Raw genomic sequence first — 288,358 nt, 5'->3', positions numbered from 1 at the left:
TACTGTTCCAGCGATTCCCATCAGTCATCCCAATTCTCCCTCTTGAATCGGGCTCCCAGCAGGTCAGGAAGCTCATTATCTCAAGTCTAAAGGATTTTTCATTGAATGAGGAAGGAGGACTAGATTCCAAAAGGCCATCCTCACAAAAGGGATGCTTTGTGTAACCTGAATACACATTCTCTTTTGAGACTTTTCATTGAAAATGGACTTTTTTCCCCGAAAAGCAGGTAGAGTAGGTGCCATTGTTTATTTACTCCTCTTTTTCTTTTTTAACCTAGTTTTTCTGCTTAGCCACAGAGGTACCAATCCTATGCTGGAGTTTTAATTAAACCTTGCTCTCTATTAAAAAGCTCCTATTGTCCTTTTCATTTAAATAGGATTCTTCTTAGATCTTTAACAAGACCACGGAGGAGTAATAAATCTAAGTAATTGTCCTTATTAAGAGGAGATTATTCTCACAAGACTATAACAGTCACCAAAGTAACTAAAGCCATTTCCAGATAGCACTTAGAGTATTCTCCTCCTACCCAAATACAAAAATGCCTCGTTAGTCACTTTCTTTGGTGCTCAAATTAAATTAGATGGCATTCTGTTTATTTTTCATATCTTTTGCTAATAGAAGGGGATTTGCCTTTTGATGGCATTAATCAGGAAACCTCAAGTCCAACTACACTGAGTCCATGGGATGGAGACGACCCCTCCCTCCCTTCTTTCCTTCTTCTTTCCTTCCTTCCTTGCTTTTACAACTGATGACTGAGTTCCTGCCAGGCATTCTGCTAGGCATTAGTGGCTCCAAGATAAAAAACCTAGTCCCTTGGATGGTATATCATATGTTCATCTAATCTTTACTAAACATCTTCCATGTGCAAGGCACTGTAGTAGGTGCTGAGTTTTCAGAGGGGAAAAGCCCACCTTCTTGGAACTTAAAATGTAGCAGGAATTTAGACATTAACCCAATAATTACATAATCGACTACAACCATGGTGAAAAGTTATGAAAGAGAGGCCAGGGTACTATGCGAGCGTGTTCCAGAGAGTTAGAAGCAGTCCACCAGAATTACCCACTTAGTTTATTCCATTACAGATGCAGACCTCTGCTTTCCTGTCTTACAGGGGAAGCTTTCCCATTTCCAGGGAAGCTTTCCCATTTCCCAAGTTCTTACGTAGTCAGTGGCTCCTGATGTTTTCAGTTTTTATTTAAAATCCATGTTCTAAATAAGCCTCCCTTAGAGAAAGCCAACCTAACATTTCTAGAATAGAGTTGTCAAACAATAACAACAATAACAAAAACTGGTAGCAAACTCAAGCATCCCTTAAAGTTTAAGAAGTACCTTACAGAAGTGCCTGCCAAGAAATGGACTCCCTAAGGAGCTTGGGGATGGGGGTTTAAGCCAAAATGAGAAAGTATTGTGTGTCAATCTTATTGGCTTCAGAGTTTGTCTTCAGATCTTGAGGGCATAGTTGGCATCAGCTTAGCTCTTATAAACACTTCATGTTGAGTGTTCTGTGATGTTTGGGAATTGCTAGTAAGAACTGACACATTTGTTGCTCCCCAGATTGCCAGTAACATAGAACTTTTGGGTATTACTTGCAAAATTCATTTTCAGGGCACAAAAGAGAAGCAACCTGAAGCTGTGCAGAGATGAAAATTGGAATCTTGCAATTTGAGATGGAAAATTTCGGATTATATGACAATAGAAAAAATTAGCTCTCTTTTCACGCATCCAACAAGTCAGAAAGTTTTCTTGAAGAACAATATCAGCAGCCCATCTGCTGGGAAGCCTTGACTGGTGGACTTCATGGCCTTTGCAAATTGTCCATGAGCTACGTTGGACTTCAGCCTTGTGGATTCAGAACTTAGACAATGTACCAAGAGTAGATCCACTTTTCTGAGAGAGACCCATTAGCTAAGTAGTGAGATTGAAGGATAAAAGCACTATGCCAGGGTACTAATTAGCAATGAGAAGTAACTGTCAAAGGGGCTGAAATGCTCCAAAGTCTACATGACCAGCACATTATTTTCCTGAAGCCCACTCCAAGTCATGATCAGAAGACTCCTGGGGAAGTGTATCATCGGAAAAAGAAGAGTTAGATGACTTGAATATTTAGTGAAATAAAACTAATACCACTCAGTCCTTCCATTTAGCGACAGAACTAACTGGGGCTAGAAGACTGGAACTCAACTGGCCTTACCCCTCCACATTCATCTTCACATTAAGGATACTTTTGCCAATGAGAGGGAGTGACTCCGTTTGTTGAGTTTGACCTCCTTTAACCTCCTTTAAGTGAATCTTCCCCAAATGGCACTTTGCTATTCACAATAAAGTAATCAAGAGAGCATTCTCAGGAAAACATTTTTGAAGTCTTAAAAGTAAGGCTACTTCCTCTTTACCAAGGGATGCTTAAAAACAAAATCCTCATCTTATACATGAGCATATATGATAACCATTTATAATTAAGAATCAGTAATTAAGTAGGGACCAGAACCATGACCTCAATAGGGTGGGATTCTCTTCCCTGATTTCCCACGGCCTCTGGGATCCAGCCGCAATTCCTTTGCACTGGGATTCAATGCACTTTGCTTATGCCACTAGCACATGCCCTGGTACTTCTTCTTCCTCTAGGCTGCCAAAGCTGACTAGCTTTTCTTCTAATGGGCATGTTCTTCCTTTATCTATGTTACCTCTTCCCTGGATTGCTAATGGGGTTTTAGAGGCCCTGGAGCCATTTTGCCTTCATCAAGAAACTTTGCTTCTTTCCGATATTGATCTTGTTGTTTGGCTTTCAAAGGGCAGTCTTATTTCTGGTTCTCAGGGAAGCAGGGTGAGGTGAGGGAGTACCTTACTAAAGCCCCAAGTACACAAATAAGGGCGCCATCATCATAGCATACTTGAAACTACAAAAGGAGTTGGACTTTCACAGTTACCAGTATACAGCACAAGTGTGAAAACACATGCACACACACTTCCTCTTTGTAGGCTCTGCTTCGAGATCTCTAGTAGCAAAATTCTTTTGAATGAAAATGTAATGACCCAAAGTAACAAAGAGAAATATCTGTATTTTCCCTTAAGCTTAACAGAGTTCATTATTATAACTTTCTCTCTCTTCTTTTTTTGAGACAGAGTCTCACTCTGTCACTCAGGCTGGGGACAGTGGCACAACCACAGCTCACTGCAGCCTCGACTTCCTCCACCTCAGGCAGTCCTCCCACTTCAAGCCTCCTGAGTAGCTGGGACTACAGGTGCATGCCACCATGCCCTGCTAATTTTTGTAGTTTTGTGTAAACAGGGTTTCATCATGTTCTCCAGGCTGGTCGTGAACTCCTGGGCTCAAGAGATCAGCCAGTCTTGGCCTCCCAAACTGTTAGGATTACAGGTGTGAGCCACCACACTTAGCTATTATAACTTTTTCTAAAATGACTTAATACAACAGATCTTTAGTGACAAATAATCGTAAATAATGATCAGAAAACTTAAGATTAACCCACAACTCAAGTTATGCCATATCCTCTGGGCTTATTTGTGTTTCCACAGAATAATAGGGTGGCTTTGACTTCCTTATTAGTTAGTTCCCTTTACAGAACTCTTGCTGCTTATGTTGTTGCATTTCTTGCATTATTAGTATCCATTTCTTGACAAATGAAGAGGCTGCCCCTCATACATTCCTATCCCACTGTACAGGGTTGTCCTGTGGCTCTGGGCAGGAAGTGAATCACGCAGGACACCTGTGCTAAAGGGGCTCTGATTTAATGATGCTGGACATAGAAAACAAAAGGCCTGGTAAATGGAAGAGAAAATCTCTAGAAAGTATGAAAATTGATCTTTGAGCTTTAAAATTGTCCCCAGCAGAAATGGGTCCCTACTGTGTGTAGCAGAGACTGCTGGTGTTCACTGAGACCGCAGGCTCCTCTGTTCCCAGCCTCCTTGCAGTTGGGAGGGGCAGCATGACTAGGTTCTATCCAATGTGGGCAGAGCATGTACTTCAAGGCTTGGCCCCTAAAATGCCCTGCAAGCTCTTTTGTGGTCCCTCTCTTTGCCAGCTGTGTTCCTGGAGCAAAGGACCCTGAGAAGTCAGAACCACATGCCATGTCAGGAACTGAACCCCTGAACTCATGACTTAAAGTTGCCTGACCTGTGACATTCACATGGGACCTTGTGTGAATGAAGAATAGCTTTTATTGTGTTAAGTCACTAAGGTTTTGCAGTTGTTTCTTGCCATGCTTAGCCCAGCCTCGCCTGAGGGTAGGCAAGCCCAGTGAGTCAGCATGCTGCCAGCACTCCATGGAGTCCATCCCCAGGTGCCTCTGTCCTCTTTGTTCTGATGCATGAACACAGGATGCACGCACCACCCAGGACATTTTCACTCTGGGGATCCAGCCAGCTCCTTACTTTCTAGTACATTTGGAAATGATTTTCTTATTGAATAAATATTCCAGATGGAAAAGCCCATCAGACCCACTATTGTGCCCAAACTTACCACTGTTGGTGGACACAAATTGTAATTGTGTCCAACAGTGGACACAAATAAACAACTTTGTCCATAGCTTTCTCCTAAAAGGCATTTTTCCACAGCCCAAAGACCCCAAGAATTCTTTAGATATCCACGTAGGAAAGGAAAGCCCATCTAGGATCCCGCTAGACGTGAACAGAGTCTGTGGCTCCATTCCCAGCATTCTCTGGAGTTTAGCTTGAGAAAATAATAAGAATCCTATAGGATCAGTGATCTCACTCATTTGGACTACAGTAAATCTCTTCTATATTACTGCTCAGCCTCTGAGAATATTACATTGGGTCTCATTTTATTAAAGAATGTCATGCATGCCCAGAAGTCGCTATTTAATTTTTAGCTGCAAGATACAATTTTGAAAAACCATTATCTAGAAAGTGCAATAATCAAACAATGTAATCATGAATGTTAAACCTCCTTGGAATATTATTTTAAATGCTTGCCAGCTGGAAGCAAAAGTTGACAAGGAAGTATCTGACTTGGTTGGCTCTGTAATTTGTCAAAGCATCTACACTTTCCAATATGATATATTTGTTAAGATATGTTTTTTTCCTCTGCATGATTGTTTTGAAACTATCAAAGAATACAAAATCCTTAAACAAGGAAGACAGCTTTGCATTTTCTATTTGTTCCAGCCTAAGATTTAGGATTAAATCACTTTAAGAGATAGAATTGAATCCTTTCTCAGAGGAGCCAGACGGTCCACATACATCATCAATTGCCTCTGAGCTTTCTGGCTGCTCTGTGAGATCAGACTCATAAATTCTGTGGCATATGGAAAACATCAGAAATCCACGGCATGCATTTTAAGAGAACCCAGCAAGTTGGACTTACGCTGTCATGAAAGATTCCTGGCAATTTCCCCATTTTTCCCATCACTCAACATTGAATCTCCACAGAAAGGGTCGATTGGATATTTGGCCCATGACTGGGAGTCTGGGGGGCGATCCAGCTATCTGGCGAATGTGCCACCCTCCCTGCCTAAGGGGGCCCAGCAAGTCTATGCATCACTGAGCAGTTCCCCAGGAAGGACATCTTTTTTTTGTGGGGGGAGGGGCGGGGCTCTGAACTTTGGTTCAAGAAAGTTCTGCAATCAGTGAACTCCCCATTTCATTCCTACACACTTCCCACCTACCTCTCTCTCAGCACTTGTTTCACTGTACTATAACTTACAGATCTGTCTTCACTATTGGGCATTGAACTTCTGGAGTGTGCTTCTCTTAGCACTTTGAATGGCTAAATATCAATGTCTGCTCCTTAAAAGGAAGACTGGAAGCAGGATCGTCATGCTTCCTTCCTCCCCAATGCCATCTCTAAGGAGTCCTCGATGGACCCGGAAGGGGTGGTGATGTTCAGCCTAGGCCTTATTGTCTTTGTATGACCTGAATTCGGCACTTATTCAGGCACTTGAGATGAATGAGTGAATGTCCACCTGCTTGGGGAGCCTGGGGATGGAACAGGGAATGATTTTAATTCCTGGCTTGTCTTATTCACGCTACCGTCTACCTTCAAAACCTTAGGCAAGATATTGAACCTTTCTTTAAGTTTTTTTTGTCTATGAAATGGGAATTATAGTGTTGCCTACCTCATAGGATGTGATGAATAGTGAATGGTGTATATATCTATTATATAAACTAAAAGCTAAAATGATAGCTTGCACTAGTAAGAGCTCAATACGTCTTAGCTAACAAAGTGAGTTCTCAAAAAATACGAGCTGTCCTTACTAGACATAATAATGCCTTTCCAAATGGCCCACTCCATTGAACTTCCTTCTACAGCCTAAGTCTCTGTGTAAAAAAGTGATGATTATTGGGTTTACTTAGAGGAGCTATTTGCTGGGGCCTCAGGGATTCTGGTAAAGTAAATAGGGATTTTTTTTTTTTTCTGGGAGTGTGCTTCCCTTAGCACTTTGAATGACTGTATCAATGTCTGCTCCTTAAAAGGAAAACTGGAAACAGGACCTTCATGCTTCTTTCCACCCCAATGCCACCTCTAAGGAGTCCTTGATGGACCCTGGAAAAGGTGGTGATGTCTGGATCTGGCTTTGGACAGCGCTTCAGGTTCTAATGTCATTGAAAGTCTACAGACCCAGGAAGGACTTTGAAGGGCACAGGGAGCCACGGCCCTGGAAAGCAACAAGCCCTGCCCTGTGCAGATGGTGGGGAGAAGACTTGGTCACCATCCAAGGCCCCCTATTGACTTTGGAGGCATAAACTATAGAGCTTTAAACATTTCTAGGCAAAAGGGTAAGGGCATGTTTGAGAGAATGGACATGGGCATGGGTTGGGGGGCAGATAGATGTGCAAAACTGCCCCAGTCCTGATGGCAGGTGTCTCCATCCTCAGACCTGCCTTGCCCTCTGAGCAGGGGCTGTGAGCTGGGGAAGCAACTATCTGAGTATTGTCTGCAGGAGATGGGGAACGGAAGAGTAAGAAAGAATGAGACACCCTAGAGCCATTTCCCTGGAGACTCCCGAAATCCAGAGGCCCTCACCCGCAAAGGAAGCGATTGTGTGATGTTGGTCCTGAATCCACAGGCAGGTGACAAAGGAGCAAGTTCTAGCTCTCTGTCTATCTGTTTGGGGCCTTGGGTGGTCACCTAGCCTTGCCTTAGCCCCTCCTCCTGTAAAATGAAGCTAATACAACTATGTCACAGAGCCATTGTCAGTCTCTAATGAAGTAAGGCTTGGGATGTGTTCTGAGATCTATAATGTGATAAATTAATAGCAAGCATTTTACATATAATAATTGTACTTACGATTTAAAGACTCCTGGGATAGAACTGAACTAGGTTTTGTCTCGGGGGCTAGCTGCTGTGGTAGCGATGGTAGAATGAGTCCCATGAGGTTGGATGCCCCTGTCCAAACTGGCCTCTCTCCCTCATCTTTCCTCCACAGCCTGGATAAGATTAGCAGTAAAGGAGAGTGGTTGTATGGAAGCCAGAGACCTGCATTTGAATCCTGTCCCGGTCACTGACTAGCTTCATGGCCTCAGGTAAGAAATTTAAATTTTCTGTATCCATTTCCTTGTTTGTAAAATGGGATGATATTGTTGCCTACCTTGTAGGATGTTGTAAACACTGAATGATTTAATGTATGTATTATTGTTTAAAATGAGAGCTAACAAAGTGAGCACTCAGAAACTGTGAGCTGGGTTTATCAATCATGGTAATGTCATTCCAAATGGCCCAACTCCATTGACCTCTCTGCTCACTCAAAGAATACTGGGTCTGCTGGGTTTGGTGGTGCATGCCTGTAATCCCAGCTGCTCAGGAGACTGATGTGGGAAGATCACTTCAGGCCAGGAGTTCGAGACCAGCCAGGGCAAAAGAGAACCCCGTCTCTTAAAAAAGACACACAACACAACACACACACACATGTGCACACATATACTATATACATGTATATATACACATATATATGAATATATACATATATTCTTTGTGTGTCTACACACACACACAGATTACACACACACACACACACACACACACACACACAGAACACTGGGTCCTTTCCACCCTGGCAGGTCAACCAGGAAGCCAGAAGAAAAAAAAAATTAGAAATCTCTGAAGAATGAAAATGTCTTTTGAGGGGAGAGGTTACACACCATGAGTAGTTATATGATTTACTAGGAATCCAGTAGATCCACAATTGGGGCTGTTCCCTCATGGTCCGATTTGACTTCCTATAGAGGAAGGCCCTCAGGGAGGCACCACCTTAGTTCAGTAGGACCTGCTCTCTTCTTCAGTTTCTCCAATGCTACTGCCAGTGAGAATCACACACTTTAAGACTGGGAAGGACCCTACAACATCACTCAGGCCAATGAATCATGAGGTCCAGGGGAAAGACAGTTGACTGAGGGAGTTCTGTTCTTGAGAGGCAAAATCCACTACCTGCCTCCCAGAGCCAAATGCAGACAATGCAGCTCTGTGCTGCATGAGGGAGGACTGAGGATGTATTCCAGCAGTTCCGTGACACTCCTGGAGCATCTACCAACCTACCACAGTCCTGTGCCACGAAGAACCTCACGGTTTAGTAGAGGGAGGCCCACGGTGAACATCGTCTCAACACAGTGTGGTTAGAGCCATGTTTTGGGTATTCACAGGGTTGTGGGGAAGCAAAGGGCAAGGGCACCAAGCCAGTCCTGGGTTATGTGTGGAAGGTGCTCTCCAGGAGTTGGTGACACTTGAGCTAAGATTGAAAGGAGGAAGAGAAGTAAATCTAGGAGAGAAAAATGAAAAGACCCTCCAGGTAAGAGTAGAGAGAGTGAACGAGCAGATCAGTGTGGATGGGGGCTAAGGTGCCAGAGAGAGGGGAGAGTGACGAGGCCAGAGAGACCAGGAGCCAGGGTGCAGGGCTTATGTTCCTGAATGGAACAGGACTTTAGCTTGGATAATGGGAGCCACCAGTAGGGTTTTCCGCAGAGGAACCGTGAAAATGTGCAGACACTTGGGGGCTGACTGGGAGAGGATGGATTGGAGTGGACAGACCTGGAAGACGTTCAACTGGCTTCCCTGAGTGACGCTTGGGTTTACCACTTCCTTAGTGAACAACAGGGCTTCCTAGAGACCGAGGGCAACAGGCTCACAATGACATTCCACATGTGCCACCAAATATCTACCCCTCACCCTGTGGTAACTGTCCTTAATTATCCGGGTATTCCCTCACCCCAACACAGCCCATGTACTCATGGGGGACACTTTACTGCACCCAATGGGGATGAGGCTTACGCTTAAGTGAATGAGCACAACTGTATCCCTCTGGTCATAGTATTTGCTTTAAAAACGGTCAAGTGGCCAGGTGCAGTGGCTCATGCCTGTAATCCCAGCACTTTGGGAGGCCTAGGCAGGTGGATCACCTGAGGTCAGAAGCTCAAGACCAGCCTGGCCAACATGGCAAAACCCCGTCTCTACTAAAAATACAAAAATTAGCTGGGCATGATAGTGCGCACCTGTAATCCCAGCTACTCAGGAGGCCAAGGCAGGAGAATCTCTTGAACCCGGGAGGCGGAGGTTGCAGTGAGCTGAGATCATGCCACTGCACTCCAACTCCAGCCTGAGTGACAGAGTCTCAAAAAAACAAAAAACAAAAAATGAGTGGTCAAGTGATTCCATTCAGGCCACTGAGACTCATGGCAACATTTTGCTGGGGGCTCTAGAAGGTGAAATGTGCAGATGTGAGGCTGGGAACTGCTGCAGCTATTTTCCATCATGAGGGAAGGCAGGCCTAGGACAAAGCTGGCCCATGGATAGCAGAAAACATCAGAAAAATGGTTTGAGGCCCTGACGATGGGGTGAATCAAATGGGATCAAAATGGGATCTCCCTCCCCACAGAACAGACCTCTGGACTTTTCAGTCACAGGAACCAATATACCCCCTTTGTTTTCTAAAACTTTTTTTCTTGCTTGCAAAAGCTCAGAGCTCAGGGGCAATAATGTCTCCCCTAGATCACAGTGGTTGGAACTGACCAGTTCTAAACAGCTCAAAAACAAAACCACAGGGTTTTCCTGACATTATTTTAGAAAACTTAAAAGTTGTTTTTAATGAAAACCATTTTTCAAAGCTCTTTGCTCTATGGGACTTGCCTCCCAAATCCACTTCCTTTCTGGGTCCCCCTAAAGCAGTGGTGCGCTGCCACCTGCTGGCTGCAAAGCAGAATGAGCTCTAGAAAGCAGATGGCGCGCATTAATGCCGAAAAAGGCGTTAGAGGTCAGCGTGGGGAATACAATTAAGGGGAAATTCGTTCTCTGCTAATGTATATTGTTGAGCTGTTTGAATTTTGATTGGGAGTTTTATTTTAAAAAATAAAATAGGGACAGTCACTTTCACAAATATAATATTGCATATCTTGTGGCATTTGTTTATTATACTTGGTTATATTCATCGATACCTGACATTTCCTTGAAAAGCAACAACTGCAACGACCACCACAAAAAAGCCCTCCTTTCTCTCTCTGCACAAGCACATCTGGAAGCACACATGCACGTATTTTGCCTCTACTAACTCTGCCTGAAGCAGCAACCACCTCCCCTTAACTCCGTTTCTGGGGCAGTCGGCCAGCCCATTTCTTACCTGTCAGATTTTCTAGGCAGAAGTCTGACCTTAGTCCAGTGTCTTTTTATTCAGGAAAAACTTACCAAGCTTTCCAAGTATTCTCCTTAGAGTCTCTCTCCAGACTTCATGCAGGGCGCTGCCACAGATCCCCTCCTACCAACCCTGGGAGAGAGGGGATTTAACAGCTTCTCACTTTAAAAATTCTCTTTGCAAATCCTCTTTGCCTTTTCCTAATGGTTCAGGAATTTAAAAGGTGTTTACCCTGTTCTTAATACTACTTTGAAATTTCTGCACAGTAGCCCCTTCGGAATTTAGCATTTATTGTATTCATGCCTCAACCAAAACTAAAATAATAAAAATCCCGTCGAGTGCTGTTACAAATTCCCTCCTGGCCTCCATTTGAGGTAGACCTGCCCAGAGCCAGGGTAGCAGTAGCCTCAGTCTACCAGCAGGTGGCGCCCAAACAAGCCTTATTGCCATTGCTCCATCTGGGACTGAGCTTGGTGCCAGACCATCACCCCTCCGCACAAAAGCCTCCCGCCACTACAACCCCCCTTCAGTCTGCTAAGGTGTGACTTAGATGCTTCCTGGACTTTGGCTTCTGTTACCGGTAAGCCCTGACATACCTGCCCAGCTCCAGCGGGCCCCTCCTCCAGGGATCTTTCCCTATGTTGCCCCAAATTCAACCCACCAGCTGGGGGCTGACCTGGCTGCCCTCTTCCCTCCTGGATGTCCACAGCCATGCTCCTCTCTGCATGACCATGCTCCTCTCTGCATGACCATGCTCTCTCGAACCAGGCTTGAATTTTCCAGATCTCTCTAGACACAGCATTGTGGACTGACAGCCCACCTCACGGAGTTCACCATATAGCCAGGCCGGCTTTCCCTGGCCCCTTTCTACCTAGTCCAGGACCCTCTTACCCGCTGAGGCGGCGTTGAGGCTGCTCCCCCACGTCCACGGTACATGTGCATTTGTAGTCTGGAGCTGACAAGGCCAAATATGATCTGGTCCTGTTCTAACATCATCTCATCTGCCCGTCTCAGCCTTCATCTCCACTGTGCATGTTGGGAGAACCTCCAGTCTCTCGTAAAAGCCCACTCTCTCACTATTTCAATATTCTTCTATTTTAGTCCATTCAGCAGCCATGTGGTACCTGGCAGTTTCCTCCAGTCCAATTCCCAGTGGAGTGTCTGTGCTAAGGTTTCTGAGGCCCGCCAAGCCCATGAAGGTACCCGGGCCCAGCCACAGCTGCCATCTCCCTCAGAGTCCACCTACATCGTGTGATATCACCTTCACTGAGCCACAGCTCTGGGCACCGAGGGCTCAATGACATCGGTGGGCCCCTCTTGCCTGTTCTGTGTGGCCAGAATGTCCTTCCCCATTTTGTCCCTCTGTCATCCTTTAGGAATCAGCATTGATGGCCTTCTCTGTGAACCTGCTCCTGTATTTGGAACAGGAGACTCACCTGGATTGAAGGTGTGGTGCCTTCACCCAGGTCCTGCAGCTCCTCTGGCCCAGCCTCCTCAAGAGCTCCTGTCTCTCAAGCACACATTGATCCCCTCTGAGCTGGCTACACCAAGGCTCTTTGCATCCTTCTGCCCATGGGGTTTAGAGTAAAGTGTACCTGGGCTCAAACCCTGGCTTCTCTACCTATTAACTCTGCGTGACTTTGGGGAAGTTACTAAACCTCTCTGAGCTTCTGCCCTCTTTGTAAAATGGGGTTGATAACAGCATCTGCCCCATAGGTTTGCTGTGAGGCTCCAGTGAGACTGACGGTGCACATAAAACAATTACTAAAGGCGTGGCAGAGATTTCGCATTCCATAAAGGGCAGCTCTTGCTAACCGCAAAAACCAAGGCTGCTCCCAACATTGCTCTCATCAGAGTAGGAGGTGCCTTTGAAACAGGAACTAACTTCCTCAACTTTATGTGCCCACCTAGGATGGTGCTTGATACACAATGGGGACTCAAATATCTATTGAGCTGAAATATTTGATAGCACTATGTTCTCTCTTCTCATTTAGGTTTTATCTTTCTTGAGGATAAAAATTACATGTCTTTTGTATACTGACTTTTTAATTTTGGTAAAATATACATAACGTAAAAGTTAACCATTTTCACTGATTTTAACTGCACAATTCAGTGGCATTAAGTCCGCACACATTGTTGTACATCCATGTGGTATTTTTTAAAACATCCACAGCAGTCAGCGCAGGAGCAGGAATAGAAGCCGAACGGATATCGACTGAGTGGACATGGATAGAGAAGCCCTGCAGCAGCAGGCAGGCTTTGTTCAAACAGGGGCTGTGCCTGTCCCCCAGCACTCGGCACAGTTCCTGGACATGGCAGGTGCCCAATAAACGTGAAATGTGCCACAGCAGGAGTTGCACACTGGCAGGGAAGCGGGACGGGGCAGTGAGGCATGTTGTCTGGGGCCACACAAAGTTTTTATTTTTTAAAGTTAAAAAAAAAAATTGTTTTGAATAAATTGCGCTCTCACACAAAAATCTATATTGTAGTTTCTCTTGAAGAACAGAAGGCTCTAGCAGCTTTGGGCCTGCATTTTTGGACGGCAGCACTCTGCAAGCACTGAGCGCCGGCTGCCCCTTTGGATGGGATGAGTGGTCTCCAGGCCGCTGCTCTCACTGAAATGACTCCACTGCTCCCCTGAGCACTTGAGTTTCAGACCCCTGCCACAGAGTCAGATGAACAGCTGACTTCCTCCGCTGAACAGCTCAGAGCTCTTAGGAGGTCAACCAGCCACCGAGCCTCCACATCCTCATGTGTAGAATGGGAAAAATGGCAGCTTCCTTTCTGGGTTTCTGTGGAGAGTGTTATGAGATCATGTATATCAAAGTGTGTGAGAGGCTGGGTGGTGTGGCTCATGCCTGTAATCTTAGCACTTTGGGAGGCTGAGGCAGGAGGATCACTTGAGTCCAGGAGTTTGATACCAGCCTGTGCAACACAAAAAATTGTCTCTACAAAAAGTTAAAAAAAATAGTTAAAAGTTTTAAAAAAAGTTTTTTTTTTAGTTAAAAAGTTAAAAAAAACTTAAAAAAAAAACTTAAAAAAAAAAAAAATAGCCGAGTGTGATGGCGTAAGCCTGTTGTCCCAACTCCTCGAGGCAAGAAGACCGCTTGAGCTGGGAGCTGGAGGCTACAGTGAGCCCCACTGCACTGCAGACTCTGTCTCAAAAACAAAGGGGCAACACAGTGAGACTCTGTCTCAAAAACAAAGGGGCAACACAGTGAGACTCTGTCTCAAAAACAAAACAAAACAGTAACAAAAAAACACACCAAGTATGTGAGAAAATGTCAAGACCATGATACAAATGCTGGCCCTTCACCACAGGCCTGCTACCTGCAGTCTTTGTGCCTGCACTGAGGATGTATGGATTCCCCTGCCAACTGGAATCTCCAGGGTTTTTTATGTTGCATTCTCACCTGGGAAGACACCAGCACCTGGAAAAGCCAGGGTGCTGGGGCACTATCTGGTAAACACAGGCAGCTACCACGTACCTCCATCACCTGTCAGTCACCTCAGGGCTTTCGCAAAGTCCCTGCCTGGGTGTGGCACAGTTGAGAGCAAGTTCTGTGGGCACAGGCCTGCTCTCCAGTGCCCTTTCGCCTGAGCGCCCCACACACACCGCACAGCAGCCGCACAGGTATGGGATTCCACGGTGCACATCAGTGCATAACGCACTGCGTATTTGTCACACCTTAAGCCAACTCCTAAGGGTGGGGTTTTTGGCATCAGAACACCACCAGTTCCCTCCCCTGCCTCCTTCTCTCACTCTCCCTGCCCTTCCGTTCCCTTCCCAGGCTAAATTTCCATGGTACTTTTTCAGCCTCTGCTGTTAACAACATCCTTTCAAAATCTAAAGGAAATGAGGGCTCTTTCCCTTTAAGTCCTTTTTACAAACCCCTTTCTCTCAATTCACCTGAAAATTCGGGTCCACTGTGTTTCATTAGTAGCATCTTGATATCAACAAAAGAATTCAAGACAAGAAATAAATAGAAAAGTAAGTCAGGTGATTCTGTTTTGAAATAAAACAAGTTTGTATAGTAACTGGTTCCAGATTGCCTTACAGTCTAGCTTGGCAGGTAGAGATTTATTCCTGATAGCGTACCACATGTCACACTTGCTCTTCTAAGACATTTGCTTTTATCTCCAGCAGTTCCTGATGGAATAGATACAAAGAAAAGACTAGAGCCTTGTTTAAGCAGGGACTAGCGTGTTTGCATCCTGACACCAGAGATCTGATCATCTGAGAGCTTCCAATCTTGGGCTTAACAGCTTTAAAGAAATCAAACATGTTAAAACAAAACAAAACAATAGAAAACAAAAGCACAGAGAAGCAGTTGCACATATTGCAATCTTTTGTGTAAAAAGCGATAACATGCCCATGATACAAGAACCAGCCACCACCTAAAACAAGATGTGCGGTTTCCCTCTTCTAGAAGCAAACTAGGCCTCCAGAAATTGAATATTAGTTTCTGAGGAAAAGCAGAGGGTCCTTTGACAGCATTTCATTGTGACAATGAACTCAGAAACTCCTCTGAGACTCGTTTTTGCCAGGAGCGGCAGCCTTCTCCCAAGCCGGGCCCTTTGGTAGCAGCGCCTGCCCTGGGCCTTTCCTTCCCTTCCTGCCTCCTTCAGGCCGCTGCCGCGCGGTCCCGAGGGCACTCCCTGGCTTAGCAAATCTTAAGTACTGGAGGCTCTTTAGCAAGTCGCACAGACCCACTACAAACTGGCTTAAACAAAACAGCACAGCCCTGAGAAACTTAACAGCACTGATGCACAGACCTTTGCTCCAGACCTGTCGTTAAGAGGAATCAGCTCCCGTCTCCTGATCTCAGTGTCTCTCAGCTCCACATCCCAGGAGAGAGACGCTGTGTGCTCCAGCTTGGATCTCATGTCCCTCCTGCTGTAGTCAGCTAAGTCCAGGTAGGAGGGTCTCATAGACATGTGGCTCTTGAAACTCATCCTGGAGTTGGGGAGGTGACCAAAGGAGCAGGTCACGGCTGGCCAGACACCCTAGGAGGAATCTGCCACTTCATACGACTTGGTTTTGATGAGTGGCTGTGGCAGTGTTACAGTAGGTAGCGAATCAGACATGAACAGGGCAAGAGAGGGCCTCCCTACTCCACCAGGAGTTCCAGGTGACCATCAGGTGATGGTCAGGCGGTTGTTACACTGTCTCTCTAAAATAACTGTTGGTGGCAGCTGGCGCCAGGGCAAGGCAGTCCCCCTATAGAGAGAAAAAAAAACCTGAACATAATCAGCAGTTTCCTGATAAGATCTCAGGAGTTGAGTGAGTGAACTCAAGTGTGCGCATTAAGAGGGGAAATGGTGGAGTTTAACCGGTATATGATCTCAGTGACATTTGGCTGGTAAGGGAAAAACACCTCAAGTTGAGCATGCACGCAACTCCAGTAAACACACTGCGCATGCTCCCCTCCCTGGCGCTGGCAGACCACTGCGCATGCTCCCCTCCCTGGCGCTGGCAGACCACTGCCATGCGGACAGCCCATCCCAAAGGAAGAGTCAGGGGAGAAGGAAGGCAAGACTCCAGAAGCATGCCAGCATATAAAATCCCAAGTTAAAAGGTCAAATTGCACACTTGTCTTTCAAGTTGCCCGGTTGGCCCTCTTCCAAGTACACGTCTCTTCCTTTCCTTCCTGCTCTAAAGCTTTTTGTTTTGTTTTGAGGCAGAGTTTCGCTCTTGTTGCCCAGGCTGGAGTGCAATGGCGCGATCTTGGCTCACCGCAACTTCCGCCACCCGGGTTCAAGAGATTCTCCTGCCTCAGCCTCGGAGTAGCTGGGATTACAGGCCTGTGCCACCACGCCCGGCTAATTTTGTATTTTTAGTAGAGATGGGGTTTCTCCATGTTGGTCAGGCTGGTCTCAAACTCCCGACCTCAGGTGTTCCACCACCCGCCTCGGCCTCCCAAAGGGCTGGGATTGCAGGCGTGAACTACTAGTAGCGCCTGGCCTCTAAAACTTTTTAATAAGCTTTCACTCCTGCTCGAATACTTGCTTCAGTCTCTCCTTCTGCCTCATGCCCCTCGGTCAAATTCTTTCTTCTGTGGAGGCAAGAATTGAGGTTGCTGCAGACCCATAAGGATTCACCGCCAGTAACAGCAGGGGTGGGACTTCTGTGTTGACTTACTCTCAGCGTAGAAGCATTATTTATAGGGGGATGAGAGATCACATGGCAAACTTAGGAGCTGTGGCTCAGGGAGCTTGTATTAGGAGTTTTCTATGGCTGTTATAACAAATTACTACAAACTTAGTGGCTTAAAACAACACAAATATATGATCTTACAGTTCTGTAGTTCAGATATCCAACACAGGCCACTGAACTAGGAACACGGCATCTGATTCCTTTCTGGGAGCTTCAGGGGAGAACCTGCTTCCTTGCCTTTTCTAGCCTCTGAGGCTACCAGCATTTCTTGGCTCCCGGCACCCTCCTCCATCTTCAAAGCTGGCAATGTTGCATTTCTCTGACCAGTCCATTGTCACCACTCTCTCCCTGACTGCAGATGGGAAAGATTCTCCACTTTTAAGGACTCGAGTGACTAAATTAGGCCCCTCCAGGATAATTCAGAATAATTTTCCCATCTCAAAGTTATTAACTTTAATCTTCTGCAAAGTCCCTTGTTAGGAGTTGAATCATGTCCCCCAGAAATTCATATATTGATGTCCTAACCCCCAGAATGGGACCATATTTGGAAACAGGGTTGCTGCCATTGTAATTAGTTATGTTTAGATCTTACGGTAAGCCCTAATCCAAAATGAGGCATCCTTATACAAAAGGGAAACTTGGACCCCCACCCATGCAAAGAGGAAAGATGAGATGAAGAGATACAGGTTGAAGACGGCCATCTCCAAGGCAAGGAGAGAGGCCTGGAACAGATCTTTTATTCACACCCCTCAGGAGGAACCAATCCTGCTGACGCCTTGCTTTCTTACTTCTAGCATCTAGAACAGTGCCACAATAAATTTCTGTCATTTAAGCCACCTAGTTTGTGGTAGTTTGTTACAGTATCCCTAGCAAACTAATACCTCTCTTTTGCCACGTAAGGTAACATATTCAGATTCTGAGGATTCAGACATTGGAATCTTTGCAGGGACAGGGCCATTATTCTGCCTACCACAGGATTAGACAGCAGATCCTGGCCAAATGACTTTCACTTGACCTTGTCGTGGGACTGTGGTCGGTAGCCCCCTACCATAAATGAAATAATGTCCTAGACCACAGGCCTGTTGCTCGCAAACACCCTACCAGCACTAGAGTAGACTCAAAACGATTGGTCTTTGCATGGACACCATCCAGCTCCAGGCTCACTGGTTCTTATATATGACAGTGGAAGGTGTTGGTATTTTCTGCTATTTTTGAGAGGAAAGATTGTGTTCCCAGAATCGACTGAACTGGACATTGTTGGCTACTTTTGTACAACAAATGAAAACATATATTCTGTGTTATCCTTTGTGATGGTTAATACTGAGTGTCAACTTGATTGAAGGATACAAAGTATTGATCCTGGGAGTGTCTGTGAGGGTATTGCCAAAAGAGATTAACATTTGAGTCAGTGGGCTAGGGAAAGTCAGATCCACCCTTAATCTGGTGGGCACAATCTAATCAGCCTCCAGTATAAAGCAGGCAGGAAAACGTGGAAAGAGAGACTGGCCTAGCTTCCCTCCCTACATCTTTCTCCTGTGCTGGATGCTTCCTGCCCTCAAACATCAGACTGCAAGTTCTTCAGTTTGGGGACTCGGACTGGCTCTCTTTGCTCCTCAGACTTGCAGACAGCCTATTATGGGACCTTGTGATCATGGAAGTTAATACTTAATAAACTCCCCTTTGTATATATACATCCTATTAGTTCTGTCCCTCTAAGAGATCCCTGACTAATACACCCTTCACTGTGAGTTCACTGTAGGCTGCTTCCCCTACACTTTAGTGAGCAAGCAACGCTCCCAGACCTTCCACCCAGCTCCACCACCCACACAGGAACCAGGCCAGCTTGGCACAGACCGTCTTCCCTGCCAGTTGGAGTAGCCCAGATGCCAGGTAGCAGAAATTGAAGTAGAGTCCTAGCTGGAGAGACATGAACAACAACATTGGAAGTAAATCTGTGACTGATAATAAAATAACAGGTTCATGCTCACTACAAAAAAGTGTTCACCTTGCTCCATGTCCCCCACCACTGCCCTAATCATGTCCTTATTCTCTTTGATTTGGACCATGCAACACTCTTCTAGGTGGCTCCATATCCTCAATCTCTTTCCTTCCATTTTTCATCCTTGATCTGTTCTTGTAATCAGGAAAAAGAAGAGTAAAAAAAAAACACAGAAATCTGATAGTGTCATTCACCTGCTCAGGCCTTAAAGCATCCAGTGGCTCCCCCTGACATAAAGTGCAAGTTTCTCACCATGGCATTTGAAGTCCATCCCACATGGGCCCAGCCTGCTTTTCCAACCTCACTGTTCACTGCTCCACACACCCAGGAATCTATGACAGTTTTCCCCAAAGTAGGTCCTTGAGCACCAGAATTAGCATCACCCAGGGTTCTTGTAAAAAAATGTCAGTCCCTCTGAATCAGAATCAGCAAGTGCAGGAAACCATTTCTGTGCTCACTACAGCTGAGGTCACTCACCTAGAGCCACCATGTTCTTTCCCCCTGTGTCTCCCTAGCCATTCCCCCTTCTTGACTGCCTCCTTTTGAAGCATTGTTCATGTAGCCTCTTTTCTTTCTCATAAGCCAAATAAGTATTCTTCTACCCCTATTTCCTTAGCACTTTATGCAGACCCTCATAATACGTTTTGGTTTACAGATGTTTGCTACAGATCTGTCTTTCCTGTTGAGTTCTGAATTCCTTGTCATTAAGAACCAGGTCTTATTCACACTTTTTCCTGTAAGTAACTCTACAATTTCTCTGTTTCTACAGTGGGAATGTGTATTGAACATGTTTTCCTTTTCCCTGGCCCCCTAATGCGCTTAGGGTAAAATATCCAACTCAAGTATAACAATTAGGAAGGCCTGCATGGGCTGTGTATCTGTGTCCTCTTTTCCCTCTGGACTTGACCTATTTTAATTTATATTTCCCTTGCCCTGAGTTTTAAAAACCTGCATTTGGATGTTTTGTTTTATATGTTTCTGCTACAAGCTGCCTCACATCCTTTCTGGAACAAGGTGGGAGAGAAATAAATTATTCATCTCTGTATTTCTACCAACCTGGACAGTATCTGGCAGATAGAAAATACTCAATAACTGTTTGTTAAATGTAATCAAAGGAATAAAGTTACGTAGATTCTGTGACAGCTATTTGAATTGTCACTTAGACTTTCTGCTGATTTTTATCATAGTGTTCAAGAGCTAAAAATACTGAAAGGATACCTGGTGGATAAGTGCCTATTTCTGTATTAGGTTGATGCAAAATGTATTTGATTGCAGCAACTCAATTATTGCAGTTTTCCACCTTGATCCAAATGTAACCCATCTGAGAACTCGGACTACTCATCAACTCTGTACTGCATGATTAATCTTAAAAGATGGTGACTAGGTAGCCGGGAAATGAGAAAGGGGGCCAGGACAATGCAGCTCCATAAACAGGGAAGAGAGGCATTGACATGGGATTGCATGAGGACAGAGCTGAGGATGGGACACAGGATGTTAAGGACAGGACCTCAGAGATGGGGAAGCACACCAGAAATGGCAATAGACCAAGGGTGAGGAGCCCACGGGCAGAGGCCAGACTTCTGTTTCCTAAAGACAAACCATCGCTATGTCCCCGTGTGCTGCTGGAAAGATGAGTGTGTTTAAGCACACAGTTAAAGATGTCAATATCAAATCTCTGCATAATAAAACTATGAAGAGATAAGAGGAAAATCTTCAGAACAAAAAACAATCCCACTTTTTATACTCATTTTTCTTCAATTTACAACTAATGTTTCCTTAAGAAAAGCCATATTTTCCATCCCTATGTATTATATCTGAAAAAATAACAGCAGCACCCACATCTCTTTAAATTGGAGATTTTTTTCCCTTGAAAACACATGAGCATGTGTAGTCTTGACTTTCAGTTGTCACCTCAACTTTCTAAACAAGTCCCTCATGCTTCCAGTTAGCTATTTTCAAAACATCATTCAATTGGAATTTTTTTTTCTTTGAAGAAAATAAAGGTATGCTAACCTACTGATTGCTACACATAACCAACTACATGTAAAACCACATTTAATTTAAATTTGCTCCAGACATATTTGTTTCAATCAAAAACATCAATTCAATGTGTTGATTTTAATCATGTTTTTCTTCACGAAAACCTAGGGAATCTGAGTGAATTCTTTGAATGACATAAAAGAAAGGTGTTAATATTAAAAATATTAAAATGGAGAGTTTGTAGGAATGAATTTGGTTACATTGTTACCATGTGAAAACATACATATGTAAGATTAAAGGACTAGGCCATCATAATAAAGTATGGCTCTTTCTCCCAAAATGATTTGAACAGAGAAACTGTGAGTTAAGGTTTGGGATACGTGGTTTTTTACGTTGTCTTGGCCCAATGAGCTACTTGTTCTGCCTGAGAGTTTGGTCTGGGCCTCAAAGGATTGAGTGTTAATGACAAGGCAGTCACCTCATCAGCCCAGACAAGGAGGCCTAGTTAACCTATGATCTGAGGGTCCAGTGCCTGGATATGTTAGACCAGGGCTGGGGTCAGGGGTCATGTGCCAGCCCCTCTATGGCAGGGGCCTCCTGCTCAGCTGAAGCTAAGCTGAGAGTCAGGCAAGTCTCTCATTTGTCACCCCCAGCCCTAACTGATGGCACCAATACTCTCAACTTGTAGGCATAGCCCTCTCGCATTCTGAGCCTGGGAATCACACCATGTGTATGGCCAAAACAGTAAACTCAAAGGGACTCGATGCTTGGCATGAGATTAGTCAAGTTGCTGTAAGCCTGGGAATGGGCTTAGGGACATCCTGGAAGCGTCTCTGCACCCATCAGGCTGCCTGGGCACTTCCTTGAACCCTTCTGCAGTCCCCCAATTCCCAGAATATGTAACTGCTCATAGCTGCTGCTATTTCCTCTGTAGCATTCCAGTTTCCCTTCTGAGACCTCAGCCCCCTTAATGGAAGTCTTGATACCTCATCAAACTTTGGTCAGTTCCATCCCAGAAGCTGTATCCTGACTTGTTAAACAGAGGCACAATCCCCTCCCCACATTCCTACTGGTAGCCTACCTGGTTCATCCTCCCTCCAGTCCTAGTCCCTAACAGCCCCCTTTCTATGCTCCTTTATGCCTCATGACTACTGCTGTTGTGATGTCAAATCACAATAATACAAGCTGACATGACTTCAGCCGTTGCTGTACGCCAGGCTAGGTGCTAAGAACTTAACATACAGTATCTCAGGTCATTCTCCCTACAACAGGATGAGATAGATATACTGTCTTAATTTTACAAAGTAAACTAAGGCTCAAAGAAGTTAAGTCGCTTATGGGAACAACACTCATAAATGATAGGGCCAGGATTCAAACCTAGGATTGAAGAAGGCCAAAATCACCCTATTTCTCCCTTACAATGAATGAGAAACAAAGAGATCATGGGAGTCATCTAGAATCTTAAGGATATTACATTGCAGTTGGTTGATTTATTGACATGTCATGAGTACCACTCCAAATCCCTTCAGCCCTACCTCTTCCAGTCATGGAAAATGCAACTGGTTCTGTGCAGGCTTCAGTTTGCCTCATGCACAAGTAAGCAGGCAGTGCCTTGCCTCATCTTGTGTCTCCCATCCTGTCACTTCTTGCCCTGTGACTTCTCTGATGTCACACCATGGGACACCACAGCACAACATTTCTACAGGACAACTCAAAACATAGGGAGTTAACCTCCTGGGGCCGCTCTTGACCAGTGGCAGATGAGAGCTGATAAATAGATGTTTTACTCTTCCATTCCCATAGTGGATATTCTGAAACACATCTCATCTGGCTTCACAGAAAGTTTCACTGAGTCAAGCTCTAGTTGCCTATGGCTGTAACCAACCCAACAATACATCCTTATATTGGCTCTCATTCCCCATCCCTGCCCCCCTGGGACCACATCTCAAGTTACCTACCTGTACATAATCCTTTGTCTCAGGCTCTGCTTTCGGGGGAGCCCAGGCAGGTGAACAGACAAATGCCCATTTCTCAAGAAAACTGGTCCATTAACTTACATAATGCTTATATAATGCTTTCTCCTAGTTACCACAGAGATTTTTCTCTCTGTTACTGTTCAATATTTTTCGTCGTGGGATCCCAGGCCCCCTTTCTCTTTCCAAAGTCACTACTGATTAAAATGTCCTGAAGAATATCTGACTGTGGCAGAGAGGACAGTCAACATCTCTAAGCCAAAGGCTTAGTGAGGGCAGGGCTTCCACAACACAGATGAAGATGTGAATTTAAACCAAACATAAAAGCTTTTCCTGCTACAAAGATAGAATAATTATTTTTGGAAAGAAGCCTCTCTCAGGACTGACAAAACACACAAAGAATATCGCTCATCACCTAAATGCAGGCATCTGGGCTGGGACTGCAAGTCTGTTTCTAACCTGCTTCCACCAGGCTTCCCAGCATTTCTCTCCCTGTGGCAGACAGAGTTCCAGCCTCTTTGTTTCCTTAAACCATTGTTACTTTTAATCAATGTAGTTGCTTCTTCTTTCCACATATATTCTCAATGGGGAGGTCAGTGTCATCACTCTCAGCCTGAAGATGGGCCTAGGGAAATCAGGAAGATGAAATGGATCCAGAGAATCCCCATGGCAGCCATACTTTCCATCTTATCTCAGCAGCTGAGGTGCGCACTGAACATTCCTGAGTGCCCTACTTGAATTCCTCCATCTACTTGAGCACAGGCAAAACCAAGGAGTGTGCCAGCCTCTTTTCCAGCCCTGAAATGAAATTTATTCATTTTTTTCCAGATATTTATTTATTCTTATGTATTGTGAGACAGTCTCACTCTGTCACCAAGGCTGGATTGCAGTGGCACAACCTTGGCTCACTGCAACCTCTGCCCACCGGATTCAAGCGACTTTCCCGCCTCAGCCTCCCAAGTAGCTGGGATTACAGGTACCTGCCACCATGCCCGGCTAATTTTTATATTTTTAGTAGAGACAGAGTTTCACCATGTTGGCCAGGCTGGTCTCAAACTCCCTGACCTCAGGTGATCCACCCACCTTGGCCTCCCAAAGTACTGGGATTACAGGCAGATATTTATTTAGAGTTAATTTTACCTGAAGCCTTTCTGCTAAAATAGGCCTTTTACCCTTTTAGTTATTTTCATCCTGGTGACCCATTTTTTGCTTTTGGATGCAACAGTTTCTTTTCTAAGAAACCTAGAATTTAATAAAATCATAGCACCCATGTCACATAATACATTACACTAAGAAATGGCAGTTCCTCTTTTTGTGACTCTAGTAATGATCAAATGATTGCCTACAAGTACCCTAAACCATTGTAGCCACAGTCATCTTAATGGCCACTGCATTGCAGGGCTGTGTCCCAAGGCTTCAGACCTCTAGGGCTTTTGGAGCTGTTATGAGAGAACTCAAATCCAAGCATAATTTGTAGTCTTAAATACCTAATACCTATTGTATACATATTTATGACCATTTAAAAGTGTTTTCAGAAGCTGTTGTGAACAATACAATGCAAACCTATGCATTTGTTTTAGCTCATTAGAAACTACAGTGGTGGTAGGAGGTAGTATAAACATATTTTAACTATTAAAATGAGGTCCTAGTGCCCCCAAAAGATTAGAGTAATTGGTGTCATGGAAAGCATACTGAAGACAAGAATTAGAAGACTTAGGCCCATATTCTAAACTCAGTTGTTGATGGGTTCTGAAACCTTAGGCAAGACACTGGTCTTGGTAAACCTCAGTTTCTTCATCCGCAAGAAGATAATCACAGCCACATCACAGAACTTTTATAAGAAACATAATCTGGGCCAGGTGCAGTGGCTCATGCCTGTAATCCCAGCATTTGGGAGGCCAAGGCAGGAGGATCTCTTGAGGCCAGGAGTTTGAGGCCAGTGTGGACAACATAATGAGACCACACCTCTACACAAAGTTTTTAAAAGTTAGCCAGATGTGGTGGAACTGAAGGGAAAAACAGACACAAATACAATAATAGAGGACTTCAACATCCCACTTTCCACAATGGATAGATCATCCAGATAGAAAATCAATAAGGAAACAGTGGACTTCAGATGGACCTAAGACATATGGAACATTCCATCAAACAGCAGCAGAATACACATTCTTCACAAATACACAAACATTCTCCAGGATACATCATATGTTAGGCCACAAAACAAGTGTTATTAAGTTTAAGAATACTGAAATCATATCAAGCATCTTTGCTGATCACAATGGTATGAAATAAGAAAATATGAGAAAAACTGGAAAATTAACAAATATGTAGAAATTAAACAAATACTCCTTAACAATCAACAAGTCAAACAAAAACTTAAAAGGAAAATAAAAAATAATCTTGAGGCAAATCGAAATGGAAACACAAAATACCAAAATGGAAACACAAAATAACCAAAATGGAAACACAAAATACCAAAATGTATGGAATGCAGCAAAAATAATTCTAAGAGGGAAGTTTATAGTGATAAACACCCACACTATAAAACAAGAAAAACTCAAATAAACAACCTAACATTATACCTCAAGAAAACAGAAAAAGAAGAACAAACCAGGCCCAAAGTTAGCAGAAGGAATGAAATAATAAAGGTCAGAAGAGAAGTAAGTGAAATAGACTAGCAATACAATTTTAAAAACCAACGAAACTAAGTATTTTTAGGAAAGGTAAAAATAGACAAACCTTAAACTAAACAAATACAAAAATCAAATAAATAAAATTACAAACAAAAGAGGAGACATAAAACTGATACCAAAGAAATATAAAGATTTATGGGAGACTATCATGAAAATTTAATATGCCAACAAATTGGATAACCTAGAAGAAACAGATAAACTCCTAGAAACATATAGGCATACCTCATTATATTGCACTTTGCTTGAAGGTTTGTGACAATTCTATGTTGAGGAAGTCTATTGTTGCCATTTTTTTCAATAACCTGTGCTCACTATGTGTCTCTGTGTCACGTGTTGGCAATTATCACACTATTTCAAACTTTTCATTAATGCCATATTTATTATGGTGATCTGTGATCAGTGATCTCTGATGTTACTATTATCACTGTTTTGGGTTGCCACTTACTGTACTTATATTTAATTTGATTAAGATGGCAAATTTAATCAATCAATGTTGTGTATATCTGACTGCTCCACAGACCAGTTGTTCCTTCATCTGCCTCTCTCTCTTTGGGCCTCTCTATTCCCTGAGACACAATTATATTGGAATTAGGCCAATTTAAAAACCTACAATGGCCTCTAAGTGTTCAAGTGAAAGAGTCATATGTCTCTCATTTCATTTCAAAAGCCAGAAATGATTAAACTCAGTGAGAAGGCATGCTAAAAGCCAAGATAGGCTGAAAGATAGGCCTCCTGCACAGAACAGTTAGCCAAGTTGTGAATGCAAAGGGAAAGTTCTTAAAGGAAATTAGAACAATGATCTTGTTCCTGATCTTAGAGGAAAAGCTTTCAGTGTTCATCATTGAGTATCATGATGGCTGTGGGTTTCTCATATATGAATAGGAGGGGATTGGAGCAAGATGGCTGAATAGAAGCCTTTATCAATCATCCCCCACACAGGAACACCAAATTTAACAACAGTCTATACAAAAAAAGCACCTTCATAAGAACCGAAAATCAGATGAGCAATTACAGTACCTGGTCTTAACCTTCTTTCATATGTCTGAAAGAAGCTCTGAAGAGAGTGGGAAAGACAGTCTTGTCCAGGCATGGTGGCTCAAGCCCATAATCCTAGCACTTTGGGAGGATGAGGGTGGATCACTTGAAGTCTGAAGTTCGACACCAGCCTGGCCAACATGGTGAAACCCCATCTCTACTAAACACACACACAGACACAAAAATTAGCCAGGCATGGTGGCAGGTGCCTGTAATCCCAGCTGCTTGGGAGGCTGAGGCAGGAGAACTGCTTGAACTTGGGAGGCGGAAGTTTCAGTGAGCTGAGATCACGCCACTGCACTCCAGCCTGGATGACAGAGTGAGACTCTGTCTCAAAAAAAAAAAAAAAAAAAAAGACAGTCTTTAATTGCCATACCTGCCCCACCTCCATGGCAGTGGCCAGGTGACATGGAGAATCGCTGAGTTTGGGGAAGGGAGAGCACAGTGATTGTGGGACACTGCACTGAGCTCAGTGCTGCCCTGTCAGAGTGAAAAGCAAAACCGGGCTTAACACAGCTGACACCCACGCACAGAGGGAGCATTTAGAACAGCCCTAACTAGAGAGAAATCGCCCATCCCAGCAGTCAAAACTGAAGTTTTGGCAAGCCTCACCACCATGGGCTAAACAAACTTGAATATATTTCAGGATCCTAAATAAACTTGAAAGGCTGTCTAGGCGCAAAAACTGCAATTTCTAGGCAATTCCTAGTGCTGTACTGGGCTTAAAGTCAGTAGATTGGGGGGCACATGACCTAGTAAGACACCAGCTGGGGCAGCTAAGGAAGTGCTTGTGCCACCCCTCCCCCACCCACAGGGAGCACAGCTTGCAACAACAAAAATGACTCCTTCCTTCTGCTTGAGGAGAGAGGAGAGGTGAGAAAACCTAGAGAAATTCAAGATAATGCAGAGGAGGAATTCAGAATTTTATCAAATAAATTTAACAAACAGATTGAAATAATTAAAAGAATCAAGCAGAAATTCTGAAGTTGAAAAATGATGCATACTGAAGAATGCATCAGAGTCTCTTAATAGCAGAATTGATCAAGCAAAAGAATTAGTGAGCTTTCAAACAAGCTATTTGAAAATACACAATCACAGCAGACAAAAGAAAAAATAATAAAAAAGAATGAAGCATGCCTTCAAGATCTAGAAAATAGCCTTAAAAGGGCAAATCTAAGAGTTACTGGCCTTGCCGGGCGCGGTGGCTCAAGCCTGTAATCCCAGCACTTTGGGAGGCCGAGACGGGCGGATCACGAGGTCAGGAGATCGAGACCATCCTGGCTAACATGGTGAAACCCCGTCTCTACTAAAAAAAAAATACAAAAAACTAGCCGGGCGAGGTGGCGGGCGCCTGTAGTCCCAGCTACTCGGGAGGCTGAGGCAGGAGAATGGCGTGAACCCAGGAGGCGGAGCTTGCAGTGAGCTGAGATCCGGCCACTGCACTCCAGCCTGGGCGACAGAGCGAGACTCCGTCTCAAAAAAAAAAAAAAAAAAAAAAAAAAGTTACTGGCCTTAAAAAGGAGGTGGAGAAACAGATACGGGTAAAAAGTGTGTTCAAATGGATAATAAGAGAGAACTTCCCAAACCAAGAGAAAGATACCAAATTCGAGTAAAAGAAGGTTATAGAACACCAAACAAATTTAACCAAAAGAAAACCACGTTAAGGCATTAAATAATCAAACTCCCAAAGGTAAAGGATAAAGAAAAGATCCTAAAAGCCACAAGAAAAAAAACAACAATACAATGGAGCTCCAAAACATCTGGCAGCAGACTTTTCAGTGGAAACTGTACAGGCCCAGGAGACGGTGACATGATAAAATGTTGAAGAAAAAGAACTTTTACCCTAGAATAGCAGGTGAAAATATCCTTCAAACATGAAGGAGAAAAAAAGACTTTCCCAGACAAACACAAGCTGAGGGATTTCATCAACACTAGACCTTTCCAACAAGAAATGCTAAAGGGGGCCAGGCATGGTGGCTCATGCCTATAATCCCAGCACTTTGGGAGGCTGAGGCGGGCGGATCACAAGGTCAGGAGATTTAGACCATCCTGGCTAAGATGGTGAAATCTCATCTCTACTAAAAATACAAAAAAAAAAAAAAAAAAAATTAGCCGGGTGTGGTAGTGGGGAGGCTGAGGCAGGAGAATGGTGTAAACCTGGGAGGCGGAGCTTGCAGTGAGCTGAGATCGTGCCACTGCACTCCAGCCTGGGCAACAAAGCGAGACTCCATCTAAAGAAAAAAAAAAGAAAAGAAATGCTAAAGGGAGTTCTTCAATCAGAAAGAAAGAAAAAAAAATGTTAATGAGCAATAAGAAGTCATCTGAAGGTACATAACTCACCGGTAATAGTAAGTACAGAGGAAAACATGAATATTTTAACACTATACTTTTAGTGTGTAAACTACTCTTAAGTAGAAACACTAAAAAATAAACCAATCAAAATAATAACTACAACAACTTTTCAAGACATAGATAGTACAATAAGATATAAATAGAAACCGCAAAAAGTTAAAAAGCAAGAGGATAAAGTTAGAGTTTTTATTAGTTTTCTTTTTGCTTGCTTGTTTATGCAACCTGTGTTGTCATCAGATTAAAATAATGGGTTACATTGTATTTGGAAGCGTCATAGTAACCTCAAATCAAAAAATATATGACAAGCCGGATGTAGTGGCTCATGCCTGTAATCCCAGCACTTTGGTAGGCCAAGGCAGGCAGATCATTTGGGGTCAGCAGTTCAAGAACAGCCTGGCAAACATGGTGAAACCCTGTCTCTACTAAAAATACAAAAATTAGCCACGCATGGTGGCGGACACCTGTAATCCCAGCTACTCAGAAGGCTGAAGCAGGAGAACCTGCTGGAACCTGGGAGGCAAAGGATGCAGTGAGCCGAGATTGTGCCACTGCACTCCAGGCTGGGTGACAGAGTAAGACTTCATCTCAAAAAAACAATAACAAAAAATATGACAGATACACAAAAAGTAAAAAGCAAAAATTAAATCATACCACCAGAGAAAAATCATCTTCAACTAAAGAAACACAGAAAGGAAGGGGAAAAGGAAGAGAAGACCAGAAAACAAATAACAAAATGACAGGAATAAGTCCTTATTTGCCAATAATAATATTGATGTAAATGGACTTTTATCCATTTAGAGTAGGTGAATGGATAAAAACAAAAGAAGGCCCAATGATCTCCTGCCTACAAGAAACACACTTCACCTATAAAGACACACATAGACTGAAAATAAAGGGCTGGAGACGGTACTTCATGCAAATGGAAACCAAAAAAAAAAAAGGCAGCAGAAGTAGTTATACTTATGTTATGTCAGACAAAATCGATTTCAAGACAACTATAAAAAGAAACAAAGAAGGTTATTACATAATTATAAAAGGGTTAGTCCAGCAAAAGGATATAATAATTTAAAATATATATATACCCAGTACTGGAGCAGCCAGATATATAAAGCAAATGTTATTACAGCTAAAGAGAGAGATAGACCCCAATACAATAATAGCTGGAGAATTTAACAGCCCACTTTCAGCATTGAGCAGATCTTCCAGACAGAAAATCATCAAAGAAACATTGGGCTTAACCTGCACTATAGACCAAATGGACCTAATAGATATTTACAGAACATTTCATCCAATGGCTGCGGAATACACAATCTTCTCCTCAGCACATGGATCATTCTCAAGGACAGACCATGTGGTAGGTCACAAAACAAATCTTAAAACATTCAAAAATTTTAAATAATATCAAACATCTTCTCTGACTACAATGGAATAAAACTAGAAATCAATAGCAAGAGGAATTGTGGAAACTATACAAACATGGAAATTAAACAATATGCTCATGAATGACCAGTGGGTCAATGAAGAAATTAGAAGGAAATTAAAAATTTTATTGTAACAAATGATAATGGTAACATGACATATCAAACCTATGGGATATAGCAAAAGCAGTACTAAAAGGAAAGTTTATAGCAATAAGTGCCCACATCAAAAAAAGAAGAAAATCTTCATATAAATACACTACCAATACATCTTAAATAACTAGAAAAGCAAGAGCAAACCAAATTCAAAATCAGCAGAAGAAAATAAATAATAAAGATCAGAGCAGAAATAAATTAAATGAAGAAAACAGGCTGGGCGCCGTGGCTCACGCTTATAATCCCAGCACTTGGGAGGCCGAGGCAGGCAGATAATGAGGTCAGGAGTTTGAGACCAACCTGGCCAATATAGTGAAATCTCATCTCTACTAAAAAGACAAAAATTAGCCGGGCATGGTGGCACATGCCTGTAGTCCCAGCAACTAGGGCGGCTGAGGCAGAAGAATTGCTTGAACCTGGGAGGCGGGGGTTGCAGTGAGCTGAGATTGCAACACTGCACTCCATCCAAGGCAACAGAGTGAGGCTCAGTCTGAAAAAACAAGAAACAAAAACCAACAGAAACACTTGATGGTCTTAGGTTTAAGAAATATTTCTTAAGTATGACTCAAACAGCATAACATATAAAGAAAAATTGGCCAGGCACAGTGGCTCATGCCAGTAATCCCAGCACTTTCGGAGGCCAAGGTGGGCAGATCATGAAGTCAAGAGATAGAGACAATCTGGGCCAACATGGTGAAATCCCATCTCTACTAAAAATACAAAAATTAGCTGGACATGGTGGTGCGCACCTGTAGTCCCAGCTACTCAGGAGGCTGAGGCAGGAGAATCGCTTGAACCCGGGAGGCAGAGGTTGCATTGAGCTGAGGTCATGCCACTACACTCCAGCCTGGCAACAGAGCAAGACTCCATCTCAAAAAAAAAAAAAAAAAAAAAAAAAGAAAAGAAAAATTTAAAAATTGGACTTCACCAAGATTAAACACATTAGCTCCTTAAGGCACTATTAAGAAAATAAAAAGGCAAGTCATAGACTGGGAGAAAATATTTTGAAAGCATACATCCAACAAAAGACATATCTATTAGGTGAGTACAAAAGTAATTGTGGTTTTTGCATTGTTGGAATTTGCCATTTGATATTGGAATACATTCTTAAACAAATGTGGTTATGTTATACATCATTTTAATGTGCATTTTTCACTTTATGTTTTTTGCTAATAACTTATCACTTGCTGTTTATTTTATGTTTATTTTAGACTATGGAAATGATATTATTCGAGTTCAAAATGGGTCGTAAAGCAGCAGAGACAATTTGCAACATCAACATTGCAATTGGCCCAGGAGCCGCTAACCAACATACAGTGCAGTGGTGGCTTGAGAAGTTTTGCAAAGGAGAGGAGAAGCTTGAAGATGAGGAGCGCAGTGGCCGGCTATCAGAAGTTGACAACGACCAACTGACAGCAGTCATCTAAGCTGATCCTCTTACAACTATACGAGAAGTTGCTGAAGAACTCAGTGTTGATCATTCTATGGTCATTCAGCATTTGAAGCAAACTGAAAAGGTGAAAAAGCTCCGTAAGTGGGTGCCTCACGAGCTGAGTGAAAATCAAAAAAATCGTCATTTGGAAGTATCGTCTTCTCTTAATCTATGCAACAACAATGAACCATTTCTTGATCAGATTGTGATGTGTGACAAAAAGTGGATTTTATATGACAACCGGTGATGACCAGATCAATGACTGGACTGAGAATAAGCTCCAATGCACTTCCCAAAGCCAAATTTGCACAAAAATTTGTCATGGTCATGGTCACTGTTTGTGGTCTGCTGCCAGTCTGATCCACTACAGCTTTCTGAATCCCAACAAAACCGTTATATCTGAGAAATCAGTGAGACGCACCTAAAACTACAACACCCAAATGGGCATTGCTCAACAGAAAGGGCCCAATTCTTCTCCACAACCACTCCTGACCGCAATGCGTCAAAAGTTGAGTGAATTGGGCTACGCAGTTTTGCCTCATCCTCCATATTCACTTGACCTCACCAACTGACTGCCACTTCTTCAAGCATCTTGACAACTTTTCGCAGGGAAAACACTTCCACAACCAGCAGGATGCAGAAAATGCTTTCCAAGAGTGCATCAAATTCCGAAGCATGGATTTTTATGCTGCAGGAACAAACAAACTCATTTCTTGTTGGCAAAAATGTGTTGATTGCAATGGTTCCTATCTTGATTAATAAAGATGTGTTTGAGCCTAGTTACAATGATTTAAAATTCACGGTCCAAAACTGCAATTACTTTTGCACCAACCTAATATGATACATAAAGAATTTCTATAACTCAATATTAGGAAGACAAACAACACAATTAAAAAATGGGGTCTGAACAGTGACTCCACCAAAGAAGATAAACAGATGGCAAACGGGCACATGAAAAACTGCTGTACATCATTAGACATTAGAAAATGCATATTAAAATTAAAATAAGACACCACCACACAGCCACTAAAATGGCTGTTATAAAAAAGAGTGAAAATATCAACTTCTGGGGAAAATGTGGAGAAATTAGAGCCATCATAAGCCGCTGACAGGAATGTAAAATAGTACAGCCACTTTGGAAAACAAATTGGAAATTTCTTTAAAATTAATCAACTTACCATACAGTTCAGCAATTCCACTCTTAGATATTTACCAAAAAGAAAGAAAAGTGACCAGGAGCAGTGGTGCACACCTGTAATCTCAGCACTTTGGGAAGCCAAGGCAGAAGGATCACCTGAGGTCAGCAGTTCAAGACCAGTCTGGCCAACATGGTGAAACCCTGTCTCTACTAAGAATGCAAAAATTAGCTGGGCATGGTGGTATATGCCTGTCATCCCAGCTACTTGGGTGGCTGAGGCAGGAGAATCACTTGAACCTAGGAGGTGGAGGTTGCAGTGAGCTGAGATCATGCCACTGCACTCCAGCCTAGGCAACAAAGGGAGACTCTGTCTCAAAAAAAAAAAAAAAGAAAAAAGAAATGAAATCATTTTTTCACCCAAAAACTTGTACACAGATGTTCATAGAAGCTTTATTTGCAATAGCAAAAGACTAGAAAAAATGCAAATGTACCTGAACTTGTGAATGAATAAATGAAAGTTGGCATATTCATATAAGGTAGTACAAACTACTGATAAATGCAAAAACAGAAATGAATCTCAAAGCATTATGTTAAGTGAAAGAAACCAGACACAACAGGCAACATATATATGACTCTAATTACATGAAAGAAGGTAGATGCCAGGGCCTAGAAGTTGATAACGGCATCGATTGCAAAGAAGCACAAGGAAAGTTTTCAGAGTGTTGAAACTGTTCTATACCATGACTGTGATGATTAGGAGACTTTATTATTTATAAGCACTTATCACATTTCACACTTAAAATTGATGAATTTTATTATATGTAAATTATATATCAATAAATCTAATAGAAGAAGGTGGAGGAGGAAAAAGAAAAAAGGAGGAAGAGAGCAGGAACAACAACATCTAGAAGTTTCTCTACCTGAGTTTGGTAAAACTACTGTAATCAAGATGGTGTGATATAGATGGGGAAAAAGACAAACCTATAGATCAGTGGAACAGACTGCCTGGATTCCAGGAATTCACTCTTAAATCAGATGTGCCAAGGATAGTAGTCCATGTTATGGAACACTATGTGTTCATTTCTTTTATTTTTTTTAAATTGGGGCAAGGGAGCAGGTGACCTAACTTACACCATCAACAAAAATAAAGGCCAACCAAATCTTCCTTACTGGAAGAATACATAGATGATAGTGACTATTCAGTTCCCCATTCAGGGATCCTGCACATCTAGTGCTGTTCTGGCGTAGGTGCACGGTGTTGAGAACTCATCTGAGAATGAAGTCAGTTCATAGGGAGGCGCAGCTAACAAATGGTAGGAAGAACAGAACCTCTTGTGTTCTTAATATTGGGCTCATGGAGCTAGTTATACCTGACCCAGATCGTCCTTGAACAATCTACTTCTTTGAACTAATAAGTTATTTTGAACTAATAAGTTCCTTTTTCTGTCTAAGCACATTTGAGTTGGGTTTCTATTTCTTATAACAAAAGGAGTTCTGAATAATGTATATGTGTACCATGAGGTAGTACTAGAAAAGCACTGGCTTATGCACATACCAAATGGGTGCCCTGGGGAGGGTCTTTTAAAGCTCCGGGCCCAGGTTTCTCATCTCTAAGGAGAAGTGATTGGAGTGGGACAATAGTTTCCCAGAAGAGTTGCACAAAACAAAGGCACCACAGTGACCTCGATAGGAAATGAGGCAGAAGCACAGTCTCTACCTAAGCTAGACTGGAAGTAAATCCTCCTTTTAAAAAGTTTTACATGTTGGAATTACACAGAGTGTGATGTGAAAAAAAATTCCTTTTCTTAAAACAATGGCTGGGTGCGGTGGTTCACACCTGTAATCCCAGCACTTTGGGAGGCCAAGGCAGGTGGATCACCTGAGGTCAGGAGTTCGAGACCAGCCTGACCAACATGGCAAAACCCTGTCTCTACTAAAAATACAAAAACTTAGCCAGGTGTGGTGGTGGGTTCCTGTAATCCCGGCTACTCAGGAGGCTGAGGCAGGAGAATTGCTTGAACCCAGGAGGTGGAGGTTGCAGTGAGCCAAGATCACACCATTGCACTCCAGCCTGGGCAACAGAGAGAGACTCCGTCTCAGAAAACCCAAAAAAACAAAACTTTTGTGGTCTTCTGTAATTCCAAAATTCCAATATTCTGTGTTGCTTTCTCAGAGGCATGTGGCATTGGGCATTGTATTCCAACATGTCAGGTTGCCTGGGGTCTGAATCCAGCTCCACCCCTTACTAACTGTGTGATCTTGAACAAGTTTCTCTATTTCTTGGCTTCTTCATCAGTAAAATAGGAAAAATAATACTATCTATTTCAAAGGGCTGTTACGAGGATTGATTGGCAATATATCCAAAACCTTTCCAACCATGCCTGGCACCTGGTACAAGCTTGTTAACTGTTAGCAATGGTGATGACAAAGAGAAGGCCTTGAAGATTTTAGTGAAACTGACTTTGGGTTTGCCTTTGTCACCTCTCCCAAGGAGTAAGCTGGAAAAAGAACAGAAATGCAAATCAGGTCACCTGCTTGTTCCCTGTAATTGTGTCAATAGGTTGAAAGTAGTGAAAACCTCTGTCTCTGTTCTTTGTTTTCTGAATATAATTATCCTTTCAACTAAAGACTGACCTAAATAACATTTTTTGTAGGCTGGTCACGGTGGCTCATGCCTGTAATACCCAGCACTTGAGGAGGCCAAAGCAGGCGGATCACTTAAGGTCAGGAGTTCAAGACTAGCCTGGCCAACATGGTGAAACCCCATCTCTACTAAAAATACAAAAATTAGCTGGGTATGGTGGCACGTGCCTATAATCCCAGCTACACAGGAGGCTGAGGTAGGAGTGAGCCAAGATTGTGCCACTGTACTCCAGCCTGGGCGACAGAGTGAGACTTCATCTAAAAAAAAAATATATATATATATATGTATTTATATATATACACATATATAGTATGTGGCTTAAATATACTTTTTTCTGATTATTAATAGCATATACACATTGCTAAATATTTTGAAATTTAAAAAGAAAATATTAAAACACTTATCCTACTATCAACAGATCTTATCCTACTATCAACAGATAAATGCTGTTAACATTTTGATTATTTCCTATTTCAACTTGGTGTTATTTTCTTCCGGGTTTTCTTTTAAAGTATTTTTAAAAATATATAAATGCATATTCAAAACTTTATTGCATATGTATATATATATATGCATATGCAGTTTTATGTCCTTCTTTTCTCAAAGTTGTGTTGTAATTTTCCATGACATTAAATATTCTTTGAAACAACATTTTTATGACTTCTTAACATTCATCGTATCACTCTGTCATCATTTATGTGACAAGTTCCCTCTATTTGGATCTTTTTGTTGTTTTTAGTTTGGCTCTAGCATAAATAATGCTGTTATAAACATCCTTGGATAACAATCTTGAAATTTCTCTGATTAGGATCCCTAGGATACTATTCCTAGAGGTAGAATGTCTAAGTTAAAGTATGTGATCATTTATAAGGTCTCTGGTACACATCATCAAATAGCCCTCCCGAAAGTATGCACCAATTTACAACACTGACCAGCATTGTGGGAGCTTTGCAAACAGCGATTTTTTAGAAGTTATAAACAATTTTCATCATAGAAACTACAGTGGGAAAGCAACCTGCTGTGTGTATTGCCCTTGTTTGAGACATTAGATTAAATTATTTTTTAGAGTGTTTTCCTTTAAAGCTTACGAAACTAAGCTTTTGGGGCCCAATACAGATCATTTTTTTTTTCTCTAGCCCTTAAAGTTTACTATGTTTTTAAAATCATTCCTGTAGTATCATAAAAATAAGAAGTCCATCACATCACAGAGTGATTCAGTCTTTATAAGCCACAGTGCTTAGTAACTAGAAAACGAAGAAAACATTTTTATGATTATTTTAATTACCACATATTACCCAGGCCTTTCTTGCCATGCTTCATGAAGGACAAACAGCCTATAATTTAAACAGTGTGATCAAATGAATTCCCTGCCTCACACTAATGCTGACTTCACACTAGCCCTAGAACAATTAATGCTCTCTGGTTTAGATCAGTGGTCTGTGGTTCATTAAACATGAACATTTGAATTTAAGTGTAAAAGACAATTTGAAAATATTCCTTACACGTCTTTCATTCAAGCCCTGGAAACTTTAAGTAGGAAAATGGTGCAAGGGGGCAATTCTGTGATTGGAATGCCAAGTTGTGAAAAGCAAAATGGCATCATTTAGAATTTAAAATACTGTTTTTAAAGCCTCAATTTAAATTCCCTAGAGCTGTTAACTGTGTCCTGACTGACATTCTTTCTCCACGAGACCTGAATACACAGCTGATGTGATACATTCTTGGCCTTCTTCTCAGTGTGTGTCTTTATTAACATTAACTGCTCTTTGTAACTAACCTGAAGGGAATGAGCAGAGGTGAATCTGATCATGTGCCCATCCTCCCCGCGGCTTAAGCATCTTGTCCAAGCATCAGCATGACAAGCAGACCCCCGACAATCTGGATCCTGCTATTCCACCCTCAGTCTGTCATCCTCCTCCATCCTTCCCTCTGGTCACACTGATTTTCCCACCACTCTCTGGCCTCACCTTGGCCTTCTGTGTCTTTATTCCTGCATCAGCTGTGTCCCCTGGAAGAGACTTTCTCCTTTACATGGTTTGGTAAATTACATTTTCCCACACGGTTCCAGTTCATACACACTAAGACCAAGACTGACATTCGTTATGTTCTTTTGGTTGCAAGGGATAGAAATTCCTCCAAACCACTTAAGTAATGGAGTTTGTTAGTAACATAATTACGGGAGTAAGAGACAGGTGAAGAATCTCATAGAAATCAAGAGCAGCCCGCTCCCTCCCATTCAAGATCCAAGACAGGCCTCGGATCTGAGTAGTTTTGTCACCCTCCATTCTTGTGCTCTCTTGCTAGGGCGCCTCCTACTCTCTGGCCCTGTGTATCTTTGTGTGCAACATCAGTTTCTTCTCCCTACCGACAGTTGGCTCTTCCTCTAACTCTCCATTCAAACTTGCTTGAAGTAGTCTCCCAGGCAGAGCTCCTCAGATAGGACTATCTCATACACATGTGCCCAATCCCAGGATTGGCTGCCTTTGCTGGCTGCCCCAAACTGGTCCACTCCAGTGGCCACCCTTGTTTCAATCCCTGTCTAAGACACTGCTTTCTACAACAGAATCGTGTGGGAGGGCAGATGCCCTTCATAAGGGCATAAAGGGCCGGGGGGGAATCTTGCCAGATATCTCTGATGCACCAAGTTTCCAAGTTTGGCCCTGTGAGTATTACTTTTGTGGACAGAAGATGGAAGACCGTAGTTCTTACATGCTTCATATGTTGTAAGGCAGAGGATTCACAATGATCTTGCTTTTTTTTTTTTTGAGACAGAGTTTTGCTGTTGTTGCCCAGGGTGGAGTGCAGTGGCGCAATCTCAGCTCACTGCAACCTCTGCCTCGCGGGTTCAAGTGATTCTCCTGCCTCAGCCTCCCAAGCAGCTGGGATTACAGGCATGTGCACCACCAGCATGTGGGCTAATTTTGTATTTTTAGTAGAGATGGGGTTTCACCATGTTGGTCAGGCTGGTCTCGAACTCCTGACCTCAGGTGATTCGCCTGCATCAGCCACCCAAAGTGCTGGGATTATGGGAGTGAGCAACCACACCTGGTCCTATAGTGATCTTTCAAGCACTATCCTAGATCGATATCAGAGATTTTTAGAAACTTGTTTTACCTATTCCTAGATCTATAAGCTGCTGCCCAGTGTCCACCCCATTCCTAGCCCTTTAAATGGGGCAGGCCTACTTACATAGGAAGTACCTAAAAAACAACCTTGGTCCACAGCTCCAATAACAGCTCTCCACCTACACTGACTTCCAGCTGGCCTTCCATAATCCCTCGGCTCCATTCTCCAGTTCCCACCACCTGCCCCAGGCCAGCTTCCCCTTTCCCATGACCCGCTCTGCTGTGGCTCAGCACCTACCGCTCAGAGGAAGAGGTGTCTTCTCTGCTGGCTGTAATTTGCCAGCACCCCTTGCTCTACCCTCTCAATACTCCGTCCCTTACCCTCAACCCTCAAGAGAGGAGATTCATGATGCAGGCAAAGTGGAGGGTTGCCTGTAATGAGCTTTTGGTTTGGACTATGGCTAAGGAACCAACATATTCTACTTATCTGAGAGATTTGTTGTGAGGACTAAATATATGTAAAGTGTTCTGAATAGCTTATTTATTTATTTATTTATTTATTTGAGACGGGGTCTTGCTCTGTCATCCAGGCTAGAGTGCAATGGCATGATCATAGCTCACTGTAGCCTCCAACTCCTAGGCTCAAGAGATTCTCCCTCCTCAGCTTTCTGAGTAGCTAGGACTACAGGCATGTGCCACTATACCCAGCCAATGTTTTTACTTTTTGTAGAGACGGGATCTTACTAGTTGCCCAGGCTGGTCTTGAACTCCTGACCCCAAAGGATCCTCCTGCCTCAGCCTCCCAAAGCACTAGGATTACAGGCATGAACCACTGTGTCCAGTCTAAAAAATAATGTATGTATTATTATATTTCGCCATTTGAAATCCTCTTGGCAATCTCCTGAGCTGCTTATCCTTTCAGAGCAGGCTGCTCTGTGCTGTAGTCCAATTTATGCAGAACAATTATATTACCAAGAGATGAGCACAAAACATTTCATTTAGAAAAAGCATAGACTGTTACTAATACTAGCTAGCATTTATTGAGAGTTTTTAAAATATCAGACCCTATGCTAAGTGCTCTGTAAATTTTATCTAATTTAGCCCTCATGAAGCATGTTTCCCCATTATCCCCACTTAATTAATGAAGAAACTAAGGCACAGAGATATTAAGTAATTTACCCAAGGTCCCTTGGTCAGTTAGTATCAGAATCAGTATTCAAACCAGGGTGTCTCTTCTACAGCCTCAAATTTCTGCCATTAACACTAACTAGACTAACCGCTAACTAATGGCCTAGAAGATCAACTTGCCCCCACTGGCTCCTTTCACAGATGGAGAAACTGAAGCCCAGGCAAGTGAAATGATTTTACCCAGATTGCAAATACTGTTAGAGCACAACAAGGACTAGAACCACGACACTGCTTTCATTTCAGGGATTTTCTATTATACTTTATAAGTGTATTAGGGTTCTCCAGAGAGACAGACCAATAGTAGATAGATAGATAGATAGATAGATAGATAGATAGATAGATAGACAGACAGACAGACAGACATAGATAGATAGATATAGATATGAGTTTATTAGGAAGAACTGGCTCACACAATTACAAGGTGAAGTCCCAGGATAGCCGTCTGTAAGCTGAGGAAACAGAAGCCTCAAAACCAGGAAGCCGACAGTGCAGTCTGTAGTCAGTGGTGAAGGCCTGAGACCCCCCTGCAAGCCACTGGTGCAGTCCCAGAGTCCAAAGGCCGAAGAATCTGGAGTCCACGGGCAGGAGGAGAGGAAGCAAGAGTCCAGCTCCGGTAGACAGCGATACAGAAGATGCAGCAAGCAGGCTGATTCCCCTTCTTCGCTGGCTTTGTTTCAGCCGCGCTTGCAGCCGATTGGATAGAGCCCACACACATTGAGGGTGGGTCTTCCTCTCCCAGTGCACCATTCAAATGTCAATCTTCTCCGGAAATTCCCGCACAGACACACCCAGATACAAGACTTTACCAGCTATCTAGGAATCCCTGAATCCAGTCAAGTTGACACCTAATGTTAACCATCACAATAAGTTTATATGTTTATATCTTTTAGGTCACTTTTATTAGCATCTGCAGAAATGCTATCTTCAGACAACAATGAAAACCAGGTTCATTTTCCTTGAGGGAGTTGTTTCTTCTTTTCATTTATCAAAGCCAGCTTCCATATTCAGATATATTCTCAAAACTTGGAGAAATTATGTAACTTTTCAGGAATTAATTTCTTAACCTTTTCCCGTTTAGGAAAAAAAAGTGCAGCTCGCTGCCAGTGCTCACTTAATTTTACATAAACACACTCTTTGAGGCTGAAGCAAGTTCGACTAATTTTCAATGTGAAAATAAAATATAAAAACTTTTATTGGAGTTATTTCTAAACAGAACTAACATCAAAATCGTCTATTTTGGAAAAATCAGATTCATAAAATGAATCTTCCATCAACAACTGTTCGAGAACCATGTTAACATCACGTATATAGAAATGCTATGTTTTCTAGGATTTGACATTTTTAGCAATCGAGAATCACTGTATTTTGTAAATGGAAATACTACTGCTAAAACCAGAATGCTATAAATAGAACGATGTCTTTTTTTTTTTTTCCAAATTCATGTACTAGAGCAATACTAAAATAATACTAAAACCTAGATATTTCGTGGCAAAGTTATCTCAGGGTAAATGCAGCAGCCTCAAGTGTCACGGCAAGAATTTTCAGGGCAAACGAGATAAGGGTTAGTATATTATACATGGTGGTTGTGTTTGATGAGTCATTTCTAGGTTTTGAATTTCAGCAAACAATAAAATTTCAAAAAAATTGGAGATGATATAGAATTACCAACTTTTTGGTTTTAAAGGTAGAGATTTTTAAAAATCCATGTACAAAAAATAAAAAATAAAAACAAACTACCATCTAAGATACTATCATCATTCTGTAATACAAGGAATATTTCAACACCCAAAAACTAGGATGACCATAATGTTAGAATAAAAGATAAATCATTTAAAATGAATAAAAGGTATCGCATGGAAAGACAAAAAATTGTTAATTGTTTTCATCATGGACCAGTGGAAATTTCGTCATAGATTGGCATTTTAGAATCTGCATTAGATGACCTTTGAGGGTCTTTCCAGCTCTTAAACTCTGTGATTTTGAGTGTCATTTTTTCCTTTAGGTGATTTTAGAGGTTTCCAGTTGTTGGGTATTTGTAAAGTAATCCTTCTTAAGCTTGTCCTTAAAGGCTTTGCTGTGTTGTGTGTGGAATGACTATTGGAGATTTTACAATCAGAATAGCAATGCGTGTGTGGACATATAATTAATTATCTGTGCCCCTTCTTAACACTTTGTAAGACTTCAGCTTCCCTTATCTCCACTCCAGAGAAGCAGAGCAATGAATCTGAACTCTGACCTCTCCCTTCTCCCCAGGCTCCTTCAGACCATGGGAGTCAGGCAGAAGCTTCAACTGAAGATTCGCTTCTCTCCTAAGAGACCTCTGAGATTTGACTTCTCCTGTCCAGGGTCTAACTACAGAATTTTGCCAACCCTTGGACTTAGAGGGAGAAATTCCTTAAGGAAGGACTACTTGATCCCATGTAACAACCTAGAGGAAGAACAGAAGTCCGGCCCCAGGCTCTTTTTGCATTTGTCCTTTCCAAAATTCATTTCTTTGTTTTCCACTTCATATTGCCATGTCGTGCCTATGTGTGTATTTGGGGTGAGAGGTGGGGATGGCAAGAGGAGGTCAGAGGATGCCAGGACTAAAGCCTAAATACATTGAGGGCAGAGGTTTTGTCCACTCTGTCTGTGTAATTCTAGCAATTTGCTTGGCCATAGCAAGAGCTCCACAAATGTTTGCGAAATAAATCAAGTATTGAGCACACGAATTTAATAGCAACAACTCTTTATTGTGTGAACTACTAGTGCCAGGCACTGTGATTGACGCTTTACAGAAACTATTTCTACTTCTCACTAGAACTCTATTTGGTAGGTGCATCATTGTTCCCCTTATGTGGACAAAGAAACTGATGCACAAAGTGGTTAAGGAACACTGGCCAAAGTAATAAAATTAGTTTAAATGATAACCAAATCATATTTTCAGTGTGCTGAACTGCAGAGCCTACTCATAAGTTAAGTTCCAGGAGAAAAAGGAAGGGAAAGGTGGCTGCCATGTCCCTCCAAGGGCTTAGCAAATCCCTTTTCTTGGCCAAGTCTCTGCATAGGCAGAGAGGCAATTATGTCATCATCGGAGAGGACGGAATCACTGACCTTCTTTTTTTCTTTTCTTTCTTTTTTTTTAAATTATACTTTAAGTTCTGGGATACATGTGCAGAATGTGTAGGTTTGTTACATAGGTATACATGTGCCATGGTGGTTTGCTGCACCCATCAACCCATCATCTACATTAGGTATTTCTTCTAATGCTATCCCTCCCCTACCCCCCATCCCCCAACAGGCCCCAGTGTGTGATGTTCCCTTCCCTGTGTCCATGTGTTCTCATTGTTCAACTCCCACGCATGAGTGAGAACATGCGGTGTTTGGTTTTCTGTTCCTGTGTTAGTTTGCTGAGAATGACCTATCTCTCTGACTGCCCTTAACAATTTTTCCTTCATTTCAACCATGGTGAATCTGAGAATTACATGTCTTGGGACTGCTCTTCTTGAGGAGTGTCTTTGTGATGTTGTCTGTATTTCCTGAATTTAAATATTGGCCTGTCTTGCTAGTTTGGGGAAGTTCTCCTGGATAATATCCTGAAGATTGTTTTCTAACTTGGTACAATTCTCCCTGTTACTTTTAGGTACACCAATCAAATGTAGGTTTGGTCTTTTCACATAGTCCCATATTTCTTGGAGGCTTCATTCCTTCCTTTTCATTCTATTTCCTCTAGTCTTGTCTTCACACTTTATTTCATTAAATTGATCTTCAATCTCTGATATCCTTTCTGCTGCTTGATCAGTTTGTCTATTGATACTTGTGTATGCTTCATGAAATTCTCATGCGGTGTTTTTCAGCTCCATCAGGTCATTTATGTTCTTCTCTAAAGGGGTTATTCTAGTTAGCAATTCCTCTAACCACTTTTCAAGGTTTTTAGCTTCCTGGCATTGGGTTAGAATGTGCTCCTTTAGCTCGGAGGAGTTTGTTATTACCCACCTTCTGAAGCCTACTTCTGTCACTTTGTCAAACTCATTCTCTGTCCAGTTTTGTTCCCTTGCTGGCAAGGAGTTGTGATACTTTGGAGGAGAAGAGGTATTCTGGTTTTGGAATTTTCAGCCTTTTTACGCTGGTTTTTCCTCATCTTTGTGGATTTCTCTATCTTTGGTCTTGGATGTTAGTGACCTTCTCATGGGGTTTTTGTGTGGATGTCCTTTTTGTTGATGTTGATGCTATCCCTTTCTGTTTGTTAGTTTTCCTTCCAACAGTCAGGCCCCTCTGCTGCAGGTCTGCTGGAGTTTGCTAGAGGTCCACCCCAGACCCTGTTTGCCTGGGTATCACCAGTGGAGGCTGCAGAACAGCAAAGATTACTGCCTGTTCCTTCCGCTGGAAGCTTCATCCCAGAGGGTCGCCCACCAGATGCCAGCCAGAGCCCTCCTGTATGAGGTGTCTGTCGACCCCTGCTGGGAGGTGTCTCCCAATCAGGAGGCGTGGTGGCCAGGGACCCACTTGAGGAGGCAGTCTGTCCCTTAGCAGAGCTCGAGCCCTGTGCTGGGAGATCCGCTGATTTCTTCAGAGCCAGCAGGCAGGAACGTTTACGTTAGATGAAACTGCACCCACAGTCGCCCTTTCCCCCAGGTATTCTGTCCCAGGGAGATGGGAGTTTTATCTATAAGCCCTTGATTGGGGCTATTGCCTTTCTTTCAGAGATGCCCTGCCCAGAGAGGAAGAATCTAGAGAGTCAGTCTGGCTACAGTGGCTTTGCGGAGCTGCAGTGGGCTCCGCCCAGGTCGAATTTCCCGGCTTTGTTGACAATGTGAGGGAAAAACCGCCTACTCAAGCCTCAGTAATGGCAGATGCCCCTCCCCCAACCAAGCTCAAGCATCCCAGGTTGACTTCACACTGCTGTGCTGGCAGCAAGAATTTCAAGCCAGTGGATCTTAGCTTGCTGGGCTTTGTGGGAGTGGGATCTGCTGAGCTAGACCACTTGGCTCCCTGGCTTCAGCCCCCTTTCCAGGGTAGTGAATGGTTATGTCTCGCTGGCCTTCCAGGCTCCACTGGAGTATGAGAAAAAACTCCTGCAGCTAGCTTGGTGTCTGCCCAAATGGCCACCCATTTTTGTGCTTGAAACCCAGGGCCCTGGTGGTGTAGGCACCCAAAGGAATATCCTGGTCTGTGGGTTGCAAAGAGCATGAGAAAAGCATAGTGTCTGGGCCAGAGTGCACCGTTGTTCCTCACAGCACAGTCCCTCACAGCTTCCCTTGGCTAGGGAAGGGAGTTCCCCAACCCCTTGCACTTCCCAGATGAGGTGATGCCCCACCCTGCTTCAGCTCACCCTCCATGGGCTACACCTGCTGTCTAACCAGTCCCAATGAGATGAGCTGGGTACCTCAGTTGGAAAGGCAAAAATCATCTGCCTTCTGTGTTGATTTCGCTGGGAGGTGCAGACCCTAGCTGTTCCTATTTGGTCATCTTTCCAGCCACCCTTTTTTAAATTTTCTATTTTTGTAGAAACAGGGTCTTGCTATTTTACCCAGGCTGGTCTTGACTCTTGGCCTCAAGCAATCCTCTTGCCTTGGCCTCCTAAAGTCCTGAAATTACAGGTGTGAGCCACCATGCTCAGCCTGACTTTCTTAGACTCTCTAAATGCTCTTCATGTTTTTAACGGTATTTAGATCCATCAGAAAGAGACAGGTAGAGCCCAGACTATGAGCAGCTCTCCTGACAGCCTATCTGATGCTTTAGTAAACCTTCAGAGACCAGCATAACCTGGAAAAGCTCATTGTACCTATTAGAATAGGCAAGCTGCTACAACCACCACCACAACTATTTAATTAAAGTATCAGTAGCTTGACACAATAAGAATTTATTTCTCATTTACATCACAGTCTGATGTAGGGAAGAGGGAAAGAGGTGAACCTCTTCTCTTCCCTCTGGGCCGGCCCTCTCTTAGGCTCTTGGTGTCCTTGGTGTTCTATTTCACCAGTAAATGAAAAAAAGAGAGGCAGGATTATACTGAGAGGGGTTTACAGGCCAGGCCTGAAAGTGGCACACCTCACTCTCACCCATTTCCACTGTCCAGAACTCAATCTGGTGGCTACATCTAATTGCACAGGAGGTTGAAGAGACATTGTCAAACTGTGTGCTCAGGAAGAAGAGCTCTCATAGACATTTGTCAGTTCTAGAAGTCTATTCCGGGACAAGTTCTAGAAGTCTTTTCTGGGACTAGTTCCCAGATTGCAATCTTGTCCTAAGCATACTATGAGCACTTGAACTTTAAGTCTCTATAACATATTTGTTTAAATATAACTTTCTTTGACATTCACTGTAATTAGCATGTTTGCAGACAAGGGTGAAAAGGCAGTGTCAAGCAGCTAAACAATTTTACATGGCTCTTCAGGGCTTCTTGTCCTGCTTTCGTTGTTTTGTTTCATTTTTGTTTTGCTAATATTTATCATATACTTACTACTTGCCAAATAGTGTACTAAGCATTTGGCACGTGTTATCTGTGCTAAATCTCACAGCAACTCTGAGAGGTAGGTACTATTATCATCTCCATTTCCCAGATGTGAAAAGGTAGCTTAAAGGCATTAAGAGACTGACCTAGGTCACAAAGCCAGGAAATGTGAGAGCTGAGATTTTAACCTGGGTCTTTTCCATTCCAGATCCTATGCTGTCCACTCCATCGTCCTCTGACTGGCAAAATTCTGGCCAGAGCTGAAACCCAATTACAGCCTGCGACAGTTCTCTGAAGTTTACACACCTCTGAAGTTTAACCTCCATTTGTTGACATGTTGAGGCAAAGGTCACCAAGTGTGCTCCTCTATTAATATAACCTGCGGGGGATACCGACTCCCACCAGCATTCTGATCAAGTGAAGACATCAGCATTGCCTCAACTCTTCCTTGAGTGTAAAAGAAGTTCTTTTATGTAAATACATATTTGGCCTAAGTTTAGAGACTAATTTCACCCAAAATGAAATAATTTATGTTCAGTCAAATATCTTCTAAATAACTTCTAATTCACCGGGATATTTCAAAAGGAATACTGTAGCAGTTCTCTTAACCACCATGGTTACAGGCTAGTCAGATCTTTCATTACATGCTTTTAAATACTTAGAATGCCCTGAGATTGAAGCATGGGATCAATTAGGGCAAACTGACTAAAGGTTAATTTCACAGAGCCCTGAACTGATGCTCTGCTGTCCTGGCAGCTCGATGGTCTAACAAGCTGAGCTGCTTTGACTGTGTAAACACCATTAAAGTATAACTGGTTGTGTACCCACCCCACCATTACAGAGTAGCTTAAAGAACCTTATTAGAGGAAGCCATTGGGTGGGAAGCTGGGGAGCAGAAGGGGGACATAGGTGTCTGTAAGCTGTTGAACTCTGATTGCACTATAAACAAGGGCTTGTTATAAGCACCACTCCCAGTACTCTCAGCATGTGATCTCCTTTGGGAGTTTCACTGTAAGCAGAATTTAATTGCACACCTGTCCTTCTAGGGCATCGTGCCACTCCACTTGCCTCTTATTCAAGTAACTGAAAGGTGTGAACAACTGATTTTGAGATCCTAGTGCTTTAAAAGTAGATTATGCAAAGAGCCCCCAAGCAGCACAGGGCTGAGACCACTCTGGGATGGTTCCATGGCTCAGGAAGCAGACTGGGAGCTGGTTCCAATCCCATGCACTCTTCTCTAGCAGTGACAGTCATCATGGCCATGGGCTGCCATATGTTAATTTTCTAGGGACGCATCACCTGGTTTTTAACTTGTCCCCATAGAGGAAAGGGAAGTCCCATGAACACCTGAGTGTCCCACTCCCTGTCTAGCCCCGTAGTTCTGTTTCCTGGCTGCATTTCAGAATAACCTAGGGAACTCTTAAAATACTGATTCTTGGGCCCCTCCCTCAAGAAATGGTACTTTTCACAAGCTCCTTGGGAGGACCTAATGTGCAGCCCAAGTTGAGAACCATGGGTGTGGCCCCCATCCTTCTCCGGCTGGGTGATTCTGTAGCAGATGAAGTGATTTGGTCCTGCTGGACATTTTGGATATGGAAAATGGAACAGAAGGAGGTGAATCTGAGAACTGCTAACTGTGACCAAGAGCAACCATTGGGTAGTCCAACATGCCCAATTTTATTAAGGAACGGGGAACATGCTGGTGTTGATAATCCTAGGTTTTCAGCTCCCAACACAAGGCCTTTGCTTTTCCTTCTTCCTGTCACATTGCCTTACTTCTTGCCATGTGACAATTTAATGAACATTTATTGTATGTCTTCTATATGCCAGGCACTGGGCTGGGCACCATTAGGAAAAAGAAAGGAAGAGAAAGACATGATCCTTATCCTCAAAGAGCTTACTAACCTTCCCTAGGGAAAGCAAATGCAGTGGTATGGAAATCAGTTTCTTACTTATTTATAGCACATATTAAAGGTTCCATGGGGTGAGATAAAAATGTCATATTTCACAACATTTTGAAGGATTATTGGTGCTTTGCCCCATTATAGAAGTAATAAAGAGTTATCAATATCCCTTCTCTAGATCCATTCACATATGTGGTACACATACACACATACACACACACCTTCCAAAACCGGAAAGAGCTAAACATAGATATTTTACACACCAGTCACAGGCCTGCTACCTTTTTTTAATACAGAACCTGTTTGTAGAAACACCTGGGTGAGCTAAGTTTAAGCAAGGCCCCAGAGTCCCTCTAGTTAGTCCCAAATTAACAAGAGCTTCCCACTGAGCTCATTAGGCCTTTTCACAGGATCGCTCCAGACCCCTACATTTATTCAAAATTTGAGTCCTATTATGCGCTGGACACCATCCTAGACACTGGAAATGAAATAGTAAGCCAAAAAAAATCTCTAGTGGTGCTTAAAATCTAGCAAGGAAGATAGATAATCAATTTAAAATTACTGTTGCAGTAAGAAGATGTACATGAGGCATGTGAGAATGTTAAAGGGGGAACATAGGAAGTCAGGGAAGGACCCCTGAGAAGCTGATCATGAACCCAGGCTCTAGGGCACAGAGTGTGATGGCCTGATGAAGAGGGTGGGCACCAGGAGTGGGGCACATTCCAGCCAGAAGGAACGGAGTGAGTGAATTAGTGAGAATGGGTTGGATTGGTGATTCTCAAAGAGATCTCAGACCACGGGAGTTCCAGAGATGCCTCCAGAGGTTTTATAAGGTCAAAACTGTTTTTATAATGACACTAAGATGTTACTACCCTTTTCATTTGATTGACATTTGCACTGATGATACAAAAGCACTGGTGGGTAAAACTTCTGGTGCCTGAGCATGAATCAAACTGCACTAATTATCTTTGTATTTGTATTCTTTACCCCATGCACTTGCAGGAGAAAAACAAAAAAACAAAACCTGTTTTACTTTAAAATGCCTTTGATTAAGTGTAAAAGTTATTTCTCTCATTAAGTCACTACCCAGGAGAGTACACATCTGTTTAATATTCTCTGTGACAAATGAGAAGTATGCATAAAACCCTTCTACTGCATACCGAACTATGATGGTTGTCTCGAGGAAAAGCACTTGTTTGATTTTTTTCAGTTGCAAACGGAACTAGGTGCTTTTATCATGGAATGACATTTTTACTTGAAAAAACTGACAAACTCTAGTTATTCAAACTTGGGTAGTTGGCAGACATTTTCTTGAAAATGAATAAAGTGAGCCTGTCACTTCAAGAAAAATGACTGACAGTGTTTGTTGCTAAAGATAAAATGCAAGCTTTCAAACAAAAATTGGAATGTTAGAAAACTTGTAGCCACCACTATCAGCTAGACAGCTTCCAGTACTTAAAGACTCCAATAAGATTGATGGTGATATTAATTAATGTGATTTTTAAAAATATTGTATAAGGAAATATGTTAACATTTGGAAGATCTGTGTAACTCAGTGAACTAATCTTTTCCAAATAACCCATCATGAGGTTATAAGACCATGTATGGATAAAGGATCCTTTCAAAGTGCAAGACAGCCTAACAGATTTTAATGTAGCAGAGCATGAAAAGTTCATTGACGTGATTTCAGATTCTACATTGTAACTAACTTTTTTTTTTTTTTTTTTTTTTTTTTTTGAGACGGAGTCTCACGCTGTTGCCCAGGCTGGAGTGCAGTGGTGCAATCTCGGCTCACTGCAAGCTCCGCCTCCTGGGTTCAGGCCATTCTCCTGCCTCAGCCTCCTGAGTAGCTAGGACTACAGGCGCCCACCACCGCGCCCGGCTAATTTTTTGTATTTTTTTTTTTTTAGTAGAGACGGGGTTTCACTGTGGTCTCGATCTCCTGACTTTGTGATCCGCCCGCCTTGGCCTCCCAAAATGCTGGGATTACAGGCTTGAGCCACCGCGCCCGGCCATTGTAACTAACTTTTAAGAAACTACCACTTTGGCCAGGCATGGTGGCTCATACTTGTAATCCCAGGACTTTGGGAGGCCGAGGTAGGAGGATCACCTGAGGACAGGAGTTCGAGAACAGCCTGGCCAACATGGTGAAATCCTGTCTCTACTAAAAATACAAAAAAATTAGCCGGGCATGGTGGTGGGCACCTGTAATCCCAGCTACTCAGGAGGTGAGGCATGAGAATCGATGGAACCCAAGTGGCAGAGGTTGCAGAGAGCCGAGATTGCACCATTACACTCCGGCCTGGGCAACCAAGTGAGACTCTGTCTCAATTAAAAAAAAAAAAAAAAACAAGACAAAAAAAAAAGAAAGAAAGAAAAAAAAAGGAACTACCACTTAAAGAGTTTTGATGCAGTATCCAAAAAGAATATCCACGATTATCAGAAGAGGCTATTAAAATACACTTCTTTTCAGGCCGGGCGCGGTGGCTCAAGCCTGTAATCCCAGCACTTTGGGAGGCCGAGACGGGCGGATCATGAGGTCAGGAGATCGAGACCACCCTGGCTAACACAGTGAAACCCCGTCTCTACTAAAAATACAAAAACTTAGCCGGGCGAGGTGGCAGGCGCCTGTAGTCCCAGCTACTCGGGAGGCTGAGGCAGGAGAATGGCGTAAACCCGGGAGGCGGAGCTTGCAGTGAGCTGAGATCCGGCCACTGCACTCCAGCCTGGGTGACAGAGCGAGACTCCGTCTCAAAAAAAAAAAAAAAATAAAATAAAATAAAATAAAATACACTTCTTTTCAACTATGTTATCTGTGTGAGGCCAGATTTTCTTCATATAGCTCAACAACAAAAACAACAACAAAACAGACTGCAATTGATTAAATGCAGAAGCAGATATCAGAATTCAGCTGTCTTCAATTAATCCGGAGATTTGCAAAAATCTAAAACACTGCCATGGGTTTGTTATGGCAGCTAGCTGTTTTTCATAAAAATATTTAGGTTAAACTGTAATTGTTTTATTATTGTTATTTTAAAATTAATATATACACATCTTAAAATTTTCTCAGTTTTGATTTCTGATATGGAAATATTGATACATGTAACCCACATAAACAAAAGCTCTTTGGGATCATCAATAATTTTTAAGGGTTTAAGGGGATCCTGAGACGAAAATGTTTGAGAACTACTGGGATAAATTGTTTTGCAGTAACAAAGGTGTCTTGAATTTCAGTGGTTTAACACCACAAATGTTTATTTCCCACTCATACACCATCAGGCAACTTTCAGCTGCCTTCCACATGCTGAGTCAGCAATCCGGGTTACTCCACTGTGCAGTTCTGCTGTCTGAACACACGGCCTTCACGATTACAGCTGCAGAAGACAAAGCTGGAAGATGGCACAAGACTCAATATTCTTCTGTGTGTCACTGCCACTCACTGCTCACTTGGCAGAACTGGTCACATGGCCCCACCCAACTGCAAGTGGGCTAGAAAATGTGAGACAAATATTTGGTGAGCCACAAATGGCTGTAAACACTATGTGCAAAGAATGTGTGGTGAGAAACTGTAGTTCCATTGAATGAACTGATGGAGCACATATAGTGAGATAAGATGTAATGCAGATTTACAAGAAAAAAATCAAACAACCCCATCAAAAAGTGGGCAAAGGATATGAACATACACTTCTCAAAAGAAGACATTTATGCAGCCAACAGACACATGAAAAAATGCTCATCATCACTTGCCATCAGAGAAATGCAAATCAAAACCACAATAAGATACCATCTCACACCAGTTCGAATGGCGATCATTAAAAAGTCAGGAAACAACAGGTGCTGGAGAGGATGTGGACAAATAGGAACACTTTTACACTGTTGGTGGGATTGTAAACTAGTTCAACCATTGTGGAAGACAGTGTGGCGATTCTTCAAGGATCTGGAACTAGAAATACCATTTGACCCAGCCATCCCTTTACTGGGTATATACCCAAAGGATTATAAATCATGCTGCTATAAAGACACTTGCACACGTTTGTTTATTGCGGCACTATTCACAATAGCAAAGACTTGGAATCAACCCAAATGTCCATCAGTGACAGACTGGATTAAGAAAATGTGGCACATATACACCATGGAATACTATGCAGCCATAAAAAAGGATGAGTTCATGTCCTTTGTAGGGACATGGATGCAGCTGGAAAACATCATTCTCAGCATGCTATCACAATGACAGAAAACCAAACACCTCATGTTCTCACTCATAGGTGGGAATTGAACAGTGAGAACACTTGGACATGGGAAGGGGAACATCACACACCAGGGCCTGTCGTGGGGTGGGGCGGGGGGAGCGATAGCATTAGGAGATATACCTAATGTAAATGATGAGTTAATGGGTGCAGCACACCAACATGGCATATGTATACATATGTAACGAAACTGCACGTTGTGCACATGTACCCTAGAACTTAAAGTGTAATTTAAAAAAAAATGTAATGCAGATATAGGCTGAGGAGACTTCTAGGGCCAGATCGTGTAGGCTGGTCTCATAAGCTGTGGTAAAGATTGTGGGCTTTTTCAGAGCAATGGGAAGACAATGAACGGTTTAAACAATTGGTGACAACGATCAGCTTTATCTCTGGATAGATCACTGCAGCTGTGGAATAAAATGTAGGGGGGTGGGAGTGCACATAGTGAAGTGCTGTGCTGACAAATCAGATCTTCAGGGAAAACCAAATGCCTTGACTCATGGTGCTTGCCAATTTCTGTAGTGCAAATATTTCCACCATGGCCAATTTCAAGCTTGCAAATTTGATGTCACTGAACACAGTTATGAAGAGGCATGCACAATTGGCTGTTATGAGCCATTAAAGCAGCCTTCAGCCTTTCTTGCCCGGAGGCAAGAAAACTATTTGGGAGGCTACTCCAGACATAAGACATTTGTAGCTTAAACTTTCCTCTCCTTTGAGCATACAGCTGGAGCTAACTCCAACATTTAGTCACAAAATGCATTTCAGTGACTAAAACCTCCTGCCTACACCACAAATACAACTACCACCAACACTACATATCATCAAGATTTTTCCTGCTATTACTATAATATATGAGGGTGAGAGGTCTGGCTATCTCCCCCCTTCCATCCACAGTCTTGCTTCCAGTCCAAAAAACATGGGCCTATTTCCTGTAAGGATAGGCAAAGAGATTCTCTTCCACAATTAGCTCATCTTCCTAGTGCCACGTTTGCAAACACCTCAGATATTCTGGCATAATATTTCTTCTCAACTCTTCCAAGAAGCGGGCAGCCCAGAAAGCTGCTACAAAGGCCCTGCTTGGGTTTTTAGCCATTTCTGATTTACATGAAAAGATTCACAAGAATCAAAATAGTTACAGGCTCTACAACTACAGGTTCTACTAAAGACTTTGCAAACTTATGAAGCGGTGAAACCTCGGCTTTTGCTAGCTGGCTCAAAATGGAACCAGATGACTGTCTGGCAGGGATGAGAGACTGAGCGAGAGTGCCTACTCAGGGCCCTTTTGCTGAAGTTACCAGGTATCCAAGACTTGCAGCAGCAGACAGCCATTCCCTTTGTCTACCCGACCTTAGATTTAGCTAGTTTACCCAGGCTCTTTTTCCTTCTTCCTCCCCACGGCTCAAGTTTCCGTGCAAAATAACAGCTTGTATATACCTGAAGTGGTGCCTGGGGTGCTGCTATTTAAATAATTCTGCCTCTAAATACAACAGGTGTCCCTCACAATGTAGCTCCCACATTTTAACTGTTTTGTATTTTTCTCCAGAGAGCCATAGGAATTTTTAAAAAATGGCTTGTCTGGCTCAGATAATTACCCCTTCTTTTTTCTCTCCCTCCTTCTTTTCCCTCCTTTCCTTCCTTCCCTCCTCCCTTCCTTCCTCTCACTCTCTCTTTTCTTTTTGCTTTTCTCTTCATATAAAGTAGTCTTTCTCAGCTGCCTCACCCATCCCTCCTGCTGATTCTGGAAGTCACTGACCCTTGGGCAGAGTGGGACATTGATGTGCTGGCTCCAAAGTTCCCTTCTCCTGGCTCTGCCTGTTGGACAAACCTCTAAACAGAAAAAAAGGGACTCTAACCAGGTTCAGTTGCAATCAAAGGTCTCCTGTAACCCATGTCAGCAGACACCCAAGTAATCAAAGGGCAACAAAGGTAGATGTGGTGGGCAGATGAGGAAGAAAATCCACAAAAACCTGGATGCCATCAAATGCTAATGTTCTCTCTTGAAACAAATTATAAGAACAAGATTGAATAGCATGGACTTTAATATTCTGTTTTACACATTTCAGTTCTTGTTCCTAAATTAACTGAAACCACAAACCAAATAGAAGAGCTGAAAACCAAAGAGAATACACCTCTAATTTTGCTGGAGTCACCTAATCCAAATATTCCTGGCTATGCTGGCAGAAATCCTGAGTGAACGGATTAAGAGGCCGACTTCTTATATTGCAAGGTAAAGATACTATTTTAAAAATATATTTTTTATCACCATCATGTAATGAAATAAAGGATATTTAAACATCAAATATTTTAATGAATTTAGCAGGAAGAAAACTCTCTACATTATCCTTTTTTCACCTGGCAAAGGAATGGTGAAAATTATGGTCCTTTTAGCAGCATTTGAGAATCTAAGTCTCAGTGCATTCAGCTACATCTAAGGGAAAGACACTATATTTGGCAGGTATTCTCATTAGATCTATGGAGAAATAAAGTATCAGAGGGATTAAACAACTTGCCCAACACCACATCGCTAATAACATCAGAGTTAGAATTCAACCCAAGATGCAACTCTTTCCATGGGGAAATAAAAATGGTAACAGTAGATTTTCCCAGCCTCAGTATTGGATATAGGCCTATTCTTCCTGTTGTATAATTCTCTGCCCATCAGATAATCTTCCAATCATGTTTTTGATTTCACAAGGAAACCTACTAGCAGGTAAAGAGATTCTGAAATAGTCTGCATCCGGTTGTAAATTATTAGCTTTTCTGTTTACAAATCAATCTCAACAGAGTTCAGGTGTCGGAAGCCTATTTCCTGAGGCAGGGCCGGGGAAATGAAGAATAGACTGTGGGATTTTTAGACTTGAGAAACCTGACTTTCCAGCTCTAGAATTCAAAGGCAACAAACATGCTAATGAGCACTGATAGGGCTGTAGAGAACATTCTGTCTGGCTGTGACCAAGGATGGACCCTCCACCTGCCAAGCAAATGGTTCTCCAGCAGGTATTCTCTGCAGGTGACGCAGTAGCTGACTGTGAGCATGGGCACATCACTACACTCTCCACCCAAGTTACAGTTTCTTCATCCATGCGTGGGAAGGATCTGGATAAAATAGTCTTGAGAACTTCTCCTAGATTGACAAGCTAAAGCAATGATAATGACCAATGAAATCCTAAGGACATTTTCTCCCGCTAAATGTAGAAATCGGCATTTTTCTTTTCTTTCTTTATTTTTTTAAATTCTAATTTGGTTTTTATGGCATTTCTTGGTTTTAGCTACACATGATCTGGGAACGAAGCAAGACTCATTTCCTTCATTTTCTTCCCCCAGTGTCATCCACTTCCACCAGCTCCCAGCAAAACACACACTGTGCCAGCCAAAGCTACTTGCTTTTGAGGAGTTCTTATTCATAGGTGAAATGAGAAACTGTCTGTAATTCATGTAGGGCGTGGTACCCTATAGCAAGCAGTCACTAAATGGTAATTATAATTATCATAGGTCTACATCTACTGCTTGATTGCCTCCATTTTTTTAATAGTATGACCTAAGTCCACACCTGCAAGTGTCCCCAGAGGGGACACATTTTACGCCCAGTTGGTCAGCTGCTGTCACCACAATACCTGCTCTACTGTGGCTCCTGCTGCCGTGGATCTGGCCCCACAGGCCCATGGGCCATTTGACTCAGCGGTGAGCCAATGTCAAAGTTCACCAAAGGAGTGAACCCTGGACACTCTCAAAGCTCCCAGACCCAGCATCAGAACAAAGCTGAGTGGGCTCTTAGGCAACAGAGAGGAGGAAGGAGAAAAATGTGTTGAAAGTCAATAAAGTTTGCCTCTTATCCAGAGTCATCCCTGCCCTGCCTGCTTTGTCACCTATTGGGTCCCCAGTCCAACCACAAGCTACAGAGCTATTAACTGATCATGCCATTGTTCAGTGATAGAGGTTGAACACATTTGCTCCCCTGGCTCAGCCCATTTGCTTTGATAGGCTTCCTCCACCTCTGCCCCGCCTTCCAATGAATCAAGTAATACTAGCCTAAAAGGTCATCCCCACCAGGCTAATCCTTACTTAGCCAGACCCAGAAGTGACTTCATAGTTCTCTAACTGGGCTCCCTTAACCCTTTGTTCAGAACTTGCTTCCAGCAATGATCTCTGCAGCACATTCGTTTGCTTCTCTGTCTCACCCACTAGATGGTGAGCATTTTAAAAATTCCCCTCCCAACTCAGTGCCGATCTCAGCCCTGGAAACAGAGGAGAACTCAGTAAATGTTTACAAAATGAATAAATAATGAAAAAAAATAGAGTATGGGTGCAGTTATTTTGAGAGTCAATGAGCAAAACTAGCTGAAACTCTTATAGCAAATGAAAAGGGTAGGGTCAAAAATCTTTTAACAGAGGGAAAAGTGGAATGTTCATTCAACATTATTGAATAGATAAGTCATTTGGTAAGCATGCTCAGGGAAAACTGGGTTTTCCAAACCCCAACACAATGTTTTCTCATAATGCGTTTATTACCTCTGTCACATTACTTTTGTTTGTGATTTGCAGCCTTTTGAGAATTACAACATCATCCGTTCATTGTTTACTGGGTTTCACAACGTTCCCTTCCACAAAGCATATACAGTAACTGCTTTTTACATATCTAAGAATTTAAATTGTATTCTGTTTTGCAAACTTCACAACACCCCTTTGAGATAACTGGAAACACCTGGGGATGTTGTGAAAGCAGGCCTAGGAATGGCCTCTTCACAATGTGCTTAGCAGGGCTCCACAGTGGAGAAAGAACATGCAGTTCCTTGTTTGTAGTTTTCTTCTTTATATGTGTATCTGTGCCTATGCTCAGAACTCTCCATGTTCAACTCAGCTGGAACCCAGGAGAAAGTGGCAGCATAGTCCAAATTATTGAGGAGCCAAAAATCTAAGCAGCAATGAGCACTTTCCTCCAAAATAGGCTATTAATTTAGGCATGGAGTTTTATTTTTATTTTATTTTTTTAGAGATGTGGTCTCGCTCTGTCACTTAGGCTGGAGTGTAGGGGCACAGTCACAGCTCACTGCAGCCTGCACCTCCTGGGTTCAAGTGATCCTCCCACCCCAGCCCCCCAAGTAGCTGGAATTAAAGTGTGGCCACCATACCCAGCTAATTTTTGTATTTGTTGCAGAGATGGGGTTTGGCCATGTTGCCTAGGCTCATCTCCAACTCCTGAGCTCAGGCAATCCACCCACCTTGGCCTCTCAAAGTGTTGGGATTATAGACATGAGCCACGGTGCCCCCACTTAGACATAGATTTTTGACTTGAATTATCATACTGTTTCTATTCTTTTACTTATTTGTTTAGTGAGTAATTTTAGAGACAAGATATCATTCTGTCACCTAGGCTGGTGTCCAGTGGCAGCATGATCAGAGCTCCCTGCAGCCTTACACTCCTGGCCTCAAGCAATCTTCCCACCTTGGCCTCTTGAGTTGCTAGGACTGCAGGTGCACACCACCATGGCTGGCTAATTTTTACATTTTTTGTAGAGACGGTGGTCTTGCTATGTTGCCCAGGCTAGTCTCAAACTCCTGGCCTCAAGAGATTCTCCTGCCTCGAACTCCCAAAGTGCTGGGATTACAGGCGTAAGCCACCATGCCCAATGTGTTTCTATTCTTTTGTTTGTTTGTTTGTTTGTTTGGCGGGGTTGGGGGGGATAGAGTCTCCCTCTGTGGCCAGAATGGAGTGCAGTGGCACAATCTTGTCTCACTGCAACCTCCGCCTCCTGAGTTCAAGCCATTCTCCTGCCTCAGCCTCCTGAGTAGCTGGGATTACAGGCTACAGGTGCCCACTACCACACCCAGCTAATTTTTGTATTTTTAGTAGAGTCGGGGTTTCATCGTGTTGGCCAGGATGGTCTTGATCTCTTGACCTCGTGATCCACCCACCTCGGCCTCCCAAAGTGCTGGGATTACTGGTGTGAGCCACCGCGCCCAGCCATGTTTCTGTCCTTTATTTGGTTTTACGTAGGTCTATGTGGTCCAGTATGGTAACCACTGATCATTTATAACTACTGAGTACTTGAAATGTGGCTTGTCTGAATTTTGAAGACTTACCACAAAGACAAAATGTAAAATATCTCAGTAATTTTTAGCATTGATCACATATTAAAATATAATATTTCAGACCAGGCATGGTGGCTCATGCCTGTAATCCCAGCACTTTGGGAGGCCGAGGCAGGCGGATCACCTGAGGTCAGGAGTTCGAGACCAGCCTGACCAACATGAAGAAATTCCATCTCTACTGAAAATACAAAATTAGCCAAGTGTGGCTGGGCGCAGTGGTGGGTACCTGTAGTATTTTGTGTTTTTTTTAGTAAAAAATACAAAAATTAGCCAGGCATGGTCGTGGGTGCCTGTAGTCCCAGCTACTCTGGAGGCTGAGACAGGAGAATCACTTGAACCCAGGAGGCAGAGGTTGCCGTGAGCTAAGATCACGCCACTGCACTCCAGCCCAGGTGACGGTGTGAGACTCTGTCTCAAAAAAAACAATTAGCCAGGCATGGTGGTGGCGCACACCTGTAATCCCAGCTACTCGAGAGGCTGAGGCAGGAGAATCTCTTGAACCTAGTAGTCAGAGGTTGTGGTGAACTGAGATTGCGCCATTGCACTCCAGCCTGGGCAACAAGAGCGAAACTCCGTCTCAAAAAAAAAAAAAGAAGAAGAATATTTCAATATACTGGTTAAACATACTATTAAAATTAATTTCACCTGTTTCTGTTTATCTTTTTTTAATGGGGCTACTAAAAATTTTCTTATTGCATATGTGGCTTTCATTGTATTTCTATTAGACAGTACTGGTGCACACAATGCCTACAGAACTTTGATTAAATAAATTTGCTACTCTTTTATGTTGTTAACCTGTCTTTTGCTATAGGAATGCCAGTTGTGACCCTTATGATGGGTGAGGAAAGGTCTCACACCTTTCTACCATTATGAGCTGATGTATGTGAAGCGCTTCACGTGGTTCCTGGCACACAGGAAGTATTACATGTAAAGTGGCAAACATAATCATTTATCCTGTTAGTCAAGGTCAAAGGAGAAAGGTGGTACAAAAAAGAACATGTGGACCGGGCGTGGGGTTCACGCCTGTAATCCCAGCTGCTTTGGAGTCTGAGTGAGCCAGGAGAATCGGTTGAACCCAGGAAGTGGAGGTTGCAGTGAGCCGAGATTGCGCCATTGCACTCCGGCCTGGACAATAAGAGTGAAACTCTGTGTCAAAAAAAAAGAGGGAACATGTGCTTCGGTGTCAGATCTGGAAATATGTTGGCTCTAATCTATATATTTGTGGTCTCAGAAAAGTAACTTAATCTTTCTGTGCTTCAGTTTACACACTGGCAAGGTAGAACTACACCTTGTAGGCTTGTTATGAAAATTAAAGGGGACATTCTAAATATGCACATGGTGGTCAGCTATGATTATTGCTATTAAGATCTCTCCAATTTTAGCCTGAGAGACCTACCAGATTTACTACCTCCCAGCACCCAGTGCACCCCACACACCAAGCTTCCATGGCTGGGTTCCTGCTCTCTCACCTGTAAAAACTGACCACGATACATTAAAATGCCCCTACGATTCAAAATCCTGCTTAAACCTACTTCCTTAAATGTCCTTTCCTCTCCCCAGACAGAGAAGGTGGCTCTCCTTTGCTAATTAGTCCCTCTTGTAATCAATTCCAATGAGCCAGGTTGTGTTGCCCTTGGATAAATTCTGCCTTCTACACCAGTAGTTCTTTAAAAAACGCAACATAGAGGTCGGGCGCGGTGGCTCACGCCTGTAATCCCAGCACTTTGGGAGGCCGAGGCAGGCCGATCATTTGAGGTCAGGAGTTCGAGACCAGCTTGACCTACATAGTGAAACCCCATCTCTACAAAAATACAAAAATTAGCTGGGCATGTGGCGGGCACCTGTAATCCCAACTACTCGTGAGGCTGAGGCAGGAGAATCGCTTGAACCCAGGAGGCGGAGGTTGCAGTAAGCTGAGATCACGCCACTGCACTCCAGCCTGGGTGACACAGCGAGACTCCCTCTCAGAAAAAAAAAAAAAAAAAAAAAGGCAACATAGAGAAAAATGATAATAACATAGTGAGTTTTATAAACCAATTCACATATCTTTCTCCTTTTTAAAATCAGTGCTAGAATCTTCTTTATTTTATATAATCATGGTAATGATAGATGATAGTTACCTTTTTTTTAGTGGCTTTCATCTCGTTTTATTTTTTATTTTTAGGGGTACAGAGTATGATATAGTTTGGCACTGTATCCCCACCAAATCTCGTCTTGAATTGTAATCCCCATGGTCAAGAGAAGGACCTATAATCCCCACATGTTGAGGGAGGGAGGTGACTGGATCATGGGGGTGGTTTCCCCCATGCTGTTCTCATGATAGTGAATGAGTTCTCATGAGATCTGACAGTTTTATAAGTGTTCGGAAGAAGTTCCTCCTTCACACACTCACACTCTCTCCTGCATCTTGTGAAGAAGATGCCTGCTTCTGCTTCCGCCATGATTGTGAATTTCCTGAGGCCTCCCCGGCCATGTGGAACTGTGAGTCAACTAAATTTCCTTTGTTTATATATTACCCTGTCTCTGGTAGTATCTTTTTTTTCTTTTTTTGTTTTTTTTTTTTTTTTTTAGACGGAGTTTCACTCTTGTTGCCCAGGCTGGAGTGCAATGGTGCCATCTCAGCTCACTGTAACCTCCACCTCCCGGGTTCAAGCTGTTCTCCTGTCTCAAGTCTCCCGAGTAGCTGAGATTACAGGTGCCCATCACCACACCTGGCTAATTTTTTGTATTTTTAGTAGAGATGGGGTTTCACTATGTTGGCCAGGCTGGTCTCGAACTCCTGACCTCAGGTGATCCACCTGTCTTGGCCTCCCAAAGTGCTGGGATTGCAAGCATGAGCTGCTGTGCCCGGCCTCTGATAGTATCTTTATAGTAATGTGAGAACAGACTAATACCTAGGTGTATATATTTATGGGATACATGAGATATTTTAATACAGGCATACAATGGGTAATAATCACATCGAGGTAAATGGGGTATGCATCACCTCAAGCATTTATTATTTCTTTGTGTTGCAAACATTCCAATTATACTCTTTCAGTTATTTTTAAATGTACTATAAATTATCGTTGACTGTAGTCACCCTGTTGTGCTATCAAATACTAGATCTTATTCATTCTAACTGTATCTTTGCACCCATTAACCATCTTCACTCCCCCCGCCAAACCCACTACTCGTCCCAGCCTCTGTTAACCATCATTCTACTCTCTATCTCTATGAGTTCGATTGTTTTAATTTTCAGCTCCCACAACTGAGTGAGAATATGTGAGATTTATCTTTCGGTGCCCGGCTTATTTTACTTAGCATAATGTCCTCCAGTTCTGTTCATGCTGTTGCAAATGACTGGATCTCCTTTTTATGGTTGAAGAGTACTCCATTGTGCATATGTATCACATTTTCTTTATCCATTCATCTGTTGATGGACACTTAGGTTAATTCCAAATATCGGCTATCATAAATAGTGCTGCAATAAATATGGGAGTGCAGGTATCTCTTTGATATACTGATTTCCTTTCTTTTGGATATATACCCAGCAGTGGGATTGCTGGATCACATGATAGTTTTGAGTTTTTCAAGGCACCTCCATACTGTTCTCCACAGTGCCTGTACTAATTTACATTCTCACCAACAGTTCCCTTTTCTCTACATCCTCACCAGCATTTGTTATTGCCTGTTGTTGGGATAAAAGCCAATTAACTGGGGTGAGATGACATCTCACTGTAACTTTGAATTTCATTTCTCTGATGATCAATGATGTTTAGCCCTTTTTTGTTGTTGTTGAGATGGAATCTTTCTCTGTTGCCCAGGCTGGAGTGGAGTGGCACGATCTCGGCTCACTGCAGCCTCCGTCTCCCGGGCTCAAGCAATTCTCCTGCCTCAGCCTCCTGAGTAGCTGGGATAACAGGCATGTGCCACCACACCTGGCTAATTTTGTATTTTTAGTAGAGATGGGGTTTAGCCATGTTGGCCAAGATGGTCTTGAACTCCTGACCTCAGGTGATCTGCCCACCTCGGCCTCCCAAAGCGCTGGGATTATATGTGTGAGCCACTGTTTCCAGCCTTTGGGCACCTTTTTATATGCCTGTTTGCCATATGTATATCTTCTTTTGAGAAATATCTAGCTGGGACTACATGCACATGCCACCACACCCGGCTAATTTTTGTTTTTTTGTTTTTTTTGTAGAGATGGAGTTTCACCATATTGCCCAGGCTGATCTCAAACTCCTGAGCTCAAGCAGTCCACCTACCTCAGTCTCCCAAAGTGCTGGGACTAAAAGCCTGAGCCACCACACCCAATGTATTCTGTCCATTTTGCCCATTTTAAAATCAGATTATTAGATTTTTTTCATATTGAATTGTTTGAGCTCTAATACTATTATAACAATAATTAGTAATCCCCTGTCAGATAGTTTGCAAATATTTTCTCCAATTCTGCCTGTTGTCTCTTTACTTTATTATTTCCTTTGCTGTGCAGATGCTTTTTAACTTGATGTGATCCCATTTGTACATTTTACCTTTGGTTGCCTGTGCTTTCAGGGTATGATGCAAGAAATCTTTGCCCAGACCAATGTCTTAGAGAGTTTCTCCAATATTTCCTTTTAGTGGTTTCATAATTTTTGGCCTTAGATTTTAAGTATTTAATCCATTTTGACTTGATTTTTGTATATGGAGAGAGAGAGGGGTCTAGTTTCATTCTCTTCCATATGGATTTACAGTTTTCCCAGTACCGTTTATTGATGAACGTATTCTTTCCCCAGTGTATGTTCTTGGCACATTTGTTGAAAATGAGTTCATTGTAGATGTATGGATTTATTTCTGGGCTTTCTATTGTGTTCCATTGGTTTACGTGTCTGTTTTTATGCCAGTACCATGCTGGCATTACTATAACTCTGTGGTATAAGCTGAAGTTAGGTAATGTGATTCCTCCAGTTTTCTTCTTTTTGCTCAAGATGACTTTGGCTATTCTGAGTCTTTTGTGGTTCCATATAAACTTTAGAATTATTTTGTCTATTTCTGTGAAGAATGCCATTGATATTTTGATAGAGATTGCATAAATCTATACATTGCTTTGGGTAGTATGGACATTTTAATAATATTGATTCTTTTAATCCATATTCCCATTTTTTTGTGTGTTCTTTTCAATTTATTGCATCAGTGTTTTTTAGTTTTTGTTGGAGAGATCTTTTACTTGTAAATGATGATTATTATTTTTTTTTGAGATGGAGTCTTGCCTTGTCACCCAGGCTGGAGTGTGCAGTGGTGCGATCTCGGCTCACTGCAAGCTCCACCTCCCAGGTTCACACCATTCTCCTACCTCAGCCTTCCAAGCAACTGGGACTACAGGCGCCCGCCACCACACCCAGTTAATTTTTTGTATTTTTGGTAGAGACAGGGTTTCACCATGTTAACCAGGATGGTCTCAATCTCCTGACCTCATGATCCGCCTGCCTCGGCCTCCCAAAGTGCTGGGATTACAGGCGTGAGCCACCACACCTGGCGTAAATGAGATTTTTTTTAAATTTCTTTTTCAGATTGTTGTTGGCATAGAAATGCTACTGGTTTTCATATGTAAATTTTGTATCCTGCAACTTTACTGAATCTGTTTACCAGTTCTAATAGTTTTTTGGTGTAGTCCTTAGGTTTTTCCAAATATAAGGCCATATCATCTATAAACAAGGATAATTTGAATTCTTACTTGTTTTTCTCTTATCTGATTGCTTTAGCTAGGAATTCAAGTACTATGTTGAATAAAAGTGGTAAAAGTGGACATCCTTGTCATGTTTCAGCTCTGAGAGGAAAGGCTTTTAGTTCTTCCCCATTCAATACTAGCTGTGGATCTCTCATATATGCCTTTTATTGTGTTGATATGTTCCTGTTTTTTTTTTTAGGGTTTTTATCATAAAGAGATGTTGGATTTTCTTAAATGCCTTTTCCGAATCAATTGAAATGGTCATAGGGCTTTTGTCATTCATTCTGTTGATATGATGTATCACATTGATTTGCTTATGTTATGCCATCCTTGCATCCCTGGGATAAACTTCACTTGGTCATGATGAATGATCTTTTAATGTGTTGTTGAATTTGGTTTGTTGGTATTTTGTTGAGAATATTTGCATCAATGTTCATGAGAAATATTGGCCTGTAGTTTTCTTTCTTTTTACTTTTTTGATGTATCTTTGTCTGGTTTTGGTATCAGAGTAATACTAGTCTTGTAGAATGAGTTTGGAAGTACACCTCTTGCTCTTTTTTTCAGAATAGTTTGAGTAGAATTGATATTAGTTATTTAAATGTTTGGTAAAATTCAGCAGTGAAGCCATTAGGTCTCAGGCTTTTTTTTTTCTTTTCTGGGAGACATTTAATTATGACTTCACTCTCTTTACTCGTTATTTGTCTATTCAGGTTTCCAGTGTCTTAATGGTTTGATCTTGGTAGGTTGTATGTGTCTCAGAAGTCTCAGAATTTATTCATTTCTTCTAGGTTTTTCAATTTATTGGCATATGGTTGCTCATAGTAGGCCTCAATGATCCTTTGAATTTCTGTGGTATAAGTTGTCATGTCTCCTTTCTCATCTCTGATTTTATGTATTTGGGTCTTCTCTCTTTTTTTTCTTAGGCTGGGTAAAAGTTTCTTTTGCTTATCTTTTCAAAAAACCAACTTTTCATTTTGTTGATTTTTGTGATATGATACATCTCATTGATTTTTTTGTTTCAATTTCATTTGTTTCTGCTCTGATCCTTATTTCTTTTCTTCTAATAATTTTGAGCTTGTTTTGCTCTTGCTTTTCTAGTTCTTTAAGATGCATCATTAGGTTGTTTATTTGAAGTTTTCTACTTTTTTAATGTAAGCACTTATTGCTATAAACTTTCCTCTTAGTAGTGCTTTTGCTGTATCCCATAGGTTTTTGTATGTTGTATTTCCATTTTTATTTGTTTTAAGAAATTTTTCAATTTTTTTCTTAGTTTCTTCATTGCCTCACTGGTCATTCAGGAGCATATCATTTAATTTCCATGTGCTTGTATAATTTCAAAAGTTTCTCTTGTAATTGATTTCTGGTTTTATTCCATTGTAGTCAGATGAGATTCTTGATGTGATTTCAACATTTTTGAAATTTTTAGGACTTGTTTTGTGGCCTAACTTACAGTCTATCCTTGATAATAATCTATGTGCTGAGGAGAAGAATGTGTATTCTGCAGCCATTGGATGAAATGTTCTGTAGGTGTCTATTAGGTTCATTTGGTCTATAGTGCAAATTAAGTCCAATATTTCTTCATTGATTTGTGTTTGAAAGACCTGTTGAATGCTGACAGTGGGATGCTCAAGTCTCTATCTATTATTGTATTGAGGTCTATCTATCTCCTTAACGCTAATAATATTTGCTTTATATATCTGGGTGCTCCAGTGTTGGGTGCATATATATATATATTTATATATATATATTTATTATATATATTTATTATATATATATATTTATTATATATATTTATTATATATATATTTTTTATATATATATATTTACAATTGTTATATTCTCCTGCTGAATTAACCTTTTTATCACTATATAATGACTTTCTTTGTTTTGCAATCAAAAGCTACTTCTGTTCTTTCTTGGTTTCCATTTGCATGGAATATTTTTTTCCATTTCTTTATTTTCAGTCTGTGTATGTCTTTATAGGTGAACTGTGTTTCTTATAGGCAGCAGATCCTTGGATATTGTTTTTTATCCAATCAGCCACTGTATGCCTTTTTATAGAAGAGTTTAGTGCATTTACTTTTACTGTTATTATTGATAAGTAAGAACTTACTACTGCCATGTGATAGTTATTTTTCAATATTACTTGGAAAAAGAGAAGTAAGCGGCCCTAAGTTGATCACCAAAATGTTTTTGGTTTCATTTATTTTGCTCTTTTACTGATTTACAAAACAACAAAACAGTCTGGAAACTACTCCTTTATAGTGTACAGTATAGAAAAAGGAGATAAAAGGATGGAGGAGTTGAGATTAATAGGAGCTGGTCAGAATATCAAGTCTCAGTGTAGTGACTTTCTGTAGGCAGAATGGGACCCCAAAGGTTCTGTTCAGGTGCTAATCAGGCACCTACATAAAACAGGCCACAGTTAACAGTACATTTATTTGCTAGAACCAATGAATAATCATGTAAACCAAAAATAAAAATCGAAGCCCTGAAACAACTGAATAGACCCATCTCTCAGCCGAGGAGACCCAAAGAAACCTAAATAAGTGGTTCAGGCCGTAATGAGAAGAGAGGTTAAGACATGCCTCATTATACTCTCCTCCCTTTGGAGTTCAGGCATAACTGAGTAGCATTAACATTAAAACAGAGATCTTAAGACTGAAAAAACAGACTTTCTAGCAATAAGATACTAAATTTTAACCTGACTGTAATGTAGCATCATATGACAAATAACAGACCCTAAAAAAGAAAAGTATTTTACTCTAAAATATATTTCTTTAAAATATTTTAGAATGGCCCTGCACAGCTGTCTCTTATGGGAGAAAATTGCATTCTGTGGGAAACATTTATGATCTATTGTCTCTAAGAGTAGCCACTTATGAGACTTCATGTATGTGATAAGAAACTTGGTCTTCACAACTACTTATCTTTTTTTTTTTTTTTTGACAGAGGAGTCTCACTCTGTAGCCCAGCCTGGAGTGCAGAGGTGTGATCTCGGCTCACTGCAACCTCCAGCTCCCAGTTTCAAGCGATTCTCCTGCCTCAGCCTCCCAAGTAGCTGGGATTACGGGTGCCCACCACCACGCCTGACTAACTTTAGTATTTTTTGTAGAGACGGGGATTCACCATGTTGGTCAGGCTGGTCTTGAACTCCTGAGCTCAAGTGATCTGCCCACCTCGGCCTCCCAAAGTGCTGGGATTACAGGCCTGAGCCACTGTGCCCAACCCACAACTACTTATCTTAACCCAGACACTCCTTTATATTGATTCTGGATATTTAGATAATAACTTAACTCTTTCAACCAACTGCCATCAGAAAATCTTTGAATCTGCCTATGATCTGTATGCCCTCCCTTTGAGTTGTCCTGCCTTTTTGGGCTGAACCAATGTATACCTCACATGTATTAACTGATGTCTTATGTCTCCCTAAAATGTATAAAGCCAAGCTGTAACCCAACTGCCTTGGGCACATATTCTCAAGACCTCTTTAGACTGTGCCTCAGGCCATGGTCACTCATATTTGGCTCAAAATAAATCTCTTCAAATATTTTACTGAGTTTGGTATTTTTGTCAATGATCATCTCTTTCTAACTCCAAGTAGCAACAGGTAAGCCTGGCTACACCAGTTTTAAAACAATGCTTTTTAAACTCCAACATGCAGAAGAAGCACCTGGAAAGTTAGTTAAACTCTAGAGTCCAGAGCCCACCCACAGAGACTCTGATTCAATAGATCTGGTGCATCTGCATTTTAAACAATCCTCCTGGGAATTGCTGATGTAGGTGGTCCCCAGGCCAGCCAGACATTGAAAACACTGCTGAAAGCCAAATATTGACCATTTGGCTCTCTCCTATGTATCCAAAGGTTCACTCACTCCAAGCCTCTACCTTTACCAGCTTCTGTCTGATATTGCATCTGCTTTCACAGATGTGCAACCCTAAGGTGTCCATAAAAATTGTTTTGTTGGGGGGCCTTAGTAATCAAAAGACTCTAGATGGCTAACTTCTCCTGGATCAAAATGAAGTCCATGTCAGTTTTTGGCAGCTTATTTAAAAGTCACAAGTATTGTGAATATCTGGGGGTTCTAAGACAAAGCAGCACACCTTCTACCTCCCCATCACTGCATCCAATCCATCTCTAGCAAGAGGCAAATGTTTTTCTTTTACATGACTATATTGTGCAAGAAGCCACAGCATTCTGTTTCTTAGAGCAGATGCTTAGGTGTTTGTTCATGATCAACTATCTGAGTTTAGTACCACAGGTTTTCAGATGTCACAGGAGAAAAAATATAGCTTAAAAAATTACCTACTCTAAGTTGGCTGGGTGTGGTGGCAGGTGCCTGTAGTTCCAGCTACTCAGGAGACTGAGGCAGGAGAATTGCTTGAACCTAGACCAAGGTTGCGGTAGGCCAAGACCGCACCACTGCACTCCAACCTGGGCAACAGAGTGAGACTCTATCTGAAAGAAAGAAAGAGAGAAAGGGAGAGAGAGAAAGACGAAAGAAGAAAGAAAGGAAAGAAAGGAAAGAAAGGAAAGAAAGGAAAGAAAGGAAAGAAAGGAAAGAAAGGAAGAAAGGAAGAAAGAAAGAAAGAAAGAAAGAAGAAAGAAAGAAAGAAAGAAAGAAAGAAAGAAAGAAAGAAAGAAAGAAAGAAAGAAAGAAAGAAAGAGAAAGAAAGAAAGAGAAAAGAAAGAAAGATTCTGAATGTGGCTGATCTAGAAAAAGCAAAGATAGACCTAAATGTGGAAATTTGCTCTTTTGTTTTACCAAAATCACTTAATTTCACTGACTTCACCTTCAGCCTATGCTCATGACATTTGTCCATTTTCTTGTTCTAATCACCAGTTAGTGTTGCTGTCATATTTTAATTATTTCTTTGCAAAAATCTTGACCAAGATTCATGCAAGTAGCCCAAAAGAAAAGAAAAACAACCTTTCCTGAGACTCCCCCTATTGGAGTTTGCATCCTGGTGTTTATCCAGAATCATAAAGACTTTTGAAAAGACTTCACAGGTGGGTAAAGCTCTCAAAGAGATTGATTTACAAAACGCCAGCCAGGGGCCAACCATACTCCTCAAAGACTTGAGTTTCTGGAGGAGTGAATTTTAGAGGCCTAGGAACAAAGCCTAGATTTGGTAAGCTTAGGAGGATAGCTGAAGCAAGGAATTTCTTTGCTTTACATACAAAATAATTGAAAAAGGAGGTGTATCAGTGAGAAGTGTGGGGGAAGGGCACTCATTCTTGTGTTAAAAGAACAGAAAAGGACCATATTTTGCTTTTTAATTTTTTTTTATGTAAGGCAGATGGGCTGTTGATCAATACTAAATTAATCCTTGAATAAATGAATCTCTCAAGCACTGGGGAGGGTGCTGATGGAGAGAGTCAGGGGAGGATGGGAAGTGCCTTGTGCATATGGAACAGATAACTTTTTAAGAAAAGGGGGATTAAAAGCAAGAACCTCAGGGCTTTTAATAACTGTGGTGTTTTATTCTTACTTTATGTGGATTATTGGGGATTACCTGCTAAAAGCAAGAGCCCAGTCTCAGTCTAATGTTACTTTTTGACTCACCCTTCCTTTTCTCTCATTTAAAATTTTCTGTCTCTTCCATGATTTTCGTTTGGCTAATGGCTGACAAACCCAGCATGCAAAAAAAGTTTTCCTGATAAATGGAAGGTGCTACACAATCAACCTTCACTATAGGTTTTACTGTCAAATTCCACCTTTATAAAATCAAAAAGGCCAATTAAATGCATTAAACAGTAGATCCATAAAAAGCTTTTCAACCAACTGCAGTGTCTTAAAGCATTGAGCTGCTGAAGCTCAGCAAAGCCAGTTAGTGGCAGAATGTGGGTCGAAACCCAGGCATCAGTAGAAAGTGCTACCTTTCATTCCACCACATGATCTCTGCAGGTTTTAGGTCACACATGTTTATGCACTTTGCCTCTCAAACATCACAAATTACCTGCATTTCCAAAGGAAGAGTCTTTCCTTGGGCTTTGTGGAGACAGAAGAAAAAGAAATTTTAAGCCCAAGCCTAGCATAGGTAAGATTTAGCCTTTATAAATTCAGTTTGGGGATTCTAGACATATGGGATAGTCTAGATATATGGTGTAGGGCTTCCCCTTTGCCTTTGGAAGTTTCCCTGAAAAAATCAACTTACAAAAGGTAGACTAATTTGAGAAAAGGCATACAAATTTATTAATGTGTACTCAAGGGAGAATCACAAAGTGATTACCCAATATACCAATGGAATCAAAATACTTACATAACTTTATTTCACAGAGGGGTAGGGGGAGATGGGAAAAATATGGATAATTTCAGGGGAATAGTAAATAATTCTTACTTTTTTTTTTTTTTTTTTGAGACAGGGCCTCACTCTGTCACCCAGGCTGGAGTGCAGTGGTGCAACCTCAGCTTATTGCAACCTCCACCTCCTGGGTTCAAGCCATGCTTGTGTCCCAGCCACCCTGAAACCGCCTTTGCAAAATTATGACTGAGGCAGTGAAAGCGATATAACTTAACCGACTCCATCTTGCTTCTAATCTCCAAGCTGTCCTTGTTCATTCCTGGGCCCAGGCTAAACTAACTTTGGGAGAAACTTAGTTTATAGTTTAAACAAAGATGGTAACAGCCCTTTCCCAAAGCAGACCTCCTTCTTGCCTGGGGACTAGATTGCCTTTGTAGGACTAACAATAGCCACAAAATTAGAAATTACGGTTTAGGAGTCATGCAGCTGGAGGATACAAGATTCTGACCCTCTCTAAACTGCTCCTGAGATCAGTGCTTGAGATGTTTTGCAGACCCAGCACTTGACGGATCAGCTGGCACCACCCAGATTAATAAACTGGCTCATCTGATCTTGCGGCCTCAACCCAGGAACTGACAGAGGGCAAGAAGACAGCTTGGACTCTCTGTGATTTCATCTCTGACCAATCAGCACTCCTGGCTCACTGGCTTCCCCCCACCCACCAAGTTATCCTTAAAAACACTGCTCCCCGAATGCTCGAATGCTCAGAGAGACTGATTTGAGTAATAATAAAACTCCAGTGTCCCTCACAGGTGGCTCTCTGTGAATTACTCTTTCTCTATTGCAATTCCCCTGTCTTGATTAATCAGCTCTGTCTAGGCTGCAGGCAAGGCAAACCCCTTGGGCAATTACAATCTGAGTAGCTGGGATTATAGGCAAGTGCCACCATGCCCAGCTCAGCTAATTTTTGTATTTTCAGTAGAGACAGGGTTTTGCCATGTAAGCCAGGCAATTTAGTGGGTTTGAGGAACATAAAAATGGCCTGGCATAAGCTTTGTTGGGCCTGCAGAGTGGACAGTGGTTTGTGACAAGTCTGTCCAGGTGTGTTGACTGACTTCAGTCTTTCTTCCTGTAATATGTGTTCAGTTAATGGAACTCAGGGAAGGGACCAGAGATAATTGTTTTCCTTTTGGGGAGTGTGACAGTTAATACTGAATGTCAACTTGATTAGTTGAGTATGCAAAGTATTGTTCCTGGGTGTGGCCAAAGGAGATTAACATTTCAGTGAGTGGACTGGGAAAGGCAGACTCACCTCAATCTGAGTGGGCACAATCTAATTAGTTGCCAGTGAGGCCAGAATAAAAGCAGGCAGAAGAATATGGAAAGATTAGACTGGCTTAGCGTCTGAGCCTACATCTTTCTCCTATGCTGGATGCTTCCTGCCCTCGAACATCAGACTCCAAGTTCTCCAGCTTTGGGACTCGGACTGGCTTCCTTGCTTCTCAGTCTGCAGACGGCCTATTGTGGGACCTCACCTTGTGATCACGTGAGTTAATACTTTTTAATAAACTCCTCTTTATATGTCCATCTATCCTATTAATTCTGTCCCTCTAGAGAACCCTAATACAGGGAGGTCTGAATTCTTTCAGATAACGAAATTTCAAAGAACAGCTTCATCCTGTCTTTGGGAGAAGTAGAGGATGGAGAGACAGGAAGGGAGGAGAAAAAACAATTGTTTTCCTTGTTAGATCTGTCAGGACTTTATGTAGATAGGAGAAAAGTCTCTTCCAGCATCTGTTGTTGTTCTCTAAGGGCCTTTAACTGAAAATACTCATTATACTAGGGAGCCATATTTTGGGTTCCCTGCATTCCTTTAACGGAATAATCTGGAAGATCATAGTAGTATCAGGAATTACGGAAAGAGCAATGGGTTTTGCAGCCAACTCCAAAGTGTGGATTGTACTCCCAGTCCTGTTACTTATTTATGTTTTGTTCTGGGACAAAGTTTTTATGTTCTCTAAATCTAAGTATCTTTATTTATGTAATAGAAATAACAGCATCTTTCTCACAGGGTTGTCAGTATTTATAATGGAATACACAGAAAGCACCTTCCTTCAATATGCAAATGCTCAGTAAATATTACTTTCATTTTGCTCTTCTCTGTCTTCCTCCCACCTATCCCCAAACTCTTTAGTCCAACCAAAACTCTTCAGTGCTTCTGTGCCAACATGCCTCAGTCATGCTTCAGCCACTTGGCTCTTTCAGTCTCCTCTTTGCAGAACTCCCATGTTTAATAAATTCCACATTAATAAATTCTTACACTTTTTTTCTATTTATCTATTGTCAGTTAATTTCAACAGACTTAGACGTGAAGCTTCACAGGGGAAGAAAAATATCTCCTGACTCCTACTTTATCCCCGTCAACTCTAAACAGAAGCTGCAGAGCAGCATGCTGTTAACAGGAAGACTAGAGTCAGGTAGAGTAGAGGCCAAATGCTTAAACTCTTCCTCCTATATAATGAGGATAATAATAGTGTCTTTCTCATAGGTATTTTTAATTCCTCACTTGACATTGGTGGGAATAAATGTCATGTTATATTTAAAGCACTCTACAAGGGCCCTGTATGTAGTATGCCAGTATGTTATAAACGATGTTGTTACTGATAAGGAAGATGATGATAATAACATGATGATGAAAATATACATTTTCCATGTGATACACTGAAGAGCTCTCAGTAGGCTAAGCACATATGGTTGAGTATTCTCTATAAAATACGATGGTATGTTAGTCCAAAGCCAAATGGTAACTCTCCATAAATAGACATCCACCTTTATGTCCTGTTATGGCTGATGAGGATGTGGCATGGTGCCGCAAAGTGTACCAAGAACTTTCACATCCATAATCTTTTTTACTCCTCACAGCTGACCTTCAAGGTAGAGAATGAGGGCATAGCAATGTAGTGTAGACCACTGGACACGAGTCAGGCTGGAGTTCCACACTCGCCCTGTGACTTTGAACAAGTCCTTTCACCAGTTTAGTCTCCATTTGCTCATTTGTGAATTGAGATAGAATTCCTGTTTTGTGGAATCCACAGTCTTGTGGGAATCAAAGGGAGACCATATGTGAAAGTGCTAAGCCACCCTGCCCACATACAAAGATCTGATCTGCCCTTGTTTTGGAACATAAGGAAACTAAAATTGACAGAAATGACCTGACATGTGCAAAACCTCTCAGCTTACAAGAGGGAGAGGCAGAATAGGAAATTGGGTCAGTGTGCCTTCCTTCACACAGCACTGCTTCCTGAACCGCTGACATTCCCTGCAGGCCCTTCACTGCAGAGGCAAAGTAAGGGAAAGACGCAGGTCACACAGACCCCTGCGGTCAGAATTTTGCAAAGCAGACCTGGCCAGTAGATCACTGCACCCTGTCCCCACAGGTCAGGCCACCACCTCTCTGTGGGAAACACAGCTTCCTGTATCAGGCTCTGTGCCAAACCAAAGCCCTTTGTGGGTGTTTAACTCTTTGCGACGTTCCAATTTATACTAGGGTCATGAGAGGCAGAGTGAAAGTGAGGGGGCGCTGGGTTTAAGGTCTCTGCTGATGAACTTGAAGCCATTATGAATTTGTCAGAGGCATGTGAACCAGAGCAACTCCATCTTAAATAGGAGCTGGGTAAAATGAGGCTGAAACCTACTGGGCTGCATTCCCAGACAGTTAAGGCATTCTGAGTCACAGGATGATATAGGAGGTCAGCACCAAATACAGGTCATAAAGACCTTGTTGATAAAACAGATTGCAGTAAAGGAGCTGGTCAAACCCACCAAAACCAAAATAGTGACGACAGTGACCTCTGGTTGTCCTCACTGCTATACTTTCACCATTGCCATGACAGTTTACAAAAATGCCATGGCAACGTCAGGAAGTTACCCTATATGGTCTAAAAAATGGGAGGCATGAATAATCTATCCCTTGTTCAGCATATCATCAAGATATGGGGCAACCAGCAGGCCATGGGGCTGCTCTGTGGAGTAGCCATTCTTTTATTCCTTTACTTTCTAAAACTTGCTTTCACTTTGCACTGTGGACTCGCCCTAAATTCTTTCTTGTTCTAGATCCAAGAACCCTCTCTTGGGGTCTTTCTCGTGCTAGATCCAATAACTCTCTCTTGAGGTCTGGATTGGGACCTCTTCCCTGTAACAAATTGATCGTTTAACTCACTCTTTTTTTTTTTTTTTTCTCCCTCTGTTGCCCAGGCTGGAGTGCAGTGGCACAATTTTGGCTCACTGCAACCTCCGCCTCCCGGGTTCAAGCGATTCTCCTGCCTCAGCCTCCGGAGTAGCTGGGATTACAGGCGTGTACCACCAGGCGTGGCTAATTTTTGTATTTTTAGTAAAGACAGGGTTTCTCCATGTTGGTCAGGCTGGTCTCGAACTCCTGAGCTCGTGAACACCTCTGCCTCCCAAAATGCTGGGATTACAGGCATGAGCCACTGCGCTAGCCCAGTGTTTCTCAAGGAATGGCCTGCAGGATACATATATCAAAATCACGTGATGCACACTCCCTCCCCTAACCTCACCTATCGAATCAGACAAGGAGTGGGAGCAAGAATGGGAGCCCAGAAATCTGCATTTCACAAGGCTTACAGTTCAGTCCCATAGACATCCAAGTTTGAGAACCACAGCCACACTCCCCAGCCTCCCAGAAGCATTCAATCAAAAGACAGACAAGGAAGGGAACAGCGTGACCTTCAATATTGAATGCTTCTTTGACATCATTATGGACAAAAAAAGCCAAGTCCCTTTCCCCTTATTATTTGCTGAATAACCTGCACAGCTCTTCTTTAGCAGGTCTGAGTGGGACAAGGTTGTTTCTGTTGATTGACAGGGATTTTAGCATTAATATTTAATGGGCAGGGCAGCTGGTACACTTGACTAATGTAATATTTCAAACTCTGCTTTCACACTGAAGGGATTTGCCCTCCCTTAATGCATGTCTACATCCTGTCCCAGTCCTTCCAACAGCATTTCCCACACAGATAATGCCAGTTCAGAGGGCCTCTATTTCCCAGTCCTCAGAGTAAACTAGCACTTACTCTTATTTTGAGATAAGATCCTTCATGCTGATGGAAAGCTACTGGGCATTCTTTTGATTTTTACCATTTCCTGTCCTGGCCCTCCAACCCATCTTGGTTACAACCCACTGATAGAATCCACTTGGCTGATGTCGTTTAGATGAGTCACTTGGGCCTTTACCATTCTTCCTCTGTATCATCTCTGTATCTTTCTCTATCTCTATCTCTATCTCTGTCTCTGTCTCTCTCTCTCTCTCTCCTCCTTCCAGCCTCTGATATTTCCCAGCTTGCAAAATATTTGGTTCCAGTATTGTACTTGTGATTTATCTGAGCCAATTAGGGGGACAAAGAACACTGTCATCAAGAGGAACAGTCTTACTTGCTGTGTTTCTGAAAATTATTGGAGAGTAATTTCATGCAACTAACATTATACTTAATAATGAAGAACTAAATGCTTTCCACTTAAGTCAGGAACAAGGCAAGGATGTTTACTCTTACCCTTCTATAAGTTAAATAAATAAATAAATGCTTTCTGATTAAACAGAAATATGTAAAACCATCTTTATTCACTAATAACACAATATTGTATATAGAAAATCCCAAGGAATCCACAAAAAACTAGTGGAACTAATGAACAAGTTGTGAGGTTATAAGACACAAGAATAATACACACAAAAAACCAATTATACTTCTATATATTAACAACAAACAATCCAAAAATAAAATTAGGAAAACAATTTCATTTATAGTAGCACCAAAAATATATGTAGCAATAAATTTAATAAAAAGAAGTAGAAAATGTACACTAAAAACTACAAAACATACATGAGACACATTAAAGAAGATCTAAATAAATGAAAAGACATTCCATGTTCATATTCAAAGACTCAATATTGTCAAGATGGTAATTTTTCCCAAATTGATTTATAAATTTAATGCATCCCTATCAAAATCATAGCAGCTTTTTTTTGGTGTCATTCACAAATGAATTTTACAATTTATATGAAAATGTAAAAGACCTAGAAAAGTCAAAATAATTTTTAAAAAAGAGAACAAAGGTGGGGGATTTATACTCCTAAATATTAAAATTTACTATAAGGCCACAGTAGTGAAGACAGTGTAGTATTAGTGCAAGGATAGGCATATAGATCAATGAAACAGAATTGAGAGTCCAGAAATAAACCTTACATTTATGGTGAATTGATTTTCAACAAAGGTGTCAAAAAATTCAATGAGGAAATTGTAGCCTTTTCAGCAATGATGCTGGGACAATTATTAATAGATATCCATATACAGAAAAGTGAACTTCCCTCATAAAATACACAGAGATTATCTCATAGACCTAAATGTAGGATCATAGACTTAAATGTAATAGCTAAAATGATAAAACTCCTAGAAGAAAATATAGCAGAGGCCAGGTGCGGTGACTCATGCCTGTAATCCCAGCACTTTGGGAGGCTGAGGCAGGCAGATCACCTGAGGTCGGGAGTTTGAGACCAGCCTCACCAACATGGAGAAACCTCGTCTCTACTAAAAACACAAAATTAGCCAGGCGTGGTGGCGAATGCATGTAATCCCAGCTACTTGGGAGGCTGAGGCAGGAGAATTGCTTGAACACGGGAGGGAGGGGTTCCAGTGAGCCAAGATCATGCCATTGCACTTCAGTCTGGACAACAAGAACAAAACTCCATCTCAAAAAAAAAAAAAAAAAAAGAAAAAGAAAAAGAAAATATAGCAGAAAATATTTGTGACTTCAGATTAGGCAAAGGTTTCTTAGATTTATCAAAAGTAAACCCATTTTTTGAAAACCTGAAAAATTGCATTTTATCAAAATTTAAAACATTGGTACTTCAAAAAATACCACTAATCTGATAAGGCACTTGTATTTAGAATATAAAAGAATTCTTATAACTCAACAATTAAAACAATAATGAATTAGAAAATGGGCAAATGATTCAAATGAACTTTTTCCCAAAGATATACAACTGGTGAATATCCACATAAAAATGTACTCAACATCATTTAGTTATTAGGGAAATGTGAATGAAAACCACAATAAGATACCAATTTACATCTACTAGACTGATTCTCTTCCACTGCTGGCAGGAATGTAAAAGATGTATACACTTTAGAAAACAGTTTGGCAGTCTTTCTCTCTCTCTCTCTCTCTTTCTCTCTTTCTTTCTTTCTTGACGTTGTCTCACTCTATCACCCAGGGTGGAGTGCAGTGGCCTGATCTCAGCTCACTGCAATCTCCGCCTCCTGGGTTCAAGCGATTCTCCTGCCTCAGCCTCCCGAGAAGCTGGGACTACATGCGCGCACCACCATGTCCGACTGACTAATGTTTTTGTTTGTTTGTTTATTTTTTCTGAGACGGAGTCTCGCTCTGTCGCCCCGGCTGGAGTGCAGTGGCGCAATCTTGGCTCACTGCAAGCTCCGACTCCTGGGTTCCAGCCATTCTCCTGCCTCAGCCTCCCATGTAGCTGGGACTACAGGTGCCCGCCACCACACCAGGCTAATTTTTTTGTATTATTAGGAGAGACGGGGTTTCACTGTGTTAGCCAGCATGGTCTCGATCTCCTGACCTCGTGATCTGCCCACCTCAGCCTCCCAAAGTGCTGGGATTACAGGCGAGAGCCACTGCGCCTGGCCATTTTTTTGTAATTTTAATAGAGATGGGGTTTCCCCATGTTGGCCAGGCTGGTCTTGAACTCCTGACCTCAGGTGATCCACCTGCTTCTGCCTCTCAAAGTGCTAGGATTATAAGGATGAGTCAGCACGCCTGGCTGGCAGTTTTTCAAAATGCCAAACAGAGTTATTACATGACCCAGCAATTCCATTCCTAGATATTTAACCAAAATAAATGAAAATATATGTCCATGCAAAAACTTGTACATGAATGTTCATAGTAGCATTATTTATAGTAGCCAAAATGTGAAAACAACTCAAATGTCCATCAACTAATGAATGGATAAACAAAATATGGCATATCCATAAAATGGAATATTATCATCAGTAAGAAAAGAATGAAGTACTGATATATGCTACAAACATGGATGAACCTCAAAAACATTATGCCATACAAATAAAGCCAGTCACAAAAGACCACATATTATATAATTCCATTAATATGAAATGTCCAGAACAGGCAAGTTTATAGAGACATAAAGTAGATTATTGATTACCCAGGGCTAGGAGGAGGGAGAATGAGGAATGCCTACTAATGGATATGATGTTTCTCTTGCAGATGATGAAAATATTCTAAAATAAGAGTATGATGATAATGCCAAAAAATAATAAAAACCATTGAATTGTACACTTTAACAGGTGAACTTCATGGCACGTAAGTTTTATATCAATAAAACTGTTTTTTCGTTGTTGTTGAAAAGAAAACTAAAACAAACAAAAAACACATCATGAAGGAAAGGAAAAGATAAGACCGACTGGAAGAAAATATTTGCAAATTATGTATACAATATAGAACCTGTATCCAGAATATATAAAGAACATTTGCAACTCAATAAGACAGATGATCCAATTATAAAATAGGAAAAATATTTAAATAGACAATTCACCAAAGAAAAGATACAATGGCTAACAAACATGTGAAAAGATGCTCAATAACATTATCAGCCATTAGTCATTAGATAAATCCAAGTTAATTTTTTTTAGTTTTTATTTTTTTGAGACGGAATCTTACTCTGTCACCCAGGCTAGAGTGCAGTGGCGCGATCTTGGCTTGCTGCAACCTCTGCCTCCCAGGTTCAAGTGATTCTCCTGCCTCAGCCTCTCAAGTACCTGGGATTACAGGTGTCCACCACCGCGCCTGGCTAATTTTTGTATTTTTAGTAGAGACAGGGTTTCACCATGTTGGTCAGGCTGGTCTTGAACTACTGACCTCAAGGTATCTGCCCACCTCCGCCTCCCAAAGTGATGGGATTACAGGCGTGAGCCACCACACCCGGCCAAGAAATCCAAATTACAACTACAATGTTATATCACTTTATATCTACTGGAATGGCTATTACCAAGAAGACAGATACCTGTAATAATACTTTGCTATGGGAATATAAAATGGTACAGCCCATTTGGAAAACAGTTTGGCAGTTTCTTAAAAAGTTTCACATTAAGTAACCATGCAACCCAGAAATTCTACTCCTAAGAATCTAGAGAAATGAAAACACATATTCATACAAGGCATGTTTGTGAATTTTCATAACAGCTTTGTCATAGCCCAAAACTGGAAACAATCCAGATATCCATCAACGGATAGATAAAATGTGATAGATCTACAAAGATATTTTTTTAATGCTACAATTCAGCAAAAAACAAAAAGAAAGACAGGAAGAAAGGAAGAAGAAACAGGAAGGAAGGAAGGAAGGAAGGAAGGAAGGAAGGAAGGAAGGAAGGAAGGAAGGAAGGAAGGAAGGAAGGAAAGAAGGAAGGAAGGAAGGAAGGAAAGAAAGAAGGATATGTTGTTAGAAGACAACTCTCCAGCCGGGCGTGGTGGCTCACACCTCTAATCCCAGCACTTTGGGAGGCTGAGGCGGGCAGATCACCTGAGGTCGGGAGTTCAAGACCAGCCTGACCAACATGAAGAAACCCTGTCTCTACTAAAAATACAGAATTAGCTGGGCGTGGAGGCACACGCCTGTAATCCCAGCCACTTGGGAGGCTGAGGCAGGAGAATGGCTTGAATGTGGGAGGTGGAGGTTGCGGTGAGCTGAGGTTGCGGTGAGCTGAGGTTGCAGTGAGCTGAGATCACGCCATTGCACTCCAGCCTGGGCAACAAGAGCAAAAACTCCACCTCAAAAAAAAAAAAAAAAAAAAAAAAAAAAATATATATATATATATATATATATATATATATATCTCCATGGTCTGAGGCACCGATTGCCTGTTCCAGACCACCTTTTCAAGGATAATTGTATAGCAGACAGCTTCAGCTTTGGAAGACTGAGATAATACCTCCTTCTAAAGCAGAGAGATGGCTTGTGTGATATCCAGTTTACTAAAGACAATGTCTCTCTCCAAGGCAAAGGTTAAGTAGGTTTGCTTGAAGCCTCATAAAAAATTAGGGCCAGGTATGGCGGCTTATGTCTGTCATTTCAGCACTCTGGGAGGCCAAGGTGGGCATATCACTTGAGCCCAGGAATTCGAGACCAGCCTGGGCAATATAGTGGGACCTTCTCTCTCCAAAAAGCAAACAAAACCAAAATTAGCTGAGTACATGCCTGTAGTCGCAGCTACTTGGGAGGCTGAGGTAGGAGGATTGTTTAAGCTTGGGAGGTTAAGGCTGCAGTGAGCTGCGATCATGGCACTCCAGCCTTGGTGACAGCGCAAGACCCTGTCATAAATAAATAAATAAATATAAATAAAGGTTTCCTTAGCCTGGGGTCTCTCCGCTTTGATATGTTTATATCCACTGCCTGTGCACTATCCATCGAGGCCCCCTGTACCACTCCCTGGGACCTGAGGGGCATGAGGAAACAGCACAAACACAGAGCTGCCTGCTGAGCTGTGAGTAATGAAGTCCTTTGCCCATGATGCAGGAGTCTCATGGTTTCTGTCAGTACACATGAAACTGTGGCAGGCTACCTGATTAGCTTGCAAGTAGGTAAAATCTCAGAACTCCCGTAGTTCTTGATATACAAGCTAAACATGAATGAGCCTCAAAAATATTATGATAAGTAAAAGGAGCCAGAAGCAAAAGACTACCTATTGTATTATTCTATTTACATGAAATATCCAGAAAAGGTAAATTTATAGAGACAGAATGCAAATGAGTGGTTCCCTTGGGCTGAGAATGGGGGCAGAGACTGATTGCAAATGGACATGAAGCAGCTTTTTGGAGTGATAGAAATATTTGAAAACTGGTTTGTGATGATGTTTACACAAATCTCTAAACTTAATAAAAATATAATTAAGCTGTACCCTTACAATGGTGAATTTTTATGGTATGTAAACTACACCTCAATAAAGCTGTTTAAAAAACACAGTAAGGCCAGGCGCGGTGGCTCACGCCTGTAACCCCAGCACTTTGGGAGGCCGAGACGGGCGGATCACGAGGTTAGGAGATCGAGACCATCCTGGCTAACACGGTGAAACCCCGTCTCTACTAAAAATACAAAAAATTAGCCGGGCGTGGTGGTGGGCGCCTGTAGTCCCAGCTACATGGTAGGCTGAGGCAGAAGAATGGCGTGAACCCAGGAGGCGGAGCTTGCAGTGAGCGGAGATTGCGGCCACCGCACTCCAGCCTGGGCGACAGAGCGAGACTCCGTCTCAAAACAAAAACAAAAACACAAACACAGTAAAACACTACTTCATACTCACTGGAATAGCTAAAATGGAAAAGATGCAATAGTATGGGTTGGCGAGGGATGGAGAGCAGCAAGAATATTCATGCATTGCTGGTGTGAACACGAAATGGGGTAACCCCTCCAGAAACTCCATTTGGCAGTTTCTTGAAAAGGTAACATACATCAACCCTATGAGCCAGCAATTCAGCTTCCTAGGTATTTACACACAAGAAATGAAAACATCTGTCTGTCCATGAAAGGGCTGTACTTTAGTGTTTGTGACAGCTTCATTTATAATTACTCTAATTTGCAAATTACCCAAATGTTCTTCAACAGGTAAAGTGATAACCCAATTGTGATATGTTCATACAATGAAATACTCTTGGCCAAAAAAATGTTACTGATATATGAAGTAACATAGATGAATCTCACAGATATTATGCTGAGCAAAAGAAACCAGATACAAAGGAGTACATAATATGATTGTGTATATAAAGTTTTAGAGCAGATAAAATTGATCTAGAGTAATAGAAATCAAATTAATGGTTATGAGGCATGATAAGGGAAGGAAAGGCCACATGGGAACTTTCTGGGGACTGGCAAACACACACACACACACACACACACACACACATATTTCTTTTCAGAGAAACATAGTGAGACAGCATCTCACTATGTTGCCCAGGCTGGAATGCAGTGGCTATTTACCAGCACAATCATACAAATACATTGTGGCTTTGAACTGCTGCGCTCAAAGGATTCTTCTGCCTCAGCCTTCCAAATACATGGGACTACAGGCGCATGCCATCATGCCCAGCTAATTTTGTATCTTGATTTTAAGGTGGTGGGTACACAATACATACCTTTGCCAAAAGGCATCAACCTGTTTCATCAATCTGCTTACCTTGTATAAATGTTATTGTACATGAATTACTGTATTTGAGTTCAAATTAAAAACGTTTATTATCTTCTCTCCAAATCACCACTATCATGGACGATAACACCCTCCAAGTTAACCAGGTCAAAAACTTTAAAGGTTTGGTTGATTTTTCCTTCTTTATCTTTCAAATCCCTTTAGCCATAGGTCCAGTGGATTTTCCCTTTAAAATCTATACATTCATTCCTACCTTAGCCCCAGTACTGTAAGTCTATTGTTTCCATTGGTCTTGCACAGGCAAAAGCAGAGGCAGAGTGGAGAAAAAAGAGAGAGGAGGAAGGGGCAGGGGAGGGAAACTGACAACCATGAATTCCTTGTTTGTTATTTTTTTGTGGGAGGCGGGATTTAAGCTTAACCTTTGTGTTTGGTTTCTATTATTGGCAACAAATGCTGAGGCAGAGTGATGTGGTGATTAGAAGCTTGACTCTGGAACTAGAATGACTAAGTTTCAATGAATCTTGGCTCTGTTAACTGTGTGGCTTTGGGCAATTTACTTATCCCTTTGAGCCTCAGTTTCCCCCTCATTACTGCACTACCACTACTAATGAAATAACCACACACTGTAAACTCTTTTCCACTCCTTAAGCATTTTTTTCATTACATAATTAAATATTTAAAAAGCAAACAAAAAGCACATGTTAGATGCTGTGATAGAGATGGTGACCAAGTGCTTTGGGACAGCTGAAGAGAAGCACTACTGCATCAGTCAGACTTCAAAGGCTGAGGGCTAATCCTTAAGACGGCCCTCACCAACTCCAAGTTCAGGAGTTCCCTGAACTACCGTCAGATGCTAGGATTCTATAAAAACACAGAACTTACAGAAAGCTATTATTCTCCCAGTGACAGTTTAATTACAGGGAAAGGATACAGATAAAAATCAGCCAAAGGAAGAGGCACACAGAGCAGAGTCTGAGAGGGTTTCAACTGTGAAGCGTCCATCGTCCCATCCCCCCGGAGTCAGGAAGTGTTACCCTCCCAGCATCAATGCCAGACAATGTGCATGGAATATTGCCAACCAGGAAACTCACCTGAGCTTCAGTGTCCAGAGTTTTGTGGTTTTATTTATTTATTTATTTGAGATGGAGTCTCACCCTGTCACCCAGGCTGGAGTGCAGTAGCACGATGTCGGCTCACGGCAACCCCTGCCTCCCAGGTTCAAGCGATTCTCCTGTCTCAGCCTCCCAAGTAGCTGGGATTACAGGCGTGATCCACCATCCCCGGCTAGTTTTTTTGTATTTTTAGTAGAGATGGGGTTCCACCATGTTGACCAGGCTAGTCTCGAACTCCTGACCTCAGGTGATCCACCTGCCTCGGCCTCCCAAACTGCTGGGATTATAGGTGTGAGCCATCTTGCCTGACCTGTGGGGTTTTAAATTTTTTTTTTAATTATTTTTTACTTCTTAGGGTCTTGATATGTTGCCCAGGCTGGTCTTGAATGCCTTGGCTCAAGTGATACCCCTGCCTCAGCCTCCTGAGTAGCTGGGACTTTAGACATGTGTCACTGCACCCATCAGTGTCCAGAATTTTTATTGGGGCTTCATTACATAAGCAGGATTGATTGATTGATTGATTGATTGTCATGTGGTTGAATTCAGACTTCAGTTCCTATGATACTGCAAGACCCAAAGCCTTGATCCTAGGTCACGTGGTTGGCCTTTCTGATGTGGCTAGTTCCCACCCTAAGACTGTTAGGTGTGATAAACCCCACCCTGAAATCTGGTGTGGTCATCCGCCATCTTAACCAAAGACTGTCCTGTCAGGTATGACAGATTACCTCCTAGAAGTTTAGAGTAAAAGCCAGATATTTTCTCTGGGTAAGGCCAAATTCTTAACTACAAAGAATTTGGGAGCCAAGCTTTATGGTTAGAGTTGAGATAGGTTGAAGTCTAATTGAAGTCAGCAGAAGAATCTGACAAAAACCATGATGGATTGATTTGTTACTGATATTTTTATGTAAAAAAGAATCAGGGCTGGGAGTAGCGGCTCATGCCTCTAATCCTGTAACCGCCCAAGGAGTTCACCTTGCCTACTGCCTAGACAGAGCCAATTCATCAAGAGGAATTGCAGTAGAGAAAGAGTAATTCGCCCAGAGCCGGCTGTGCAGGAGACTGGAGCTTTATTTTTACTCAGATCAGTTTCTCCACGCATTCAGGGAGCAGAGTTCTTAAGGATGGCTTGGTGGGTGGGGGGAAGCCAGTGAGCCAGGAGTGCTGATTGGTCAGAGATGAAATCACAGAGAGTCCAAGCTGTCTTCTTGAGCTCTGTCAGTTCCTGGGTGGGGGCCGCAAGATCAGATGAGCCAGTTTATTAATCTGGGTGGTGCCAGCTGATCCGTCAAGTGCTGGGTCTGCAAAATATCTCAAGCACTGATCTCAGGAGCAGTTTAGAGAGGGTCACAATCTGTCCTCCAGCTGCATGACTCCTAAACCGTAATTTCTAATCTTGTGGCTAATGTTAGTCCTACAAAGACAAGCTAGTCCCCAGGCAAGAAGGAGATCTGCTTTGGGAAAGAGCTGTTACCATGTTTGTTTAAACTATAAACTAAGTTTATCCCAAAGTTAGTTCAGCCTGGGCCCAGGAATGAACAAAGACAGCTTGCAAGATGGAGTCAGTTAAGTTAGATCTTTTTCACTGTCTCAGTCATAATTTTGTAAAGGCAATTTCAATCCCAGCACTTTGGGAGGCCAAGGTGGGCGAATCGCTTGCACTCAGGAGTTCAAGACCAGCCTGACCAACATGGGTAAACTGTCTCTACAAAAAAATACAAAAATTAGCTGGGTTTGTTATGTGCCTGTAATCCCAGCGACTTGGGGGACTGAGGTGAGAGGATTGCTTGAGCCCCAGAGGTCCAGGCTGCAGTGAGGCATGATCAAGCCACTGCACTCCAGCCTGGGTGACAGTAAGACCCTGTCTCAAAAAAATTTCTTAAAAAAAATTATATTCCTTTTATACTTAAATATTAATAGCAATAATTCTTACCCCTAGATTTTAGTTTTATCCTGGCTATTCTTTTTTTCTTGTTACCTCTTTATGAAAAGCTCATGTTGTCCTAAAATTAGAAAGATTTTAAAGATTATTAGAAAAACTGAACTGAATGTTAAACACATACATTTTGCCTTTCAAAGAAGAAAGCAAAAGAATGACCACAGTCAGGTTCGGGAGTTTATCTGTTTTCAGTAATCTGTGCATTGTTCTACATTGCTCTAGATAACTGAGAGTTGTCTGAGATCGGTTTTTGTAAATGTTTAATTTTGCCTGCTTTTACAAGATAGTCATTTAGCAAAAGAAATTTCCAAATAATTCCTCATTTCAGCAGTAATAGGCAAGAAAAGAAGATCAAATCCTTGAACTATTTACTTAGATGAACAGAAATATCCTTTTTGAAATAATGGATATTCAAGATTTAGCCATTAAAGGGTTAGGGTAAAATGAAAATCCTCTCAGTAATAGTTGAAATCTGAGAAAATCTTTCAAGGAAATTAAACACTTGATCAAAAAGAGGAAAGGGTTACTGGTGAGAGCTGAGATTAAACAGCAGAGTTGTCTGAGAAGAGGCCTCAATTATAAGAAGTATGCAGTTAATAATATCCTCTCAGGGATCTGCCTTTCCTCAAGACATCACTCTGGGGAAAAATGCAATAGGATTTCATTTTTTTTAACTAAGATAGGACACGCAAAGAAAATTTTAAAATGAAAAGTTAGTAAAAAATTAGAACAAAGAAGGAAGAATTTAGAAGTATACTTTTAGAATAATCTAAGAGATAGGAAACTGTTACTCCAAATTGGAGTCAAAGACATTTTAAAAGTACACATCCATTAAACTTTATTTTGTAAACTGAAATATAGAAACAAACCAAAAGCAAGATACTATTCACACTCACTGCCATGAAAATAACCAAGCACTTCCATCATGTAAGTCCTTTGGCTCCTAAGAACACAGAAATCTCCAGAATGAGTCTGTTATTTGAGTCTCGTCTTTGTCAATGACTCATCACATGGTCCTGCAGAAGAAGAACCACTCTCCCCTGTTGTGTTTCTCAACTGGGAAGTATGAGAATGCTTTACAGTCAAAATGCGCACCATCATTATCATCACCAACCACCACTGTCATCACCACAAACTACCATGTATTAGCTGCCACCTAGTATGGGCATTGTACCGTGCACTGTCCATAGTTTATTTATTTGTTTATTGAGACAGATTCTCACTTTGTCGCCCAGGCTGGAGTGCAGTGGTGCAATCTCAGCTCACTGAAACCTTCGCCTCTCGGATTCATGAGATTCTCTTAACAGCCTCCCGAGTAGCTGGGATTACAGGTGCCGGCTACCGCACCTGGCTAATTTTTTGTATTTTTAGTAGAGATGCGGTTTTGCCATGTTGCCCAGGCTAGTCTTGAACTCCTGAGCTCAGGCAGTCCACCCACCTCAGCCTCCCAAAGTGCTAGGATTACAGGCATGAGCTACTGTGCCCGGTTCACAGTTACTTAAATTAATTCATATAAAAGCACCAAAGGTTAAAGTATTATTATTCCCACTTTACAGATGAAAAATCTGGTGCTCAGATAATTCACAGAGTTAATAAGAAAAATAGTTAAGTTAAAACCTAGTTCTGTGCTGGGCACGGTGGTTCACACCCGTAATCCCAGCACTTTGGGAGGCCAAGGTGGGCGGATCACCTGAGGTCAGGAGTTTGAGACCAGCCTGGCCAATATGGTGAAACCCCGTCTCTACTAAAAATACAAAAATTAGCCAGGCATGGTGGCATGCGCCTGTAGTCCCAGCTACTCGGAGGCTGAGGCAGGAGAATTGCTTGAACCTGGGAGGCGGAGCTTGCAGTGAGCAGAGTACGTGCCTGCACTCCCGCCTGGGCCACAGAGTGAGACTCCATCTCAAAAAAAAAAAAAAAAAAAAAAAAAAAAAATTCCCTCACTCTTTATTCCTGCTTCTGTGGTTCAATAGTTTAGCATTTCTTGTGAGTAACTGTATTTGTAACTGCAGCCAGTGCTCACATTGTCTTCACCACACTTGTGATTAGGGTTAGCTCAGTCCTTGGAAGGACAGTAAGGACTCTGCCTTGTCTGTGGGCCTAAGGCTAACAGAGGATGGAGCCTTATAACTCGATGGACAACAGGCAGCTTGAGGCAGTCATTGTACCTAGGCTGCGAAGAGAGCTGTGATGGGTCCCAGCAGCAGACAGACCAATCTCGAGTTGGGCAAACTCTCTTTCACACTCTACCCCGATACCATACAGTGCCTCATAACATTCAAAGCTCTTTTTGATAGCATTTCAAGTCTATATGCCTTTTCTTACAGCATACTCCTTTTTGAGTAAACACACAAACAAAAAAGGTTTTATTGAAGTAGTTTGTTAGAATTCTGGCTGAATGAGACAATGCCTCAACTTTTGCCTAAACAAAACAGATAAATCTATCGACTTACATAGCTAAATTGTGAGAAGGCAGGAACAGAGCTGGTCTGAGAAAAGACGGAATGCAGAGGACTGGGTACCATCAGGCTTATCTCTCTCCCTCTTTATGGGAGCACTGGTGGCTCCAGGCTCATACTCTCAGAGGGTGGCAACTTGAAAGGAGAAAGTGTGCCTGTGAATCTGAGCAGCTCCACTTTGAAAAATGCTGGGAAAGAGTTGTGTCGTTCCAACTTGGGTTATGTGCCAATCTCTTGGACCACTCACTAAGGCCAGGGAGGCAGAGATATACAAGAGGATGTCCATTCCCGTTCTGACTACAGGACTAGAATGCAGGAAAGACGGGTGGTTTCCCCAAAGAAGGAAATGACACTGACATGGGGCATTACTGTGGCAGCCTCCCTAGCCCCAGTCAACCAAAGGTCGTATCTGAAGTAGGGATTAGGTTCTAGGGTCAGCCTGAAGGAGAACCATTACATATTTTAAAATCATCCTCAAAAATCTCTAAATTGGTTACACATCCCTAATTCTTAGTCACACTAGGGATTGAAAAACACCAAGCTTGATTAAAGGAAAGAACGACATACAAGTCTGTAAAGTGATGTTTGGGCATTTAAATGAACTTGTTTTTTTGTTTCTGTTTTTTTTTTTCTGAGATGGAGTCTCCCTCTGTTGCCCAGGCTGGAGTGCAGTGGCACGATCTGAGAAATGAGCATCCTTTTAAGACACAAATCACATCTCTTCCTAAGAGTAGCAGATGCAGAGAAATTTCCAAAACTATGTCTTTTTTTTTTTTTTTTTGAGTCAGATTTTCACACTTGTTACCTAGGCTGGAGTGCAGTGGTGCGGTCTCGGCTCACTGCAACCTCCGCCTCCCAGGTTCAAGTAATTCTTCTGCTTCAGCCTCCCAAGTAGCTGGGATTACAGGTGCCCACCACCACACCCAGCTAGTTTTTGTGTTTTTAGTAACGATGGGGTTTCACCATGTTAGTCAGAGTGGTCTCAAACTCCTGACTTCAGGTGATCCACCCCCTTCGGCCTCCCAAAGTGCTGGGATTACAGGTGTGAGCCACCACACCCTGCCAAAACTGTCTTGTCTTAATCACAGGGTGCGCTCCATTGTTTTTTTGATATTAAGCTTCTATTACCTTAAAACAAAACAATAAAATCATTTGTTGAGATGATTTTAAAAGATACGTATAAATACATAGCATAGGATCTGGTCATAGAAGGTAGTCAATAAATAATTGCTGAATTTAAATCCAAATCTTTCTTGAATCTGAAAGAGAAGTTTCTATTTGGGTTGACGTTTTATGTTGTGGCTCCTCCAATCAGCAATCGTCTCCTGATCATCTGGGCTTGGTCTCTGACCTTCAATGGAATCACATATTAGAGGAGTTTCTTACATCATAGATTTGTGCTAGGAGAGGCAGCTGGAGAAAATGAAATGTGCTTGGATGGCTTGAAGAGCCTGGGTTCTAACCCTGGCTCTGACAAAGTTAGTCATGAAACTTAAGGCAAACCCTTTCAGTTTGCTGGGCTTCATTTTTCTCACTGGCAAAACCGGGATGTTAATGCCTCTCTACCAATAAAGCTGTTGGAGAGAGATTAAACTAGATAGCATATAACTGACTAGCTGGCTCATATTAAACACTGAAATGATGTCAGTTTCTTTCCTTCCTGAGAAGGAATTACATTATGGCAGGCCTCGGGATACTGACAACCAAAGAGAGTCTGTAATGCCCACTGATACACCTGGCATAAAATAGTTAAAGAAGCAAATTCCGACTCAGAAATACGGTATGCAGTTCTTCATTACCATTTTCTCAGGTGGACAGAACTTTTCTCTGTTTCTATCAAGTTGCCAAAAAATTATTTTTTAAAAAATATATACATAGATATATACACATACATATATGAAATGTGCTTGGATGGCTTGAAGAGCCTGGGTTCTAACCAGGCTCTTGTTTATATGTATATATATGTATTCATACATATATATCCATATTTATATGTATATATGTATGTATATATATTTATATATATTTTTTGAGATGTATAAAATATATATTATATGTATATATTTTTTGAGGCGAAGTTTTGCTCTTGTCACCCAGGCTGGAGTGCAATGGCATGATCTTGGCTCATTGCAGTCTCCACCTCCCTGGTTCAAGCGATTCTCCCACCTCAGCCTCCAGAGTAGCTGGGATTACAGGCATGCACCACCATGTCCAGCTAATTTTTGTATTATTAGTAGAGACGGGGTTTTACCATGTTGGCCAGGCTGGTCTTGAACTCCTGACCTCAGGTGATCCACCTGCCTCAACCTCCCAAAGTGCTGGAATTACAGGTGTGAGCCTTAATATGTTTTATATGGCGTGCCCAGCCATTTTAAATATACTAAATTGTGCCTAATGAGAAGAAAAATTTTTTTTTATTTGGATTTATATGTATACATGTGATAGGATGTTGGTAAAGATATACAACTATTGAGTTATTGAGCTTTGAAAGGCATTCCGGACACAGTGCTGGCCGTTACAAATATTCATTTATAGTGTACAAGTTGTTCTAGAAATAAGATTTTTTTTTTTTACTGTTTCATTGCTGGCAGTTGAATTTTTTCCTTTCTCAACATAGCCATTAGCCTCTGTAACCTTTCCTAATTGATTGTTCCAAAATGGTTTACTACTGTTCATTATAGTAGAGTTCTTATGTATATGTGTAATACATGTTATGATTATGAGTAGGCCTTTTGGCTCACAGAAACCCAGATATGGCACAAATATTCATCACACATGGCCCCTGGAAATTACCTGGCCTGGAAATCTAAGCCAACATGGGATTAATTTGATGTAATTCAATCTCTTGGAAAGATTGTCTAATATAATTGCCTTACATTATATTTATTGATTGGTTAATTTGGATAGAAATAAATTCTTTTTTGATAAGTGTGAATTAGAATCATATGCTAATTTTACAGAGGAGATAAAGTTATTTATTTAATTTTAATGTCCTCCCAGCACTCTGGTTCAATTGTTGGTGAAATACAGTGTTGCACAATAAGTTGACACCCAGATTTAATTAGTTTCTTGGGGGAATTATTACAAGATGGCATAGACCTTAGCAACAACCCCAATTTTTAAAAACATATATTGTGATATTTCTTTTCTTGGGGCATGCATTCCCTTTTATCGTATCTTATCTCTGGGATACACATTTCTCTAGAACAATAGAATATTCATGAACATTACATAGGTTAAAACACTTACACACTAGAGAGGGTCCAGCATGGGCCTCCAAACTATACCTAGAAGACAGTTTAGCACACACTTGTGAAATTAGTTATCCTGAGGATCATGGATCCAGTGAGAACATATGCCAGAATGCAGGACAAGAACATGCAGATATATCACTAACTTTTGTAAATAAAAAACATGAAATTTGACTAAAGCCAAGACCGAACCATTCAATATTCTAGATCCTACCACTGCTTGCCTTGTTCATGTTGGCAATCATAGCAGCACCAAGGGATTCCTAGTTTATTCGTTAGTCAGGGTGAGACTGAGAGTGTAAAGCATTTCAGGAAAAGACAGCAGCATGCTAGAAATGAGAGAGAGCCTGGGATGCTCATGGAAATAGGTCTAGGAGTGCTGGGATATGCAGACTAAGGGGAAAAGTGATGAGGAGGCATAAGGGCCAAAGTCTGCAGGGGTCTTTGGCTCATTCTAAGGACAGTGGGAAACCACTGAAGAGTGTTAAACAAGGAAGTTCCATGATTCGATCTGCATTTTAATAAGTTTTTGTCTAGCTGCAGGATGGAGACCAGAGGTCAGGAGAGTAGGTAGGAAGTAGAAGAAGGAGGCAAGGAAGACTCCCAGGCTTTTGACTTGAGCAGCTGAGAGTCTGGGCTATTTACAAAGCAGGGCAACACTGGAGGAAAGGCAGGGGTTTTTGTTTGTTTTGCTGTTATTGTTTGTTTTAAAAGATAGGGGAGAGGGTGATGAATTCAGTTTTGGACCCACTGAATTTGGGGTGCCTATGACAACATTGTATTAGTCAGCTTGGGCTGTCATAACAAAATACCACAGACTTGGTGGCTCAAACAACAGAAACTTATTTCTTATAGCTCTGGGGACTGGAAAGGTCATGATCAATGTGCTGACCAGGTACATTTCATTCTGAGGCCTCTTCTCTTGATTTGTCGGGGGCCACCATCTTGCTGTGTGCTCACGTGACTTCTTGTGAGCACACCATCTTGCTGTGTGCTCACCTTTGTGTCTTTGGAGAGGGCAGAGAGAAAAAAAAAGAGCGCCTTGGTGTCCTCTTTTTATAAAGACACTAATTCTGTTGGATCAGGACCCTACCCTTATGACCTCATTAGCCTTAATTACTTCCTTGGAAGCCCCGTTTCCAAATATAGCCACACAGGGGTTAGGGCCTCAGTAGAGGAATCTGGAGGGAGATGGGAACAAACATTCCATAACACTTACCCAAGCAGAGAGGTTAAGGTGTCATCAGGAATGGGAGTGGGAGGGGCTTTGGAGCTCAGAGAGGAGGCCTGGGCTGGAGCTCCTGATTTGAAGGCTATTGGTATAAAATTGCCAACTTGAAGCTTCATGAGTGGTCTGAAATCATCCAGGGAGAGAGAACTCCAAAGAAAGGAAGGTCTCTCTAGGATCTCAACTTAGGGTAGAGGAGGAAAAGCCGGCAAAGGGGATTAAGATGGAACAGCCAGAGAGCTGGGAAGAAACCAGAGGATCATAGTAACTTGGGAACTAAAGGGAAAAGAGCGTTATCCCATTTCCCTTCTCATGGCCTGGCAAGCAGGAAGTTCCCCTGAATGTCAGACTTCTGGATCTGGCTGTGGTTCTATCCCTCCCCAAGGCCAGAACTGTGATTATTGAACAGATGTCGGTTGAGCAGTTGGTGTGTCCCAGCTCTAGTATTTCCTCCATGGAGGACAGGGAGCAGCTGAAGAAGCAAGTCCTATTCAAGGAACTTATGGAAGAGCCGGGAAATATTTCGAAAGAGAAATCACTCTCAGGGCAGGGCCATGAATATTAACTGACATAACATGTATACGGTGACCGTCGTTAAGAGTTTAGAGGAGGCAGAGATTGCTCTGGCCTGAGGGAGTCAGAGGAGATGTGGATTTGAGTGAGAAGGACTATATTCTTGTGGTGTGAGTGAGCAGGCATTTCAGGCAGAGGGAGTTGTATGAGCGCAGGACACTGAGATGACAAATCTGATCTTGCCATCGGTTCCCCAAGAGCTCCTTGTTGCTGGTACAAGGATTCTGGAGTCTTTAATGCTCGGGCCTCTGCCTGCAGCCCACACTCACCTCCCACTCCTACCCTACAGCCCACACTCACCTTCCTACCCCTCCCCTTCTAGAAGGTGCTTTGTATTCCAGCAGATCAGAACTCTTTGTAGCTTTTCACACATGAACACACACATACACACACACCAAGCTTCTAGCGTCCCTGCCTTTATTCATACCATTCCTCTGCTTTGCATGCCACCTGCCCCTCCTTCTGGTTTACCCTTACTCGGCCCCTAGGGCTGAGTCTAAGCCTAGGTCCTCACTGAGAAGCTCATCGCACTCCATCACCGGCCCCACACGCTGCTCACACAGCACTGTGAGCAATATATCCCCATGAAGACCCCTACCGACACTCTGCTAAATGTCTAATTGTTTATGTGGCTGTCACCTGCACTAGATTGTCACATTCATGAAGACAGGAATCGTGGGGTTTGTTTGTTTGTTTTTGAGATGGAGTCTCGCTTTCTTGCCCAGGCTGGAGTGCAATGACGGGGTCTTGGCTCACTGCAAGCTCTGCCTCCTGGGTTCAAGTGATTCTCCAGCCTCAGCCACCAAAGTAGCTGGGATTACAGGTGCATGCCACCACACCCAGCTAATTTTTTGTATTTTTGTAGAGATGGAGTTTCACCATGTTGACCAGGCTGGTCTTGAACTCTTGACCTCAGGTGATTCGACTACCTCGGCCTTCTAAAGTGGTGTGATTACAGGCATGAGCCACCACACCCAGCCTTGTTTTTTTTTTTTTTTTTAAACACAACCCCAGCATCTAACCCACACAATACATTGCTGTGGACAATGTTAATGAAAAAAATAAAGCACATCCTCCACTCCACTGTGCTAAATTTGACTTAACTGACATTCAACCTTGTACTTCTTCCATAACACAATAAAATACAATAAAACGTTAGAGGTATGGAAACGCAAAGTAGCCCGGGGCAGGCTTGGACATCATGTGATGGAAAGCATTAGCTAAGCAGCCAGGACCACTCTGGGTTCTTGCCTGTTTTGTCACCGTGAGCAGCACGCTCAGTAACTCATTGGTTTATGTGGATCAAATTTGGAAAATGCCACGATGAATGAGAGTGCAAAACCAATTAATAAGCCTGAGAATTTTATTTTGAAACATAGAGGGAAAATACCAAAATATGGAAAACCATAATAGCTAACCTTTAGTGAGGACTTACTATGTGCTAGAGGCTGACTACAATATGCTCTTTACAAATATTAACACGTTTAATTTTCACAATAGCTCCATGAGATTATTTTTAAGTGAGTTAACATTTAAGGAGTGAGTAAAATATATTAGCATATAGTAAGCACTATGTACATGTTAGCTTTTTTTTTTTTTTTTGAGACAAAGACTTGCTCTGTTGCCCAGTCTAGAGTACAGTGGCACCATCTTAGCTCACTGCAATCTCTGCCTCCCAGGTTCAAGCTATTCTCCTGCCTCAGCCTCCCAAGTAATTGGGACTAGAGGCACGCACCACCACGCCAAGCTAATTTTTTGTATTTTTAGTAGAGACGGAGTTTCACCATGTTGGCCAGGCTGGTGTCAGCTGGCCTGCCCGCTGATCTGCCTCAGCTGATCTGCCCGCCTTGGCTTCCCAAAGTGCTAGGATTACGGGTGTGAGCCACTGCACCTGGTCCATATTAACTATTTCTATTCTTATGATCATTTTATGGAGGGGAAACCAAGTGACAATGGGATGAATATAAATAAATTGCCTCAGTAACTTGGTAGGTGATAAAATTGAGATGTGAAGCCACGTCATCCAATTCTAGAGTCCAGACTCTTAACCATTACATTAGAAGGTGACCAAATCCCCTATTCCACTGTAGGTAAAGTCAGTTTAGCTATTTCATTTGAAACAAGATGATAGTGTTTACACAAGAGAACCTGTGACCATTTGGTACCTGTAAAATACACAGCCATAGGGAAGTCATGTTGTTTACCAAAGCAAAAAGTGCGGGTTGGACTGTAGGACAGAGGAAATCAAACTGTGGTTTAAAACATTCACCTGTGGGAAGTCTGTGCTAGTGCAGCAGTTTCTAAATCAGAAACATTGGCATGGCTGGTAAAGGGTGTGTGTGTGTCTAAAGGGAGCAGAGTCACCAAACATAAAGTCAAGTTCAGGACATTAAAAAGAAGTGATTGCCAGTTTCTGTCATTATCATTTTTAAAAGAAAGATATGGAGAAGAGAAAAGGTGAGAGAAATTACTGAATGCTAGGCACTCCACTGCATTCTTAACATATTTTAGCTCATAAAATCATTGTGGTCACCTGGGAAGTACCTATCATTATCCTGCTTTTGAAGAGAAGAAAACTAAGGTTCAATGACTTGCCCATAGTTTCCTAGTTTGTAAGTGGCAGGACTGAGATTTGAACCTAGGCCAGACCAGTTCTGAGAACTACATTCTCCCCTTGATGCCAGACTATAGGTAACCAAACTTTCCTCCCAGTCACATTATTCTTCTTCCTATCAGAGCAATGGGAAACCCCTGTAGTACTTACTTTTCAAAGAATATTACATTACTCCTTTTGTTCCTTTTTTTTTTTGGTAGCAGAATATTAGGGACTTATAAAAAGGGTAAAAGAACAAAATCACTAAATTAAAAAACCCTTCTGGGTGCAGTGGCTCAGGCCAGGCACTGTGGTTCATGCTTGTAATCCCAGCACTGTGGGAGGCTAAGGCAGGCAGATCACCTGAGGTCGGGAGTTCGAGACCAGCCTGACCAATATAGAGAAACCCTGTCTCTATTAATAATACAAAAAAAAAAAAAAAAATTAGCCAGGCATGGTGGCATGCCTGTAATCCCAGCTACTCAGGAGGCTGAGGCAGGAGAATTGCTTGAACCTAGGAGGTAGAGGTTGCAGTGAGCCGAGATCACGCCATTGCACTCCAGCCTGGGCGACAAGACTGAAACTCCGTCTAAAAAACAAACAAACGCTCAAATATCATTGTCCCGCAATGGTTAATAACGATACTTTCACCACCTTGGCTTAAATGAGAAAAATAAAAACAGTATGCTCTGTTTTCCCATAAACTAAATGTATTCTTTAAAAAAAATAATTTCAACTTTTAGTTTATATTTGGGGGGACATGTGCAGGTTTGTTACTTGGGTATACTATGTGATGCTGAGGTCTGGGGTACGATTGATCCCATCAACCAGAGAGTGAACACAGTTTCCAATAGTTTTTCAGCCCTTGCCCCCTCCCTCTTATCTCCGTCTAGTAGTCCCCAATGTCTATTGTTACCATCTTCATGTCCATGTGTACCTAAAGTTTAGCTCCCACTTATAAGTGAGAACATGAGGTATTTGGTTTTCTGTTCCTGTGTGAATTTGCTTAGGATAATGGCCTCCAGCTGCATCCATGTTGCTGCAAAGAACATGATTTCATTCTTTTTTATGGGTGTGTAGTATTCCATGGTGTATATATACCAAATGTTCTTTAGCCAATTTACTTTTGATGGGCACTAGGTTGATTCCATGTCTTTGCTTAGTGCCGAAATGGACATACAAGTGCATGTATCTTTTTGGTAGAATGAATTATTTTCTTTTGGATATATACCCAGTAATGGGATTATTGGGTCGAATGGTAGTTTTGTTTTAAGTTCTTTGAGAAATCTCCAATCTGCTTTGCCCAGTGACTGAACTAATTTACATTCCCACCAGCAGTGTATAAACATTCCCTTTTTTCCCCAGCCTCACCAGCATCTGCTATTTTTTGACTTTTTAATAATAATAAAAGGACTTTTTTTCTAAGATTTTTTTCCTCCTACCTACCTGGTGTTAAAATACCTTTATTTTATGAAATGATGACAGCAACCAGTAATTTCCTTTTAATGTCTTAACCTGGCAATTATGTGTTTGCCCTGCCCCCTCCAAACCTCCCCCTGTCAACCTTCCTACCTCCTGCAAAATGTTATTGCTATCTCTCTAGGAACTGCTGCATGAATGCATGTTTATGTGTGTGTGTGTGTGTGTGTGTGTGTGTGTGTAAAAAGTTTGTCTATTTTTGCCCTAGATTCTCCTCCTCTTCTTGTTATTGCTTCTAATATCTGATGAAATATAAATGAAATTTCTCAATGTCTTTGTGCTTGCAACTGTATCCTGAACAGGCAGGATTTTTGCAAACAAAGAGATATTGACAATACAGTTATTCTCTGAAATATTTTCTCTGAAAAGAGTGACAGTGCTGCCTGCTGAGGTCTCTTACACCAAACATGATTCTGAACTACACAGTCATGATTATAAAAGTGAAACTGACTCCATAACATATTAGCTGTTTTGTGGAAAGTGACTTTCTGATATCAGAAGAGTGTATTGAATAGAATTGAAGCAAAATTATTCTTATGCCATATATAGAGAACTTTAAGCAAAATATAATTTTTTTCTAAGTTTATTTAGTAAGCTTCTTAAAATAAGATCCTCAGATATAGTCATTCATTCCTATAGTGTAATTTTAAAACCAAAAAGAGTTTCCATCCTCCAGATATCTTCTTGCCAACCTATAACAAAACACAAAGCAGGGAAACTGCCAACAGCAGGATTCCCAGGTTGTTTTGCCTTTGCAGGGTGACTTTCCTCTAAAATTATCTGGGGTCCAGGTGCTCTGCCCCAGGGCTCACAATCGCTTTCCCTGCCTTTCTCCTTTAAGTATCCCTTCCCCTCTCCATCGTGCCTGCTGCTCCACTTCATAAGACTTTCATAAACTGTTTTTAATACAGTGAGCGAAACTCAGGATCACACAATAAATACAATAAATACAAACTTGGAAAGTATCCCAGTACTGAATTGTTTGACTCTAGATCCACATCCCGCCTTACACCCCTCTTCCTGCCACAAACTCAGACGTTTTTTCAATCCTTTGCCGCTCTCCTTCATAGTGAACTCAAGCTTCCTCCACTGGAAAGCAATCTTGCCATTTATGTTTCAGCTCCCTCCCACACCCTCTTTCCCTTAGTGTAGGCCACTTCAACCTGGCTTTATACAATGGGTGGAATGCTGGAGCCAGCTCATGCTGTCTCAAGAGAGCTGATTATAACACTTTCGGGAATTTTGCAAGCTGGATGTTAAAACAGTTATTATTAAAAATTAAATAATATAAACTGAAAATCAAGAAAAGTATATAAAAACAAACATTATAAATAGTCCAAACTCACCACTGCCTAATTATTTTACTATGTGTTATTATTTTTTATGCATTGGAAGTTATTTATGTCCACTGTATCTGTGTGATGGAAATGGTATATAATAGTATGGGCATCTCTTTCCCAGCCTGAGTTCAGTGGCATCATATCGGTAGCTTGAAATCTGTCATGGTTTACACCACTGCTGCAAATCAGGGTTCTGGCCTGGCACAGTGGCTCACGCCTGTAATCCCAGCACTTTGGGAGGCCAAGGTGAGCAGATGGCTTGGGCCCAGGATTTCAAGACTAGCCTGGGCAACATGGCAAAACCGTCTCTACAAAAAAAAAGATACAAAAAATTAGCTGGGTATGGTGGCACATGCCTGTAGTCCCAGCTGCTTGAAAGGCTGAAGGTGGGAGGATCATCTGAGTCTAGGGAGGTCACACTGCAGTAAGCTGTGATCTTGTCACTGCACTCCAGTGTAGGTGACAGAATGAGACCCTGTCTCAAACAAATCAGGCTTCCTCCCATCACACTGCCTAAGGCCAGTTGTGAAGTATTTACCAGCACATCTTCATGCAACACAATGGGAAGGCCCAGCTATTTAGTCTACAGAGCCAAGGAAAGCAGAGCCCTAATGATGTGGTTAGGCTTTGTGTCCCGCACCCAAATCTCATCTTGAATTGTAATCCTCAGGTGTTTAGGGAGACAGCTGGTGGGAAATAATTGGATTATGGGGGCAGTTCCTCCATTCTGTTATCACGATAGCGAGTGAATTCTTGTGAGATCTGGTGGTTTTATAAATAGTAGTTTTTCCTGTGCTCTCACACACTCTTGCCTGCCACCATGTAAGACGTGTCTCTTCCCCTTCCACTGTGATTGTAAGTTTCCTGAGGCCTCCCCAGCCCTGTGGAACTGTGAGTCAATTAAAATTAAACCTCTTTCCTTTATAAATAACACAGTCTCGAGTCTGTCTTTATAGCAGGATGAGAATGGACTAATACACTGACATATCAACACCAATAGAAATCCCTTCAGCTTCAGCTGGGCCCTCCGTGCTGCTCTGCAGTCTTTTACGCTGCTCTGGCCGGTTTTCTCTTCCTGCTCCAGATGCTTTTTTTTTTTTTTTTTTTTTTTTTTTTTTTCTGATTTTCTTCACTTCCCTCCACTATCTAGCCATCTTTCTCTTTCCTCTTTACCCTCAGAAAACAAACTAAATTTCTATTTCACAAAGAAAATGGAAACCATTCAAGAATTGTTCCCTTAACTTTCTGGCTCCAAATTTTTTTTTTTTTTTTTTTTTTTGAGATGGAAAAGAAAAATACATACGACTCCAAAACCAGTTTTTTTTTTTTTGAGAGGGAGTCTCACTTTGTCTCCCAGGCTGGAGTGCAGTGGCCGGATCTCAGCTCACTGCAAGCTCCGCCTCCCGGGTTTACGCCATTCTCCTGCCTCAGCCTCCTGAGTAGCTGGGACTACAGGCGCCCACCACATCGCCTGGCTAGTTTTTTGTATTTTTTAGTAGAGACGGGGTTTCACCGTGTTAGCCAGGATGGTCTTGATCTCCTGACCTCGTGATCCACCCGTCTCGGCCTCCCAAAGTGCTGGGATTACAGGCTCTGGCTCCAAATCTATCAATGGACATGTGTGTGCACCCTGCCTTTTCCTGCTGCAGTGAAGGAGGTGTCCCTGCTTCTAAGGCTTGTCTTTCCGCTTCAGCCCTGGTCCTAGCCTCTTCTGCCTCCTCAAGAACTTCCCTTTCTCCATTATCCTCTGTCTTCTCTGTTGTCGCCTCCTTATCCAGTATTTTAACTTGTATTGTGCCCTCGTATTTAAGCAAATGAGTTTTCTCAATTCAGTATCCTCCTATACCTACAGACCTACCTCTTCCCTTCTCTTCATAGCCACACTTGAGAACACTTGTCCAAACTCTTCAGATCTACTTTCTTTTCTACTTTCTTTTCTCCCACTCTCTCTTCACACTGGTTTCCCACCCAATTCCACCAAAACACTCTTGCTAATGCCATCAATGGCTTCCATGTTACTAACTCCAATGGACAGTTCTCAATCTTTATTTTAGTTGATTTCTCTCCAATATTTGAGCTGATTTGACCTTCTACAGGATTTCCATCACACTCTCTCTCTGAAATTCTTTCTTCTTTGTCCTCTGGGATATTGCTCTCTGCTGCTTTTCCTCATACTTCTGTGACCTCTGCTTCTCAATCTTCTGTGCAGTTTCCTTTTCTCTTTCCTTAGGAGTATGGGAGGAATGTAGAAAACCAAATGTTCTTGACAAAAGCTGGCACTGATTTTTCTGTACCACTGCTGTCTTTACTGTGATTATCATCAGCAACATTCTGACCACCAACCCCTCAGACACAAACCTGATAGGATGAGGGGGGAAATTTCTAAAATGTGTCTGTATTATTATAAAGTAGAGGCCGGGTGTGGTGGCTTATGCCTGTAATTCCAGCACTTTGGGAGGCTGAGGTGGGTGGATCACCTGAGGTCAGGAGTTCAAGACCGGCCTGGCCAACATGGTGAAACCCTGTCTCTACTAACAATACAAAAATTAGCCAGGCATGGTGACAGCTGCCTATAGTTTCAGCTACTTGGGAGGCTGAGGTAGGAGAATCACTTGAACCCAAAAGTGCAGGTTGCAGTGAGCTGAGATCGCGCCATTGCCCTCCAGCTTGGGTGAGAAGAGCAAAACTCTGTCTCAAAAAATATATATATATAAATAAAATAAGGTAAGGTAGCAGAAGCAAGGAAAAAAACTAACATTTATTATTAAATGTCAGATACGTTCATATATGTTATTCCATTTAATCTTCATGATCATGAGTTAAATATTATCAACCATATTTTACAGATGATGAAATTGTCTAAACAGCACACGACTATCAAGCTATCAAGTAGCAGAGGCGGAATTTAAACCCACCCCTCGGACTCCTAGGGTAATGCTCTTTTCAGTGATAGCATACCTGACCTGCTTCTGGTTTATAAGGGTTCTGTGGAAAACATTAAATGCTTCTGTTGAATGTGCTGAGTTGGGAGAGAAATGTCCTATCGTTGTTCAGAAGTAATGGGTTGTTGGCCTGGCTGGCTGACCTCCAGGCAAGACTTCCAAGCACAGCAATATGTTATGGAGGACATTACAGACCAGGGTGTGGTTTTTAGCTCTGCAGACTGAGAAACTTCATTCTTGCCAGAACACCCAGAAGCAAACAGTGTCTAGGGGACAGACACATCTGAATTCAAAAGACTGGTATATAAAGCAGAATGCCAATTTATACAACTATCAAAATTCTGGTATTCACTCACTGATATATTCTGAGCCTATGGAAATATCTCTGTGAGATATTTTTTAATCAGCAGGCAACTAGGCAATACATTAAACAAGGAAATAAGAACCAGGGAGTTACACTGGTGGTCTTTCTTGCTGGAGCAGTTAAACTATCATCTTTGCCAACAAAAGGAGGAGTGGGGAACAAAATGTCAGGTACCCTTAACCCCGGATTAGGCTGGAGACCCCCTGGCAAGTTCCTACTCTATAAGTCTCCAGGTTGGCCATGCACCCCCATTCTGCTTATATGATGTGTTAGTTGGGGCACATGCCAAGCTGCTAGCAAAGACAGCATAAAATATTGTGATTCAAATATAATGGGGGTAAAGGGGCAGACTGAAGTGAATGCGGAGCTCTGCACCTCAAAGTCCTCCAGGAACTCAGATTTCTTCAATCTTGCTGATCAACTGTCCCCTAAGACTTCAAAGTGCAATGTTCAGAATAGCAACATGAGCAATACCTGGGAGCTTGTTAGAAATGCAGAATCTCCATCAGCTCCAGACCTACTGAATCAGAATCTGCATTTTAGCAGATTCCCAGGTGGTTCTTGTGCACATTAAAGTTTGAGAAGCGCTGCCCTGGGGTGTTGCTCTTGACAGCATGGTTGAAACTGGTTTAACACCACATTTGCATCCAGTGTATGAGAAAGCGGAAGAAAGGAAGTAGAGGGAAACCTATTTTTTTTTCAAGGTGGTGGTATAGACATCACACAAATCATTGCCATTCAGATTTCATTGGTGAGAGATTAATCACAAGGCCACATACTTAGCTGCAAAAGAGGCTGAGAAATGTAGCTGCTACCTGGGTGTCTATGTGCCTTGCTAAAACTCACAGGGATTCTATTACCAACAGAGAAAAAGAGGAAATGCATCACAGAGACAGTAATAATCTCTGTTATATATGTTTTTCAAGACAAAAAAAAAAAAAAAAAAAAAATCAGGCTGGGTGCTGTGGCTCACACCTGTAATCCCAGCACTTTGGGAGGCCGAGGCAGACAGATCACTTGAGGTCAGGAGTTCGAGACCAGCCTGGCCAACATGGTGAAACCCCATCTCTACTAAAAATACAAAAATTAGCCAGGCATGGTGACAGGCGCCTGTAATCCCAGCTACTTGGGAGGCTGAGGCAGGAGAATCGCTTGAACCCAGGAGGTGGAGGTTGCACTGACTGAGATTGTGCCACTGCACGCCAGCCTGGGCGATAGAGAGAGACTAAAAAAATAAAAAGTCAGTGCTATTTTGGGAAATAGTCAGGGAACAATGAAATATTTGACTTACTTCTCAAAGGTTTCAGTCAAGACACTGAACCTGATTGTCTTTCACATTAAAAACCACTTGTTTACAGTGTGGGTTTCTTTGCAGATTTTAATGTCTTTCACAACATATCATAGTCTCTTGATGTCAAATATCTTCTATCACTCTGGGTATTGCCCAACATGGGAGGAGGTTTTCTGTTCCTGTATGGGACACAGAGCTTTAGGTACTTAGGAGGCCTCCATTTCCCATGTTCGGAGAGTAGTGTTTTAAAAGAAACTTACTTCACATTTAACAACTTGAAAAAACATCTGTGTTAAAATAAAGGGGGTGGTTTCTACAGAGGAGAACCAAAATTACAATAAGCATTAGTTGTTCACACATCTGGGGTCAACTGCAGATCAGCTAGGTGGCTCCACTGACTGCAGCAAGGCTCATTCACACTTTGGGAGTCAGCAGGATGTGTGCTGAAATACACTCACCTGGCTGCGTGGGACTCTGCTCCATTTGTTTGTCATAATCTCATTCACGGGACTATCAGGTGAGTCTGGGCATTTTCTCACAATAATGGCTGAGGCACAAGAAAGCAAGTCCATTTTAAGCCTCTGCTTTTTTCATGTCTGCCAACATGCTGGCCAAAGTACATCTGGCCAGGATGTTGGCCAAAGTACATCTCATGGTGAGACTTCTTTTGATGAATGAGGCAGTTCTCTCTTCTTATGGTGGGAAGGCATCATAAAATTACTTGGCAAAGAGTATGGATACAGGGAGAAGTAAAAAAAATTAGGACTATTTCCTCAGTCTGCCAGAGGCTTCCCTCATAATCAAAATTATTCATGTTCCTCTCAGTGAAAAATATGTTCACACCCATTCCACTCCCCTTAAAGTCTTATCCAGGCCCGGTGACTCGCGCCTGTAGTCCCAGCACTTTGGGAGGCTGAGGCGGGTGGATCACCTGAGGTCAGGAGTTCGAGACCAGCCTGGCCAACATGGTGAAACCCTGTCTCTACTAAAAATACAAAAATTAGCCAGGCGTGGTGGTCCGTGCCTGTAATCCTAGCCACTCGGGAGGCTGAGTCAGGAAAATCACTTGAACGCGGGAGGTGGAAGTTTCAGTGAGCCAAGATTGCACCACAGTGAGACTCTGTCTCAAAAAAAAAAAAAAAAAAAAAAAAAAAAAAAAAAGTCTTATCCAGTCACAGCCACAGGCTCAAAGTCCAAGATCTTATGATCTACATCAGATTCAGATCAGATGCAGCTCCTCCGAATCTGGAGTCCCATGAGCTAACAACGTTATCTGTCCCCTACCCACCCAACAATTGCTGAACAGGTACAGGGTAACTACAACAAAGACTCCTATTCAAAAAATGGGAAAGAACAGGAGGTATACAACAGTCTCTGGTCCATAATAATTCTGAAACCCTGCTAGGCAAATGTCCCATACTCTGGAGTGGAGAGTGCTCCTTGATTAGGCCCTGGTTTGGCTTCCTGGGTCCCTCCAGTTTCCATGCTTCTTGGCTCTCCTTCTGAGATGTCTCTCCTTTTCCTTCATTCTCCTTGGCTATTTCTATGGAGAGCTTTGGAAAACAGCTTTGGGCAACTTTCTCACCCTACTTCTTTCCCAAAGAAAGTTGAGAGCCCATAAGCCTTTCCCTGCCCTCAGCATTTTGAACAGTTTCAGTCCAAGCCAACAGTGATTCTGTCAATACAACTCTCTCAAAAACTCTGTGGGTTTTTTGTGTTTTCAATTCCAAATCCCTCCACTTACCAAAAAAACACAACTATAGTGTTTTCTTGAGACATGCCTCTGTCTTTAGACTTAATCATTATTACTTTGAACACGTTAAGTTAACTGTGGGACAAATACCCCTTAAGATTCAGAAGTCTTTTTTGTCCAGTTACAAAGATCCATTTGGGTCTACCTTAATTTTTTTCAGACCTGGTGGCAAGATTGCCCGGGCATATTCTCATGGCTTTGGCAAAGGTGCAAAAAGCAAATTCTAAGGAGCCCATTTCAAGCCTCTGCTTGTGTCTTATCTAAAAAACTCCCTTCGCAAAGGCAAATCACACGATTAAGGCCAATGTCAAGGGGAGGAGTAGGAGTGCACTGCAAAGTTATATAGTAAAAGGCATGGCTCTGAAGAGGAGTAAAGACTTGGGGCCATTGTTGCAATCTATCACACTCATTTTCCTTGGAAAATTATTTATAGGACATTTTTTGAGGCCTAGGATGAAGTGATAGTCCACTAGAAAGGACTTAATGTGGTCTTTGCCAGGTAACTAAAGGATGTGCTAGTCCAGTACTATTCTAAACTAAATTCATGCCTTGAGATTTCTGGTACCACCCAGGTGTATTAGTTTGTTTTCACACTGCTGACAAAGACATACCTGAAACTGGAAACAAAAAGAGGTTTAATTGGACTTATAGTTCCACATGGCTGGGGAGGCCTCAGAATCATGGTGAGAGGCGAAAGGCACTTCTTATATGGTGGCAGCAAGAGAAAAATGAGGAAGAGGCAAAAACAGAAACCCCGATAAACCCATCAGATCCCGTGAGACTTATTCACTATCATGAGAATAGCATGGGAAAGACTGGCCCACATGATTCAATTAACCTCCCCCTGGGTCACTCCCACAACACATGGGAATTCTGGGAGATACAATTCAAGTTGAGATCTGAGTGTGGGCACAGCCAAACCATATCACCAGGTAAGATAGATTTGGGCTGAAAACCAGCACAAATACCAGTTGTGGTTGAACTTCTCATAGAGTGGTCCTCTCTTCCTTCTTAGCACCAGAACCAAGGGAGTTTTCCTTATTTACTTCGGGGATGAGGGTTGGTGGGGGAGGGGACTTCGTTCTGAATTATTCTATCCTGGGGTCTAGGCCTTTATAAAGTCTCAGTTTTCTTCAGAGAGGGTTTCCTATTATGGGTGTCCCGTAAGCCAAAATTATGAAAACTGTGTGCTACAATTTTCCTCCTTTCAGCAAACAACCTCAGGGCAAAAGTAGCTTTGGTTCTCAGCTACCCTCAGGATTCCTGCCTTCACTTAGATTTTGGCCTGATAATTTATTACCTAAAGGTAAGATGCTTTTAAGAAGACATTTTAAATATATTTTTGTCCAGCACTTCTTCGTTGTTTTTAGCAAGAGGATTAGTTCAAATAACCTGTCCCCATAGTACTAATATTAACATACGATAAGTCCTCAATAAAAGATCGCTAATATCTTGCACAAATGACCAGACAGATAAACTAATATGTACTCAGAATGAGGACTTGGGGAGGCTGAGGCAGGAGAATCGCTTGAACCTGGGAGGCAGAGGTTTGCAGTGAGCCGAGATCACTCCACTGCACTCCAGCCTGAGCAACAGAGCAAGACTCCGTTTCAAAAAATAAAAATAAAATAAAGAATGGGGACTTGCTCAGTTGCATCTCTAAAAGTGTGCTCTTGCCCTGTCTTCATCCTTTGGTAGATTCTGGAGCCCCACCCTAGGCCTGCTGATTAGAATTTTGGGAATCAATCCAGATCCACATTGATAAGCTCTGTAGATAACTCATGAGCACTAAAGTTTGGAACAACTGACCTAAGACATGGTTTCAAATTAGATCTCATACATTCCCAGAAATTCCACTTTTTCTAAATCCTTCTCACCTGGAATATGCATTAGCAAAGCACTCATTTATGAGTAAGATTATTGCTCAGCATATCTTTTCATTTTCATCATATTTATAATTAAGTATTCATAGCAGATTCTTACTAGCATACTTAAATTACCATAAGGAGTGTATAAAACTTTAAAAATCCCAAGACTGCTTGACAGCATAACCTTCATAAAAATCTAGAAACTTGAAATTCAGTTATCAGTTGAATGGAGGAATTTAGACTGCCAACTGTAATTTAAATCACAAACCTAGTACCGTATTCCTAATCAGCATAAACCCTTTTACAGTTGCCAAAACTAAAATAAAACAAACAAAAATACCTTCTTGATAGATTAAGGCATTTTGTAGTCAATGGATTATATTTTTCCATAATAGTATTTTCTTTTATTTATTTTAAACCCTTAACTTCTTTATTTGAGGTCTTATAAAAATTTTATATTCATATAACCTCTAACTCTAGTGGAAGTTCAACTTTGAAAATAGCCACAAGAACGTGATAATTTATGATAGCCTAAAAGTATCCTTAATAGCACATAATTTTTTTCTTTCTTTTTAATATTTGAAAATTTGGACAGATAGATATAAAAAAAATAGCATAGAAATATTAATAGTAAGATCTGGAAAGCAGTGTATGAGTATTCACCAAAATATTCTTTCAACTTGTGTATGTGTGAACATTTTCATGGATCAATAGCTACATATGGTGAATGCCTGCATATTAGACAGCACAGCTCAACAACATGCTCTGCAGTGCCACAGTGCACCCTCAGCCTCAGACATGCCTTCACGCCCTTGACCACCTAAGGTTCGCACTTCCTTTGAGATGCCATTCGAAAATCAGATCTTTTCTGATACCCCACCCCAACACAGATATGATCAGGGCCTTTTTCTTCTGTACTGTGCCTTGTATACTCCACCTTTGTAGTTTTTATCATGTAGTGTTGAGGGTGTTAGTTTATAGAGCTTAGATTCCTACTCAACTGTAAGCTTCCTGAGGACAGGGGCTGTCATTTTGAGAGGTGACAACATGCTAGCAGCCCTCACTCTCAGTGCCTCCTAGGCCTTGGCGTCCACTCCTGCAGCACTGAGGAGCCCATCCTCCCACCATGGCACTGTGGGAGCCCCTCTCTGAGCTGGCTGAGGCCGGAGCCAGCACCCTCTGCTTGCAGGGAGGTGTGGAGGCAGTGGCGCGGGCGGGAACCAGGGTTGCGTGCAGTGCTGGTGGGCCAGCGCAAGTTCCGGGTGGGCATGGGCTCAGCGGGCCCTGCACTCAGAGTGGCCGGGTGGCGCTGCCGCCCTGGCAGTGAGGGGCTTAGCACCTGGGCCAGCAGCTGCAGAGGGTGCGCCAGGTCCCCCAGCAGTGCCGGCCTGCGGGAGCTGTGCTCGAATTCTCACCGGGCCTCAGCTGCCTCCCTGCAGGGCAGGGCTCAGAGACCCGCAGCCTGCCATACCTGAGCCTTCCCCCCACCTCCCTCCCCCGCAGGGGGCTCCTGTGCGGCCGAAGCCTCCCTGATAAGTGGCTGCCCTCTGCCCCGTGGGGTCGGTCCCATGGACCACCCAATGGCTGAGGAGTGTGGGCCCATGGTGTGGGACTGGCAGGCAGCTCCGCCTGCAGCCCTGGTGCGGGATCCACTGGGTGAAGCCAGCCGGGCTCCTGGGTCTCCTGGGGACTTGAAGAACTTTTATGTCTGGCTAAGGAATTGTGGATGCACCAATCAGTACTGTGTCTAGCTCAAGGTTTGTAAATACACCAATCAGTACTCTGTATCTAGCTAACTTAGTGGGGACTTGGAGAACGTTTCCATTACTCTGTGTCCAGCTAGAGGATTGTAAATGCACCAATCAGCACTCTGTAAAATGGACCAATCAGCAGGATGTGGGTGGGGTCAGATAAAGGAATAAAAGCAAGCTGCCAGAGCCAGCCAGAGGCAACCCGGGTCCCCTTCCCCACTGTGAAAGCTTTGTTATTACACTCTTTACAATAAATCTTGCTGCTGCTCACTCTTTGGGTCCACGTTGCCTTCATGAGCTGTAACACTCACCGTGAAGGTCTGCAGCTTCACTCCTGAAGCCAGGAAGACCACGAACCCACCAGAAGGAAGAAACTCCAAGCACGTCCGAACATCAGAAGGAACAACTCTGGACGCGCTGTCTTTAAGAGCTGTAACACTCACCGCGATGGTCCACGGCTTCATTCTTGAAGTCAGCGAGACCAAGAACCCACCAATTCTGGACACATTTCATCCCTGTGTTCTTAGGTCTCAAATCAGATCTCAACTCAATTATGATCTCTCTTGAGAGGCCTTCCCTTCCTGTCCAAGCTAAGTGAGTTGCCCACTATACATGTTCATAATATCCTGTACTTCTTAAAGTCGTAACATGCCTTATACTTTATGATAATCATTGGTTTAACTGTCTTTCTTCCCTGCTAGACTGTAGGCTCCATGAGGACATGGACCATGCCTGCCATTCATCCATAGTATCCCAACATGAAGCGCACCACACACTTGATATTCCGTAAATATTTGTTAATTGAATGTTTAACACAGAGTAAGTATTTAGTATGCATTTTTTAAATACATCAATGAATGAGTGTTGTCATCAAGAGGAGATTAGACAACAAAATGTATTGTAAAGCCTGCACACAACTAATGGTTATAAAGGACAAAACATTAAATTTTCTCAAAAGAAAAGCTATCCTGTATTAAAGGAAAGGAAACTGCATCAGTATCCATTTTTGTCTTTAAAAAAAAAAAAAAAAAAGGAGTCTTGCTCTGTCACTCAGGCTGGAGTGCAGTGCCACAATCTTGGCTCACTGCATCTTCTGCCTCCTGGGTTCAAGTGATTCTCGTGCCTCAGCCTCCTGAGTAGCAGAGATTACAGGTACTTGCCACCATGCCTGGTTAATTTTTGTATTTTTAGTAGAAACGGGGTTTCACCATATTGGCCAGGATGGTCTTGAACTCCTGACCTCAAGTGATCCACCTGCCTGGGCCTCTCTTATAATTCTTGAGGTCAGAAGTCCAAAATCAGTTTCACTGGACCTAAATCAAGGTATTGGCAGTGCTGATTCCTTCTGGAGCCTCCAAGAAAATCCGTTTCCTTGACGTTTTTAGTTTCGAGTGGCTCCCATGTTCCTTGGCTTGTGACCCCTTCCTCCTTTCCCAGGTGGATCACTCCAATTGCTGCTGCCAGCATCACATGGCCTGCTCCTCTGTGTAGTATAATCTCTTGCTCTCTCCTTCTTGTAAGAACACTTATGATTATGACATTTAGGTGCTACACAGATAATCCAGGATAATCATCCCATCCCCAGGTCCTTAATTTGGTCACATCTGCAAAGTTACATATAAGGTAGCATTCACAGGTTTGGTGGATTAAGATGTGGATATCTTTGGGAGCCATTATTTAGCCTACCACATTGATTTGTCGTAAAACCAAAAAATTCAGGCTGGGTGTGGTGGCTCACACCTGTAGTCCCAGCACTTTGGGAGGTGTAGTCCCAGCACTTTGGGAGGCTGAGGCAGGAGGATCACTTGAGCCCAGTAGTTCAAGACCAACATGGGCAAACATGGAAAAACCCTCTCTCTACAAAATACACAAAAATTAGCTGGGTGTGGGGGCATGTGATTGTAGTCCCAGCTACTTGGGAGGCTGAGGTGTGACAGAGTGAGACCCTGTCTGAAAGAAAAAAAAAAATCAGATTAATTTGTTATAAAATTTACAGCATTCCTAGTTTTCAATACTAATTTTTTTGATGAGTATATTTGTAATATGAACAAGTAATACAGATATTACAAATATGGACTGGATTAAAGGTTATTTAATACACTTATTTTACACTTATTTTAGAATATTTTGTAGATGTGACTATTGTCAGCCTGGTAGTGCAGACAGAATGTTAGGATCAGGGTGTGTATTAGGGAGTTTAGGGAGTGTTTCACCAGTCCACAACTCCCTCCTTCGCCCAAACACATCTATATCTTACCCTCCCACTGATGGGAGCAGACATATTTTAGTCTATGGGATTTCATCCACATTGACTGAATGAGGAAAAATACATCAAGCTAACCTAATTGGATTAGTTCTTGCTAGGAATTTGGAATTTTGCTTTCAGAGATGTGAATGCTAATCAGTATTACTTAGCACCTAAAGTCAGGTAATAATCTCTTGGAATACTTATGAAAAAACAGAGAAAAGTGGTCTGCAGGAAGAAAAGAACGAGTGTGCAAAGAAAGAGATGAGAGAGCATGTTCTCCTGCAGAGAAAGAAGTGGGTAGAGCACATGGCTTTGAGGTCTTTCTAGGTTCCCATTCATCATGAAGTTCAAGGGTGCATTTGACTCACCAGCTTCCTGAGATAGCCTTACAGTGTTAGAAAACCTCCCTCTGCCTTTTCTCTTCCTTCCTCCCTCCTTTCTTCATTCCTTCTCCCTTTCATTCTTTCTCTTTTTCTTTGCCTATTGTTTTAGCTATTTTGAGTATGTATCTATTATTTGCAATTAAAAATATCTTCTATTAAGATAGGATGGAGTCTTTGGTGATGATATTATTCTGATATGACAGGAACAACAGTTGTGAATTTGTGCTTCGAGATATAGAAATTTCTTGTACATGGAGTTACTTAGCTTTAATTAAACAAACTAATCTGTTTTTGAAGTTTTTCTCTTTTTTGAGGGTAAAACTATTTTACAATGAGTTTCTAAGTGGAGTTGCTACATATTTTGAGGAACAAATTAAGGATCCTAATTTATGGAAAAATTCTTTTCTCTACTTTTATTTCATTATTGTTTCATATTTTTCATTCTGAACCAGTTACCTATAGGTTATGCTGTTGAGACTTAATCCATTTGTGCACAGCTAAGTAAGTCTTTGTTTTCCTTTGCTTTTAAAAAATGGATTTAGATTTGGAACAATCTGCATTGTGATGATTTCCCTTTGTCTAGAGATTATTCAAATTTAGCTGTCAGTAGAAAAGCTTTCTCTAAATTTTATCTCCTCACTGTTTGAACACCAATATTTCATGAAAGATAAATTTTTGAGTTGTTTTCTTCTTTTCTGCTTTGAACACGAATTAGGCACAAAGAATATCTAAATGACCCTATGAAATACTAACCTTTATACTTGTAATTTATTAAGAAAAAAATGAGTTTCCCTGTCTGAAAAATAAAGTGGGGGTATCAGATTCATCGCATAAAGCTTTGTGGGATGTAAAACAGTAATAACAAAACTTGAGCTTTTTTTTTTTTTTTTACTTTTGCTATTTTCTCAAAGGCTTATACAATGTAGAAACTCTCCTATATATTTGGTTGAACCATATAAAACTACTGACTTTCCCGTATTTTTGACTTAGAAAATTGGCAATTTTATGTTGTTCACTTTCAAAGGTTTCTCATTTTAATCACATAAAATATTGATCTATCTGAGAAATGCTGTCCATTATTTTGCTTCCTTTATCTTTTCTTGGACACTTTCTATTGGGCAGAATGTTCATAGCTATCAAATGTATTTTTTGTTCATAGTGGTTAAATGAACAAGTTATTTGTTTCTTTATGTTTATAACATTATTTTTTAAAATATGCCAGTGGCAGCCATATATGCTTGTGTAGATTAGATTCTAAGAGATGACTTGTTTTAAAACTTCTTAAACTGTTCTCCTATTTTCACTTCCTTCTCTATGCTTGAATGAGAGACATCTGTTTCTGCTTTCCGTGTTCCTTTGTTACACGAAGTGGAGTATCAAAGTTCTCCTCCTTTGACAAGGAAAGAATGCTTCGGTTTTGTTTTTTATTTCCTTTTATTTATTTTCATTGGTTTAAAAATTATAAATGTTGTACAAAAAAAAGATGAACTGCTCTCTGAAAAAATTTAAACAATAGAAAATACAAAGTGAACCTCTCTCATCCTACTGCTCCTACTCCCCAGGGGCAACCACTGATGAGAGTTGGTGTGTGCCTTCCAGACCTTTTTATATGTATATATGTAAGTATATATGTGCGTGTGCATATGTACATATACACACACGCACATATATATCATTAGAAATAGGATCATACTTCACAATCTAATACACTGGAACTTCTGAACATATGCTGGCTGCCATTGTCATTATTTTTCAACAATTATTTACTGAGCATTACCATATAATAGACACTGGGTATAAATCAGGGAGGATACATACACAACACAATTCTTGCCTCAAAGGATTACAAATCTAGTGGGAAGTTAGTCATGCAAGGTTCAATTATGAGACAGCATGATAATACTGAATTGAAGGTCTCTACAAAGTACAGTTAGAACACGAAAAGAGGCCGGCGTGGTGGCTCACGCCTGTAATCCCAGCACTTTGCAAGGCCAAGGCAGGTGGATCATCTGAGGACAGGAGTTTGAGACCAGCTGGACAAAATGGTGAAATCCCATATCTACTAAAAATACAAAAATTAGCTGAGTGTGCTGGCACGCACCCGTAATCCCAGTTACTGGGGAGGCTGAGGCAGGAGAATCACTTGAACACAGGAGGCAGAGGTTGCAGTGAGCCGAGACTGCACCATTGCACTCCAGCATGGACAACAAAGCAAGACTCATCTTAAAAAACAAACAAACAAACAAAAACTTAAAAAGAGCATCTAGGTCTAATACCATTTATGTGCTGATGAGGTTTCACATTTCTAACCTTGACCCCTATTCCACATAGCATTGCCTCTGACCAAGGCACTCACTTTACGGCTAAAGAAGTGTGGCAGTGGGCTCATGCTCATGAAATTCACTGGTCTTACCATGTTCCCCATTATCCTGAAGCAGCTGGGTTGATAGAGGGGTGGAATGGCCTTTTGAAGTCACAATTACAATGCCAACTAGGTGACAATACTTTGCAGGGCTGGTGCAAAGTTCTCCAGAAGGCCGTGTATGCTCTGAATCAGCGTCCAATATATGGTACTGTTTCTCCCATAGCCAGGATTTACGGGTCCAGGAGTCAAGGGATGGAAGTGGAAGCGGCACCACTCACCATCACCCCTAGTGACCTACTAGCAAAATTTTTGCTTCCTGTTCCACGACATTACGTTCTGCTGGCCTAGAGGTCTTAGTTCCAGAGGGAGGAAAGCTGCCACCAGGACACACAATGATTCCATTAAACTGAAAGTTAAGATTGCCACCTGGCAACTTTGGCCTCCTCCTACCTTTAAGTCAGCAGGCTAAGAAGGGAGTTACAGGCTGGGGTGATTGACCCGGACTATCAAGATGAAACCAGTCTACTACAATGGAGGTAAGAAAGAGGATGCATGGAATACAGGAGATCCATCAGGGCATCTTAGTATTACCATGCCCTGTGATTAAGGTCAGTGGGAAACTACAGCAGCCCAATCCGGGCAGGACTACAAATGACTTAGACCCTTCAGGAATGAAGATTTGAGTCACTCCACCAGCAAAAAAATCACAACCTGCTGAGGTGCTTGCTGAAGGCAAAGGGAATACAGAATGGATAGTAGAAGAAGGTAGTCATCAATACCAGCTATGACCACGTGACCAGTTGCAGAATCGAGGACTGTAATTGTGATGAGTATTTCCTCCCTATTTTGTTAAGAACATGACTGTGCATGTATACACTTGTACTAAGAAATTATCTTCATTTTATTTCCTTTTTCCTTTATCATGTGACATAAGATTTACAGACTTCATATCAGCATTTAAGTATTGTTAACTTTATGTAATAGTATTTGGGTTGGGGATTGGTGCATTTCTGGTTATACAAAGGATAGCTGTATTATGCTAAGTATAATTATGACCTTGTTATTGTCCTCATTTGAAGATTATGTATGATCTCAGGAGTTGTGTATGGGTTCAGGTTGATGAAGGGTGGACTTGTGATGGTTAATATGGAGTGTCAACTTGATTGGATTGAAAGATGCAAAGTATTGATCCTGAGTGTGTCTGTGAGGGTGTTGCCAAAGATTAACTGAGTCAGTGGATTGGGGAAGGCAGATCTACCCTCAATCTGGGTGGGCACAATCTAATCAGTTGCCAGTGAGGCCAAAATAAAAGCAGGCAGAAGAACATGCAAAGATTAGACTGGCTTAACCTCTGAGCTTACATCTTTCTCCCATGCTGGATGCTTCCTGCCCTCGAACATCGGACTCCCAAGTTCTCCAACTTTGGGACTCAGACTTGCTTCCTGGATCCTCAGCTTGCAGATGGTCTATTGTGGGACCTCACCTGGTGATCATGTGAATCAATACTCCTTAATAAACTCCCCTTTATATATACATCTATCCTATTAGTTCTGTCCCTCTAGAGAACCCTGACTAATACAACCCCTCTCCTACTCCAGACACATACAGAAAACTGTGACACTTTCTCACTGATGTCTAACACGCATAAACTTAATACAATATAAACAGAGCTCTTGATTTTTCACCCTAAACCTGCTCCTCCCTCTGACTTCCCTCACTTGATAAATGGCACCATCCACCCAGTAGCTTGAGCTAAAACCTCACAGTCAGCTCCGAGGAAAGGAAGGAATCAAGAAATCAAGAAAAAGAGCTGAAACTGAGAAATATCTAATGGGTTTTATCTCCTGGCTAATCTTGTATTCATCACGAAATGTTCTTGGTTTCACTTCCAGTTTGTCTGCTTGGCTTCATCTTGGCTGCTACCACTTTCAGCCCGCCTCTGCCTTCTCGTTCTGAACTGCTGGAGTAACCTCGCAATCCTTCCTGCTCCTGTGCTATTTCTTCTATAGTCCACTTTCCACAGAGCAGCTAGAGTGAGACTCTTCCATGCCAATCAAGTCATCTTCCCATCTTGCTCACAGCCTTCTTTTAGAATTTAGCATAAAATCCTAACTTTTTTCCACAGCCTGCAAAGCCCTGCACCATCTGGCCACTGCCCGTATGGCTCAGCTTGGTCTACAAGTCCTCTCTGCAGAGCTGCTCTCCTGCTATTCCAACATCTTTTCTTGACTTGGAGCATTCTAAGCTCCAGGACCCTTTCATGGAGATTCCTCCAATGGAAGTCCCCTTCCACAGCTTGTCTATGTGGCCAGCTCATTCCCATCCTACAGATCTGCTTTCAAAGCTTTTTCTGACCACCCTACCTAAAGTAGCTTCTCCTGCATCAAAACTCTCTCTATCATGTCACCCTGTTCATTCCTTCACAGCACTTATCACAATGCAAAATGATCCTAATTATATATATTAACTGCTTATTTATTTAATGTCACTATTCTCCCCTCACCTTCCCACCCCCAGACTGGAATGGAAGCTCCCTGAGAGGTTGGACTTTTACTGTCTTGTCACAGCACACTTGTCTCTTGCCTAGAAGAGAACCTGGCACATAGTAGGTGTTCAATCAATATTTATGGAGTAAATGAAAGAAAAATTGTCTGGGAGAGTTAATGAAGTCTTTACAGGGAAGGTATCTTTTGGGTGAAGGCATGAATAATGAACTAAAATCGGCCAGGTTGACATTCAGGTGAAAGAATACTACACATTCTGAGAATTGGGATATAAAGAGAATGGAAAGGAGAGGAGTAGGAGGGAGGTGACATCAGAGAGCAAGATAGATGAGTAAGTTGGGAGCAGAGAATGACAAGAGTTTTACACTGTGCTAAGGAGTTCAGATTTTATCCCAGAGTGACTGGAGCCAGTGGTTAATTTTGAGCTGTGAGGCCTTCTGTGTTAGCTTTCTATTGTTGTCATAACAAATTACCACCACTTAAAGCAACACCTGCAGGTTAGAAGCCTGATGTGGGTCTCAGTGGGCTAAAATAAACGTGTCAGCAGGGCTGTGTTTCTCTCTGGAGCTCTAGGGGAAAATCTGCTCCCAAGCCTATTCAGGTTGTAGGCAGATTCCAGTTCCCTGTGGTTATAGGACTGAGGCCTTGTTTTCTCCCTGACTGCCAACAGGGTGCTGCTCTTAGCTCCTAGAGCCTGTTTCGGTCCTTGCACTCCAACTCCTCCATCTCAGAGCCAGGAACAGCATACTGCCCTTCTCTCATTTGCTATCTCTCTGACTTCTTCTACTGCATCCCTCTTCCTCCTCTTCATCTCTGTCCGACTTCAGTTAGAGATAGTCCTCTGTTTTTAAGGACTCACGTGATTACACTGGGCCCATTTGGATATCCCAGAATAATTTCTGTATCTTAAAATCAAACGCCTTAATTACTTTGGCATGCAATGCAACATATTCAAAGGCTCCAGGGATTAGGGTGCCTTTTGAGGTGTGTGCGGGAGTACTTTATCTTCACATTCTGTGATCACATTTTCTGATTAGATAACTCAGCAGGCTGTGTGAGGTAATTGAACCAGAACTGAAGGGGCACAAGACTAGTAATATGGTGACTACTCTAGGTCAATAACAATGAAGGACTGAAATCAAATCAAGAAGGGCTGAACTAAGAAATATTTAATAGATTTTTATTTTCAGATTTGGTAACTGATTAGATGTGGGGATTGTGGCCAGGAAGACTCAGGGATGACTCCCAAGTAGTGTCATTTGGTGAGATAGGGTAAGAAGGAGCAGGTTTGAGGGAAAAATGATACATTTCCTGAGGTATTGAAGATAACTCCAAATTTTGTTGAAGAGTTATTCATAATTAGAAAATTACTCAAATAGCTATGTTGACCATTTTCAACATAGTATTCTTTATAAGGGTTCTTAACAAATTTAGAGGATATTATTTTAAAACAAAATTAATTGTACGTACTCACTCCTTTCCAGACTAACAAACAGACCTAAATCTTTCTTCGCATAAAGTGCAGATAAGATATGTAAAATCCTTTCTTGTACTTGATGTGGAAGTAATGCCTGTCTAGCGAATTAAGACATGTAGGTACTGGCATGTAGGTACTTGTTTGTTTGTTCTTAAGAATTTTAAGGAAAGAAAAATCTTTTATTGAGTATTTACTTTTAAACATCTAACTTCATCTTTATAATAAACAAGTAAGAGGGAATTATTTTTATTCTCATGTTCCAGAGAAGGAAACTAAGCCTAGAGGGGGTTATGTAACTTGCCCTAAATCCCATGAAGAGTAAGTAGTAGAGGTAGAATTCAAACCAGGATTGTCTGATTCCAAACACTATGCTCTTTACCTGGGGCTACAGGACCTTACTCTTGAAGATCAGAGGAGGAAAGGAACTTCCAGACTTCCACTTAGATGCCTTTACCTTGCAGACTGTTTCTTGATCTCTCTGACTACATCATTTTCTTCTCTTCTGCACACCTCCACATAGCTCCTTTTGGGTACTTACCCACAGGTGTAATTTACTTGTGCAGGTAAAGTGTGTCTCTTCTCACTAGGCTCAAAATATCATAGACTAGTTACTCCATGGCCTCTGGTTTATCCTTGAATTCTCAGTTCTTAGCATAGGGCTTGGCACATAGTAGATGCTCAAAAATAGTTTGTTCAGTAAATGTATGCATGCATGAGTTAATCAGTGAATGTCATTTAACTTCTTTGCACCTCAAGTCTGTGATCTCTAAAATGAAGTAATCAAGACAGATTAATTTATTTATTCATTCAAAACATTTTTATTTTCCTACTAAATGGTCTGTAGTTCCCTTCAGAGAGACAAAATACAGTAAAAAAAGAAATCTGTACTAGAAGTGTTAAATATGTTTATGCCTATTTATAACTATCTATCCATCTATCTTCTATCTATAAAATTTTTTCTACCTATAATTATTAGTTATTATTGGGCTACTAATAAAGACCTTTAATATTTTAATGTTGGGCAAATTATTAAATATGTGAGAATATTTGAATTCTAATATGTTCTGTTATTGGTGGCATTATCATTGTTGATGTTTTTGAAATGTATCCTTTTATAGTTGAGGAAATGTTATAGATTTATAAATGCAATTGTGTTAGCTTTATATTTTTTCTTTTTTACTACAAACTCTATGTTCTTTTTTTGTAATTGAAGCTGATAACAAGAAGCATGAATATAAGAGCTATATTTATATTTATTGTGTCTAATTTATTTATTTCTTTTTTTTATTTTTTGAAGACTTCCGCTCGTGTTGCCCGGGCAGCCGTCCAATGGCGCAATCTCGGCTCACCGCAAACTCTGCCTCCTGGGTTCAAGCAATTCTCGTGCCTCAGCCTCCTGGGTAGTTGGGATTACAGGCGCCTACCACCACACCAAGCTAATTTTGTATTTTTAGTAGAGGTGGGGTTTCAACATGTTGGCCAGGCTGGTCTCGAACTCCTGACCTCAGGTGATCTGCCCGCCTCGGCTTCCCAAGTGCTGGGATTACAGGCGTGAGCGACCAGGCCCGGCCATTTCTTTCTTATTAGCAGTTCTGTAATTGGAGCTACAGAACGTTACATTTTATTTTCTGCAGGCTATTGCTAACACTTTTTCTTTTGCTTACTCTGTCTTAGTGTAAATGTATCACTTCCTCAAATCGAAAATTTTAAAACAAAATTTTTTCACTTCATGTGAAGGAAAGTTTATTGTTGTAGCTATTTCACTTACTAAAGTTACTTTAGGCCGGGTCCGGTGGCTCATGCCTGTAATCCCAGCACTTTGTGAGGCCGAGGCGGGCAGATCACGAGGTCAGGAGATCGAGATCATCCTGGCTAACATGGTGAAACCCCGTCAATACTAAAAATACAAAAAAATTAGCCGGGCTTGGTGGTGGGCGCCTGTAGTCCTAGCTACTCGGGAGGCTGAGAATGGCGTGAACCCAGGAGGCGGAGCTTCCAGTGAGCTGAGATCGCGCCACTGCACTCCAGCCTGGGCGACAGAGCTAGACTCCGTCAAAAAAAAAAAAAAAAAAAAAAAAAAAAAAAGCTACTTTATACATTTAATATTTTACAATATATTAACAGATAACAGTATTTTAAAATACCTTCCAGTAGGTTTATTATAGTTACAATGTACTTATATTGGGATTGATATTTGAGTGACACTCTTTAATGCATGGAAACTGTCTGGTTTGGGTAAGAATACCCATCTCAAGATAATTTACTTTATCAGTAAAATGAAGCAAGTCTTAGGATAAACAATAACCTCTAAAAAACAGCAATATTTTCACCTGTTATTCTTTATGTGTTGAAAGTGCTGTTGAAAACAATCATTCCAGAATTTTTTAAATAATCTTTTAATAACAGAAAACTGTTCAATACTTGAGTACTTCTTTTCTTTTTCTTTTCTTTTTTTTTTGAAACAGAGTCTCTCTGTTGCCCAGGTTGGAGTGCAGTGGCATGATCTCGGCTCACTGCAACCTCCACCTCCCGGGTTTAGGGGAGTCTCCTGCTTCAGCCTCCTGAGTAGCTGGGATTACAGGTGCGTGCCACCATGCCTGGCTAATTTTTGTATTTTTAGTAGAGACGGGGTTTCACCATGTTGGCCAGGCTTGTCTCAAACTCCTGACCTCAGATGATCCACCTGCCTCGGCCTCCCAAAGTGCTGGGATTACAGGGATGAGCCACCACGCCCGACCGAGTACTTATTTTCTATAAGGTTATATGTTTAGTATTGATGGAGATGGACAAACTGAATGATCCTTTCTTACAAGTATCCTAAACAAGTAGGAAAGAAGCACAGCACAGAATGATTTTGACCTATTGACCTCTGCAACCCATTGGCCAAAGTCTCATGCCTCACTTTCTTTTTCCATAGTAAACTACCAGTGTCAGGGATGTTCTGAATAGTTCAGAGCAATTCCCTGAGACCTGCTCTGGGACACTGAAATTCAGCTATAACTAGCAGCTACAGGAGAAATCCGTTCTTATTTAAGGATACATGGTACCAACAGAAAATGATTGGAGGAAAGGGGAGATGTATTGTTGATTTTTTTTCCTGATAATAAAAATGCACATAAGACACTTAAATAAATGGAGAGCAATATCATGTTCAAGAACTAGAAAAGTAAACATTGTTAAGATGGCAATTCTCCCCAAACTGATCAACAGATTCAATGAAATCCTGAACAAAATCTCAGCAGATTTTTCTTTTTTTTTGGTAGAAATTGAAGCTGACCCTAAAATTTGTACAAAAATACAAAAAAAAAAAAACATAGAATAGACAAAACAATTTTGAAAAAGATGAAAAGTGTTGGAGGACTTTTATATGTTATTTTAAAACATGCTATAAAGATACAGTAATCAGCTGGGCACATTGGCTCACGCCTGTAATCCCAGCATTTTGGGAGGCCAAGATGGGTAGATCACTTGAGGTCAGGAGTTTGAGGCCAGCCTGGCCAAAATGGTGAAACCCCATCTCTATTAAAACTACAAAAATTGGCTGGGTGTGGTGGCTAGCGCCTGTAATCCCAGCTACTCGGCAGGCTAAGGCAGGAGAATCTCTTGAATCCGGGAGGTGGAGGTTGCAATGATCCAAGATAGTGCGATTGCCCTCCAGCCAAGAGTGAGACTCAGTCTCAAAAAAAAAAAGGTACCATACTCAAAACAATATGATTTTGCCATAAAGGTAAACATATAGATCAATGAAACAGAATACAGAGACCAAAAATAAATATATGGCTAATTAATTGTTTTTGACAAAGTTGCTGAGCTAAATCAGTAGAAAAGTAATTTTTTTTTTTTTTTCAAAAAATGGTGCTGGCATAATTGGCATCTTTATGCAAACAAAACAAAACAACAAGTTGTTTCTTATCTCACCCATACACAAAAATTCACTCAAAATATACAATAGACCCAAATGTAAGAATCTAAAAATGATAGAACTTTCAGAAGAAAATGGGAAAAATATTTGTGATCTTGAGTTAGGCAATTCCTTAGGTATGGTTTTAAAAAGCACAGACAACGTTTAAAATTGAGAAATTTAACTCCATACAAAATTAAAGTATTAGTTATAAGGACACCATGTTAGTCCATTTGTACTGCTACAACAGACTATCCAATTCTGGGTTAATTTATAAATAAGAGAAATTTGTTTTCTCACATTTCTGGAGGCTGGGAAGTACAAGAGTAAAGCATCTGCATCAGTTGAGGGCCTTCTTGCACAAATAATAATAATAACACATTACTATTGCAATTACAAACACCGTTTTAAAAAGTACCATACTGTGAGAAAATATTTACAACATATAATCAATGACAAAGATTAATATTCACAGTGTTTTTAAAAGCGCATTTAAAATAATAATAGAATAACTAAAATATTTAGAAACTAGATAAATTTCTAAAGGGCAAAAATCACTCACATACTGCTAGGAGCACATTATCACATTCCCTTCTAGTCTTGTTTTAACACATATTTTAACATAGTTGAAATAATAATTTTATGAGCCTGCAGTTTTTTTGAATTATTTGATGAAAGGCTGTATAAAATCCAATGCTTGGCTAGGCTAGGTGGCTCACACCTGTAATCGCAGCATTTTGGGAGGCTGAGGTGGGCGGATCACTTGAGGTCAGGAGTTTGAGACCAGTCCAGCCAACATGATGAAACTCTGTCTCCACTAAAAACACAAAAATTAGCAGGGCATGGTGGCAGGCGCCTGTAATCCCAGCTACTTGGGAGGCTGAGGCAGGAAAATCATTTGAACCCGGCGGGTAGAGAAGGCAGTGAGCCGAGATTGCACCACTGCACTCCAGCCTGGGTGACAGAGTGAAACTCCGTCAAAAAAAATCAAATGCTTAATTATAACATGAAAGGAAAAGACTTCTGGCTAATAATAATGAGTAAAAGGATACATTTCTTCCATATGAAATGCAGTGAATAACAAATACATATTTCTTTTCACCACTACTACGTTCCCTTTGTGTCCATAATTAGCACTTCACCTAAGAAATGCTCCCAGGCTCCTCTTTCTCAGGTCTTTTTTTATCAGTTAATACAGAGCTAAGAAGTCAAAAGATCCTGGATCCTTACTGGATCCTTAATTGTGCTGGTATGGGTGGGCATTTAGTGGTGACCAAAAAATGACAGCCTTACAGAATCTCTATCTGGAGGGGAGGTTAGGCATTATATATAATAAATAATTTATTTATAATAATTAAATAGTACATCATTGAATAAGTAATTAAATCACTACAAGACCTGAGACTAAATCTGAACCCTGTTTTCAATAGTTAATGTCTAAAATGTAAGCCTACTTAAATGTAAGCATTATATCTTGTATATACCATTATCCCTATAATGTTCTGTATTTCCTGGTCCCCAGTTCAGCCCTTCCTCCATCATCCAACTTTTAAGACCTTTCTATCTGACTTCTGTATTTACTCCAACATCAGTAAATTGGCCTACATTCTCATACTTATCCTTCTCAAACTGATGATTTAATATTGTAGTTCACTGACACTCAGGCCTAGCCCCCTTCCCTTTCTAGAAGCTCTCCCTGAGTGAGATCATTCATGTCCATAGTTGTGATCTACATCCTTACAGCTCCCAATTTTCTATTTTCTATCTTCAGCCCTTGAGCCTCAGACCTGTATACACAATTGCCTACTTGACATTTCTACATATAGTTATCTTAAATTCAACATTTCCCAAATTCAATTTGTGAGTTTCAGCTGCCCCATCCAAAAACAAACCAAACAAACAAACAAACAGGAAGAAGGAAGGAAGGAAAAAAAAATGATACCATAATCCATTCAGTTTATAAGCTAGAAACACAGGAATCATCATTGCTCATTCTCTCTTTCCTCCTCCAACCCTCATTCAAGATTGAAATAAATTAATAAGTACGTTAAGAGTCAGGAAGATAGGAATCAATATGTCAGCTTAGCTACTGAAAAAAGTCCAGGTTGAAGAATGTGACTTAGGTGTGTGGTAAAAATCATCTTCCTAACTCTGAACTCCAGCTTTAGGAAGGTTAACCTACCCAGTCCCTGATGGCACTGAAATACTACAGCCCTCTCCCCACAATAACAGGCTCTTCATTAAAAAGTCTGACCTCTATGCAGACTGAAAACACAGGCTCCCTGCAGACAGGCCAGTGCTAAAGAAAAGGCAGGAAGACCTGAGCCTCTCAAACTCAGTTACTGTCCCAAAGTCATTAGCCACATGGAAGGAGCAGGAAGCCAGAAAAATATAAAGAAAATTTCTCTTCATGGAAACCAGAGGAATCCCCTCCCAATGCAATGCAATACTAAAGCCTATTGATTTTATGTCCAAAATATCTCTGACATTACCTTCTCTCCTTTTCTATTACTACTTCCCTGATTCAAGCTAACATCATCTCTCACCTAACCCTCTGCAATAGACTTCTCGCCATTTTAACTATGAAAACATCCATTTTTACCTCCTTTCAATCTTTTTTTCCATGCATCATCCACAGTGATATTTTCACAATGCTAATCTGATCATATTTTTTCTTTTCATCTTTTCTACTTCCTCTCTTAAGCATGGTTCTTAGCATAAAGACCCAAATTATTTGCCAAGTCCTCAATGCCTTGTAAAGCCTGGCTCCATCTACTGTTGCAGCCTCATTTTATACGTGTATGTATTAGTCAGGGTTCCCTAGAGGTACAGAACTAATAGTGTGTATATAAATATATATATTTACTAAGTATTAACTTACACGATCACATGGTCCCACAATAGGCTGTCTGCAAGCTTGAAGAGTAAGGAGAGTCAATCCGAGTCTCAAAACTGAAGAACTTGGAGTCCAACGTTTGAGGACAGGAAACATCCAGCGCAGGAGAAAGATGTAGGCTGGGAGGCTAGGCCAGTCTTGCCTTTTCACGTTTTTCTGCCTGCTGTGTATTCGCTGGCAGCTTATTAGATGGTGCCTACCAGATTAAGGGTGGGTCTGCCTTCCCCAGCCCACTGACTCAAATGTTCATCTCATTTGGTAACACTCTCACAGACACACCCAGGAACAATACTTTGCATCCTTCAATCCAATCAAGTTGACACTCGTATTAACCATCACAAGTCCATCCCTTGTCAACTTCAACCCATACAAAACTCCTGAGATGATATATAATCTTCAATAAGACAATGGTAACATCATAGTTATGCCTAACATAATACAGCTATCCTTTGCACAACCGAAAATGCACCAATCCCCAACCCAAATACTATTACATAAAGTTAACAATACTTAAAGACTGAAATAAAGTGAATGCATCTTATGTCACAGGATAAAGCAGAGAGGAAATAAAATGAAGATATTTTCTTAGTACAAGTGTATACATGCACAACCATCTTTTTAACAAAAGAAGGAGGAGATACTCATGACAGTTATAGTCCCTGTTTCTGCAGCTGGTCACATGGTCATAGCTGGTATTGATGACTACGGCCTTTTACTATCCATTCTGTATTCCCTTTGCCTTCAACAAGCACCTGAGCACGTAGTGGTTTTTTTCCTGGTGGAGTGACACAAACCTTCATTCCTGAGGGGTGTGGCTTATTTGTAGTCCCACCTGGATTGGGCTGTTGTTGTTTCCCATTGACCTTTATCACAGGGCATAGTAATACTAAGAGATGCCCTAATGATCTCCTGTATTCCATGCATACTCTTCCTTAACTCCATTGTGGAGTAATAGACTGCCCAGAGCATCCAGGTGGCAATCTTAACTTCCAGTTTAATGGAATTGTTATTGTGTCTCCTGGTGGCAGCGTTCCTCCCTCTGGAACTAAGACCTCTAGGCCAGCAGAAAGTAATGTCACGGGAACAGGAAGCAAAAATGTTGCTAGTAGGTCACCAGGGGTGATGGTGAGTGGTGCCACTTCCACTTCCACCCCTTGATTCCTGGACCCGTGAATCCTGGCTATGGGAGAAACAGTACCATATATTGGACGCTGATTCAGAGCATACACAGCCTTCTGGAAAACTTTGCCCCAGCCCTGCAAAGAATTGTCACCTAGTTGGCATTGTAATTGTGACTTCAAAAGGCCATTCTATTGTTCTATCAATCCAGCTGCTTCAGGATGTTGGGGGAACATGATAAGACCAGTGAATTCCATGAACATGAGCTCACTGCCACACTTCTTTAGCATAAAGTAAATGCCTTGGTGAGTGGAAGTCCATGTTGCTGAGCCCAAGTGTAACCTCCATCCCTGCCACCATGGCCACTTTGTTCATGGGCCCATTGGGTGATGACAGGGGTGGTTGGGGAAAGAGGCTGAGTGGCGTCCATAGAATGGGTCATCCTATCTACTTTATTATTAAAATCCTCCTCTGCTGAGGTCACCTGTTGGGGAGCACTTACATGGGATACATATATCTTCACAGTTTTTGACCACTCAGAGAGATCCATCCACATGCCTCTTCCCCAAATTTCTTTGTCAACAATTTCCCAATCGTGCTTCTTCCAAGTCCCTGACCATCCAGCCAAACTATTGGTTACAGCCCATGAATTAGTATATTATTGCGTATCTGGCCATTTCTCCTTCCATGCAAAGGGCACAACCAGGAGCATTGTTCGAATTTCTGCCCACTGGGAAGATTTCCCTTCACTGCTGTCCTTCAGGGATGTCCTAGAAGGGGGCTGTAGTGCTGCAGCTGTCCACTTTTGGGTGGTCCCTGCATATTGTGCAGAACCATGTAAACCAGGCCCTAGTCTTCTCTTCCTCTGTCAACTCACCATAGGGAACTCCCCATGAGGCCATCTATGCAGGGTAGGGAAGAGAAGGTATGGTGGCAGGAGAGGAGACCATGGGCATTTGAGTCACTTCCTCATGTAACTTACTTGTGCCTTCAGGATTTGTTTGAGCCCGATCATATATATGCCACTTCCATTTCATGATGGAATACTGCTGTGCACAACCCACTTTATAGCTAGATGGGTCAGAAAACACCCAGTTCATGATAGGAAATTCCAGTCACATGGTGACTTAATTACCCATAGTCAAAAGTTCAGTTTCCACCAAAGCCCACTAACAGGCCAACAGCTGTCTCTCAAAAGGAGAGTAGTTGTCTGCAAAAGATGGCAGAGCCTTGCTCCAAAATCCTAGAGGTCTCCATGTGATTCACTTATGGGGACCCGCCAAAGGTTCCAAACAGCATCACTATCTGCCACTGACACCTCAGGTACCATCTGATCTGCTGGGTCATATGGCCCAAGTGGCAGAGCAGCTTGCACAGCAGGCTGGACCTGTTGCAGAGCCTTCTTCTTTTCTGGACCCCACTCACAACTGGCAGCCTTTTGGGTCACTCGATAAATGGGCTGGAGTTACACACCCAAATGAGGAATGTGTTGCCTCCAAAATCCAAATAGGCCCACTAGGCGTTGTGCCTCTTTCTTGGTTATGGAAGGGGCCAAATGCAGCAAATTATCCTTTACCTTAGAAGGAATATCTTGACAGGCCCCACACCACTAGACTCCTAGAAATTTTACTGAGGTAGAAGATCCCTGAATTTTAGTCAGTTTTATTTCCCATCCTTGGTATGCAAATGTCTCACCAATAGGTCCAGTGTGTTTGCTACTTCTTGCTCACTTGATCAGACCAGCATACTGTCATCAATGTAATGGATCAGTGTGGATATCTTGCAGAAGCAAGAAACAATCAAGGTCTCTCTTAATAACATTATGACACAAAGCCTGAGCATTGATATACCCCTGAGGTAGGACAGTAAAGGTATATTGCTAGCCTTGCCAGCTGAAGGCAAATTACTTCTGGTGGGCCTTATGGACAGGAATGGAGAAAAAGGCATTTGCCAAGTCAATGGCTGGCATGCCAGGTACCAGGAGATATGTTAATTTCCTCAAGCAATCCAACCACATCCAGTACAGCAGCTGCAATTGGGGTCATCACTTGGTTAAGCTTACAATAACCCATTGTCATTCTCCAAGATCCATCTGTCTTCTGCACAGGCCAAATGGAAGAGTTGAATGAGGATGTGGTAGGAATCATCACCCCTGCGTCTTTCAAGTCCTTGATGGTGGCACCAATCTCCACAGTGCCTCCGGGGATATGATATTGTTTTTGATTTACTATTTTTCTAGGTTGAGGCAGCTCTAATGGGTTCCATTTGGTCTTTCCCACCATAGTAGCCCTCATCCTACCAGTCAGGGAGCCAATGTGAGGGTGCTGCCAGCTGCTAAGTATGTCTATGCCAATTATGCATTCTGGCACTGGGGAAATGACCACAGGATGAGTCCAGGGACCCACTGGACCCACTGTAAGTCAGACCTGAGCTAAAACTCCATTAATTATTTGACCTCCATAAGTCCCTATTTTAATTGGAGGACAACAATGACATTTTGGGTCCACTGGAATCAACATCAGCTCAGAGTCGGTGTCCAGTATTCCCCAAAATCTCTGATCATTTCCCTTTCCCCAGTGCACAGTTACACTGGTAAAAAGCCAGATGTCTCCTTGGGGAAGGATGGGAGAAAGATTCACTTCATAAATTGTCAGTAATGTAGCAGAGTCTTTCCTCAAGGGGACCCAGCCTCCCCTTCATTTTAGGGGTTCTGGATCTGTAAACTGGCTCAAGTCTGGAAATTGATTGAGAGACCATAATTCTCTGCTTTTATAATTCAAATTAGTCTTTTGTCCATTCCACCTAGAAGTTTTCTCCTTATATAAATTAAGTAGGAATGCAGTAGGCTTCCTATCAATTTCACTTCTAGGAACACCGTGATTAATTAGCTAACGACAGAACTCTACATGAGTCAGACTATTCCGATTGCTGCTTTGCCTCTGCTGTCCATTAGTGTAGCTACGCCCTCCTTGCCTTTGATGGTGGAGTGCTACAACTTGGCCCCTGCCACCTCAGAATCCAATTATTTATATTTAAATTTAAACTGTGGTTCCCACTGTTAGATCTGACATACAGAGAAGAGCAATTACAGGGCTCTTCAAAGATACAGGTGCTGCTCTCACAAATCTATTTCACAAGGCATTGGTCAAAGATATATCTTCTGAATGCTTCCAGCTGGAATGAGTAGGTCTAAAGTGACTAATTCACTCCACCATCCCAATCTCCTCAAGCCTTTGGATCCCTTCTTCTACATTAAACCAAGGGAGATCAGGCATTTCCAGCTCACTCACAGTGGGCCATCTTTCAATCCATGTTTCAGCTAACCAAGCAAATAAACTACGAGAGCCTTTTTTTTTTTTTTTTTTTTTTTGAAACAGAGTTTCACTCTTCTTGCCCAGGCTGGAGTACAATAGCGTGATCTCAGTTCACTGCAACCTCCACCTCTCGGGTTCTAGCCATTCTCCTGCCTCAGCCTCCCAAGTAGCTGGGATTACAGGTGCCTGTCACCATGCCTAGCTAATTTTTGTATTTTTAGTAGAAACAGGGTTTCACCATGTTGGCCAGGCTGGTCTTGAACTCCTGACCTCAAGTGATTCACCTGCCTTGGCCTCCCAAAGTGCTGGGGTTATAGGTGTGAGCCACTGCACCTGGCCCAAATAAATGCTTTAATTTTTTTTCTTTGAGATGGCTCACTTCAATCTCCACCTCCTGGGTTTAAGCAATTCTCATCTCTCAGCCTCCGAAGTAGCTGGGACTACAGGTGCATGCCAGCACATGTGACTAATTTTTTTATTTTTTGTAGAGATGGGGTTTCATGATATTGGTCAGGCTGCTCTCCAACTCCTGACCTCAGGTGATCCACCCGCCTCCGCCTCCCAGAGTGCTGGGATTACAGGCATGAGCCACCACGCCCAGCCAGAACCTTTTTTTCTTTTTTTTTTTGAAACGGAGTTTCACTCTTGTTGCCCAGGCTAGAGTGCAATGGCGCAATCTTGGCTCACTGCAACCTCTGCCTCCCAGGTTCAAGCGATTATCCTGCCTCAGCCTCCCAAGTAGTTGGGATTACAGGCACCTGCCACCATGTCCAGCTAATTTTTGTATTTTTAGTAGAGACGGGGTTTCACCATGTTGGCCAGGCTGGTCTTGAACTCCTGGCCTCAGATGATCCGCCCGCCTCAGCCTCCCAAAGTGCTGGGATTACAGGCGTGAGCCACTGTGCCCAGACTGCCAGAACCTTTTTTAACTCCCTGAGCTGCAATATTAAATGCAGAGTCCCTAATTAGGTGGGCCCAGATCAATAAATTCAGCCTGATCCAATTCTTTTTTCCTTCTACCATTATCCCATATCCTTGATATCCATTCCCATGCCTGTTCTTTGGATTTCTGTTGATATGAATTAGAGAACTCTCACGCAGTTCTTTTCAAGGGTGGTGCACCTCCTCATGGGTCACACTCTCAACCTCACTGCTAGGGGCTAGGGGCCTGCAGGCACTTTAGTCTAGTCATAGGTCCTAAAAGCAAACGGGGCTGTTGGGGGTGGCTTCTGAGGAAAATCAACATTATTTTGCCTGGCAACTGTCTCAGGGGAGGCCATCACTGTTCCCTCGGGCAATGGAAGGTTTATCTCCTCAGACAAAGGTGGAAAGGCTGAGGGCAGCATGGGTCAGCAAGGGGATGTTGCCACTACTGGGATGGGGAAGCTGTTTCTTCTGGCAAACAAAGTTCATCAGAGTTTACAAACTCAGTGTCCCCAGCTCCATCAGGGACCTCCCACACGTCCCCATTCCAAGTTTCAGGGTCCCATTATTTTCCAGTCAATGCCTTCACTTTAACAGTAGACACCTGGCCAGGCTGTGTATGCACCTTTCATTGCAGGTCAGCCACTCGCATGATAAAAGCTTGTGTCTGTTTTTCCACAATTTCAGTTCTTTCTCTACATGAGATAAGACTCTCACTTAAGGCAATCTTAGCAGATTTGAAGCTCAGTATCTGCCTCTAAAGCCAGGATACAGAATCCCTGAGTTCATCATTTTCTTTCATCACTTTTTCCACTGAACTTAGGAGTAACCAACCAGCTCCATTATGTTCCTTGGTTCAAAGGTATTATATATAGGGTCACTAATCTCCTTGCCTCTCATGAGCAGTGAATCAGGAGTGTCAAATGCATTTATTTTGCATAACTCTATAAGCAGTTCATGCCAAGGACTATCAGTGTTCTCCATACTATTAGAATTAGAGTCCTTAGCATTTTCAGGTCTAACCATATTAAGCAGCTAACTCCAGAAACCCCTAAACCAATGAAATAACTCCATCCTTAATATTCTGTTTCTCTCAAAACCCACTCCGGGTACCAAAATCTGTATTAATCAGAGTTCCCTAGAGGGACAGAACTAATAGGATATACATATGAGATATATATAATAAACTCCTATATGTGTATAGGAGGAGTTTATTAAGTGTTAACTTACACAATCACAAGGTCCCACAATAGGCTGTCTGCAAATTTGAGGAGCAAGGAGAGCCAGTTTGTGTCTCAAAACTGAAGAACTTGGAGTCTGATGTTTGAGGGCAGGAAACATCCAGCGCGGGAGAAAGATGTAGGCTGGGACGCTGGGCCAGTCTCAGCTTTTCACGTTTCTCTGCCTGCTCTATATTTGCTGGCAGCTGATTAGATTGTACCCACCAGATTAAGGGTGGGTCTGCCTTCCCCAGCGCACTGATTGAAACGTTAATCTCCTTTGGCAACACTCTCACAGACACTCAGGAACAATACTTTGCATCCTTCAATCAAATTGACACTCAGTATTAACCATCACAGGGTGCCCTTGCTTTTTAATCTCCAGTTACACTGGCCTTCTTTCAGGTTTTGAGTGCATCTAAATCTCTCCTGACCCAGGACCTGTAATATGCTGGCCCCTTACAGAAACTAATTACCTGACCAGGCACAGTGGCTCATGCCTGTCAGCCCAGCACTTTGGGAGGCCAAGGCAGGCAGATCACCTGAGGTCAGGAGTTCAGGATCAGCCTAGCCAACATGGTGACACTCCGTCTCTACTAAAAACACAAAAATTAGCCAGGCGTGGTGGTGCATGCCTGTAATCCCAGCTACCCGGGAGGCGGAGGCTGCAGTGAGCCAAGATTGCACCACTTCACTTCAGCCTGGGCGACAGAGCGAGACTCCACCAAAAAAAAAAAAAAAAAAAAGAGAGAGAGAAAGAAACGAATTTCCTTCTCCCAATTCATCATTAACTCCTGCTCACCCTTCTGGTCTAGGTCGATCATCATTTCCTTGGGGATGACTTTTCTGTGCTACCAAGTCCTTTCAAAGCGTCATGTACTTCTATTTCATGGCACTTTTTATACTTAAAATTTGTATTTACATGTGTGATTATTTGATAATTTCTGTCTCTTCCATTTGGCTCTAAGCTGTGTGAGGGAAGGCATTATGTCTCTCTTTCTTCACTAATACATATCCCTAGTTCCAGATACAGTAACTCGCCCATATTAGGTTATTTTTATTTTTATTTTTATTTTTTTCAGTATGTCACTCTGTTATCCAGTCTGGAGTGCAGTGGCATGATCACAGCTCACTGCAGACTTGATTTCCCAGGCTCAAGCAATCCTCCCACCTCTGCCTCCTGAATAGCTGGGACTACAGGAACATACCACCACCCCCGACTGATTGTTGTATTTTTTGTAGAGATGGGGTTTCACTATGTTGCTCAGGCTGGTCTTGAACTCCTGGACTCAAGAAATCCACTTGCCTTTGCCTCCCAAAGTGCTCTGATTACAGGCATGAGCCACCGGGCCCGGTCTCCAAGGTAGGTTCTTGATAAATGTCTGTAATATTGAAACACAGGGATTAGAGGGGGGTTAGACCTAGAGTGATGGGTTGTGAAGGTTTCACTGAAGAAGTGATCTTTAAGTGATAATTAAAGCATGACTAGAAGTAGTTAGGTTAAGAGGAGAGCAAAGCATTTCAGGCAGAGGAAACACTTGGGGAAACTTATGAGATAAGCAATAGCCTGTATAGTGAATCCCAGGAAAGGAAAGTTTCACAATGACTGGAGCTGAAAGAGAGACAGCTTGGGAAAGAATGTGGAATTTATCCTAAGGGGAAAGAGAAGCCTTTGGAGGGTTTTAAACAAAGTGTTGACATGGACAGATCTGCATTTTCTGGCTGCTGTATAAAGACTGGATTGTATGGGAGAAAAGAGGCCTAAATATGGGGAGACGTTATCATAGCCCAGGTAGATTATGGTAGTGGCAATGAGAATAGGGAAATGAACAGACTTGAGACATTCATGTCTAAGAGGTGGAAGGAATAGACTTCATGACTGATTAAATGTGATGATTGAGGGAGAGATTGGAGTCAGGAATGACTGCTGGGTTTTAACTTGGACAGCACTAGAGTGGATGGTGTGCTACTGAGACCGGGAACACTGGAAAGGGCTTGGAAAGGAAATTAGTTAGTTTTGGACAATTTAATTTTGAAATATTCTTAAGGCACCCAAATGAAGATATTCACAACATAACTGGAAATATGAGTCTGTCAGAAATAGGAGTAGTTCACGAGAGATCTGATATGGAAATAAAAATTTGGAATTTAGCATTTAAGTGGTAATTGAAACCCTAGGACACTTGGTAATAGATGAGATGTCTAAGGAGAGTATATAGAGTAGGAAAACACCTCAGGCAGTCTTGAGCAATTTCAACATATAACAGTCGAGGTGAAGGACACCACAAAGGAGACTGGGAAGAACTTAAGAGAGAAAGTGCAGAGAAACGGGGAGAGTGCTGTGCTGCACAAGTCAAAGGAATACAGCATTTTTAGGAGGAAGTATCCTCTTATATTGACATTCCATTTCTACCATCTACATCTTAGTTTCTTGGAGGAAGCTCACCTAAAATATTTTTCACCTACTGAGCCTTTTTTATTCCATTTTCCTGAAATGTCCGCCTTCCTTTCTCTGCTTTGAGAAAAAGAAAACAAAGTTTTATTCCATAACTATCTCTGAGAGCATCTTTCACATTTTACTGTATTCAGCTGTTTTCAAGACTGTCTTCCTTTTTGCATCATGACCAGTACAATGCCAGGCACACAGGGGGAATTGAATGAAAGTTAGTTGGAACATTCATTATGTATAATATTAAGAATATCTGTTATTTATTAAATGTTTACTGTTTCTGGGTACCTGTGCTACTATTGGGTTTAGAATAGCTTTTTAAAAGTCTTATAAAAAACCTGTGAGGGGTATGATTATCCCCATTTTATAGATGAGGACGCTGAGGCTAAGAAAGAAAAGCAACTTCTCTAAAGTCACACGGTAAGTTGCAGAGCTGCAGTTCACAAACAAGACTGCCTGATTCCAAAGTCCATGCTTTTAACCACCACCTCTCCCAAGAGAAGTAAACATTCACATTTTCCAGACATCTGTGGAAGAGACATTTTTGAACTGGCAGCTTTCCCAATTCATCTCAAATCATAGCACATAAGCAACAGCCTGCTCTCATTCCAAGAATGCTTTATTCTGGGTCTGACTGAGCCCCTACTGTGCTGCCTTCCCTACTTGCAAAATAATAGGTTTTTCATTTATCCACTCACCTAAGCTGCCTGTCTGAGCAGATTCTGGCTTCCTAACCAGGAGGTCTCTCTTCAGATCAGTACTCTAATTCCATTTTTCCCTTCCTAACAGTTCTTTGTCCCAATTGATTCATAGGATTACTTAAGAATCCTTTGCTTGAAGTGCCCATAGTGGTTTCTTATTAATCAACTCTTAGTGTTGAGCTATAGTCAGCATGATAGAATGGAAGCTTCACAGGGACAGGGACCTTGTCAATTTTGTTTATAGTATTGTGCCGAGGATCCTAAACAGTGTGATTCCTGGGACCCAGTAGGCACACAATAGATAATGGCTGACCGAATTAGTATGTCAGTGATGGAATCACAAACTTGGCTCTACAGCAATTTAGGTATCTTGTACTCTGGCACTTTGCAGAGAGAAATCATAAACTCATAGATGCCAGAGAAAAACTATTTCCAGGATGGTTTGCCTGAAGGCTCTGCAGGCCAATCTTTCAAGATACACGCAAACCTAAGGGTGGGTGAGGGGAGGCAGAGTAGGTTGCCTTGGGGAAGAGGGGAAATTCTTCACAAGTCACCATAGATAATTCACAAAGCAATCTGTCTTAAGGGTTATTTGTGTAAGTATTCTCCAATTATTTATCAAAAAAAAAAAGACAGCACACTTATAATAATAATAAGCCTAAAAATTCCTTATCTCAATAGTTAAGCTTCCAAAAACTAGGGTAAATGATGAATTCCAGCATCAAACCTTCTTCACTTTTAAGAGGCTGATTCATGAATCTGCTCTTATTTTCTGTTACTATTTCAACTATTCATCCTAGCAAGTATACTTGCAGGCATGATACTGATATTTGGCTACATGTATACTTTACACTTAGGGATAATGATTATTGTGGGATTTCTGGCCAGATTACTTATGATGGCTATATAGAGAATCTGTGCATTGACCTGGTTTAGGGAAGTATCTGGCACACGATTTCTTTTCCTATTAAAAAGTCACGGCCAGGCACAGTGGCTCCTGCCTGTAATCCCAGCACTTTGGGAGGCCAAGGCCGGCAGATCACGAGGTCAAGAGATCGAGACCATCCTGGCCAACGTGGTGAAACCCCATCTTTACTAAAACTACAAAAATTAGCTGGGTGTGGTGGTGTGTGTCTGTAGTCCCAACTACTCAGGAGACTGAGGCAGGAGACTCGCTTAAACCCGGGAGGTGGAGGTTGCAGTGAACTGAGATCACACCACTGCACTCCAGCCTGGCAACAGCAGAGAGAAACTCTGTTTCAAAAAAAAAAAAAAAAATTCACTATTTTTGGCCAGGTTTGGTGGCTCACACCTGTAATCCCAGCACTTCGGGAGGCTAAGGTGGGTGAACAACTTGAGGCCAGGAGTTCGAGACCAGCCTGGACAACATGGTGAAACCTTGTCTCTACTAAAAATACAAAAATTAGCCAGGCCTGATGGTGGGTGCTTGTAATCCCAGCTACTTGGGAGGCTGAGGCAGAAGAGTTTCTTGAACACAGGTGGTGGAAGTTGCAGTAAACTGAGATTGTACTACTGCACTCCAGCCTGGGCAACAGAGAGAGACTCCATCTCAAACAAACAAACAAAAAATTCACTATTTTTATAGTGATAGAAAGATTAACACTTTGTCTCTTTAGGGATATTGCAGGCAGAGCTCCTAATTCCATTTTGTTCCTTTTTGGGAAAGTCTCCTTGTCACAAGGAAACTTCTATCAGGGGCTATTACATGACCATTTCATTTTTATGCACGATGCAAAAAATTGTTGCTTTTTTTAAATTTTTTTATTATACTTTAAGTTCTAGGGTACATGTGCATAACGTGCAGGTTTGTTACATATGTATACTTGTGCCATGTTGGTGTGCTGCACCCATCACCTCGTCAGCACCCATCAACTCGTCATTTACATCAGGTATAACTCCCAATGCAATCCCTTCCCCCTCCCCCCTCCCCTCTCCCCGTGATAGGCCCCAGTGTGTGATGTTCCCCTTCCCCAGTCCAAGTGATCTCATTGTTCAGTTCCCACCTATGAGTGAGAACATGCGGTGTTTGGTTTTCTGTTCTTGCGATAGTTTGCTGAGAATGATGGTTTCCAGCTGCATCCATGTCCCTACAAAGGACACAAACTCATCTTTTTTTATGGCTGCATAGTATTCCATAGTGTATATGTGCCACATTTTCTTAATCCAGTCTGTCACTGATGGACATTTGGGTTGATTCCAAGTCTTTGCTATTGTGAATAGTGCCGCAATAAACATACGTGTGCATGTGTCTTTATAGCAGCATGATTTATAATCCTTTGGGTATATACCCAGTAATGGGATGGCTGGGTCATACGGTACTTCTAGTTCTAGATCCTTGAGGAATTGCCATACTGTTTTTCATAATGTTTGAACTAGTTTACAATCCCACCAACAGTGTAAAAGTGTTCCTATTTCTCCACATCCTCTCCAGCACCTGTTGTTTCCCGGCTTTTTAATGATTGCCATTCTAACTGGTGTGAGATGGTATCTCATTGTGGTTTTGATTGGCATTTCTCTGATGGCCAGTGATGATGAGTATTTTTTCATGTGTCTGTTGGCTGTATGAATGTCCTCTTTTGTGAAATGTCTGTTCATATCCTTTGCCTACTTTTTGATGGGGTTGTTTGTTTTTTTCTTGTAAATTTGTTTGAGTTCTTTGTAGGTTCTGGATATTAGCCCTTTGTCTGATGAGTTGATTGCAAACATTTTCTCCCATTTTGTAGGTTGCCTGTTCACTCTGATGATAGTTTCTTTTGCTGTGCAGAAGCTCTTTAGTTTAATTAGATCCCATTTGTCAATTTTGGCTTTTGTTGCCATTGCTTTTGGTGTTTTAGACATGAAGTCTTTGCCCATGCCTATGTCCTGAATGGTATTACCTAGGTTTTCTTCTAGAGTTTTTATGGTATTAGGTCTAATATTTAAGTCTCTAATCCATCTTGAATTAATTTTCATATAAGGAGTAAGGAAAGGATCCAGTTTCAGCTTTCTACTTATGGCTAGCCAATTTTCCCAGCACCATTTATTAAATAGGGAATCCTTTCCCCATTTCTTGTTTTTCTCAGGTTTATCAAAGATCAGATGGCTGTAGATATATGGTATTATTTCTGAGGACTCTGTTCTGTTCCATTGGTCTATATCTCTGTTTTGGTACCAGTACCATGCTGTTTTGGTTACTGTAGCCTTGTAGTATAGTTTGAAGTCAGGTAGTGTGATGCCTCCAGCTTTGTTCTTTTGACTTAGGATTGTCTTGGAGATGCGGGCTCTTTTTTGGTTCCATATGAACTTTAAAGCAGTTTTTTCCAATTCTGTGAAGAAACTCATTGGTAGCTTGATGGGGATGGCATTGAATCTATAAATTACCTTGGGCAGTATGGCCATTTTCACAATATTGATTCTTCCTATCCATGAGCATGGTATGTTCTTCCATTTGTTTATGTCCTCTTTTATTTCACTGAGCAGTGGTTTGTAGTTCTCCTTGAAGAGGTCCTTTACATCCCTTGTAAGTTGGATTCCTAGGTATTTGATTCTCTTTGAAGCAATTGTGAATGGAAGTTCATTCATGATTTGGCTCTCTGTTTGTCTGTTACTGGTGTATAAGAATGCTTGTGATTTTTGCACATTAATTTTGTATCCTGAGACTTTGCTGAAGTTTCTTATCAGCTTAAGGAGATTTTGGGCTGAGACAATGGGGTTTTCTAAATATACAATCATGTCATCTGCAAAGAGGGACAATTTGACTTCTTCTTTTCCTAACTGAATACCGTTTATTTCTTTCTCTTGCCTGATTGCCCTAGCCAGAACTTCCAACACTATGTTGAATAGGAGTGGTGAGAGAGGGCATCCCTGTCTTGTGCCAGTTTTCAAAGGGAAGGCTTCCAGTTTTTGCCCATTCAGTATGATATTGACTGTGGGTTTGTCATAAATAGCTCTTATGATTTTGAGATATGTTCCATCAATACTGAATTTATTGAGAGTTTTTAGCATGAAGTGCTGTTGAATTTTGTTAAAGGCCTTTTCTGCATCTATTGAGATAATCATGTGGTTTTTGTCTTTGGTTCTGTTTATATGCTGGATTACGTTTATTGATTTGCGTATGTTGAACCAGCCTTGCATCCCAGGGATGAAGCCAACTTAATCATGGTGGATAAGTTTTTGATGTGCTGCTGGATCCGGTTTGCCAGTATTTTATTGAGGATTTTTGCATGGATGTTCATCAGGGATGTTGGTCTAAGTTCTCTTTTTTTGTTGTGTCTCTGCCAGGCTTTGGTATCAGGATGATGTTGGCCTCATAAAATGAGTTAGGGAGGATTCCCTCTTTTTCTATTGATTGGAATAGTTTCAGAAGGAATGGTACCAGCTCCTCCTTGTACCTCTGGTAGAATTCAGCTGTGAATCCATCTGGTCCTGGACTTTTTTTGGTTGGTAGGCTATTAATTATTGCCTCAATTTCAGAGCCTGTTATTGGTCTATTCAGGGATTCTACTTCTTCCTGGTTTAGTCTTGGGAGAGTGTAAGTGTCCAGGAAATTATCTATTTCTTCTAGATTTTCTAGTTTATTGTGTAGAGGTGTTTATAGTATTCTCTGATGGTAGTTTGTATTTCTGTGGGGTCGGTGGTGATACTTCCCCTTTATCATTTTTTATTGCATCTCTTTGATTCTTCTCTCTTTTCTTCTTTATTAGTCTTTCTAGTGGTCTGTCAATTTTGTTGATCTTTTCAAAAAACCAACTCCTGGATTCATTGATTTTTTGGAGGGTTTATTGTGTCTCTATCTCCTTCAGTTCTGCTCTGATCTTAGTTATTTCTTGCCTTCTGCTCGCTTTTGAATGTGTTTGCTCTTGCTTCTCTAGCTCTTTTAATTGTGATGTTAGAGTGTCCATTTTAGATCTTTCCTGCTTTCTCTTGTGGGCATTAAGTGCTATAAATTTCCCTCTACACACTGCTTTAAATGTGTCCCAGAGATTCTGGTGTGTTGTATCTTTGTTCTCATTGGTTTCAAAGAACATCTTTATTTCTGCCTTCATTTCGTTATGTACCCAGTAGTCATTCAGGAGCAGGCTGTTCAGTGTCCATGTAGTTGAGCGGTTTTGATTGAGTTTCTTAGTCCTGAGTTCTAGTTTGATTGCACTGTGGTCTGAGAGACAGTTTGTTATAATTTCTGTTCTTGTACATTTGCTGAGGAGTGCTTTACTTCCAATTATGTGGTCAATTTTGGAGTAAGTGCGATGTGGTGCTGAGAAGAATGTATATTCTGTTGATTTGGGGTGGAGAGTTCTATAGATGTCTATTAGGTCTGCTTGCTGCAGAGATGAGTTCAATTCCTGGATATCCTTGTTAACTTTCTGTCTCGTTGATCTGTCTAATGTTGACAGTGAAGTGTTGAAGTCTCCCATTATTATTGTATGGGAGTCTAAGTCTCTTTGTAAGTCTCTAAGGACTTGCTTGATGAATCTGGGTGCTCCTGTATTGGGTGCATATATATATTTAGGATAGTTAGCTCTTCCTGTTGAATTGATCCCTTTACCATTATGTAATGGCCTTCTTTGTCTCTTTTGATCTTTGATGGTTTAAAGTCTGTTTTATCAGAGACTAGGATTGCAACCCCTGCTTTTTTCTGTTCTCCATTTGCTTGGTAGATCTTCCTCCATCCCTTTACTTTGAGCCTATGTATGTCTCTGCATGTGAGATGGGTCTCCTGAATACAGCAGACTGATGGGTCTTGACTCTTTATCCAGTTTGCCAGTCTGTGTCTTTTAATTGGAGCATTTAGTCCATTTACATTTACGGTTAATATTGTTATGTGTGAACTTGATCCTGCCATTATGATATTAACTGGTTATTTTGCTCATTAGTTGATGCAGTTTCTTCCTAGCCTCAATGGTCTTTACATTTTGGCATGTTTTTGCAATGGCTGGTACCGGTTGTTCCTTTCCATGTTTAGTGCTTCCTTCAGGGTCTCTTGTAAGGCAGGCCTGGTGGTGACAAAATCTCTAAGCATTTGCTTATCTGTAAAGGATTTTATTTCTCCTTCACTTATGAAACTTAGTTTGACTGGATATAAAATTCTGGGTTTAAAATTCTTTTCTTTAAGAATGTTGAATATTGGCCCCCACTCTCTTCTGGCTTGTAGAGTTTCTGCCAAGAGATCTGCTGTTAGTCTGATTTGCTTCCCTTTGTGGGTAACCCAACCTTTCTCTCTGGCTGCCCTTAAGATTTTTTCCTTCATTTCAACTTTGGTGAATCTGGCAATTATGTGTCTTGGAGTTGCTCTTCTCGAGGAGTATCTTTGTGGCGTTCTCTATATTTCCTGAATTTGAATGTTGGCCTGCCCTATTAGGTTGGGGAAGTTCTCCTGGATGATATCCTGAAGAGTGTTTTCCAACTTGGTTCCATTTTCCCCCTCACTTTCAGGCACCCCAATCAGACGTAGATTTGGTCTTTTTACATAATCCCATACTTCTTGCAGGCTTTGTTCATTTCTTTTTCTTCTTTTTTCTTTAGATTTCTCTTCTCGCTTCATTTCATTCATTTGATCCTCAATCGCTGATACTCTTTCTTCCAGTTGATCGAGTCGGTTACTGAAGCTTGTGCATTTGTCACGTATTTCTCGTGTCATGGTTTTCATCTCTGTCCATTCATTTATGGCCTTCTCTGCATTAATTATTCTGGTTATCAATTCTTCCACTCTTTTTTCAAGCTTTTTAGTTTCTTTGCGCTGGGTACGTAATTCCTCCTTTAGCTCTGAGAAGTTTGATGGACTGGAGGCTTCTTCTCTCATCTCGTCAAAGTCATTCTCCATCCAGCTTTGATCCGTTGCTGGTGCTGAGCTGCATTCCTTTGGAGGGGGAGATGTGCTCTTATTTTTTGAATTTCCAGCTTTTCTGCCCTGCTTTTTCTCCATCTTTGTGGTTTTATCTGCCTCTGGTCTTTGATGATGGTGACGTACTGATGGGGTTTTGGTGTGGGTGTCCTTCCTGGTTGTTAGTTTTCCTTCTAACAGTCAGGATCCTCAGCTGTAGGTCTGTTGGAGATTGCTTGAGGTCCACTCCAGACCTTGTTTGCCTGGGTGTCAGCAGCAGAGGCTGCAGAAGATAGAATGCTGCTGAACAGCGAGTGTACCTGTCTGATTCTTGCTTTGGAAGCTTCCTCTCAGGGGTGTACTCCACTGTGTGAGGTGTGGGGTGTCGGTCTGCCCCTAGTGGAGGATGTCTCCCAGTTAGGCTACTCAGGGGTCAGGGACCCAGTTGAGCAGGTGTCTGTCCATTCTCAGATCTCAACCTCCGTGTTGGGAGATCCACCGCTCTCTTCAAAGCTGTCAGAATTGTTTGCGTCTGCAGAGGTTTCTGCTGCTTTTTGTTGTTGTTGTTTAGCTGTGCCCTGTCCCCAGAGGTGGAGTCTACAGAGACTGACAGGCCTCCTTGAGCTGCTGTGAGCTCCACCCAGTTAGATCTTCCCAGGGCTTTGTTTACCTACTTAAGCCTCAGCAATGGCGGGCGTCCCTCCCCCAGCCTGGCTGCTGCCTTGAAGTTAGATCGCAGACTGCTGTGCTAGCAATGAGGAAGGCTCTGTGGGCGTGGGACCCTCCCGGCCAGGTGTGGGATATAATCTCCTGGTGTGCCTGTTTGCTTAAAGCGCAGTATTGGGGTGGGAGTTACCCGATTTTCCAGGTGTTGTGTGTCTCAGTTCCCCTGGCTAGGAAAAGCGATTCCCTTCCCCCTTGGGCTTCCCAGGTGATGCGATGCCTCCCCCTGCTTCAGCTCTCGCTGGACAGGCTGCAACAGCTGACCAGCACCGATTGCCTGGCACTCCCCAGTGAGATGAACCCAGTACCTCAGTTGATAATACAGAAATCACCTGTCTTCTGTGTTGCTCGTGCTGGGAGCTGGAGACTGGAGCTGTTCCTATTCGGCTATCTTGCTCCGCCCCTCTGCTTTTTTTGTTTCTAGTGCTTCTTTGCAACATTTTTTTCACATTAGTCAGATTGGTTATCACTGCTCATTTCCAAAGCCTACTGCCAAACTCATCAATTTCTATTCCCAACCTTTAGGCATTTGGTTTTTTCGCCTTTTCACTAAAAGAAATATCCCATATGCATTTGTGCACATTTTAAATTTTTTTTAGGCTAACAACAGAAGAGAAAAGAACACGTATATGTCTGTCTTTTCCTCTTTATTACTGTTTAGTATTCTCTTCTGGTGGTGCCCTGAAAGACAGAATATTCTATCCCAGAATCATAATTTCATATGGGATTTCCTAGTATACTCAAAACAGACATAATGGTAGAAAGAAACTTTTACGTTTCTATCTCCCGTTAAAGCAAATGTGATTCCTATCTTTACATTCTCTCTTTCTTCCCCTTCCTGGGGTGTGTGTGTGTGTGTGTGTGTGTGTGTGTGTGCACACAACTGCAGATATTTGAGTATTATGTATCTGATGTATCTCTTTAAAGAGGATAAAGAGATACACTTCCATTTGATGCAACATGATACATTATTTAATATGTACATATTTTCTAATAATCTGTTATCCAAACTGTGGGTGAGATAGCAATTTAGCATTCATCTTTAATGAAAAGTCATTGTGAAAGTTTATTGAATTTCAAAGAAAGAAAATACCTAAACCTATTATCTGACAGCATACTAGATAACTGTGAACATTTCCTTGGGCCCTCAGGTCTCTAGTTATAGATCCTACGAATTCAGTGTTGGCCACACACCTCTCCCAACATTTAATAACCACAGTAGGCTGGGTGCAGTGGCTCAAGCCTGTAATCCCAGCATTTTGGGAGGCTGAGGTGGGCAGATGACGAGGTCAGGAGTTTGAGACTAGCCTGGCCAAAATGGTGAAACCCCGTCTCTACTAAAAATACAAAAATTAGCCATGTGTGGTGGTGCATGGTTGTAGTCCCAGTTACTCGGGAGGCTGAGTAAGGAGAATCGCTTGAATTCGGGAGGCAGAGGTTGCAGTGAGCCGAGATCGCACCACTGCACTCCAACTTGGGCAACAGAGCAAGACTCTGTCTTGGAGAAAAATTATATGTGTACATATATATGTATCTCCACAATAAAAAGGAGGAACGTGACATGGGTCAAGCTTGAAAATGGACACTTGCAATGAGGGCACCTTGATTATTAATGGTCAAGTGATGTGTGGCTGATATGAGTCACCTATGCTTGGGAAGTGCACAGTCCTCTGAGGTCTGCAAGTGATCAGTGTTAGAGCCTGTGGGAGGACGTTGCATATTCAGACATGTAAACCTGAAAGCATGGATCATGTATATTTGGACTATTGTATATTCAGTGCCATTTGACACCTCACACCTGAGTTAAAGGGTCTCAATAGATAGCTGTTGAATGAATGGGTGAAAAATGTCTTGGCATGTCTGACAAAATGGTGGAGCAGATGCCATAGAAATCTGAGTGCTCAAGAGATTAAAGAAACTTCTGGGAGATGAGATGTGTTCAGAGAAAAAAGAGGACTGTGTCTGTCTGCCTGTACTATTGACATGTGCTAGAGAAAAATTACACAATGATATGGAAGTTGTATTACCATAGATTCTTGGTCCCCAATATCAACAAAACCTCCAGCTCTATTCAAATGCCAAGAGTTCTGGGTCTGGGTTCTCCAGCAGCTATTTCAAACCTACTCCACCTTCTTCAAGCCTTCTGCCAATCTATTTTAGGTCATTTATGTGGAAAGCTTTGCTGCCAATCTTACCAATAAAATAGACAGCATTTGAGCAAAGAAATAGCTCATCTGCTGGATACCCCATGTTGAAATATGTAAAACGGGAGTGTTATCTGTCTGTCCAAGTGTACTCTGAATATTCTTCCTATTCCACCACTACAAGAAACTCTCTCATTCCATTCTCTCTCTTTAAAAAAATTTTAAAGAATTTTATTCAAACTATTGTATATTGTAACAATAAATAGTACTATTTAAAGCGCACAATTTCATAAGTTTGGACATGTAGCTACACTTGTATATGTGTATACATATATATACACATATATATGTATCTGCACATATATCTGCCTGTATTAGACAGATCAAATGGCTGTCAAGAATCCCAGAGATTCCTGGAATCAGTGCTACGATTCTGGAATTTCCAGCTAGTCACAGAGCCTAGAATTATTCCCTGTATATTTATTTAAGCTGGAGAAATCAAGTAACAGCAGTGAATCCATCACCATAATCAAGAAAATAAACATATCACGCCCAAACAATTCCTTATTTCCTAATATAAAACCCTTACCCTCATACCTGCCTCATCTTCCTCCACAACAGGCAACCACTGATTTGTCATCTGTCACTGCAGATTAGTTGCATTTTCTAGGGTTTTGTATAAAGACAACCACACAGCATGTATTCTGTTTGGTAGGCTGGCTTTACATGTTAATCTATTGATGGGCATTCATGTTGTTTCCAGTTTTTGACTGTTACCAATAAAGCTGCTATAAAAATTCCTGTAGAAGTCTTTGTGTGCATGTGTATTTCTTTTATCTTGAGTTAATACTTAGCAGTAAAAGGGATGAATCACGTTCATTATAGGGTGTGTATTTTTAACTTGTAAAGAAACTGCCAAGCTTTTTCCTAAAGTGGTTGTACTATTTTACATTCCCATAAGCAGTATGATAGAGTTCTAGTTGTTATACATCCTTGCCGACACTTGGTATCGTTGGTCTTATTATTTTTAGCCATTCTCATTCAGATGTGTAATGATATCTCATTTGGAGTTTTAATTTACATTTCTCTAATGACTAATGAGTATTTTTCATGTGCTTTTTTTGACATCATTATTTTTTTTGGCGAAGTGCCTGTTCATGCTTTTGTCCATTTTTTTATCAGGTTATATATTTACTTATTGTGTTTTGAGAATTCTTTATATATTATGGATACAAGTCCCTTATCAGTTGTGTAATTTGCAAATACGTTTTCCTAGTCTGGGGTTGTCCTTTCACTCTCTGACTCTTTCAAGGAGCAAAAATTCTAAATTTCGAAGTTGATTTTATCAACCTTTTCTTTCATGAATTGTGCTTTTGGTGTCATTTCTCAAAAATTTTTGCGTAGCCCAAGCTCACAAAGATTTGCTCCTAAATATTTTTTGGTCTAGGTTTTAGATTAGGTCTATAAGTCGTTTTGAGTTAATTTTAGTATATGAATCAAATTTCAATTTCTTACATATGGATATTTAATTTTTCCAGTATCATTTGTTGAAAAGACTATCCTTTCTCTACTGAATTGCCTTTGCACCTTTACTGAAGTTTAATTGACCACGTAATTGTGGGTCTGTTTCTGGACCCTCTATTTTCTTTTATTGATCTATTTGCCTATCTTAATGTCAATACCACACTATCTTGATCACTATTTTCCATGCTGGCCATGTCATAGATCACCTGCCAGACTATGGATTAGTTTCCTTTGGATCAGGTGCCCATCCAGTGTCCAGTCAGCTGCAGCTAAGTGTTGGGGAGATAAGTTTTGTAGAGTGCAAAGCAGGACTGCTGAGCACTACCTCTCCATGCAAGCTGAGGGCAGGGCAGCTTCCTGTAACATATGCCATGATTATGCAGGTACAAACTGCATAAATAACCTACTCTTCTCTCTGCATCCAGTTTTACCTCTTCAATAAATTGTATATATCTCAAAAGGGCAAATTTTATCATTTAATTTCCTTTTAAGATCCCTCAATGGATTCCCATTGCCCTTAGGATCAAGTCCAAGTTCCTTGTTCTTAGCAATCCAGCTTCTGCTTCTCTTTCCAGTTTCATTTCTTACTATGCTTACTCTTACCACTTCTTGCTTATATGCTCTAGTTTTGTGAATTACTTACCATTCCCTAAACATGGCATACTCTCTTGTACTTCTTAGACTTTTTTCATGTTTCTCTCTGCAAAGAATTTATTTACCCCTACTCTTTCCCCCCAACTAGCTTTTAAAAGTCTTTTAGATCTTCACCAGGCTCAGTGGCTCACGCCTGTAATCCCAGCACTTTGGGAGGTCTAGGTGAGTAGATCAGTTGAGCCCAGGAGTTCAAGTCCAGCCTAGGCAACATGGCAAAACCCCAACCCTACAGAAAAATTTAAAAATTAGCTGGGTGTGGTGGTGTGTGCCTATAGTCCCAGTGACTCAGGAGGCTGTCATGAGGATTGATTGAACCTGGGAGGTCGAAGCTGCACTGAGCTGTGATCATGCCACTGCACTCTAGCCTGGGTAACAGAGATAGAAGCTACCTTTAAAAAAAGGGAAAAAAAGTATTTTATGTTTTCTCTTAGATATGACATCAATTTAATTTAACAAATTTTTATTAAGCAACTAATATGAGCTAAGAAATGCACTGCACTGTAAGAAGCAAGATTAATAGGGCCCTTATCTTCATGTAGTATAGAGTCTCGAGGAGGAGGTAGTCATTACACAAGTAATTATAGTAAAATCCACATGTACAATCATGTAGAAATAACATGGTGAAATTATGTTCCCTGACAATGCAAAACCAATTTTAATACATCTGGCTATTAATCCTGCCCTCTCCCCAATTCCCATTTTCAATGTGGTGGGCTAAAGTTCTGATCTTGGAGGGGAAGACAAGGTGAAGTGGGCCCCTGCATTCCCAGTATTCTCCCAACCCAATCTGCCTATATTAGATCAAATGGCTGTCAAAAATCCCAGGGATTCCTGGAATCAGTGCTACGATTCTGGAATTCTCAGCTAGTCATGGAGCCTAGAATTATCCCTGGTATATTTATTTAAGCTGGAGAAGTCAAGTACCAGCAGACTGCTCCGAACTCTAGCTGAGACCAGGATGGATTTTGGTCACACAGCCAGACACGGTGCTCTCCAGCAAACTATGCGGGATCACTCCAGTCATTTCATTAACCTCCTAATAATATGACCTTGTAATTTGTGAAACTGAATTTTTAGATTCTATTTGTTCCGTTATAGTGGGGTTTATGTACACATGAGGTAAGTATAACAAAAGAGGAAGCACTGAGTGCTTTGTGAGTATGAGGTAAGAGCGTGAGAGAAAGTAGCTCTGACAGAAGCCCAGGAGAATCCAATCAGCCAATTACATTAATTAGGACTGCTGAAGGATCAAGGCAGGCCCACAACGGTGAATTTAAAATGCAGGCGGGGCTGGGCATTATGGCTCATGCCTGTAATCCCAGCACTTTGGGAGGCCGAGGCGGGTGGATCACTTGAGGTCAGGAGTTCAAGACGAGCCTGGCCAACACGGTGAAACCCTGTCTCTACTGAAAATACAAAAATTACCTGGGCATGGTGGTGCACACCTGTAATCCTAGCTAATCTGGAGGCTGAGGCAGGAGAATTGCTTGAACCCAGGAGGCAGAGGTTGCAGTGAGCCGAAATTGCGCCATTGCACTCTAGCCTGGGCAACAGAGTGAGACTCCATCTCAAAAATATAAAAATAAAAAATAAAAAAATGAATGTACAGGCAGGCATATGCCAAGAAGGAAAGTATATATGTAAATATATGTACACACACTTATGTATATTTATATATAAATATACATACATAATATAAACATGTGTATATATGTAATTTATATATATTATATACACACATGTCATATATGTATATACAAATATTTGCATTTATATATGCATATATTGTGGTTATCTATTTACATACACATATGTGTAGATTATATATGCATAGACAAATATATGCATTTATATAAAAATCATCTATATATACATATATAATATGTATACATAATAGACAATCACAAATTGACCTACATTTGGGTAATCTATAAAATTGAGCAAAGGATTGTTGATATTAGTTATCCAAAACTAAGGAAATTAAGCAAAGGTATATTTAACTGAAACTTGAAGAATGAGTAGGAATTAGTCCAGGTGAAGGAGTGGGAAGATGGTTCTAGGCAGAGAAGGCATACTCCAGAAGCCTTCCCTGGTCCACTAGACTGGGTTAGGACTCCCTCTTAGTGTTCCCAAGGTCCTACTGGATGCTTACTTTTAGCCCACCCTTATCACATGTGTCACAATGGTTTTTTCCTTTATCTCCCCTCATTAGACTGTAAGCTCCTTGAAGATACAGAAAGAGTAATTAGGGCCCAGTAGCATATCAATTCTCTCCATGTGAAGTAGAGCAGAGGGACTAGGGAAAGACTGTCTCTGGGCAGAGGATTGGGAAAGGTAACTACGCAGAAGAATTAGAAACAGGCTGATACAGACTCATGGGGTCAAGGATTGCTTTAAAGAAGAAGTATCTTTGTCAGAAGAAAATGGCACTCTTTCTTGCAGATGGATTCAGCCCTGCACTAGGGGGCATGAGCTGGTGGGTAAGGAACAGGTTGAGTTTCAGCCTCCATTCACCTACTTGGCATCTTTGTACTGTGCACAAACTCCACAACTATACATAGTGACCCTGTGGATTTTTCTCTGTAGTCTCTACAGTGACTATTATAGAGCCCAACACATATTAAGTAAATATTTAGAAAATAGTCCATAAAACTAAAAGCCTTGACTAGAGACTCCAATAATGGCTTACTTAGTACCGTATGTATTCTAGATTGTTAGCTATGGCCATATTGGTGCCTGGCAATAAAATGGTGCTGCCATGTGGAACGCAGTTGTTGCCATCAGAAGGCTCATCAGTAGCCACAGCAGATGGCTTGCCAAATCAGACAGGGAATGAGGTAGCTAACAGGACCTGTTCCTAAGTACAAATGCCCCCTTAAGAGACTTTGCAGGCATTTTAAGGGTCCTGCAGTAAAAAAGGATGACAAAACCCAGTGAAATCTGGGTTACTTTATTTTTTAGTTTTGGAGATGGAGTCTTACTCTGTTGCCCAGGCTGCAGTACAGTGGTACAATCTCAGCTCACTGCAACCTCTGCCTTCCGGGTTCCAGTGAGTCTCCTGCCTCAGCCTCCTGAGTAGCTGGGATTACAGACGCCCGCTACCACACCTGGCTAATTTTTGTATTTTTAGTAGAGACAGGGTTTCACCATGTTGGCCAGGCTGGTCTTGAACTCCTGACCTCAGGTGATTCGCCCGCCTCGGCTTCCCAAAGTGCTGGGATTACAGGTGTGAGCCACTGCACACAGCCAAGTCTGGGTTACTTTAGAAGCTAAGAATACATTTGCGGATGAAGTATCCTCCAGTGTCCTCTATCCCTTGGGAACTTAGCTCAATTACGACAGCCTGATCAGAATATGAATTGAGGAAAATAAAGCTTGACATAGTTTTTGAACTTAAACTCTCTAAGTAATGATGTAGTGGGGCAACTACTAACTTGATGAAAGTCAATTTACCAAAACAGAAGTAAGGGAGTTTAAAGAAATGTCATGCAATTATCGTATTCCATTAGATTCTAAGATACCACTGAAAGATGTGCCATTATTTTATGAACCCCTACGAAAGAAAAAACTGCTAATTACAAATTATGATTGTAAGACACAATTTGAAATGTTACAACATTTTTTAGAAAGTGTCATTGAATTGATGAAATATGAATTATAAATACTTCATCTTCTTGTGGTTTGTATGTTATAAATCTTAAAAGAAATATTTTAACTCTTAAAAGAGTTATTGTCCTGGGGTGAAAGCAGACTAAAGAGTCCAAATTCCCTTGAGAGGTACATCATCACGGCGGAGTACAGTTTGCTAGCAAAGTTTCATGATCCCATCTGCTGAGATCATATTTATCTAATTCTATGCTCGTCAAGAAAATAAATTGGTGTTTCTAGCATCCTTCTCTACAAAGAGGGAATGTGCTGACCGGTCTGCTTAGGTATTCCATTATGCTTGGCAGTCAAAACTTTTATTGTGAATTAATATATCAGCATTTGATTTACTCATTAATCTCTTATACGTTTCATCTAACTGAGCTTGATCAACTCCAGTTCAACTGATTCTCAGCCTGCAAAGCTAAGAGCCAAACTCTGGAGGAAAATGATACCACAGCATCATCAACACTAGGTGAGGCACCAGTTGAACAATGAGCTGATCTCTTTCTTTGTCAGTTTTAACATGCAAGTTTCATGTGCATGTGAACTCGCAACTTTTGATCCATTCCACCATAAAATATTTGAGAGCTGAGTGTGTTCTATTTACCTTCACATCCTTCAGGGGGCATGCATAATGATACGCTGAGTAGCATAGCAAATGTGTTCTTGAATATTAGATATAATTTTCATTAAATATGTGTATACTAAATCTATTTTGTACTATGTTTTATGAGGCTTTGTTTTAATTGAGATTTGGAGAACTTTATTATCTATTTCCTTATCTCTTCCATTCCCTGGTAAATTGAGAGTTGATTGTACCTTTTTGTCTAGCTCTTTCCTTGAAGTATAAAAGCTATTGAATAGCTTCAAGGAACTGTTTTACTCATCTTTTTCTGACAGTGCCTAGTACAGTACCTTGCATAGAGTAAACGATCAATGAATGTTAGTTGAACTGAATGGAATTATTTATTGCATACCTGCTATGTGTAAAGTTCTGTGCTCAGGTCAGCATGGGACAAAAATAAGTATAAAACTTGGTTGCTGTTTACATCATCTCTCTTTCTACTCCACACATCCTCCCTACCCCCACTCCAATGAACAAACATACTGAACTATTTGCAGTTCCACAAGAGTGACTTGCTTTACAGTTTTGGTATTAGGAGGTTGATCCAGAACTAGTGGGATACTGAGCAAAATCCACACTTGATTTGACTTTATTACTAGTAGATTAATGTTTCATTTCTTTCTTTTTGGTTGGAATTATGAAGTATTGGAATGAGGAGAATTATTTGTTTTTATTCAAGACTGAATTGCATTTTGTTTTTGAGCAAGTCATTTGAGACCACAACTTACTTTATGTTTTTTATCAGGTAATTCCATTCACTGGTAATCTGGTAATAACTAATGGATTCATATACTGTGTAAAATATGGTCAGATTTTAACATATTAACAGTAACCACATTATTAAAAAGTCAAAAAATAACAGATGCTGGTGAGGTTGCAGAGAAAAGAGAACACAAATACACTGTTGGTGGGAATATAAATTGGTTCAACTGTTGTGGAAAACAGTGTGACAATTTCTTAAAAAGCTGAAAACAGAACTACCATTCAACCCAGCAATCCTATCACTAGGTATGTGCCCAAAGGAATATAAATCATTCTATCATAAAGACACATGCATATGTATGCTCATTGAAGTACCCCTCACAATAGCCAAGACTTGAATCAACCTAAATGCCCATCAGTGGTAGACTGGATAAAGAAAATGTGGTATGTATACACCACGGAATACTATGCAACCATGAAAAGAATGAGATCACATCCTTTGCAGGAATACGGATGGAGCTGGAGGCCATTATCCTTAGCAAACTAATTCAGGAATAGAAAACCAAATGCTGCATGTTCTCTTATAAGTGGGAACTAAATGATAAGAACACAGGGACGCAAGGGAGGGAACAACACACACTAGGGCCCACCTGAGGGTGGAAGGTGGGAGGAGGGAGAGGATCAGAAAAAAATAACTACTGGGTACTAGGCTAAGTAACTGGGTCACGAGATAATCTGTTCAAAACCCCTGTGACATGAGTTTACCTGTATAACAAACCTGCATATGTACTCCTGAACCTAAAATAAAAGTTTCAAAATAACAGCAACAACAAAAACCAGTAGCAGCATCTTGCTTTTTCTTTCTTTAAAACATTTACCAGGTGTATTCATTGGAGCATCATTTTATTCACAATGTATTATGAATTTTCTCCCAGAGTCAAACTGTTTTCCACATCTTGACTTTCATTCTCAACTGCGATTTCCTTAAATATTTTGGCATTGAGCCACATAACTCGTCTTTGGATTTTTCCAGTACCTGTATTTTTTTTTTTCTGTCCATAAGTTTATTGTCTTTATCTGAAAAATCCTCATAGAAAATTGTTTGGTTTAGCTCTCAGCAGCTCACTCCTGAACTCTGAGGAAGTTTGCCTTCATTGAGCTACCCAATCTTTCTTCTGAGCAAGAGACATTTTGGGATGGTTCCACCTCTTCTTTTTAACTTCTTTCTTGGGCTTCTTTTCATAGACTAGACTCTCTCATATAGCAGCATGAGCTTTCTCATACAACTCCTCCATCATGTCTGGAGTTACGCTGTTCTTTATGTATTGAGAGAACTGTTTCTTGAAGCATCTTCATCTTATTCCGTTAAGTAGCACATGTAATCTGAAACATTCTGGCCCATGATGTGCTTCTGGTGTACTTCTGCATTACATTTCTTGCTTTCAGAATCATAACCAGGGAATTATTTAGTACTGTGAGGGACAGACAAGCCTTCATGCACAGCTCCCTTCAGGGCACCAAAACCTTTATTGCCAGTGATAGTTCTGGCAAGACCTGCATCCTAATTGCAGGTAAAGGCACCTGGCTGACCATCAATGCTTACCACATTGTAGTTATCGCCAGTCGCCTCCACTTGGCCTTCATAGATCTTGTCCATGCCAAACCTATTGAGAAGCCTGCGGGCCAGCAGCAGGCCAGTACAATACGCTGCAGCATTAATTTGTCAGGTCAACCTTCACACTGTATTTTGGCAGTTCGTGTGCATATGCCGTGCAGACTATCATATCTCCCTCTATACGGGCATAAGCAATCTGACAAATGATATCTCTGTTTGTTACACGAACTATCATCCTGTATTTGGGTGTGTTGTATTTATTTTTATCCTGTATCACCAAGCGTTTCTGAGCATAGTAATCAGTTTTACCCTCTTGTCATCTTCTAAATCTCACTTGGTATCTCTTAAAGTAGGCCTTATTCTTAATAACTTTTACAAACCACATCCTGCAGAACAGAGACCCGCGTCTGCGGCTCAACAGAGACCTTACGTGTATTTTTTTTTCTTTTTGCATTACTTTATTCAAGTTTTCTGTCATTATGTTTCTCCTATTCATAGACAGTTTTTGAGATCTATTTTGTTTGTACAGCGTTTCATCAACTATTACTACTTCTGCTATTATAATTACTGTGATTACTTTTACTGCTATTATGACTTCCACAGTATTACACTTCAGTTGCTGAGTTCTAGCGTAAAAAGCAGCTTCATTAGTGAGACACGTTTCTGATCATGGCTGAGTTCTGAGTGGTTCTATTTGCTTGTGTGTTTTGTCTGCGCGTTAGTCAGTGGTGCACATTTATGACAGTTATTTTCTTAGTAACTGCTTTTACAGTGATATAATGTGAGAATTTCCATAGTGCATAATATTTTTGTTCTAAGTCCAATAGTAAACTGAGAATGTCCAATTTTAATGGATTCTGCAAATGAAATGATCCAAAGTGCACCCCTTCCCCATTGACTGCAAATGTATACGTATTTATATTTTATTGTTTACACATTCATATAAATAAAAAAGGAAGATTTGCATTTTCTTTTTTTTCTTTTTTTTTTTTGAGACGGAGTCTCTCTCTGTCTCCCAGGCTGGAGTGCTGCGGCGAGATCTCGGCTCACTGCAAGCTCCACCTCGCCAGTTCACGCCCTTCTCCTGCCTCAGCCTTCTGAGTAGCTGGGATAAAGAACCCAAAGAACTGTGTGACTTTGAGAAAATCACCTTACTTCTTTTTGTCTCATTGGGTTATAATGAAATCAAACAAGTTAGAACAATGTCTGGTAAACAGTAAGCGCTCAAGTGTTAGCTATTAAGTAATAAAGCAATTAATGTGTTTAGTCAAATATTTGTTGTTTGGAATCTGTTTGCTGTTGCCGAAGGCATCATTCTATAGGAAAGAGAATGTTTCTCATTCTTCTCAAATAAATGCAGTTATGGTATATTCTTCTGAATGTCAATAACATCTTGAGGGTTTGGAGGGCCACAGTAATGACAACTGTACAACTAAAGAAAACTTTTTTATTTTTAATTTTTTAGATGAGTAAACAGAGGTTCAGAGAAGCCAAATAATTAAGGCGGGACCAGTAGATTTCTCAAGAACTCTTGGTTAATCTTAAACACGTTAGCAGTTTCTTGTTGGCTCAGTCGAAAACCAAAATAATAGCCCACTCAGTGTTTCTCTGCCCCCAGGATCCTGTGGTGAAGGCTTGTTAAAAATGAAAATTTCCAGAACCCTCTCAGGACTGATTCTCTGAAGGGTTAACCAGCATCTTAGGTGCTTCTTATATAACTTTAATTCGTAGAACCATGACACTTTCAGTAAGGCAGGGAGAGAGTATCTTCAGAGAGTCAAACTGGAGCAAACCTCGGCCACCTTTTAGGGCAGGCTGTCCGGGTAACTGAGATGTCACACTTGATGCTCTGCCTGGCCATCAAGCAACTCCCAACCATCTGCCCCCTTAAGATCCTAAAACCTTCCCTCTGCCATTACTCCACAGTTGTGATTGGCAAATATTGCATTCTTCGGCTGTTTTCCTCAACAGGAAGAAATAACAGAGATTTTTGCAAGCTCGTGATCATGGAACTCAAACCTGGGCCTGTTCCACCTTAAAGGGCCTAGGCATGCCTAGTGCTTGGGTCTTGCAGAGTTTGGGCACCACCATATTTGGAGCGTGCCTACTTTGGGGCGGGAACCTCCTTGGGAGTGATTAGGTCAGCGCTGGGGGAGGTGACCTTGTTTGGTTTCTGGCACCCGAGAACAGTGGTGCACTGTTTCCGCTGCCCCCGTTTGTCTAATTGGCCCAGACGCTCCACCAGTGCGAAGCTTTCCGGGAGCTCCTCGCTGGCCACCCCCGCGGCCCGCAGCCCGGCAGAGGCGGGAAAGCAGCGCGCCTGCGCCGTGGGAACCGGGGCTGGAGGCGAAAAGCGGGGAGCGGAGGGGGGCCGCTGGAGCCGAGTAGCGTACAGAACGGCGTGTGACGCGGGGACGCCGCGCGCTCCCAACGTCGCCCCGGTTTGACGCACACGGCACCAAACTGTGAGTTTCAGGGGTTATTTGGTCAGATTCGCCGGGACCCGAGTGGGTTTCGGGCCTCTGGGCTGTGGCAGCGGCGGGACTGAGGGTGGCGGAAGAACTTGGGGGACCCGGCCTCCGGCTCTCGAGCCCGGGGAGCTACGCCCTAGGCTGGGTCCCAACCATCCAAAAGGACGCATTTTGCCGCACAGGCTAAGATGGCGGCGGCGGCCGAGGAGGCGGAGTTGGTGCTACACAAGGAGCCCGGGCCCCGGGTTCGGGGAGGCGGCGGCCGCAGCGGTCGCTGGGGGCCACGGAGCCTGAGGTGAGCGGCGGCCGCCGCCGCGGGGCGGGACTCGGCGGAGGGATGGGGGGGCCTTTCCGCTGCGGCGTCGGAGGATCCGGTAGCGGACACAAAGGGGCTGAGCTGGGCACTAGACTTGGGGGTTTTGTTTAGTCACATGAAGCCGAGCAGCCAGTGAGCAGTAGGGGGAAGGGGCCGAGATCAGGCGGCTTGGGGAGCCTGGCGGTCGCCATTGCAATGCACTGAGTAACGGGGCGGGCCGAGAGCGGTCACCAACCCCTCTCGTTGAGGCTGCTCGGTTGTGGCCAGAAACGCCGGCTCCGGCATTTACTGTACACACCCCTCCCCTTACTTGGGACAGGACTGCATAGCCCTTCCCTCCCCCCGTCCTGCAAGATCTTATGCGACTAGGTGCCTGGGAAGTAACAGCAAGAGGTAAATCGCTCGAAGTGTTTGGGTTGCCAGGGCTTGGTGGGTGTCCAGCTAAAGCTTTTTGCCTCTCCAGGTCTGATTCTCTGGCCTTTGTGTCCCTGGGAAGTGACTCTGCCAGAGGAAAGCAGGTGTGCTCCACTTCTCCCGTGAACCTGAAGATGAGTTGTCCCAGACTCTTCTCAGTGATTGGAAGCTTAGGTGGTGGAGCTAAAGGTTACTTGTTACGAGACTTCTACAGACAACTCTTGTTGGGATCCATCTATGGTTTAGCAACATTAGTGGAAAAGTTTTCTTGAACTGTATAAGTAATATTGACTTTGAATATAAAAACGTTTATATTTAGACTTCAGATTTTGTGTGATCATCAAACTCAACGAGGGGATAAACATAATTGGGGGCGAATGATGGTCCTGTCTTGTTAATACTTTCAACAGAAGTATCAAAACACCACTGTCTATCCTGTCCAGTCCTGACTAATTCCACGCTTGTTGCATCTGGATGGTAGATTTGTTTTAATTGTGTATTCCCTCCCTGCAGTAGTTTGCTTTAGTTGTAAACAGTTTTTGGTCCCATAAGAAGGAAAACGTTTCAAAAAATAGACAACTAAAGTTTCTCAAAGAAAGGAAACCTGGCTCTTTGCCTTCAGTGGCATGTGTAAGTATCTAGGGAACTTGGTGGCAGTAATACTGCATTTTAGTAGGTTTGCTAAGAAAAAACTCGGTTTTATAATAAGGCTATAATCTAGCTTAAGACTTTTGAATTGGTGAAACATAAAGCTTGATTAGTATTAATGCAGTGGTATGTATTGCTTTTAAAAGCCTTACGATTTCTAACAAAGTTGTACTGCAATTATATCATACTTTGTGTTGGTATTAACTAATGAAGTACAAGATTTTGAAACACCTAATATTTTGTGTTGGCCATTAACAGAATTCCTTGATTGGAGGGATATTTAAACACATCAGTGTTCAGGTCTCTGTGTTCACATTGAAATTTGAATTTTTCAGCATTACTTAACTTTCATTTCCTTGTTCTTTTCAGATATATATTTTCTCTTTTTTTAGCTTTTCTTCTAATACAGAACAGTCTTGTATTAATGAGTAGGAGATGCATTAACATTAGCAAATGTTTTCCTGGATCATGTAGTTTTACTGTGGAAGGAATATCAAAGAACAACTGCTCTTACCCTCCTCTTTTACAATATATTGAGGTCCAGGGATGATTAAGTTAGTGGCATAATGGAAAATTGCCTTTCAGCCTCTACCCATTGCTGTTTGTATTTGTCATATTGCTGGGATGAGAAGGTGAATATCTACAACTAATAATGGTTAAAAAAGGGGATGTTATTGAGAATACTTGTTAATTAAGTATTATTAGGTTCATGAGAACTTCTGTGACAATAAGTTTAAAACTTTCGTATTGGCCGGGCACGGTGGCTCACGCCTGTAATCCCAGCACTTTGGGAGGCCGAGGTGGGCAGATCACGAGGTGAAGAGATGGAGACCAACCATCTTGGCTAACATGGTGAAGCCCTGTCTCTACTAAAAATGCAAAAATTAGCTGGGCGTAGTGGCGCGCGCCTGTAGTCCCAGCTACTCGGGAGGGAGAGGCAGGAGAATCACTTGAACCCAGGAGGCAGAGGTTGCAGTGAGCTGAGACCGTGCCGCTGCACTCCAGCCTGGCGACACAGTGAGACTACGTCTCAAAACAAAAAACAAAAAACTTTCATATTATATGGTAACTTAGTTTTTAAAGTGACTTTCAGTGAAACAAAATCAGGTACAAAATACAGAAATATCGGATAGTTTCAGAGCAATGTTGCTTTTGAATTTTAAGGTTTTCCAAATGCAGTCATGACCCAGAAATTGAAAAATTAAAAAACAATCAGGTACTTGATAAATTTCTTTGAAAGTTTGAAATAACTGCTGTTATTGCCAGTTATTACATAAGAAATGAGATCAATGCTGAAAATAATGGCGTCTTTCATTTTGTAATAGTGTTTTGGTTGGATAAACAAATGTGCCACTCAGAATGTTCCTTTTTTTTAAAACAACTTTTTAAGACTACTGCTTCTACTGAGTGGTATCTCTAAGGTCTGTCAGGAAATTGAACAAGTAGTGACTGTCATTTATGGTGCGATCCTACAGTGATCTTTAACTTCTTTGAATGTCAAATTTAGCAAAAAGTTAACTTGTTTTAAGGTTTTAAAAGTTTTTATGGGTCATTTCAGGTGCTTTTAAATTACTGATTTTTGTAAGTTGATAAGCTGTTTTACAATTTTCAATATTATGTGAGTGGATTTACTTACACTTTCGTTTTGTGAAAATTAGAGTCACTTTCAGGTTATTTGTAGTTATAAAGTGGTCTGTCACCTGCCAACCTTAAACATTTTCCAGTTTTAATTTGTCCTTCAAGTTATGAGAGTGTTTTGGGTGAATTGAGACTGTTAATGGGTAGCAGGAGGAGAAAAGAAAGTTTCAAGGAGAATAGAAGTGGTGGGATATCTGCAATCTAGAGAAAGGTCAGGTCCATTTTTTTCTGTCATCCTAAATACTGTTCTTTAGGGTTACTTATTTTGACCATTTTCTTAGGATGTGATGATTCTGGAAGGAAAAGTGAATCTTATTCTTGTGGGAAGGCTTTTCAGTCAGGTCCTAAGACGATTGTAGCTTGTAGCAAATAGAGAAATTGGCATGTTGAGTTATCTAACCCTAATTTTATAGAGCACTTGTTTTAGCCATTTTTTAAAAGTGTTTTCTAAATGTTTTAAATTAGTAACCTTGTAAAATAAAACAAGAGAATGAAGAGTGGATACTATGGATACATATTCAGATGAGCTTTTATTTACACTTGTTATTTTCTGGTGAAGAGAATGTGTCATAAATGGAGAATCTGTAAGTATTGAGTAAAGTCAGGTATAGCATTGACTGAAGCAGTTCTAGACGTGGTGTTTTTGATTCAGGTTTATTACAGGGAAATAAATTGCTATTAATAGTGCAAGCCATTTACACCATTGAGTTTTGGGAGATTTGAGAATCATGGAACTGATGCTAGCACTAGCTCACCCTGCTGGTTGGCTAAAAGATATCTCCTCTTCTCCTTAAGAAACAAACATGAAGATCACAGGAGACCCCGAGGGTAGTAGAACTCTAAATTAAATTCTTTCTTCAAGGAGAGGAAGTTCCCATGAAAAAGGTGTTTTCTCTTCTCCAAGGTCGTAGTTGCTGCATTCTATTTTTTTTTGCCGATCTGCCAAGTTGAACCATAGAGTTACTATCCTTTCTTTTTCTTTCTTTTTGGTGGGGGGACAGAGTCACAGTTTGTTGCCCAGGCAGGGGTGCAGTGGTGCAATGTTGGCTCTCTGCCACTTCCACCTCCCATGTTCAGGTGATTCTCCTGCCTCAGTCTCTCAAGTAGCTGGGATTACGGGCGCCTGCCACCGTGCCTGGCTAATTTTTGTGTTTTCAGTAGAGATGGGGTTTCCCCATGTTGGCCAGGCTGGTCTCGAACTCCTGACCTCAGGTGATCCACCCGCCTTGGCCTCCCAAAGTGCTGGGATTACAGATGTGAACCACCGTGCCTGGCAGGAGTTACTGTTGTTTTTGAACTTCCTGGGAACTCTTATGTGATTATGGAGAGTTAGTAGATTTTTTTCTTTTAATTTCAACATAAGAAATCCTTTGACAGTTGAGAAATGTTAGGAAAACAGCCCTGTGAGACTAACTTTCCAGGAGGAAAAAAGCAGAGGATTTCAAGAGGAAGAGGACGAGGAGCCTGCTAGGGCAGAAGCAGCAGCAGCGCACACTTCTCTTGGTTGGGCGAAAGTGAGACTGGATTAAGGTTAGCGTTTCTGAGAGATTTTCTTTCCACTCTCCTTCTACTAATCTTGGCCCTACCCCTTCTGTCTGCTAGCTGTAGTCTTTCCATTTCGTTTGGAATCCTTGAAACGGATCTTGTAAGTAAAAATAAAGATAAGTGATTTGTTACATGAAACTTAATTCTGCTAGCCTAGATTTTGGTAGAATTGAAGTTGGGTTAGAGTGATGAATGCAGATTTTATGTGTTAAGCCTTTTGATATGTATATCTTCTTTTAAGTTGGAAATACAGCTTTTAAAATACTTTATACAGGCCGGGTGTGGTGGCTCACACCTGTAATCCCAGCACTTTGGGAGACCGAGGTGGGTGGATCACTTGAGGTCAGGAGTTTGAGACCAGCCTGGCCAACATGATGAAACCCTGTCTCTACCAAAAATACAAAAATTAGTTGGGCGTGGTGACACGTGCTTGTAGTCCCAGCTACTTGGTAGGCAGAGGCAGGAGAATCGCTTGAACTTGGGAGGCATAGGCTTCAGTGAGCAGATACTGTGCCACTGCACTCTAGCCTGGGTGACAGAGTGAGACCCTGTCTCAAAAAAGAAAGACTTTGTACAAACTCTAGAAACATAAATATGTCTTGAGCCAAATAGACAATTGAAAATAAAAATACCTAATAAAGTGTTAAGATTAAAATTCTTTACACTTTACAAAGCATGTTTACCTGTAGTCAATCAATTTTCTATCTAATTTTTTGAAAAGATTAATATTTTACTTACAGGTATCTCTTTCCTTAGTTTCTTGAGAAAGATGTTAAGTGCAGTCATGTGCAGCGTAATGGTGTTTTTTGGTCAGTAGTGGACTTCATTTACGATGGGGGTCCCGTAAGATTATAATACTGTATTTTTACTGTATTTTATGTTCTGTGTTTAGATACACAAATACTTAACAGTTATGTTACAATTGTGTATGGTATTCAGTACAGTAACATGCTTTACAAGAGCATGTTGTGACCTAGGAACAATAGGCTATACCAAGTAGCCTAGGTGTGTAAGCAGCCTCTACCATGTAGGTTTGAGTACACTTTGTGATGTTTGCACAGTGACCAAATTGCCTAAGAACGCATCTTTCAGAATGTACATCCATGCTTAAGTGATGTATGATTGTAAAACTAGTACTTTCAGAGCACCACTTAGTGGGGAGGAGAGGGGTGATTCCCAATTTATTGTTGGTTTGTGAAGGTGGGTAAAAGCCTTCACAGAGTTGGAATTGCCTTTTGTTTGCTACTGACTCACTAAATACTTTACACACAGACACACACCTGTGTGCATATATATATACACACACAGAATCACAACTGCAATTGTAATTATGCATATATAAAGAGGCAGGATGTGATAAGTTTTAAAAGTGTAAGCCTTGAAGTAAAATTGGCAGGATTCAGATTTAGCTGTGTGAGCACTAAGCAAGTGGAATTAGTAATTACCATCTTCAAAGAGGTTTAGGGTTGATATTACCTAATTCGTGTAAAGTCCTTAGCTTTCTGGCACACAATACTGAGTAAAGTAAGTGTTAGTTGTTAGAGTAATATAGTTATTGTTACCATTGTTTGATTATTCTTTCTACATTAACTTGAAATTTTCACCTGTGAGTGATTTGGAGTTGTATACTTTTGCTAATGTACCATTTTAAGCCATGCCTATAAAGACAAGGTTGTTATAGAGGAAGTGAGAAGTAGGCATCAAAGTGTGCCTTCTCTGACTCTAGCAGTAGAATCTTATAACCAGGTTAAATATTTCAGGAATGCATTCCCAGCACTGTCAGCAGATGAGTAGATGCACTTGGGAATGAGTACATTTTAATGAAGTTATTTCCCAACCAGTGCATTGGTTTGTCTTTGTTACACATCCTGAATTTCTTCACTCTTCTTTCAATTTTTGACTGTGAGGCCATGTGGTGACCATTAGTAGAGAGAAGAAGGTCAGTGACTATGCATATTTGTAATGTACATATAAACCCAAGATGAGAGTGAGGAGTGACTGGTAGGTAGCTAGATTGAGGAGGGTGGAATCTAATCTTTTCATTGGATAGTCTGAGTTGGGAATTTCCCAAACAGCATTTCCTTTTGCTGTTTTCCTCTCCACACTTTGTTTTGTATATGTCTGTGCTGGTATGGTGTTAAAGTTATCAGTTCCCCCTCTTTAATTTTCTTTCTACCACTAACCTCCTAGCACAAACACAGATTTTAAGCTTATAAGCAAATTTGTCAAAGACAGCTTATAAAAATAATTTTAGGTTCACATGAGGAAGGGTGCTAGTATGAAATTGTAAGTTTTTCATTTATGCTTGGAAAATATTTACAGCAATTTGGAAAGTGAGGGGTGAAGTCACCCATAATCTTATTACCATTATATAATTATTAGTATTAAAGACAGATGACATTAAGTAAGCATCTACTATATTCTTTTAATAATCCTGTGATGTATATATTCCCACTTTACATGTGAGGAAACACATCCACTTAATAGTGTAGCAGCCAAGTTTGAACCTAGGTACATCTTGAGAAAGGTCTGGAGAGGAGACCTTTCTGTTCTACCTTCCTGTTCTTCTTTTATATATATCCTTTTACCTAGTTGTTATACAATTTGTAAGTTTCATCTCCTAGTTTTAAAACTTAGCATTATAAAAACATTTTTCTCCCTACCCTTATTTCAAGTGGTGTCGTATTGCTCACATTGTCTATTCATACCACCATATAAAGGCTCTTTGTCTTGGCTGCTGGACATTGATACAATGATGTTGACCAAAATGGATGCTGCCCTTTACTGAGTGACTAAGATGAAAAAAATCAGACTTAATCAGAACTAATACTTTATGGGATTTGGATTGCTACAGGTTTAATCATGCCATCTATCCTTGCTGGTGGGACATTTGAACTTAGAATTGGATATAAGTAAAATACAGATGAGAAATTGAATAATTTATAGCTATCTGAAAACAACTTTTTAAAATATATTTTAACACTTTGAAATGCCTTGCGCTTCCTTGTGAAAAATCTTAAAGGGATATTAAAATTAAATGGGCACTTAAAACTTATCTAGTTACTATTAGTAATTCCTAATATAATTTTATTTAATTCATAAAAGAAAAAAGCGAATTCTGGCACTCATTGGGAAGATGGCATTATATGTTGATATAATTTGTGGGACATAGTGACTGTAGTTAATATTGCATACTTCAAAGTTGCTGGGAGAGTACATTTTAAGTGTTCATACCACAAAATATAACTAAGTGAGGTAATCCATATGTTAATTAGCTAAATTTAACCATTGCATAATTTATATGTTTTTCAAAATGTGTTGTACACCATAAATATATACAATTTGTATTAGTTTAAGAAGAAGAAAAAGATAATTTGTGGGCATTTATAAATAGATTGTATAGGTCAACACTGCACAATAGAAATATAAGTTGAGTCACAAATGCAATTTTAGATTTTCTATAGCTACATCAAAAAATAAAAATAAATAGGTGAAATTTTATTAATGGATTTTTATTTAACACAGCATATCTCAAGTACTATTATTTCAACATATAAACATGATTGAACTACTTTACATTTTTTCTTTTTTTTAACCATATTAAGTCTTCAAAATCTGTTGGTATTACATACTTAAAGCACATCTCAATTCAGACTAGCCAGACTTCAGGTATTCAGTAGCCACATACAGTTACTGTGTTAGACAGTGCAATTACAGATAGTAAGTCCTATAGGGGTACAGAGAAAGAATAATATAGAAATAGAACTGAACAGTAAAGAATGGCTGAAAACAGAAAATGCTTGAGAAGAATATTCCCATAAAGAAGTGATGGGAATTAAAATTAAGCAAATACAGTTTGATACCAGGTAATAGAGTGGCTTGAATCCAGTTTAGGGAATATAGTTTGGGGTATGTGTGTGTGTGTGACTGCGAATATGTATTGGAGGGTGCCTAATTCATGTCTCATACATGAGCACTTGATACATACTGAATTAGCTGGGTGCATTGGCTCACGCCTGTAATCCCAGCACTGTGGGAGGCTGAGGCAGGCAGATCACCTGAGGTCAGGAATTCGAGACCAGCCTGGCCAACATGATGAAATCCCATCTCTACTAAAAATACAAAAATTAGCTGGGCATGTGGTGGCGTGCACCTGTAATCCCAGCTACTTGGGAGGCTGAGGCAGGAGAATCGCTTAAACCTGAGAGGTGGAGGTTGCAGTAAGCCAAGATCATGCCACTGCATCCCGCGTGGGTGACAGAGTGAGACTCTGTCGCCAAAAAAAAAAAAAAAAAAAAAAAAAAAGATAAATATTGAATTAATATTTAGAGAGAATTAATGTGACACCACAGAAAATGCTGGAAAAAACATCCTAACAAAGCCTTGTGGATCTTCAAAAGGGAAAGAGTTTCGTTTAGGGAATATTGATGTTCTGTAATTAACAATACGATGGATTGATAAAGAAGGATGAGAATTGAGAAAAGGTTTTTAGATTTAGCTATTATTGGTTACTTGTTTTTAAGTGTTTTATTTAGGTATAACTTACAGTGCACTTACAGTGAGGTGCACAAATCTTAAGTACAACTCAATAAATTTATACATATAAGTATACCCAGGTAACTCCCAGGTACTGGGAGGTACTGGGTTACACCTGGGGAGAAGAGGATGTAAAAAAAGCATAGACATGAGAGTTGTGGAATGCAAGCATTTTCCCTGGTTAGAGCCTATCTATTTTAAATGAATTACCCAGATTGAGATGTAGAAGAATGTTTTTCTTCACTGATTAAAGGCGCCTTGTGCTCCCTCCTATTAATTTCTGCCTATAGAAGTAACCACTATTCTAGCCTCTAACCTCTATCACCATAAATTAGTTTTTGCTTGTTTCTTTTTATTTTCCTTCCTTTTTTTTTCTTTTGAGACAGGGTCTCACTCTGTCATCCTAGCTGGAGTGCATTGGTGCAATCTCAGCTCACTGCAACCTTCACCTCCCAGGCTCAAACGATCCTCCCACTTCAGCTTCCTGAGTACCTGGAACTACAGGTGCGCGCCATCATGCCTGGCTTATTTTTTTTTTTTTTTTTTTTTGTAGTAGAGACGGGGTTTTACCATGTTGCCCGGGCTGGAGTTTTTGTTTCTGAACTTCTTATGGCATATTTGTTCTCCTTCCCAAGGTTAGTGAGAATTGATGCTTGAATCCATCTCTCTTTTCTTCTGTCCTTGTTTGGCGTTGTTATGAATTGGGAGGTAAATCAGGTGAAATTTGGTACTATGGCCCTTTTTTCCCCCCAGTGACAAAATCAAAGAGGTGCTTCTTAGTGTTCATAATAGTACTCCTTTAGACATTAGTTTTATGACTTGATATTTTGTTTAGAATGCAGAGATTTGAGTTGCCTCCACCGATAATATAGTTGCCTGGCTTGCTGTCATTACAGTGTTCTCTAGGCATATAGCCAGGAAGTAGGTGGAGGAGGTTGTGGATTGCCTCCTTATATAACGGTTTTTGGAGCCTCTTTGATAGTAGCTTCCAGGCATTTTATCAGTTAGCTATTAGGCATTTTAGGTTGCTTATTAAGGTATATGGGTATTTCTGATTTTAGTTTTAGAAGTAGGAATAAATAGGTGTACTTTTTTTTTTATAGGTAGGTATCTAACCTGTCCAACAGAAAAGTAGAATATAACTAGAATGTTACCTTATGGACAGTTGCTTACAAGTGTGAATGGTTAAAGCCCATGTAGGAGACTTTATAAATGGAAAACTGAAATAGAATTGTTCATCATGGTTTTTACTTTTAGTGCTTGAATCAGTTTTTTTCCCCAAATGGAATTAATAGTTGTAGCATTATTTTTTGTAAATACTGAATAGTAGAAACCTTATTGTAGTATAGAAATATTAAATTGGTGCTTTGCAGATAAAGAATTTTTTTCTGAAATGTGTATTATAATAAAGTTGTTAAAAGTACATAATAATAAAAAATGTGTCTTCACATTCTAGTATATCTAGTTTTGAAGAATGAATATGTAAATTGTGCAGAAATGGATATGAAAAGACTTTCTCATTAACATTTGGATTGCGAATGCTCTTGAGTTTATAAATGAAAATATTTACTCTATATAAAGAAGTTTTGTCTTTTGGAATTTGTAATAAATTTGTTTAATATACTCTTGCTCCAAGGATTTTAGTATTTGTCTTGAAGAAATAATAAAATCTCGCCTGTCAACTTTTCTTATTGTAGCTTTTGTGAAGTATAAAAGGCTAAAGCAAATTGGTTAAATTAGACATTAAAAAAACTATATGATTATTATCTCCAAAATATTGAGACTTTATACATAACAGCTTTTGGGGGCTAGATTTAGAAAATCACTAACATAAAACAATTAGAATTTTCTTAATTATCATCTTCAGAACTAATGTATGTAGGAAAAAATACACTCAAGTTTGTGTTCTATGTTTACATGTTGTTTTGACAAAAATGAATGTTACATTTGAATTTAGTTTTGGGAGATTTCAGTTTTTTTGTATTCAGAAAAGTCTTGTCTGTCTGGTTGTATTTCCCCCAGTTTTCACGTGTTTTATTTAACTGGGTTAGTTGTCATACAAAATTCAGCTAATGCTTCACTAGGAGTAGGGATGCACATATACAGAGCACAGGATATGGCGTCTACTCCAAAGAGCTCATGATCTAAGATATAACTTGAAGAGTACTTAACTGTGAAACATTTAAATTACTGAGCTGACAAAATAAAATCTGTAATAAGATTAATTAATAAAGCTTCTTGACAAAAATAATTTTTTAACCTAGATTTTGAAGAAGTGGTATGTATAGGTTGGTGAAAAGGGAAGGAAATAACAGCTAGGGGGAAGAGCATGTTAAAAAAGCGCAGATATTTTGGGATGCTGAGGCAGGTGGAGCACCTGAGGTCAGGAGTTTGAGACCAGCTTGGCCAACATAGTGAAACCCAGTCTCTACTAAAAATACAAAAAAAAAAAATTAGCCAGGTGTGGTGGTGGGTGCCTGCAATCCCAGCTACTCGGGAGGCTGAGACAGGAGAATCACTTGAACCTGGGAGGTAGAGGTTGCAGTGAGCTGAGATTGTGCCACCACACTCAGCCTGGGTGGGTGACAGAGTGAGACTGCGGCTCAGAGAAAAAAAAAAAAAAAAAGCACAGACATGAGAGTTGTGGAATGCATGCATTTTCCTTGGTTAGAGTCTATTTTAAACGAATATAGTAAAAAATAAGATTGTGGCATGAGCTGGAGGGATCTAAAGAAGTTTGGATTAGAAATTGGAAATAAGGAGTTCTGAAGATCATTGAACAGAATTACATGAAGAAATATGATTAGCAGCCAGATACAGCATGATTGGAGAGGAGATTGAAGTGAGGAAGGCCAGTTAGTGTTTATTATCTTGGTGAGTGGGAAGGGTATATTAAGAGTAAGGATATGTAGTTTTAAATAAGTCAAATCAAATATTGTGGCTCCTCAGTTTGTAGTACAGAGCTAAAATAAGAATGAGAATTTTATTATCTTCTGATATTCAAAATAAATGGAGATAGAGTTTGCATATGACTTACTAGCACTAATTGAGGTAGGCCTTTCTCTTAAAAAAAAAAAACTGGCTTGGACTTTTTTTTCTGTTAAGTTTATTTTGAAAACCAAGAAAGTTATGCTATAATGGTGTTTTCCTAAGTAAAGAATATTTAAGGTAACTGGTAAGAACTTGTATGCTCAATTTTGAGTTAAAATTCTATATTTTATTCATGGCTTAAGAGACATTATAATTTGCATTGGAGCTGGTGGGAAAACAGGAAATAATAAAAATTAACAATGAGTACTACGTATTTATATTTGTTTTTAAGTAGACACTTGTTTTAAAATATAGGAACATTTGGGAATACTCTGCTTTTATAGGAAAATAATGTTCTTAAGATGTAGGGTTTTTAATAATTCCTAAATTGAATGTACATTATGTTTTATAATGGGTAAAGGTCATTTTAAAAATAGAATTAGAAAAACAGGAAAAATTATAAAAGTAATACAATTTTTTAAATCCTCGTGGTTTTTTTTTTAAGAGTTAGGAAATAGAACAGAAGCTTGGGAACTAATAGTTTTAGAGTTTTAAGATACCATGTTTTAGCTTAACATTTACATTTTAAACATTGTCACAGTTAAATTAAGCTTTTAGGATTTAGTATGCAGTAGTTCTCTGCTGGCACTAAGTCTTTCCCCTTCGCTCCTTTCCAACAGGTGTTGCCCAAGCTCTCATAAGCCATTCTTTTCTTTCTATTATTATTACTATTTTGTAGAGACGGGTCGCACTTTGTTGCCCAGGCTGGTCTTGAACTCTTGGGCTCAAGCAGTGCTCTTGGCCTCCCAAGGTGCTGTGATTACAGTTGTGAGCTACTGAGACCAGCCTTTTTATTCTGATGGTCAGTACTGATGAAGTCCTTTCCAACTTTGGGCACACAGCCTTCCGTTATTTCTGCCGTCAGTTTTTTGTCTTTCTACTGTGCTTTTCAACCTTGGTTATTTATGAATCACCTTCATCTGCGCAATTATTACTTACCATTTAACTGCAGCAAGTAAAGACATTAATAGTGAGGTTTTTGGGAACGTGGTAAAATCAGGAGGTATGTTTCACTTTGTCCAAGTTATCTGATGAGGCAGATCAGCTAAAGCAAAATACAGTGGGTTGCTCCCTACTATCACTGGGACCTAGAGATTTCATCTACATCTCTGAAAAATGAGGTTTCTGTATGATAGTATGGGTGAAAAGGAATGTCAGCAGAACTATCAGCTGTTTTCTGATTATCCTGATGAACTAGTGGTATAGGAAGCTTTTCTGAAAATGCTGCTCTGAGTTGCTTGCTTAAGTAGTCGCTTTTTAATACCTGTGTATGGCTCCATAGTTCTTGAGAATAGCCCTATCTCCATTTGTTTGTAGATGAGAGAAAGCTGAACCTTCTGCTGTCAGTGGAGAAGGCCTAGAATTAGTCTAGAACTGGTGCTGTAGGGCCCTGGAATGCTTCAGGAATTGGTGTCTGCAGGGACCTCTGAAGGAATTGTCTAAAAGTCTGTGTAACAAGTGAGCAACACTGATGGTTCCAGGAAAGGGACTCCTGCCTCATCCAAGTTTTCTTCTTTGACGTTCAACCTGAGGATCTCTGTACTTGAGAACAGTAAGCACAGTTCAGGTTAAGGGCATCATACTGGAAAACAGAGAGAATTACATGAAAATCTACATGTTGATCTGAGAGTTATTCCCAATCTCTTTTTCCCTCCCAGTTCGGAGAATACTGGCTGACAAGTTCTTGCCCCATCTAGCTGTGAGATTAAAAGATTCATCCTGTGACAGCAAACTGATGAGATCAGGAAAAATGTCTAACTGATAACAGATGTGGCCCAGATGGATAATCCTACAGTATGTCTCCTCATTAAGACAGAATCTCTAGGCAACTTTTAAATGCCTCAACCTTAAATATGAGATTAAGGATCACCAAATATTTGAGGATAACCTTAATATGAAAGAGAAGAGGGAAATGGAAATACTTTAAGAAGACAAGTTTTTATAAAAAGTTACTGATTTCTTCAGAAGTAGATACTGCATCTTTGAAACAAGAAAGGATGCTATGAAAAAGCAGTGCCCAGAAAAGAAGAGCTTCTAGAAATTTAGAATATGAAACACTTCATAGAATAATTGGAAATTCAGAATATTAAATTCTTATTAGAAGGTTGGAAGATAAAGTTGAGAAAACGCTCACAGAGGAGGACAAAAAGAGTTGTAAAGTGGGAGAAAATAAGAAAACTAGAGGATCACACTTGCATGCACGTTCAACATATGAAAAGTAAGAATTGGCTGGATGCGGTGGCTCATGCCTGTAATCTCAGCCCTTTGGGTGGTCGAGGTGGGCAGATCACCTGAGGTCAGGAGTTCAAGACCAGCCTGGCCAACATGGTGAAACCCTGTCTCTACTAAAATACAAAAGTTAGCCGGGCGTGTTGGTATGCACCTGTAATCTGAGCAAATCGCTTGAACCTGGGAGGCAGAGGTTGCAGTGAGCTGAGGTGGCGCTCCTGCACTCCAGCCTGTGCAACAGTGGGAGACACTGTCTTTAAAAAAAAAAAAAAAAAAAAAAAAAAAAAAAAAAAAAGAGAAAATGGAAGAAATTATGTGAATTTCCACAGTGAAAGGGCTCATGAATGCTCAACATGGTGACTGAAAAAAAGAACATCAAGATATATCATGGTGAAATTTCAGACACCAGAAATAAAGGGAAGATCAAGAAAGCTTTCGGGAATGGAGCACAAAGGAGGGATTAGAAATAGGTAGCATTGGAGAGTAATCAGTAATGGAATAATACCTTCAAAATCCTGAAGGGAAGTTATTTCCAAACTCTTCATTCTATACCAATCTATCAAGTGTGGTAGGAGGCTAAAAATATGAAACGTATGAGGTTGTTAGAATCTTTACTTCAAAAGTGCCATATCAGGAAGTTACTAAAAGGCACAGGCTCCATCAAAGTGATGGGATAACTAAAAAGAGGGGGATCCGGGAAATAGGATGCAGTACAGGAGAAGAGTAAAGAGAATTTCTAGGATGATTATGAAGGGAGATTCAAGGATAGTGCAGTACAGGAGGTCTGAAGAGTGACCAGTTCGGCTTGGGACAGGAGGATGAAGGGATCTAGATGGTGTGTCTTTAGAGGAAAAAAAAAAAAAAAAAAAAAGGGACTTTTCTGATTTAATTTATAAGGGATATTTGTTGGTAGTTTTCTTATGATAACTTTATCTGATTTTGGTATGAGGGCAATATTGGCCTCATAGGAATGAGTTAGGAAGTGTTCCCTCCTATTTTTTGAAAGAGTTTGAGAAGGAATAGTGTTAATTCTTGAAATGTTCCCCAGATTCCAGGGAAGCAGTCTGGTCATGGATTGTTTGTTTGTTTTTATGAGACAGAGTCTTGCTCTGTTGCCCAGGCTGTAGTGCAATGCACAATCTTGGCTCACTGCAACCTCGAACTCCGGGGCTCAAATGATCTCTCCTCCTGCCTTAGCCTCTCAGGTAGCTAGGACTACAGGTGCTCTCCACCGTGGTTGGCTAGGTCCTGGACTTTTCTTTGTGGGAAGTTCTTTCTACTTGATTTAGGTCTATTCAGATTTCCTGTGTCATCTTCAGTCAGTTTCAACAGTTTGGGTTTTTCTAGGAATTTGTCCATTTCATCTGCACTATGTAATTTGTTGGCATACAGTTGCATAATGTTCTTCTATAATCCTTTTTATTAATATAAGGTTGGTAGTAATGACTCCTTTTCCATTCCTCACTGTAGTGATTTGAATCTTTTCTTAGTTTAGCTGAAGGATTGTCAATTTTGTTCTTTTCAAAGAACTAACTTTTGGGTTCATTGATTTTTTTTTTTTTCCCCTCTACTTTTTTTCTGTTCTCTATTTCTGCTGTGTTCTTTATTTTTTTTTTTTTTCTTTTGCCTGCTTTGGGTTTAGTTTGTCTTTTCCTAATTTCTTAAGATAGAAAGTTAGGTTGTGGATTTAAGACCTTCTTTTTTAATGTAGGCATATATAGCTGTAAATTTCCCTATAATAAGCATTGCATTTACTTCATCCCATAAGTTCTAGTATGTTGTGTTTTTGTTTTTATTTATCTCAACATATTTTCTGATTTCCAGTGCAATTTCTTCTTTGGCTTACTGGTTACTTAGATGTTTGTTGCTTAATTTCCACATATTAATTTACCAAATTTCCTTCTGGTATTGATTTCTAGTTTCATTCCATTGTGGTCAGAGAACATACTCTCTGTGATTTTTATTCCTTTAAAATTTATTGACACTTATCTGATGGCCTAACACATAGTACATACTAAAGAACATTCCTTATTCTGCTGTCGTTAGGTGGAGCGTTTTGTAGAGTTTATAGTGTTCAAGTCTTCTGTTTCCTTGATCTTCTGTCTATACTATCCATTATTGAATGTGAAGTACTAAGGTTTCTAACTATTATTTTTGAATTCTGCCTTTCAATTTTGTCAGTTTCTACTTCATATATTTTGGGGTTCTCTTATTAGCTGTGCACATGATTATAAGTGGCATGTAATTTTGATGGATTGACCTTTTTGTTATTACAAAACATTCTCTGTTTCTAGTAACAATTTTTTGTCTTAATGTCTATTGTTTCTGCTGCGAGAATAGCTGCATCAGCTCTCTTTTGGTTGCTTTCTGCATGCTATAACATTTTTGATCTTTTACTTTCAGTTTATTTGTATCTGTTTAATCTCAAGTGTGTCTCTTATAGCCAGTATATAATTGGATTATGTTTTTTACCCATTCTGCCAGTATGTGCTTTTTGATTGGAGTGCCTGATTAATTTGCATTTAACATAATTACCAATAAAGTGGAATTTACATCTGCTGTTTTGCTCTTTGTTTTCTATATATCTCATTGTTTTTTGGGGTGGTTATTCCTCTAGTCCTCTAGTACTGCCTTTTGTGTTAAATAGATATTTTCAAGTGTATTACTTGAATCACTTGTTTTGTACTGTATATTTTTAATTCATTTTTGTAGTGGTTGCTCTGGGAATTATAATTAACAACTTAATTTTATTCTAGTTGAAATTAATAGTGTTAATCTTAATAATATACAAAAAGTTTGCTCCTATATAGCTCTGTTCCCTCTCCTTCCTTCGTGCTATTATTGCCATACATACATCCTTTTATACCTTTTAAAGCGGGAGAAGAAAAAGTCACAGAGAGAAAACAATTATACTGTCTTTTATATTTACCTATGTAGTTACCTTCACCATACTCCTTATTTCTTCAGATGGATTCAGCCTGCTATCTAGTGCTCTTTCATTTCAACCTGAGGGATACTCTTCAGTATTTGTTTAAATCTGTAAATGTCTTAATTTCTCCTTCTGTTATGAAAAATAGTTGTAGAATTCATGGTTGAGAGTCTTTTTCTTTCAGTACTTTGACACCATTGCCATCTGGCCTCCATGGTTTCTCATTAAAAATTAGTTGTTAATGTTACTAAAGATGTTTGTCTGTGACAAGTTGTTTCTTTCTTGCTTCTTTTAGGATTCTCTCTTCCTTTTTCAGCAGTTTTAGGATGATGTGTCTAAGGTGTAGATCTCTTTGGGTTTATCCTCTGTGTAATTCCTTGTGCTTTTTTGGATGTTTAGGTTAATGTTTTTCATCAAACTGGGGGAATTTTTAGTCACGTTTCTTCAAATGCTCTTTCTGCCTCATTCTTATCTCCCCTCTCTTCTGAAACTCCTATTATGTATACGATGGTATGTTTAATGTTGTCTCACAGGTATTGTAGGCCCTATGCATTTTTAAAATTGTTTTCTTTCTGCTCCTCACACTGGATAATCTCAGTTGATCTGTTTTCAGGTTTGCTGACTTTTCTAGTGAATTGTTCATTTTAGTTATTGTGCTTTTCAATTCCACAATTTTTTTTTGTTATAATTTTTTATCTTTTATTGATATTCTCATAGTTTCAGTTCTTTAGACATGGGTTTCTTTTAGTTCTTTGAATATGCTTAAAGTAGCTGATTTTAAAACATTGTCTGGTTTAGTCAGTGCTATGTCTGGGTTTCCTCAGGGACAGTTTTGTGGACTGCTTCTCTCTCCATGTGTATGAACCGCACTTCCTTCTTCTTTTTTTTTATATCTTGTAATTTTTTGTTGAATACTGCACATTTAAAATAATGTCACAACTCTGATAATCAGATTCTCCTCTCCTCTCTGCGCCAGTGTTGTTATTTTAGTGATTTTTTTCGAAACTAATTCTATAAATTAATCTGTATTCTTTGTCACACGTAGGCACTGAAGTCTCTGCTCATTTGGCTTAGTGGTCAGCTAATGATTGGACAGAGATTTCCTTAAATGCCTGGGAGCTATACATCTTTTTGTTGAAGTTATGTGTGTGTTGGGACACTCCTTCAACACTTAACCAGGCAGTTTACAACTCTGCCTTACTCTTTAGTTCCTGCTTGTGCAGAGCCTCAAGTTTAGCTAGAGGTGAGCACTTAGGTCTTTACTGGGCATGTGTACAGCCCTTTCTGTACATGTGGCTTTCTATAGTCTCAGGAATATGATGGAGCTTTATAAAGCCCCCAGCTTTTCTTTTTAAAGATTTTAGTCTACTGTTTGCCTCAGTGGTTCTTCTCTCCCTCAGCCAGCTGCGATATGAAACAGTTACCTCTTTTTGACAAATGTCCTTTGGTTGTCCTAGGGTATTAGGGGAAGCTTTTTATACTAGATAAGTGCTGAGTCAGGTCAAATTAAACTAGCTTTGGGAGTAGAGCTTTCCAGGAGACCACCAGACATGTTAAATAATGAGTGCAGTGGCGTGGTCATAGCTCACTGCAGCCTCAAAGTCGTGGACTCAACTGATCCTCTGGCTTCGGCCTTGTGAGTAGCAGGGACTACAGATGCATGCCAACATGCCTGACTAATTTTTAAACATTATTTAGAGGTGGAGTACTACCATGTTGCCCAGACTGGTTTCAAGCACTTGGGCTCAAGCAGTTCTCCCCACCTCAGCCTCTCAAGTAGTTGGGATTATAGGCATAAGCCACTGGGCCTGATCCCCCAGGCTGCTAATTTTCAAAGCCACTACCCAGCTATGGGGGAGGATGGGAATAGGGGAAGATGAAATGCCTTAAAGTGTACTGGTCTTCCCAAATAAGATTCAGCCATTTATCACTCTTCCTAGATTGCTCCAAGCCTTTGGCTAATTTCCAGAGTTCACAGAATGTTGATTTTCACAGTTTTTGCCAGTGATCTTGCTGGTTTTATGGAGGAGATGATTTTCGAAGGTCTTTGTTCTGAAATTTTTGCTTATATTCTACTGTTGAATTTTGGGAGTTTTAAAATATTTTAGATATGAGTCTTTTGTTAAGTATATAGTTGGCAAATATTTTCTGTTATTCTAGAGAATATGTAGGGTTATCTCATAGTGATTTTTATTTTACGTTTCCCTGATTCCCAGTGTGACTGAGTACCTTTTACTATGTTTATTGCCAAGTTTTATAAATGTTTTGTGTGTCTTTGGAAAGAATGTGTATGCTGCAATTTTTTGGGTGCAGTATTCTTGTCTGTGTCTTAGTTTGGGCTACTGTAACACGTACTATAGACTGGGTGGCTTACAAACAACAGAAATTTGTTTCTCACAGTTCTGGAGATTGGAAGTCTGAGATCAGAGTGCCAACATGGTCAGGTTCTGATGAGGGCTCTGAGCCTCTGATGTCATATTTTTGATTTAGTGTTGTTACTACTTTCCTTCCCCTCCCCCTTTTAAAACTCTAGTTGTTGGTTTTCTCTGCCGGCCACAAACCCAATTTTTGTTTTCTGAAAATAACTTTTTTTCACCTCATTTTTGAAGGATAGTATCATTGGATATAGAAGATGTTGTTTCAGTGTCTCCATTTTTTCTGATAGATCAACCATTAATAGTATTGTTGTTTTTGATATGTTAACCAGTCATTTTTCTTTGGCTGCTGTCAATGTTTTCTCTTAGGCTTTCAGCAGCTTGACTATGATATGTATGCATATGTGGCTCTGTATATTCTGCTTGGGTTTGTTGAGATTCTTGGATTTGTTAAGTCAGTATTTTCTACTGAATTTGAAATGTTTTTGCCGTTGTTTCTTCAACAAAAATTTTTTTATGCTCGTTTCATTCCTTTCTTTTTGGGACTTGATTTACATATGTTGGACTGCCTGATAGTGTCCTACTGGTCTCTTAGGATCTGTTTATTTTTCTTTAGTCATTTTACTTTCTGTTCTTTGGATTAGACGGTTTTGTTTCCCTGTCTTCAGACTCACCCATTCTTTCTTCTGCTATCTCTAATCTTCTGTTGAGTCATCTGATGAATTTTTTATTCTGGTTATTGTATTTTTCAGTTTTTTCTTTTTTTAAGTTTCTGTCAATTGTTTGAACATATTTTCTTTTAATTTTTGTAACATACTTAGAATAACTGCTTTGAATTAATTCAGGTAGATGCAGAATCAGTATCTGTTGATTTACTTTTCTTTTTTCCTGAGTCTGGGTCACATTTTCCTCTTTCTTTGCCTATCATGTTATTTTTTGCCTGCACGTTATGGATATGTTTTAGATTCAGTTAATGTTCTTAGAATTGCTGGTCTTTTTTTTTAAGGTAGGTAGTTAACTTACCTCGGCCCATACTGCAAACTTGGTCTCCCCTGATGTATGCAGCTGTGGCCATCTCTGCTCTCTTCTAGCTTTCCATTGCTGCTTTTTTGGCCTGGCTTCTTGGGGGTCTCCCAGTGAGTAAGTTGGTTGTTACCCAAAAATTTGTGGAGATTATAGTCTGATTTTGCGCTGTGGTTTTCTTGCTTCTTGGAATTTTACTAATTTCCAGCTGTTCTGCGGAGCTTCTAACCTTCACTAACACTTCAACCTTGTAGAGCTGCAGCTTCCTGCCACCTACACTGCATAGTTGGGGAATGCACTCTGTTGAAAGGCAACAAACTCAGTAATAACAGTGCTATTTTCAAGTGTAGCATCATTCTTTCTAGTTTCTGCCTACTTTTTCCTCAGTCCCTTCAGGTCTTCTCTGTGCCTACTGGTTTATCAGTCATCCAATGATTTGGGCAAAGTTTATACCTAGAATTTTTGTTTCACCCCTCTGGTTCTCTGACTGCCGTGTTTTTCCCATTTAAATTTCCGCTGTTTTCTCAGGCCTAAACACCGAGCCCTAGGGTGATACTATCTTTCTCCAGAGATAATTTTTGTGTTCTTGTGGGGTCTCTAGCATTCTGTGATTACTTTAATTAAATTGTAGTGATTGAAGGATGGATGGGTGCATAAGGTATCTATAGGATGATGTCTCTATTTTTGGCTTGGATTTCTTCCATAGTAGTTTCATTCCTAAACATGTTCTCTCCATGAAGTGTGGCAAAGATAGCCACTGGCTGCTCTAACTTACATCAATTCTCGTAGCTGTTTCTGCTGAGGATTCAAGCGACACTTTCCCAATAGTTTTTGCAAATGTACTAAGAAGCATTCTGTATCTCCCATTTCTGGATATAGTCCCATCCATGAACAAATTACTGTGCTAGGAGAACAGGGTAATCTGATCAGCCTGAGAGTCACTTGTTTATCCTTCCATTCAGGTGCCTAGGATTGGGGCCACTGTAATAGTTGAGTAAGAATGTGTCCCTATAGGGAAATTAAGGTTACTATTAAGTAAAAATAGAGGTAATGTTAGAGATAGAAGATTGCTCTATAACAGTTTTTATAGATTTTGGAGTGTCCTGAAAAATTTCACTGTATTGCTGGATCCAGTAAAGTTGTGTAGGAACAATATTTCACAAAAAATTATAATTGAGTGGTGACATTACTTACAATAATGATTTTGGTCAGTTTATATATCTCTGAGTTTGAAAAATTTTGTGACAGAATGTCTTGTAGAGTTACTGCTAATAAAAGAATGAAATAGATTTGGTCCTTTATTCCCCCCTTGTCTTCAAAAGTTAAGAGACCTAAATCAAATGTTAATATAAAGTAACTCCTAGGGCTAAGAAAAATTTCTTACAGTATTGTTAAGATAGAGTTGCCCTGTCAGTTAACTATTATTGTGTAACAAATTACTTTGAAACTTGGTGTGGTTTAAATCAATAAACATATATTGTTAGAAAAAGTCTGTGCGTCAGCTAGGCAGCGTTTCTGGTCTTGACTGGGCTCATTTATGAATCTGCATTTACCAGCAGGTCAGGAAGGTGGCTCTGCTTCTCTTGGCTGGATTCTCTCATATATTTGAGCATTGACTGGCCATAAGGTTGATCTAGGATGGCCTATATTGAGTTGGCTGTAGTTTGGTCTAGGGTATGCTGTGACATCTGGGTTACCCCCCCATCCTGAAGCAGATGAGAGTTAGCTTGTTATCATGGTGGTGGCAAGGTTTTGAAACAGAGAGCAGAAGTATACAATATCTCTTGAGGCCTAAGCTCAAAACTGGCAAACTGTGACATCTGCTGGATTCCACTGGTGTTTCTTATAAGGTCAATCCCAGATTTAAGAGGTCAAGGAGAGGACACTACTTCTTTTTTCTTTTTATTTTTTAAGAGACAGGGTCTTGCTCTGTTGCCCAGGCTGGAATGCAGTGGCACAGTCGTAGCTCACTGTAACCTCGAACTCCTGGGCTCACGCAATCCTCCTGCCTTGGCCTCTTGAGTAGCTAGGACCATAGACGTGCACTACCACACCTGGCTAATTTTTGTATTTTTTGTAGAGGCAGGGTCTCCTTGTGTTGCTCAGGCTGGTCTTGAACTTCTGGCTTCAAGTGATCCTCCTGCCTTGGCCTCCCAAAGTGCTGGGATTATAGGCATGAGCCACTGCAACTGGCAGACCACCTCTTAAAGAGAGAAACTACAAAACTTCCTTGCCAAATACATGGATAACGAGGTGAAACAGAATTGGGCTATTTTCACAATTGGGCTTTTTGTTTCAGTTGGTAAAATTAGATTAATTTTCAGTGTTTAGTTCTGAACTCACTATATTTCAGTAAGAATTGTTTGCATATAGAAATTGGGGCAGGTACAAATTTTGTATATCAATCTGTCCAGTAGTCCAGATTACTCTTTGCTGTATTTGTTTCATAAGTCAGGTCTGATGAGATTTTGGAAGCATTGTTTATACACTGAATTACCAATTGTAAGTAGATGTTGGTAAATTAGCAGTTGTTCAAAGGTGATTCATTTATATCTTTTTTTGGGGTCATAAATGACTTATTTTGGTGTTCATTTATTATTCTAACTTTGAGATTTACTTTTTTTCTATTCCTTGTATGCTGCGAATTTTTAACAGATTTGTTGAAGTACAATTGACATATTAAAAAATCACATTTAAAGTAAACAATTTGAACAGATTTGACGTCTGTATACACCTATGAAATCATTCAAGATAAGGAACATACCCTTTAGTTTTCAAAAAGTATGCTTATGCCTGTTGGTACTCCTCCTGTTTGCCCAGACAGTGACTTATCTGCTTTAGGTAATTTATAAGGTAATTTGCATATTCTGGAATTTTACATAAATCAACACATGCAGTATGTACTCTTTTTGTTTGGAGTTTTTTTTTGTTTGTTTGTTTTTTACTCAACGTATTTTTTTTGAGGTTCATTCATGTTGCATGTATCATTAGTTCAGTCCTACATATTCTGTTGCAGGTATATAATGTAAGGATTCACATGTTGATGGACATTTTTCACCCAGTGTTTGAATATTACAAATAAGGATGGTATAGACATTTGTATACAAATCGTTTGATATGGTTTGACTCTGTGTCCCTACCAAATCTCATGTTGAATTGTAATTCCCAGTGTTGGAGAAGGGACCTGGAGATAGGTGATTGGATCATGGGGACAGATTTCCCCCTTGCTGTTCTTGTGGTAGTGAGTGAGTCCTCACGAGATGTGGTTGTTTAAAAGTGTTTAACACTTCCCCCCTTCACTCTTATTCTCTTGCTCCACCATGGTAAGATAGATGTGCTTGCTTCCCCTTCATCTTCTGCCATGATGGCAAGTTTCTTGAGGCCTCTCCCAGCTATGCTTCCTATACAGCCTGTGGAACTGAGAGTCAGTTAAACCTCTTTTCTTCATAAATTACCCAGTCTCAGGTAGTTCTTTATAGCAGTGTGAGAATGGACTAATACATCGTTGTGTGGACATATACTTTCATTTATTTGGACAAATACTTAGGAGTTTCCACTCCGTGACTGGATCCTGTAGTAGATATATGTTTGATGTTTTAAGAAATGGTGAAACTTTTACAAAGTGATTGTACCTTTTTATCTTCTCATATGAATATATGAAAGTTTTAGTTCCTCTACTTGTTCACCAACACTTGGTTTGGTTGGTCTTACTAATTTTAGCCATTCTTACAACTGTGTAGTGATACCTCTTTGTGCCTTTAATTTGCATTTCACCAGTAACAAATGATACTGAGCATCTTTTGATATGCTTGTCATTCATATATTGTTGCCGAAGTGCTGCTTCAAATCTTCTGCCTATTTTGTAATTGGATTGTTCTATTATTGAAGGTGTTAAAAGCAGGTTTATTGAGATATAATTGACATGTAATAAAGTACACATATATAAAGTATACAGTGAGAAAAGTTTTGACACATATATATACTTAGGAGGCCACAAACAAGATGATGAATATATTCATCACCCCCAAAAGTTCTCCTGGTGCCACTTTGTAATTCTTCCTTTTCTGCCACGTTCCTTTTTGGGAGTCTGTCTCTTTAACAGCATATAGCTTAGGATTACTTTCTTTTCCCACTGAGGCAAGACTCCTTTTTATCTGGTGTTACGTGAATTAGGAGATTTTCCACTCTTAAGAGAACAGGTACTATTGTGCTGTGTGAGACTAGGGCAATTCCCTTTCATCCTTTTGGGTGACTCTTCCTTGCTTGGATAGTTTCCACACAGAGTTGCTCTAATCATTATGTAGCTAGATACTTGGGAGTGTTCTTTGTTTGTGGAGTTATCTTCTCTTCAGTACTCTGCCCTGTGATCTTTAGCTGTTGACTTTTTTAGGCTTTTAGCTCAGTCTCTTCAACTCAAGGATTACCACCAGATTCTGCATAGATACTCTTTCCTTGGGCAGGGATCTGTACTTTCTCCAGGCAGTTGTTTGCTCACCTTATTTCCCTTTCAGGGTTCACCCTTAGGGGTTGCCTAATGTCTAATATCTGAAAACTATTGTTTCGTATGTTTTCAGGGAGGAGGGCAAACCCAATTCCTGTTACTCCACCTTGGCTCTTACGTGTACTTTCTACTCTTCATATTTATATTTTATTTTGGTAAAAAACACATAACAGTAAATTTACCATCTTAACTGTTTTTAAGTGTACAGTCTAGTAGTGTTAAGTGTATTCACATTGTGTAACAGGTCTCTAGAAATTTTTCACTTTGGAAAAGAGAAACTCTGTATCTGTTAAACACTAATTTCACTATAAAAGTTATAGACTTTTATAACCACTCCACTTTCTGTGATTTTGACTATGTTAGGTACCTCATGGATGGAATCATAAAGTATTTGTCTTTTTGTGATTGGCATATTTCAGTTATAATGCCCTTGAGGAGATTGAGGTTCATCCATGCTATAGCATGTGATACAATTTCCTTGTTTTAAGGCTACATGATATTCCATTGTATGTATACACATTCCGTTGATCTGTTTATACATTGGTGGACAGTGGGTTTCTTCTTTCTCTTGGATCTTGTGAATAATGCTGTTTTGAACGTGGGCATGTAAATATCTTTTTGAGATTCTGCTTTGAATTCTTCGTGTATATGCCCAGAAGTGGGATTGCTGGATCATATGGTAATTTAACTTCAAATGTTTTGAGGAACTGTCATGTTTTTCATAATGGCTGCACCATTTTATATTTCCCCCAACAGTGGACCAAGGGTTCCAATTTCTCCACATTCTCACCAACACTTGTTATTTCCTGGGTTTTTAAAAATAACAGCCTCTAGTGGGTGTAAGGTGATAACTTGTAGTTTTGATTTGCATTTTCTGATGACTGGTGATGTTGAGTATCTTTTCTTTCTTACTATATTTTTTTTGAAACAGGGTCTTGCTATATTGCCCAGGCTGGAGTGCAGTGGCACAATTATGGCTCACTCCAGCTTTGACTTTCCAGGCTCAAGTGATTCTCCCACTGCAACCTCTCAAGTGGCTGGTACTACAAATGTGTGCTACCACACCTGTTTATTTTTTACTTATTTTTAATTTTTAGTAGAGACAAGGTCTTGCTATGTTGCCCAGGCTGGTCTCAAACTCCTGAGCTCAAGCGATCCTCCCACCTCAGCCTCTCAGAGTGCTGGGATTACAGTCATGAGCCACCACACTGGGCTGAGCATCTTTTCATATGCTTGTTTTATATGCCGTCTTTGGAGGATTGTCCATTCAAAAACTTGGCCCATTTTAAAATTCAGTCAATTTTTTGTTGTCAGGTTCGTTATGTTACATATTTTGGATATTAACCTCTTACCAGATACATGATTTGCAAATATTTTCTCCCACTCTGTAGGTTGTCTTTTCACTCCGTTGATTACTGCTTTTGATGTACAGAAGTTTTTAACTTTTAATGTAATTCCATTTTTTGTTCCCTGTGCTTTTGGTGTCATGTTCAAGAATTCATAGCTAAATCCAATGTCACGAAGCTTTCTCCTATATTTTCTTTTAGTAGTTTTATAGTTTTTGTATGTGGTGTAAAGGGTCCAACTTCATTCTTTTTCAGGTGGATATTGGATTTTCCCAGTACCATTTGTTGAAAAGACTGTCGTTGCCTCACTGTATAGTCTTGGCCCCCTTGTCAAACACCGTTTGACTAGAAATGCATGGGTTTATTTCTGGGCCGTCTGTTTTGTTTCATTGGTTTATATGTCTTTTTATGCTGGCACCACTGCTGTCTTGATTACTATTTGTATTTAGTATGTTTTGAAATCAGGACTTGTTAGGCCTCCAACTTTGTTGTTCTTTTTCAAGTTTTTAGTATGTATTTAGTATGTTTTGAAATTAGGACTTGTAAGGACTCCAACTTTGTTGTTCTTTTTCAAGTTTGTTTTGGCTCTATGGGGTCCTTTGAGATTCCATATTAACTTAAGGATAGGTTTTCCCGTTTCTGCAAAAAATGCCATTGGGACTTTGACAGGGATTGCATTGAATCTGTAGATTGCTGTGGGTAGTATGACATTTTAACAATAAATCTTCCAATCTATGGATACAGTGTGTTTCCATTTATTTGTATATTTTATGGTTTCTTTCAGCAGTGTGTTATAGCTTGCAGTGTACAAGTCTGTTGGATCCTTGGTTAATTCCTAAATATTGTATTCTTTTTGATACTATTGTACATGGAATTGTGTTAATTTCTTTTTCAAATTGCTTATTGAAATACAACTGATGTTTGTGTGTTTGTGTGCTTTTATTTTTTGTATCCTGCAACGTTGCCAAAATAATTACTTCTAACATTTTTTTTTTCTTGAAAATTTAAGAGTTTTATGCATGTAAGGTCACATCTGAGAACCAGGGTAATTTTATTTCTTCCTTTCCAGGTTGAATGCAGTTTATTCCTTTTTCTTGTCTAATTGCTCTGGCTAGGACTTCCACTGCTGTGTTAAATAGAAATGGTGACAGTAGGCATCCTTGCTTTGTTCTCAATGTTAAAGGAAATGCTTTTAGTCTTTCACTGTCGAGTGTGATGTTAGCTGTGGGCTTTTTGTGTATGGCTTTTATTATGTTAAAGTTTCCTTCTATTTCTATTTTGTTTTCATGTGTTGAACTGTCCTTGCATTCCAGGTGTAAAGCCCACTTGGTCATGATGTGTAATCCTTTTAATGTGCTGCTGAATTTGTTTTGCTCCTATTTTGTTGTAGATTTTTGCATCAGTATTAATCACAGATATATGTCTATACTTTTGTTCTTGCTTGTTGTGTCTTTCTCTGGTTTTGGTGTCAGGGTAGTGTTGACCTTATGGAATGAATTTGAAGTATTCTCTTCTTTTGAATTCTTTATGAGTCTGAGGAAGCTTGGTGTTAATTCTTGTTTAAATGTCTGGTAGAATTCTCTAGCGGAGCCATCTGGTCCTGGGCTTCTCTTAGTTGGGAAGTTTTTGATAACTGCATCCAATCTCTGTTTACTAGTTATAGGCCATTCAGAGTTTTTATTTTTCATGTCCTCATTTTGCTAGGTGTACATTTTTAGGAATATACCAGTTTATTCTAGGTTATTCAATTGTTGATGTATATTGTTCATAATAATTCTGTTATAATCCTTCTGGCATCAGTTGTAATGTCCCCTCTTTCATTTCTGATTTTCATTTTTCAAGTCTTTTTCTTAGTCTAGCTAAGGAGTTTATTGATTTTGTTGATCTTTTTTTTAAAAACAAAAAATAAAAACCAAAAACGAACTCTAGGTTTCACTGAGTTTTTTTCTTTCCTTGTCTTCTTCTGTATTTAGTTGATCTCAGCCCTAATATGTATTATTTTTCTCCCTTCTGCTATTGTTTAGTTTAGTTTGTTCCTCTTTTTTCTAATTTCTTGAGATACAAAGTTAGGTTGTTGATTTGTGATTTTTTTTTTTTTTTTTAAAACATGTAAGCTTTTGCTGCCATAAACCTCCCTGTTAGTACTGCTGTAGCTACATCTCATAAATTAGTGGTTTGTTGTTTTTGTCTCCGGATATTTAAAAAATTTCTTTGTAATTTCTTTGCCCCATTGGTTGGTTAAGAGTGAGTTTTTAAATTCCACATGTGTGGATTTTCTTGTTTTTCTTCTGTTATTGGCTTTTAGTTTCATTTCACTGTGATTAGAGAAGATAGTTGGTATGATTTCAGTCTTCTTAAATTTATTCAGACTTGTTTTGTGACCTACGTTTTATATAATTTTAATATGTATCTGAACTTTCAGAGTTAATTGTAAAGACTTTTCTGAATTGTCAGTGTTTGGTTTTCTAAAATATGTTCACACCTCTTCAGCATATTTACAATATTTTTGAAAATTAATAGACATTCTTTTTTAGAAGTTTTTAGGTTTACAAAATATTTGAGCAGGATAGTATAGTGTTCCCATGTTCTAACCACCCCTCCAACTGTCATTTTTCCCTGTTATTAACATCTTACGTTAGTACAGTACACTTGTTACAGTTAATGAACCAATATTGACACATTATTATTAACTAAAGACCATAGTTTATTCAGATTTTCTTAGTTTTTACCCAGTGTTCTTTTTCTGTTCCAAGATATATTACATTTAGTTGTCGTTTCTTCCTAAGCTTCTGAAGACTTTGTTTTTGATGACCTTATGAGGTTTTTTTTTTTTTCTTAGCAGTTTTGAAGAATATTGGTCAGATATACTGTATGATCTTCTATTGGAATTTGTCTGATATTTTTCTCATGATCAGACTGCGGTTATGGGTTTTTGGGAGGATGTGTTATACTTGACATTTTAGTATTCAGGTGTTCTCTTAGAATACTGCTTGAAGCAAAACCATCTGTGCCAACTGCTTTTAAGTTTTATCCTCTTTTTTTGTACTCCCCCCCCCCCACTTATATAAGTAATATTCCAATTGTATTTCTTAGGTATAGATTTTAAAATACGTTCTATCATACTTCTTTGTAAAATCTTTTTTTAAAAAAATACGTGTCTTCGCTATTATCAAAAAGATAACACATGTTGGCAAGGATGTGGAGAAAGGGAGCCCTTATGTACCTTGCTAGGAATGCACAATAAACAGCCATTATGGAAAACAATATGGCAGTTTCTAGAAAACTAAAAATAGAATTACCATATGATATAGCAGTCCCGCTTCTGGTTATATATCTAAAGGAATTGAACTCAGTATGCTGAAGCGGTATCTGCATGTCCATGTTCACTACAGCATTATTCACAATAGCTAAAATATGGAAGCACCCTTGGTGTCCATCATTGCATGAAAGGATAAATGTGGTATACATGCACAATGGAATACTTTTCAGTCTTAAGATAGAAAAAATTCTGTTATTTGCAAGAACATGGATGAACCTGGAGGACATTATGCTAAGTGAAATAAACCAGGCACAGAAAGACAAACACCACGTAATCTAAATTGCGTGTAGAATCTAAAAAAGTTGAACTCTTAGAAGTAGAGAGTGAAATGGTGTTTACCTGAGGCTGGATTGGGAGTGCATGGGGCAAGAGGAGATGTTTATCAAATGGTACAAAGTTTTAGTCAGGAGGAATAAGCTTTAGTGATCTGTTGCACAGAATTATGAAATATAGTAATAATGCATGTATATTTTAAAATTGATGAAAGAGTAGATTTTAAGTGTTTTACCACAAAAAAATAAGTATGTGAAGTGATGGATTTGTTAATTAGCGTGAATTAATCATTCTACTATGTAAGCATATGTCAAAACATCACATTTTACTCCATAAATAGATAATATATACAACTATTATTTGTCAATTAAAAATTAATAAAATAAAAACAAAGTGTCTCAAATATGCTGGTTTAGGTTTGTGGGGAACAAATGCAGTTAAAAGGTTTTTTTTTTTCAGATTTTGGAGAGTACGAGCAAAGCAAGGTAAAATTAAACAACTTAAGTCGAAGTTTGTTTGTGTGTGATGTTTGTATATGCCTTTATTTTTTACTGTGGTAAAATATGCATAACAACATTTACCATTTTCAAGTGTACAGTTCAGTGGCATTTAAGTATGTTTATATTGTTTGTGCAACCATATATAGTTTTTAAAATATGCATTGGTCTGCTAGGACTGTCATAAAATACTACAGACTGGGTGGCTTACACAACAGAAATTTATTTTCTCACAGTTTTAGAGACTGAAAATTCAAGATTAGGGTGTTGGCAGGTTTTGTTTCTCCTGAGGCATCTCTGTCTTGCAGATGGCCTGCCCTCTGTGTGTACATACCTGTGTCTCTTAGAATGATACCAGTTGGGCCGGGTGCAGTGACACACGCTTGTAATCCCAGAACTTTGGGAGGCCAAAGCGGGTGAATCACTTGAGGTCAGGAGTTCGAGACCAGCCTGGCCAATATGGTGAAACCCTGTCTCTACTAAAAAAAAAAAAAAAAAAAAAAAAAATTACAAAAATTAGCCGGGCATAGTGGCGTGTGCCTGTAGTCCCAGCTACTTGGGAGGCTGAGGCGTGAGAATCGCTTGAACCCAGGAGGCAGAGTTTGCAGTGAGCCTTCATCTTAAAAAAAAAAAAAAAAGAATGACACCAGTCATATTGGGTAAAATCCTCATAAGTTACCTTATTTAACTGGATTCCTGAAAGGCCCTTGCTCTAATGTCATATTTGGGATGAGGGTTCAATATAAGAAATTTGGGGGGAGACACAGTTCAGTTCATAACATCTTTTATATAGAGGTGCTTCCAGTTTATCGCTATCTTCAATGTATTAATTTCCTGTGGTTGCTCTAACAAATTAGCACAAACTGGTTGGTTTAAAACAATAGAAATTAATTCTCTCACAGTTCTGGAGGCCAGAAGTTCTAAATCAGTATTATTGGGCCAAAATCAAGGTGATGGCAGAGCTTTGTTCCTTCTAGAGGGAGGCTGTAGAAGAGAATCCATTACTTGCTTCTCCCTGATACTAGTGGGTGCTGGCATTCCTGACTGTGGCCCATGTCCCTCCAGTCTTCAAAGGCAGCATTTTCATTTCTCTCTGCCATGTCATCGTCTTCTTTTTTGGAGACAGAGTCTTGCTGTGTTGCCCAGGCTGAATTGCAGTGACATGATCTGGGCTCATTGCAACCTCTGCCTCCTTCATTCAAGCAAGATTCTCCTGCCTCAACCTTCTGAGTAGCTGGGACTACAGGTGTATGCCACCATGCCCAACTGATTTTTGTATTTTTAGTAGAGATGGGGTTTCACCATGTTGGCCAGGCTGGTCTCGAACTCCTGACCTCAGGTCATCTGCCCACCTTGGCCTCCCAAAGTGCTGGGATTACAGGTGTGAGCCACTGTGCCTGGCCTCTCTGCTGTGTCTTCTCATTGCCTTCAGAGTGTGTCTCGTTCTTATACGGATACATGTGATTGCATTATGGCCCACCCAGATAATTCAGAATAATCTCCCCTCTCGAGATCCTTAATGTAATCATATCTGAAAAGACTTTTTTTTTTTTTTTTTTTTTTTTTTTGCCATGTGAGGTAACATTCTCAGGTTTCAGGGATCAGGGTGTGGATATCTTTTGTGGGGCGATTGTTCAGCTTATCCCACTCAGTCGTTTATAGTAGACTTTTAATGTTCTTACTTTGATTTTATAGTTTAGTTTTTAACAGGCCCCCATGTTCAGTTCTGGGTTGGTGGGAGATGATGGCATTGGGTGGCAGAGAAAGTATCTCATCTTTTCTGTATACTATGCAGAAAATTCTAGGTCTGTGGTTTTGGGAAGGACAAATCAGAGATGATAGTGAGTATGGAAATAAAACAATTAAAGTAATCTAGCTTGATAACAGAGGTAGGTATGGTGGTGCTGTTTTTTAAATAATAGAGAATTTAGAAGAGTCACAAGCTAGTTTCAGGTATGGGGAGGAGGGGATGTATAGAGTTTGGGACACACTGAGTTTTTAGAACTTCTGAAATATGGTAAAATTAGTAATGATAGGTGTGTTTTTGGCAAATGCATGTTCAGTGGATTGTTGGAATAGAAGTCACTTTATACTAAATTAAGGATTAAGTTGAAGATGGAAAGTATTGACACATTCTATTCTCTAGAATAAGGGTGCTTGGCATTTAGTAAGTACTTAATCAGTGTTGGCTATTATGAGAATTACTATAGTGTTCCAATACTGTAACATTTTTGTCTTCAGCTGTTTGGTGTACGTCTTGATATGTACATAATATTAAATAAATACTGATCTAGAAAGATGTGTGTTTTGTTAATTATTTTCATTATTGCCATTGCCATACTATTAAAATTAATGAAAACAATTTATTGTAGATTAAAAAAAAAAAAGAATTAGAAAGTTTCGATTTCTCGTTTGAATAGATTATTATTTCTCAAAAAAAACAGTGGGATTGGGGGGGCACTTAGCAATAGTTTCCTAAAGATTAAAATGATCGTATTCTAGTTGAATGCTTTTTTTTATGTTATATCAAGAAATATAATTTGATTTATGGTTTTTCATTTAAAATCGTGGTGTATTGTAGCTGTAGTTATTCATGCTTGACACAAAAAATTAAACCTTGGTCTTTGTATGTATTCTTTCAGGTTTGATTTAATTTTGGATGAGATTGTTCTTGCAGCAAGATGTTAATAAGACAAAATCTAGGTAAGTAGAAGACTGCTTTGTTAAATGTACATATCGAGATAGGAATAATACCAAAAAAAATGTCTTAAAAATGTGGTGTTGAGTTCAGAACCAAAGAGTTTTTAAATAAAATTTTGAAATGCAAATAACTGTCTTTTTGACACACTTGGTCCACTTGATTTGATGGGAGTAAAATTACAGCTATCAAATTGTGGAACTAAATTTTTAGTTTCCTTCTTTTGTGTTGAGGTTAACTAAAGCATTCAGGTTTCCAGTGAATATTCTAACATGTTAGAAAATCAAGTTAGTGTTTGGTTCAGCCACTCTTCAAATTGAACTCTCACCACTTCGGTAAGACATTTATTGTGTCACTTCATTGTTTTCTCCTTTGTTGATAAAGTATATGAATAGTCATTGCTTTTGTGAATTTTGCTTCATTATTACTGTTAAGGAAACACTTTTCCAAATGGGACATTTGCCAAATTGTGATTTCTTTCTGTTAATATAGTATTCAAAATTGTAAATTATTGTTTTAATGTTTTCCTAATGGGTGTCTCTACTGAATGACCTCTCTAATACAGCATTCTGATTAGCTTTCTAAGGCTGTTCACTTTCAAAAAGTTGAATTGGCATCATGTACTTTTGGTCTGGTATGTGAAAGAATGCTTTTAAATAATATAAGCTGTTGACATGTTTTAAAAAGATACATTTACTGTTTATTGGTAAGTGAATATTGGCTTCAAAACGGAAACAGGGGAAAATGAACACTGAAAAAATTGGAGTTAACTTGGTTTTCCCTCTAACCAGATGTTTCAGCTGTCAAAAATTTGCTGATCTCAGTGTTTGTTAAAGAAAAAAAAAAGAAGTCTAGGGTGAAAAGTGCTGTAGTTCAGTAATATGCACTGAAGGAAATCTCAGTCAGTGGTTTGGGCATGTTTTGAAGCAAAATTTTCCTTTTATTGCTATTATATAATAATAATAGTAGTGGTAGTTTGAAGAGTACTTATTGTGCTCTAAATTCTATTAAGTGCTTGTCATACCTTATTGATCATTATAGTACCTCCTATTGTGTAGAAAAATTTTATTTTTTGCTTTATAGTGGACTGTTTTTCTTTAGGAAGAATAATTTACTTTTTTAGCATTTATTAGAAATAACACTTGCCTATATATCCTCTTACAGTGGAGAAGAAGCCAGACTTTTGTACTTGAAGGTCTTATTAGGGATTTGTTTTCTAGTTGAATATACAGTGTCTGTTAGAACTTTTGTTCTGATTTTCTGTGTTTGATATTGCTTGTGGGATGACACTGGTTTAACTTATTCTGACCTTATTTTCCACCATGCTTATATATGTATTTTTTTCTTTTTTATTATGGTATAGTTTACATATATATAGTAACATAAAATTTGAGGTATAGAGCTGAATGACTTTTCGCATACACATTCATACATGTAACCGCCATCTAGATCAAGATATAGAACATTTCATTACTTTAGAAAGTTCCTTGTGCTTTCCCCGCTTCCAATCCAATAGCTTTTTTCCCCTGAAGTAATGATCTTTCTGAATTCTGTCAGCATAATTTAGTTTTGCCTGTTCTTGGATTTTTATATATAGTATGTACTCTTATATCTGGCTTTTTCATTCAACATAATGTTCTTGAGCTTCATCTATGTTGTGACTATATCAGCAGTTCATTATTTTTTATTGCTGTTTTATTTTTAGTAATATTCCATTGTATGAACACACTACAAAATATTTATGTTTTCTCTGTGATTTGGTTTATTGGATTCTCCATATTTCTGTTCCTACTTGCTAACTTTTCTATACTCTTTTCCTTCTTCTACCTATCTCTTTAATTGTCCCCCATCACTTTCGAAATAAAATGTAGTAAACCCTATAACACGGCATGCAGTTATCTCACTGTAGCTATGCCAGAATGCTGAGGATTATATGAATAAACTAAGTATGATGTTTCATATTCCTAGTTCTAGTCCTAGGTGCTTGTTGTCACTTTCCCTCAACCCCGTGCCTCCCCAATTGCCAGAGCCCTCTCTGCTAGTTGTCAGCTGATCTTCTGAAATAGCCTATCTGAAGCATCTGTCTGATCCTTTAAGCCAGGCCTGGGCATAGTTTGTCTTCTTTATTAGACTATGAGTTTGAAGGTAGATACCATCCATGTCTCATTTATCTTAGTAGCACAGTGCTGGGAATACTGTGTGCATTCGGTAAATGTTTTGTTAAACATAGATCAATGAAAAGTGTTCTTTTCTCCCAGGCAAATAGAGATTCAGAATGCTAGCCGGAATGGGATGGGGGCATTGGCACTTCAGTTGCTGTTGGGCCATAGGAAGGAGCCACTGAGGACAATCCAGAGACAGCATTATAGACATTTTAGAAAGAGAAATAAATTATTTCCCAAGTCTTCTTTCAATGGCTAGTAAAATATTCTTAGTTCAGTCCTAAAGTAAGACTGTCATTGTTGATTTTGATTAGTATTTCCAAGTGGAGGTATTAATCCATGTTGCAGAAATTTGAAGTGTTTGCTATGAAGAGTGTTTTCTTTGTGGGTTTGTACTAGTTATTTCTTTAAAGATTTTGAAAGGTTAGACTAATACAAGTAGAAGATTGGGAACACTAGTCACACATGTAAGAAGTGAAGAAAACTTTTCCTCATTTCTCTGAAGGTAAAAAACTGTTAGGATGGAGGAAGAAATTGTAGAATCATAGCCTGGAACTGTGGTAACATTTTCGATTCCCACAACTGAGGAAGCCTGCTGTTTGTTGAAAGGTATTTAAATTTTTTTTATTGTAGATATGTAATATAACATATATGAACAATATGCTTTTTTTGTTTTGTTTTTGAGACGGAGTTTCGCTGTTGTTGCCCAGGTGGGAATGGAGTGGTGCAATCTCAGCTCACTGCAACCTCTGCCTCCTGGGTTCAAGCAATTCTTCTGCCTCAGCTTCCCAAGTAGCTGGGATTACAGGCATGTGATACCACACCCAGCTAAATTTGTGTTTTTAAGTAGAGATGGGGTTTCACCATGTTCGTCAGGCTAGTCTCAAACTCCTGACCTCCGGTGATCCACCCTCCTTGGCCTCCCAATGTTCTGGGATTACAGGTGTGAGCCACTGCACCCAGCCTAAACAATATACTTTCTTAAGAAATAACACACTTCTTAAATTTTAAAGCATTTTGACTAGTGGGTTTTTTTTTTGTTTTTTTTTGTTTTTTTTCCTGTGTTTGAAATTTGGCTAGTTGGTTGACTATAGTAATCATCTGTAGATTTTTATGCCTGAAGCTTGATTGCCCTCTAGCAAGTCCAAAGCAAGAAAAGGTTCTTCCCCACTGGGATCAATTTGTTGCTTTTCCTTTCTGTAGCTTCTGCCATAATGCTTGAACACATAGTTGGACATTGACCTTTTCTCATGCTGTTCCTTCTGTCTTCCCACAAGGATTTTCTTAGACATAGATTCTTACCGTATATAGACCTTGGTTCTTTTTTTTTTTTTTTTTTTTTTTTAATCCTGCATGTGAACTGTGTTTAGTCCTATTGTTGGTTAGGGTTGAGCAGCCAGAGAAATTTAACCTTGAGATTGCCTAACTTACATGTCTCCACAAATATTTTAGACTAATTTTTCTTCTCAGAGGCTGCTAGCTGTACCTCAATTGCAGAGTCTTCCTCTTCATTTTGTGCTTCAGTATTTAACATAGGCAGCTGCTGCTAAGACTGCAGAATCCCCGAATCCAAGAATTTGAAATTCTTTATGGATATTTGTCTTAAATTAATTTATCTAGTTTCTAACTTCTCTGTACTTCATTTTCTTTAGTAGCACTGTAGATGTGCTGCCCTTTGTTGTAGCATGAAAAAGAAAACTTTTAAATTAATACAGTTCTTTGTTCTTCATTCTAGATGAGATTATACAACATACATTGACCCTTTCCAGCTGTATTGCCAAGTAACAGTTAGTATTTAGTATTTCACTTTTTTTTTTTTTTTTTAAAGACAAAGTTTTGCTCTTGTCGCCCAGGCTGGAGTACAATGGCGCAATTTCGGCTCCCTGCAGCCTTGTCTCCTGAGTTCATGCGATTCTCCTGCCTCAGCCTCCTGAGTAGCTGGGACTACAGGTGCATGCCACCACACCTGGCTAATTTCAGTATTTTTAGTAGAGATGGGGTTTCACTGTGTTGACCACGCTGGTCTCTAACTCCTGACCTCAGGCGATCCACTGGCCTCAGCCTCCCAAAGTGCTGGGATGATAGGCGTTAGCCACTGCACCCAGCCACATTTAGTATTTTCAAAATGTAAATTTTTTATAAAAGTCACATGTGACTTTATGAGCAAATAGTACAGCAGTGTTTAAAGTAAAAAGTAAAACTCTTACCTCCCACCCAGCACTGTACTCCCCATAAGTTACCAAAAATAGCTGGTATGTATTCTGCATCTTTCTCTTTCTGCTTATCAATATATTTTGGACATTTTTCTATATATGTACCACATTTATTATAACTGTTACCTTATTAATATTTAGGTAAATCTCAGGATTTTTTGCCTGTATATAAGTATTGCTGCAATAAATATTTTTGATTACATCAATGGGAGTGTGTGAGAGTGTCAGGATAATTTGTAGCAGTAGATTGCTGGGTCAAGGATATGTGCCCTTTAACTTCTGATATAATAAAACTGCAATGAGGTTGTACCACTTAATATTCTTATTGCTAGTTTATGAGAATATCTTTTCCCACATTCTGCTAAATATTTGTTTTATCCTGCTAGTTTAATTGGCAGAAAGTAGTATTTATTTTACTGTGCATTTTTTAAATTGTGAGAGTGCTCAAAGGTTTGAAATATCACCTTCATTACAACTTAAATTCTATTGGAGAATATATGTGAAGATTTTTATTTTTTGCTGTTAAGTCCATCAGTTCCATCAATTAACATACCTTTGTGTTTTAGGTGTTACAGTCAAAGTTAATATTGAATAATCAGATTATTTGCCTTTTTTTTCCCTTCATACTATTTTTTTTAAGATAAATATTTCCTTATGGCAAATTTCTTTATAGTTTGCTACAAACTAACATCAGCATAGCCTGTAAATAAAAAGAAAATAAAAGCCATTACTAAATATTAGGTTCATTAAGTCTAGATTAATAGCAGTCTGCTTAAAATCTATTGTCTTTTACAACTCAAGCATTAGAATACTTTGCTTCTTTGTGGTTATTTTTTACTATTCTTATTATGTATGATAAGCTACAGTTATTAGTCTTAATTCCAGCTTTAATATGAGTGAACTCCTTTTTTTTGAATTATTTAATTCTAGAAAACTTAAATACTTAAATTTACAACTGTAAAAAAAGAGCTGAGAAAATCCTTAGTGTTACTATGATAGATTTCTCTGAGTCATTTTTACAAATTGGCATCTTTTGGTATTTTTAAAATAGTATTTTCTAGTGTGATGCCTTTATTCCTAGATATGTTTATAGTACTATGCCATATTATATAAGGGATTTGAGCATCTGTGGATTTTGGTATCTGGGGGGTTGTCCTGGAACCAATCCCCTTCAGATGTGAAGGGTCAACTGTATATCTGTCTCTCTTGATCTACATCTCTTAAAACTCACCCTTGGTTTCACTGTGCTGTTAAATTTGTTTAAAGGGAGGCTACATTGTTCTTTTTTGAAGTTGAGCTGTCAGTAGTTTTTCCAAAGAAAGTTTCAGCCATGCTTGGGTTTAGTATAAAAGTTTCTTTCCAAATCTGAAATGTTTTTAAACCTAGCAAAGACTAAGTGGCCAATATCATTACAATGTGTGAACAGGAAACCATAAAACTGCTCCTTCAGACCAAAGAATTTTGCCATGGCTATACTTTAGCCTTCTATGATTGGTCTAAACTGTAAATAAAAGTGCTAAATAAAACAAGGCAATCAGTAAGCCTTTACTGAAATCTAATATTCTAGGCACTGTGCTATATGTTAGAGATGCATAATTAGTCATTAGAATTCCCAGTATCATTCGACTAATTATAGTACAAATGATGAACACAATACTGCCAAGTCTGAGTAGTACAGTGTAGTAGTAGGCCTGAGGAGGACGTTTTTAAGGAAGAAGTCAGGAAAGGCTTCATAGAGCAAGATATCATTTAGAGTTGAGAGAAAGAATAGAATTTTCACCTTGGGAAAATATGGGCAGATGGGGCATGAACTAAAGCTCTTATTTTAGTTTCTAGACATTATTTCGTAAAAACAGTTTCATTTAACTGAATGTCCATATTGCCAGAGTTACTGAGTTTCTTAAATGTACTGAAGTGTACAGTTTACCACAGCTTAGGAATTTATTATTTGAACTGTTTCCTTGTGCTATTTTTTTCAAACTGTGGAAACAAGTTTAATTTTTTGAATCTACCAAGAAATAAATGATACTGTGAAAACTTTCATCCTCATTATTTTGATTATTATAATATTACACTTAAGTGTAAGAGATTCAGAAATAATAAATGACTGGCTTGAGGTTAGGTAGGTAATTGCAGAGGCAGAATTGGAACCTAAGTCTTCTGATGTCTGATTTACTATTCTTTTGAGATGACCATTAAAGTAGATATTTGAGACCAGGCGGGGTGGCTCACACCTGTAATCCCAGCACTTTGGGAGGCTGAGGCAGGTGAATCGCCTGAGGTCAGGAGTTCAAGACCAGCCTGGCCAACATGGTGAAATCTCGTCTCTACTAAAAATATAAAAATTAACTGGGTGTGGCCGGGCGCGGTGGCTCACGCCTGTAATCCCAGCACTTTGGGAGGCCGAGGCGGGCGGATCACAAGGTCAGGAGATCGAGACCACGGTGAAACCCCGTCTCTACTAAAAATACAAAAAATTAGCCGGGCGCGGTTGTGGGCGCCTGTAGTCCCAGCTACTCAGGAGGCTGAGGCAGGAGAATGGCGTGAACCCGGGAGGCGGAGCTTGCAGTGAGCCGAGATCGCGCCACTGCACTCCAGCCTGGGCGACAGAGCGAGACTCCGTCTCAAAAAAAAAAAAAAATTAACTGGGTGTGATGGCAGGCGCCTGTAATCCCAGCTGCTTGGGAGGCTGAGGCAGGAGAATCAATCACTTGAACCTGGGAGACAGAGGTTGCAGTGAGCCGAGATCGCGCCATTGCACTCCAGCCTGGGAGACAGAATGAGACTCTGTCTCAAAAAAAAAAATAAAAGTAGATATTTGAAACTTTTACGGTCTTCTAACTAGGCTGAAGCCTGTGGGCTCAGTAAATTTTTGTTTAATATTTTATTGATTCATCTGATGTTTTATGAATTGGTGATTGTAATTAAGTTGGTTTTAGATCACACTTTACTAGTCTGAGGAGAAAAGATGACTAAATAAGTAATTATAATCAAGTATCATTAGTATTGTGATAGTCTCTGTTCCTGGAAGGCAAGGGCCGTGTCTGTTTTATTTATTAAGATATATATTCAGTACTTTAATATAGCTAATACTTTACTCATAGTAGACATTTAATAAATATATATTTAATGACTGGATGGAAATATGGCAAGGCCTCCCAGAAGTGACACTTAAACTGAAACTTGGAGGAACTGTTTGGTGATTAATGTAGATAAAAAATATGGGGAAGGCCTGTTAGCAGAAGAAATAGCATGTACAAAGAATGAGAGGTAACAGAAAGGGAAGATTGCTGGAACTGAAAGAAATGTAAGTTTTGAATGTAGAGCTCACCGTGGGGTGTGGATGTGGGGAGTGGCTAGTGTCAAGAGATAAGATGAGAGAGTAAGGCTGGGCCATTTTATTGAGGCTTTTATAAACCATTGAAGGAGTTTAAATGCGAGGAAATGATTTTATTCTATCTGTTTTAGCAAACGAACCTAATTAAAATGGGGAGAACAGATCACAGGGAAAGCTAGATTGGATTCAGGATGACTAGTTAGTATGGAGAGCATGCTAGCCTGACTTGAGAGTGGTAGAAGTGGGGATAGAAAGATGTGGTTGGATTTGAGGGAGACTTAGACGACAAAAGAGACCAGCTTTGGTGGTTAATTGTAATGGAGGTGGGAGTGGGAGAATAAGGAAGGAGTTAAGGATGACTCATGTTTCTAGCTGGGAAGTAGTGCTGTATTATTCACAGATAGGTACTGTGAAGAAGAACATTTGGAGAGAACAAGAGCTACATTTTAGATGTATTAAGCTTTAAGTAGCTCAGGACTTGTGATTAGAAATGTCAGGTGGCAGTTAGATATGAGACCTGTAACTTGAGATGTGAGAATTGTCAGCATGAAATCTTAATGTCTCTCAAATTCTTTTTTTTTTTTTGAGACAAGTCTTGCTGTATCCTCTAGGCTAGAGTGCAGTGGTGTGATCTTGGCTCACTGCAACCTTCGCCTCCCGGGTTCAAACGATGCTCATGCCTCAGCCTGGGATTACCGGCGCCTGCCATTATGCCCAGCTAATTTTTTTATTTTTAGTAGAGATGGAGTTTCACCATGTTGGCCAGGCTGGTCTCGAACTCCTGACCTCAGGTGATCTACCCGCCTCAGCCTCCCAAAGTGCTAGGATTACAGGCGTGAGCTCGCCTGACTCATTTTTTAATTCTAATATCTTTCTGCAAGATATTACAAAGCGTGTTTATACATTAAATATTCTATTGACCTAAAGATTGCTCCATGTAGACTTATGAGCTGCTGTTTTTATTAGAGATTCTGGCCTCTGCTTATTGTTAATTGAACAAGATTTAATACCATTAATGAATAATTATGCTACTGATGGTAAAAGTCTTACCAAAAATATTGAATGGCTAAGGGTGTATTGAATGTATTAAATCTTAGATTTATATTAGTGTGTCTAAGTAGCTGAATATAAATACTAATATTTGATAATGCAAATATTTTCCACCCTGAATAGCAAAGTTTAGGTTAAAGTGATCCTGTGGTCTTTAGATTAATCATGATTCAACAAACTATTAGAATAAAAGTTACACACAACAGTATGATCTTGCCTACCTTGTTAACCATTATATACTCACTGTCTAGAGCAGTTCTTGGCACAGAGGTCCTCAATATTTGTTGAGTAATCAATCAATATTGACATACAATGCTTTAATAGCTAATACAATTTTATTTTTGGTCAGGTTACAGCAATGGCAGACTGACTTTTTTAGTTCTTAAAAAGAGTCTTATCCCCAACTTAAGGAATTATATTTTTATTTGAGCAATATTTTCCCCCTTAAATTACCCTTTATTCATATTTATGCCACCTTCTTTCTATATACTTCGCTTCCAGCAAACGGACACATTTCTGTTTCTAATCAGAACATTTTTACTGACATTTATGAAACAAGTCTTCTAGTAAAAACAGTTTGGACATTTCACTTGTGTATTCTGACATCACCATGTCTAATGGTGATTCGTCACCTTTGCTTTCAAAACCTATTCTTGCTAATGGGATGACCATTCTCTCGTCATGGAGCTCAAAATCTCTCCAAATATTTGTAGTGCTTACCTTCTGTTATAAAGATTTGGTCAGTTACTAAGTCTTTTTGCTGTTACTTCGGCGATATAACATGTATTTATCTTTTTCTTTCTATTCCCATTGCTATTGTTGTTTGCCCATCTTTTACACTCATCTTGGATGATGTGTCTGTGTTCATTTCATTTGGATAAGACCATTTGATTCAACTCTTTAGGAAGTTACCTTAATTATATTACTTGTTCAAAAACATTAACTACTCCTTAAGAATAAATTTTAATTCTTAGGTATTATATCTAGGAGGTTCCAAATTTATGTTCTAATCAACAGTTTTATCTCCTGCTATTCTTTAGTAAGCATTTTGCTGCAGCCTGATTATCATTGTTATATGAAAAAACCCTCACTTTCATCTTTACTCATACCTTCTTTGCCAGTCTCATCCTTAGTTTATCTCTACCCTTGAAATCTAACTCATCCAAGAAAGCTTAGCTCAAATCCTGCCTCTGCCTTGAGGGGTTGACATAGTCCCTGGTATATGGGATGTAGTTCTGGTATATTTCCTCACCCATCCCTAGATTCATGGTGGAGATCTCTCTAACCAAGACAGATTAACAAGAGAAGTGCATACAAATTTATTTAATAAAAATTTTGCATGACATGAGAGACTTCAGATATGAAGACTTGGCAAAACAACAGAAAGCTGTATTACTATGGACAGTTATGCAGGAGAATGATTAGAGGACAAAAGGGTATGATCTAATGGTGATAAACTGGGGTGGAGTTAGCAAAGCCTGTTTGTTCAGATTCTTCTTGGCATCTCTATGTGACACATCTATAGGGACACCTATCCCATAAGAGTTTTAGGAGAGAAGGGAGAGAAAAAGTCAAAGAATGACTTTCCTAGATTTTATGGCCTACTTCAGGGGAGAAAAGAAGGAGAAAGAGAGACCTTCCTGCTTCTGCTGTTTTCTCAAATGCCAAGGTGCCATATTTTGGGGGTAGCATTTCCTACATCTCATTACTGGGAAGTCACTTTCTCTTGATATTTATGATTGTAAACTGAGCTACCTATTAATTGAATGACTTTAAAGTATGATAAGATAATGAAGTGCTAAATATTGACATCTCCTGCAACACCCTGTATAGTTGACAGGCTCCTCTATTTTTTAAACTGGTAAAAACAAAAACCGTGGTTACCTTATATATATATATATTTTTAACAGACATTTATATGTTTACTCTTTCTATGCTTATCAGATATTTTTTGTCTGATGGATTAAAAATCAAAACCATGATAAATGCAGACTTATTTAACATTTATATAGTGCTTACTACCTGCCAGACGCTGTTATAAGTACTTTTTAAATATTAACTCAATCCACATTTTACAGATAACAAAACTAAAATATGAGTTTAGCAATGGAAGAGCTAGGATTTGAATGGAGTAGTCTAGCTTGAGAGTCTTTGCTATTAAAGCCTTATGTTATACTCCTCAACAGAGTGGTAAAATAATTTAGTAAATATTAAAATAATTCAGTGAAATAACGTAAGAAATACTACGCAGGAAAATACATAATTACATGTATACTCTTATTTATACTCTCACCCATTTTTTTCCTGCCCCTCATGTTATTCTGGAGCAAATCCAGAGATATTTGTTATTTATTGATGTCTACCTCATCCCCATTGGTAATTTTTTTCCAGTTTTTTATTATGGTAAACTATAAGTAACATGAAATTTGCCATTTTAACCATTTTTAAGTGTACAGTTCAGTGTTACTGTATACATTTATAATGTGCACTCATCACCACCATCCATCTTCATAATTTCTTGTCTTGTAAAACTGAAACTCTATACCCATTAAACAACAATTCCTCCATTTCTTCTGCTCCTGAGGTCCTGGAAATCACCATTTTTCTGTCTCTTTGAATTTGACTACTCTAAGTGTCTCATAAGCAGAATCATATAGTGTTTGTCTTTTTGTGACTGGCTTATTTCACAAGTGTGTTGTTTTCAGAGTTCATCCATGTTACAGTATTTTGCAGAATTTCCTCCCATTTTAAGTCTGCATAATATTGCATTGTATGTATGTAACACATGTTGTTTATGGTGGACACCTGTGTTGCTTCCACCATTTAGCTATTGTGAATAATGTTGCAGTGAACATGGGTGTACAAATATCTCTTCAAGACCTTGCTTTCAGTTTTCAGGGATATATAGCTAGAAGTGGAATTGCTGGATCATATGGTAATTCTATTTTTAGTTTTTTGAGGAGCCACCATAGTTTTCTGTAGTGGCTGCACCATTTGACATTCCCACCAACAGTGCACAAATGTTCCTATTTCTCTACATCTTTGCCAACACTTGATATTTTGTTTTTGTTTTTTGATAGTGGCTATTATGTGTTATGATGGTTTTGATTTGTATTTGCCTAATAATTAGTGATGTTGAGCATCTTTTCATATGCTTATTGGCCATATGTTTGTCCTTGGAGAAATGTCTATTCAAGTCTTTTGCCCATTTTTTAATCATGTTGTTTTTCTGTTGAGTTGTAGTTCTGTATATGTTCTAGATACTACTCCCTTGTTAGATATATGATTTGCAGAGATATTTTCTCCCATTCCATTGGTTCTGTTTACTCCGTATATCTTTTGTGGCACACAAATTTTTACATTTTCACAGAGTTCAATTAGTCTTTTTTGTTTGTTTGTTTGTTTAGACAGAGTCTCATTGTGTCGCCCACGCTGGAGTGCAGTGGTATAATGACTTGGTTCACTGCAACCTCTGCCTCTGGATTCAGGTGATTGTCATGCCTCAGCCTCCTGAGTAGCTGGGACTACAGCACTTATTTGCATGTTTCATTGTTTTCCAGCCTTTAGCTGTATGCTTAAAATGCAAATGGAATAATATAAGAATATAAGAATAATGAGAAGTAATACTTGGAAATGTTCTGAGAAATGATGAAAAAAGGGCCTGGTTTCTATCTGATTGAAAAGAGATGAGACTTGGGAGAGCAGTCAGACTCCCTCTGTCCTTCCCACCTCTTCTCATCCCCTCCCCTAAGTGCTCTGGCTAGGAATTCTAGTACAATGTATGTAGAAGTGGGCTTTTCTTGCCCTGGCGTGGTGGCTCACACCTGTAATCCCAGCACTTTGGGAATCCGAGGTGGATGGATCATGAGATCAGGAGTTCGAGACCAGCCTAGTCAACGTGGTGAAACCCCATCTCTACCAAAAATACAAAAATTAGCTGGATGCGGTTGTATGCACCTGTAATCCCAGCTACTCAGGAGGCTGAGGCAGGAGAATCGCTTGAACCCTGTGGCGGAGGTTGCAGTGAGCCGAGATCAGGCCATTGCACTTCAACCTGGGTGACATAGTGAGACTCTTACCCCCCATCAAAAAGAAAGAAAGAAAGAAATGGGCTTTTTGTGTATTGCTTTTATTATATTGAAGTAGTTTCCTTCTATTCGTAGTTTGTTGGATCTGGTTATTAACGAAAGGATATTGAATTTTTTCTTTTTTTTTTTTTTGCATCAATTGCGATGGTCATGGGTTTTGTCCATTGTTTTGTTAATGTGCTGTGTTACATTGATTTTTTTTTTTTATGTTGAACTATCCTTGGATTCCAGAAATAAATCTCACTTGGTTATGGTGTATAATCCTTTCAATATGCTGTTGAATTTTGTTTGCTAGTATTTTGTTTGAGGTTCTCAATCTCTTTTCTTTCTGGATAAATGAAGGCATACAGATAATTTTCATAATAAAGCCATACTACAGTGTATATTTATAGTTCAATGGAATGTAAGTAATTTTTTTTTTTTTTTTTTTTTTTTTTTTTTTGAGATGGAGTCTTGCTTAGTTGCTAGGCTGGAGTGCAGTGGCGTGGTCTCTGCTCACTGTAAACTCTGCCTCCTGGGTTCAAGTGAGTCTCCTGCCTCAGCCTCCTGAGTAGCTGGGACTACAGACACGTGTCACCACGCCCAGCTAATTTTTGTATTTTTAGTAGAGATAGGATTTCACCATGTTGGCCAGGATGGACTAGATCTCTTGACCTTGTAATCTGCCCGCCTCAGCCATGTATTTTTTTAATAGATAATCACTTATATACCCTGGTATTTGGTTGTATATGCTTCACACTAATTACAACACATGATAATCATATGATATCTGAACGCTAGACCATTGTTTTCAATTATGGCTGCACATCACAATGCCAAAGGAGATATTCACACACACACTATTGCCAGAGTCATTTAGATTGGAATTTTTCCGAAGGGGACTGAACATCAGTAGTTTTAAAAAAGTCTTCAAGTACAGAAATATTTAAAAATTCCCTACATTGTTTTGGCTACACATCCAAGTTGTATGGGGTGCTTTAAAAAGTCTATAGGCCTTGGTGAAGTGGAATCAAATTCCAGGGGAGGAGTTGCACAATCTGTCATTTTTAAAAGTTTCCCAAGTTTATCTGAAGCACAGCTAGGTTCTTAATACTGGTCTAGAATTTTCTCAGTCACAAGAAAGGTTAATTAGCAATTTATTTTGATTAAGGTAATTTGCAAGGGCCCTAAATACAGATTTTCTATTGTATGGGCCGAAAGGAGAGCCATATGTTTTATATTGTCAATTATATAGGAGCTAAGTTGTTTACTTAAGGAAATTGACGTAGGTGCTTATCTTCATATTAATCTAATTGCTGTATGGGGTTGCAATAATATGAATAGGCAGGACCACCAATTATTTTCTTAGGCAAACTTGTTCTTATGTCTAAACTGGTATTCTGCTCACAACTCAGCATTTAGCATAAAGCATGTTCAAGGTGACCTTAGTTTTGTGTTTTCAGAAGACAGAAATATTCATGTGTATCACAGTAGAACTTAAATGCAGTGTGATTTAAAACATCTCATTTGTTCTGCCAAATTGAACATATTAGTCTGCTAGGGCTGCCATAGGAAACTACAGTAGACCTACCTAATCCGTGGGGGATACATTCCAGTACCTCCAGTGGATGCTGAAACCTCAGTACAGAATTCTATATGCGCTGTTTTTTTCCTACATATACATATCTGTGATAAAGTTTACTTTATAAATTAGACACAATGAGAGATTTAAAACAATAATAATAGAACAGTTAAGTAAGGTTTACTTAGCACAAGTACTACAATACCTAGACAGTTGATTCGATAACTAAGGTGGCTAATAGATAGGGAGCATCTACAGCATGGATCCACAGGACAGAGGGATGGTTCATACATAACCTGGGTGGGATAGAGCAGGACGTTGTGAGATTACATCACACTACACAGAACTGTGTGCAGTTTAAAAGGGTTGAATTGTTTATTTTTGGAATTTTTGATTTAATATTTTCAGACCATAGTTGACTGGGTAATTGAAACCTCAGAAAGTGAAACTGCAGATAAGGGGTGACTATTGTACCATAGACTGGGTAGCCTAAACAATAGAAATTTATTTTCTCACATTTCTGGAGGCTAGAAGTCCAGGATCAAGATGTTAACAGGCTTGGCTTCTTAACTGAGGCCTCTCTCCTTGGCTTGCAGATGACTGTCTTCTTGGTGTGTCCTTACATGGCCTTTTCTCAGTGCATGCCCATCTTTGGTGTCTTCTTATAAGGACCCCAGTTAGATTGGATTAGGGCCTATCCTAACGGCTTCATTTTAACTTAGTACTAGGGCTTCAACATATGAATTTTGGGGGGAACACAATTCAATCTGTAACATTGCATTTAAAGTGTTCTCCTTTATAGGTAATGAATTAATGAGTGGAATTATTTTGAATTATTGGGTGCTGCTTACTGAAGAAAATTTGCCAAAAATGATGACTTTGTTTTTGTAATGAATATTTAACCATACTTTCAGAATGTAATAACAAGATGTGGTGCATTGAGTCAGATGTGTGACTTTGGTTTGCTGTGGCAAGTAAATAGGATAAATGCATCTAGATGTGCATATATGCTTTCAAGATATACTGATAAATGTATCTATTTATCAGTATATCTATTTGTCTCTATATAGTGAAAGGTATTCTTAAAGTATTTAGGAAACGAATCATAAATCTGAAAGGGAGTTACAGTATACCTTATTTTATGTCATTATGCAAAGTTATTTTAAAAATTTATTCAACCCACTTTAAATATTATTGTGATATTTAAGGAAACTCTAAAAATTTGTACTGTCTGTTAAAATTACACAGTTTAATCTGGAGATAGTCATTGTTTAGGCACTAGAAAGCTAATGATACAACAATAAATGTGACAGATTTAAATTATTTTCTCAATTCAGAGAAATAGTAGAGGTATTAGAACCATTGTAAAAAGTCTGTTTATCACACATCACATTAAAATGAGAGGCTCCCCCCCAAAACCGAACTGTATTAGAATGCTTATATACAGTTTGAAAGGAAATTAGCTAGTTAATAAATTTTTAATTTGGGGGCAAAAAGTTGCCTATGCAATACTGTATTTTGATATTACCCTATTGTAAATTATATCTCATATGCAGCCTTTTAAGTTTTCAGTGCATATCAGTACATTTACATACACAGGGAATTTTTAAAATTTTCCTGCAATTTCCTGCAAAATAACTGATGATGAGGCGTGTGAATTAGTTATATCACTAATTGAGATAAGGTGTACAATGACAATTGCTATTACTTTTCATGCACTTTTAAGTTGATTGCATGGTCAAATATTAAAATAAGCTTGGATTTTTTTTTTTTTGAGACGGAGTCTCACTCTGTCACCCAGGCTGGAGTGCAGTGACGAGATCTCGGCTCACGGCAATCTCCACCTCCCAGATTCAAGCAGTTCTCCTGCCTCAGCCTCCTGAGTAGTTGGGATTACAGGCATGTGCCATCACGCCTGGCTAATTTTTTTTTTTTGTATTTTTTTTTTAGTAGAGACGGGGTTTCACCATATTGGCCAAGCTGGTCACGAACTCCTGATCTTGTGCTCCACCTGCCTCGACCTCCCAAAGTGCTGGAATTACAGGCGTGAGCCATCGCTCGCGGCCATAAGCTTGGTTCTTTCTGTGCACTCACTGGTGGCTAGGGGCAGCCTACCCAGAAATATGCAATGTGTCTGATGAAACCAGTTGAAGTTAATAAAAGGAAACTTTGTTGTGTTTAATTCCTATAATTGACTGATTTCAGGGCCTTTTTCATTTGTAGTCAGCCTGTGTTGGCTGTGTTTCTTCATTAGGTTGACTACTACCTTTTAGTTGTTCAAAACAGCATAAGCAATAGAAGACATGGTTCCCATTCTCTCACAATCACAGGGAAGGTTTTTGCTTTTGTGTTTTGGAACTTAGGTCCATTAGGAGAGAGATATCAATACTCATCAACTGAATATTTGAAAGAGTTCTGAAAAGAACAGTTCTGTAAGAGCATATGTCAAAGGAGCTTGACACAGAGTGGGTTGAGGAGAGCTTCACAGAGTAAGTGACCTTAAGAGCTGTGATCTGAAGGGAGATTATCAGTTAAGGTTAACTAGATTTGTGTGATGGAGGGCTGAGGATTCCAGACCAAGGGAACTACATGTATAGAGGCCCTATGGTGAAGAGGAACATGTTTGGGGAATTTGAGAGAAGGCCAGTACTTTGGATCACTGAGAACTGATGGGAGGAGAGTCTGAGACTACAGTGGAGAGATAGGCAGGGCCCAGCAAAGCCATTTCAACTGTGTACAAGATTTGGGATTATATCCTGAGAGAAGGGAAAATGTGTTTTACAGAGAAGTGGAAAGATGACTCTGCCTTTGGTGTAGAAAATGATTAGAAAAGGGAACACTAGATTCTACTTAGAAGTCAGACATGCATTAACTTTAAGAAACTTTCTGCTTATGATAATGAACAAAAAAGTAGTCACAAATTGTGTTCCACACTCTAGGCACTATTTTGGATATCAAAGGTACGTCAGTGAGCAAAATGTCTCTGTTCTCAAGAAGCTTACTTTATAGTGCAGAGAAAAAACAAATGATCAAATAATAATGTATCAGGTGTTAGTACTATAAAGAAAAGTATCAGCAGAGAGGGGCATAGAGAGTTACTAGGAGTGCTCTTCCAGTAACTTTATTTTGGATGTTATATGAAGAACCAGGAAGGAGATGGACACAAATGTGAAAGAACTGATCCGTATGTATATTTGGAGGAAGAACTTCAGGCGGAGAATATTAAGTGCAAAATAACCGGAGCATAGTCGAGACATAAAGGCCAATATGAGTACATTGAGAAAGAGAGTTGGGGCTGGGCGCGGTGGCTCATGCCTGTAAGCCAGACACTTTGGGAGGTCGAGGTGGGTGAATCACCTGAGGTCAGGGGTTTGAGACCAGCCTGGCCAGCATGATGAAACCCCATCTCTGCTAAAAATACAAAAAATTAGCTGGGTGTGGTGGCTGGTGCCTGTAATCCCAGATACTTGGGAGGCTGAAGCAGGAGAATCGCTTGAACTCAGGAGGTGAAGGTTTCAGTGAGCCGAGATCATGCCATTGGATTCCAGCCTAGGCAACAAGAGTGAAACTCCATCTCAAAAAAAAAAAAAAAAAAAAAAAAAAAAAGAGAGAAAGAGAGTTGGTGGGAGATGGGGTCTAGGACAAAGTGCATTGGATATGAACTATAAGACTCATTACTTATATCAAAATTTAGTCCTTTTTTGCTGATAACATTTTATGTAATTAAAATAGTATTCTGTTATTTTACACCTTTTAGGAACTATTTTTTGTCCTCCTTTTAAATAAGAAAAATAAACAAAAATTTCAGAAAAGAAGATTAGTGTTGAGGGGTGAATTATATCCCCCTCCAAATTCTTATGTTGAAATCCTATCTCCCTCTACCTCAGAGTAACCTTACTTGGAGATAGGGTCTTTATAGAGGTAATCAGGTTGAATGAGGTCATTAGGGTGGGCTTATCCAAGTATCACTGATGTCCTTATAAAAAGGAGAAATTTGGGTACTGAGACACTAATAGAAGGAAGATGATGTGAAGAAACCTAGGAAAAAGTGGCTCTCTGCAGGCCAAGGAGAAATCGGAAACAGATCTTTCCTCACAGCTGTGAGAAGGAACCAACCCTACTGATACTTTTGTCTTGGACTTCCAGTTCCCAGATATTTGAGCCAATAAATTTTTGTTGTTTAAGCCACCAGTTGCAGGACTTTGTTAAAAGGCGATTCTAGGTTTTTCTTTTATCCTAGCAAATTAATACAGATATTAACTAAAGACTAAAATTTACTCTCCTCACTCCTTCCCCATACTTAACAAGGGTAACAGATTGTTATGAAACCTTCCAGGTCTTTTATTGTGTTTGTGTGTATGTGTGTGTGTTTCATTAATTTGTAAAGCAACTTATATCTTCTAAGGGAATGTGGGGAATTTAAAAACAACAAGCAACAAAAAGTAAATGCTACAGCATTATATTATAGTTCCTTGCCTTCCAAGAAAATTTTTAACTCTAAACCTGACTCTGTCACAAGATAATATACACTACTCTTTTCCAAAAAAAAGACCTCTTTTATTTTTAAAGTTTCATGCTAAGATACTTCACAATCTTATTTAAATTTGTTAAAAGGTTGATTTTTCCATTCCAGTATAATATTCCAGTATAGCTTTTTTTGTTGCTTCAGTGTGGTATTTTGGAAAAAGAATTTGTTACCACTTGGTGGCACTATGTGGCTTAAAAATGAATCACATTGTATGCAGTTAACTATACTGTTCTACGTAAATGATTAAATTCAGAGGGAAACTGTTTGATACAGAGCAACTTAATATAGTAAATGTATGATTCTTTTGTAAATAAAATAACTGGTATTGTAGAGTTTTATTAAAATGTCATGGAATATAAAAATATAAACCAAGGCTTAGTTTGGTGGGTAGGGAAGTATATAAATTTTTGATAGAAACCTCCTTTAGGTCAGGTGTCATTTATCATTCTGTCTTAATCCTCTTCTTTGTATAGATGTGAGAAAATAGATTTTTAATATTAGAAACAAACATCTTCAACTTTAATAGTAATTAATGTTTTCCAAGGTATATATTTTATTTTCTCTTATATAAACTTAAGAAAATGAAATTTTTTCAAATGATTAAGTAAAACTTAAAGGAAAACAGAAAAATTAAATATATTGAATGATGTCTTCCTGCAGCATATTGAAAAATCAAACAGTCCTTTTAAAGATCCTGTATGTTTCATTTAATTAGACAAAGGATCTTGAAATATAAGAGGAAAGTTACTTTGTTCCAGACATAATTTTTGCTCCCTAGCAATTGACATGTAATACCATAATTGTTAAGGTATTTGTGTAATATATTGTTTTCTAGGTCACATGTACAGCATATAAAAGATGATGCTCTGTGTCTTTTTAAAAATTTAAATACAATACATACAGGAAAATGCATGAAGTGTAGGGTACAGCTCAGTGAGTCATCACAAAGTAAACACTCCATGACCACCACAGATCGAGAAATAGAATACTGCCAGCAACCCAGAAACCCCATTTCTTTTCTTAGTCGCTATCCCTGTTTTTTCTTTCCCAGATTAACCACTTGCCTGACTTCAAAGAAAATAACTTTTTTTTACTTGTTTTTGAACTTTTACAGAAATAGAATTATACAGAAGTATTTTTTTGTCTATTTTGTTCAACGTTATATTTGAGAATTGGGAATTTTGTCAGATATAGCTATGGTTCACTTGTATAATTTTATCACAATTTGTCATATTACTGTAGGACATTTGGGCTGAATAATGCTGCTGTGAACATTCTTGCATGTTTCTGGGTGCATATGTGCAACATTTATATTAGGTGTATACCAAGACTAGAATCTGGGTCATTGGTTTGACCAGTGTGTATATATTCAAATTTAGAAGATGACACAAGAATTGTTTTCAAAATGGTTGTATCAATCACATCAAGTAAATGAGGATTCCTGTTGCTCTGTATCCTCACTAACACTTAGTATTAATATCCTCTAATTTTAGTCTTCTGAAAGATGCATTTCCCTGATCCAAATGGAGTTGAGTACCCTTTCATAAATGTACTGGTTGTTTCGGTATCCTTTTTTGCAAAGTCTCTTCTCTCCTCACCACCTTAACAAAATTACTGTTGAGCTTTCTGTTTCTATCTTACTGGTTTATAGGAATTATATAGTTTATGCATACAGCCCTGTTTTTCCTATTGGAGTTTCTGTACTTTTCCTTTCGCTTTTAGGAGTTTTTATATGCTCTAAATACAGACTCTTTGTTAGTTACATTTAAAATATATATATATATATATATATATATATATATATATATTCCACTTTGGCTTGACTTACACCTTCTTAATATTATCTGTTGATGAAAGGAAGGTCTTAATTTTAGTATAGTCCATTTTATCATTGTTTGCTCTTATAGTTAATGTCCCATTTAAGAAGTCTTTCCTTGCTCCAAGGACATGAAGATACTCTCTTATGCTCTGAAACTATGCTTCTCAACTAGAGGCAGTTCCCTCCTCTCTAACCACATATCTCCCACCATCTGGGTGAGACATTTGGCAGTGTGAATACATGTTTAGTTTTTATAACTGAGTGAGTGGAGTACTCTGGTCATCTAGTGAGTTGGGCTAGTGGTGCTGCTAAATATCCTACAATGTACAGAATGTTAAGCATCCTACAATGCACAAAACAAACATCTAGCCAGGGTATCACTAGTGGTGAGGTTAAGAAACGTTATCCTAGGATCTTTATTATTTTGCTTTCTACCATCCACCTAGAACTTATTATTATTATTTTGTATATTGTTTATTACGTATTTAGATCTGCCTTCTATCTAGAACTGATTTTTATATAATGTGTGAGGCATAGAATCACCTTTTCTTATGTGTGAATGTACGTTTTATATGACATCATTTATTAAAAAGATCACTTCCCTACTGCTCTGTGGTATCACCTTTGGCATAAATAAAGTGACCATATGCATGTGGGTCTGTTTATGGACTCTGTTTTTTTCCCCTGTTGGTCTACTTTTGTCTATCCAAAGCACCAACACTATGGTCTTTTAATTACATGGCATTATAATAAGTCTTTATCTCCACTAAGGCGGGTCCTCCTACCTTGTTGTTCTTGTTTCATTGCTTTCCATAAATTTTTAGTCATAGCAGTTTTATAAAATTGAATCTATACATTGAGAGAGTAAACATCTTTATGATATTAGGTCTTATAGTTCACGAGTGGCAAATTATCCATTTATTTAGCTCAGTGAGACTGTAATTCTTTGTTCTCAGGATCTCTTTGAACTTTTTAAAATAACTTTTATTTATATGATTATATCGGGTTATTTGTTGCTTATATCAAGGTTGTTTCTCAGCCTTGGCACAATTGACATTTTGGGCCAGATAATTTTCTGTTCAGTGGACTGTCTGTGGATGGATACTATCTGTGCATCATAAGATTTTTACCTAGTCTCTAGTCACTAGATGCCAGTAGTACTCACCCAGTGTGGCAGTCAAAAAGTCTAGACATTTCCAAGTGTATTGATCATAGTTGAGAACAATTTTTACTGCTTTTGAAATTAAATTTAAATGTTTATAAGTTTATTTTAATATAATAATATTCCATTACATGTTAACATGAGTAACACCATTTTGAGAAAAATACACATTCCAGAACAAAATTTAGTGAGAAGAGTACCATTGTTTTACATGTTTTAAAAATATCTTTAATGTCTCAATAGAAGACAGTTGGGTTCTTATACTTGCTTCAGTTCAGATATTGTACATTATATAGCCTCTGGAAAACTCCATTGTACACTTGTGAAAGAATGGCAGTGAAAAGGCAAATAAGGTTTTAGTATTATTATGAAAATAGTTTTGTTTATTGAAGATCTTCTAATAAGGTCTTAGGGACGCCCCCTGGGCCCCCAACTCACACTTTTCAGATCTCCTGTCCTAGAGATCACAGTATGCACCCTTGACCTAACTTAATCAAACTGTTAATAAATTAAGTAAATTAGATTAGATTGATAATTTGTTAATTTGTTTTATCTTTCCAGACAATGCAAGAAACTGAAAACATTTTAATCCTATTCATTTCCTTCCATACTGTACCCCTTACTCAACTTATTTGCTACTATACTCTTGTGATTTTAAACTCCGTATATATTTTAGCCAGCATGAAACCTCATCATCATTTGCTGTGTAGCTTTACCTGCATATTTACCACTTGTATCACTTTTTATTCTTTCCTCCATCTTCAGTTCTTCATCTGTGATTTTCTATTTCTGAAGATCACTTTCTATTGTACCCTTTAGTGTAGGTCTGTAGTGAGAAATTCTCTTTGTTTTTGTTGTCTGGTCATGTTCTGTATTCCACCCTCACTTTTGGGTGATTATTTTTTAGGATTCTGAGTTGGCAGTTACTTTCTTTTAACGAGGATGTTACTCCTTTGTTTTCTCTGCCTTCTGTTGTTTCTGTTGAGAAATTGTTAGTCTTGTCAATGTCCTCCATCCAAAAAGACTAGCAGGAACACCCGTAGTTGAACACATTTTTTACTTGTTGCAATGAAGGAGACCACACACTAAAGGGAGCTTTGGGGTGTCTTACTAAGAGGATATTAGAGGGAACCTATTAGAAGATTTGGGCTTTGGTTGAGTAGTTTGAAGAGAAGGTCTAAGGAAGTGGAAGTTTGTCCTAGATTGGGTGTTGTCAGGACATGGGATATTTTAAGATTGGCTATCTTTTTTAAATGGAGGTAAAATTCACATTACATACGATTAACCATTTTTAGTGTACAATTCTTTGGTGTTTAGTGAACAGTAGTCCCTCCTTATCCATAGAGTGTACATTTCAAGACTGCCAGAGGATGCCTGAAACTGCAGGTAGTACCAAACCTTATTGCCGTCAGTCAGACACGTTTCTGTTCATGTCTTTCACCCATACATTTAATGACTTTTCTGTTTTACCTAAGTTCTTAAAATGCACCATGTTCGTAACTTTTGCAGTTTGAGGTGTGACAGGAAAACTTGCACAAATTTCTTTCCCCTTCTTTGCAGTTTAGCGAATAGAAGATTTGTTCTTACTGTAGATCTTAGCAACCTTAGCATTTTTCTTTTCTCTTCTTATTGAGAACTTTCACCTTTTTATGTAAAGGAAACGGTTTACAGCTTCTCTTGGACATATCTGAATTGCCAGAATCACTACTTTTGTACTTTGGGACCATTATTAAGTGAAATAAAGGTTCTTGAACAAAAGTACTGCAATATCATGACAGTCAGTCTGATAATCAAGATGATTACTAAGTGACTGATGGGTGGAGAACATACACACTCGACAAAGGGATGATTTGTATCCCTCAGAGTGGGATGGTGCAAGATGTCATCAAGCTCCATAGACTAGCAATTTAAAACCTGTAACTTGCTTCTTTCTGAATTTTCCATTTAATATTTTTGGACTGTGGTTGACCACAGGTAACTGAAACTGTGAAAAGTAAAACTGTAGATAAGGAGGGACTACTGTATTTACACTGTTGTGCAACCACTAGTTTCTAAAGTGTTTTATCACCCCATAAAAACACTGTGTATTCATTACATAATCACTTTCTATTTGCCCCCTTCCATCACCTGGTAAAGTAACCTTAACTTTCTGTCTCTATATATTTGCCTGTTCTGGATATTTCATATGAAAGAAACCATAGAAACTGTGACTTTTTGTGTCTGGCTTCTTTTACTTGGCATAATGTTTTCAAGGTTCGTACAAGTTGTAGCATGTGCTTCATTTCTTTATATGGCTAAATAATATTCCATTGTATGGATATACTGCAATTTACATATTATTCCTTAATGAATATTTGAGTTATTTTTACTATTTGGCTTTTATGAATACAGTGCTATCAACATATACGTACAAGTTTTTCTGTGGACATGAGTTTACATTTCTCCTGGATGTATATCTAGGCATTGAATAGCTGGATCATATGGTAATCTATCTCAACTCTTTTAGGAACTGCCAAACTTACTATCCATAGCGGATTCACTGTTCCCACCAGCAGTGTATGAGGGTCTCTGTTTCTCTACATCAATGTCAGTAATTGTTAGTTTTCATTTTTTTGTTTGTTTATTAAAGCTATTCTAATGGGTATGAAGTGGTATTATTGTAGTATTGATTTGCATTTCTTTAATGACCACGATGTTGAACATCTTTTTATGGGCTTGGTCATTTATATATCTTTTTTTGAGACATGTCTATTCGGGTCCTTTGCTCATTTAAAAAATTAGGTTGTCTTTTTGTTGTTGAGGTTTTTATATGTTCCGGATATTAAACATTTACCAAATATATTTCAATAATATCTGCTGATATACACAGGATTTTTACTTTGATAAAGTTCAATTTCTGGTTTTATTTTATTTTATTTATTTATTTATTTTTTTGGCTGTTTGTGCTTTTGATGTTAAAGAATCCATTGCCAAATCAAGAGTCATGAAGATCCAACCCATGCCTTCTGAGAGCTTTACAGATTTAGCTTTTATATTCAGATTGTTGGCCCATTTTGATTTAATTTATGTAACTGGTGTGAGACAGGCTTCCAACTTCATTCTTTTGTACGTGGTTATCCGGTTGTCCCAGTATCATTTGTTGAAAAGAGTGTTCTTTTCCCCATTGAATGGTCTTGGCACTTTGTTGGAAATGAATTGGCCATAGATGAGTGGGCTTATTTCTGGACTCTTAAAATCTATTCCATTGGTCTATATGTCTACCCTTCTTCTACTGCCACATTGATTACTATAGTTTTGTAATCAGTGTTCTGAAATCAGGGAGTGTGAGTACTCCTTCTTTTTATTTCTCAGTATTGTTTTTGTTGTTCAGGGACCCTTTCAGTTCCATATGAGTTTGAGGATAAGCTTTAACAATCCTGCAAAAAGGCCTTTAGAATTTTGATAGGGATTGAGTTGAATCTGGGATCTCTTTGGGGGAATTTTGTCATCTTAACAATATTGAGTCTTGAAATCCATGAACATAGATGTATTTCCATTTAATTAGGCCTTTAAGTTTTTCTAGCAACGTTTTGTAGTTTTTAGTGCACAAGTATTTTACTTTCTTGGTTACAGTTATTCTTTTTTTTTTTTTTTTTAAGAAGGAGTTTTGCTTTTGTTGCCCAGGTTGGGGTGCAATGTTGCGATCTCAGCTCACTGCAACCTCAGCCTCCTAAGTAGCTGGGATTACAGGTGCCTACCACCACGCCCGGCTAGTTTTTATTTTTAGTAGAGACAGGGTTTCTTAATGTTGGCTAAGCTGGTCATGAGGTTACACTTATTCTTTCGGTTATTTTTTTGTTTTTGATGCTATTGCAAATTGATTTATTTTCTTAATTTTCTTTTTGGATCATTCGTTGCTGGTATATAGAAGCACAACTGATTTTTGCATGTTGCTGTTGTGCTTGCAAGTTTGCTTTATTTGTTTATTAGCTCTAGTAGTTTTTTTGTGGATGCTAAGGGATTTTCTATGAATAGAATTATGTCAGCCACAAATATAGTTTGACTTCTTCTTTTCTAATTTGGACGCCTTTTATTTCTTTTTCTTACATAATTGCTCTGACTTTTAGTACAATGTTGAATGGCAGTGGTAAAAGTGGTAGCCTTATCTCTTTACTGATGTTAGGAGAAAAACTTGTCTCTCACCATTGGCTATGATGTTTATTATGGGTTTTTCATAGATGCTCTTTGTCATGTCCTTTTATTACTCATTTGCTGAGTATTTTTTTTTATCCTGAAACAGTGTTGAATTTTGTCAGATGCTTTTTCTGCATCTATTGAGATAATCATGTAGTATTTTTTCTTTGTTCTATTAGTGTGATATGTTGTATTGATTGCATTTCTTATGTTGAACTGCCCTGGCATTCCTGGGCTAAATCCCACTTGGTTATGTTTTATGATACTTTTAATATACTATTGGTTTAGTTTGCTAGTATGTTGTTGAGGATTTTGGTGTCTGTTTTCATAATGAATATTTGTAGTTTTCTTTCAGTATCTTTGGCTTCGGTATTAGGGTAATGCTGGCTGCTTAGAATGTGTTAGGAAGTGTTGTCTCATCTTCCATTTCTGAAAGAGTTTGAGAATAATTAGTGTTAATTTTGTTTCATAGAATTTACCAGTGAAACTGCATAGTCCTGGATTTTTGCATTTGGTGAGGTTTTTGATTATTAGTTAATTCTCTACTTGTTCTAGGTCTATTCAGATTTTCTATTTCTTCTTGACTTCATTTTGGTAATTTCTGTGTTTCTAGGAATTTTTCTATTTCATCTAGATTATCTAATTTTTTGGCATCCAATTATTCATAGTATTCTCTTATAATTCTTTTAATTTTTAAGGTTGGTACCAGTGTTCCCACTTTTATTCCTGATTTGTCACTTGTGTTCTTCTCTCTTTTGTTGTTGTTGTTGTTGTCAATTCCTTTGTCAACCTTGTTGATCTTTTTAAGGAACCAACTTTATTTTTTTAATTAGAGGGAGGCTCAGCTAGGGGTTTCTTGTTTTTGTTTTCGAGACAGAGTCTGTGTTGCCCAGGCTGGACTTGAACTCCTGGGCTCAAGTGATCCTCCTGCCTCAACCTCCTGAGTATTTGTGACTAAAAGAACCAATATTCTCTCATCTCTGTTCTAAAGACTGATTATTTCCTTCCTTCTGCTGGCTTTGGGTTTAGTGTGCTCTTCTTTTCCCTAAGGTAATAATTCCCTAAGGCATAAAGTAAGATGGCTAATTTGACATCTTTTTTAATACAGATATTTACAGCTGTAAAGTTTCCTCTGCATGCTGCTTTTGCTGCATCCTATAAGTATTGGTATGTTGTATTTTCATTTTCATTTGTCTCAAGATTGGCCATCATACTAAATCTCATCTATAGGGAATGCAGACTGAAGCTGGACAAACTTACACTGGCATACCCTGTTTTATTGTGTTTTGATTTATTGTGCTTTTCATATATTGTGTTTTATATAAACTGAAATTTTGCAGCAACCCTGCATCAAGCAAGTGTACAGGTATCATTTTCTCAACAACATATGCTCATTCATATCTCTGTATCACATTTAGGTAATCCTCACAGTGTTTCAGACATTTTATTTTGTTAGGGTGATCTGTGATCAGTGATCTTCAATGTTTCTATTGTAATTGTTTTAGGGCTCCACAAACCGTGCCCCATCAAGATAGTAAACTTAATTGATTAATATTGTGTGTGTTGTGATTGCTTCACCAACTGGTCCTTCCTTGCCTGTCTCTTTCCCTCTCCTTGGGCCTCCTTATTCCATGAGACACAACAGTATTGAAATTAGGCAAATTTATAACCCTACAATGGCCTCTCTTAGTGTTTGAGTGAAAGGATGAGTCACGTGTCTCTCATTTTAAATCAAAACCTAGAATTAAGCTTAGTGAGGAAAGCATTATACAAGATGAGATAGGCCAAAAGGTAGGCCTCTTGCAGCAAACATTTAGCCAAGTTTGTGAATGTAAAAGAAAAGTTCTTGGAAGAAATTAAAAGTGCTACTCCAGTGAGCACACAAATAGTAAGAAATTAAAACAGCCTTATCACTGATATGGAGAAAGTTGGAATGGTCTGGATAGAAGATCAAACCAGCCACAACATTCCCTTAAGCAAAAGCTTAATCCAGATCAAAACCCTAACTCTCTTCAATTCTCTGAAGGCCAAGAGAGGTGAGGAAGTTTCGGAAGAAAAGTTTGAAGCTAACAGAGGTGGATTCACAAGGTTTAAGGGAAAAAGCCATGTTATAACATAAAAGCGCAAGGTGATGCAGCAAGTGCTGATGTAGAAGCTGCAGCAAACTACCCAGAAGATCTAGCTCTGACAATTCATGAAAATGGCTACACTAACCAACAGATTTTTCAGTGTAGATGAAACAGCCTCCTACTAGAAGAAGATGCCATCTAGCACTTTCATAGCTAGAGAAAAGTAAATGCCTGGCTTCAAAACTGAAGCCTGAGAGACAGGCAGACCCTCTTGTTAGTGGCTAATGCAGCTGGTAACTTTTAAGTTAAAGCCCAATGCTCATCGAACAATTTCATAAATCTTAGGGCCCATCAGTATTATGCTAAATCTCTACCTGGGCTCTATAAATGAATCAACAAAGCCTGGATGACAGTGCATCTGTTACAGCATGGTTTATGAACTATTTTAAGCCTACTGTTGAGACCTACAAGAAAAGACTACTTTCGAAATATACTCATTGACAGTGCACCTGGTCTTCCAGAATCTCTGATGGAGATGTACAAGACGAATGTTGTTTTCATGCCTGCCAACACAGTATCCATTGTGTAGCTCTTGGAACAAGGAATAATTTTGATCTTGAAGTCTTACTATTTAAATGCATTTCATAAGGCTACAGCTGCCGTAGCTAGAGTCATTCCTCTGATGGATCTGAGCAAAGTAAATTGAAAACTTTTTGTAAAGGATTAGCTATTCTAGATGCAACTTAAAACATTTGTGATTCATGGGAGGAGGTCAGAATATCAACATTAATAGGAGTTTGGAAGAAGTTGATTTCAACGCTCATGTATGACTTTGAGGGATGCAAGACTACAGTGGAGCAAGTAACTGTAGATGGGGTAGAAATAGGAAGAAAACTAGAATTAGAAGTAGAACCTGAACACCGGGTGCCATGGCTCACGCCTGTAATCCTAGCACTTTGGAAGGCCAAGGCAGGTGGATCACTTGAGGTCAGGAGTTCAAGACCAGCCTGGCCAACATGGTGAAACCCCATCTCTACTAAAAATAAAAAAAATTAGCCAGGCATGGTTGCGTAAGTCTGTAATCCCAGCTACTTGGGAGGCTGAACCAGGAGAATCACTTGAACCTGGGAGGTGGATGTTGCCGTGAGCTGAGATGGCAACACTGCACTCCAGCCTGGGCTCTGTCTTTAAAAAAAAAAAAAAAAATGTGGAACCTGAAGGTGTAACTGAATTGCCGCAATCTCACGAAAAAGCCTGACCAGATGAGAAGTTGCTTCTCTAGTGAAGAAAGTGGTTTCTTGAGAGGGAGTCTACTCCTAGTAAAAATAGTGTGAACATTGTTGAAATGACAACATAAGATTTAGAATATTACGTCAATAAAGCAGTAGCAGGGTTTGAGAAGATTGACTCCAATATCAAAAGAAGTTTTGCTGTGGGTAAGATGCTGTCAAACAGCATTGCATGTTACAGAGAAATCTTTCATGAAAGAAAGGGTCAATCAATGTGTCAAACTTCATTGCTGTCTTATTTTAAGAAGTTGCCACAGCCACCCCAATCTTCAGCATACACCACTCTTGATTGTCAATATTAAGGCAACAATCTCAGCAAAAAGACTAGAACTCACCAAATGCTTAGATGACTGTTAGTATTTTTTAAAGCTATAAAGTATTTTATTTTTATTTTGTTTTGTTTTCGTTGTTGTTTTTTAAGACGAAGTCTCACTCTGTCACCAGGCTGGAGTGCAGTGGTGCAATCTCAGCTCACTGCAACTTCTGCCTCCCAGGTTCAAGCAGTTCTTCTGCCTCAGCCTCCCAAGTAGCTGAGATTACATGCACCCGCCACCACACCTGGCTAATTTTTTGTATTTTTAGTAGAGATAGGGTTTCACCATGTTGGCCAGGCTGGTCTTGAACTCTTGACCTCGGGCGATTCACCCGCCTCAGCCTCCCAAAGTGTTGGGATTGGCGTGAGCCACTGCACCCGGCCACAATAAAATACTTTAAGGTATATACATTGTTTTTTAGACATAATGGCTTTTGTGTACTTAATTGACAACAGTATAGTATAAACATAACTTTTTTTTTTTTTTTTAAGTTCCAGGGTACATGTACAGGGTGTGTAGGTTTGTTACATAGGTAAATGTGTGCCATAGTGGTTTGCTGCACCTGTTAACCCGTCACTTGCATATTAAGCCCAGCATGCATTAGCTATTTTTCCTGATGCTCTCCCTTCACCCCCTACCCCATAGGCCCAGTGTGTTCCCCTCCCCGTGTCTATTAAATGTAACTTTTATATGTACTTGGAAACCAAAAAAAAAAAAAAAAAAAATCGTGGCTCATTTTATTCCAATATTCACCTTATTGCAGTGGTCTGGAACTGAACCCACAGTATCTCCGAGGTATTCCTGTAATTGATAAAGAAAGTGACACATCACTCATTTTAGTGGGTCGGGGGGGGATGTTTGGTTGTGTTGCACAATGGTCTTGTCTGACATGGATGTTTTATGAGATACTATTTTTTTCTTAAGACAATGTTGTGACAGAACATCAGATAGTCTGATAGCACGAGGTTAGTTCTTGGACATTGGGAGCTGCTACCCCCCGCCATCCCTTAGTCTATAGGTATTCTTTTATAGGTATTCTTTTTTTCTGTGGCTGCTTTTAGTATTTTTTCCTCATTGTCTTTTATTTTCATTAGTTTTCCTGTGATGTATCTAAGTGTAGTTTTTATTTATTCATCTCAGAGTTCCAGGTGCTCCCAGAAGCTTTGGCTTGATGTGTTTTGTCAGTTTTACAAAATTCTCAGCAATTATCTCAGAAGCATTGCTTCTGTCCTATATTCTGTCTTTTCTTCCGTGATTCCAACTAGATGTTGGAATGTATGTGTGATCTTTTACCATATCAGTTTCAGCTCTTACTCTTTTCTCTATTTTCCATGCTTTTGTCTCCCCTTGCTTCATTCAATATACTTTGTTTTGGCCTTTTTCTAGTTCACTAATTATCTAATTGTATCAGCTTTCTGGTTTGTTACATAGTGGCCAGACCATATGGTCTACAGTGATTTCTGTTTCTGTTGGAAGTTTCTCAGTGGTTGTTGAAATATATTCTCAGATTTTATAAATGTTCTGTGTTTTGAAAAAAAGAATGTCTGGTTGTTGTATAGAGCTCTCCCTATATATTTGATCGGTGGTCTACATACTTTTTTTTCACACACCTCTATAATTTTGGAAAACTATGGTATTTTTAAATTGGCATCTGACATTTTTCTCACAAGCGAGAATAATTGTGTGTTTATACACTATATTGTATGCATAATTTACATCTCATTTCTTCAGAATCTTTGTACTGTAGATTTAATTCATTAAGGTTACAGAAAATGTCTGCCTTGTAACATTTAACAAAACCAGTCTTAACAGCTAAACCAAGGTGACCCTTTGTCAGTAAAAATGGCTTCATTTTTAAAATTCAAATAAATGTATTTTTATCACTGTTGATGACCTTTTCATTTCTGAATTTTAATTCTAAGACTGGGAATCAGGGAGAGGGATGAGAGAGAAGTATGGAGAGACAGCCACTGGAATCTTCCCTTGAGTTGTTTTTTGATTAAGACTGTGTAGCCTTCAAATTTTCCTATTATGTGCTTTGCTGCAATGGCCTCTGCCTAAGGAGCTCTGTATTCTCAAACCTTTTATTTGACTCCCGAAAGGTTTTTACACACTGGAGCATTTGCACAATGCTAACAGTTTGGGCAGCTCTTTTCTTGACCCTTGAGGTATTCAGTTAGCAAGATAGATAGAAATCTTTGCCTTTGAAACTTAGTTTTAGAGGAGGGATGCTCCAACTACAACCACAGTAAATAAATACATTGCATAGTGTGGTAGAAGGTGTTAAGTGTTATGGGAGATGGGAGAAGGTATAAACTAGTATAAGTGGATTTGAGAATGCCAGCAGTGTGGAGAAGGTAAGGGTTTTGGGGTGCCAGTTTAACTAAAGTGGTCCTGGTTGGCATCATTCAAAAGATAATGATTGAGCAAAGACTTGAACCAAGATGAGATAGTTTGCCATGAGACTATCTGGGAGAAGGAGCATTCCATCTGAGGAATAGTCAATGCTAAGGCCTTACGCTAGTAGAGAACGTATTCAAGAATAGTAAAAACAAAACAACAACAAAAAAGCTAATGTGTCTACAGCAGAGTGAGTGAGTTGGGGAGAGGAGTAGGAAACGAAGTCAAAGGGTTACTAGGTAGTCTCTCTTTGTAGGTCCTTACAGGTCATTGTAAGGACTTTTCCTTTTTTATCTGAGAAAAACAGGGAGTCATTTTAGAGTTTTGAGGGACATTATCTGTATGGATCACTCTGATTGCTGTGTTGAGAATAGATGGTAAGTGACTAAGGATCTGTCCTTGTACTAATACCAGATTAGTCAGCTGATGAAGTCATACAGGGGAGAGATAATAGTGGATCTGGGTATAGGAGTGATGAGAAGTGATTGGATTCTGGATATATTTTGAAGATAATAGCAGTAGGAGTTCCTGATAGTTTAGATATGAGGTGTGAGTAAACAAGAATGGTGAAGGTTGCTCCAAGGTTATTGGCCTGAACAACTGATATAGTTGAGGAAGGCTGTTAGATATGTGTTTGGAAACTTTTCTTTTGTACAGTGAGAGAAGGGTGATCTTTAAAAGGGAGATGGGTAAGCAGAACTAGAGTATTGTGAATATAACATCCAGATCAATTTTAGGGAAAGAGTACATATGGAAGTTGAGGAACTAGAAATTAATACTTTACCTGCATACTCTTTGAGAAGTCACTTCTGCTGCCTCAGCCATCTGAGTAGCTGGGACTACAGGCGCACGTCACCACACCCGGCTAATTTTTTGTATTTTAGTAGAGACGGGGTTTCACCATGTTGCCCAGGCTGATCATGAACTCCGATCTCAGGCAATCTGCTCACCTTGGCCTCCCAAAGTGCTGGGACTACAGGTGTGAGCCACTGCGCCCGGCCCCAACACTATTTTTTTGAATCAATAAATGAACAACAAAAAGGATTCAGGAACGGTGTTTGGTAATATAAGCAAACATTCTCCTTAGCTGCACACTGGGAATCCTGTTGCTAAAAACACGCAAATTTAGCTGCTAACCAAAAATCGGTACCATACATTCAACCTGAATATCCATGTGGGATTGGTTCCATGACCCTGCAAGAATACCAAACTCCAGTGATGCTCCAGACCTTTATATAAAATGATTTTGTATTTGCATATAATCTGTACGCATCCTCCCATATACGTTAAACTATCAATATATTTCTTGTAATACCTAATACAGTGTAAATGCCAAATAGTTGTTATACTTTATTCGTTTCTTATTTGTATTTTTTATTCTTGTAATTTTATTTTTTATTTCTTTTGATCTGAGTTTGGTTGAATCCGAGGATGCAGAACCCATACAGAGAGCCAACTATATTTTTGTTAAGACAATAATGTGAGAGAGAAGCACACTAATACATTTTGTTTCAAGAAAAGCAAATTTCTTGTATTTGAATTATTATCATCCTAAATTAAGATACTTGTAGAATAGTGATTATCTTGAAATATTTTTCTTAGATCATAATAGGATTTTTTCTGTTTTCAGAAAAATAAATTGAGCAAGGATAAGAACATTAACAAGAGTTCACATTTAATATGAAACATTTCTTTGAAGTAACACTTTCAGTTTTGTCCTTTTTTTAGTTCTCAAAGATGTCATACTTTTCCATGTGAGTGTATGGAATAAGTATATTCAAATATATAAATTCAATATGTTTCAATTTGCATAGTAGAGTTTGAATGTATATAATACAGGTGAGAGGTTAAGTACTCATTATAGATTGTTACAGATTTACAGATTTTTTTTTACGATTTAAATCCTTCTTTCAATAAATTAAATTGTAAATCAGTGAAATAATTCAATCTTGAATGTCATATTATTCAAGTTCTATTTCTCATTAGACTTTAATTTTATATTTTCTAAATGTGAGATTAAGCAAATTAATTTATGGAACTTTTATAATGACAGATTATTAAAATCTACAGAAGTTTAAGAAATCTACATGTTAAATAAAATCTGTGAACGTTTGAATTTGAAAAACTTAAATTGCTGAGGCATTAGAAGGAAACTAGTATACATTCGTTATGTTCCAAGCTTCAGGCTAGACATGCTGGTAAGGTTTCTGTTGGTCATCTTTTCCCAAAAATGAAATACGGTTGACCCTTGGAACAACATGAGCTTGAACTCTGCGGGTCCACTTAAACGTGGATTTTTTTTTATGAATATAGTTGACTTTCTGTATCAGTGGGTCCTGCATCTGCACCCAAACCAAATGCAGATCAAAAATACAGTCTTCATGGCATGTAAAACCCACATTTAAGGAGGGCTTGCTTATCTTATCCATAGATGGTGTCAAGTGCAGGGACTTAAGTATGCATAGATTTTGGTATCCACCAGGGTTTTAGAACCAATCCGTCATGGATACTGAGGGATGACAGTAGTTTCATCTGCATTAACAATCTATTAAGGCACCAGTCGTCTCTTCAGCTGTTGTAAGGAATCCCTTTAAAACCACCATGTTTGCATTTGCAGTCATGCCACTAACTTTGATGTGCATACTATAATGTGCCTTGATCCTGTGTAATATACATGGTTGGGGCAAAAGTTTCATTAACAGCACTTTGAACATTCTCAGCTTTTAAGTTCTTCAACAAATTACTAGTGTTTCCTGAATAAACATTAAGCAAATAGATATCTGACTTGGTGCTGATTCTATACTCTAAAACCGTTCTTTTGTTATTTATGTCTTGATAATTGTTGTGAAATGTATAGGTATAAATTTTTTGAATGGTGAAATTGTCTTTGCCCTTTAAAATTATTTCTATTCTGAAGCAATTTATTCCATATGCACATATATTTATCTCACTGCTTTGAGTATAATTGTCTCTATTTTCATTTATATAATTACATACAGTCTCTGACTTACAATGACAGTGATTCAATTTTGCGATGGTGCAGAAGCAATGTGCATTCAGTAGAGACTGTATTTTTAATCTTATCTTTTATTTTTTATTATAAAATTTTTATAGACTGTGTCAGATTATTTTGCCCAATTGTAGGCTAACGTAAGTACATTTAAGTAGGCTAAGCTACAATGTTCAATAGTTTAGATGTATTAAATGCATTTTCAACATGACGTTTTCAATTTATCATGGGTTTATTGGGAGGTAACCCCATTATAAGTAAAAGAGCGTCTGTGTATGCTTTGTATTCCTAGGACTTTCAACACTCTCACTTTTCTTGCATTTATTAGACATGATGGTTTAGTATTTATATAATATTTCAAAACTGAATACAAACAGCGTACCCATCATAGGGTAAAGAATACCAAAAGGCTCAAAGTAAAATGACAATTTATGGCATGATACTTTCTGTGGAGGGCAAAGTTGCGTCTGGAATATGGGATTGACACACTTTAGCTACATTGGTTTCTTTGAAAGTTTCACAGTTAACGATTTGAACAGATAGGTTTTATAGTGAACTGACCCATGTTACACAAATGTGGTCAAAATGTTTGACCAGTTACATATATATCACTCATTTCAAATGCTTAAATGCTTGAATTTGTCTTGTTGGAGCCATGTGCATATGTCATTTATGATGTAAGCTGAGACCATCACTTATTCTAATTATATGAAAGCATAAACAACACAACAGTCATTCTGTGCTAACTGTGACTTAGCACTCTCCTTTGGTTGCAACTGTAATTTATTGCCTTGCTTCTTCCAGTTACAAAATTCTTCATTAGGAAATTAATGTTTGATTAGTGAACATCCATTTGATTTTCTACTACTGTTGATTCTCATTGTTACATAATTTTGCCATGTCTTTAAAGTTATGTCTTTGTAGGACCTCCCTGCCCCCCTTGCCTTCATCCACACAGTTATCTGCTTCCATTTACCATATGGGAGCTTCTTTAGATGTGTTAGATTATATTTAGTATTTACTATACTTTGCAGTAAGAATGATCTTGAGTTATTGGGTGTTTATGGTCTGGTACCTACCATCTGTCATCTGTTAAAAATTGAGGATGGTACATGGCATCAGGAACAAGCTATTCAACAGGTTCAGTATAATTTGTTTACTTTATTTTTTAAATTGCAATCTATATATCAAACTCAGTGCCTTTTTTAATTTGTGTTTTGGTATTGCCAAGAGGAAAAAAAAAATCTCTGGCTGTAACATTGAGTTTTCATGACACAGTTAGCTCTGTGGCAGTGTCTTGGTCATTTAATGCCATATTTTCACTGTTCAAGAATCAATTTATTGACAGATCATAAGTTAACTAAAGGATTATTTCAGGTAATTGTGAATTTAGAGAATACTTTTAAGGCTCAGTAGTGCAATTCTTCAGTTTTTAGCTCATTATTTCAAATAATGTTAAATGTTAATTATGTAATAACTAAATACTAAACATTTGTAGTACATATTAGAAGGGACCTTAGAAATCATCTTATTCAGTCCCCAACTCCATATTCCTGTCTGTAATGTTCTTGACAAGTAAGCAAGAACCATTCTTGCCTAATGGTAACCTTCTGAACCATTTTATTATTTGGCTTGGTTTTAGAGTCAGTCTCATGCTGGATACCCTTCTAAGTGTTCTATATTTTTTTAGTGTTTCTTCTCAATGTGACATTTAGAATAAGTTATTACCTGGATGGTACACTCTATCTTCTCTTGAATTGTGCACTAGGTGAGATTTAGGTATATATGTTTGTACATTGTGTATGGTATATATAGGTTTAAATGCTGCAATAATTTTAAATGTAATATTTCAGTTAATTAAGATTCGTTTTGTAGTTAGACACTTGTGAATGGTATTCTCTTCTTGACCCAGTCTCATACATTACTAACTGAAGTTGTCATGTGTTTGCAAGGATAATTTAAATGAACATAGAATTTGTGAAAACCTGACAGATCCTAACTATAACTCAGCTAGTGGGCAGCATTATAATTTATTTATAGCAGTGTAATATAGCAGTTAATGAACTAATATACAATGAGGGCAAATTGTACTATATTTTTGCACGAAATTATACGACACAGCAAAGGTTGGCATTATGTAGTTAAGTACCCACAAAATGTTAACCTACTTGCAATAAATACAATTAATAATGTACATAAAAGAATGGAATTAAGCTAATTTTCTATCACAAAAGAATTATTCGTGAACAGAAAGTGGACAGCATAGATTTGATGACAGAAAGGTTGTATCTAATCTGAATTACTGAGTGACCTAGGAAGCTTGCTCAGAGGGATTACAGAATAATTATGTTAATATGCAATTATCACCTCATTTCTTCTGTAGTAACCTCAAGATGTAGTGTAGTGAGGGTGTTATAGCAAGTGCTGATAGTTTGCAAAAATACTGATGTTTGAGATTTCTGAGACAATAAGTCTAGCTTGAGGCATATAAGTGATGATCTGTCATCTTGAAGACAGATCTGACCTTTGTACAATTTTTTAATGCTCACAGTATATAACTAGAGGCAGTTATAGCTGTAAAACTCATTATGATTTTCCAGCAATTGAAATATATTTTATGTAGATTTAAAGTTCTGTTTGCAGCTTTTTAAAAAGGTGTGTGAATTTTTTTAAAGAACATTTTAAAATTCAGTTAAATGAAAAATTTTATGATTATATGATTATCTGGGGAAGCTTTAGTAATGGTGTCTAAACATTGTTTTAAAATCTTAATTGATATAGCTAATTCATTGAATTCATTGAATTGAAATTTAAGGAGTCCAACAGTTTATCTATCTTAATTTATTAGCTTCTGTTTTTTAAACTTAGTGAATAATGCCCACCTTCAAATATGTTCCTACTTTGTTATAGTAACCTAAACTGGTATTGATGTCTCTGTTATATATACATTTGACTATACAAAGGTAGTTGAAAAACTATTTGAGATGGTGTAAAATTAACTCAGATCAAATAGTTTCTTGCCTAGGTGCCTCATAACCCAACATGAATGTAGTAAAATAATTTTTGATGGTGTTAAAATTCTGTATCCATTATTCATTGCAACAGATTTTGATGATCCATTGTTCTGCGTGGTATCTCAGGACAACAGCTATGAGTATTGAGTACTGTTATTAATAAGTAGTGTATTTGGAGCATTGTATAATTAGAATATATTCTGAACATTTTAATTGTTTCTAAAATAAGTACCCACAAAATGTTAATCTACTTATAGTAAATACAGTTAATAATGTACATAAAAGAACAAAATTAAGCTAATTTTCTCTGAGTAAAGAATTACTCATGAACAAAAAGTGGACAGTATAGATTTGACGACAGGAAGGTTGTATCTAATCAGAATTACCGAGTGACCTAGAAAACTTCCTTACTTAGTCAACTTTTGTAACATATTTTCAAACTGATGCAGAAGGTAATGTCTTTTATTTTTGAGTAGAGATAATTATTAATTTGGGGGTAAGTAAGCCATGTCATGTGGATGTGAAGGAAAACTTTAATTGTTAAAGTCTTCATTTTATATTTTAATATATTTAATCGGATTTTTTTTGCTAGATGTGTTTTGTAGATAAAATCATTTATGCACATATATTTTTTCTATGTTTTTGAACAAAACAGGTTGATATCTTCAGAATGTGAACTTATGAAAAGCTCTTATAAAGCCATTCTGGTAATGAGGATGCAGTCTCCAAGCTGACATGATGTTCTCATAGTTTGTCACCCTGCTGTTCAGGGGGTACCAATGAAGTTGCTTTAAATGGGAAGCGTCTGTTCCATCTCTAAACCTCTAACACCAGAACAGATGGGTGGGACATAGAACATGGAAGGTTTTACCTCTGAGGTGGTAACAGTGAAGCCACTCATTAACACTGAATTTACCACTTCGTTAGCAACATTGCTTCCTGTTGAGAAAAACTAATATAGGCTTTCAAATTGACTGAGCATATATTTGTCCACCTCTGTGATTATAATAAGTGGGAACATAAAGGAAAGTAACTGTCTTTCAAGCCAGTTTTTTGTCGTTCATTTCAGATTTATGAGATTGTTGCTATTGAAGCATTTTATATTTTCTACCTAATTTAATGAGAAATATCAGGAATGAATAATAAGTGTAGCATTAAGGCTTGCTTTTCTTTCCCTTGACATTTGCACACCCTTTCCTAACACATGTTTATGTGCTGCCCATTTTTAACTTCTGTGTGTGTGATGTAGAGACTCCTGCTGGGTGATGCATTAGCACCATTTTGGAGTGATATCATTGAATGTGATCTTATTGGAAGTCTATTTTTATTACCACCATACCAGAAGTTTGCCAATCTCAGAACAGAATTCTAAAACCTATGAGGGGTGGAAAAAATAATTGTTGGTATAAATAACAATGTCAAAGATACTGGTAATAGATATTTTTTGTATTAAATAACATTTTATGGAAAGAATAAGATCAGATTATAAATGCTTGTTCTAAGTTGTAAAATACAAAAAAGGTAAGAACAATTTTATTATTCTTGAATTAGATTTAATGTTTTACAAAGCATGAAATTGGTACCCTTAAAGGATAGTAAAAATATTGAACTTTATTGAACATGTTTTGATTTGTAAATGTTAGATTGTGAGGTCCTGTTGCCCTAAAATAATATTACTTGTTATGCAAATTAAAAATACTACAAAAGAAAAATATACAGGCTTCGTTCTTTATCTAAGAGCAGGAAACTAACTTGTCTTGTTTACCGTTATTTCTGGAATACGGGATCAATGCATGGCACAACTAAGTGCTTAGTAAATATTTGGATAATAACTGCAAAAAAGGAGAAGAAATATGGAAGCTTATGCCAATACTTCAATTAGTTAATACCTGGGGTTGCCAAATAGCAGGTTCTTTAAATTGTACATGAGAATTATTGGATATTTTGAGGACCTTATTATAATTACTGCATTAATAAATCAGAACCTGATGGAACTTGTATTTGAATGGGGTATCCAAATTTCATAGGAACAAAACTGTTTTTCTTCTTACACTTTAGGAACTTGTACTTTGATTTTGAAATTGTGTTTTTATTAATCCAATACTTACTCAGTCTTTTATTCAACAAATATTGCCTGAGCAATGCCAAGTGATGTACTAGGTTCTAGAGATACGATAGTGACTAGATTACATTCCCAGTCCTCTAAGAGCAGGAAAAGAACAGGTTGCAAGGGAACTTTTCATAGTAAGGGTAGTCATTACATAAAGTCATCATATGAATGGACCCCAAACATTCAGAAATACTATTTGCTTTAAAAATATTGTACTTTTTTCTCATAATGATTAAATAACTTATCAAAAATGCCTAGAAAAGTTTTATCTACATTTTATGTGAAATAAATTTAAAACATATGTTTATGCTATTTTATTGTAAAATGTGTTAGGCCGTTGCACTAGACCACCAGATCAAAAATGGGATAACTGCTTTTAAAGAATGCCTGGAATTTGGGGCCCCACATATGAAAGTTTGACATGAAACTTCATTAATTTTAACTTTAGTGAAGTTGAAATTCACTTTACTAAAATTTAGTTAACTTTAGTAAAGTTAAAATTATAGTTAAGGTTAATTTGAATAAGGAATGAACAAAACTATGAATAAAGCATTTTAACAATAAAACATTGATGTTGATAGCAAATATGTTCATTCAAATAAAGTTTTTTACTGAATGGCGTTTTGTTACCTTCCTTCAGGAATGAACTTATAAGTGACAAATCTTTCATTTCTCTGCAGTATTTGATAATTTATATTATTCTCTCGAATAGAGTGACTGCCTCTGATAAACCTACTTAAGTGAAAGAATTTTCTTTGTATTAGCAATCTCTACATGTGGTTTAAAATTTTTTCAGTCTGTAGCATATTTACATTGTTTTTGTGTCTGTGTGTATATGTGTATCTTTGTGTATGCTGCTTTTCCCTAGTATGTTTGTGTATGTTGCTTTTCTCTAGACATTTTGTATATATGACGTATTGGATTGTTGTTGTTGCCTAGCATGAAGAACAATATTAACCTTTGAGGTGCTTTTTAAATATTTCAATATGTTTGTGTTCTTTCATTCTTGGAAAATTATTAGAATGTCAATATAAAGAGTAGAAAATTAAACTAATAAAAATATGTACTTTCAACTCTCCATACATTCTAATAGTATTTTTTCTTTCATGCAAATCTAAATTTTTTTTTTCCATTTTCTAGACTAAATGTGTTAAATGGGCTTGCCAACAATATGGATGATTTGAAGATAAACACCGATATTACTGGTGCTAAAGAAGAACTCCTAGATGACAACAATTTTATCTCAGACAAGGAGAGCGGAGTTCATAAACCAAAAGATTGTCAGACATCATTTCAGAAAAATAATACATTGACTCTGCCTGAAGAACTGTCAAAGGACAAATCTGAAAACGCCTTAAGCGGAGGCCAGTCTAGTCTATTTATACATGCTGGTGCTCCTACTGTTTCTAGTGAAAACTTTATCTTACCTAAAGGAGCTGCTGTTAATGGACCAGTTTCACACTCCTCCTTAACTAAGACTTCCAATATGAATAAAGGCAGTGTTTCATTAACCACTGGGCAGCCTGTGGATCAGCCAACAACAGAATCATGTTCAACTTTGAAGGTAGCAGCTGATCTTCAGCTGTCTACACCACAGAAAGCAAGTCAACACCAAGTTTTATTTTTGTTATCAGATGTAGCACATGCTAAGAATCCCACCCATTCCAATAAAAAACTACCTACCTCTGCTTCAGTTGGTTGTGACATTCAGAATTCAGTAGGGAGTAATATAAAGTCAGATGGCACTTTAATAAATCAAGTAGAGGTGGGTGAGGATGGTGAAGATTTATTGGTAAAAGATGATTGTGTCAATACAGTAACAGGAATTTCCTCAGGTACAGATGGATTTAGATCAGAAAATGATACAAACTGGGATCCCCAAAAAGAGTTCATTCAGTTTCTTATGACTAATGAGGAAACAGTAGACAAAGCTCCACCTCATTCTAAAGTAGGTCTAGAAAAAAAAAGAAAGCGAAAAATGGATGTAAGCAAGATAACTCGTTATACTGAGGATTGCTTTAGTGATTCTAATTGTGTACCCAATAAATCAAAAATGCAAGAAGTAGACTTTCTAGAACAAAATGAAGAGCTACAAGCAGTAGACCCACAGAAATATGCTTTATCAAAAGTGAAGCCTGAATCGACTGATGAAGACTTAGAATCTGTGGATGCCTTCCAACATCTAATTTATAACCCAGATAAGTGTGGAGAAGAGAGTTCACCTGTTCATACTAGCACTTTTCTTTCAAATACCTTAAAAAAGAAATGTGAAGAGAGTGATTCTGAGTCACCTGCTACTTTCAGTACCGAAGAGCCATCATTCTACCCCTGTACAAAGTGCAATGTGAATTTTAGGGAGAAGAAGCACCTCCACAGGCATATGATGTATCATTTAGATGGGAATAGTCACTTTCGCCATCTTAATGTCCCAAGGCCATATGCTTGTAGAGAATGTGGACGGACATTTCGAGATCGCAATTCACTTCTAAAACATATGATTATTCACCAGGAGAGAAGACAGAAGTTGATGGAGGAAATTCGTGAATTGAAAGAACTTCAGGATGAAGGAAGAAGCGCACGATTACAGTGTCCTCAGTGTGTGTTTGGTACCAATTGCCCTAAAACATTTGTGCAACATGCTAAAACCCATGAAAAAGATAAAAGGTACTACTGCTGTGAAGAGTGTAACTTCATGGCAGTGACAGAAAATGAATTAGAATGCCATCGAGGCATTGCACATGGGGCAGTGGTAAAATGCCCGTTGGTCACTTCTGATATAGCCCAGAGAAAAACACAAAAAAAGACTTTCATGAAAGACTCCGTAGTAGGATCGTCCAAAAAATCAGCTACCTACGTATGTAAGATGTGTCCTTTTACTACTTCAGCCAAAAGTGTTTTAAAAAAGCACATGGAGTACTTGCATTCATCATCATGTGTTGATTCATTTGGTAGTCCTCTTGGACTTGATAAAAGAAAAAATGACATCCTTGAAGAACCTGTAGATAGTGATAGCACTAAACCATTAACTAAACAACAGTCAACCACGTTTCCAAAGAACTCTGCTTTAAAACAAGATGTGAAGCGAACATTTGGATCAACCTCACAATCAAGTAGTTTTTCAAAAATCCATAAGCGGCCACACAGAGTACAGAAAGCTCGGAAAAGCATTGCCCAATCAGGCATAAACACTTGCAATCAAAACAGCTCTCCTCATAAGAATGTTACAGTTAAAAGCAGCATTGACCAAAAACCTAAGTATTTTCATCAAACAGCAAAAGAAAAGTCTAATGCCAAGGCAAATAGCAACTATTTGTATAGACACAAATATGAAAACTATAGGATGATAAAAAAATCAGGTGAATCATATCCTGTGCATTTCAAAAAAGAAGAAGCTAGTTCATTAAATTCTTTACACCTGTTTTCATCATCAAGTAATTCTCACAACAATTTTATTTCAGACCCTCATAAGCCTGACACCAAAAGACCTGAAAGCTTCAAAGATCACAGACGTGTAGCTGTAAAGAGAGTAGTTAAGGAATCTAAGAAGGAAAGTTCTGTTGGAGGGGAAGACTTGGATAGCTATCCAGATTTTTTGCATAAAATGACTGTTGTCGTTTTGCAAAAACTTAATTCTGCTGAAAAGAAAGATAGTTATGAAACAGAAGATGAAAGTTCCTGGGATAATGTTGAGTTAGGAGACTACACTACACAGGCCACAGAAGATGAAACCTATAGTGATATTAATCAAGAACATGTAAATTTATTCCCTTTATTTAAGAGCAAAGTGGAAGGTCAGGAGCCTGGAGAAAATGCTACTCTTAGTTATGACCAAAATGATGGCTTTTATTTTGAATACTATGAAGATGCTGGAAGTAACAACTTTTTGCATGAGATACATGATCCTCAGCATTTAGAAACTGCAGATGCTTCATTGTCAAAGCATAGTTCTGTTTTTCATTGGACTGATTTGTCTCTTGAGAAGAAATCGTGTCCTTACTGCCCAGCAACATTTGAAACAGGTGTTGGGTTATCAAATCATGTCCGGGGGCATCTTCACAGAGCAGGATTAAGCTATGAAGCCCGTCACGTTGTATCACCAGAACAAATAGCCACAAGTGACAAAATGCAGCATTTCAAAAGAACTGGCACAGGAACACCTGTTAAACGAGTTAGAAAAGGTAAGTTCTCCATGGGAATAATTTGGGCTAATAGGTCTGTGTTCTAATTCTGAGGATTTAAAAGTTCTGTTTGAATTTGGTCTCCATTAGAATCATATAGTTTTATGTTTCAGAATTAACTCATTTTAGGGTGGTCAGTTTATATAAGAAAGTCTGATATTACTCTTAAAAATTTTTTTTTAGCTATAGAGAAGTCTGAAACCACTTCTGAACACACTTGTCAGCTCTGTGGTGGTTGGTTTGATACTAAAATTGGATTATCAAATCATGTTAGAGGCCACTTGAAAAGACTTGGAAAGACCAAATGGGATGCTCACAAATCCCCAATCTGTGTTCTGAATGAGATGATGCAAAATGAAGAAAAATATGAAAAAATCTTAAAGGCTTTGAACAGTCGTCGTATTATTCCCAGACCATTTGTAGCTCAAAAACTTGCATCAAATGATGACTTTATATCTCAAAATGTTATACCTCTTGAAGCATACCGTAATGGCCTAAAGACTGAAGCTCTGTCAATGTCTGCATCAGAAGAAGAAGGGCTGAATTTCTTAAATGAATATGATGAAACAAAACCTGAACTGCCCAGTGGAAAGAAGAATCAATCTCTTACACTCATAGAACTTCTTAAAAATAAAAGGATGGGAGAAGAAAGGAATTCTGCTATTTCTCCACAAAAGATCCATAATCAGACAGCAAGAAAGAGATTCGTTCAGAAATGTGTTCTTCCATTAAATGAGGATAGTCCGTTGATGTATCAGCCACAAAAAATGGACTTGACTATGCACTCAGGTAAGAGGACATTTATGACTATCCTATACACAATTTAAATGCAGTTCAATTATGCCTTCTTTAATGGAATCTATGCGGAAAATACTTTCTCACAGTCTTCTTGTTTAAGCTGCTTTTTTTTTACAGAGCACAGATTGGTTATTCTACTGTCATTTCTGTATAACTCATCAATTGATGCTCATTAGCACTGAGTTCTCTGTGCCTCTTTTCTTGGTCTGAATATAAGGTGAGAACAAAAGCAGAAGAAAACCACACACACACAAAAAAACAAACAAAAAGCTGATCTGTGAAAATAAAACTTGCTGTGGCTGGAGGATGTTTGTGGATAATGTTCAAAAGCATAGCATTATTGAAAAGGCATACCTCTGTCATATTTTTGCGAGTTCTCCAAGGTGATCATGTTTTCAAGATTTAGCTGTTGGGTTTTCCACTGCGTAGGTAAAACAAAAAAGACTCTTAAAGCTAAATGGTTTGGTGTCTTTGTGATTAACCCAAAGAAACATCTCCGTCTCCAATTCCTCATTGTATTGCGGGATAGTTTGGTTTTGGAGAACAGGTGTGAACATAAAACATATTTGTTGGGGGTTTTAGGTTTTAAGATGGTGCTGTAATGGAACAGAACAGATGATTTAGCTTAGTGCTTGTGCACCAATAGTTTTTCCTTTTGAAAGGAATATTTTGTATGTATTGGCAAATAATGTGGCAGATAAAGTAGCCAAACTTTATTCAGTATTGCCAAGTCTGGTTTATACTTTTAGACTAGAAAAATTTTAAGTGTCTTTTCTAGATTTCTTTTTGAAGGTTAATAATGTTGAAGGTTTATGTAAATGGTCTCATGATTAGAGCTGTAAGTCGAATGTGTTGGAGGTAATAGTTAATGGATTAATAACGAGTAACGTTACTGTAAAGTAATGTTGTTTATTTGCTTTGGGGCAAACATTGTGATATCCCAAATAGTTGTAATGCAATTTTGATTTAAGGAAAGATGACTTTGTGTTGTAAGTGGTCTGGAAAACAATTTATCTTGTATGAGCTTCTGTTTAATATGGCTTTTTCTTTCTAATAAAGAGTCTCTGAAAGTCAATAGCTTTCAATATTTTTTCAGAAGGATAAGATGTGTTAGCTGTGTTGAACAAGGGGTAGTATACTTCAGAGATGGAAAATGTATTTGTGGCTATCACAGTAATGCTGAAGAAACCGATTGAAATGTGTTGGGGGAGTGAGGATTGTCTGAGAAGTTAGGAGTTTCTTATTGTTTGAACATGTTTTTTCTGTGATGACTAAGATGTTAGCTTGTTGATCATTTATTTAGCACAAAGATTTTAGCAAAAAACTTTAAATCATTGACTTTCATTATTGATTGCGCATTCAGAGTAATGAACATAAAATACCCTGAATAAAATGTTGTGTCTAACAGCTGTTCAGTGGTGTGTTTTACCACCTTTTCTCCCAGCCTTCATCAGAAAGCCTAATTTAGTACTGAGACTTTTACGGTTTTGTGGGTAAAACACTTTAATTACCACTTTGTCAACTAGACTTTTAAATTCTTTTTATTGGTAATGTTGTAAGCTTTGAAACTTCTCAACAGAACTGTGGTGTTCAAATCACAGGATTGTATATTAGTAGGTTTAAGAAATAATCTGCGTAACACAGAAATCTGCAAGAAAGTGATAATAGGTGTTATATCCAGAGGAGCTCAAAGGTTCAAGTCACTCCTCTTCTACCTTTCCAAAGAGCATGAGTTGGCTCTAAACACTAACTACAAACTAATAATAGTTAACTTAATTTCCCCTCCTTATTTTAAGTTAACCTATTTCATTGAACGTTTTGAAAACCATCTTTATTGTGGTGCTTTTCTACACTCTTTAAGCTAAGAAAATTTCACTTTTTGAAGTGAGAACTGGATTATAGTTTTCTTTTGAATGATAGGTATGCCTGTGAAGCTTAGAACATGTGTGCATTGCAATACGACGTTTACAAGTGCTGTTAGCCTGTCCAACCACTTACGCGCTTATGCACGAAAGAAGAGTGCTGGACTTTTGACTGGTACAGGTATGTTTGAACAGATATCACAGCAAGTCTGTTTGATACAATACACTTTTTTTTTTCCCACCAGACTGGTGTTAATTCAGATCATATTTATAGCTTTCTTTAGTAAGCTGCAGTTGAGTCTGAATACACATTAAATTTCAGCAGCTTGTAAACTGTTAGATATAATTCTAAGCTAGTTAATCTTTTTCTTTTGGCTCTTATTGACTTAATTTGGGGAAAAAACATTAACCCAAGAGGTGTGGAACTTTTGAGTCTACCTTAATCCCATTTCTTTTTTAGAATACTATTTTTGATTTTTAAATTTATTTTAGATTCCAGTAAAACACCTCTCTTTATAGTTCTAGTCAGGCACAGTGGTGTGCCCCTATAGTCCCAGCTACTCATGAGGCTGGCAGGAGGATCACTTGAGCTCAAGAGTTAGAGGCTATAATGTGCAGTGATTGTGCCTGTGAATAGTCACTGCACTCCAGCCTGGGCAACATAGCATAAAAATATTGTAGTTCTAGCTTGGGGAAATCCTTTTAGCAAAGGAAATTATAGGGATATTTCAAAATGTAGACTTGGTTAGTAAACTAAGCAAACTAATGAATTTTCATTAGTCTATAGATTAGATCTTTGAAGGGGTGAGCCTTAATAATGGCTTGTGTTGACAAGTGAATAGATTTTTCTTTTAATACTTCTTAAATATATTAAGGATTAATAAACTTAGCTATGCACATAAGTGTTAACATGCACATTTCTGTGTTATTTTTGGTTGGTTAGCCTAACCTTGCAGATACCTCTTAATACTGCTCATCTGTGAAAATTTGATTAGCTTACTTCTATGTAATATGCTTCTTATAACCTACAAGATGCTTTGCACTTTTCATTTGTAGTCTTTTAAGCTACCCTGCTTCAGCAAATCTCATTTCCTTCACATCTTAAAATATACCCTCTTTTTGACATAGATCTACATAAATTCTTTTGCCTAAAATTCTTTCCAATCTTTTTATTTCTCTTGCTCTTTTTTAGATCACTGCCTCCTGCTTTCTTCTAGTTGTTTGCCCAGCTTTTTTGTTCTTCCTTGTGTCCTATAACTTACATCCAATATGTTCTTGCTTTCAAAAAACCACTTATATTTATACTAGTGTCTTCTGCTTCTTTGCATTCTTCCTTAACTTGATATACAAATGACCAGGGATGAATGTTGACGGTTTATATTAAAAAGAGAGGAGCGGGGTGAATTTTAGTCTACTGGATTAGGCCTCCTACTCTGAGATTATAATTTTTATATACCTTTATCACCTTTATCAGGCTTGGCAAGTGATTGCAGACATTAGAGGTGGGGGACAATGAAAATAAGAGACTGTACAAGTGGGAAATCATTAGTTACCATACTTGCTAACCTTTATTGAACATTTACTATGTGTCAGGCACTATGCCATACAATTTACATGTATAACATTTAATCTTCACAACAACCATACAAGTCGTAGGTACTGGAATTCTCTTCCATTTTATAGGAAACTAGGACTTAGAGAACTTAATTTGCTCAAACTTATACAGTTAATAAGTAGCAAGGTTGTAATTCAGATCAGGGCTATCTTACCTAATCTTTGTTTTTAATCACTGTTTTCTACCTTATACAGGCGGCCTATTTTTGAATTTCTTATTTTTAAAATAAGAAATTGAAATAAAAATAAGCAATTGAAAATTCTAAAACGAAGGTGGGTGGGTTTGTTTGTTTGTTTGTTTGTTTATTTATTTAGAGATGGAGTCTCGCTCTGTCACCCAGGCTGGAGTGCAGTGGCGCGATCTTGGCTCACTGCAACCTCCACCTCCCTGGTTCAAGCAATGCCCCTGCCTCAGCCTCCCTAGTAGCTGGGATTACAGGTTCATGCCATCATGCCCAGCTAATTTTTTTGTATTTTTAGTAGAGATGGGGTTTCACCATGTTGGACAGGCTGGTCTCGAACTCCTGACCTCAGGCAGTCTGCCGGCCTCAGCCTCCCAAAGTGCTGGGATTACAGGCGTGAGACACCGCACCCAGCCTGAAGGTGGGTTTAAAATGGGGAGTACTCTGGTGAAGATTGAATACATAAGAGTCTAATTAAAAAGAGCAGAGATCCAAGAAGTGCTTAGGCCTAGATTAGACTTTGGAGGACTTAGTGTTCCATTCTGATTATTCAAGCAGATTATGCAGATATCCAATAAGGCAAGATATCTCCAGTCCAGATTTTATTAGTCCACTAAAAAAAATGCTTTTACTTCATCTGAAAATTCTGCAAAACACAGGATTAATTACCTATAAATAACTGGTAGTAAATTTCCATTTACCAAGAATGCATTTATGAAGATTATCTAAAAAAAATCTTCATTGTCAGAGAGAAAAGTAACATAGGATGACTGAGAATATATTTAGGTCCTGAAGAATAAAAGAGGGTGTTATTTTAAAAATATGATTAAGTACTAGCCAAAATATTAGAAGTACTAGGAAATAGAAAGCATGTGTTTGGCAGTCCTAGGCAAAGAAAAGGAAAATGAGAAACTGAAGAAAGCCTAGGGTCATATTTTCCACACCCAGTAGCCACTTTTGACAAACTTTAAAAACTAATGCTTCTTTTTCTTGGAAATTCTGAAACATTTTTCCCTCATTAAAAAAAATCTTGATCAGTAGAGCTATACAGATGTCTTTGCTGCTTATTCATGCCAACTGAAAAGTTTTTATCAAGCTTTATTAACTTTTTTATTTTCCAAATAGAGAATTCTGTATTATATTTGCAAACTCCACATACCTATTATTCCCCATATCAGTATCACTGTTATAAAGCAGCAATCCTAATAACCTATGGCCCTAGAAGGTTCCACTCGGTTATTATAAGTGATTCGTTAATTCATATGAGTAAAAGGCATCATTTTTCAAGAATACATGATCTTTTAATGAATAAAATGCAAATTCATTTTTATAAAATCTTACCTTAGTATATCACAAAATTGGAACAATGTAAAGGAAAAATAGGTGGGAATAAAGCCTTCCTAACCATGTCCAGTATGTGTATTTCTAGTTTAAGCAGTCTTAATTCATGTGGATTTTAAGTTGTGTGGCACTCTTGAATACAAAGCTTAGATATCCCCAGACTAAATGGTAAAGGCCTGCTTTTGGTTACCTGTGATAGAATAAACTTTCAAGCCTTCTTAGAAGCCACCAGCTCCTGGTCTCTTCTGTGGGAACTGGTGACCTTTTGAGGGAAGCAAAATATATCTTCTAACTTATAATCCCTTCAAGTATCCTGAACACGCTGAAAAGGATACCCCTATTCTTCCCAAAATACCTGTTTACTGGTGACCTAAATACTTCTGATGTTATGGTTCTCAGTCTTTATTGGGGTCACCAACATCTTTGAGAATTTCATGAAAGCTATGGGCCCCATCCCAGAAACATGCACTTATTCATTCTCAGATAAAAAATTTTCTGTGTATAGCCTTTGCATATCTCCTGAAGGCTATCATCAATTTGTCTGGTGGAAAATTGAGAAAGGAGAGATGCCAGAATAAAAGGAAAGTAGAAGCAGAACTAGGAATCAGAAGCCCTAAGAAGTTCTTTTTTGTTTTTTTTATAAGAGCAGAAGATGCTTAAAATCTAAGAATTGCATAATAACAAAACTAATTCTGGGGTCATAAATATAAATTAAAATACATCTTCCCTGATATTTATAAAAGGAACCGATGGAGGAAATAGGAAAGGTTTAGAATTGGAGATTTGGAAGAGGTAGGCAGACTTAGGACAGTTAAATTGTCATAAAAGAATAATTTCACAGATCAAAGTTTTGCCGAGAACTGTCTCAGTTTATCTTCTGTTGGGTAGGTTCAAATAATAATTTTTATGTGTCTTTACTTGTAGATAATTTATGAAGCTGTTTTACTTCCTTTCCCCTGATCAATCTTTATCAAAACAGACTAGAATCAAAGGGTTTATTTTGTATCCTATATCGTAAATTTAAGGCAGACTTCTTACTCAAGAGTTTATTCCAGTTATTTATAGAATGCAGTAATGGTGGGTTTTTTTTGAGATTTTGTTCTCTTTAATGTTTTACATGCTCACACAGATTATTTCTGGTTAATTTTCTAAACAGTTTAATAAGAACACTATATAGTTTTCATTAAATATTGAAATTTTATAATGTAGCTTATATTAATTACTTCTGGACTTTTTATTTTACTGATTAGCTTTTTGTGCCTAATGTTTTAATTAAATGGTGTATTTTTATGCTGGCAATATTAAGAACATAGTTCTATTAAGTTATTAATGGAGGGACTGTACATACTGGTTTGCCTTGTCACACCTAAGTACTAGTGCCTCTTTTACTCTCATAAGTGTCCTGGATTGAATGATAAATTAATCATCCTGGTTATTAAAATTGATAAAGCATTTAAAATTAAGGTAAAGCATATTCTATCAACCTAATCTGCAATCAGGAAATAAAATATATTTTGAGGTCAAAATAAGAGTGAATTTCAGCAGGTAGGGAAAGGGAAATACAGTCAGAGTAGAGAGAATGTTGTTAAAGGAAGTAGATCTGTCAGTGAATGCCACAATGCTTCTCTGTGGTAGATAGCATGTTGTTATCCTTTGAAAAGAAGAAACAATGATGGTAGCATTCAGCATTTTAATGGGACTTTATTTTATATCTTGGCCACATATACAAACTTATATTAATACAAACACACAATTCCTTGTTCACTCACCTAAATGTACTTCAATATTTTCTTTTTTAGTATATTCTTTGTTGTGAAAAATTAATGCTGGTCATGAGCCAGTAAATTGATTTGCTGCCCACTAAGAAGTCACTATCATACATTGAAGTCACTGTCCTAACTGCCTCTTTCTCTTAGGGGTCGGTACTGACTAGAACCAATGGTAGTAGTATCTTAGAAGTCATAACTCTTCTGTGGCAGCAGGTGAATTTTCTATACGCATTTTATCCAAATTTTTCTCTCTAGATCACTTTTGAAATCAAATGCTAACCTCTGGGACTTAAAGTAATTGGAGATTTCTAGTTACTCATTTAAAATTAATGCAAGAAAAATATTTTTATATTTGGGAGGGGCTTCATTTCATTATCTTCAGAACACTTTTGTGTGTGTGTGTGTGTGTGTGTGTGTGTGTGTGTGTGTGTGTGACGGAGTTTCACCCTCGTTGCCCAGGCTGGAGTGCAATGGTGTGATCTTGGCTCACTGCAACCTCTGCCTCCCAGATTCAAGTGATTCTCCTGCCTCAGCCTCATGAGTAGCTGGGATTACAGGCACACGCCACTATGCCTGGCTAATTTTGTATTTTTAGTAGAGACGGGGTTTCTCCATGTTGGTCAGGCAGATCTCGAACTCCTGACCTCAGGTGATCCTCCCGCCTGGGCCTCCCAAAGTGCTGGGATTACAGGCATGAGCCACTGTGCCGAGCCCAGAACACTTTCTTGATACATTTTGGAAGTAAAGCCCAGTTGTTGCTATTCTGCAACAAATGACTTATCCATCATAATTATTTGACTTTTCTGATGAGGTCAATGCCACTAGTGCAATATATTAACAGTTTTTAAAAGTCAGTGTTTTATTTTTTATACCATCTACTTTTAAGTGTAATCGTAGTAGGTTTCTTTTGTCTGTTTTCAGCTTTAATGATATAATTGGCCACACAGGACTGTAACAAGTGCTAATGAACATGTAGTACAGTGTCAGGTGCTGAATGGGTTTGTAAGCCACTAGAAAAGTCATTTTTATGTTGTGGAAAGTGCTGTGGGAGCACTTTCTGATGTGACAGGAAAAGTAGTATTGTGAAAGCTTCCCAATGTGCATTAAATTACTTGGTCATTCATGAGTGTCACTGTAGTGTCTTTTAAAAATAATACGGTACTGCATGTTTGAAAAATTGCATGCTTTCATAATGGTTCATTCAGCCTGAAAGAGTGTAAGTAGAAAATTTTGATCTTAGTAAGATTAAACTCCAAACGAGCGAACCTGCTTCTACTTAAAGCAAACACCTTGATAATTCTTCCAGACTGGACTGAGGGGGGATATGTGAAAAGTACGAGACGTGTCTCTACTGTCAGAGAACTTAGGAAAGGATTGTTGACAACATACATAAAACTATCAAAATTTGGAAACTGTGCAAGATGGTATACAACTAAATGGCATATTGGCTTTAAGTGTTGTAGGTGTTCAGGTTGATTATTTTAGTCTAAGCCTCCTTTTGAGGGGAGCTGGGAATTAAGTGAGATTCCTTTTTTTTTTTTCCTGATGCCCTTACTGTTTGTCTCATTGAATTAGAGCTTGTAGAAAAGAGAAAAAGAAAATAAATAAAAATAGTTCATGCTGGTATGTTTCTTGTCACTTTTCAAATGCAAGAGAACTACAAAACTAGCAGTCACACAAAATTTTATTCATTCAACAAAAGTTTGAGTTCTTGTACCAAGACTGTGCTCATCGCTGAGCCAGTAAAGATACTGCACTCCAACTTCATAAACATAATCATAACCCAGTGGGAAAAGATCAAGTATGGTGTTACAGAAAGGTTTACATGGTTCCAGCCACACCCTTAACTTGAAGGATGCAGTAGAGTTTTAGGAAGACAAGATGAAGTGTAGAACATTTCAGGCAGAGAAGAACATAGTGTGGACACAAAGGTATGAAATTTGGACTTCAGGTGTCAGGAGTGAAACTTGGAGTTCAACTATGAGAAGATTTGGTTACAGATGTTTGGGAAAATTGTAGTGCCAGAAAGGTGGGGTTGGTGCTTTGAATGCTTGGTAAAAAATAAAAAAAATTAGGAAGTCGTTAAAGAATGTTTTAAAAATAAGGGGGCTGGGTGTGGTGGCTCACACTTGTAATCCCAACACTTTGGGAGGCTGAGGCAGGCAGATCAGCTGAGGTCAGGAGTGTGAGACCATCTTGGCCAACATGGTGAAACCCCATCTCTACTTAAAAAAAAATACAAAAAATTAGCTGGGCGTGGTAGTACACACCTGTAATCCCAGCTATTCAGGAGGCTAAGGCAGGAGGATTGCGTGAACCCGGTAGCCGGAGGTTGCAGTGAGCCAAGATTGTGCCATTGCACTCCAGCCCGGGCAACAAGAGCAAAACTCCTCAAAAAAAAAAAAAAAAAAAAATTAGCCCAGTGTGGTGGTGTGTGCCTGAGTAGCCTCAGCTACTCAGGAGACTGAGGCAGGAGAATTGCTTGAACCTGGGGGGTGGAGGTTGCAGTGAGCCAAGATTGCACCACTGCACTCCAGCCTGGGCGACAGAGTGAGACTCTGTCTCATAAATAAACATAAAAGAAAAATAGGCCAGGCGCAGTGGCTCACACCTGTAATCCCAACACTTTGGGAGACCGAGGTGGGCGGATCACCTGAGGTCAGGAGTTTGAGACCAGCTTGGCCAACATGGTGAAACTCCATCTCTACTAAAAAATACAAAAAAGTAGCCAGGCATGGTGGGTAGGCGCCTGTAATCCCAGCTACTCAGGAGGCTGAGGCAGGAGAATCACTTAAACACGAAAGGCAGAGGTTGCAGTGAGCTGAGATCATGCCATTGCACTCCAGCCTGGGTGAGACAGCAAGACTCCATCTCCAAAGAAGGAAGGAAGGCAGGCAGGAGGGAGGGAGGGGAGGGAGGAGGGAGGGCGGGGAGAGAAAGAGAGAGTGAGAGAGAAGAAAAATAAGAGAATGGCATGGTCAGACTTTTATTTTAAAAAGCTATTCATGAGACAATGAAAAGATGGGTCTTTATATTTCTTAGCTATAACTTATTTCTATAGTACTGTTCTTCATTAAGAGCATATGTGTGTATACATTTATCTGCACAGTAACATATCATTTATAAATGATTAGCAAGGTAGTGAATTATCTGAGTTGAGTAGATTCTCTAGGTGACTGAAGACTAGTCCTTCAACTGTTAATAACTTGATTTTTCCTAACCAATTTGGTGGTTATTGCTCTAAAATGTTGTTCTTATTTTTGCCTTGAGTAGCTTGGATATAATTTAATCCAGTATTTTGGGTAACCCTCTACTAATTGTTTTATTATTCCAGCAAGAATTAGGCTATTTCCCCAGCATACTAAAAAATGATGGGCTGATTTTTTCACTAATTCAACATGTATTTTTTTTCACCTCCAACTGTGCTAAGTATGCAGAGGTATATTGGATCTTACAATACAGTAGAAGTACATATATGCATAACTGCAATACAAGACAAATTGGTAAGTGCCATTGAAGAGGTATGCGTGAAATACTGTGGAATTTCAGAGAAAGAGGAAGACACTTTCAGCTAGACTAGGATCTCCCAAGGCTTTTGGAATTAGCATTTGAATGGACCCTAATGTATAGCCAACTGAAATGGAAATGGGGGTCAGGCATGGGGAAGAGAAATGCCTGAAGGAAGGAGCAAGGCGGGACAATGTGGGAAGTTTATTGGAAATACTAGGAAGTAGGAGGTAAGGGGGAATTGAGTTGGATTGGTAAAGTGAGTCACAAAGATGACATAAAATGCTAGTCTAAGATGTTGGAATTAACTTTGTAGTGGGGAACTATTTGAATACAGAATTTGTGTAATGCATTTGAAATTGCTTTTTAAATAAAGGATTTGGCGGAGAGGAGGAAAAATTGCAGGGTAGATGATTTTAAGAGTCCTGTACCAGGTCAGTGACATTAAGTATGTAAAGGAGGGATAATAGATGTATGGGTAATATTACGGAAATAAAATAAGCAGGATATGGTAGATTAGAGATAAGAGATGGCTCAGTATTTTAAATCTGAGTGGGAGGAGGATGGTTATACCAGTACGGTTAATCAGTCTGCTACCATGCTGTCTGGTAGAAGGGCAGGCTTCATTACTTCTCTTGTCATTTACTAGCAACACTTCATCATCCAGCTATCCACTATAACAAAGTGTCATTTTAAAAGCTGGAGATCTCCAATTTTGGAAAAAAGAGCTTTATTTCTTAGAAAGCTTGAAGCCTGCAGGCTTGGAAGTGAGACAGAGACCAAAAGCAAGCCCTTCAAAGGAGAAAGAGTGAGACAGGAAGTTATGCTGAATGGGTTGGCTAAGTATACATATTCAACAGGTTATATAGGAGGAGTTATGAATATTCATGAGGGGGTGCACACATGCTTAGTGTGCAGGCTCCATGTTACATACATCTCATGTTCACTTTGAGGTGAAGACTTAACATTTAATCATAGGAAAATTAGGGTTTACATGTCAAAAGGTGAAACAGAGTTCATAGGCACCCTATGTGCAGCCTCCATGGGCCAGCTAGAACCAGTTGGTGATCTCTTATCAGGAATGCTGGTCAGTTCAAAACCACAAAAACAGAGGGGAGTCCAGCTTCTGAGTTAGGCGATTGGTTGATATCCGTGGTGGAGCAAGTCTTTTGAAAGGGTTGGTTTCTTTTTAACTCTTAGGAAAGAAAGTTTAATGGTGGTTAGTGAGGGAGGGAACCTAATGAGACATGCTTCACCTCCTGTCCCATCATGGCTGGGAACTCAATTTTTAAGGTTTCTCTGGGGTCACTTTGGCAAGGAGGAGGGTATCCATTCAGTCTGCTGTAGAACTTAGAATTTTATTTTTATTTCTCAAAAGTAAATAACCACACTTGTTGAATCAGTAAGTTTGTTTTTAGGAGAATATAACCGAAGAGTTACACCATTGTAGCATAAAATACTTAAATTTTACGATGCTTGTTTTTTGCTGCTCATTGATTCCAAAAGGAGGGTGATCTATTCTGACTGACATCTTGTTTTTCATGCAAGTCTTATCTAGTTTCCTAGCATTACTGTTGGTTTTATTATTTACCAAGTTTCTGGGTTTTACTTTTTTTTTTTTTTTTAATATTTGTTTGGGCATTTTAAATGTATCTAATTCTATCCTCAGTTATAATGTTTGCGTTTGCTATGATTTTTTTTCTGTAAGCCTTAAATAATGAGATTCAGAAAATATCATTAGGTATAGAGTTTATTCAAGCCCAAAACTTGAGGATGGCCACCTGGGATGGCCACCTGGGAGCATAGGTTCAAGTTGCCCTGGATATACACTGTGATTAGCAGCAGTTACAAGTGAGTTTTTAAGGAAAAAAGCGGTTTCTGTGTTTATTTACCAAGAATTTACATTAAGATAACGTAAGCTATGAATTGGCTATACATTGTTCTTTGTATCACAGATTTCAGGAACATAAAAATAATGGGTGAGGCATCAGGTCAGGAACATAATAAATGCCTAATTTAAACAATTGCCCTCCCCCCAGTTGGGGGGTGGGCATGAGAGTCACGTGACTCAAGTCCCCTACTCCAGTCTTTCTGGGCCTGGTAAATCTCGCATGCTGTACATAGCTGACTGCTCTGAGCTGTTTTCCTTCTCTCAATTCTAACTTGAATTTCTTGAATGCTATTTGTAATCTGGATTAAGATAGAAGTAACCCTTATAATAACAAGGCATGTGGTTGGCCAGAGCTAAATTTTAGTGTAATGTTTTAATTGACTTTATGGAAATAATAAAATAACACCCAGACTTTCTCTGTTGGAGGTTAGGAGGTTAGGGCAAAAGGATGCCTTATTGGTAGGTAGTTCCTCACTTATTGCAGAAGTAGAAAAAAGTAGAAAAGTAGAATTTACTTTTTTTTTTTTTTTGGTATGCCTAGGGTTTGAAGAATGAAGTTAATTTTTGTTATCCAAGGTTTATGTTTTTAATTGTAGCTTAGCTGGGAGTTGGCTAACACAGAAAATACCTGATCAATACCATGTTTGGTTGTAGTTTGAATTTTGGCTGGAATGTGTAAAGCTCTTAAGAACTATAAAAAGCCAAATCAGATCCATTGCAACCATGGATTTGTGACATTGAGATTTACTAATATATTGTTATGAGTACCATCTAATTTAAGTTAAATATGATTATATCAAGGATAATTTAAAGGAAATTTTAAAATTAGGTGGTTTTCTTAGCTAATTTTAAGATCAAGAACAATTTAATTATTGTTACTACATCTGAAATGATATATCAGAAATAAGGAGATTTTAGAGGGCAGGGACTGTGATTATTTTGTTTGTAATTCTCAACAAAAGTGACTTAAAGCAGATTGTCATTATGTACTTTAATGTTTATTCTTATTTCAGATGTGTCTTAGAAAAGTGGTTGATGTTGATAGCTAATGCCTATTTTGCTTAATAAAACAGCATACAAGTCCAACTTACTTGAAAAGAAAATTTTAAATGTTATTTTCTTACCTGTTACCACAAAGAAGTAATACGTTTGCTATCCTATCAACTCTTAACTGACCAGTAAGCCACTTGTAGTTGTGATATTGTTAGCTTTTTTAGCTTTGGGCAAGCTGGTAAAACTAGCCTGCTTCTAATTTCTGTTCATAAAAATGTGTGAAGTATCATATTTATGTCTAGCTTTTCCCTTTACATAGAGAATACTTGCTCAAAATATTCTTTAGTAATCATCCCCTCTACTTTGAAATAGTCGGGGCTTCTACAAGTTGTACTTTTTCTTTAACTGAATCCATTCAAGTTTAAATATAAAAGGCTACTTCCATTTCCTTTAACTCTTCCTCTGAACTATAAGGCTGTTGACTATCCTTAATATTAATTTCCTACTTTGTAGGACAAACTCAAGCAACCAGTCCTTGTGGACTAATAATTTGTTAAACCACAAACCTAATTCTTAAAGCAAAGGAAATCTGCTTTCCACATATTTTGCATTTCATCCTCTTCCAGGTAAATTATTAAAACATGCAGGATCTAGGTAACTTTGCCACTGATTGCTGTGTGATTGAGTTACTTATCTTTTTTTCAGTCATTGGGAGTGGAAACTCTAAAAATTAATGAAAGTTATTTAGGGTACTAAAAAATTATTTAATTTTAGAGTGAAAATATCAAGGGAAAATGATGATGAAAATAAATACTTTTGAGGTTACTAAATGTGTATCTTTATACTTCATTCCTGATTATAAGGGAAACATTGCTTTTTTTAACTTTAAACTTATATACTCATCTTCGGAATAATGAAGTGGTATAGCTAGAAGCAAAGAACTGATGTTGGTAGGAGTAGGGGAGTCTTTTTCAATTTTCATACTGTGTAGAGATTAGGGATTTAACAATTTTTCTCTTAATAGCTTTTGTGTGTGTGTGTGTGTGTGTGTGTGTGGGCCAAGAGATTGAGGGGTGGAACTGAATGCAGCCTTTCTCATTTATGATAGTAGATACTCAGGTCCCAGGACTGCTATTTGCAGAGTCCAATGCAAAATGAGTACGTGGTAGACCTCGTTCAAAAATTAATAATTTCAAGGCTGCAACAGTAGAGCATTAAACCGAGTGTGGGGCTCTCCCTATGTGGCTGCACAAGTTGGACACCCATGAAGCTGGTCTCCTAGGCACTTTGTACAGAAAGAAAGATGAAAGCTGAATAAAGGAAACTTTGACTTCTCAACAATTGGCTTTCTCTACCCCATTCCTGTTTTACACAAGCTAGCATGTTTTTGTTTGTTTGTTTGTTTGTTTTAAAAAGGCCCTGATTCTTTTTCAGTTGAGGCCAAAGGAAAGAAAATGGTATTTGCAGTCTTTTTATATGCTTGGGGCTTATGAACCTTGAAGGATTAGTGACAGTTATAATTGAATTTATTACTAACACAGAAACAGAAAACCAGTACTGAATGTTCTCACTTGTAAGTGGGAGCTAAACAACAAGAACACATGGACACAAAGAAGGGAGCAACAGACTGAGGCCTACCTTGAGGGTGGAGGGTAGGAGGAGGGAAATAATTTTAAAAACTACCTATCAGGTACTATGCTTATTGCCTGGGTGATGAAATAGTCTGTACACCAACTCCTGTGACAATTTACCTATATAACAAACCTGCACATGTACCCCTGAAGTTAAAGGTTAAAAAAAAGAATTGAGTTTATTTTTCTATCTTACACTTGTATACCCTTTGGCATGTGTGCATCCTCTTCCCACCTCACCACTGCCACCACAACCTCCAGCACCAACTTTTTAATAGTGGTGGAATGATGGTTTGCCTGTTTGTGTCATGTTTATTCCTACTGCAGTTCTGAGTGAGGTCATAGCTAATATTGTCTACCAAACTTATACAGTCCAACCACTTAGAGAAAAAATTTTCTTCCCTCTTGTGCCTCTGTCTTTGGGTATAGATCACCCAGTTGTTTCACTTTGTCCTAGAGATACCAGCAACCAATTAGAAAAGAAACGGATTAAACATGCTTTTAAGTAATTGGGCAGGTGAGAATGATTACAAATAAAAATACTTTGGTAGCGAATGTTAATTTAGTTATGGTGTGCTTTATCAAAGAAGTTCCAGATGTTTTTATGAACTCTCATTCTCTTGGGTCATTTATATTGTGAAGGAAAAAGAAAGTGAAACTCGTTGAAGCAATTACTGTATAAAATGGGCAGAAAGGTGGAAAGAGCAAAAGATTTTAATAATGTCAAAGTCAAAACTAAATTCTTAATCTTCTTTGGGTAAAACTAAATAATGGCTCAGAAAACAGACGAATTTTTATGTGTTGTGTCATCTATTTGCTTTGCACCAATCTGGTTTAGTGCTTTGGCGTATTGTTGTCGTCATGATCATTGGTCATCGTATTCATAGCATAGCAGTGTGGTGTTCTTTTTGAGGACTCATGAGTTTATCGTATTTCTCTTTCATATTTGTATTTGACCAAGACAGATATCTTACTGGAAGATATATATATATATATATATTTTTTTTTTTTGCATTTTACCTCACAGCTCAATTTATTCTCTGTATAAGTAAAATATTCTCAGTAGCAATTTAGATCTTTTATAAATCAGGTAACTTGAAAGATTTTTGACAGTCTTTTGGTTGAAATTGATCACTTAAACAGTTTGCCCACTGATTAGTAATCTCAGGAAGGTTTGGATGACTGGATTTGTTTCTTTCTAAAGAAGCTTATACTTGAGAAGAAAATTAACACTTTCTAAAAATAAATTTTTAATATATTTAAATTATAGAAACAATGTTAGATTTAAAATACTTTGTAAAGAGAAAAGTGTGTGTGGGTTTTTTGTTTTTAAGTTCCTTGGAGTGTTTTGGTCACTAACAAGTGCAAATAAAATCCTATTACAAAAAAAGGCTTTGTGTAACAAAGTTATCTATTTGGCAGATTATTCATATAAACAACTCTGTTAAAGCTTTGGCTGTTTATCACAGATATTGATGAGCTGCATTATACTAAAACTGAATGTGTTAGTGATCTGTATTTAATGTTGTAGTGGCTCCTGGTACAGTCCAGAACAAAACTACTTTTCCCTCTAGATATAATAAAATCTCTTAAGTGAAAATATTGGTATAACAGACATGTTTGTACCTCATCCTTTCATTTATTGAAATTTTCTGTGTAAATCGTCTTTTTATGTAGAGGATCCTATATAGATGTCCCCTTTTTGTGCAGTTTTAATATGTTAAATATTCAATTTTAAACAGATTTTCCCAAAGGTATGGTCACTATCACAGGAGTGAGTTTGGATATTGGCATTAGAAAAAACTATTGTAAAATATGTTCATGTCTCACCTACTCAAAAATATAACATTTCAGGAGATAATCTAGAATTGATGAAGATATTAAAACACTGAGGCATTTAGATTTCAATTTCCAGAGATCCCAGATTTTTAATATTTTAACTTTATGGATAAGTTTCTAGGCATTCTCAGTGCATGAGATTCTGTAACCTTAACTTTGGAGCCCTGGGTTCTAGAGATGATCGATCAGTCGTATGCTGACTGAGTTGTCCTGCTTTCCAAGGTCATAATACCTTCAAATATTCATTGCTACAAAAATGATGGCATTCTTATTTCAAGTTTAGATCTGATCATTCATAACACAGCCTAAACTTAGGAATTTCCACAGTCCATAAAGCATCAAAAGCCATAAAATAATTCTTTTTTTCCCTAAAGGAAAACCAAAAATATTTCTGTATTTCAGAATAAACATACCCAGTTCCATTTTTAAAATATTACAACATGTAAATTTAAATGCTTTATAACTGATAAAGTGTTCTTTTGCATATTTCCCTACCATCCTCTGCCCTTCTTCCTCAATTTGCTTAACACCCCTAACATTAACATTCTGTGAACAAATTTTTAAGGGTTGTTATAATGTATTCTGTTTGTATCCTACAGTAATTTATTTGCATTTTAAAAGGAATTTGAATACAGTGTGGCAATTTTGACAACCAGCAAGCTCATCAAAGTAAGATTATACCTGTAGTCTTATGAGACACCAAATGCCTGCTCTATTCTGCCTAACACAGACAAGGATCCATCTTTACAAATGGAAAGAATAGCTGACATCTAGTAGCAGTTACTCTTTGAGTTACCTCAACTCTATTTCCAGTATATGAATTACTCATAACCCACTTAAATTCAGATTGCTTACCACAGCGATTAGGAAAAAGGTTTTTCCTACTGGTTACAAAGCATATTGTATTTCACTCTTGTAGTTGTTGTGAATAACCTAGTTTCTCTACATAAGCTGGACTGGTCAGTGATTTATATCTAGGATAATGAAGTACGTGCGACTGCAGCAACATATTTAAACAAATGATGCACAGTGTTGTACAGGAATATTACCTGTATCAAATAGGAGTAAAACATTTTCATTCTTAGGCTGTCTAAATATCAATGGTTAAATTACTGGGTTTTGCTTTATTTTTACTACAGAAGTATTTGTTGAGTTCCTACTACATGCCAGGCTCTTGACTGAGATAACTAATAAGATCCTTATAAGATTTTTCTATTCCAGAGTTTGGTTGTTTAGTTTTGAATTACCCATTCTTTAATACCTAACTTGACTTCTAGTAGTTCTTTACTTATTAGACTCTTCTTCTAAGGATAAACAGAAAAAGACTGTGTGTCCTAGATTTTACTTTTGAATAGGCAGGTGACAGGAAGCTGATACCAGTGACTTCAATTTAGGTTTCTTGTGGTTTTGAATTTTCTATATGACGTTTCTGTTAGCATTGCCATTTGACTAAGGAACTATGTTTACTGGTTTTGTGATAGTAGCATCTATTCTTTTGGAATCTGGACTTTGAACAATTCATTTCACAGAGTCATTGAATAGCCAGTTCCTTCTCTCTTACTTAGAATTTTTCAAGGGAATTTTTCACATGACAGGATAATGGAAGAAAAGCCATTTGGGTAACTCTTCTGTTACATTTGTATCCCTCCCCCCTTGGATCCCTACAGATAAATTCTTACCTTCTCTTCCTGCTAATTGACCAGCAGCACCCTGGATTGCTATCATCCCTTTGTCCAAAGAAATGGTGTAGCTGTATTCAAAGACCTATAAAATGTTATGTGCTATCTATTTCTGCCTATAAAAAAATACCTTTTTTTTTCTTTTTAAAATTAGGTTGTTTTAGAATAAATAAAGGAAAAGTCAAGTAATGGAAAAATTTCAAGAACAGTTCACATACAATTTTGGTCTATTTTAATATTTTTTTTTTACCTTTTCAAATCACATTTTAAAATAAGCTATTGGAGAAAATGTAAAATGAAAAATATGTAAAGAACAGTTAGCATAAAACATGAGATCCAGTTGTAAACTTACATGAAATAATATGGATTTATATTTATTTTCTAGTAAAATAAAACATATGATTGCATAATTGATTATTGTATATGGAATACAAGTTAAGTTCAAAAATGAAAGTTGAACTTTTTTTGTCCTTTCAAATGTAGGGCCACCATACAATTTTAAGAGCTATTTTTTATTATAGAATTAATGGTGAGTCACTATGAAAATTGATTTTTCATTGAGCTTTAAATTACATTGTCCATATTCCCTTACTAAGTTTTCCAAATATATAAGACCTACTTTTGGAGCAGTAATCAAATGCAAACTTAATTTAATGATCTCAAAAGGTTATATTTTTCTGGAAATAAGTAAGATTTAACCAGATGTTAAAATTATATATGATTATAAGAGTAAACATTGCCATTATTGTAATAATTGACCAATTTAGTAGTTTTGAGTTATTTAGTTACATTTTCTCAGTTCTAGTTTGGCGTGGTAAAACATTATTTGAAAAGGCAGTACAGGAAGAATACAGATAGTATTCTTCAGTACAGAAAATACTGCTGTACAGTACAGATAATATTACTGCTATTACAGAATCAGCAAGTTGAATGCATGCTTCAGGGAAAAGGGAAATGAATGCAGACTTTTTCTAACTGATTTAGATCGTCTGTCTGACCTCTCTAGAAAAATATGCGTGTATGTATATTTTGAAATATATAAGGAATGTTAAGTCTTTCTCTTCCTCTTTTTAGCCTTAGATTGTAAGCAAAAGAAATCAAGGTCAAGATCTGGAAGCAAGAAGAAAATGCTAACATTACCTCATGGTGCTGACGAGGTTTACATTCTCCGATGCAGGTATATACCTCTTTTGCCAGATCTGATCAGTTTCTTCATACTTTGCTTTGAAACATATTAGCTATTTCATTTGGGGTTTTTAATTTGTGGCAGAGTGTGCATTCTCAACGATCAAGTTATAAATGAACTTTTGGAGATAGGCTTAAAATCTTAATTCAGCTAACAATATCCTGTACTTCAACAACTAATGAATCAAGTTTTTTACATTAGCTAATAGTAATGTAAATCTACTATACTGTGACTTATTTAATAGCTTGGCCAGGTGTGGTGGCTCACACCTGTAATTCCAGCACTTTGGGTGGCCAAGATGGGTGGATCACTTGAGGCCAGGAGTTTAAGACCAGCCTGGCCAACATGATGAAAACTCATGTCTACTAAAAATACCAAAATTAGCCAGGCGTTGTAGCGGGTGCCTGTAATCCCAGCTACTCAGGAGGCTGAGGCAGGAGAATCGCTTGAGCCCAGGAGGCGGAGGTTGCAGTGGGCCCAGATTGTGCCACTGCACTCCAGCCTGAGCAGCAGAGCAAGACTCTGTCTCAGAAAAAATAAAAAAGAATAAAAAAGTAGCTTTCCTTGTGTTTATCTGGTTTGTATGGTTTAACTTTGTTTGGTTTGATGTTTTGCTATCTTGAGTTCTCACTTATTGGGAACACATTTTTCTCTCCCCTCATAGTCACGCCTTCTTCTGTACTCACACTCACAACACACATGAAGAAACACAGACACAATGCAATTTAAGGAATGCTAAATTGGGGAAGGGTCTTTTCTAAAACATGACATATTTTGGAGTAATGGTTGTTGTTTCAAGTGAATTAAGATGTGTAGATGTTAATTTTAACCTAATAATAATGCTCCCACCTATACAAAGATTACTGGAGTTTATTATAGCTGTTAATAAACATATGAATTGGGAGTTTTGATGTTTTATTAAATCATTTGACTTTATTTAGAAACTTTATCAAGTGTTGTCTTTAAAATACAGTAAAGTTTATTCCTTATGTTTTAGGATTTTATGTGAATTGGTTTTAAAGAAGGAGAATTGGTCATGTTAAGAGAACTGTTATCTTTCTGTAGGTTTTGTGGCCTAGTCTTTCGAGGACCCTTGTCTGTTCAGGAAGACTGGATTAAGCACTTACAACGACATATTGTAAACGCTAATCTTCCACGGACTGGAGCTGGCATGGTGGAAGTCACGTCACTACTTAAAAAGCCTGCCTCCATTACAGAAACTTCATTTTCTCTACTAATGGCCGAAGCAGCTTCATAGAACCAGGAAACCTTTTGAATAGCCAATTTGAATTGGATGTAAATTTGAAATTCTTTTTTTTTTTAAAGCCACATTAAATTATCTGTTTATAAATACTAAAGCAGGAAAATGGGGGAAAGTGAATTACAATGACAGAGCAAATCGAATACTTAAAACAGTAAGTAGTCTATATATTTTATATAGGGTGGAAGATGTGTTTTTAAGGGTTATGAAGTTTTATTGGTTAACTGTGTTCACTCAATAAAAAAGCAGTACATGTAAGCAGCCATTAATAAACTGTTGCACATGGATACTTATAGACAGACTTATTGGACAATTATGTTTTTTGCAGTGTTACCAGAATCAAGGCTCTGTTTATTCCCCACAAGACTTGCATAGAAAAATAAGATATTATATTTTGTTTGTATGTATTTAGTGTTTTGTATAATACCAAGAACCGCTGACTAAATTTACTTAAATTAGGGCATTAAATATCATGTACTTCATAGTTTGAGACTGTTCACTCAAATAGGGCAGAGTACTATTCTATCTAGATGTGTAAGTGTTTTTTTTAAAATCACATGGAACGGTTTTTTTTATACTAAAAAGTGGAGGGAGATTTGTTTAAACAAGTATTTCTAAAAGAAATATGTACATAGTTCTGGAAATTATTTGTGGTAAGGAAATATTCTTTACTCCAGTTGCATTTCTCAGACAATAAAGTGGTGCATCCATGCTACCTCCTACTTTGTCAACAAAGATGCTATTTACCCTTTACATTTTTGTATCATAATAGATTTTAAAAATCTAATGTTCTTTATTGCAAGACATTCTTTTGTTAACAGGTTTGTTTCTTTTTAATGTTTTACCTAAAATTTGACATGCTTACAGAACAGGTTTGCCTCTTACTTTATTTAACATTGTAGAAATGTAATTAATAAACAATGCTCACTACACAGTTTAGAATAGACGTTCTCATTTATATTATCTTCCAAATTTGATCAGTTAGCAAAACTTAATATACCAATTAAAATATTTCTACATATGATGAGAATGTTTACAATTTAAATTTTAGAACTTGTTTTGGATGTGATTATATGTACGAAAATCGTGTAACACTATGCTCATGCTAAGAACCGACATAACAGAATTACTGAAATAAATGTGCTGTGAGGAATGGAAAATATGGTGCAGGTGTCTTGGTCATGATAAATTGTGATTCTTTTTAAAATTTTTTTCCAAAAACAAATTAGTTCTTTTAATCTGAAATCAGATTCCTTTATAAACAACAAGTTTTTGTATGCAAGCACCATTTTATTTCATGTAGTATGGCTGATACTATAGTTGAACCAAGGATATGCATTGATTCTTTGCTTCGTATGTAAATAAAGTTAAAAACCGTTAAAATAAGGAGTATTTTGGTAGAGTATATACATACCTCACTGCCAGTGAAATTGCTTTCCTATGGTATATCTCCTTACCAGAAAAATCTCTAAATAAAAAAAGGTTTAAAGAAAATTAAAATGTGAAACATTTCTTATTTTTATCATTGGTGGAAATAGTTCACTTCAGGTTGTGTTTCATTGGATTTAAACTGTTTATACTTACCAGGTTACTTGGTTCACAGAGTATAGTTTTTCTGGAATCACCTCATTGGTCGATAAAATGTATGTGAGAAAGATCATTTTTCCCCCTTTCATGATTAATCAAACCTCTAAATTTAGAACCATCTTATATGCAAAATTAGAAGGTTGGACTAGATGGATCATTCCCAAACAAGGATCTCCTGATCCTTAGGTTAATAGATAAGGGAAAAGTACTTGTAAGTTATTTTCAATTTTACAAAAGACCCGATAAAAACTATGTATTTGTCTATAGTGACAAAACTAAAACATCACATTTCTTTACTTTCGACTGAAAATATATCAGGTCTGTATATATTGGTTATCTCTTACTGAACAAGTTTCATTGATAGTTATATAAGGTCTTTGAACATATATTTTTAAATTGGAAGACATACTACATAGCAGGTGGAATCCAGAAGTAAAAAAAAAAAAATCATAGCAGGATTCTTGTGGGAAGGCTAGTAATCACTAGAGCCCCTTTCCACTCTAATTGGTTTTTTTTTTTTTTTTTTTTTTTTTTTTTTTTTTTTTTTTTTTAAGACAGGGTTTTACTCTGTCACCCAGGCTGGAGTCCAATGGTATGACCATGTCTCACTGCAGACTCAACCTCTCAGGACTCAACTGATCCTCCCACTTCAGCCTCCCTAGTAGCTGGAATTAAAAGCACACGTCATCACTCTCGGCTAGTTTTTGTATTTTTTGTAGAGACAGAGTTTTGCCATGTTGCCCAGGCTGTGCTTAAACTCCTGGGCTCAAGAGATCCTTCCGCCTCGGCCTCCCAAAGTGTTGAGATAACAGTCATGAGCCACCAACTTGACCCCCTAATTCTTACACTTCTGTGATTTTGTCTTATTAGGCCAAATATCAACATGTGTGAATACAAGGAGAAGAATTCGTTTGACCACAAGTTTCGGAATCAAAACTACATTTAATTTTAAAATATATTGAGTTATATGTAAACAATTATTTCTCCTTCTAGATATATAAAGAATTCAGTCATCAGAATAAAATATTTCATGTCAGAAACAGTAGACTAGAGTGACTCCTGAAAAGTAAATTAAGCGAAGAACATTTTTCATAGTAAAGATATTAGGGTTACAAAATTTAAAGAATTCTTTAGGAAGCATTCAAAATTCATCTTTTATTTGGCAACTAGAAAGTTAGTATATTTTCATTTGGTTCCCACTAGAAGAAAAGTATGAAATATTGTCTCAAGTTACATGATCGATTTTTATGTCAGCATATGACCTGATTTATCCTTCAGTATTGACTAATTTTCTTTTAATTCTTTTTCCATTGCCTGAGATATGTGAGCTTCTAATGCTAAATTAGGGCTTTAAAAAATTCCAGTCTGGGCCGGGCGCGGTGACTCACGCCTGTAATCCCAGCACTTTGGGAGGCTGAGGTGGGCGGACCACAAGGTCAGGAGATGGAGACCATCCTGGCTAACACAGTGAAACCCTGTCTCTCTACTAAAAATACAAAAAAATTAGTCGGGCGTGGCGGCGTGCGCCTGTAGTCCCAGCTGCTGGGGAGGCTGAGGCAGGAGTATGGCGTGAACCGGCAGGCGGAGCTTGCAGTGAGCCGAGATCGCGCTCACTGGGTGGACAGAGCAAGACTCCGTCTCAACAACAACAAAAAAAAATTACAGGCTGAAGTGTTAATTTACTTAGTGGCTTCAAGACAAAAAAGTTAACTTCTATGTGTTGTTTTCCACTATACTTATTTCTAGTATATTAGAACTGTGGCATAACTCATATCTGTATTTTAAATTTTACTTATTTAATTATAGGTTGGGGAGATAATGGCTTCTCAGTAATTTACTAGACAAACTTTTTTAAAGGACATATTCGTAACTTTTCAAGGACTGCGCAATTAGAACACAGAGTCCAAAGGATCACTCTGGGTTTTTCATCACTAAGAAAATGTAATAGACCAGGCACAGTAGCTCAGGCCTGTAGTCCCAGCACTTTTGGAGGCCGAGGTAGAAGGATCACTTGAGCCCAGGAGTTCAAAATCAGCCTGTCCAACATAGCAAGACCCCATCTCTATGAAAGAATTTTTTTTTTTTTTAAAGGCATGGTGGTGTGCACCAGTAGTCCCAGCTACTCCAGAGGCTGAGGTGGGAGGATTGCTTGAGCCCAGGAGTTCAAGATGAACATAGTGAGCTATGACCATGCCACTGCCGTCCATACTGGGGCAACAGAGTGAGACCTGGTCTCCTTAAAAAAAAAAAAAAAAAAAAATGTAATCTATGCCCATTTAAAAAATAATAGAAAAACAAAAAAAAGTGGGGAAATCACCTGTGATAGTATCACTCAGATACCTACTTTTAAATAGCTTGATATATTTATGTCTCTTATCTATCTCACTGTTTCAATATAATTATGATCAGAATGTATTATAACATATCTTGTTTTACCATTAATTTTAAATTGGGGTGCTGCGTTGTATACACTAACGTTTGAATACCACATAATTTATGTTAACCCTTGAATGTGACGGAAGCCAGTCCTCATCTGTGATATTTCAAATGACAGACTAGAATCACCTTTCATCCCCACTGCAGAAGATAACTATCATATTTATTTCAACAATTGGAACTTGTTTTCTTATTTTGAGGGCCAGCCACATTTAATTATAGATCTTTCATCAGTAGCCCATACCTTTACTACAACTTTGGTTTTTCTTATCACAAATTGTTGAATAAATACCTTTAATAGTTTAGGCAAACAACAACTGTAATAATAAAATTTACAGAATTGATTCCTCATACTGCATGGTTCTTAAATTAGGCCAGAAGTCAAGGTAAACAAAGAGTGCATATAATCTAATAAATTATTGATCTATTGTTAAAATTTTAGATAAGAAAAAAATACTTATAATTCCCCACATTAAAAATTCATCATATGTCCCTCTAGTCTTGTTTTTCTGTTTGTAGACTTTTTCCTTTAAAATAAATAAATAAATAAGAATTTGCTATGCAGAAATTGACCCTTTATTCTCTTAGCAGTAGATTCATGAGCATTTTCATGCCACTAAATATTCATCTTAAATATATTTAAATTTTTTACAGTTTTCCATTATCCTATACATTATTTACTCCTCCATTATTGCTCATGTTATATTGTCTCCAGGGTTGGGCATCATAAAGAATGCCTTTGTCGGCCCGGCATGGTGGCTCACACCTGTAATCCCAGCACTTTGGGAGGTGAGGTGGGTGGATCACCTGAGGTCAGGAGTTCAAGACCAGCCTGACCAACATGGTGAAACCCTGTCTTTACTAAAAATACAAAAATTAACTGGGTGTGGTGGCGGGCACCTGTAATCCCAGCTTCTCAGGAGGCTGAGGCAGGAGAATCGCTTGAACCTGGAAGACGAAGGTTGCAGTGAGCTGAGATCGTGCCATTGCACTCTAGTCTGGGCAGTGGAGCAAGACTCAGTCTCAAAAAATAAATAAATAAATAAATAAATAAATAAATAGTGCTTTTGATGATCATTCTTGCTGTAAATTCTATACATCCAAAATTATTTCCGTAGAATAAATTTCTAGTAGTAGAGTTAATCAAGAGTTGAATATTCCTCAGAGAGTTGAGGCTTTATGTATACATTTCCAAATTGTTATTCAGAAAGGTTATATAACTGTATTCTGCTAACTTCAGTGTATGAGACTGGTTTCAGTTCCTCTCATCCTTGCCAGTATATTCTTCTAAACAAAACAAAACTTTGCTTATTTAGTATGTGAAAAGTGGTATTGTGTTCATTTTTAAGTGGTAAATGAAAAAAAATGTCAACTTTTGTTCTTAAAGACATTACCTTTCTGATTTAAAATGAATATAATAATATAATACATACAATTATATTTTGCTGGATAATATGTCTAAAATAACTTAAGCTCTGATTTCACAATTGGCCACCAGGATAATGGAGAGCTTTAAGTGTCCTTAACCTCTAGTGTTTTTCAAGAGATCTTTGACTATTGAATTTTGTGGTGTGTCTATATATACTTTTCTGGGAGCTCCATAGCACTTAATTGCTCTGTGACCCCCACCTCCCCCCAAAAAAGTAAACAGTAACTTCTTTGAAAGTAGCATATGTCACCATATCAACTGTCAAGTGGTTTGTGTTTTTGAATATAATCCTAGACAAATTTTAATTAAAATTAACCCTCAAAATCTTCCATCATATAAATTGGTGTTGTGTGAGAATTTTAAAAAAAAATCTTCTGGCATAGGTATTTTTGTTTGCTTTTATATAATGTGAAAAATAGATAGCATTACATGTGAATTGTTTTGTGTATTCTGAACAAGTTGGTAGAGAAATATTATTTAGAAGTTTGCTCTAAAAAGATGATTTCTTAAGGACATAAATCCAAAGATTTAGTTCTTTCTTAAGTTTCTAAGGTCAAACTCATGGGTTGTTTTTTTGTTTGTTTTTTTCTATTGATGAGTTTAGCAAATTTCAGCAAATACTTTCAAGGACCTTTTAGATAATGTGTAGTCACATTTACAACCTTAGTAGAATTTTTAAAACATTTAAAAAAGCATTTCTAAATTCAGTATATTCAGTTACTATTTCAAGAACCTCCATTCCCTGATTTGAAATCTTTTCAAGTATATTAATATCTTTTATAAATAGAAAAAATTAGTCTTAATGTGTAGAACGTTGAATTATCTTGGCTATTTCAATGCCTCAGATAACTTAAGATTTCTACTTTAAAAATGATTAGTACAAGTCCATGTTGATTACTCATTTACACATTTTTAGATTGGATTTAGAAGGCTGAACTGTTAGGCTAATAGACCAGATAATTCTTAAATATTATAAATACTCAGAATGTTTGAAGTATGAACAAATTGCCACTTACCAAATTGGCTTTATTGTGAGATAAAGTACGTAAATATGTTACTGTGATATGTAAAGAAATAACCTTAATTACGCTAAAGACGAGATGTAGAACATTGCAAGCATCCCCAATTAAATTATCTTTCTCTGTTTACCATTATTCTGACTTTTCTAATAATCATTTGTTTATCATTCTTAATAGTTTGACCTCTTAGAAAGCATGCAGTCTGCTTTGTCCTGTTCTTGTATTTCATAGAAATGGAATTACACTGTGTGTCCTCTTTTGTGACCTGTTGCTTTTGCTTAATACTGTCATTGAAGTTCATCTCTGTTTTTGTTAGTAACTATAGTTTATTCATTTTCATTGTTGTATATTATTATATAGATATGCCACATTTAATTATCCATTTTGGTTCTTGATAGACATTTGGGTTGTTTTCAGCTTATGACTTTTAAAAGCAATGGAGCTATGAACACTTTTATTATGTCTCATGATGAACATCTGTAGGTTTCTCTTAAGTTGCATGCCAAGGAGTGGGATTTTTTACTCATAGACTATATAGTTTCTGCTTCTTAGATAAAGCCAAACTTTTCTAAAAAATGATTGTACATGTGTTTACTCCCAGAAGTGTGTCAGGGTTCTTGTTCCTCTGTATCCTAATACTGTCAGACTTAAATTTTTACTCAATAGTGCATATAAATATTTCATTGTGAACTTAATTTACATTTCCCTGATTACTATAAGGCTGATTATCCTTTCTTATGTTTATTGGCCACATGTGTTTCTCTTTTGAAAAATGCCTTTACTGATCACCCATTTTTTTTCTATTGGAGTGTCTGTCTTTTTCCATATTGACTCTTAGGAATTCCATTAATCCTTAGGTTGTATGTGTTGCAGATATCCTCTACTTTGTGGCTGTACTTTTCACTTGCTTTATGGTGACTTCCAATGAATCCTTTTAAATTTTTTAGTCATTTTATGGCACATATTCTTGGCATTTGTTTGTCTGATGATGCCTTTATTTGGTTAATTTTTTTTTTCCCACTGTTTAGGGTTTATTTGATATTTTAGTTAGTATGGCTATTCACTTAGTTCTAGAATGATATTTTTACTGGTTATGGAATTCTATATTGATAGTTATTTTTTCCTCACATATTGAGGCTGTTCCATCATTTTCTGCCTTGTTCTTGCAAGTTGTTGTTGCTCATCTTAAAACAATCTGTTCTGTATTTTCTGGGTGATTTTTAGATACTTAAATTTATCTCGAGTTTTTAAAGTTTTCCTGTAATATGTCTGTGGGAATTTTTTGTTGTTGTCCAGTTTGAGATCTCTGCTGGGATTCTGGAAATTTCTGGGCTGTTTATCTTTCAACTGTTTTTTTCTGCCCCATTTTCTCTCTCTCGTTCTTTTGGGACTCTAAAATATGTGTTAAATCCTTCTCACTGTGCTTTCTAGGTTTTGTGTCTTCTCTGTTTTCTTTCTCTTTGTCTCTCTGTGCTGCATTCTAGTTTCTTCCCCTGATTTTCTCAGTGACTGTTACTTTAGTTATACTATTATTCAGATCTAGAATTTCCATTGGCTTTTTTTCAGATACACTTTTTATTGTTTTTAGTACCCTAGCTTGGCTTTTATTTCTTAGAATATGGCCCAGATAGTTATTTTTATATTTTGTATTTGATAGTTCTGGGACTCTGAAATAATTGTGGGTCAGATTCTGTTAGTAGTTCCTTTTTTCTGCTTGTTCATGGCATCTTGTTTTCTTATATGCCCATATGTTTGACTATATGGTGGGCATTGTATTTGAAATCTATTATAGAACTATTTTCAGGCCTAGGACAGTATCTTCTCCCATAAGATTTTCATTTACTTCTGCCAGGTGTCTAGGGGTGCTACTAGTTCAGAACACCTTAATCCAAGTTCAGGTCTTGCATTTACCTGGCCTACTCAGATGACCCAAAGTCAGGCTATAAGAGCTATCTCATCAGTTGTAAAAGCCTGGTTTTACAACTGGTTCACCTTTTGCCCGGTGGGTATAGTTTTGTTGTTCTAGCCCCATGAGGCCATTGAAAGTGCAATTTAGTTTTATAGCTATTTATTTATTTATTTATTTATTTATTTATTTATTTTATTTATTTTTTTTTTTTGAGACGGAGTCTCACTCTGTCTCCCTTGCTGGAGTGCAGTGGCCGGATCTCAGCTCACTGCAAGCTCCGCCTCCCGGGTTCAGGCCATTCTCCTGCCTCAGCCTCCCGAGTAGCTGGGACTACAGGCACCCGCCACCTCGTCCGGCTAGTTTTTTTGTATTTTTTAGTAGAGACGGGGTTTCACTGTGTTAGCCAGGATGGTCTCGATCTCCTGACCTCGTGATCCACCCGTCTCGGCCTCCCAAAGTGCTGGGATTAAAGGCTTGAGCCACCGCGCCCGGCCTATAGCTATTTATTGAGATCGGGCATTTCTCCTTGGGCAAAACTAAAAGATATCCCTACTGCATGGCCTCACTGGGTTTCTTGTCTTCTTTAAGATTTTTTTTTTTTTTTTTTTTTTTTTTTTCTGTGAACTCTGTGGAGAAGTGTCTTTCGGATTTTTGGCTCAGTAATCCTTCACTGTTGTGTAAGTTCTTTGATGCCTGTATGAAGTTTTTGTTTTTATTAATCCAACATTTTAATAAATCATTACAAATTTTCTGAGATTGGGGATTTTGAATGTTCACTTCTAGTGTAGACGAGTACTGGTATATAGCATGCATCCAGTATTTACCGAATGAATGAGGTTTTTTTTGTTGGTTGTTTTTTGTTTTTTGTTTTTTTGAGACTGACTCTTGCTCTATCGCTTAGGCTGGAGGGCAGTGGCACGATCTGGGCTCACTGCAACTTCCGCCTCCTGGGTTCAAGCGATTCTTCTGACTCAGCCTCCCAAGTAGCTGGGATTACAGGCGCCCACCACCATACCCAGCTAATTTTTGTATTTTTAGTAGAGACAGGGTTTCACCATATCGGCCAGGTTGGTCTCAAACTCCTGATCTCAAGTGATCCATCCGCCTCGACCTCCCAAAGTGCTCAGAATACAGACATGAGCCACTGCGCCCAGCCTGTGAATTAGCTGTTTTAAAGCACTGCGTTTTTCTCTTCCACATATATTTTAGAATTTGTTTGTCAAATTTGGGAACATCCTGAGATTTGGCTTAGAACTACACTGTAATTTGTGGAAAATGGGAAAATATGTCTTCCCTCTTAGGAACATGATATGTTTTTCCATTTATCTTTGTCTTTTATGTCCTATGGGAAAGTCCTATAGTCTTCTTTATAGAGAACTGCACATTTCTTTTAAAATTTATTTTTATGTATCTTAGTTTTTGTTTTTGTTGCTAGTGAAAGAGGGATTTTATACCAGAATTTTCTAATTCATTATTGATACAAAGGAATTCATTCAGTCTCATGCTGAACTCATATTCTAATATTTTTTTCAGTTCTCTTGAAATTTCTAAGTAGCCAATATTCTCAAAAATATGACATTTATCTGTTGCTTTCCAATTTTATTCTTGTTCTTTTTCTTGTGTTCTTATACTACGAAGGATCCCCAGTACAATATTAGGTATTTCTCTCTTGCTTCAGATTATAACAAGGATACTGCTGTCATTATTGAATGTAATTTTGCTTAAAGTTTCTTGTAGACAGTTTGTTGAGTTGAAAAGAGTTTATTTCTTGTTGGATAAGAGTTTTTGCATGTTTTTGTTTTAAATAACAAAGGAAATATCGATTTTAGTAAGGATTAACTGTTGTTGTGATTGCCATGTGATATTTTTCTTCTTTAATCGGTTGATACTAATAAAATACGTTAATAGGCTTTTAAACATTAAGTCATCCTTAAATGCCTTTTTGTAGTCATGATGTGTTGGTTAATACTGTACAACTGATTTGTTTCTGCAGGTTGAGTATCCCTAATCTGAAAATCCAAAATGCTCCAAAATCCTTGAGTCACTCCCTTGAGTATTGACATGATGCCACAAATGGAAAATTCCACACCTGACCTCATGTGACAAGTCACAGTTAAAACAGTCAAAACTTTGTTTCATGCACAAAATTTAAAATACTGTATAAAATTACCTTCAGACTGTGTATAAGGTGTATATGAAACAAATGAATGTTGTGTTTATACTTGGATCACATCCCCAATATATTATGTAAACAATATAAGGATTATGTATATAACCTAATAATTTCTTTGGGTTTTGAAATATTTGCATATCTAATATAGAATATTTGCATATATCGCATATATGCAAAATATTTCAAAACCTAAAGAAATCCAAAATCTGAAACACTTCTGTTCTTAAGCATTTCAGATAAGGGATACTCAATCCATATTTCATTGAGGAATTTTTTTCATATATGTTTATTAGTAATATTGGCCTGTACCTTTCTTCTGCTTTACTTGTCTGGAATCTAAGTTGGGCTAGCCTAAGAAAATGAGTTAGGAAATTTAAATTTGTCTATACTTTGACAGGGTTTTCATATCATGGACAATATTGTCTTCTTAAAGATTTGATGGTACTCATCCATAAACTCATCTGAGTCTGTCACCTTTTGAGAGATCAATATTTTGGATAAGTTTACTATGTCTTCTATAATTATAGGTTGTTAGTGTGCTTTTCTTCTTTTTGAGTCAATTTTGGTTATACTTTCCTAGAAGAGTATCCATCTGTTCTGGATTTTCCAAAATTTTGGAATAACTTCTAGATAATATCCTCTTAAAAGTTATTTAATCTCTGTATCTGTCATTTCCTCGTTTACTGATGTTTTCTTCTCTTTTTCCTTAATTAAACTTACTGAAGGTTTTTTCTGGGGTGTTTAAGTCTTTACAAGAACTTACTCTTGGTATTTTATTTATTAACTCTTCTACCTTCCAAAACCTAAATTTTATTTCCCACTTTTCTGGTTTTCTAGTAATTACATGTAAGGCTAAATGTTTTTCTATCTGTATCAATTTGATATCCCACAAGTGTAGATATACTAGAGCTATTGTTGTTTATGTTTTACATTATATTTCAACTTTGATTTACTTTTTAACCAATTTCTACCTTTTGGGAATTTGTTGAAATTTTTTCTGTGGTCTAAGATCTATGATTACTTGCCGGTAGTGTTTCATGTGTTTGAAAATAATGTATAATCTCTTTTTTTGGTATAGAATTTTATATATACATGATATGTAGTTTATTTACATATATTTTAAAATATAATTTATATATATAGTCTGGATTTAAATGATGCTGTTTTAATTATATTTTCTTTCTTTTCTTTTTTTCTTTTCTTTTTTTTTTTATTTGAGATGGAGTCTCGCTCTGTTGCCCAGGCTGGAGTGCAGTGTCACAGTCTCGGCTCACTGCAACCTTCACCTCCTGGGTTCAAGCAATTCTCCTGCCTCAGCCTCCCAAGTACCTGGGATTACAGGTGCCCGCCACCGTGCGTGGCTAATTTTTGTATTTTTTAGTAGAGATGGAGTTTTGCAAAGCTGGTTGGCAAAGCTGGTCTTGAACTCCTGACCTCAGGTGATCCACCCACCTCAGCCTCCCCTAGGATTACAGGCGCAAGCCACCGTGTCCGGCCTACTCATCTATTTTCTACGTAATTTGTCAGATTCTGTGAAAGATAGTTTAGGGTCTCAGTGTGATTGTTATTGTATCGTTTCTCCTAAACCTCAGTTTATTTTTACCCATTGTTTTTAAGTATATAGAGGTTGTTGCTGTTATATCTACTTGGTAGATTGTTCAGTTTTTCAAATACAAAAAAAAAAGGAGTATCTTTTTTTCTTCTTTCCTAATGTCAGTTTATTTTGGACGTAGAGCTGGATTTGCTTATTATTTCACCCAAGTTAAGATGAGTAGGTAAATATAACCGTTCATATTTTTGTGCATATGTTTACACTTACTCTTATCATACTATGTTTTCTATGTATTGTGCTTTCTTAATGATTCCTTTTTCAACTTCTATTGGATTGATTGAGGAGTTTTTGGTTAATTTTTATGCATATATTTGTATAGAATAATACAGGACAGAGAGAAATACCTCTTTCCTTAGGTAATACATGTAGTTTTCTAGATTTTTTAAAATTGTTTTTAATCCATTTGGAATTTGCTTTTACAGTATTGTATGGGAGTCCATTTCTTATACCAAAAAATGGATATCAACACCACTTATTAAACAGTTTTTCTTTGTCTAACAGAATTGAACAACTTTGTCACATACCAAATTCTTGTGTAACCTAGGATCTGCATCTGGAATCTCTATTCTGTTCAACTGTTCTTTTTGTCTTTTTCTTAATACCATATTTATTTGATTGCAGAGTTAATACTATATTCTAATAATGGCAGAACAAGTTCCCTGTCCTCCTTTAGAATATACTTACCTCCTTCACTGCTGTCACAGTGAGATCTTCAGAATGATTTTACTACCCTTCTAAATTTTGAGTCCTTATTGTCATAATCCTAATATATCCCTTCCCAATTAAATTTAAATTTACATGAGTAACCAGTGTTTCCTTTTCTCTAATTCCATCTTGAGGCCTCTTTTCTAGTTACTTTTCTTTTGCCCTGAGAGATGAATAATTAATTGACCAGGTAAAAGATCACTGGAGGCAGTCCATTCTCTCAGGGTGGATAGATGCTTTTTGTCTCAGGGTGGATAGACTAGCTATTTCATTGCCGGTCTAACCTCTTTTCTTATAAGTAACTACTTCTTTCTGCCTGGATGTTTATAAGATCTTCTGTTTAGAGTCAGGAACTTTACCAAGCATGTCTAAATGTACAGCTTGGGACTTACTGAGTAGATTTCAGTCTTTCTCTAACTCAGGTAAATTTTTCTACTATTACCTGCCAAATAATTTTATTTTTTTCTTTTATTCCTTTGTCTCCTTCTAGAGCTCCCATTGTATGTTAGAATTCTTTGGTCTATTATTTAAATCTTTTCCCCTCACGGTTTCCATTTACGTATGTTTGCTTTGTACTTTGAGATATTTTTTGTGCTTAGTGACCATCCTCCTTTTAAAACTATCATTTAAATTTTTTTGTTTGTTTTTTTTTTTTTAAGAGACAAGGTTTCGCTCTGTCACCCAGGCTGGAGTGCAGTGGCAGGATCATAGCTCACTGCAGCCTTGAACTCCTGGGCCCAAGTGATCCTCCCACCTCTGCCTCCCAAGTAGCTGGAATCAAGCCACCATGCATAGCTCTCATTTAAAAATCTATTTAAAAAATAATGTTACTAAACTTTTGGAAGTTGTGTGTGTATGTGTATGTACTGCACGTGAATCACCTTAAATGCTCTTATTTTTATTCATGTTTTCATCTTCTCTAGCATTTCTATTTTACTAAAGGTGTATTCTGATTACTCTGTTCATTTTCCTCTCATTGCTGGGACTCTTTAAATGGGTTGTTTTTCTTTTTCAGCTCATTGAGTTCTGGTATGTTTGTTGTGGTGTCCTACATGTTAGTAATCTTCCAAGCAGTAGATAGTGAAATGGCAGTTCCTGTTGAAGTACCTGAAGGATGTGTCTGGTCCACTATCACCCTGAGCTCTCTGGGAGATAATCTGTGGGTCTCAAGATAGGGGGGACTCAGTCCACTTATTCTTTCAAAAACACATAGGACACTTACTTGTGGGCCAGAATTGACCTTCTTCCCTGGAGCCTATGTATTCCTGATACTCAGTCTCTCCTGAGGTACATCTTCTGGTCCTCCACACTGAGCTTCCAACACTTGGAGAAGAAAGTTGCATATTGGTTCTCTTTTCTCCAATAGGAGCCCCAAGCCTCATACACATCTACACCAGCTACTACAAGTCCCAGTCACCATCTGGCTTAGGAGAAGAGTAGAGGAAAGGGAACCTGTGTTGAAATCACCCATGCATTTTATCTTTTTTCTCCAACAGCACAAGAACTTTAGTATGCTTTACTTCCCTCACATTCAGCAACCTTTTTTTCCTTTTAATCACTTGAAATTTGGCTTCCATATTATTTTTTTATTTATTAACTTTAAGTCTTGACCCTTTATTACTTAATATTCTGTGTGAAGAAATGGGAAAAATGCATATAGCATTTCTGCTGCATACTGAAGTGTAGTGGTTGCCTCAAGGAAAATTGATATGCAGTTTGAGTTCCAAGCTGAACTAGTTATTATTTTTATGGAACATTTTTGCAGATTGTGGTAAAATTGATATAACAGAATTAACCATTTTAAAGTAAAAAATCTAAAGACATTTAGTGCATTCACACTGTTGTCCAACAGTCACCTCTACCTAGTTCCAAAATGTTTTCATTACCCCAAAAAGAAACCCTGTACATAGGAAGCACTTGCTCCCCATTTTCCCCTACCCCCAACCACTGGCAACCACCAGTCTACATTTTGTGTCAATGGGTTTACCTTTTATACTTCCATACTAGTTTTTAATCAATATTTTGTAATTTAATTCTTAAATTCACCCTCCATGATTTTTTATACATAATTTACTCTTAGAATAGTTAGAATACAACCTCAAGGAGCTTTTTTCGCAAAGGGCTTTTAACCTTATGGGTGGTATGCTCTCTGAATCTTTGTACATCTGAAAATGTACTTCTAGTTTGGGGGTAGAATAGATTTTCCCCTAAGCCTCTGAAGATTGTTCCATTGTCTTATATCTAGTATTGTGGATAGTCTGGTGCCAATCTGGTCTAATTTCTTTGTCAGTCTCCCACCCTCCCCCATGAAAATTGTAAGATTATCTTTTTATCCTTAATGTTCTGAAAGTTCACCAAGATATGTCTTTATTTTTCCTTCATCCTGATCAATCAGTATTTTGTAGGCATTCTCAATTTTGAGGACTAATGTCTTTTCAGTTCTGGGATACTTATTTTTATCATTTCTTGTTTCCCTTAATTATTTCTGTTCTATCCTTGTGGCACTTCTTTCGGGTGTATATTAGGACTTATACATCTGTCCTCTAAGTCTTAGTTTTTATTGCACTGTCCTGTGGGAGAATTCCTTAGCTCAGTCATCAACACAGGTTGACTCTGAAGCTCTGTGCATTCTGCTAATCAGCTATCTGATGAGTTGTTTTGGGGTTTGATGTTTTGGTTTGTTTGTTTATTGGCACTCAACGCTTTCTATATCTAAGATCTTTAATTGTTTTTCTTAAGGACCCATTTTGTTTTATGGATATGATTTCCTCTTGGCCCTCAGGAATTAATTATATATGTTTTTAAGTCTCTTTACACTATTGAATATTTTCTTGGGGTTAACTCTTTTTTTTTTAGTTTGATGCCCTTATTTTATGGTGTAGGTTTTCCTCACATATTTGGTGATTCGTGCTTGTTTGCTCACGTTTTAGGGTCCTTGCTAGCCTTTCTGCAAACGTTACATTAATTCGGCCTGTTTCTGGTGATTGTAGGGAAAGAGTACAACATATAAATATTGAGTTTTCTAGAAATGGAGGCTGTTTCTTTTTTTGGTTTTGTAGAGCAATGTCATGGCCTTGCCATGTCTGAACTGAGAGAACCCCAGCCTCCAGAGCCCTTACCACCTGTTGTAGCAATCTTCCTACGCATGGTTTGGATTAATTTCCTCATTTAATTAGATTTCCTTTGCCTTCTGTTTCTTCAGTTATTACATTTTTTTATTAACCAAAATATGCTATTTTCCCCCAACCCTATTATAGGTTTAAATTTTTTCTTTATGTCCAACTTTAGGGATTAGATAATCCTGCAGTATAGTCCCTTTTTTTAATTGATTGAAGAATTGTTCATGTAAATAATAGTGATACATTATTTTCCTAAAGCACTGTAAAGTGAAGTCATAAGACATGGTAGTTGTGCTTCAAAAGTGTTCTTTTTTAGCTGTCTCAAATCCTGTATTTTTTTTCTGCGCTTAACTTTTGTAAGTCCTTTCAGAGTATCACAACAATGCTGTCTTTCTACTCTCTACAACCACTGGATATGTATTTTTTATGAGGTACATAGAAAAAGATAAGGAGGAAAAGTATTTTTGTAATATGTTAACCTAAAACATAAAGTGATTTAAATGAACACATTTTTTACCCTGTGATTTAAGTTGTGTATTCTGCATTCTGCTTTTTGTATTTGTTTTTAGAAGGTGACATTTACTGCTATTCATTTCTCTTTGCTTAAGGTGGTAACCAAGCTGCTAATTTGAAATACTTGTTATGGTACCATTTCAGAACTAAAACATTGCTTACCAAAGGTGAATGATACCATATGAACATAGTTTTTGCAGACCCTCCTAATATTTTGCATAATATGTTTAAGTCTATACATCACAGATCATAGCTTCATTGGCCCTCTTCTTACCTAGGAGGCCAATACAATGAAGACTTAGGGCCATTTACTAGGAAGATGGAACTTATGTTCGCTCATGTATAACGTTAAAGGTCTATTATCTCTGTTAGACATCTGTTAGTGTCATATTTTCTCTTCTGATAGGGCAGGCAAATGCCCTTGCCCTTGCCCTTCTCCCTCCCTCCCTCCCTTCCTTTTTTCTTTCTTTTTTTTTTTTTTTTTTTTGGACAAGGTCTCACTCTGTCACCCAGGTTGGAGTGCTGCATGCAGCATGGTCATAGCTAACTGCAGCCTCAAACTCCTGAGCTCAAGTGATCCTCCCATCTCGGCCTCCTGAGTAGCTGGGCCTACAGCCATGTGCCACCACTCCTGGCTAATTTTTAAAATTTTTTTAGAGACAGGGTCTCACCGTGTTGCCCAGGCTGATCTCAAACTCCTGGCCTCAAGCAATCCTCCTTCCTCAGCCCTCCAAAGTGCTGGGATTATAGGCATGAGCCATTGCCCCAGCCCCTTTCTCTCTAAGACTAAAGCTAATGTGGCTATTTGAATTGGTGATTGGGAACTTTAGTATACACTCTGATGTGTGGTGTTGGGCCCACACAGTTTAAAAGGAAATCGCTTTCCCACATAGTTACTGCTAAAACCAAAGGATTCTAAATGGTAATGCTGACACAACAGTAAATTTAATTTAATTCATGTGAGAGGGAAGAAAGTTCTGACAGTATTTACCCTTCATTGTTATTTCTAAACTCTTCTTCCTCTTCTTTAAAAATCCTCAGGTTTGAAGCTTGTGCTTTCAGACTATACCACTGACAATTCCCCAGTATACCAAAGCCTTGAACATTTTTAGCTCCCGGTTACTCTCTACAACACTACCCCATTCTAAATCTTGAGATTTTTATCATCCAAGAGAAAGTGACATTAAAGCAAATTACCAAAGAAGGTGATGTAATCAGCAGTATAATTATCTTGGGGAAAAGTATTGGGCTCTAGGAAGTAAGTGCAAAGGAGCATGGTTGGTGTTCTGAAGGAACCGGAAGAAGGCCGCTGTGGCTGGAGAGAAACAAGTGGAAAAGTGGGAGATAGAGTCAGAGAAGTAATTTAGAGTTGGTCATGTAGGGCCTCTGTGTCATTGTAAGAAATGTAAGATCATAGGATGTCTCTAACAGACTTAGCCTTCACCCTTTCTTGGCCTCATACTCTCATGATCATGCTCTAAACCTTGTCTGTCTTCATGAAACTGCAGCCTGTTTTTCTCAGTTTCAATATTCCTACTGTCTGAACTACCACTTCTTATCCTTCTGATTTTACTCTCTCTTATACCCTGACTCCAGTAATTCTTCCACATCACCAGGGCGTAGCAGTCCATTGATGTTACTACCTTTTCACTGACTCTCAGCTGCCATCCACTCCCTCCATGTTTTCCCTTCCTTACCCAAATTATATTCATCGGTCTGTCATCAAGATTACTCTCTTATAATCACTCTTCCCTTGTCCCTCTCACTTTCTGTGCTCTCTTGGCAAAATCCCAACCCCAGTTAAACCATTCTCCACACTTATTTTCCTCCATCTTAAAACAAAAAACCTTTTTTTTGACCCCTGCCTTCTGCAACTATCAGTCATTTCTGTTTTTCCTTTTAAAGCAAAACTTCTTGCCATAACCAGATATCATTATGATATAGTGATAACATAATTATAGGTAATATTTATTGAGTACTTGGCTGTGTGTCAGACATCATTCCAAATATTTTACATATATTAATCTTTATTCTCACAGCAGTCCAATGAAGTAGAAAATAGCATTTTTACAATGAGAAAAAGGAAGCATAAAGACCAGCTTTCTCAGTAACTGATCAATAGTAAGCGAAATTAAAAATCCAGGTGGTCTGGCATCAGAGTCTATGCCCTTTACTATTAGGATCTCAAGCAAAATGTGTTTTAAATGTCCGTTCTCCTGCAGGCAGCTAGCAGTACACTCAGGTTCCCAAGAATGAGTATACCCTACTCCAGTCCTTGTTCCTCGTGAGGAGTAGGGCTAATAGTCCTGACTGTTGGGCATTGTGTTTGTTATAAGGTGGAGTTTTTCATGTTATCAGAAGGTTAAAAGTGATTGCTTCTAGTCTGAGCGTTCTTTCTCTCTTGTAACCTTAGTGCTTTCTGGTTTCTTCATGCTTTGCATTTCTCTCTTACCTCTCATGTAAGTTCAGCTCAACACTGCCTTTCTCTGATAAAAGCATAAACTCTACCTCATCCTATCCCGACCACATCGTAGACCAAACGAGAACCAGAGTGGGGTCCCAAGAAAAGAAGTGATAGAGAAGACTCTTCACCCTGATCTCTGGTCCAGAAAGAAAGAATCCTGGAGCTAAATCAGATTGGTAACCAACAAGACTTCTTTGTCTGAATTGCTGCTTCTGCGATTGCTACTTTGGAATCTGTGGTGGCAATAGGTGGTAGATTTTTTTTTTTTTTTTTTTAAATCAGGCACCTGTGCTTTCTATCAAAGGGCTACCCCCTACCAGTGACATAATTTTAAAACCCTTCAATTGGAGTTGTTTTCTATAGACCCTAATCTCATATATCCCTAGGGAACTTCTTTCTTAAATAATTGCCTGTAATCCATTATTTATTTGTCACTCCTTTCTTGTATTTATCTTATATTCTTTGTTACATTTATCCTTTGGGAAAGGAAGAAATTCAGTTAAACATTTAGCGTGGATGTTTTGTAACTATTGATTTAGAAAATTTTAAACAGTAAATCCTCAAAATCAATTTTTAAGTTTTAAGAGCAAGAAAAACAAGAATAACGTTGGCTGACCTCTCCCATATTGTCATTGGCAGACACAGCAGACATGGCCCCTCCTAAACAGTCAATGGCAAGGGATTACTGTGATTGTCTTAACCCTTTTCTGGGTCAAATTGTAGAGTTTATCACCATACCTAGAGAGGAGTTGTTAGTATTTGTTATTTATTGGTTTTTGTTTGATTTTTTTATTGTTCATTCTTAAAAGTTAACCTCTTGTCAGAGATAGTTTAAAATTCCTATTGTAAAGAGCAGGCAAGTTTTTTTTTCAGCCATATAGTTATACCCCTTTCCCCATTATAGTTCTACCTTTCTGAACCCCCACTTCTCTTAATTACATTCCAGTACCAAAAAAGTTGAAATGTTATTAGTTTACACTGAAAGGTCCAGTCTCTACAAAAGGAACTACAAAACTACCATGATGGAATGAAAATCCAACCATTTCTCAAGTGATTACTTTCCATTATGGAAGTTTTATTTCTTAAAAAAAGATAAAGCTGATTGATTTTGTCAAACTGGCCTCAACTTAATGAACAAACCCCACTGGTCCTTTAGGAGTGATATCTGAAGCATTTATCTGTTTGGTTCTAAAGAAAATATATAACTTTGTTGGGGAGATTTTACTTAAGAATTGTAAATCCTATATGCTATTAAGTGAGTAGATCCCTTTTACTAGACATCTATCCTAGGGCTTTGGCCTAACTAATTTTAGTAAATAAAGCATTTTCATATTGATAGCTTAAAGAAAATCGATGTTATCAAGGATTATGAAGACCAAGATTGTAATTTAAGAATCTGTGACCCAAGGTCTTACTGTGATAAATACAGTTGTACCTCTGTTGGATATTGCCACCTCCTACTATAGGAAAGGGCTTTTTATGTCTATAAAAGGTAAATGTTAATCTTACAACAGGTCCTTCAGGTTGATGCCAGTAGTGTGGGTGAGAACAAAAGATAAATTGAACAAGAACATGATGAGAGATTTGATAAGCTGGACAGGTCAAAGAGAATCTAATTTCTAAAAGAACATCAGAGATTCTAGAACTAGCACTAGGGGTTGTTAGAAAGGAGACTTCTGTGAAAGCAATTTCAGACTCAATACAGTGGATATGCTGGAAGTGCCCGCCAGGAAAAGAAAAACAAATTTTGCTTCTTAGGGACGAGGGCTGAGGGAGAAGGAGGTGTTCCAGAAAACATTCATTAAAACTCATGAAGGCAGGAAGAGGGGTTCAGTTTTGAGAATGGCTCTATGTGTCATTGCCACAGATTTTCACACAGCTACTGTCTCTGATATTACAACACTTGAGAAACACCCAAATCATAAAATGATAGCTGACTTTTTCCTTTACTGAGTAAATATAATTCCGCCCAACTATAGAAAGAATAAAATTATGCAAATAGAAGACCTTTTTGCATGGTTTAAAAAAGAAACAAATGATATGTCCTGCTGTGGTCAGATGATGATGATGATGATGATGAAGGCAATGTTTAAGTGTAATGGTTGTTACCAGAGTGAAGCTAGGGAGTAGTAGTGGAAAGAATACTAACCCAGGTATCAAAACTTGATGTCTGCACCTCGGTTTTGCCCTGCTTTAGCCAATACAAGACCCTAAATTCACAATTGATTTAGTTCCTTATCACTAGAAAGACTACCTGATCTTGTTTTTCCACCTCTAAAATTTTATAAGTACAACAGAAAAGTGTCCACACTTACGCTAATAAAATTGGTTTGAACAGTATGAAGATGATGAAAAATAGCATGTAAAAATAAGGGGACGTTTTAATTAAGTTTATGCTTTACTTTAATAGGTTTATGCAGCAATGAATTTTTTCTGGAAACTATACCTCTGGAAGAGATGCAGAGTTCATTTTGGTAAACATAAAAAGCAGAACTGGTAGCACATCATATCGCCACATGGAGGCTAGCAAATTAGACATAAGCCAGACAAAATCACAAGGAGAGCCATAAATAAAAGAGAGTCTTAATGTGATTTAAATACCGTGACTGAGTTGCATTCAGTATCTGCCCGGTCACCAAGTCCAGTGTGACGTCATCCTCTATAGAGATGTATTCTAGCAAAAGACTTCTGCATCCACCATCTGGCCCCAGACTAAGAACACATCTCACTGAATGACACATAACCCAGTGGGATGCACCAAATTTGCTTAACCATGAACACATCATCTTCTCATAACAAAAGCTGAAAATGATCCTAATTTTATATTCTGTAAACTGTGTTGTGGAAATTATTAAAACAACTGTCTTCTGGGTAGTCCTGTAAACATTCACTGATCTTTTTTCCTTTATTGAAGCCACAATAAAAAAAAAAAATACTGTAAATTTCAGTTTAAATTGAGAAGCCAGATATCTTTCAAAATGTATCCTTTATGTGGTAAAATAGAGAATAACATTGATTTTAGTTAAGTAAAACTAAAGTACTGTTTCTGACTAGGTAATCTGACCTTCCAAACACAGGAGTTTGAGCAGAGAGTTCTAAAAATTACAGTGTCTGTTCTTTGTCAGAACCTTCTGGGAAGAGTGTGTCAAATGAGCACTACCAAGGAGAAATTTCTAAGATTTTAACCTTTTAGTTTATACTTTAAACTGAGATTTCAGGCATGTTTCAAAATAAAGACATTCACATCCTGTCTCTAAGAGTCTACTGGGCGTCTTATATTCTGTATTATTTTGGAAATAATTTACACTTCAGGAGCAATAGTTTGCCTAACTATATAATATTTGCCTAAATGGAAAATATTCTTTCTTTAGTACTTCTTTGGCATTCCTCAGACTGCTAAATATTTTGTTGGCTATTGGGCAAGAAGGAGATGATGGTATCTCTTATTTCAAAAGCACCCTGAATATACAGATCCCTGTAAATACTAAGAAAAAATTTTTGTGGTCTCTGGTACTCTTTCTGACAAAAATAGGTGCTAAAGAAGGAGCACAATATGGAACTTGGAATAAAATTTAAAATAATCATTTTCTTCACCACATTCTCTAAAACTATGACCCTTTATTGAAATAAAATGAGAAAACCTTGCTAAGAACTGAGCTGCAATTAATACAAAGGATATATAAGCAAAATTATTTAGACAGCAGACTTTGTTTTCTTTTAATTTATTTTTCGTAGACATGGGGGGGTCTTGCTGTGTTGCCCAGACTGGTCTCAAAACTCCTGGCCTCAAGCAATCCTCCTGCCTCAGCCTCCCAACGTGTTGGGATTACAGGTATGAGCCACCGCACCCAGCCTAGACAGACTCAAAAAGGAAGGAAAATAGTCTGATAAATGAAAAGTAAAAAGTTCAAAATGAGAACAAAAAATGTTAATAAATTTATTGCCAATTTATTTCTTATAGACTGTTCATTAAAAACCAGAGTGGAAATGGTGCATATGACTGGTAAGGTAAGAAGCAATACAAGATTCTGGAGAAAGCCCACTTAAGCTGGACTTCTTCAGGGCTACAGGCATTGATAACATGTCTCATACTGTGTTTCAAGAATTGACCTGAATTATTGTGGAACAAAATGATATTGAAGGGTTATGAGGTGAATAAAGACTGCGAAACATATTAATGCTTATTCAGATATCTAGTCACTTGGACTTTTTACCCTGGAAAACCACTGAAACTGGTGTAGGAAAAAAGAAAACGTATTTAAAAGAGCAGTAGGCCAAGTGATGGCAGTTTTAACATTTTTAAAGAACAAAGCCTATTCAGCCAGTCTCATACTGTGCCCTAAGCTTCTCTCTTGAATGTAAGCTCCACCCAGATACAAATATGAAGGGCCATTATGTGGAAGATGGTGATCAGCTGTTTTCTATCTCCCGTGAGTTCCAAACAATAAATGGATATAAGCCTCAGTGTGAGGGATTTGGGCAAGGAATGAGGAACAATCTTGTAAACTGAAGTGGGTTACTGAGTGAATCTTATTCTATGGAAGTTTTTTAAAAACTCATTACTATCCCCCACAACATTTATTGTCTGTCTGTGACATGGGTAGCCCTGTAGTAAGAAATGTGATGAGTTACACAAGAAAGAGAATCTCAAACCTGGAGAATGATCAGTACAAACATCAAATAACAAGATAGAAGCACAAAAATACATAATGACAAAAATAAGAGAGCAATATGTGTATGTCAACGTAATGACAGTATTTAGCTAATTAAACTGGAAATTTTCTCAGTGCTCTTGAAATAGGAAGGGAGTCTTCATTTTTAGTTTTGTCAGTTGACACAATTTTGAAATGCGTCTGATTCTCATTGGCATCTCTGATCTGTATACAGTTTCTGGAAGAGCCTTCTCCTGGAGAGAATTTTCAAACAAACATTTGGCATCAATAGAATGTTTTTTAATCAAACTGTCTGTTTTCTATAGAACAGTCTTTGATTTCCAGAAGAGTCAAGCTGTCTTGAGAGACTGAGAACCTTAGGGCATTAGACCAGCACCAAATATATTATACTGAAGGCTGGGATTCCGGGGAACTAGGATGCCTGACTAAGATTGAAGTACTTCTGCTGATACAGATCCAGGAAGATATTAGTGGTATTTTAGATTTAAATTTTAAAACTTCAAACAACCTGTTAACAACTGTACCCTCTTGTACTTTAAGAATCATAGACTCAACATCAGTAAGAATAATAGCATTCAAGAAGTTTGCCAACGTGGCAAAACCCCATCTACTTAAAAATAAAAAAATTAACCAGGCACGGTGGCATGCACCTGTAGTCCCAGCTACTCAGGAGGCTGAGGCAGGAGAACCACTCGAACCTGGAGGCGGAGGTTGCAGTGAGCTGAGATTGTGCCACTGCAGCCTGGGTGACAGAGTGAGACTGTCTCAGAAAAAAAAAAAAAAAACGTAGTCCGATGCAGTGGTGTGCCAGTCAGTGCTTAACAACTGGTTTTCCAGGCAAGGGTTGGGAGTAGTCACATGCACAGGTACCTAATTTGCAGCATTTGCCAATTTCTATTATGTAAATGTTCTCACTATGGCTGACTGCAAGCTACCAAAATGATGTCATCAAAAGTAGAGTTGGGAAGAAATGTGCACACTCACCTCTCATTGCTCCAGCAAACCAGTGGTCCTATGTCAGGTATCCATAGAACACCAAAGTTCAGAATCATCACTTTGACTGTCATTCAGTGACAGCTACCATTGTCATTACCAAGTAGAACTTCTCCCTCCCACGTTGTCACAAACTCTATAAAAGTGAACTGGCCAGGCATGTTGGCTCATGCCTGTAATCCCAGCACTTTGGAAGGCCGAGGTGGGCGGATCACCTGAGGTCGGGAGTTCGAGACCAGCCTGACCAACATGGAGAAACCCCATCTCTGCTAAAAATACAAAATTAGCCAGGCTTGGTGGTGCATGCCTGTAATCCAGCTACACAGGAGGCTGAGGTAGGAGAATCGCTTGAACCTGGCAGGCAGAGGTTGCCGTGCAATCATGCCATTGCACTCCAGCCTGGGCAACAAGAGCACAACTCCATATCAAAAAAAAAAAAAAGTGAACCAAACAGAGGACTTCTCAGAGCTCTGTTTTTTTAAATCATAGAGACTAATATTTAGCAGAAGGATCCCCCGTGATACTGCTCTTTGTAGTGTATCACCCAGGCCTTTAAATGTTCTGGTTGCAATAAACAGAAAAATCAGTTTACCAGTCAGCAGAAGAACTGATTTCTTAGAAGCAGTAAGCCCAACCTTCAAAATAAAACAATTTGTATCTTCTATTTTGGATTTTAGTATTTGGGTGTTTACAAACTCAATACATTGGGAAATACTACTTACCATTCAATAAAAGCCTAACTAGAAACATTTCACAGCCGTTCCAGTATGTTATTTATTTGCCAATTTTTTGAAAGAGTAGAACTTTCAGTCAACATGTCAGTTTATGGCCCACCTTCTATCTTCATTCTTGGACTTGCATGTATCTTTGTGACTCCAGGAAACATCTCTCTCATATCTTCATAAGAAAACAAAAAGGGCGTTAACTTCTCCAGTGCCTGAATGAATGCCCAAATGGCTGGTGTTCCTGCCTAGAAATCAAATATTGGGTAAGAACTGGAACCTCTAGTTGCCTTCACATTTACTTATGAATTTCTGCTTTCTGTATTTAAAGGACAAAACCATTTGGGAATTGCAAAAACTTCCCCTAAACCTTAAGAGAGAAAGCAATGGATTATTAGGACATAGTCACTCCCATCATGAGATGGCTAATATTCATACAAAACTAATAATGGTGTTCATAATATTATACTTTCATCCCCATTAACAGTGAACTTGCACATGTTTACTCATTCATTTCCACAGTAGTCCTCAGAGATGTCATTTTACAAATCAGGAAAGTGAGGCTCAGGAGAGCTAAAATCACCTGTTCAATGTCAAGTAACACATGTTGAATTTTGAATATTCATCTAACTACTGAATATCTGTTTCCTTCCCACCACACAATGCTGAATAACACTGGTAACATTGTTCAGTCTCAGCCCCTCTACCAATTAGTACTGTATTTATTCAATAAGTAGGTAATAGGTAATTTTTGTGGTGAGGTCTAATGAAATCTGCCAGGATGAATAAAACATCACTGTCCTAATACAGTTTTGTTGTTAGGCTATTGTTTGGTTGGATGGTATTTCTTTTTTAGCTACTTACTTAATGTAAATAGTATGCTCAGTTACAGTTGATGAACACATCTCTAAGTCAATGAGTTTTACCAGATTCATGTACATTCTGTACTTGCATTGCTATAAAGAAATACCTGAGACTGGGTAATTTATAAAGAATAGAGGTTTAATTGGTTCTTGGTTCTGTGGGCTGCACAAGCATGGTGCCAGCATCTGCCTGACTTCTGGGAAGGCCTCAGGGAGCTTTTCCCATGGCGGAAGGCAAAGCAGGAGCAGCCACATCACTTGGTGCCTGCTGGGTCACGATCCATCCTCATGACTGAGACACCTCCCACTAGGCCCCACCTCCAACATTGGGGATTACATTTCAACATGAGGTTTGGTCAGGGACAAATATCCAAAGTATATCACTGCACATCCAAGGTCATACTCAAGATTTATTTCTTCACGAAGTTTTTCTCTGACACAGTTAACAACTGTTAACCCAGTTGACCCAGACTTCTTAATTGCTTTGAGTTAACAGTGCTATTTGGCATTGCTGTGAGCTAACGAATTAGATTCATTGACTGGTTCCCACTTGGATGACATGAGCTGCTGGCAAGATGACAGTGTAGAAGAAGGCAGGAAGAAGAAGGAGGAGGAAAGATCTTAGTTAAATCAACACTAAGATCTCAATCTTTGCAGCTGCCCAAGTAAGAAACGATGAAACATACAAAGGGCCTCCTGATCATTCTCCTTAGTATCATATTTTGATTCTCCTCTGATATAAAAAGAAAAATGGTAGAGAATGAATCATGAATGATGTTATTCCGAAGCCAAACAGGAAGACTTTCTGCAGATCTCCAGCACAATCCACCCTCTGTGGTACTAAAAAATTGCTAAGATACTTTTGATAGCTAGAGTTGTGTACTCCATATATGAATGAAAGGAGTTACTAAGGGAATCTTACGGCTTTGGTAATGGAGACTGATGATGGATCTTCCTGATTCAAAGTACAATGTGACCAACGAACTTTGAATTTGACACACAATGAAGCAGTGGCTCTCCTTGATGGCAAGGGATAGATTGACAACTTAGGTGTTCCTCTTTTCCTCTGAGACATGTATCCACTGCAGAGTTTTTTTATTTTGTTTTATTTATTTATTTTTTTAGACAGAGTTTCACTTTTGTCATCCAGGCTGTATAGTGCAGTGGCATGATCTTGGCTCGCTGCAACCTCCTCCACTTCCTAGGTTCAAGTGATTGTCCTGCCTCAGCCTCCCAAGTAGCTGGGACTACAGGTGCATGCCGCCACACTTGACTAATTTTTGTATTTTTTTAGTAGAGATGGGGTTTCACCATATTAGCCAGACTAGTCTTGAACTCCTGACCTCAGATGACCTGCCCACCTCGGCCTCCCAAAGTGCTGGGATTGGATTACAGGCGTGAGCCATCGTGCCCGGTACCCTGAAGATCTTTAGTGGACGCTATTAGGAAGTAAGGAGCTCTACGAAGGAGTCAGATCACATCATAAAAGAGACTGCCTCACTAGAGGTTTTCCAAGGCAAACCTTTTCCCTCACATTCTGAATGCATGGTCGGGCCTGGGCCACTGCCAGGGTGTGGAGGTGTAGATATGTGTTTTCTGAACAGTGGGAGAGCCAGACCTGGAACCACAGTTCTGTATTTCTCATATGCCAAGTTTTATAAATGGAAGCCAGACCAAGAGGCATGGTTTGTGTATAGAACCACCAGATGGGACCATATGTGGAACAAAAGAGTATTTATATCCTCTGAAAGGTAGATGCTGGTTCTAAGTCATCTTAGTTTATAAAGGATACCTTCTAAAACATCTCAGCTCAATGATCAAGAAGGAAATGAAAGAAAAGCTGCTTGCTTCTAATGGTGGATACCGCTTTTTTAGGCTTGAAAAGTGGTGTGATTTGATGACATTTTTGAACTATTAAAAACCAGTGTGTTTATAGACTATTTCTAGGAGAGATTGAAATAATTGTTAAGCTACGATGGGGTGAGGCAGGGAAAGGGGCAGAGAGATCTTAATAAAAATTAAATATTATGTTGGGGAGAACTAAAGAAAAAGCATCAAAGGATAAGTAGAAATACAGAGCTAAACTGGGTGTTTATATCAACACCCATTTATCTAAGGAGAGAACATCACTTCCTAGGCACAGTGTAATTAGGTGAAATTATATGAAGTTGCTGATATTCAGCCATCTTTGACCTAAAAAATGTTCATGGAAAATGGTTCAATTTAAACTAGAAACCATTGGAAACAAGGTAGATTTATAAAATATGTAAAAAGCACACTAAAATTATCCCTTGGCTTACTAAAAATGAATGCTAGAAAAACAATAACCCAAAATAAATTATTTTTTAATGATAGAGTCAACTCATTAACCCTAAATACTTATGGATTTTTGGTCCAAAGTACTGCATATGCCCAGGGACGTTTTCAGGAAACAGCAGGTTTAGAGAGAAAGCAAGTCTAGTTAAGCAAGCATTTTGTATTAACCTCAAAGAAATTTAACACCAAGCAGTGTGTTCTATTTTTCAGAATCTAGAGGAAGATAACTAGAAAAGGGGCACATTCTGGCGAGTATCAGTGTCTTCTTGCACTCGTGGTACGGAACCTCCTCAAGCTGTGGAGTCTCACCCACAGTGTAACCTTGACCTGCGATAGCACCCACAGTCCACCACCACCCTATAGCAGGGGAGATAGTGTGTTTCTGTGAACAAGCAGGTGTTGGACCTGGCTGTGACAGCCTCGCGGTGGCCCATCCAGGCACAGGTGGGATGTGAACTCTGTCTGAGGAGGGCCCATTGGCATATTAGACCTGCCAGTGCTCATTTATGGTTTCTTGGTCATTTGAGACCAGCTGTCTGTTTACTAACAGATCTTAAAAGGCCATAGAGTACCTTTTGGTTGTAAACATAGGAGGAAAGTAGGCTAGACTTTTGGAAGGAATATTGAGTAAAAATATAACATTTTTTCCTTATGAAATTTAACAGTAATCTGATATATAAAGGGGGAGGCAAAATAATATATTCATAGAATTTTTATGGGGTAAAAAGGGAAAGAGAAATTATCAAATTTTCCCAAAATTATGGGAAAGTACTATGGGGATAAACCAATTCTTTAGTATAGTTTTGGTCAAGAAATAGGCATTTATGAGGGACTTGAGAGTTTACAATGCTTTTTCATACACAACCATCCTCAGAGGGCTTCTATGACATGGGTATCATTTTCTTGATCTTATAGAAAAAGAAACTGAGGCCTCTTCCTAAAAGTTTAGTGACTTCTCCAGGGTCATAATTAGTAAGCTAAAGAGGGATGTTCCAGATGTAAGTTTTACTGAGGTTTATTGCATGGTAGAAGGAAAAGATCCATGCTTTGGCATCATACATACCTAGGTTTGATGCCTGATACTGTTTCTTATTGTGTTACTTCATTTCTTATTCTCAAATTATCTTCTCTTACCTTCAGTTTCATCATGTGCAAAATGGCAATGGTAATCCCTTTTTAAGAAAGTTGTTGTGAAGATTAAAGGTGGTAGAGAGAAAGTATGTAAAACATTGTAGGTACTCAAAAGATGATAAATTTATGAAAATTTAAAACATCTTCTCTTCTAAAGTTAACATTAAGAATATGCAAAGGCAAGCCACAGACTGGGAGAATACATGTCTTCAAATATGTATTTCTTTTAAAAAGACTTGTATCTGGAATAAAAAACAACTCTCACAACCAATAATAAGATAAATTGTTTAATTAAAAATGAGCAAAAATGTGAACAAAAGAAGATATATAAAAGAAGATATATAAGTGACCAATTGTCATATGAAAAGATATTCAATATCATTAATCAGGGCAATGCAAATTAAAACCACCAAGTAAAGTTCTTGATGTGAAGACCTGTGAACTAGAAAGAAACCTCTCCCCTCCCCCAGCATACAGTGGCAGGGCACGAAAACTGCTTTAGATTCATTCAAAAAGGTGGAAAACGAAGTACACAGAAGTTACTGCTCCATAGACTTTCGGAAATCTGGCAGGGCACATGTTGCCAGTTTCTTGATTAGCACCTAGTCCTACTGCCTGGGAATGATTCCCTACAGCTCTCGGCTCTTTCCTCTGGGCTTTTTGTCATCTTTTCTTGAATTTGAGAGTCATCCTTCCTTGCATATAAGAAATGGTCTATGAGGCTACCAAGTAGATTTCTCAGCCTGCTTCCTGAACTTAGTAGTTTTGATAGCCAAAAGTTTCCTATCATTTTGTAGTGTCTCAGTCTCTTTCAGTTCAAGCTGGCAGTGTTTACTGATACACTTTTCTTAAAAACTGTGTTGGTTTCCTATGAGTCTTATCGAGATTCAATCCATTAGACAAAAGCTGCACTCACAAGTCTTGTCAAGATAAGTTATTATTCTTGGGCTTCCTACAAGGTTCTGTGGGACAATGACCATAAGATCCTTAGGAGCCCTATTGTTTAATAGAGAGGATCTGTAAGGCATACTCTTGAGACGCACCATCTTAAATCTGTCTGAAGTCTTACCAAAAGTCTTACAGTCATATATTGGACTGCAATTATATACCATGTTTTCCTAACAGCACTCCTAGATTTGAACTCTGTCCCAAAGCCATTTCTTAATTTTAGCAACATTTGCCATCTGGAAAAGCTGGCAATGAGAGACAGTTTTCTTTTCCAAACCGGCAAGTGCTTGTTAGTTTATATTTAACAGTCGTTCTTCAGCACTTTCTCCTTTTGCTTTTACTGCAAGCAGCCAAAAGGACCCAAATAATAAACTGAACATTTTGCCAGGAAATCTTCTTAGCTAGAACATCCAGTTCATTGTGTAAATTTCCTAGTTTTCATGTTATTGAAACAAACAGTGAAGCTAAACTTTCATTACCAAGTAACAAGGGTCCCCTTCTCTCCAGTTTCCAGTAACATTTTTCAAGTTCCTGTAATCCCTGTAATCCCAACAGCCTCCTTGAGGGCCATTAAGTTTCTACTAACTATCTTTTAAGACCATTTTGACTTGAATTAACAATCCCTTTGAGATCCCTCAAGCTTCCACCCAAAGCCAGTACCTATAATTGAGATTCTGGGTTACAGCAGCACACTCTTTCAGGTACCTGACAGTGATGGTTAATACTGAGTGTCAACTTGATTGGATTGAAGGATGCAAAGTATTGATCCTGGGTGTGTCTGTGAGAGTGTTGCCAAAGGAGATTAACATTTGAGTCGATGGGCTGGGGAAGGCAGACCCACCCTTAGTCTGGTGGGCACAATCTAATCAGCTGCCAGTAAATATCAAGCAGGCAGAAAAACGTGAAAAGGTGAGACTGGCCCAGCCTCCCAGCCTACATCTTTCTCCTATGCTGGATGCTTCCTGCCCTCAAACATTGGACTCCCAAGTTCTTCAGTTTTGAAACTGAGACTGGCTCTCCTTGCTCCTCTGATTGCAGACGGCCTATTGTGGGACCTTGTGATCGTGTAAGTTAATACTTAATAAACTCCTATATTAGTTCTCTCCCTCTAGGGAACCCTGACTAATACACTGACTCTACTCCAAAGACCTGTTTACCTCTTGCTGTATTTTAAAGCACTCCAAAACTTAATAGTGTAAAACAATAACATTGAATTTATCCATAAAACTGCAACTTGAGCAGGGCTCAGTAGGGGTATACTTATCCCTACTCCACTTAGCTAGGGCTACTTAATGGAAAGGGACTAGAATCCATTGAAGGCTCATTCACTCATATATCTGGTAGTTAATATTGGCCATTAGCTTAGACTGTAGCTGGGCTGTTGTCTCATACATAATCATGTAGCCTATCCATATATTCTGGACATTCTTCCAGAATGATGGCTGTCACCATTTGTCACTCATTCCAAGGATAAGTGTTGCAAGAGAGCCAGGTGGAAATTGCATCACCTTTTTCGACCTAACCTTGGAAGACATTCAGCATTACTTCTGCTGCTATTCATTAAAAGTTTTTCACTAAGGAGTGTTGTCAGATGAGAAACCCTGAAATTTTACCCTTCCAAAAGAGCAGTGTAAAAACTGACAAAAACTGTCTGAATCAACTTTTTCAGTCAGAACTCGAGAAATAACCTAAAGGCTTGAAGCAACCTGTGGAATGCCTATTCAAGAAAAACAGCCGAATAATAATGAGCTTGGTGGCATTTTAATATACCTTGCTCCCATTCCCACTCCCCAACTCAGCAGTTGCCTTAAAAATGACAGTCCACAATGCAGGCACCTGAGGGAGCAGAATGGGTTTCATTCACAAAGAATTATTTGACCTGTCTGGTGGCTTCCTGGAAGATCAGCCAAAAAGCCTTCTCTTTATTTAACTTGACTCAGAACTTATCCAATGCTAAAACTGCCACACAAGTGGCATTTATTGAAACATTTACTGGCAAATGTTTCAGTTGCTCTGGCAGGAATAATGGATAACGGTTGGGGCAAACAGTAGACTAATGAAAAACTTTGAGAGAAAAGGGTGGGGAAAGATGTTCATATGGTCTTTGAAAAACTCAACATATTTCTTGGACTCTGGATGGCAACACACATGGCATAGGACTCTGTGCATGCTCAGGAAAGACCCAAGAAGGCCCTAGGCTGTCACCTCTAGCTGATCTTGAGGCTCTGCATAAGCAGAAAGTGAAGGCTAAGGCAGAGTTGTAATTACCTGCCTGAGTGCTGAAGATGTGCCCCAACATACACACAAAGCTCCTCAGCAAAGACAGATTTTTTTTGACTCAAGGCATTTAAGGAAATTTCAGTGCAGTTATTAGCTGACTACTAAATTAACCAAACAGAGACTGCAGTGACAACATCACACTACAGAGAATATAGTTTTATGGGGATTGGTTCTGAAAAGTTGCCAAACAATAACTACTACCATAATCAGCAACAATGAACCCTGAGGAAAGTGAGATAATCTGATTCCCTGACTTGCCGTATTACATTATTTAAAATGCCCAGTTTCAACAAAAATTTACAAGACATAAAAAGAAACAAGAAAGAATGGCCCACACTCAGGATAAAAGTAATCAGTAGGAAATGTCCAGAAGAGGCTCAGATGTTGGACTTTCTGGACAAAAACTTCAAATCAGCTATTTTGAATATATTCAGAGGAGACCACATTTAAAGAACTAAAGTATGAGAATGATGTCTCACAAATAGAGACTATCAATAAAGAAATAGAAATTATAAAAAGTAAACAAGTAGAAATTGATGGAGTTGAAAAGTACAATAACTGAAATGAAAATTTTACTAGAAGGGCTCAGTAACAGATATGAGTTAGCAGAAAGAGATTTAAAAAGAATAGATTGCCAGGCACGGTGGCTCATGTCTGTAATCCCAGCACTTTGGGAGGCCAAGGTGGGTGGATCACAAGGTCAGGATCGAGACCATCCTGGCTAACACGGTGAAACCCGTCTCTACTAAAACTACAAAAAAATTAGCCGGGCATAGTGGTGGACACCTGTAGTCCCAGCTACTCGGGAGGCTGAGGCAGGAGAATGGCATGAACCCGGGAGGCGGAGCCTGCCGTGAGCCGAGATCGTGCCACTGCACTCCAGCCTGGGTGACAGAGCGAGACTCCCTCTCAAAAAAAAGAATAGATCAACTTACATTATCCAAACTGAGAAAGAGAAAGAAAAAAACTTAAGAAAAGCAAATAGTCTCAGAGACCTAGGGTACACCATAAAGCA

The 288,358-nt window shown here is 39.1% G+C and overlaps 1 protein-coding gene and 1 pseudogene across 18 annotated transcripts; one reads left to right on the top strand and one right to left on the bottom strand.

Moving 5' to 3' along the window:
- Nucleotides 1-152,065: 152,065 nt before the first annotated feature.
- LOC126963913 (60S ribosomal protein L5-like) lies at nt 152,066-152,992 on the bottom strand (annotated as a pseudogene).
- A 1,676-nt stretch (nt 152,993-154,668) lies between these two features.
- ZNF644 (zinc finger protein 644) lies at nt 154,669-255,945 on the top strand. 18 transcript variants are annotated; one of them, XM_050806173.1, is made up of 8 exons: nt 154,761-155,038; nt 155,824-155,878; nt 188,366-188,426; nt 229,861-232,898; nt 233,082-233,687; nt 235,617-235,739; nt 253,079-253,181; nt 254,256-255,945. In XM_050806173.1, exons 3-8 carry the CDS (start codon nt 188,383-188,385, stop codon nt 254,446-254,448), a joined length of 4,107 nt encoding a protein of 1,368 aa, XP_050662130.1. In that variant the 5' UTR covers nt 154,761-155,038; nt 155,824-155,878; nt 188,366-188,382; the 3' UTR covers nt 254,449-255,945. The 18 variants fall into 18 exon arrangements, with proteins under 18 accessions (XP_050662206.1, XP_050662130.1, XP_050662139.1 ...); XM_050806182.1 differs by having other exon boundaries at nt 155,824-156,404; XM_050806169.1 differs by having other exon boundaries at nt 155,824-164,645.
- Nucleotides 255,946-288,358: the final 32,413 nt, after the last annotated feature.

The sequence above is a fragment of the Macaca thibetana genome, chromosome 1, assembly GCF_024542745.1.
Source record: "Macaca thibetana thibetana isolate TM-01 chromosome 1, ASM2454274v1, whole genome shotgun sequence".
In the NCBI taxonomy this organism is placed as follows: domain Eukaryota; kingdom Metazoa; phylum Chordata; class Mammalia; order Primates; family Cercopithecidae; genus Macaca; species Macaca thibetana.
Note: the sequence above shows the minus strand (reverse complement) of the source record. Positions and strands in the feature narration are given on the sequence as shown.

What these genes read in the sequence shown, in the direction of transcription:
- ZNF644 (XM_050806161.1), top strand. Translation starts at nt 188,383, where the DNA reads ATGAGATTGTTCTTGCAGCAAGATGTTAATAAGACAAAATCTAG. An exon ending in GGACTTGACTATGCACTCAG is followed by an intron (nt 233,688 to 235,616) that starts GTAAGAGGACAT and finishes TTTGAATGATAG; the next exon opens with GTATGCCTGTGAAGCTTAGA. An exon ending in GTTTACATTCTCCGATGCAG is followed by an intron (nt 253,182 to 254,255) that starts GTATATACCTCT and finishes ATCTTTCTGTAG; the next exon opens with GTTTTGTGGCCTAGTCTTTC.